Source organism: Podarcis muralis, chromosome 13, assembly GCF_964188315.1.
Source record: "Podarcis muralis chromosome 13, rPodMur119.hap1.1, whole genome shotgun sequence".
NCBI classification, from domain to species: Eukaryota; Metazoa; Chordata; class Lepidosauria; order Squamata; family Lacertidae; genus Podarcis; species Podarcis muralis.
The window spans coordinates 57,721,789-57,969,292 of NC_135667.1; the positions used below are offsets into that span (position 1 = coordinate 57,721,789).

Below are 247,504 nucleotides of genomic sequence, written 5' to 3' on the forward strand. Positions count from 1 at the left end.
AGGGGATGCGGAATGCATAGTGATGATTTCAACTTTTTTTTTCTGAAAAAGAGATGGGAGGAACTACTTTTCTGGGTGGGCCTGGCTCTCACAAGCTGTTCCTTAAGAGGAAGAGATGCTGTCACGGGGACCATTTTCGTTAGAACTGGGAGTGAAATATGCACACAATGACAGAAAGCCATGTCTGCTTCCTCAGCGGCTGTTTTATTTATTCAATTTATATCTCACATTTCCTCCAAGGAGCTCAAGGTGGTGTATATGGGTCTCCTCCTCCCATTTTAGCCCCACAACAACCTTGTGAGGTAGGTCTGGCTGAGAGATATAGGGACTGGCCCGAGGCCACCCATTGAGCTTTGTGGCTGAGACGGGATTTGCACCCTGGCCTCTCCCAGATCCTCGTCTGACACTCCCTTCCCACTCTGCCCAGCTGGCTCTCCAATTATTTTATCATATTTGCAGAGCACAGATCCTAGTCTGATATTTTATATCGCCACTAGCTCTCTGGGGAAAATCTTGCAACCTAAAAACCACAGTGGCATTTCCCCACCGAGGGCCCTTCCACACCTCACCTTAATGCAGATCAGGCACCCTTGGTGCATCCTTTAATTCACCAGAAAGAGCGGCCGTCCCAAACTTTTTACTCTCTGCTACTTTGAGAATCTCCCCATCCTTGGAGAATCCAAAAGGACACCTGCTCTGCTTTAAAAGTGCTCCTGCCAGCTTCCTGTGGATGCCTCTGCCTGGGATTTCTTTCTCTTTTTAATGTGGGTGTTTTCAGCGTGGCACAGAGAAGCAGGACTCTGCTCTCCCAAGTGAGGGCACCTAGGATTGCAGCCTTGCGGTGCTCCAGCTACGGGTACCTCTGCCCTCACTTACCGTCTACTGCCCTGCCCTCCATTCCACCAGCCCTCAAACTGGATTTCAAAAAGAACAAGACAAGGAAATTATCAGTAAAAACAGTTAAAAAGAACTATTTAAAACATTGAAAAATTAATTAAAAACAACAAGCTAAAAAACACGTATTGGGTAGGCTTGCCTAAAGAAGAATGTTTTTAGTGGTGCCTAAAAGGGCAGAGCAAAGGGGCCTTCCTGCTCTCTGCAAGCAGGGAGTTCCAAGGTGTCTTGGTGCTGCCACGTGAAAAGATTGGTTTCTTAGAAACATGGAGCATATATATTATGTGGTGACTGTAAAAGTGCAGATCAAAGCAGACAAGTGGGCTTATACAGGGCAAGGACATCTTGCAGGTGAACGGGTCCCAATTTGTTAAGGGTTTTATAGACTAACACTTTGCACCTCGCATCAGCCCCGGCCAGCCTGACCAATGGTCAGGTTGTGGTTCAACAGCAACCCAGTCAGATGGGTGGGGTATGATGATGATGATGATGATGATGATTTGGAATAGGGTTGCCTGGTCAGCATCATCCCAGACCCAGAGATGTCAGAAGCCAAAGTTGATGGCTCTCCATCACTGGCGTAATATTCAAGGCTGTTGGTGTTATTTCAGATGTTGCACTTACCCTTTTGCACCCCAAAATCCTTGGTTTAAATCTGGGAGGGAAGCCCGGCTCTTGGTCCTAAATGAAAAGCCCTGCCAGAGGGGGCAGCGGTTCAGCCGCCAGGAATCCTTAGCCAGCTAGAAAGGGGGATAATCGTTTCAGAGGAGAGGCTCTCTCGGGAGGGAGCGCAGAGGCTAATTTTATGATAAGTTATCTTCAAACATAAGCAAATAGTACATAATTCTATTTGACCAGCGTTCATCTCAGCCTAATACAAAACAAGGCCTTGAATATCAATGCTGAAAGGCGGGTGGCGAGGGGAGCACTTGGCGGCCTCGCTCCTCGCCTCTTGCAAATGCCTCTTCGTGCCAGAAGAACCGCTCAGCCCTTTGTGGGGTAGTCTGATGGCCTTTTCAGCTCTGGTTTAACGGCATCCATGTGACTTCTCCAATACCCTTAAAAGTAGAGAAAGCCTGCAACATACTTCAAATGAGAGACACTGGGCCCAATCCACCATTTCCAGCACCAGAGATCTGTAGGGCTGGAAGGGGCACTTGGGGTCACCTCCAAGGAAGGAGGTTTTTAACCTTCCGAGGTAGTCAAATAGCTCTTACAGTCCGAAAGTTCTTCCTAATGTTTCCAACTGATATCCTTTCTTGTAATTTGATTCTGTGTGGTCATGTTTTGTGGGCACCACCCGGAACGGAAGGAACAGCAAAGCAGGGCTCTGTGTGCAGCCATGCCAGGACTTTGGGCTCCCTACTCATAGTAGACCCATTGAAAGTAAGGGACATGGTCAACTTAAGTCTATTAATTGTAAGAGGTTTAGGCCCTTAATTTGAAGAATATTGTAGCCTCTTCTAGCGGAGAGGGACGTTTAGTGCTGCCTTTTTTAAAACTGTGTTTTTAGCCCTCAATCTGAATTGTTGTGTTTTCATTTTCTTTAATGTAAATTATTGTTATTGTTATTATTATTTTATAATTTATACCCTGCCCATCTGGCTGGGTTTCTCCAGCCACTAAAAACACCAATCCTCACTTTGAATTACATTTGAAAGAAAAGCAGTGAACCAGTACAATAAAACAAACAAACAAACGAATGATCGTAAAATGCTCAAGCCACTAAAAAGGCAAGAAACCACCACCACAACCCAACCCATTATACAGGCATCGGGTTATCTCTATACCATTTCAGAGTCTACTTGTGGTGACGATGGCAAACGTCATCTCCAAAGAGGCATGGCCAGTTCTGAGTCCTCTTTCTCTCACGCAGGAGAGGGTGCCTCTTCAAAGAGGATGTGCTCTTTGACATTACCACATAACATCCAAAAACAAATAAATTATTTTTCTTGTTTCAGAAATACTGTTCTCCAGATGCAAATTGATTAAAAAAAATAATCTACAGATAAATAGATCTGTCAGCTAATCCTCATACGCTTAACCAACAAAGAACTCCTGAACTGGATGACAGCTTTCATAAATGTTCAGTTTTCTTTCTGAAGGCTGGACTCCATGGGGTGGGCTGTTATGTACTGAAGTTCTCACCCTGGGCCAGCAGGGGGATACTGTAGATAGTTATGCAAATGAAGGATCGAAAAGTGACGTTTAGTGATTGGATAGTTTTGTATGCAAATGAAGGATCGAAAAGTGACGTTCAGTGATTGGATAGTTTTAGAATGTTGCAACAGTTACAATTGTTCTGTAGCTCTACATAAGCAGGCTAACTGAGCTCCTCAGTTTAGTTCTGTTCCAGCTTACAAAATAAAGAGCTGCTTTGGAGAAATCGCTGTGTCGTCTGCTATGTAAACCCACAACTTAACATGGGCCATTGGCCGGATCCAGGAGGCTCTTCTTCTTCTGTTCTTATGCTGGACTACAGCTCCCATGATCCCTTGGTCATGCCCTCTGGAGCCCCACGCCACAAGTTCCCTCCCCTAAGGGATACTGTAGGTCCTTGACAGCCTATAGCAGATTCCAAGCATGGATTCCTTCTCAAATAGGGGAGATGTTAACTTCAAACCCTCCACCCGAAATCTACAGTTTGTCTCCCTTTGTGCTGGGTTCATCATGGAGATAAAGCCGGCTGGGGCTGTATTTCAGCCGGACTTGTCATAAATTAGAGAGGATTACGGGGACTTGGCAACCATTAAGTGAGCTGGGGGTGGAGGCAAGAAATTCTATTATGCCACAGATAATGGAGATTAGGAAGAGTGAAGGGGATGCATGAGAATCATCCTTTGCAGAGGACACTTGATACCTCCTTTGCTCCCCACCCCCACCCCATAACCAACTTTCAGAGATCGAAGCAGAGCCTGCAAGAGACATTAAGGTTTTAATGGCAATTGGCTCTCCCGCTTGGGGTTACAGCCACCAGTGCATTAACTAACTGTAAAAAGGCATCAAGCATTGATTGTGCATTACAAATTGTCTGTGTCAGTAAAAATGGGAAGATGATTCAGGAAATAATGTTTACCTCTGGTTAGGGTACATTTGGGGGTGAGATGGGCCTCCTCTCCAGCGGGACAAAGCAGTTTGCAGAACTGATTTGGGGATCCTCTTGGAATGTGGTGGAAACAGCCTTGAGTTTACTTCATGACGCAGCAAAGGGGCCCGTATGTGATCGCTCCTTAAGACGCTCTGAGAAAGCCACTTACCACATGGATGGCCATCTGGGATCCCTTCCAATTCTACCATTCTATGATTTTATTATCCTTACGCAGCTTTGGACAAGGTGACCAAGTCTGGAGATGCATTGAAACAATGAGGTGGTGGATAACCCGTGTTGTGGTGTGTTGTGTTGTGTTGTGTAGTGTAAGATTCCTGCCCATATTTGCCCAGTTGTAGATCAGGGGTACAGAAAGGGTGCAGGCCTGAGTCATCTTGGTGGTCAAATCTTGGCTATGGGGTATGCTGGGTGTCCTGGGGGAAATGGCTTTTTCACCTTATTCCACTACATCATGATTTTGAGAGGAACAGACCAAAATGTTATGCAGTCTATATCTCTATTTGATTCAAAAATATTTTTATATATTAAATAGCTTTATATACCGTATGTTTTTTTGTTCAACTGTTTCATAGGAAACTATTCATCAATGCAAGTAAATAAATAAATCTCAGGGTCTGACATTTGAGATCTGTTCCTAGGAGTTGCCGGCATCATCACATCATCTTAAGCCAGACGGATACTAGCGTAAGAAAATCAGCCCTGAAGGTAGATTGGGCCGAGGAGCCCCATCGGAGTCCAGCAACCTGTTCTCACGGTGGCCAACCAGATGCTTCCCAGCAGCACCTGAGCGCAAAGCAGCAACGCTCCCCCTTGTGATTCTCAGCAGCTGATATTTGGAGGCATGTGACCCCTGCAGGGGACACAGCCAGCAGGGCAAGTAGCCACAGAGACCTCTCAGAACCCAGCACACAAAACAGAAGGCTGTGGTAAATAACAGCACCTTTTCGAGATGATCCACAGAGACTTTACAGAAACTTTCACAGCAAATCAAGGGCCTCAATTGGTCAGTAGCACTGAGAATAAATTTAGCAAAAGTTTATATTTGCAATAACTTGAACTGCTTCCTTTTAATCAGTTTCTCTATCAGGAGAGCCCTATTCAAAGGTGTATCATTCTCAAATATACCAAGTTCCATTACTATTTCAAAACTTCCACACAACTGTAATTCCGCTGCCCCTGTCGCCAGCTGCGTTATTTACAAGGCAAGAGTAAATTAATAACCACCCAAACGGTTTCCTACGAGATAAAGGGAGTGTCATCTTTGTGGATCTCGCTCACCTGAAGCGCCCATAAAACACCCTCTTCTTGAAATCCCGCTCCCCCACCTCCGTTCTTTTCTTAGTGAATGATGGACTTCTGTGTGAAATATTCTTGCCATTCTGACGACCAGGCTCCTATATAAAAATGAATTGTGCAATCCTGGAAAGCTACCCGATCCGTTATCTCGCCTGGCATAACCGCCACCAGGTGTATTTATTGGCGGCAGGAGGCAACTGAACTACCTGCATGGGACACACAAGTAATTCATCCCTGCAACATTCATCAATGGGCAGAGAGCAGAGGATGTGCAGGGACAGGTAGAGCAGGTGCGGAGAGAAAGCTGGATCAGCTGCGGGAGGCCAGGGCCTGAGTGCAGGAATCCCTGACAGGTAGGCACCCAGTCTCTCTTTAAAAACCTCCGAGGAAGGAGAGTCCACGAGGGAGTAGTCCTGTCCACTGGGAACACTTCTTACCCTCGGAAAGTTCTTCTGTAGCTTTAGTCGGAATCTCCTTTCTTGTAATTTGAAGCCATGGGTTCAGGTCCTCCCATCCGGGGCAGCAGAAAGCAAGCCTGATCCGCCCAAGGTCTGAGCCCTCCTTGAGAAGGCCTGGGACGGAGCCTGGGACCTTCTGCATGCAAGGCAGCTGCTCTGCCCCTTCCTGCTTTCCTCCCACTCCCTCCCTGGTGCCAGGGGGCAGAGAAGGGATGGCCTCTTCCCCCAAGGGCCAGGCCTGCTCCAGGTGGTCCCAGGAGAGGTAGCTCTGATTTATGGACCTTCCTTTACACTCCTGCCGCCGTCTGTTCCTCAAGCTGCCTTGGTTGGTTTGTTTGTTTGCTGCTTTACCAATGAGTCAAATCAATGGGACATAATACAAATCTATGAAAGAGAAATAGGAGGCTGAGCCGTTAAAGCCCCCACGTGCCCCCCCTCCACCCCCTGCTTCTTCCCTGCAGTTCAAGGATGAGTTTCATACCAGCCAAACCCAGTTCATTGTTTCCTCACCTGTTTCGTCCCCACAGCAGGTGGGAGCCATTTCTGTAGCTTTAGCAGCCACAGAGCAGGCAGAAATCCAACTGGTGTGGCTTATCCTGACATGGAGGAGGCGGTGACTGAAATTTCTGTCTGTCACTTGTTAAAAGGCACTGGAAGTCTCCTAGAAAGGGGGAAAGTGGCAACCCTGGCAGGGAACTGATCTTTTCCTTCCCTGCAATGGCTTGAGACACAGATTGCTGTTCCCTTGGAGATGAAAGTGTGCTGGGATATCAAGGTACTAGAAAAGTGGAATCAGATTAATCAGTAATACAGTAACAGGGAAGAACACCACAAACTATCACTTTGAAAGTTTCCAGAATTTTGTTGTCACACTGCACATAATTTGCAGTTCTCCAAAACAGTTTGAAAACTTTGAGAACTTTGGGGGGAAATATATTTAGAAATGAGTATTATGTAAATTGAGGTGAGGGGGAATATGTTATTTTAAAAATGTATTTTTACGGCCTTCTTGGTGATGGCTCTGTCCTACCCCTCTGGAATCCCCATCCAAAAGATATATGGGGGGCTCCATCAGTTCAGGTTTGAAAGAAAGCTTTCAGTTTTAAAATGCTTTTAAAAAAAATGTAAATGCATTTTCCTTTATATCTGCCACTGCTGTAGTTTTATGGCAATTTAAAAATGTGTCATGCAAATATCTCAAGGGCTGTCAAGGAGCTAGCTGGTTTTCTGGAGGGGAGGACCTGAACCAATGGATTCCAGTTGCAAGATATGAGATTCCAACTGAACATCAGGACGAACTTTCTAGCAGTGAGACCTGTTTGGCAGTGGAATGGAAGGTGGTGGACTCTCCTTCCTTGGAGGTTTGTAAGCAGAACTCGGATGGTCATCTGTCAGGGGTTCTTGACATTGCAGGGGGTTGGACTAGATGACCCTTGGGGTTCCTTCCAACTCCTCAATTGTATGATTCCATGGTTGTATGTATATTGTTGTCCTGGTCTGTTTGCTGTGCTCCATTTAAAAACAGATACCACACGTCAATGTGGTTCCCCTACCCTCATCTTCCCATTCTTTCTAGCAGGTTAGATCCATTTTCAATATTTGACTTTTAGATTTACATAGCATTTTAATAGGAAGTCTCATGGGCTGGTTTATTTCGCAATTGGTTCCATGGAAATGATGAGCAAACGAAAGGTTGACAAATAATGGAAAACAAAACTGCTGCAGGTGGCGTTTCCTTCCCCTCCTAAAATGAACCCCCTGGGAAACACACAACCCGGGTAAGGCATTTCTACATTTGATCTTTGTTATATGTGACACATTTTAATATCAGAAACAGAAGGTTGGATTTGAAACCCAAACACCACTTAATAAAGATATTTTAAAATCAATTTCTCTCTCTCTGTCTCTCTCTCTCACACACACATATCACACAAAGATCTGGGCCGAAAACCCCACAAATTAAATCGTTGTTGATTATGCAAACTTGATCTCGTGTTTTCTCATAAATAAAGCATGGTTCCCTGTTTGTGGCCTTTCCATCCCTTCTGCGTCAATATCCACTGAACGCAAAGTGGGTGCTGTGCCAGAAGGATAAGAGGACCCAGATGAGCCAAGCGAGAGAGACAACAACTGCACATTCCTAATCATGGTAAGTACAGTGGTTCCTCGGGTTAAGTACTTAATTCGTTCCGGAGGTCCGTTCTTAACCTGAAACTGTTCTTAACCTGAAGCACCACTTTAGCTAATGGGGACTCCTGCTGCTGCCGCGCCGCCCGAGCACGATTTCTGTTCTCAACCTGAAGCAAAGTTCCTAACCTGAGGTACTATTTCTGGGTTGGCGGAGTCTGTAACCTGAAGCGTATGTAACCTGAAGCGTCTGTAACCCGAGGTACCACTGTACAATGATCAACAGGGTTGGGAGTTTGTGGGAGCAAAATGCACTATTTAGGAGCCAGATCAGAATCCTACCCTCAAGCTCTGGGCCAAAGGATTGCCAGGCAGACCTAAAAGGCCAGAGGAGATTTTGAACAGAGATCCAGTTTTCTTCTGGGGTTTGCTATGGACTTGTCTCATCCTCACCTATCCCAGAAAACCAACTATCCTAGTCTTTTTTCTGTGCTTGGTCCAGAGAAGCCAAGAGCATTTCTGTTATGTACTGAGCTTAACCCTAGAACAATAGGATCCCAGAATGCAGCAGTCTGATTGGTCCACAGGAGCCACCCAATCCAGCTCCAGGTGGAAGTGAATCAGCAACCTGATTGGCCTGCAGGAGCAGCCAATCAGGCTTCTGGAGGAGGTGACTCCGCAACCTGATTGGCCTGCAGGAGCAGCCCGGAATTAGCCAATCACGCAGAGCCCATTGTGTATATATAGCTAGACGTTTTGGGGAAAGTTTCATTCATTGCTACTAGGAGCTGAATAAAGAGCATGAAATCCACACTCGACTCAGAGTACATTTCAATTTCATTTCCATGATCTGCACCTCCAGTGGTTTCAGGTCATGTGGCATGAGGATGTCCCTGATGGGATGGGATGATATACTAGGTGCAATTTTGTTGCTGTTAAAGAAAAGAGCAAAAGGAGCAAAAAAGAAAAAAGAGAGGAAGATCTCAGATTCAATCAAAGGTCCTGGAACATTGGACCCCTGAGCTTAGCCATTCAAATTCACGGCATTGATTTCCTGCCTGTTCTCTCAATGTTGCCGATGGCCTGGCTTCTATAGATTATGACGAACATGTCCACCGGGATGGCTACTACTCTAGAATGAAAGGGGGGGGGGGGAGGCAGAGTAACAGAGAGAGAGAAATAGCCCGAAATGCTAAAAATCCCCATGACAGAGTAGTTTTTAATCTCAGCCACTCAGCTGGCAAGGAAATGCAACTTTTGCCAGGGTGGCTCCGAGGCTTTGCTGGAAACAGTTTGCTTGCATTTTAAAGGATTTCCTTAGTAAGGGGCCAATTTGGCTGCTGCACATGCTTTTTGAAGGACCCAGCCCTGCAGCCCCGTCTGCTTGTTTTCTTAGCATACAGCTGCCAGCTTGTGACCCAGGGACTGCCCAACCAAATTAACGCCCAGCAGCCATGAAGGAAGGAGCCGATGCAATTTCTCAGATTCTGCTCTGCCCTTGCCTGTTTGCCTTCATATAATGGCAGAGTTGGAAGGGATCCCAGGGGTCTTCTAGTCCAACCCCCTGGAAAGAAGGAATCTCAACGGAAGTACTTATGACAGATGGCCATCCAACTGCTGCTTAAAAACCTCCAGGGGAGGAGAGTTCACAACCTCCTGAGGGGGTCCATTTCACTGCTGAACAGCTCTTACCGTCAGAAAGTTCTTCCTGATGTTGAGTTCCTCTAACTTGAAGCTATTGGTTCAAGTCCAACCCTCCAGAGCAGGAGAAAACAGTTTTGCCCCATTCTCAATGCGACAGCCATTGAGATATTTGAAGATGGCTGTCATATCTGTTCTCAGTCTCCTCTTCTCCAGGCTGAACATGCCCAGCTCCTTCAACCATTCCTCATCAGGCTTGGCTTCCAGGCCCTTTATCTCCCCCCCCCCCAATTTTTTATTCATTTTATAGCACATATAAAAAACACAAACAGAAAAGACAAACAATACAAACAAATTCTTGTCATATCCTTATTTTTCTAAACATTGTTAAGTGGGCTTCCCCAAGTCCCACCTATCTGATTTTCATTTTACTTCATCTTTAGCAGTTTACATATATCATAATTTCTAACCATCTTATTTTCCCCACACTTACTTTCACCACAAAAACCTTCACATTTTATCACTTATAAAATACACTATCTTCTACTTCTAACCCTACCGCCTATATCCACTTCCAAAGCTATTCTAAGATTTAAAGATTAACATTTTTTTCAAATATTCCTTAAACTTCTTCCAACCTTCTTCCACCATCTCATCTCTCTGGTCTCAGAGTCTCCCGGTCAGTTCGGCAAGTTCCATATAGTCCATCATCTTCATCTGTCATTCTTCGATAGTTGGTAAATCTTGTTTCTTCCAATTCTTCACTAGCAATATTCTCGCAGCTGTTGTGGCATACAGAAAAAAGTAACAACCTTTTTGGGGTTTTCACCCTCCTCCAGGCCCTTTATCAAACTGCTCCAGCTTCTGGAAGTGAAGGGCAGACAAAGGAGCCAGAGGAACAGGGGAGCGGGAGACATATGACCATGTCCTCTTTTCTGGGGCACACTTTTTTGGCAGCTGTTCCACGGGCATTCAGCACCCCTAGAATTGCTTGCCCACTGGGGCCAGGCCTGCCCCCTTTGGAATGGGGCCTGCTGGGACAGGGGTTTTGCTCCTGTGCTGCGGCTGTCTCAAGACTCTTTCAAGGCAAATTTTTAAAAATGTAGTTTAGACAGTGACAACTGGGAAACACTGGCCTGCAAGCGCTCCAGTTGGAGAACAGCCTTGACCAAAGGTGTCATGGGCTTTGAAGACACTCAAACTCGGACGAAAGGGAGAAACGTGCTAAGAGGAAGGCACGCTTGGCAAACCCTCACCAAGATCAACACCGGCCTGGAAACCTATGTCCCCACTGTGGAAGGACGTGTGAATCCAGAATAAGTCTCCACAGTCACTTATGGACTCACAGTTAAGACATATTTATGGAACACAATATTACTCGGCTACAAATGATCGCCAAAGAAATAAAAGAAGAAGAATTACCAGAGACAAAAGGAATGCAGGATTTCATGTAATGCCAGTTAGCTTGTGGGACTCACTGCCACAAAATCCAGTGCAGGATGGCTGCTAGCAACAATGGCTTTATAAAGTGTCAACTAGTCACATAATGGCTCCAGGATAGCGGAGGTAGCCTTAGGGTTGAGATCGAGATTTCAGGGCCTTGGGTGCCCCCTGGTGAGGCTGGCATCATGGAGAATGACGTAATTAAGTGCATTAAGCCTTAACAACAGCTGCCAAGAGTAAATCACTCAAATGAAAAACACAAACTGGCTGGAAATTAAGATGGTAAACTTAGCTCAAAAGGATGTTCCCAGATGCAGCTGACATGGGAGGGTCATTCCTTCTCACCTGCTTGGGGAGCCTGAGCAGGGAAGGAAGGTGCTGTCACCCCCCTGCAGATCCAAGAACCCCCCCCCCCGCCGCCGCCACCTATGGGGAGTCAGGCAAACCTGGAGCCCTCAGCTCCCCACGGGGGTCTAGCAACCCTAGATGTTGCTTCCTTACGGTTGATTCTCCATAGACACCAGCAGATGTTCTTTTGCTTCCCTCCGTGCAACATCAATCTGTGATGCCCCCTCCCTGCTCCTTGTTTTCAGGTGAGGCTTGTCCCTCCACTGGATTTCTTCTGCAGACCTTTATGGAGGTGACTTTCCCACATCCTCCCTGTAGCAGGCACCTGCCGCTTGCACAGAGACTTCAAAAACTGAAGGGAGATCACGTGAAGCTAACAAAATCCTTTTCTCGTACAATACCTGAGCGAAGACCTAGTTATGTTTCCTGTCAGTTGTTTATTCTGGGGATGAAGAGATCAGACACTTTGCTTTGATGTTTGTGGTAGGTAGAGGGAAGTGGGAGCACTTCAGAGTGATGGCAGTGGCGGAGAAGGAGGTGGGGGAATGAATGCAAGAGAGAGAGAGAGAGAGATGGGAAGGGAGAGTTGCTGAGCTCCGACGGGTGAAGCTTTGCTTTTACTTTGAAAGGGAATTATAAGGAGAAGTGGAACAAAATGGCACTTGGAGGGGGATTGTGAAATGGAGCAACACACACACACACACACACACACACACACACAACATCAGCAGGGCTTTGCAATTGGTTTTATTTGTGAGAGGTGCTTTGACGCAAACAGTCCCCTGCATGCAACCCAAGAAAGTTTAGGCCAACGACACATCTATCAAGCCTCCTTGGCCTCTTTTTCTCTCTCTCCCATCATCAGGGCTACATCTGAGCTACAAGTGATGATTTGCTTTCATGATGCTAACAGGGAAGTCACACGCAATCCTGCTTTCAATACTGCTATGCACTGCCCCAGTCTCTGAGAGATGAGAGACCTCTACCCAGGTTTGGTTTCCCTGGAATGAAGGTCAGTAGAGACTGTGGTGTCTTTTAGATATATGGTTTTATTCATGCATGTATATAGCCTGCGGATAGGATCTGAGGATAGGATGGAGGGGCCCACAGCATCTTGCTTCCCCATTAGGGTTCCAGGGGAGTCCCAAACACAGCTTTGGGTCCAGCACAGAGACAGGTCTCTGTCACCCCAGATTCCAGCACGTCCCAAACTCACATGTAAGCACAGTCCCTTGCTTGGCCTATGTTCACCATCCTAGAAAGAGGTGGCATCCAGCCAGGTGAGGTGGGAAGAGGCCTGCCTATTTGTCTCTATGGCAACAGAGCAACCTGTTTGGACATGTAAATAGCAGTTTTGAACTGACAAGCCAAGGCCATTACCTTAACAAAGAAACTGGCTACCCTCACAGATACAGGATCACGGTTGGGGAAAGGACCTGGGGCATCATCCAGATTGACCCCTCCCAAACCTATGGCAATACTATTACCTGCAAACTTTGTTGGGATTTCATAGCTCTTGGGTTCCAATTGGTGCACGTCCTGTAACTTACTGCTGAAATCCTGTAACATTTCATACCACAAATGTTCTAGGCTTTGTTCTTTTTCTTCTTTTTTGAGGGCGGGGGTCCCCGCTTTTACTGTGCTGTAACCTCTCTGGGCAGCAAATAATATGACAGCACTGGGGAAGGACTGCAGAACTATTAGTAAAGTGGAATAAACAAAGCACTAATGCGCCATGCGCTGCCTAACTATAAGGCTGGCCCTGGAGGGCTATCAGTCCATGTAGACCTCCACCCTTGTCCTTTTCTTTTTTAGAAGTAGCCCCCTACACAGTCACAGCAGGCGGCCTAGGAAGAATATTCCCCCCTTCCTTCCCTTCCTTCCTCCCCGCACCCCCAGTCTTTCCTGGAGTTCCTTCCACATGGGCTAGGAATCATCACCTAATTTAGAAAAATGACGGCGCCGTCACTTCCCCACTGACATCGTCGCTCCTGAAAATTTACTTCAAGGTTCATTGTTGGCAATGTCAAAAGTGATGAAAACCAATAAAAAGAACCAGTGCGGCATGAACGTCTCCCTGACAGCGTCTCTGAAGAGATGGGGGGGGGGGGAGAGAAAAAGAGAAGGTTGTGAGAAGGAGGGTGAGAGAAGAGGAGCAATGGGGGGGTGAGAGGGAGCTGAGTAGCTGGGAAACAGAGAGAGAGAGCGCTATTGCCTGCATCCGTATAGATAAAAGGTAATTGAAATGTTAGTTCCATTAATATTTCAGCCTGCCCCATATCTGACAACCAGGCTCCTTGAGGCGTGGCAGGCCTCTGCCTCTCTCCCACCTCCAGGAGCGCCTCAGAAGCACCAAGCTGGTGAAGCCAACATGCCGAGAGATGGCTCCTTCCCAGGCTGTGGGTGGGCTGAGTCTAATGTCAGAAGCTGCTTTATATATATATATAAATACAGGATGGGGGGTGCCTGGCGTGCCAGTAGTACATGTGAAAAGGAACTAGAGGTCTTGATGGACCACAAGCTGAACATGAGCCCACAGTTTGATGCAGCAGCAAAAAAGGAAAATGCTATCCTAGACTGCACCAACAGTGTCTAGTGTCCAGATCAAGGGATGTCATATTCCCGCTCTATTCTGCCTTGGCCAAATTACACCTGGAACACTGTGTCCAGTTCTGGGCACCACAATTTAAGAAGGATGTTGACAAGCTGGAACGTGTGCAGAGGAGGGTCACCAAAATGATCAAGGGTCTGGAAACCAAGCCTAATGAGGAACAGTTGAAGGAGCTGGGTATGTTTAGCCTGGAGATATGAGAGGAGACATGAGAGCCATCTTCAAATACCTTAAGGGTTGTCACATGGAGATGGAACAAGCTTGTTTTCTGCTGCTCCAGAGAATAGGACCTTCAGGTGTCATCTGGTCCAACGCCCTGCAAAGCAGAAATCTCAACTAAAGCATCTATGAAAAATGGCCACCCAGCTTCTGCTTAAAAGCCTCCAAGGAAGGAAGAAGAAGAAGAGTTTGGATTTGATATCCTGCTTTATCACTACCCGAAGGAGTCTCAAAGCGGCTCACATTCTCCTTTCCCTTCCTCCCCCACAACAAACACTCTGTGAGGTGAGTGGGGCTGAGAGACTTCAGAGAAGTGTGACTGGCCCAAGGTCACCCAGCAGCTGCATGTGGAGGAGCGGGGAAGTGAACTGGGTTCACCAGATTACAAGACTACCGCTCCTAACCACTACACCACACTGGCTCTCAAGGGAGTCTGCTCCACAGTCAAGCAGCTCTTACTGTCAGAAAGGTCTTTCTGATGTTTAGTTGGAATTTCCTTTCTTGTAACTAGAGCCTGGATAGCTCAGTCGCTTAGAGTATGGTGCTGATAATGCCAAGGTTGCAGGTTTGATCTGAGGAGGGGGGCGGGGGCGGACATATTCCTGCATGGTTCAGGTCCTATGCTTCTGTTGAGGCAGGCTAGAATAGCTTTTATTTATTTTTTTTGCTGCTGCCTCACACTGTTGATTCATGTTTAGCTTTTGGTCTACTAAGACCCCAAGATCCTTTGTCTTCAACATTCACCAGAAGTGAAACCAGATGCACCTCTTTGGGGACAGAAGTCCACAGCCTGGATGCTGCCACAGAGGAGGCTCTCTCTGAGTCCTGGACCACCCCCCACCCCCGGAGTTGCCTTTTAGTCCAGCTGAAGTTTCTGAGTCGCCTTCAAGCCTCGGGGCTCTGCAATCTCTCTCTCCACACCCTGGGAATGTATGGACCAAGGGCTGTCTGGCCACAGAAGTAACCCAACACACACACACACACACACACACACACACACACACACGGCAGTCATTTCATTTTTAAAGTGGGACCTGTGCAGCCCGCTGACCCAGAATGCCCTCAGGGTCCCTTGCCGAATTTCTGAAGATGAGACGCCACTCAGATCATGCCCAGCTGCTTGTGGGGGCCAGATGCCTCTCCGCGCTGCCTCTGCCATTGCCAACACCCCCCTCATGTGCAGATGTGAGGCAGTCAAGAGTCAGTCATCCTAATTAAATCGCTACTGACTTTTACTTGCGTCGTCAGTCAATAGGCGCCGTAATGCTCTCAGCGACGGAGCTGGCACTCGGCTAAAGATGTTTCCACATGTGCCTCATTCACCCTGACTGCTAACGGATGGCTTTTGATCGGAGGAGGAGGAGGAGGAGCAGCAGCAGCCTGGCCTGGGGGGACATCACAGCCATGGGTAGACATCCAGAGCTGACAGGAGGATCTTGGATGGGATTATGGAGGCTGTTTGCCAAAGGCTGGTGGGGGCTTCAACCCAAAGTGGAGGGCCTCGTTTGCTTTGACACGTTTGCCCACGTTTGGCTTGGCCTAATAAAGGTATAGCTTGATGGGGATTTGGGAAGGATGAACCAATGTGACTGACTTTCCTCCTCCTCCTCCACTTCAAGAGACCTGATCCTGGCTTTTGTCACCACAATGGTGTTGCCCCCTTGGGGTCATTTTTGCTCCCCCTCAGCTTCTGGTGCTCATGTTGAGCAAGATCCACAGCAGCTGCTACAGACAGGCCACCTTCCCAACACACATTCAAAGTGCTAGGATACCCCTTTAAGCAGCCATGGCTTCCCCCAGAGATTCCTGGGAGCTGTAGTTTGTTCAGAGTGCTGAGTGGGCTTAGGAGGCCCCTCTTCTCCTCCCAGAGCTACAGTTCCCAGGGTGGCTTAACAGCCAACCCCTCTTTCCAGGGGGTGCTAGGAATTGTAGCTCTGGGAGGGGAAGAGGGGCCTATTTGTACCCTTAACAGACTACAGATACCAGAATCCTTTGGGGCAGTCCATGGAGATTTGGAGTGCTTTCAATGCAGCTATAGTTTGGCCTTGTGCCTTTGAACTCCTTTGGCCAGAGCCGAGGCCAAGGAAGATGGGCACACAAGGCTTTAAAAACAGCAGCAGCAGCATAGCTACCCTTGTTTGTGCACACATGCAACCCCCCCCCCCCCCGGAAACTTCTTTGTCATATGAATTACATGTCAGCCTTAGTAAGCTGGTGTTTTCTTTCCTTCCTCCTCCTTTCTCCCCATTCCCCCCCACTTGCTGTCAAGGCATCAATCATTTTGTCATGTTCTATCAGCTCCAAGGAAACTTCCATTAGAGCTGAGTCAGCCACAGAAAAGAGAGGTGCTGCTGCTGGTAAACTGAGCGTCATGAGTTTGCCACTGAGAGTCACCTCGGCGTAACAGGAATGAACTCCCCTATCCAGTGGCGTAGCGTGGGGGGTGCAGGGGGGGCCGGCCGCACCGGGCGCAACATCTGGGGTTAGGGCAAATCCATGGGTTAGGGGGCGCAAATCCACGGGTTAGGGGGCGCAAATTACTTGCCTTGCCCCGGGTGCTGACAACCCACACTACGCCGCTGCCCCTATCATGCCTCTGGACAGCGGCCCACGCTGCCCAGGGCGGGCGCACTCCCGAGGGCAGTGGGGCACAGAGGGTGCTCTCCCAGGCACGGGATAGCCGCTTGGGTGCATGGAGCGGTGAGCGTGCCCTGCAGCCAGGGGTGGAGCGAGCTGCTCACGGGGGCGAAGTAAGCCGCCCATGGCGGTCATTTGGTGCGCCGCCTGCCCACGACTCCCAAGCCTCCCCCAGCTGTCGAAATGAAGGGGGAAGGGGGGAATGCCGCCGGCAAAGCGGTGCAGCTCCTCCCCTTCCCCCAACGGCTCAGGGTGGGCTTGGGAGTCACGGGCGGGCGGCACACCAAATGTCACCCTCCTCAGCAAAGACACCCGTGGCGGCCCGCCCCCAACGCACCCCCTTCCTCTGCCCCTGCCTCTGGATACAACATTCTGGGGAGCGCAGATATGGAGAGGGAGCTACTTCAGGGCTTCCCAAAGGCTATTTTGGCAAACAGGATGCTGGACTTGATAGGCCTTTGGTCTAATCCAGCAAGACTGCCATTAAGGGAAGGGACACCCACAAGGACACCAGAAGAGCCTATGGATGAGTTTTTCTAGATCCATTTCAGTCGGGGTTGAGGCCTTGTCTTGGGGCAGAAACTGCTTTGGTCACCCTATATGGTGACCTCTGCTGGGAAAGAGGCAGGGGAGATGTCTCCTTGTTAATTCTCCTTGACCTCTTTGTGGCTTTCAATACCATCAACCATGATACCCTTCTGGAGCGGCTGTCTGAGTTGCGGGTGGGTGGCACCGCTTTGCGATGGTTCCAGTCCTACTTGGAAGGCCTTTTCCAGAGAGTGACGCTTTGGCCCCATGGAGCCCTCAATGTGGGCTTCCTCAGGGTCTGATTTATCCCCTGTGTTGTTTAACATGAAGCCACTGAGTGGGGTCATCCACTGGTGTTCAGAAGCACGAGTGCTTCCAGCCATGAAGGCAGAGCATGCCCACCATGGTTAGTAGGCATTGATCCTACCCAATTCTCTGTTGAATCCTGCCCAATTCTCTGTTGAAGCTACTTAAGTTGGTGGTTGCCACAGCCCCTGGGAGAGAGAGTTCTATAGTTCATGCACTGTGTTATGTTGTGGGTGAACATATCAGACGACACAGCGATTCTTCAGACAGCTCTTGTTTATTCACAGGCCAGAACAGAACTGAACTGAACTGATCAGCCAGCCTGCTTATATAGAGCTCCACTACAACGCAACTGTAACACTTTCTGTAACTATCCAATCACTGAAAGTCACTTTCAACCCCTTATTTGCATATGTGGACCTGAGTGAAAACTATCTACGGTATCTCCCTGCTGGTCCAGGGTGAGAACTTCAGTACATAACACACTGTGTGAAGGACTTTCCTTTTTCTGTTTTGAATCTTCCAACGCTCAGCTTCATTTTTTTAAAAAATAGTTTCTTCCTCCAGTAGATTCACAAAATGCGTACCACTGCGTCCCCCCAGAAAAAAAGCACTGTCCAGATAAATATTGCCTCTGAGATTACTAGCAGCCACTGGTAGCCTCCTCCTCCATAAATTTGTCCAATTCCCCTTTAATGCCATCCCAGTTGGGGGGCATCACCAGATCTTGTGGCAGGTGGCCTTCAGGCAATGTTCAGATAGGTGTAGCCCTGGGAGGAACTTGGGCTGGAAGTGGTCTCAATGATCAGCATGCCCTGCAATTCACATTAATTATTGTGTCTAGCTGCATTTTTCATCCCTAGAAAGGCTAAGGGTGACTTCTGCAAGGCTTGGAGAAAATTATTGACCTAAAGGAAGGCAGCTAAGGGGGCAGTGTTACTGACTAATAGTGGTCTGTGCTGAATTTCTCTTCAGTTCACTGAACCCACATCAAGGCCTGCAATCTTGAGGATGACTTGGCTTGTATCCAAACATCTCCCATGTTGGTCTGTCAGAACAAAACATGGCATCCATTCATGGATCAGCAAGTTTTGGTTTGGGGAAGAAGGAGTCTGTATGATTGATCCCTAGTCCAGAGGTGAAGCTGTGTGGCTGCAGTTAAGAAGACAAGTTTCCGTCCCACCTCAGGGCTTCCCACAGTTGAGCGAAGGCAGCCAGAGACCTCTTGGAACATCTGTCCTTTGAGTCAGTCGGAGGAACCTTCTCTTATTCCATTCCAAACACACTCAGCCCCTCAAAGCTCCTCCTCACCCCACAGGGAGACTCAGCTGAACTTTAATTTGAATGTTCATTGAGCATGTTAAAAGGGAGGGGGAAATCCATTTAATAACCTGTCTCCACAAACAGTGCCTGGAGGCTGCTTGGCAATACGCAGCCTTCAGAACTTTTGAAAAGTCTTTTGTCTTGTTGTTTATAGTGGGCTCCATAAATGCAATTGTAAGTCGGGACGGAAGCAGCTGCTGCCCTCCCCATGCCCATCACTGTGGAGCAAACGCAGGCTCCTCCAGGCCATCAGCAGAGCAAAGGGTGCAGCAGGAGGAGGAGATCCCAGAGACAGTCCAACCACAAAATGATTTCCTTGGGAGAAAAGTAACAACGCAATGTAAATGGAGATCAGTCACAAAGGCTCTTAAGTTTTTGAAGCTGTACAATAGCATCCAAAGTGTGGCAAAAGCTTTCAATCTGCCTTCAAAGTTCAAGCAATTGCCTCCAGCATCTTGTGATGTTTGCTTTGTGTAAAAGAACTTGCTGGTGGATTGGGCCCCACCTGTGTCAACTATTACATTTGGATCTCTTGCCTTTCTTCCATCATGGAACTCAAGGCAGTGCCCAGGTGATTCCCAGGGCACCCATCCACCTCCTGACCAGACCCAAAGCTCCTGGCCTCATGAAGGGCTTGTCTTGGCTGACCATACCCTGGGATGCCCTCACATGCTTATTTAGCTGCTGCGTCAGACTGTGGGCTCCTCTTCAGCTTGTGGTCCACTAAGACCCCCTAGATCCTTTGTCTGCATGCCACCTTGGAGAAGGACCAGGGTAAAGCTTACATATAGTCTAGGCACTGAAGGCTAGAGTCTACTAAACAAAACTACCAGCAGCACAGAGAACGCTCACAGGGTTAAACTTAATCCAGCCTTAGAGCAGATCTTTATAACAAGTCCTAGAATCATAGATTTTGAAGGGACCCCAGGGTCATCTAGTCCAACCCCCTGCAGTGCAGGAATCTCAACTAAAGCTTCCATGATAGTTGTGCATCCATCCAACCTCTGCTTACAAATCTCCAAGGAAGGAGAGTCCACCACCTCCTGAAAGAGACCGTTCCACTGTTGAAGTGCAATAAGAAAAGAAAGAATGCACTTGAGAATAACCAGAGTGCCCTTTTTCCTGGCACTACAACCCAGCTTGAAACCTCAGGGATTTGGAGGGAGAAGGGGCTGACACATGAGCCAAAGTGCAGTTCCTTGTAGATTCAAATTAAACATCAGGAAGAACTTTCTGAGCTGTTGAGCAATGGAGCGGACTCCCTTGGGGGCAGGTGGACTCTCCTTTCTTGGAGAGTTTTAGACAGAGGTTGGAGGGCCATACGTCAGGGATGCTTCATCTGTGGTTCTGCCCTTGGAGGCCCCTCCCACCTCCATGATTCTATGAAATTAAGCATTGGCTGAGCTCTTCCATGATCACTGGCTCTTCAGACAGTTGCTTCTGTCCCAAATGACTTCCTTATCAATGGGTAACCCATTTTTTTGAAGAAAAAGAAAAGGTTGCCTTGGATTAGGGTGCTGGGTTTTTTAATGCTGTTTCTGAGGCCCAGTTCTCCAGCAGCTGTGTCAATCAACACTCTTCAAAGTCAATCTTCTCATTCACTTGACAAAGAAAGAAGGGTGTGTGTGTGTCTTTCCTTTTCTTTTTTGAAAAGTAAAACTTGATAAAAATTGGAAGGGTGCCTGTCTTTTACAATAGGGAGGCAGGAAGACTTGCTTGTGCCCATCAATCAGAGCCCTGCTAAATATCGTTCTAGCTGTCGACCGCATGGAAGGAAGCCAAACCAGCAGGACGAAGGAGGAGAAGGGAGGGGGCTCTTGGTGCGCAGCTTGCTCCCTGCCACAGGGATCCGACCCCCCATCTTGCGGCAGAGCAAGGCTCCTCATTTGGGCAAAGTGGGGGCAGCAGCTCTGAGCTCTACCACTTTGCCTTCTGTGAAATGGGCTTGGGGAACAGTTTTGTTGCAACCGTGAGTCTATTAGCTTTGCTCCACCACACTCAATGGGCACCAGCAGCCATCGCTGGGCATACCTTGTTCCCAATTGTGCATTTGGACTGGGGTGTGTGTGAACTCCCCATTATATTTATCTATTGTGATGTTTTATTGTTTTGCTATATAGGCAGCATTTTCTCTTTTAGGGAAATTGCTGCATCACATCCCTTCCTCCTCTTTCCCCTTCCCCTCCCTCCAGCTCCCTCACCCTTGACCTAGAAAGAAACTAAGCAGAACTTTAATTTTAATGTTCATTGAGCATGGAAGAGGCATGGGGGAAAATCAATTTAATAACCTATATTTGCAAACAGCGCCTGAAGGAAAGCATGGTGTAGCTGGCGTCTGGGGAAACCCTTCACTAATAAACTCTCAGGTTTCCTGCCTCCGACCCTCAGGCTTGGCAGGAACGGGGGGGGGGGGCCCTCTCCACACACCTTCTTTGCAAAAGAGTTGGGGGCGAGGCGGGAAATGGCAGTGCAGGAAAATTCACAGAAATACCATATATACCTGGCACAAAGACCTAAATCAAGAGTGCCTCTGGCTCCCAGGACCCCCTAGGCCCGCCACCCTCTGGGGGACACCTGGCTTCACAGCAAAACATGTGAAAAGAATATTGGGGTCTTAGTGGACCACAAGCTGAACATGAGTCAACTGTGTGAGGCAGAAGCAAAAAAAGCTAATGCTATTCTAGGCTGCAGCAACAGAAGTCTAGTGTCCAGAACAAGGGAAGTCATGGTCCCACTCTGATCTCAGACCCTCCAAGTGTCTCAATTTTCCAGGGACAGCCACGGAATTTGATCCTGGATTTGACCCCAGAATGTCCCAGTTTTCCTTTTTCCTCCCTTCCATGTCTCAGAGAACAATTTAAAGTGGTGTGTAGGTGAAAAAACAGAGTCTTGTTTCTATTGAAAATAAAATACCAGCACCAAAGGAAGGAAATGGTGAAGCTGGCATACGAAGTCCTTCCAGTACTTTTGAAGGAAAAGGTCACAAATCCACTTTAAATTATTTAATTGCAATGCTTCAGCAGCCAGAATTTAAGAAGATATTGACAAGCTGGAACATATTCAGAGGACAGCAAGCAAGATGATCAGGGGTCTGGAAACCAAGCCTTATGAGGAATGGTTGAAGGAACTGGGTATGTGTAGCCTGGGAAAGAGGAGACTGAGAGAAGATATGAGAGCCATCCTCAAATATCTCAAGGGCTGTCACATGGAAGAGGGAACAAGCTTGTTTTCTCCTGCTCTGGAGAGTAGGACTCAAACCAATGGCTCCAAGTTTCAAGAAAGGAGATTATGACTAAACCAGGAAGAACTTTTTGATAGTAAGAGCTGTTCAGCTGTGGAACAGACTTCCTTGGGAGGTGGTGGGACTCTCCTTCCTTGGAGGCTTTTAAGCTGAGGTTGGATGGCCCTCTGTCATGGATGCTTTAGCTGACATTCCTGCATTGCAAAGGGTTGGACTGGATGGCCCTCAGGTTCCCCATGATTCTATGAGCCCAAGGGCAGAGCTGTACAGGGCACAGGTCAGTAGCTTGGAAGACCCATCAGCTTGCAGGCACCTAGTCCAGGAGCTCTTTGCTCTCGAGTAGAACAGTGACATTGGGCTCATAGGTGCCCCCTGTTGGAATTCTTGCCAACCAGCTGCCGGAGGCTGGAGCTTCTGGTTCTGGTACTTTGTAGTGCTGGGGGGCTGGTTCCTCCTCCTCCTCTAACTTGGATGGGGGCTCCTCTGCTGCAGGTAAGGCAGGAGCCCCACTCCCACTTCCTGAGAATTCTGGGTCCTTGTTGGGTCATAGCCAGTGCAGGGTTGTCACAGGGCTGCCAGGGAATGCCCCGGAGCTGAGGGAGGTTGAAGAACATGTGGGATGTAAAACACAGGAGCAGTCAATGACAACATTCCTAGAGTGTACATGTTGGAACATGGGGAGGGATGTCTGTCCAGCAAGCAGGTAAACTTCCTGGGACGGACTTCCTCCGCATGTGACCAGAGGTGGGTGTGGCCTCACCTGTGCAGGTAAATGATAAAAGCACGGGCGGGCAGCCATCTCTCTCTCTCTGCCATCTTTCTTCGAAGAAGCAACATGCCCTCTTGGCTCTCAGCCAAGAGAGGAGGAAAGGACTATCTTCCTATAAGATAGATTCTAAATGTATTTTACCTTTTTAAGCCTGTCTGCCTTCTGGGATCATATTGTGAACAGAACGTGAGTAAACTCTTTTATACTTTTATAAAGACTGTGTCGTGTCTTGTATTTTAAGAGGGAACAAAAGGGGAAATTACCAGAGTAATTATTATAGAGGTTCTAGCGAACCTGTGCAAGCGTTACCGTTGCGAACTTAAAAAGGGGAATGTTATAAACTCTGCTGATATTTTGGGAACTTGTTAGCACAAGTTGGATTAGGATATAATCTCACAATATATCCTCTCCTGCACCCCAGAACATTCCCACAGAACAGGAGCCATTAGAAAAGACAGGAGAGGGAGAGGAGGACAAGCAAGCAGAAGGAACTCAAGCGGTGAGGAGACCATCAACACCACTCAACCAGTTCAGAGACAGAGGGACAGTCAATGCCCATTCCTCCAGCACAGGACAGAAGGGGGTTAAAACGTAGGGCACAGAGGAGGTGCCTGGGGCTTCCCAAGCTGGAAGCAGGAGCAGGTGGAGCAGGAGCCGAAAGCTCCCACTTCCTGGATCTGCTACCAAGGATTCGGATGCATGAAGCTATGTCCTGTAACTTGTAGATATGTATGTAAATAAAGACTGTAAATATATCTCTGAGTGAGCAGAGGTATTCCTTGCGAAAGGCTTCCAGACCCATCACAAGGGTAGTAGTTAAGAGTGTCAGACTAGGACCTAGGAGAGACCAGGGTTCAAATTCCCACCTAGCCACAGAGTTCACCTTGGCCAGTCACTATATCTCTCAGTCTAACCTACCTCACAGGGTTGTTGTGGGGATTAAATAAGAGGGGAAGAAACCATGTATGCCACCTTGAGCTCCTTGGAGAAAGGATGGGATATACATATGATCAACCACCCAACCAACCAATGGCCTGGCTTGCCTGTCTGGTCCAAGGTCACCCAGTGAACTTCCTGGCTGAGTGGGATTTAATAGTCTGGCCACTCCACTGCCCGGCCTCCTCTTCTAGGGTTTCCCCCACCCCCCATTCTTCTCCAGAATGGCACCTGCTGGTTGCTGTGGAGGTTTTGTAGGATCAGATGTTTCTGCTCCCTGAAAGCAAGCGGCGTTTTGTTCCTTGCTTTGTGTTCTAATTTCCAGTCATCAACAGAGGAATGCCTCCAGGCAGTGAAGGAGGAGGGGGAAAGAGAAGAAGGGGGAGCGAGGGGAGCGACCAGCATCTGGGGAGACCCGGGTGATAATAAATGAACCTCTTTTGCTTGTACAAGTTTTGTCACCCTTAGTGCTTTTGCTTGTAGCGAAAAGAAGAAAGTTACCGTGTCAAATTGGAAGTGGCAGGAAAAGTTACCCAATTATTTGCAAAGGAGATTTTCCAGGGTTTCTTACTGAAGCAAAATTGAAGGGCATCTGTTCAGTTGCTTTCAGGAAAGTTTCCAGCAAATGATGCATTGTGAGATCCCACGCTGCCCTTTTGGGGAAGTCAACATTGCTGGCAGCCCAGAATCGCATGCCTGGTGCACAAACAGAATGGCTGAGCATAGGAGGCCCAGCCTGACATTGTGTTTGCCACGACACCAATTGCATCCTGCGCTCACACCTCTCTGATGGACAGCTGCCACCATCCCATGTCTCTCTTTTTTTTAATAAATTTTTTATTAGGGTTTTTACATTACAAAATAGAAAAAGAAAAAATACAAAATACAAAATAAAAACAGTTAAAAACAATCAATCCTTTCATCACATTATTTTTCATTTACTTGTTTCCCGGACCTCCTCGTACCTCCCTTTTTTGTATTCCAGTTCAATTTATTAGCTCAGCAGTTTCTTTCCCTCTTTATTCTACCCAGATCTTTAATCTTAAATTGTTATAACATTAAATTTTTACTTATAAAAAACCATTTTTTCATATTCTTTTATACTATTAGCTAGAAACCACTTAATTTCAATCCAACATCATTCTAACATTCATTAATTTTACAGTATCTCTGTAAATAGTCTTTAAATTTCTTCCAGTCTTCTTCCACTGACTCTTCTCCCTGGTCTCGGATTCTACCAGTCATTTCTGCCAATTCCATGTAGTCCATCACCTTCATCTGCCATTCTTCCAGAGTGGGTAAATCTTGTGTCTTCCAATACTTTGCAATAAGTATTCTTGCTGCTGTTGTAGCGTACATAAAGATAGTCCTTCTTTAACACCGATTGGTCAACTATGCCCAGGAGAAAGGCCTCTGGTTTCTTCAAGAAGGTATATTTAAATACCTTTTTCAATTCATTATATATCATCTCCCAGAAAGCCTTAATCCTTGGGCACGTCCACCAAAGGTGAAAGAATGTACCTTCAGTTTCTTTACATTTCCAACATTTATTATCGGGCAAGTGGTAGATTTTTGCTAGCTTGACTGGGGTCATGTACCACCTGTATATCATTTTCATAATATTCTCTCTTAAGGCATTACATGCCGTAAACTTCATACCTGTGGTCCATAACTGTTCCCAGTCAGCAAACATAATATTGTGTCCAACATCTTGTGCCCATTTAATCATAACAGATTTCACCGTTTCGTCCTGAGTATTCCATTTCAACAGCAAGTTATACATCCTTGACAAAGTCTTAGTTTTGGGTTCTAACAGTTCTGTTTCTAATTTTGATTTTTCCACCTGGAAGCCAATTTTCTTGTCCAAATTATATGCCTCCATTATCTGATAATAATGAAGCCAGTCACGCACTTTGTTCTTTAGTTTCTCAAAACTCTGCAGTTTTAGTCTATCTCCATCTTGTTCCAAAATTTCCCAATATTTCGGCCATTTAACCTCCATATTGAGCTTTTTCTGAGCTTTCGCTTCCATCGGTGACAGCCACCTTGGGGTTTTATTTTCCAATAAATCCTTATATCTTATCCAAACATTAAACAATGCTTTTCTAACAATATGGTTTTTAAATCCTTTATGCGCTTTAACCTTATCATACCACAAATATGCATGCCATCCAAATACATTGTTAAAACCTTCCAAATCCAAAATGTCTGTGTTTTCAAGAAGTAGCCATTCTTTCAACCAGCAAAAAGCTGCTGATTCATAATAAAGTTTAAAGTCTGGCAGGGCAAATCCACCTCTTTCCTTTGCATCTGTTAATATTTTAAATTTTATTCTAGGCTTCTTGCCCTGCCAGACAAATTTTGAAATATCTCTCTGCCACTTCTTGAAACAGTCCACCTTGTCCACAATTTGCAATGCCTGAAACAAAAACAACATTCTAGGCAATACATTCATTTTTATAGCAGCGATACGACCCAGCAATGAAAGCTTCAAATTTGACCATATCTCTAAATCTTTTTTCACTTCAACCCAGCATTTTTCATAGTTATCTTTAAATAAATTCCCATTTTTTGCTGTCATATTGATCCCCAAGTAATTAACTTTCTTAACCACTGTAAATCCTGTCATGTTCTGAAACCTCTCTCTCTCAATTGGTGCTAAATTTTTCTCTAAAACCTTGGGTTTTTTTTGTTTTTTTTTATAATGATTTTTTATTGCGTTTCTTTCCATATATTCACAAAGTCCACAACTTACAAAAGCCACAAACAAGAAACAAATTTAAAAAATAAGAAAATAATAACAGAAGAAAAAAGATAGAAGAGAAAAAAAAAAGCAGGAAAAGAAAAAATATATGCTTGTCAAATCATTTTCCATAATTTATCATGTCAGCTGGACCTCCTCACATCCTCCAGGCCCTGCGTTACCTGTAATACAATATATGTCAGCAATTTGTTACCTTATTTCGCAACTTAATGTATCTTTCAGTTATTATGTTTCCAAATTCCAAAAGTTGTAGTTCAATTTTAATTCCTTTCAAAATAAACATAATATATTTGTTTCAAATTGTCTCCTCTTTTTTTTTATTATAGCCTAGTTTAACCTTTATCTAATCAAATTGCAGAAGCATACCATTTCCTAATCGTGCACAATCTTAACATTCAAACAACTTATAATGTTTTTGCAAATATTCTTTGAATTTTTTCCAGTCCTCCTCTATTATTTCCTCGCTCAGATCTCGGATTCTGCCAGTCATTTCAGCTAGCTCCATATAGTCCATCAGCTGCGTCTGCCATTCCTCCAGTGTGGGTAAATCTTGTGTCTTCCAATGCTTTGCGATGAGAATTCTTGCTGCTGTAGTTGCATACATAAACAAAGTTCTATCCTTCTTTGGCACCTTCCGGTCCACCATGCCCAAGAGGAAGGCCTCCGGTTTCTTAGGAATGGTATATCTAAATACCTTTTTCAGTTCATTATGGATCATTTCCCAGTATGCCTTCACTCTTGGGCAGGTCCACCAGAGGTGAAAGAATGTCCCTTCTGCCTCTTTGCATTTCCAACATTTATTATCAGACAGGTGATATATCTTTGCTAACTTGACTGGGGTCATGTACCACCGGTATACCATTTTCATAATATTCTCTTTCAAGGCACTACATGCCGTAAACTTCATACCGGTGCTCCATAACCTTTCCCAGTCCTCAGCCATAATGTTGTGCCCTACATCCTGTGCCCATTTTATCATAGCAGATTTAACTGTCTCGTCCTGTGTATTCCATTTAAGCAGCAAATTATACATTCTCGAAAGTACCTTGGTCTTTGGCTCTAGCAGTTCCGTCTCTAGTTTCGATTTCTCCACCTGGAAACCAACTTTTTTATCCATTTTAAATACCTCTTGAATTTGAGCATAATGTAACCAGTCTCGCACCTTACTTTTTAATTTGTCCTGGCTCTGCAACTTCCAATTATCTCCAGTTCTTTCAATTAATTCCCAATATTTTGGCCAGTAGGCCTCCATATTGGGTCTTTTTCGGGCCTTGGCCTCCACCGGTGATAGCCACCTCGGGGTCTTACCTTCTAATAGGTCTTTATATTTCATCCAGACGGCAAAAATTGCTTTTCTGACAATATGGTTTTTAAACAATTTGTGAACTTTCACCTTGTCGTACCACAAGTATGCGTGCCAACCAAAAGCATTGTCGAACCCTTCCAGATCTAGGACATCAGTGTTCTCCAGCAGAAACCAATCCTTCAGCCAGCAGAAGGCTGCAGCTTCATAATACAACCTCAAGTCCGGCAGGGCAAACCCCCCTCTATCTTTCGAGTCAGTTAGTATTTTAAATTTTATTCGGGGCTTTTTGCCCTGCCAGACAAACCTAGATAAATCCTTCTGCCATTTTCCAAAACATTCCACTCTGTCCACGATCTGTAGGGTTTGAAACAGAAATAACATTTTTGGCAAAACATTCATTTTTATAGCTGCGATTCGACCCGACAAGGTGAGTTTCAATCTTGACCAAATTTCCAAATCTTTTTTAATTTCCAACCAACATTTTTCATAATTATCTTTAAATAAATTCAAGTTCCTGGAAGACAAATACACCCCTAGGTATTTCACTTTTTTAACCACGCTTAATTCTGTTTCTTTCTGATACCCCTCTGTTTCTGTAGATGTCAAATTCTTAGTCAGAACCTTGGTTTTTTGCTTGTTCAACTTAAATCCCGCCACCCGACCAAACTCAGAAATAAGTTCTAGAACTCTTTTTGTACTAGATTCTGGCTCCTGTAATGTTAAAACTAAGTCATCTGCAAAAGCTTTCAGTTTATATTGTTTCACTCCGACCTCTATTCCTTGTACCAGCCGGTCCTCCCTAATCATGTTCAGCAACACCTCCAGGACTGAAATAAATAAGAGAGGGGATAGAGGGCACCCCTGTCGTGTCCCTTTTTCAATTTTAAATTCCTCCGTCACCACATTGTTCACTATCAGTTTTGCTTTTTGCTCAGAATAAATTGCTTCTATTCCATTTTCAAACCCCCGCCCCACTCCCAACCCTTCCAAGTTTTTCTTCATAAACATCCAAGAAATGTTGTCAAAGGCTTTCTCCGCATCAATAAAGATTAACACCGCCCTTGTGTTCCTATTAGTCTGCAAGAGCTCCAAAATGTCAATAATGTTCCTGGTGTTATCAAACATATGTCTGCCAGGGAGAAAGCCTGCTTGGTCCTTATGAATTACTTCATTTAGTACCTTTTTAAGTCTGCTTGCCAAAATGTCTGCAAATATTTTGTAATCCACATTCAGGAGTGAGATGGGGCGGTAGTTCTTAAGCTGGGTCTTTTCAGATTCTGACTTGGGTATCAATGTGATGAATGCTTCTTTCCACGTTTCCGGTGCCCTCTTCCCTTCCATAATCTGGTTACATACCTCCATCAAAGGTTGTATCAAATAGTCCTTCAAAGTCTTATAGTATTTGGAGGTAAGCCCGTCCGGGCCTGGAGATTTGCCAAGTTGCATATTCTGAATGGCACCTTCAATTTCCTGCTGGGTTATTTTACAGTTCAAGATTGATCTTTTATCTTGACTTATTTTTGATAATCCATTTGTCTTTAAAAATTGGTCTATCTCAGACTCTTTTTGCGGCCCCTGTGCATAAAGGTCTTTAAAATATCTGTGGAAGCACTTCCTAATTTCTTCTGGTTTCTGAACCATTCTTCCTTCAACCTCTAGATTTGTAACCGTATTTAACTTTTGTCTTTTTTTCAGCTGCCATGCTAGCAGCTTTCCACATTTGTTTGCTGATTCAAACGATCTCTGCTTCATTTGTTTAATTTTCCATTCAATCTCTTGATTAATCAATTTCGAATATTGTGCTTGATGGAATTTGATTTCTCTCAGCACCTCCTTTGACATTGGTTTAGTTCTTAATTTTTTCTCTCCTTCACTTATTTTCTCCAAGATTTTCTCCTTTTTTCCATTCCAGAGTTTTTTCTTGATTGAATTCTGTTGTATCAGAAACCCTCTCATAACAGCTTTACTGGCGTCCCAGATTGTTCTTTTCTCTACCGTGGTATTCAAATTTATTTCAAAATAATCCTTTAATGTTTTTTGGGCCTTCTTCACAATCTCTTGATCTCTTAGCAAGGTGTCATTCATTCTCCATCTGAAGGATCCGGTTGGAGTAAATCTCAGTTCCATTTTCAGAGCATTATGGTCGGAGCAGGTTTTTGGGCAGATTTCCACTTTTCTTGTTTTAGGTGCCAGCCCTCTAGATGTCCATATTTGGTCGATTCGTGTCCATGACAGGTGGGCCTCAGAAAAGAAAGTTCCTTCTTTACCTAAGGGGTTCTTTGTCCTCCATATGTCAATCAAATCCATGTTGTCAGTCATTTCAAAAAAAGTTTTAGGGAGTCTGCCGTCTGTTGTTAGATTTTGATTTTGTGATTTGTCCATATTTGTTGACACCACTCCATTCATATCTCCCATCATAATAATGTTGGCATAGTCCATATAGTCCAGCATGATCTCATGCAGCTTCTTGTAAAATTCTGATTTTCCATCGTTTGGTGCGTAGATTCCTAATATCAAAATTTTCTCTCCTTGTGTTTGAATTTCAATTGCCAAAATTCTTCCTTGGTCATCCTTAAATAGAAATTTTGGTGACAGGTTCTCCTTTGCATAGATTACCACTCCTCTTTTCTTAACCTTGTCCGATGAAATAAATTCTTGGCCTAGTCTTTTGTTAATTAGCACTTTCCTGTGGAGCCTGGTCACGTGTGTTTCTTGTAGACAAGTTACATCTAGTTGTTCTTTCTTTAAAATGTGAAATATCCTCTTTCTTTTTTCCGGAGAGTTTCCGCCATTTATGTTCCAACTAAGTAGCTGCAGAGACATCCTGTTCTGTTTTGTTGTTCTTAAAGATGGGGTGTCTTCCTATTCTTCAGATCCCGAGGGTGTAGGTGTTGGCTCGCCTCCCGGCGGTGCAGGTGTAGGTGACGGTAGTGGCCAAGCTGCTCCTTTTTGGAGATCTTCCCCGTGGTCGTGCAGGAACTTTTGCTGGTCTTCAGTTGTTCTAATTTTAACCTTCTTTCCTTTATATGTGAAAGATAGTCCTTGTGGGAACTCCCACCTATAAGGGATTGCGTTGTATCTCAACAATTTTGCTAACTCCGTGTAGGTGGCTCTAAGGTCCAATAGTTGTCTCGGGATGTCTCGGTAAATTTCCACCCTTTTATCTTGTATTTCAATTCCTTTCTTAAAGTGAAGGCCTAAAATTTTGTCTCTCTCTTCCCTTGATCTCAAAATTATCAAGCAGTCTCTGGATCTGTCTTTCCTTACCAATCTTCCCAGTCTAAACGCCGACACAATTTTAAAGTCTGTATCTTCCTTTATACCCCAGAACTTGGAAAATTCTTGTGTCAAATATCCAATCAAATCTCCTTGCTCCAGTTCTGGTATAGCTCTTAATCTGAGGTTATTCTGCCGTTCCTTCAATTCCACCATCGACAGGTAGGCTTGTTGTTCGCCTACCTGTTTGTGCAAAGGCTTGACTTCTCCTTTGATCTCCTCAACCTCCTTCTGTAATAATCCTACTTTTTCAATGGCTTCTCCAGCTAATTCGCGGTTTTGAGCCGTTGCTCCTTGCAAATTTTCTATTGCTTGTGTATGCTGTGAAACCTGTTCAGTCAGTTTTTGAATCGAGGATGTTGCTTGGTCAATTTTCAATGACTGGTTGTCCACCTTTTGATTTAACGTTGATAGTTGCTCCAATATTTGTTTCAAGACTGCCTCAGAACTACCTAATGCCATGTCTTCTTCCCTCTCCTGTGCAACCAGCACAGCTGGGACTGATGATCGGCGTCCTTGGGTCAAAGTTGTTTGTACAAGTTGTGCAGGTTGTGCAGGTTTTTTCTCCTTTTCTTTCTCCTTAGCCTCCTTGGCTTCTTTCGCTTTCGCTCCTCTTGTTTTCCCTGCACCACTCATTACACATCTGTCAAAACTCAAGGTCAAATTGTCTGTTATTCCATGGGAAAGACAGCTCCAGTTGTAAACAGTCAGCAGAGAGAAAGTCAAAACAAAAATCAGTTCCCAGACCTTTGTAATCCCACAGCCCTCTAGGGGGAGTTCTGCCAAACTTCAGGAACAAAGAAGGAAGTTTCCGCCATTAAAGTCCCAATTTATCTCAGTTCAAAGAGTGCAATAGTCCCAGCACAGTCAAAAAGTTCTCCAGAGCACTTTTTAAAGTCAAACAAAGTTTCATAGAAGGTGTCTGCAACAATATCAAATCCAATCTATTTCTGCTCAAAAGTATCAGTTAAGTTCCGTTTAGTTTCAGTAACTGTATCCGCAGCTTAACAGCTCTCTCCTGCCTGGCAGCCCGACGATCTGGCTCTTTAAAATTGCAGCCCGAAAGAACAGGAGGATGGTTCTAACTTAATGCTTAAAGTCCCTTTAATTCAGAACCAATTCTTTCCCTTCCCTTTAAAGAAAACAGCTTCATATGCGCACGAAAGTTTTTGCTTTCCGCGACCTTTTTAGCTTGCTTCCCGCTCCTCAGATATTTGCTTTGATCTTGTCAGCAATGCCGGAAGACGGACTTCCTTTTTCTCGTCTCCCGCTTTCAGCCAAATTTAAATTGTTATCTCCCAATTTTAATGTCCGTTACTCACGGGTATGTTGCTTGCAGTTCGTTACTTTTAGGAAGAAAGGTCGGCGCTCATCTGTAACAGCTGCACAGCTTCGCTTCCGCGGAAAGAGCGATGAACTCACAGCACCGCTCCCCCTCCTTCACTCGGGAGCCCCTTACGGGGTCCCTTCTGTGATTTCAGGGTAGCTTCTGGTGCCCGCCGAGTCCCACGGCCACGGGCTCACTCTACCCGTGGTTTTTCTTAGTGGGTCGCCGCTATGCCGCAGCGTGCGACCCTTTTCCGCGGAGCCCCTCTTCAGAGAGTGAAGAGGACCGCCATTACCGTTTCGCGCCGCCTCCGGAAGTCCTCTAAAACCTTGGTTTTTGACTTATTCAGTTTAAACCCTGCGACCTGACCAAATTCTTGAATCAGTTCTAAAACCCTTTTAGTACTAGATTCTGGCTCCTGTAACGTCAATACTAAATCATCTGCAAATGCTCTCAGTTTGTACTGTTTAGCTCCGACCTGTATACCTTTAACCAACTGGTCCCTTCTAATCATGTTCAGCAAAACCTCCAGGACCAATATAAAAAGCAATGGGGAGATTGGGCAACCTTGTCGTGTCCCTTTTTCTATTTTAAATTCTTCCGTCACCACATTGTTTACAATTAATTTAGCCTTTTGTTCTGAATATATTGCACTTATACCGTTTTCAAAACCTTGGCCTACCCCCATACCCATCCCATGTCTCAGAGACCTGGAACACAACCTGACCCTCCAGAGTCTAGCCCAAGAACAGGGGCATATCCGGGCTTACCTCTACCATCTAATACAATGTGATATCCAGGAGGCTGATTTGCTCTCCATGGGGACATTCTGCATTAGGAAAATGCTGTGAAGCTGAAGGAACGGCCAGCTTCTCAGACTTGAAAGCATCAATATTCCAGATTTCCACCTGCAAAGCCACAGGGCCTGAGGATTTAAGGCAGGCATTCTTACTTTCCTGCTCCCCCTCAGGGAATTCTCCCCCCCCCCCATGACTTCTCTGATCTTATTAGAGTTAGCAAACCATCAAAATGCTTCCAAATGAGGAAGAATGTGGGGCGCTGTGCAAGTGTTATTGCCTTTTGATTCCTGCCAGGGTGACATTTTCGCAGAGCTGGGCTGGGCTGATTGTTCTGATCTGCAGAGCCTGCCGGCTAATCCCCACTAGGCCTGGAGGAAAGCCCCAGCCCCAGAGCTCAGGGAGCCCCCACCCCCGAACGGGAGACCTTTCCTAATGCGCACTCTCAGCTCTTCTGAAGGCAACCGCTACCAATTTAAGCAGCTGTGAACTTTATGAATTTGGTACCCACAGCAAGGCCAAATTGGAAGATGTTCAGAGCCAAGGCGGAGAGTTCATAAGCCCTGCTGGATCAACATAATCCCAGGTGCAAGGTTGCGTTTTTCCTCCTCTGCCAATTAGCAGCATTTCTCCCTGGCCTTGTGCTTCCTTGCTCCTTTTTCATTAGAGTATCTTCTCTCTGGGAAATGTTAACTCTTCCAGGTCTCCCTGAAAGCTGCAGAAACAGAGCGCCCAGGAGCTTTGCAGGTCTGCTGCTGAACGTGAGTCAACTTGGCTCTTTAGCTCCTGGGTGGTTCTCTAAACAGCTAAGGGAGAAGGAGGGGGAAACCCTGCTAATGCCATAATGCCATTAAACAGTCTTTAGTGCAACCACTTTGGGAATGCTGTGCACAGTTCCAACTGTCTTCCCTCCCCTGGAAAAGGGTCAGGAAAGGGGATCCAGAGGAATGAGCAACTCCCCCCTGAGGAAAGGTTTCAGCATCTGAGACTTTTTTGTTTAGAGAAAAGGTGCATAATGGGCGACATGAAAGAAGCGCACGGAAAGTGGAGAGAGAAACGTTCTTCTCCCCCATAACATTAGAACTTGACATCCAGTGAAGCTGAATGTTGAGAGATTCAGGACAGATAAAAGAAAGCACAGACTATGGAACTCCCTCCCCCAGGAAACAGGGATGGCCACCAACATGGGTGGCTCTAAAAGAGGATTGGACTAATTTGTGGAGGAGGCGGAGGCGAGTCATGGCTACCAGCCCTGGGGGCTGTGCTCTGTCTCCACGGTGGAGGCAGCAGTGCTAATCAATACCAGCTCTGGGGTCCCACTTGCAGGTTTCCTGGGATAAAAAAATTCACCGCTGGTTTGCTTCTGTTGAAATGCCAGATGTCTTTACTGTATCTCCAACTGTGCCCCAATGCACCATCCATTTAAAGCACTCTAAACAGTCATAGCTTCACCAAAAGAATTATGGGAAGTGTAGTTTATTAAGGGTGCAAAGAGATGTTTGGAGAGATCACTCTTCCCCTCCCAGAGCTACAATTCCCAGAGTTCCCTGAGAAGAAGGATCTAGTGTTAAAATGTTCTGGGAATCATAGTGAATGAAAAGGAATGCCTGTGTCGCTGCTCTGTGGTCCTCCCCTAGCCAGGGCTGGTTCTCCAAGTCACAACCAGAGGATCCGCATCCCACCTCTGAGCGTCAACAAACAGGCACCAAGGCCCAGCAGATCAGATGGGCAAGATGAAGAGGTCAGCAGAAAAGGCTGACCCTGCTATCCTGGCAGGCAGCACCCCAAGACCAAGGCAGGGCCTGGCCCCCTGACTTGGAAAATCAACAGATAGGGGTGGTTGTGGGGGTTTTTTTGGGGGGCGAGGTTGCTTGATACGTTTTTGTCCTTGTTTTGCTCGAAAAAATTAAAATGAAAACCCAATACTTCTGGAGGGGGGCAAGAAAAGATTTGTAATGCACCAGGAAGCCGTTGATTTCTTTGAGCTGTTGTCAATTTTCTCCTGGGCAGATGCTGTCCTGCAGAAGTTTTCTGTGCCATGTTTCAGGCTCAAAAGATAAATGTTGCAGATATGGAAACAATGGAGGTAATTTACACATGAGGAGCAGAGGGTGTCACATGCTGATTTCTCCTCCTGCTTTCCACAAGTTCAGTGCCAGGTGACCAGGCATGAGGCATGGCAGCTGTAACCCCGCATCACAGAGCTGAGGGAAGAAAACTCCAAAAGGATTGTGGCCAAAGGTGATTTTGGAGTGAGCGTCTGGGGCTCTGCTGCAAAAGTGCTCAGGCAGAATATTGAAGGACATCCAGGAAACGATAAAGATTTTAAATGTTTTAGGTCAGTGGTTCTTTTGGGCCCCTGCCCTCTTGGCTCCATATTCTCGTTCCCAGTGCCTCCTTCCCTACTCTGTGAAAAGCATTATTCAGAAGAGCAGTTTGCACAGCCCACTAAGGAAGGTAGTAACACAATAAATTCAAAGCAGTGACTAAATCCCCACCCCCACCAACAGTCCCCTTGCTTCCAAGTGTCTTAAGAACACCCAGTTACTACTCCTCAGCAGGTAAGTGTGGCAAACAGGTAGCAGTTTAGATTCTTCTTCTTCTTCTTCTTCTTCTTCTTCTTCTTCTTCTTCTTCTTCTTCTTCTTCTTCTTCTTCTTCCACCCTTCATCTGAAGATCGGAGAGTGGTTTCAAATCTTAACACATACCAATCTACTAAAAGAGCAGTCCAGACCCTCATATAACATGAAGCAAATGCATTGGCATCATCCGACTCTGCTTAGAAACCTCCAAGGAAGGAGAACCCGCCACCTTCCAAAGGAGACCGTTCCACCGTCAAATGGCTCTTACTGCCAGAAGGTTCTTCCTGATGCCTCAGAACACAGCTCCTTGGGCTCCACACTTGCCTCTGCCTCTTTGCTCCTCACCTGTCTGCTCTGATGCCTCTCCTCTCCTCCATATGCCCGATCTGCAGATCGAAGTTGTTGAGTGGACATACATGAGGGAAGGCGATCTCACAGGTAAACTGGTCCCAAGTTCTTAAAGGGCTTTCCATATTCACAGTAACACCTGGAACCTGGTCTCACTCCTGTTAGCAGTTGTGCCAAGATCACTCTGAGTTGCACAACTTTATTCTCAGGGATAAAATGGGGGGGGGAGCCGTGCGCGGCCCCCTTGAGCTCCTTGGAAGAAAAGGTGGGGCATAAAGGCACTAAATAAGTAACAAAATCATCAGGGAAATCAGGTGACCTCTCTGTGAGCAAGGCCCTCTCTCCTGCCCCTCCTTCCCTGTAAACATCAAAGGGCACAGCAAGAGAATCAATTTTCCTTAGGAGCCATTTGGTATTATAATGATTTTTACATTCATATAATTACCCACTCTCCAAACTCACAGCTTCTGCTGAGTCGGGTGGAAATTCCTTGCATCTCATTGATGGAGATGGGCTTCCATTTACTCCCCCCACCCCCAGTTTTTTGCACGCACTCATTAAGTGGTTTCCTAGACCATATTAAAAGGCACCCCCAGCCCTCCTCCTCCTCCTCTGCCAGAAGGGGGGGGGGGGAGGAAGAAGAGTTGCATATTAAAGAACTGTTTGTCATCAGCTCCTGAAACATGCAGCCTTTTTATCATTACATTTCAATATCGCTGCAAATGACATCAATTATTCAATTTTTGCCATGGAAGGAAGCAACGCTGGGGCCTGTGCAACGCCTCAGCTGTAACAATCTCGCCCTTTCTGAAAGGATTTTAAATTCATAAGGGATCCATTTGAGTTCCATTAACTTGTACTTTTGACTTTCGGATGTGGTGGGGGAAGGGAACTGATTCAAACAACTTTCCATTCTTGGAGACAATTTGCATGGGGAAATTGCAGGAAGAAACTTCCTGTTTGATTTGATGTTTTCAGCACTTTTGCTCGCTGCTGTGAGTGTGCGGGTGAACATTATTACAACTCTCAGAGTCTTCTCCAAAACACCTGCAAGGGTTAAGCCTCTTCCTAACCGTGCAGTTGAAATTTGGTATTGGTTGAGCCTTTCCCCCAAAACAGCTGCTGATTTCTGAAACTTCTTTTTTTTAAAAAACAAAACAAAACCCCACACACTGAAATCAGATATACTTTGCATTGAAGGGCCTTGTAATAAGCAGGTGGCTGACTCACCGGGAATCTGGTGTGGGTGGGGGTCCTGCTGGATCGGGCCACGGGGGGGACCGGCTAGTCCACTATCCTGTTCTCTCAGAGGCTAACCTGCGGGAAGTCCGCAAGCATCTCCCCTCCTGCTCTTTTCAGGATCTGGTCTTGAGGTGGAGCTTGACTTCTGCCCTTCTTCCGTTCATCCCTCCTGGACCATGGCTCACTGGCAGAGCACCTGATTCCCACACAGTCGGTCCCAGGTTCAATCCCCAATGGCATCCCCTTTGGATCTCTGGTACTCAGAGGCATAACGGAGGGAACACAGAGCAGTGAGGAGGAGTCTCCTGTCCTCTCTCTCCTCACAACTCACAAACTTCCAGTGAAGCTGAATGTGGGAAGAGTCAGAAGAGAGAAAAGAGAGTCCTTCTTCACACCGTGGAGGGAATCGGCGGAAATCCCTCCCACAAGAGGCAGTGATGGTTTTACAGCAGGATGGGACCAAGTCATAGAGGATTAAGGCTCCCCATGGCTGCTGGCCTGGACGGCTGGGCTCTGTCTCCAGAGGCAGCGATGTTTCTGAATGCCAGTTGCCGGAAACTACAGGAGGGGAGAGTTGCTCTTGCACCCGGGTCCTGCTTGCGGGCTTCCCATGGGGCATCTGGTTGGCCGCTGTGAAAACAGGAGGCTGGACTAAGATGGGCCATTGGCCTGATCCAGCAAGCTCACCTTAAGTTCTTATCTCCAAGCAGGGCTTTCAAGGGCTCTCACCTGAGACCTCCGAGAGATGCTGCCAGTCAGTGTCAGCAGTGCTGAGCTAGGTGGGCCAATGGTCTGCATCAGTACAAGGCAGCTTCCTGTGCCCCAGAGCCTTCTAGATTTCATTTCAGTGCTAAGCCTGCCGTGTCATCCATCTATGCCCAAAGCAACCCCGGCCCCTCCTTCCACTGCACATTGGCAGGCTCCCCACCCCAGCGCAGATGGCGGTGTCACCATGGTTCAGGTTCGCCATGGTGCATCTGGCATTTCCCTCTGCAAATTGATGGATTGGGCTGGCCCAGCTACCTGCTCCCCCGTCCACAAGATTGATGGAAGGTGGGGGCCGGATCCGGAGACGAGAGGCAAAGTTCAGCCTTGCCAATCACTTCTCCCTAATGAAGAATCAATTGGGAACATGCAGGGGCCAGAGGGGGCCAGAAGCGGCCGATCCCCAAGCCGGTCTCGCTCCAGCCCCACTTGCCCTTTCCACATCTCACTCATGTAACAGTCCCAAGGACGTTGTCCCTGACCGGCTTACTTGCATGGTTAGGATTTTCCATTTGGGAGCTTCTCACAGGCTGAGGGAGATCAGTCTATCTGCCATTTGAACCCTTTACACCTCAGCTTGTTCCCTGAGATCACCAACAGGAGCACCGTTGGCTGAGGTGGCTAGGCTTGTTTGACAACAATGAGAACCTGATTCTTTCGTGTCATTGGTCCAGTCCTGGGGAACTCTTTACCACTAGAGGTTCAGCAGGCACCTTCTGTGCCAACTTCTAAATGCCTGCTGAAAACTTTTCTATTCCACCAGGCAAATAATAATAATAGTAATAATAATAATTTATTATTTATACCTTGCCCATCTGGCTGGGTTTCCCCAGCCACTCTAGGCAGTTTCCAACAAAATATTTAAATATAATAATTTATCAAACATTAAAAACTTCCCTAAACAGGGCTGTCTTCAGATGTCTTCTAAAAGTCAGATAGTTGTTTATCTGTTTGACATCTGGTGGGAGGGCGTTCCACAGGGAGGGCGCCACTACTGAGAAGGCCCTCTGCCTGGTTCTCTGTAACCACCAAAAGGCCCTTGGCGCTGGACCTCAGCATCCAGGCAGAATGATGGGGGTGGAGACGCTCCATCAGGTTTACTGGGCCGAGGCCATTTAGGGCTTTCAAGGACATCACCAACACTTTGAATTGTGCCCGAAAACGTCCTGGGAGCCAATGTAGGTCTTTCAATGTAGGTGTTATGTGGTCTCGGCAGCCGCCCCCAGTCACCAGTCTAGCTGCCGCATTCTTGATTAGCTGTAGAAATTAAGAATTATGCAGGCAGTTAAGAACAACATCCTTCCACAATGCTTAATTGACATGTGTTTTTAACTTTTAAGAAACATTTCTATGTATTTATTACTGTAAACTGCTTATAAATCTATATCTATGTGAGATGGACTCAAGGATGATGGACTCAAGGGCATCCTGATCAAATTTGCAGATGACACCAAACTGGGAGGGGTGGCTAACACCCCAGAGGACAGGATCACACTTCAAAACGACCTTGACAGATTAGAGAACTGGGCCAAAACAAACAAGATGAACTTTAACAGGGAGAAATGTAAAGTATTGCACTTGGGCAAAAAATAATAATGAGAGGCACAAATACAAGATGGGTGACACCTGGCTTGACACCTGGCTTGAGAGCAGTACATGTGAAAAGGATCTAGGAGTCTTGGTTGACCACAAACTTGACATGAGCCAACAGTGTGACGCGGCAGCTAAAAAAGCCAATGCAATTCTGGGCTGCATCAATAGGAGTATAGCATCTAGATCAAGGGAAGTAATAGTGCCACTGTATTCTGCTCTGGTCAGACCTCACCTGGAGTACTGTGTCCAGTTCTGGGCACCACAGTTCAAGAAGGACACTGACAAACTGGAACGTGTCCAGAGGAGGGCAACCAAAATGGTCAAAGGCCTGGAAACGATGCCTTATGAGGAACGGCTAAGGGAGCTGGGCATGTTTAGCCTGGAGAAGAGGAGGTTAAGGGGTGATATGATAGCCATGTTCAAATATATAAAAGGATGTCACATAGAGGAGGGAGAAAGGTTGTTTTCTGCTGCTCCAGAGAAGCGGACACGGAGCAATGGGTCCAAACTACAAGAAAGAAGATTCCACCTAAACATTAGGAAGAACTTCCTGACAGTAAGAGCTGTTCGACAGTGGAATTTGCTGCCAAGGAGTGTGGTGGAGTCTCCGTCTTTGGAGGTCTTTAAGCAGAGGCTTGACAACCATATGTCAGGAGTGCTCTGATGGTGTTTCCTGCTTGGCAGGGGGTTGGACTCGATGGCCCTTGTGGTCTATTCCAACTCTATGATTCTATGAGATACAGCAGTCTATCAACCAACCAACCAACCAACCAACCAACCAACCAATAACATTTTTACCCCACCAGTAACCCACAGTTCTCAGGATTTTAAAACAACAACACCACACTGTAAATAAATAAGAGCAGGCAAAGGTGTGAAGTTTAAATTGTCAACTTAAAACCTGGAGGCAAACACACACACTGTATATGGGGAAAGGAATGGTTTGATGACAAGTCATCCAATGCCATAGCTGTCAACTTTTCCCTTTTCTTGCGAGGAATCCTATTCAGAATAAGGGAATTTCCCTTTAAAAAAGGGAAATGTTGACAGCTATGTCAATGCCCTTGAGCAGCCATCTTCAGCTTGTTCCAAAAAACATAAACTGACCACCTTTGCTGATCAGCAAACAATCAGGTACAAAAACTCAATTGTGGACCAGAGAATTTCTCTGAGACTCCTGTCCCAAGCTGGTCCCCTCCTGAGGGAACAGGACAGCACTTGGATGTTTCTTGTCCTTGACCTGCGCTGAATGATCAGGAGGGAAGTGGCTGTGACACATTTGCTTCAGACCGAGGTTAGGCTGCTCTTAGATAGTTTCTCTTCCACCTTTTTTGTCTTGCTCATAACTGATTTTAATTGCTTTAAACTAGCAGTTCCAAAACATTTTTTGGCCACTGCCCCCTTGTCTCTACGGACTCGTTCCCAGTGCCCGCCTATATGCCCTATAAAAAGCATTATTCAGAATCATGATTTGCACAACCCACTAAGGAAAATAACATAATAAAATTCAAAATAGTAGCAATTAATTGAACATTAATTCACAACACAGTTAAAGCTATTTAATTAATTGAAGAAAACTGATGAACTTGATCCAGCAATACCACTTTTTCAGAGGTGACAGTCATTTGCCCCCCCAGCCCCCCTTGCCTATTAGTGCCCCCAGGAGGTGCCCCTGCTCACTTTGGGAACCACTGTTTTAAACTTTGGATTATATTTCTTGGTACTTTTAAATAAGTTGTAAACCTCCTAAAGGGCCCGACCATATATATGCTATATGGGTAGCATATAACTCCAATCGGTGGATAAATGAATGCCTATCATGGGGCCATCCGTTTGCCACGAAGGATCTTTCTCCTGCAGCCTGCGGAGGAGAGTCTGTGCGTCACTTCCGTGGAGAGTTGGGGTGAAACTTCATGCAGTGAGGTTGCAAATCTCTCTCTCTCTCTCTCTCTCTCTCTCTCTCTCTCTCTCTCTCTCTCTCTCATTTGTGCTCATTCTTCCCTACCTAGTTTACTGCCAATGACACTCAGATAAATAGCCTCTGTCAGCCGTCCCTGGTCTGCGCAAAGAGAAGGTGTCACAGTGATTTATGACACTATCTTGGGAAGGCCTTCCCCACACACTGTGGGCAAGCAAGCATCCCACCTCTGTGCACACAAATATCGGCCTCTTTCTCCCTCCCTCCCCGGCACTGACCCAAGGGAGGATTTTTGCCCTCTGGAGGATGCACAATGGTGGATAGTCTGGTCTAGATCTCTGGCCTCAGGAATCGTGCTCAAGAAGCCCCCCCCGTCAACAATGAAGAAGGCAAATTCCATGCTGGGGATCATCCGGAGAGGAACCGAAAATAAAACTGCCAATATCATCATGCAATTATCATACAAAACCATGGCGTGACCACATTTGTGTACATTTCTGGTCACCTCACTTCAAAAAGGAGATTGCAGAGTTGGAAAAGGTTCAGAAAAGGGCAGCCGGAATGATTCTGGGATGGAGCAGCTCTGCTAGGAGGAAAGTTCATTTGGGACTTTTTAGCTTAGAGAAAAGGTGAGAGTGAGGCCACAGGACAGAAGTGTATGAAATGAAGCCTGGCAAGGAGAAAGTGGAGAGAGGACAGCTTTTCCTCACTTCCTCAAATCCCCAGTTCACTGGATGGGATCTTTAGCCAGTCCCAGTCACTTAGCCTGGCCCCCCTCCCAGGTTTTGAGAGGATGAATGGGGAGGAGGAGAACCAAGCACACCACCTTCAGCTCATTAGAAGAAAAGGTGGTATATAGACATGCAATGAATGACTAAATAAATAAAACACCCTCCCCTTTATGTATGGCTCTTAAAGGCACAGGGGCGCAGGTGCCCTTGCCGAAATCTTCTCCCCCTCCCTCTCCCACCCCTGCCAAGCCCAGTTTGAAATCAGAACAGCAGGAGCCAAGACAAATCAACAAGAGCAATATTTTTGTTTTCTTCTCCCAGATTCAGATTTGCAGGCATGCAACTGATTTTGCTCATTCCCATTGACATTATTCTTATTCCTGTTATTATTTTGCCTGGCACAGGTATGATTAACACATCAAAAGGCTGCTTTGCTTTGCTTAACAATATTGTATGCCTAACTGCTTCATTAATTGAATCATTGCAGTGTTTGCTTGTGAGGGCTGCTTTCTTTCCTCATAACAAATCTATTTTCTTTGTGACTTGATTTTAATGCCCTTTCCCTTCCCTTCCCTTCCCTTCTCCCCCCCCCCCTTGGAATTTCTCCATTGTCCAATAAATAGAGTTTGAAATGCATCCGTTGCTGTGATTTGTTCGTTGCCACTGGATTTATACAAGGTTACTCCAAGAAGATCATCAAGGGATCAGGGAGCCAGGGTGGCCTAGTGGTTAGAGTGTTGGCCTGGGACCTGGGAGAGACCAGGGTTTGACTCCCCCACTCCGCCATGAAGCTCCCTGGGTGACCTTGGGCCAGTCGCTGCCTCTCAGCCTAACCTACCTCACAGGGTTGTTGTGGGGATTAAATGATGAGCAAGAGAAGAACCATGTACACCACCTTGAGCTCCTTGGGGGGGAAGTTGGAACAGAGATGCAATAAAGGACACGTCCTGGAAGGCAGAGGTGGTGCATCATCCTTCCCCACAGTAGTGCAATGGGCCAAGCTTGGAGAAGTGCTCACAGAAGCCATGGGTTAATCATGGGAAGGGATCCCGCTAGAATTCAAGACAGGAATCCAGAGATTCTTCAACCTCCACCTCAGATTGAAAGGTGTTGTCATGTCCTGTGTGATATTGATGTGGGTCTTCAAATCACAGAATCACAGAATGCAGAAGTGGAAGGGATCCCCCAGGGTCATGTAGTCCAACCTGCTGCAATGCAGGAATCACAGGTAAAGGAATGGGGACCCCAATGCTGGTCAGGTTCTGCCCCCTTATCTACTGTTCCACTGCCAGAACAGTTTTGCTGCTTTTATTTTTCCTCATGATCCGCTCTCATGCTATTTGGGAAATGCAACCTCTGTACTGTTTCTATGTTTTGTAATTTTGATTATTATTTGTTGTTTGTACTCTCCATTTTACATTACTAAAAAAACTTCATTAAGACACACAAACAACAACAACAACAACAACAACAGGAGAGGTCAGGGTGTAAACCTGGGCAATACCTGAGGCAAAGCAAGGGCCCAACTACCCCTTCCTAAAGACAGATAGTGCCTGGAGCTAGCTATTCCTGGCTTTGCTTAAACACCAAGATGCAGGTGATGAGGGCGAGATCACCAGGAGTCCTGCTCAGCTGAGCTTTAGCCTGTCTTGCTTTGGAGCTCTCCCAGGTGCTGAAAGCTTCTGCTTCCTGGAACATCCCTCCTGGTGGCTCAGTCCTTCCCACTCCAGGCCCTGCCTGGATCTGCTCAGCCCCCTCAGGCTCACAAGCTCACCTGGTCAGGACAAAGTAGGACTCAGTTATATGACTTTATTTCACTTCCTAGCTTGGTTTGGAAAATCTCCCTCCTTCCCAAATAAATGCCGTCTGTCAGGGTAATGGACTGTGGCTGTCCCACCCGACATGTCGAACTGCAGGCATGATGTATGGAACCTTCTTATTTGATACATTAGCTACAGTCCTGATAAAGATTTACTGGGTGAGGTGTGCTCTCAAGCACAGGCCTCGGCTGCAAGAGTCAAGCCAGGCCAGGCTCTGCCCAGCTTTGCTCACTTTCCCAATCATTAGCAGATGCACAGCTAATCCCCTCCTCTTCCTCCTGCCTCACTCCCAACCTCCCCTCCCTGCAAAGCATTTTTCGCCATTGTTTTTGTATTTGCATTTTTTGTAGCTGTTATCTTATTGCAGTATGAAAATCTTCAATAAAATCTTACTAAAAAAGAAGCTTGTAAAATTATGCCTCCCATGGAGAAAGCGGAGAGAGAAAAGTTTATATCTCTCTCTTAGAAGACTAGAAGTCATGGACATCCTCTGGCACTGGAGATTCAGAACAGAATTAAAGTCCTCCTTCAGGCATCTCTATGGACCCCCCCCCCCCCCCGCAGGAGAAAGTGATGGCCACCCACTTGGATGACTATAAAAGAGCCTCAGACCAATTCATGGAGGAGGAGAGGGCTACCGATGGCTTCCAGCCAGGATGACTCTGTTTGCCTCCCGAGGCAGCAGGGCTTCTGAATGCCAGTGGCTGGAAGCCGCAGGAGGAGCGCGTTGCTCTTGTGCTCGGATGCTGCTTGGCAGGTTTCCCACAGTCATCTGGTTGGTCACTGTGGAAACAGGATGCTGGACTAGATGATCCAGCAGCTTTCTGTATGTTCTGATGGGCCTGAAGTTCCCAGCCTTTGCTTTCAGGACAGTGTCAGAGAAAGTGGTCCTGCAGTGGGAGACAGGGATGGATGCTCAGAGGAGCCCAGACCACATGGTGCAGCTTCCACCAAGCCTCTGTTCCTTTTCCCTCCTGCCACAAGGCTTGATAAAAGGAATTCAGCAAAGTTGTTTGATCTGAAGCATCTCTCCTCCTACCTCACATCAGTTTAGAAACTCTCCCTTTTGAACATTTTAAATATGACAAGCATCTATCCTTGATGGTAAACATTCCCCAGTGCTTTAATTTATTAATTATTTGGAAATTGTCACACACTTTGCTCTCTCTTAATTGATCCCCCCTCCTGCTTACAGGCTGGGGAAAATAACAGGGAATTAAATCTGTGATCCGTCTGGAGAGGTGAAGATCATGAAACACCAGCTGAAACTGGTCCTGCTTCTGCCTTGTTTATTCATGTAATTTGTTACACCTTCAGAAGAATATAATAACATGAAGAAAAGTGGGGTCGGGCCCTAGAGCTCCGTGGTGGAGCTCATCCAGTCTCAGTCCCCAAAGGCATCTTCCAAAATGGTTGGGGAGGGCCGTTCTCTGTCTGAAACCCCAGCAAGCCACTGACAGGGTGGTCAACCTCCAGCCTTGCCCCCCACCCCACAAGCTTCACACTTGGCATGTGAGACCAACTGCACCAAACCCCACACAGGATGTCACATGGTGACTTCTAAGCCTATAGCTCCCTCTCCCTCTCAAGGCCAGGATGCAGCCCATCACCTCTGCCCTCCGCCCCCCACCCCCAGGGTCAGCAACAGGAAGCTCCTGCAACTGCCCCCACCCCACCTTCCATTCTAGTCTGCCAAGACCCTCCATGATGTCTTTTTGAAACTCCTGGCAGGGCTGTACATGAGCAAGCAAGCAGGGGCATCTTCTGCTGCTGCTCCCCCAGCAATGCTGTTTGGGCCACAAGGCGAAGCAAGTGAAGAAGCAAGTGGGCTTCAATGGGGAAGAGAAGCAAACCCAGGGGGCTCTTGTCAGTGGCCCCCCTCTCCTTCGGAACAGGACCCTCATAGAATCATAGAGTTGGAAGGGATACCCAAGCGTCATCTAGTCCAATGTCCTACAATGCAAACATAATAGTTAAAGAATCCCTGACAAATGACCAACTTCTGCTTAGAAACCTCCAGTGAAGAAGAGTCTACCACCTTCAGAGGAAGCTGGTTCCACTGTCGAACAGCTCCCACCCTCAGAAAGTTCTCCATAATATTTATTTGGAATCTCCTTGCTTGTCGTTTGAATCCACTGGTTTGGGTCCTATACTCTGGAGCAGACAAAAACAATGATATATAGATGGTACCTAACATCAAGTAAATTAGCAAAGAAGTATAAATCAACACCAAATCTTTGTTGGAAATGTAGGACTTCCAGTTTGGCTTGCCATGGCCGAGGCTGTTGATTACATCTGTGCCGTTTCGCATGGAATATTTTGAGGATGAGATGGGAGTAATCATCCTCCCAGCCCCCCAGGGCTGGGGGGGGCAGCTTCACCTGCAGATTGCCCAACACCTGCCCCCAATCCGGTAGGAATGAGGGGGCACGGGGCGCTGGGTGGAAAACACTGTGGATCTCTTTGGCAACTCTCCAAAGTTGCCGCCATGAGCGAACAAACTCCTGTTTTTTAAGATGATAATTCCGACTTAATTAACGGGCATGCTCTGAGTGAGGGGAGATAAACTACTCTGCCAACTGATTCAGCCACTGAGGAGATAAGGGATTTGAGTGGAAGAGAGATTATCTTTACTATGGAACTGGTATGTCGGAATAGAAAGGGGGCAGGAGTCACCTTTGTTTCCTTTTGATAGACTGCGTATTTGCTATTTTACTTGGCAAATCCCCCTGGAAAGTCTGAATACCGATGGATTATGTAGGCAAGTGAGACTGGACTGTATTGCAATATTGATATAATTTTGATCTAATTATTAACTGTGTGGAAAAGATACGGTATACAAACTTGCAGTTAATTCTGATGGACTTTTAAGAGCGGAAGATGGGAATTGAGGCTTCTAGTCAAAGTACAGGCTTATCATTCTGGTATGAGATAATAATAATAATAATAATAATAAATTTTATTTATATCCCGCCCTCCCCAGCCGAAGCTGGGCTCAGGGCGGCTAACAACAATCAAATAACCAAATAGTTGAATAATCACACATTCTAAAATATATCATTATAAAAATTAATTAAAATCAAATTGATGGCAACCAAAATACTGTACAGGTTGCCAGAGGAGGGGGTCAGGCTGCGCCCCAACCAAAGGCCTGGTGGAACAACTCTGTCTTGCAGGCCCTGCGGAAAGATGTCAGGTCCCGCAGGGCCCTAGTCTCTTGTGACAGAGCATTCCACCAGATTGGAGCCACAGCCGAGAAGGCCCTGGCTCTAGTTGAGGCCAGCCTAACCTCTCTGAGGCCTGGGACCTTAAGGATGTTTTTATTTACCGACCGTAGGTTTCTCTGTGGGGCATACCAGGAGAGGCGGTCCCGTAGGTACGAGGGTCCCAGGCCGTATAGGGCTTTAAAGGTTAAAACCAGCACCTTAAACCTGATCCTATACTCCACCGGGAGCCAGTGCAGGTGGTATAGCACCGGGTGAATGTGATCTCGCAGCGAGGACCCCGTAAGGAGTCTCGCTGCGGCATTCTGTACCCGCTGGAGTTTCTGGGTCAGTCTCAAGGGCAGCCCCACGTAGAGCGAGTTACAATAATCCAGTCTGGAGGTGACCGTCGCATGGATCACAGTGGCTAGGTCAGGGCGAGAGAGATAAGGGGCCAACTGCTTAGCTTGGCGGAGATGAAAAAATGCCGCCTTTGTTATAGCTGTAATCTGCGCCTCCATAGAGAGGGAGGTATCGAAGATTACACCCAGACTCTTAACGGACGGTGCTGGCACCAATTGCACCCCCGCAAGAGATGGGAGTTGCCCCCCCGATCCCATATCGTCCCGCCCCAGCCAAAGGACCTCTGTCTTCGCAGGATTTAACTTCAACCGGCTCCCACGTAACCATCCAGCCACAGCCTCCAGACATCTGGTCAGTGTGTCTGGGGCCGAGTCAGGATGGCCATCCATCAACAGATAGAGTTGGGTGTCATCAGCATACTGATGGCAACCCAGCCCGAAGCTCCGGACAAGCTGGGCGAGGGGGCGCATAAAGATGTTAAAAAGCATCGGGGAGAGAATCGCACCCTGAGGCACTCCACACACCAAGGAGTGGCGCGATGACAATTCCCCCCCAAGCGCCACCCTCTGTCCCCGACCAGAGAGAAACGAGCGCAGCCATTGAAGGACTGTGCCCTGAATCCCCACGTCGGCAAGGCGGTGGTCCAGGAGTTCATGATCGACCATGTCAAAGGCTGCTGACAGATCTAGAAGAATCAGCAGCCCCGACCCACCTCGATCCAGCTGCCTGCGGAGATCATCTGTTAGGGCGACCAGAGCCGTCTCGGTCCCATGACCAGCGCGGAAGCCGGACTGGAATGGATCCAGAGCAGATGTTTCATCCAGAAACCTACCAAGCTGTTCAGCAACCGCTCTCTCAATCACCTTACCCAGGAATGGAAGATTCGAGACCGGGCGGTAATTGGATAGATCTAAGGGATCTAATGATGTTTTCTTTAAGAGCGGACGCACCACCGCCTCCTTCAGTTCCCCTGGGAATGTCCCGGTGCCAAGGGACAGATTGATGATATCCCCTAGGGGGGCCCGCACCTCGTCTGGACACGCTCTAATCAGCCAGGACGGGCACGGGTCGAGAGGAGAAGTGGTGGGCTTTCCAGCTCGGAGGAGTCTGTCCACATCGGCTGGGGATATCCGGTCAAAGTGGTCCAATACTGGACCCGAGGACAGTCGAGGGGCCTCCAGTTCCTTTATTGTATCGAAATTGGCGGGGAGGTCATGGCGGAGCAACAGGACCTTCTCCGCAAAAAAGCTCGCAAATGCCTCACAGCTGTGTGTCCAATTGTTATTTAAATTTGGCTGTCCTACGAGGGACGTTAAAGATCGAATTATACTAAATAATTGCGCCGGGCGAGAGCTAGCGGATGCAATGGAGGCCGAGAAGTAGGACTTCTTAGCGGCCTTCACTGCCATCTCATAGGTTTTCATAAAAACTCTATAGGATGTTCTTGAAGCTCCGTCGCGGGCACCCCGCCATACTCGCTCTAGCCGTCTGAGGTCCCGCTTCATTTTCCGGAGCTCCTCGGTAAACCAGGGAGCCCGGTTTCTGCGGGGACGCAGAGGGCGCTTAGGTGCGATCTCATTGATGGCTGCCAGGAGCTGGGTATTCCAGCCCTCAACAAGCTCAGTCAATGAGTCGCCAGGGGGAGAAAGGTCCCGCAAGGCTTGACGGAATCTATCAGGGTCCATCAGCCTCCGCGGGCGAGCCCAAATCGGCTCGCCACCCAAGCAGGGTAGGGGTGGAACGTCAATCCTGGCTTTCAGAGCGTAGTGATCAGACCATGGCACCTTCATCGAAGGAAACATGATCACATCTATACCGACGCCAAAGATCAAATCCAGCGTGTGGCCTGCTTGATGTGTGGGGCCCGAAACAAACTGGGAGAGCCCTAGTGTCGCCATGGAAGACACCAGGTCCAGAGCCTGTGAGGAGGGAGTGGCATCAGCATGGATGTTGAAGTCCCCCAATACCAGTAGGTTAGGGAACTCCAAGGCCCAGCCGGCCACCGCCTCCAGCAGGCCTGACAGGGTGGCTGCTGGTGCGCTAGGTGGCCGGTACACCAGCCAGACAGCCAAGCTCACCTCGGAGCCCCACACTAGGCCAACACATTCAATGCCAGAGATCGATGGCGATGGTAGAGTCCTGAAAGAACAATCTTCCCGGATTAATAATGCCACCCCTCCCCCCCGGCCCACAATCCGCGACTGGTGGAGGACGGAGAAACCCGGGGGCGCCATCTCTCGTAAGGTAGCAGTATCCCCTTCGCGCACCCAGGTCTCCGTCACACAAGCCAGGTCGGCCCCCTGAGAGATGAAGAAATCTCGCAGGGTGGCGGTTTTGTTGCCTATAGACCTGGCATTGCACAACACCAGTGACGGAGGTGAGTAATCCTTGCTCACCCTACCCTCGTCTCTCGGGATGGGGCGCAGATTGGAAGGGGTACGAGCATATCCGTATCTCGATCCCCTTCGCCTATAACATCTGCCCCCACCGCCATGCCTGGAAAACAGAAAGGTTTGGACATATGCCTGGAATAACTGGCACAAAGCCAGATTTCCTCCATTTTGGGACGTTTCGTATTGGATAATTACTGGCATGAAGAAGTGAAAGTGAAAGACTTGGAAGAAAATAAACACCCACACAGAAACATACTTTTTTGATATAACTTGTTTGCTGGATGAACTCAGTGGCTGTGAAAACGAACGAAGGATTAACATTGGATTGATTTATGGGAACGACCTGGACTAATTAAGAAAGCAGTGCAAATGTGAGGTGATGGCAATCCTCCGACCTCAGAGCATGGGAAGTCAAACTAAGATTTATGATTTGGCTTAATATTTGAACTGCTTGATTATTTTATAATTCAGAATGTTTTTAATGTGACCTTTATTGGATTGTTAAATTGGAAAACTTAATAAATGTTGTTTTAAAAAGCGGGGGGGGGGGGGAGAGAAAGGTATTTAAGGTAACTTTCCCAAAAAGGCCAGAAGCTGTTTCACTAGGGATAACTGGAGCAGATATCCCCCAAAAGCAGATAAATCTAGTTCTTTAAGCAACAGCAGCAGCATGAATATTATACACTAAAAAATGTCACAACGAGGTGGCCCCTAGCCAAAGAGGAACAGCAGCTGAAATTGAGAGAATATGTAGAATTGGCAAGTTTGACATATAAAATTAGAGATGGGAAAATGTTTGTAGAATACTTAAAATCTCAGTGTAAATATGCTGAAACACAAATAGGATTTGTGGGAGTGAACTTTTTGTTTTTCTTTTGTGATAAGGTGAAGGTGTAGAATAACTATACTATGCAGCATAAATCGAAACTTTGGGGTAACCAGGGAGGGAGGGAGGAGAAGTCGTACATGAATGATTGATTGCTAAATTTGAAATGTTGTTGAATTGCTTATTTGTTGAGAGAAAGAGAGAGAGCGCGAACAAGCTGGCTCTATCTTCCATACGACAACTTTCTGATATTTGAAGGTGGCTCTCATCTCACCTCTCAGTCTCCTCTTTTCCAGGCTAAGCATCCTCAAGTCTCTCACCCACTCCTCATAAGGCTTGGTTTCTAAACCTTTATTGTCTTGGTCACCCTCCTTGGCAGATGCCTGGTCCTGCCAACTCTTGAGGCCAGCAGTCTGTCACAGGAAGCTACTGGAAGAGCAAGATGATTGACGGGGTCCTTTTGGTCCCCCAATATCTGGAGAAGATGATGAAGGTTGCTGAAAAAGGACCGGGAGATTGTTGAGAAGCTGAATGTCTGCACACATCTTAACTCTGTAAGATGTTGGACAGGTGCCTAGGCGTGCTCACCTGTTCCCAGGGAGGGCATTGGAAGGCTACGTCAAATAGAGGTGACACAACAGATTAAATTTCAGTAGAGCTGGTTGACAAATACTAAAAATTAACAAATCAATAAGTCCAGATGAAATACATTCAAGCAGTCTTAAGGAATTCAGGTGTGAAACTGCTAATCTCTGGGCAAAAAGGAACTTTTCCAGTTGGATAAATGGGCAACAATATGGCAAACGAGACTCAGCCTAAGTAAGCATAAAAGGTTCCCCATTTGGGACAAACATTAAACATTTCACATATAAATCAATGTGGCCTGAAGTGGCAGTGAATAGGCAGGAAAGACATATTGGGGTCAAGATGGATAAATCAAAGAAAATGTTAACTCAGAAAAACAAAGAGAATTCCTCACCAAGATTTATTGAGAAATTGGGCGATGGAGTTGGGCTGGGAACCAAAAATTCCAGCTTTGGGAATGTCTTTGTATAAATCTACCATATAAATGCATTTGGAATACAATATTGTACAATTTTGACAACTCCTTTTCTGAAAGACATTCTAGAGCTGGAAAAAGGACAGAAGAGGACAACCAACATTATTAGGCCAGTGAGTAACTAGAGAAGGCAAAAGTTTAAGCTTTTTTTCCACTGGGCCTTTCTTTTAAATGCTGGTTGTTAATGCTGCTAGTTTTGTATATTTTAAAGTTGTATAATGCTGTGAAGACCCCTTTGGGCGGGCTATCCCCATAAACATAATCCTATAGATAATTTTACAAATAAAACAAATAAAGCAGTGGTTTTCAACCAGTGTGCCGTGACACCCTGGGGTGTCTTGAAGGATGGTCAGGGTGCCTCTGTCCTTCTCTCCCTCCTCTGATGCCCTCTCATGTCTCTGCCTCCCAAAGGCTTGCATGGCTCTTTGCTGCAGCAGCAGCAGCCCTGGCTACAAGCTCCCCAGGCGAATGATGCCTCTGGGAGTGTGGGGGGGGGAGCGCAGAGACCAGGAATGGCAGCAACAGCTGCCCGGAGGACTCCCAAGAAGAGGGAAGAGGAGAGGAGGCTGAAGGAACACACCACAAGGGAGGGTGTTCAAAAAAGGGTGAGGGGCTGCCAGCCCTGCAGGCAAGGGGTAATGTAACTGGGAGCCGCAGAATGTACCGTAGTTGGTCAAGGGAGACGTGGACTCAGAAAGGTTGAAAACCTCTTAAATAGTTTGGCTTGGTTCAAAAAAGAGTAACTTGGGGAGATGTGATTAGAGATTTTTACCATTATGGCTAGTGTGGGGAAAGTCAGCAGGGAGAACTAGATCGCCCTCCTATTACACAGAATCTCAGGCTCCCCATTGTCCACCCATTTATAAACAATTTCCTAATAATTTCTGTGGCCGTTTCCTGGGCCTGTCCCAGCTTTGCAGCCAGAGAGTCTAGCTCTGAGCAGCAGGCACTGTTGATGGCAGATGCTGGAGGGTGGAAGGACATCTGTGTGGCCTGCAGAAGGTCCCAGGTTCAATCCCCAAGGGCATCTCCAAGGAGGGCTGGGGGAGGCTCATGTCTGAAGTGCTGGAGGGCCGCTGCCAGTCAGTGTAGACAATACCAAGCTCAATGGGCCACGTTTCCATGGTGTGGCTCCAAGCAACCGTCCACTACTCCTCTGTGCTGTGAAGTGTCAGCAGTGTTGTGTGGCTGGTGTTGCCATCTTTATTTTACTGTTTTGGAGGGAAGAAACAAGCTGGAAAGAAGGGAGGCTGAAGGAAGACAACCCCAGAGAAAAATGTTCTCCATTAAGGGTTGGACTGGCTAACCCTTTGGGTCCCTTCCAACTCTACACATTGATCTCAGGCCTCTACAGGATTCTATCTAAGAGCTGCCTTTGAGACGGGCACAACTGAGCTCTGCTCCCTACCAGGCCTCTGTCGGCATTTGTGACCCCCAAGCCAAGGAGAAGACATCTGAGGGCAGCCCTGGACAGGGAATTTTTTAAATATTTTAAAAAGTTTTTATATATGCTGGAAGCCGCCCATAGTGGATGGAGCAACCCAGTCATATGGGTGGGATAATAGTAATAGTAGTAGTAGTAGTAGTAATATCCCTGTTTTCACCAGAGAAATGTTGGAGGGTATGCAAATGCATTTGTCGTGCCAAATGAAGTCTCTGGAGAAAGCAGCCATCCTGGGGTGGGTCAATGGGAGAGGGGTTGTGGTCAAGCAACTGCAAACTGGCATTCGTGGCAAAAGTTCATCCTCTCCAGCCCCAAAGGAAACAGCTGTGGTTGGAAGATTGGCGCCACATAGGCCTGGGGAGAATCAGCAAGGAGGGGCAGCATATTCCCCACAGAATGCCCCTGAAAGATGCAATACCCAGAGCATTCTGGGAAAGAAAATGGCATCCGCCAGGAGGCAGTTGCTGAGAGAGCCATTAGTGGCACCAGCAGAGACAAGGGCAAACAGTGGCTGAGAGAGAGAGAGAGAGAGAAACTGGTGGAGGAAAATGAATGCAGTTTGTTTTACAGAGAAATAATAAAACAAATATGTAATTTGCAGAAAGTTGCTAATAGCAAAAACTAATAGAACTCCAAAGTTTTTCTTTCTTTTTCTTTCTTATTTGCACAACTCTAGTTTTGATGGAGGAATTGGGCTGAATCTTGCCTGCACCCCCATATCACCATAAATAGCTTGATGCCTGCCCCTTTTTATTTGAATGAAGGTAGGGTTTGGAGGACCACGGCTACGGCAGACTTCCCTCTGACCTTTCCTGGACGCCCAGAGCCCCACAACTCCCTAGTCAGTGGCTCTTAGCATCTCACGGAGAACTCCTGGCATAAGCTCCATGGACCAGAGCTTCCGGGCAGATTCCTGCACTCCAAGGACACAGCACCGGAAAATGAGGGTTTTACGCGGCCAGCCAAATGGAGAGTTATACCTTCAGTGTGGGAATAAACAGCACCAGGAGCAGATGAGCTCTGAAATGAAGCCACGTTCTATTTACATGCAAATGTCTTTATTAATCAAGGATGAGTGGAAGGGGTGATGAGGCCAAGCAGAAGGGGGTCAGCTTGCCCTTTGCCCACAAGCAGCGCCGGCTTTTTATTTGCCTGAAAAACCCCTTCTTTGGGGAAACCCAAAATTCAAAGCAACAATTTGATAAATAGCACATTCTGCATGGTAATAGAGCAGGGATAAAATGCTCACCAATTTTGAGATGGGTGAAACAGCTGAGAAATGGCCCGCGGCAACTTGGCATAGTGGTGGGCTTGCAGCAAGGATGCTGCTGCTGTGGTCTGTGGGGACAGATCCTACTACAGAGCTGGCATCATTTGCCTGCCTGCTTGCTCGCTACCTGGTCCTATGGGGCTGTTGCATGCCACCCTAATCTCTCTCTCTCTTTTTTAAAGATTTTTTTTTATTGATTTTCTTTTCTCATAACAAATATTCAATATCATCACTTAGCATTCATTTTCTAGTTTCCCCCCTCCCTGTTGACTTCCCCCAACTTCCATTTCTGGTTTGTTACACCAAACGTTACATTCTGCTGTTTATACACAATGTTCTGCCCCCTGCCCCCCTAATCGCAAGGGTTCCAGGTGCTCCCCCAGGGTTCATGTTTCCTTTGGAATGAGGCACATAGGTGGCTTACTTACACCTATCCTAGAATCGTGGACTGGGAAGGGTCATCAAGGTTCATCTAGTCCACCCCCCCCCCTGCAATGCAGGAATCTCAGCTCAAGCATCCAGGCCAACCTGAGCCTACAATGGAGAGGTTCAAAATGTGAACACCCCAAACGGTCTTGTTCCTCCCACATTGCTGGAAATGTTGATTCCCCCCACCCACCCATAGGCAATTCCTCACTCTGGCACTGGGGGCTACTCAACACCTGCTCTCCCCCCAAAAAGCTGCTATTTGATATAGAATTGTTCAGCTGGAAGGGACACCAAGGGACCATCAAGCCCAACCCCCTGCAATTCAGTTAGAACCCCTAACAAAGGACCACCCACCCACCCTCCAAGGAAGGAGAGTCCAGCACCTTCGGAGGGAGTCTCTTCCACCGTCAAACAGCTCTTACCCACAGAAAGTTCTGCCTAATGTTCAGTTGAAATCTCCTTTCTTGCATTGGTTCAGGTCTAGAACAGAAAAAAACAAGCTGGCTCCTTCTTCCACATATATCTGTAGCAAGCCCACCCCCATCCTTGCTTTTTTGTAAGGAAAGGGAAGTCGGCCTGGGATTAAGGAATGCAGTGGACTTTTGGTTTGGCCCCAAAGCTCTGGCCCTGAGGAGGCTGGAGCTGAGCTGTGAGTGGCTGCCTTCATCCCCTGAAAAAAGAGCTCCTCTTTGGATTCCCCCCTCTTTTTGCCTCCTCCTCCTCCTTCTTCTTCCCAATTAGAATGCAGCTGCAGCAGGAGCCAGGGTCAGGCCTGAGATCAATGTGCCCCCCCCTCCTGGGGTGAAATGTTAACAGCCAATTAACCTTCAAGGGATAAGTTTGCAGCAAAGTTGTCTGGCTCCATCCACCTGCAGAGTGCAAAGGACGACCTGTTTTTGCAGGCCCTGGAGACAGGCAGGCAGGCAGGCAGACACCCATCTGTGGGGTGGGGGGGAATGATGGTGCGGGGGGGGGGGGAAAGAAGCCTCACCTGGGCTCTCTTTGTTTATTATGGCCACAGCCAGTTTTAAATTGTAAGCTCCTTGCAGAGAGGGAACTCTCTGTCTCTGTCTCTTTCTCTTTGCTAATAATTGTCTTGTATGCCAATGGGGTTGTATTATTTCATACTTACTAACCATTATTCATAATTAATTAATAGTGACTGACAATATTTGGCAGTGCAATCCTTGGGAGAGGCAGTGTGGCATAATGGTTAGAGTGCTGGACTAGAATCTCGGAGACCAGGGTTTGGTTCCCCACTCAGCGACAAAGCTCATTGGGTGTCCTTGGACCACTCACCACATCTCAGCCTAACCTACTTTGCAGGGTTGTTGTGAGGATAAAATAGGGAGGGGGGAAACCATGTGCACCACCTTGAGCTTCTAAAAGGGAAAGGTGGTGTACTATAAGGTACAGGTAAAGGGACCCCTGACCGTTAGGTCCAATTGTGACCAACTCTGGGGTTGCGGCACTCATCTCACTTTATTGGCCGAGGGAGCCGGCGTACAGCTCCCTACAGGTCATGTAGCCAGCATGACGAAGCCGCTTCTGGCGAGCCAGAGCAGCGCACGGAAACGCCGTTTACCTTCCCGCCAGAGCGGTACCTATTCATCTACTTGCACTTTGACGTGCTTTCGAACTGCTAAGTTTGCAGGAGCAGGGACCGAACAACGGGAGCTCAACCCGTCGTGGGGATTCAAACTGCCAACCTTCTGATCAGCAAGTCCTAGGCTCTGTGGTTTAACCCACAGCGCCACCCGCATCCCCCGTGTACTATAACTATGTGATAAATAAAAAAAAAATAAAAAAATTATCTTCAATGTGACAGGCCTTGAATTATTGAAGATAGCTCCCGTATCTCCTCTCAGTCTCTTCTCCAGGCTAAACATACCCACCTCCTTCAACCCTTCATCCTAAGGCTTGGTTTACAGACCCTGGATCATCTGGGTTGCCCTCCTCTGCACACCTTCCAGCTTGTCAACATCCTTCTTACATTGTGGTGCCCAGAATTGGACACACTATTCCAGGTGTGGGCTGACCAAGGGAGAAGAAAGTGTAGCTGGATCTAGACACGTCAAAGAAGTGATTCAGTTAAATGCATTGTACAGTGGTACCTCGGGTTACATACACTTCAGGTTACATACGCTTCAGGATACAGACTCCGCTAACCCAGAAATAGTACCTCGGGTTAAGAACTTTGCTTCAGGATGAGAACAGAAATCGTGCTCTGGCGGCGCAGCGGCAGTGGGAGGCCCCATTAGCTAAAGTGGTGCTTCAGGTTAAGAACAGTTTCAGGTTAAGAATGGACCTCCGGAACGAATTAAGTACTTAACCCGAAGTACCACTGTAAACTCATATAGGGAAACCCAGTTGGGAAAGATGGGACTCCACAGCGCCATCTGGTGCCACAGTGCTATATTGCATATACAACGCATATACAATGCTTTTTCTTTACCAATCAATCAATAGTCCTGGGACTATTGCTTCCCTTGTTCTGGACACTATACTTCTGTTGATGCAACCTGGAATAGCATATGCTTTTTCTTTTTGTTGCTGCTGCTGCATCAAAGTGTTGACTCATATTAAGCTTGTGGTCCACTAAGACTCCTGGATCCTTTTCACATGTACTGCTAGTAAGTCATCTTACATTTGTGCATCTGGTTCTTCCTGCCTAAGTGCAGAACCTGACATTTCTCCCTATTGAAATTCATTTTGTTAGCTTGTGCCAGTTCTCCTATCCATTAAGGTCATTTTGAATTCTGATTCTGTCTTCTGTGGCATTAGCTCTCCTTCCCAGTTTGGTGTCATCGGGAAATTGGATGAGCATCCCCTCAATTCCTTCATCCAAGTCATTTATAAAGACATTGAGAACAACAGTCCCAGGACAGAACCCTGCGGCACCCCACTTGTCACTATTTTCCAGGATGACGAGGAACCCTTAATTAGTACTCTTTGGATTAAGTCAATCAACCAGCTACAAATCCACCTAACAGTTACCTCGTTCAACTCACATTTTACCAGCTTCCTCACAAGAATATCATGGGAGACTTTGTCAAAAGCCTTACTGAAATCAAGATACACTATGCCCACAGCATCCCCCTGATCCACCAAGCCTGTAACTCCATTAAAAAAAGAAATGAGATTTGTCTGACATGAATTGTTTTGAGAAACTCGTGCTGGGTTGAAATAATAACAAAAATCTTACTCCAAAATTTGGAGATGCATTCATTTCATGGTGGTTAAGAAAGGAGCCTTTGATTCTACAACCCAATGCTCAATTCACATGGGAACACTTTCTGTCTCCTCTCCCCATTCCAAGGAACACACACACGTTAATCTCTGAGAATTTTGAAGTGTGAGACATGGACTCTCTTGAGACTTGTGACAGAAGGTTGTCTTTAGGAAGCAGACAGAGATGAAGAAGAGTGTTCAGGGAGGTTATTTTTAACACTGTGTTGCATTCCTACTCACCACCCACCTTCTCCTTCTTTGCAATGCTTTATTGACAAGAAGGAATGCATTGCAAGGACTGAAATTCTCCACCACAAGTTCCTCTAACTCAGGTGAGTCAACTGGCCTGGGTTCCAGCCTCTGGCCTAAATGACTGCAATGTTTTACACATGGGGCAGCCTTTGAAGGCAGTTTGGAAACTGCAGCTGGTGCAGAATTCGCCGGCTAGGTCGCTCCCTGGGCAGGATGCACACCACCAATTAGTGTCGACAGGATTGTAGCCCAAATGAGGATATGCTGAGAAAGAAACGGGAGGGATATCAGAGGTTTGTGCAAGTACAAAAAACGTTTTACAAAAATTTAGGGGGGGGGTATCTAAAACAGTCTCAGTGAGGATAGAGGATGCTAATTAGGCATGGCATGCAGAGTGATAGAGAGAGAAAAACAGAAGAAGGGGCAGGGCAGGAGAGAAAGAAGAGTGGAATGATCTGCTTTGAGAAAATAGAATCATAGAATTGTGGAGCTGGAAGGGTCCCCAAGGGTCATCTAGTCCAACCCTGTAACTGCAGGAATCACAGCTGAAGAATCCCTGACAAGTGGCCATCCAACCTCTATTTTACAACCTCCTCCACCTTCCGAGGGAGTCCATTCACTGTCAAATGACTCTTGCCACCAGTAAATACTTCCTAATGATGCCGGGGGCAGCGGAGGCACAGTGTGGAGACAACACCAACTGATCAGACACAAAGCATAGAATCACAGAATCACACAGCTGGAAGGACCCCGGAATGCAGGAATCTCATCTAACGCATCCATGACAGTCGACCATCAAACCTCTGCTTAGAAACCTCCAAGGAGGGAGAGTCCATCACCTCCTGAGGGAGACTGTTCCACTCTCAAACAGCTCTTACTGTCAGAAAGTTATTCCTGATGTTTAGTCGGAATCTCCTTTCCTGTAACTTGAAGTGATTGGTTCAATGAGTTTAAGATATAGCAATAAATAAATGATTCAGTAGCTCCACTGAACAAGGCAACAGTCTCAGCCTCCCAACACTACAGTTCTGTGAATGGACTCTCCTTCCTTGGAGGTTTTGAAGAAGAGGTTGGGTGGCCATCTGCCAGGAATTCTTGAGCTGTGATCCCTGTATTGCAGGGGGTTGGACTAGATGACCCCCGTGAGTCCCTTCCAACTCTACAATGCTAAGGTTGTATGATACTTGGCTGAAGCAGCCATTGACACTATAGGAATGAAGCTGTTTCTCCCATCCACTCTCCCCTCCAGCATCCCGGCCACCCATGTCCTTTGCAAACATGTGGCTTTGTCGTTCCCGAGTCCTCGTCTCCTATTGTCAGGGCATTGCGAGTACCGACAACAAGGCAGGGTGTGACTCCTCTGAGCCCCCACTGGTGTCACTCCCAATCTGCCACCGCAAATCAAGCGCTCTTGACGTGCCTGCCACAGCCCTTTCTTCTCATATCACTCATGCCATTTCCACGCTACATTGTGACAAAGGGGTGTAATTAAGGTGTCAGTATATCATTTAGCCTTTTCAGTATGAAAAACAGGAGGATGTGAAGTCTTCGCTAATGAAGAATGCAAGTGGAGGAGAATAACAATGGAAATGAAAAGTTGAGGAGGAAAGGAGAGAAAGAGGAAGGAGGGAGAGAGAGGAGAGAGGAAAGTCAGCAAGGACAAAAGCAAAATAGATTTTCTCATCCCTAGGCTTTGCCACACTTTTCCTTCGTGTGGTGATGATAATAATTATTATCTAGCATTTATATAGATCTTTGGGGTGTTCAGGATGCTTCACATAGGTTATCTCAGTCAGCCTGTGAGGTAGCCTCATATTATCATGTTCATGGTGTGGCAGAGGGAAGCTGGGGTGAGAGATCTGAATGATGCTGTCTAGCCACCTGGTCCTTGTTCCAAATTCAGCATCACCAAGCCGATCAGGATATCTTTCCTTCAAGGCAAGAGCAAGACTTGGATTATTTTGCAGACCAGGGCGGGCACCAAACTTAGCACAGGGCTAGCAAGCAGGCATGCCTACGAGTGGGTTGGGCATGCAAGGTCTACTTGCACCGGCAGCGCCATGCCCTTGGAGATGGCAGCAGGGTCGGTGCCAGCTCAGTGTCCTCCAGTTTCCTCTCAGCTGCCACCTCCTCCTCCTCTGTCTGAAGGCTCCTCCTCATCGGCTAGTCAGAGGTAAGGGGGCAGCCCCACAGCGGGAGGGATTTGGCCAGTGGTGTCCAGAGTCACAGGGGTGGGACACTCCTCTGGTCCGTCCTTGAAACCTGACTGTCTGCTGGGCTACGGATCTTAACCCGATGTCTGGACACTTCTTGCCATGCAGACCTCGCCTCCCGCATCCTGCCACGACCCTTCCAAGAATTGTCCAGCTCCAACGCCCTGAACTCCCCCTATTCCTCCTCAGGATCCCACCGTCCACCATGTCTTCACAGGAGTCATAACCGCAGCCATGCAGCTGTGTTTTGTACTCCTGGACCAAATCCAGGGGTGGCCCCATGATAACATTACAGTTATCAGGTTCTCATGTGTGAACCAGTGTCGTCAAGCTATCCTTGCTCAGGAGGGGTCATATAAGCTGGTGTGGAAGCAAAAGCCGGCCAGAGGCCTTCCTAGACACCAGAGACACTGGAGCTTCACTAACAAGGCTGGACCGATGCCCCCATGGGACACACCTGCTGTTTCCAAGGCTCAGTGTCCTCACAGCGGAGGGATCCTAGCTGGCCCTCAAGGCCCTCCTGCATGAGAAAGAAGATTCCGACTAAACAGGAATTCCTTTGGGAGGTGGCGGACACTCCTTCCTTGGAGGTTTTTAAACAGAGGTTGGATAGCTGTCCGTCAGGGATGCTTTCACTGAGATCCCTGCATTGCAGGGGGTTGAACCAGATGACCACTCTACCATTCTAAGAGCTTCTGGTTGGTTACGTGCTTTGGAGTGAACCCTGAGAGCAGGTCTCCCTGCCACACTGAATCTCCAGCCTCACCCCCTGAAGAAGGAGAGTCTGGTGGAGAGGTGGTGGATCAGACAGATCTTGGATCTAAGCCCAGAAGGCTCATCTTTGGCTCTGTCTAACTCTACAGACATGCATATGCCCTTGTTGCCATTTGTCTTTGCTTGCTTCCTCTTCCCTCCATTTCTTACCCTTCCTCCTTCTCTCTGTTGCCTCTCATGCTGGTGAAATTCAGACTGTAAGTGGCTCAGGACAGGGACCTTTCCTGTTTTGTTTGCTGCAGGCATAGAGAGCCACCCTAGGGTACAGGCAAGACATTTGCCGCTATGACAAGGCGCCAACTCCTAGGGGCCAAGGTCCATTCACACACACACACCCCAGTAAAATATTTGAGAGGGTGGACCTCCCTACAGTGGATGGGCATAGCTCTTCAAAGGGAGTGTGTGTGCTGCATCTTGTGATCCATTTTGTGGGGTGGGGCTTACCTGGCCTCCTTCCCGATATTTTATTCAAGTTGGCACCCCTGCCCTCTGAGGCACCTGAGATGCAGAACATAAGCAAGGCAAAACTGGTGGTGATGATGATTATGATGGTGATGATGCCTGTTTTGACCTTGCACCAATTTGGGCTGGCAGGAACAAGTCTTCTGCCTTGCACAGGATTCCTCTGGCAGAAGGCCAGCAAGAATGAAAGTGTTCCCCTCCACGATCCCTTCTTCCAGATGTGCAGGGTTGAGAGGTGGGTGTCTGTTTTGCAATTACTCTCTGGCAACAGGTGTCTGGATTGTTGCGCTATATTAAAGCGTCATTTAATCACCCTGAAAGGGTGGGCGCAACCTTGTGGCTGAGGAATGTTCCGGGCCTGCTCACTTGCCAAGAGGACATCCTGGTGACCTCTCCAGCAGTCCTTCCTCCCCCCCCTCACTGCCCAGCCCCCCCCCCCCAGGCTGCAAGTGACGCCACGGCAGCAGCTCCCCAGGCCACGGCTTCGTGGGTAATTGCTAATCGGAGTTTTTTAATTATCTTGTTTGAATTGCCTCTCTCCCCTTTCACCTTTCCTTTAATGAAATCACAGGTGAGCGAGACCGCCAGCAGAATTAATTTGACAGCTCCTCTCCTTGGAAGAGGGAGGCTCGTCTGGGGCTTGTGGGGCTGCACCAATGCCCCCTCTATGCAAATGTCCTGCTGAAGAGGCTTAATGGGGCTCGTCAGAGAGGCTGGCGTGGCGTTCCAGTGGGAGCCCCTCCGTGCCTTGTTAGCTCAGCTGGATGTGCGCTTGGCTAGGCCAGGCGGCGGGTGGGGGTCCCCACTCCCCAGGTTGAGACTGGGCCCTGCGCCCCACCCACTCGGTGCCACCCTGCAAGGCAACGCCCACTCGCAAAAGGAGTTTGTGCGAGTGAGATTTTGCTGGTGCTGGAAGCTGGACTTAGGGGCTTCCCTGGAAAGCTCATGGGGAATGTTAATGCTGGCACCCCCTCCATCCTCGGCAAATAAAACCACACACCCTGAAGACACCCCAGTCTCCGCTCACCTTCGTTCCCCTGGAGTCGCTCGGAGGCTGGAGTAGCACAAAGCCAGATGAAGCACAGTGCCAAGTTAGCAATCCTCCCCTTGGGGCTCCCTGCTCCCCACCAGCCCCAAGACCCCTTTGCCAATCTCTGCTCCTCCTTGCCCCCTCCTCGCTTCCTGCCAGCCACTCGGCTCGCATGATGCAGACTAATAAAAACAAATTAACTTGTATAAGCATTAATTTTCCAGCTACACATACATCCTGGCCTCATTAGAGTTGGGATCCCAGGAGCCAGAGGTTCTGGCACACTGTAATGAGTGCGCACGGCAGAGTAAAAAGGCCTTCTTAATGGGATTTATTTACTGTGATTTTGATTCAGGGCACACAGCCATTATGGGGGGGGGGGGGACACCGGCAAGGGCCCAGCCAGGAGGAAGAACATTCCCCTCAAGTGATTTCCAAGCAGGCTTTCAGAGCAAGGCAGTCGAGGGCTGGGTGGGGGATGGACTGCCCCCCCCTGACACCTGCCATTAAGGGCTGCAGGTCGTGGGTGGGTAGGCGAAGAGCACAGTTCCTTTTTGCTGTGCCACCTTTTTACTTCTCTGCTGCTTTCAGCAAGCTGCCTGGCCCTCCGACATTAAGGAGGTGAGCGTTTTCCTAGCAGTGGTGGGCAAGGCTTCCCCAGCTTAATATCTGCCTGTCAGGACCCTATGAATTCCTCTCTCTCTCTCTCTCTCTCTCTCTCTCTCTCTCTCTCTCTCTCTCTCCAAGTCAGAGTCTTTGGGCTGCTCCTCACTTCTGCTTGTTCTGGGCTTTGTAATCACAGCTCTGAGCAGCTTTGTGTGTGCCCCACCCTCTTCTCTGGGAAAACCTGCTCTTTAGTGCTGATTCGGAACAAATCGCAATGCTCACAAGACCCCGTTGACATTTGCTCTGATTCAGCAATAAAGACTGGGTTTTCCTGGGGGGAAGCGATGGGACAAGCACTTTCAGGTAGGGGAGAGCAGCAAGGGACGAGCTGGATCTCTTTACAGTGCAGGCTGCAGGAGTGGTGCCACTGCCCAAGATCTAACTTTAGTTTGCTCTATTTTTAAAAATGTCTTTCTCACCATTCATCAAAAGACACGTCCACAGCTCCCCCCAGGGGAGCTTGCAATAAGGAAACTTATTCTGTGATTCTAATAAGATACATCAGAAAACAAGGCAGCCACAGCTAACTAAAACATCACCTACCTGTCTGTATAATCCCGTTTACAAATGACAGGTGCAACTTGTGACATGATGCAAACGGACAGTGTGCCTTTAAGCATATGCAGAGTGCTTCTCCTTTGCTGCTCCCCATCCCAAACATCTGGCCTACAGAGGCAGGCATGATCACCAGCTGCTTGGTTTTGAGAACCAGATCTGTGCCTCCTGGGGGAAAAACACCTCTCCGCAAGCGGCTCTTGCAGATCTCCCAACGGGCCTCCCTCTTCCCACAGGAGCAGAAGGAGGATGCTTCCCTTCCTGGGCCAGATGTTCCCAAGCCGCCATCTCCAGTCCTCGACCCTTCTCAGCTCTCGGCTCAGCCTCTTTGGGGCTGCCTAGCAGCGCAAAGTGGATGACAGATTGTGGCGCAAGAGGCAGGTGACCCAAAGGAATAGGGGGTCACCTTTCATTAATAAAGGCTAATTAGGAAGAAAACACATCAAAAGCGAGCCCTAAATAATTCAAGGTGCTAAGCTGCTAATTAACCCCTTTGAAGCCCTTGCTGGATGTGGGTGTCTGAATGTGCTGGGAGGACCCCAGCAAAGTGGGGCAAGGCCAGGGGACTTGGCTTGAGAGAGGAGCTCTGGGACAATGGACAAACAGGGACTTCAGTCCCTCTGCACAGTGCAGTTCCTGCCCCTGGCTGGCCCACGTTCCCCCATCGCCATGCAAAGCCTAACCCCTTTGCTTTGTGCTCCAGTTTTCATTTCGTTTCTAAAATCCAGTACCCTGCTAAATGTTTAATGCCAAATCCTAAAGTCACCCTTAATAATATCCCTGTGACAACTGAGATGCATTAGAAATGTAAACATTTGCAACTGTGCCAGAAGAGACAGCTCAATTCTCCTTGCTGGCTTAGAAGAATTGAAATGGTCCCTTAAGGATAACAACAACAACAACAACAACAACAACTATATATATTAAACACAGGCATAGCTACCAGTCAAACATGCTAAAATGTGATTGTGGATCTTGTCCCTCTGCTGGACGGGAAATGCACATAGAGGCATTTCTATTAAAGACTCCCCCCCCCCCCCCGTGTGTTTTAAGATTCACATTTCTGCATTAAATAACCCTATCTCCCAAGCACTGAAGATGTTGCTGATGGAACAACTTTGAAGATCTGTGAATTGCTGATGTAATTGAATAAAAATAATATCAAAAGGAAGAAGAGAAAGTTTCTGCTCTATAAACACAAATCCTAATGAAATCACCTTAACACAGAGGAGAGAGTGATGGCTTGCCTTGGGATTTGTGCATATCCCAGTAATCCTAAACCTATTAGCATCGGGGCTCCATATGAACCACAAGGCAAGGATTAAGACCAAAAGGGGGGGAGGGGGGGAGAGACCTCAAAGAACAGAAGAAGATGCTCAGTTTTGATCACACCTCCCTTTGTGTTCATGCTGCTGAGCAATTATCTGCACCAAACCAATATTCAGAATGCAGGAGAAATTTGCTCAAATTTTGTTTCAGGGCAATACAACCTGATTCCTACTCCCCAAACCAACTGAAATAAATTATTATTAATTCCCCCTTACTTGGTTTCTAAAGATTTTTATTATATATCCCAAACTATGAGCCTTTAACATAACAATATAAAACCAAAGTAATCAAAAATCAATGCAACCACGGTAACTGCAAATATTTACAGTATTTCATAAAACATATATACCGCTTGATTAAGAACTTAGGAAGACCCTGGCTGCTGGACCAAGCCAACGGGGGCCCATCTACTCCAGCATCCCATTCTCACAGGGGCTGACCAGAGGCTGCAATGAAAAACCCACCAGGAGGATGTAAGCACAAGAGCAGCCTCCCCCCTCGCAGCCCACAGCCACTGGCATTCAGATGCACTGCTGCCTCAGATGGTGGAGGCAGAGAATAGCCTTCTGGCTAGTAAAAAAAAGGTGAACGGTAAAGGACCCCCAGACGATTAGGTCCAGTCGAAGGCGACTATGGGGTTGGGGTGCTCAGTGGGGTGCTCAGTGGTTTAGACCACAGCGCCACCCGCATCCCTTCTTGGCTAGTAGCCGCTGAGAGCCCTCTCCTCATCCATGAATTTCTCAAATCTGCTTTTAAAGCCATCCAAGTTGGTGTTCAACACTGCCTCCTGCAGAAGCGAGTTTCATAGTTTAGCTGTGTGCTGCATGTAGAAGGAAGTCCTTTTATCTGTCCTGAATTTTCCAAATACTGTAATTTATTTATTTTTAAACTTGAAACGGTTTACAAAGAGAACAAAACAATAACATTAGCAGCAAAAATGTTAAAAACAGCTATTTAAAACATACAAAAAATACTTAAAAGCAATAATAAGCTAAAAACAGATTAGAACACAAGTCAGCATATAATAACAGAGTAATGTACATATAAGCATATGAGCATGTTGGGGAGCAGCATTTGCTTTGTTAAATGCTGCTGGGTTAAATGCAAATGGCTGGTTTCTCTAATGATATTCAGGTTTCTCTGAATTTTTTGATTAAGTTCTCCAACTCCAAAAGTGCACATAGCAATTCTTAAATAACCTAAGAAGCTACATTATACTGGAGAAATTTGTTGGATAAATGTGTACATTGGGTAAAACTGTGTACAGAAATGCAGGTATAAGGAGGAACTCACATAAAAATAGATGACTGTGTCTTTGTGGGAGAAGGGGAGTTTGTGTGCCTTTCCTGCAGACCCCTCCTCCTTCCTGCCCCCTGAAACAGCATCACACAGGATCAGAGCCACTCACTTAACAGCTGGTAAACCAGAGGATCCAATCCTGCATGGTGCCAGTGCACCCCCTCCTGACCATATTTTTAAACCCCGTTTTAACTGTCTGCCAAAACAGGGTTTTTAAAAAACCCTTCGCTCCAACCCCCAAATGGCTTCAGAGACGGATCTGAGATGGGTGGCCTCCAGGGTGATTCGTCCCAATCTGGGGGCCACGGATCAGGGCCACAAGGTGGGAGGGGGAGCTGTGCACAGCTCTAAGGGCAAATTGTGTTGGGGGGAACTATAAAGATTATTGGTACAGGCTTTTTTAAAAAAGGTTTTTAATTATTGTTTTTTATTGCTTTTGCTGAAAATTTCATTGAGCTTTTTTATTTTTTGTAAACAACAAGTTTTCATACAATCAGGTGGCATATGCATTTTAATAAGTAAATGAAAGGAAATGATTTTTCAAGGAGGCTAAATCCTGGCCTTCCCCGCATCCCAGCGCCTGCCAGATGTTCTGCACTTTAGCTCTTGCAGCTTGAACCATCTGGAGGGCACCAGGTTGGGGGAGGCTGCTCTGAAGCATCTTCCCTTGGAATAATTTCCTCCTTAATACCTATAAAGGCTTCACAGTCATGGTGGTGCACATCAATATTAATGGAGGCATTAATTTTACTTAAGTGCTTCTTTCCACCTCAGAAAACATGATTATTGCAATGAGGCAGCTGTGTTAGGAACAAGGAGCCTGGGCACCAATCCACCATGGAAGAGGGAGCAGGGAACAGGCGCGTCAGTTTGTGCGTGGGGAGGGTGGATGGACTGGGGTGGATTCAGGTTTGGGGGATCCAGGGGGTGGGGGACAAGCAGCTACAGAGGGAGCAGGTGGAGGAAATGATCAGTGAGGGATGTAAGCGGCAGCTGTCTCTCTTCCTCTGCGGGAGAAGCCATCATAGAGTTATACAGGTAGACGTGTGCAGAGGAAAAAAGGAGACAGAGAATGAGATAAGACAGTCATCTTCAAATATCTGAAGGGTTGCTGCATGGAAGACAGAGCAAGCTTGTTTTCTCCTGCTCTGGTAGGAGAAACCAGTGGTTTCAATTTACAAGAAAGGAGATTCCGACCCAACATCAGGAATAACTTTTGGACAGTCAGAGCTATTCGAAAGTGGAACGGTCTCCCACGGAAGGTGGTGGACTCTCCTTCCTTGGGGTTTTTAAACAGAGGTTGGATGGCCGTCTGTCATGGATGTTTTAGCTGAGATTCCTTCCCCCCCCCTTTTTTAAAGAAATATTTAATTAAGATTTTTACATTTATCACCCAACACATATAATCCCATCCCCAACAATACAGTAAACAAACAAAAAAGATATAACAGTAAAGATACATACAAAAAAGAGAAAAAGAAAGAAAAAACAAAATTATAACATCATATCCAAATTCTTAATGTTCATACTTTCCTCACTTTTGGACTTCCTCACATCTTCCATTCCTGCTTTCCAGGTTTATAAAATTCTAAACAGCAAATTATCACCTTGTTTCAATTTCTTATTTGTATTTTCCCCATATTATGCCTCTAAATTTAAGTTTATTTTCCCAAAGCTTGAATGCTTAATTAGACATAATATTAACCAAAAAAATTAACTTTTTCTCAAATTTCATCTATTCTCAGATTCTTATCAACTAACTTACCGATGCCACATTTATTTTTACTCTTGCATCATCTTAACACTCATACAATTTACAATGTTTTTGTAAGTAGTCCTTGAATTTCTTCCAATCCTCTTCCACTGCTTCCTCTCCCAGGTCGCGGATTCTGCCAGTCATTTCTGGTTTTAGCTGAGATTCCTGCATTGTAGGGGGTTGGACTAGATGACCCTCAGGGTCCCAGCTGTACAGTTCTATGACTCTCTGATCCCCCTATGAGGAAAGGTTGCAGCATTTGAGGCTTTTTGGTTTAGAGAAAAGGGATGCGGGTGGCAATGTGGGTTAAACCACAGAGCCTAGGACTTGCCGATCAGAAGGTCGGCGGTTCGAATCCCCGCGATGGAGTGAGCTCCCGTTGCTCGGTCCCTGCTCTTGCCAACCTTGCAGTTCGAAAGCACGTCAAAGTGCAAGTAGATAAATAGGTACTGCTCTGGCGGGAAGGTAAACGGTGTTTCCGTGCGCTGCTCTGGTTCGCCAGAAGCGGCTCAGTCATGCTGGCCACATGACCCAGAAGCTGTACGCCGGCTCCCTCGGCCAGTAAAGCGAGAAAAGCGCCGCAACCCCAGAGTCAGTCATGACTGGACCTAACGGTCAGGGGTCCCTTTACCTTTACCTTTTAGTTTAGAGAAAAGGTAAGTAAGGGGCAACATTATAGATGTTTATAAAATGATACATTGCCTGGAGAAAGTGCATAGAGAAAGCTTTTTCATGTCTCTCTCATGGACAAACAACAAACCTGAAGATTCAGGACAGGTAATAAAAAAAAGACTTCTTCACCATGCAGTGCAAAGTTAAACTGTGGAACTCACTGCCACAACTCAGATGGCTTTAAAAGAGGAGGAAGAGGAGGGGGCCATGGGAGGCTCCTAGCCAGGGCAGCTCCGCTCTGCCTCCACGGTTGGAGACAGCAATGCTTCTGGATCCCAGCTTCTGGAAGCCCCTGGAGAGAACGGGGCTCTCGTACTCCAGCCCTGCTTGCGTGGTCCCCATAAGCATCTTTCTGGCCGCTGTATGTGAGAACAGGATGCTGGACAACACAGGGGGGCCCCTTGTCCCAGTTCTCGGAAGCTGCTGTGCTCCTGCTGAGCATCTGTTCATCTGGATGGAGCCCTAGTCCTCTAGCAGAAAGCCGCTTCTCTCCACTTAAAGCTCATTCTCGTTTGGTTATTACCGCTAATTAAAAAAGGCAGGGAATGAAAGAGACAGCAAGGAGCATTAGACTTGTTCTTGTCTAATTGCAACATTAGGGACATTATATTTCACACCTCCTCTGCACAGTTGTCAACCCACTACATAATGTTCCGCTCTTATGTTGGCGCCGTTTGGCGGAGTGCTAACAGGAGTTTTCCTTTATATAATCAACCACCATAAAAATCACGCACAGAGTTTTGGGAGGGGCAGCGGGGGATGCGCCCCCATGGCAGAGCCTAGCGAGCGAAGGAGGGCTGTGTGGGTTTTCCAGCGACACACAAGAATGCATTGAAGTTGCTCTTTTTTAAAAATTTCCCTGACAGGCATTCCCTGGTTTTGTTAGCCAATGGGGCAAAGTTGAACCTCCATGTTCAATGGCAGTATGCCTCTGGATTCAAAGATGCCAGGGACAAGACATGCGACGCAGATGTTGCTTTCACTGTCCTTCTTGGGAAACTCTCAGAGTCAGCTTGGTTAGCCGCTATTGGGAATTGGATTGTAAGAGCAGCCCCCTCAGTCAGAAGAGGCATGCCAGAAAGACAGGAGGCTGCCTTAGAGTCAATGCCAAGTTGGCATTGTGCGCACTGACTGGCAGCAGCTCCCAGGGTTTCAGAGGGGAAAGGGGTGCAGATGTCGGGGACTGAAGCTGGGTTCTTCTGCAGAAAAAGGCAGCACTCTGCCACCGCACTGCTGCTGCCCTTCGATTCCTGAGAAGAGTAAATGTTTAGGAGGGATCCTTCCCCAGAGCTCTGCACATGGCCTGCAACACTCTGCCCTTCAGCCAGCATTATTTATTTCATAGAATACATACCCCACATGACGTGAGGGGGGGAAGGCCTCCCATACGGGGTCCCTGTTGGAAGTGGAATGACTCTCAGTTTGATCCAGCACGGCAATTCTCACACCTTCTCCTTACAGCCCTTTCGTCAAGAGTCTGAATTGATGGGTCCCAAACTCTATTCCACCATGTAGATTCCACCAACTAGAGTGGAATCTACAAACATATAAAAAAGTTCTGAAAAGATTTTTAAAGAGTGTTTTAAAAAATACGTTGAATTTTCCATATTGCACTTAAAACACAGGACTCAGCTACACAGCTGCAAATAAAATGTTTTAAATGTGTTGTAAAGTGCAATATACAAATGTGACACAAGATGGCAACAGTGAGCTATGCAAAATACAATGTATTTTTCAAAACATTTTTAAAAGCATTTTCACAGCGTTTTTTATACTGTATGTGTGTAGATTCCACCTAGAATGGCAGCTGAATCTGACTTATACCCTGGCAATGGAGCAGCACCCTCCACTGTCCCTGAGGGCAGCAAGACTTAGTGGATGCACTTGGAACACCCACCTCTGCTGCTGCCCTGTGGGGGTCACTCTGCCTCGTGGAGGGCCATCCCCTCTCCCAAAGCATAGGGAGCTTACAGTCAACTGGTATATATATATTTGACAGGTGCCGGAGGTTGCCCCAATTGGGCAGCTGCTGAAGGCCGGCAGTGGCACCTTCTCACGGTTCTGAGAGTAAATTCAAGGAGCCCAAGGGGAGACGGGTGGGGCATCCCCCACCCAGCCTGGCTCCCCGATTCCGTAATCTGCTCCACTCCACTGCGCTCAGCAAAAAATAAACTTGCTTATGAAGAATCCAATCTTCTGGTTTTGGAAGGGCCGTGCCTCCCGTGTCATTTGTCTCCCGAAGCAAAGTGTCAGTCCCCGACACAAGGATGGCTTTATCCCCCGAGACGCACCAGTAGAGCAACTGCCCCAGCTGCCTGAGAGTCCTTCGTAGCAGGAGAGCTGATGATATTGCCATCCTCTTGAGGGGCAGGCGGGGGTGTCGAGAGGGGCCAGCTAGGAAAGCGCAGGGCAAGACAAAAATGAAATGCTTTGGTGCTGTTGACCCACAGAGATGAAGGAGGGTGCCATCCTGCCCATGAACAGCACAAGAATGAGAGATGCTGGCTGGGACTGGATGCAGCACCTTCTGCATCATGCTACCAATGAGCCACAGGCCTTTCCCACCCTTTTCATCTGTGAGGGGCGGGGCTTATGTGTGGTTGCCCCTCCCACAGGAATGACAAACACTGCAGGATCAAGGGTGTAAAAACAAGACTATTGGTGCAAATGTATGCTCAGATTTATGCAGGTTGCTGTACTCTGTATTTTTCCTGGCATAGAATCTCTGTTTATTTTTTAGTGTAGAGGAAGCCTCACCCTGCATATTGTAGAAGCAAAAGTCATTGCAATGATGGAAGTAAAACATGCAAATATCAATGACAATATTAGAGCAAAGGAACAGATCTTGTGGAACAGGTTCCTCAAGCTCTCCTGAGACCTTCCTGAGCCTTCCAGGGCTGGTGTGGTGAGCAAGCCTTGCCCTCCAAGCAAGGTCGACAACTCAAAAGTGACCCTGTCACTTGGGCATGACTTCTCACGGTTTCTGACATAAGTTCAAGCACTCTCCAGATATCGCCACCAAATGTGGCATGAGGGTTCCTGAGATGAGGGTGGCCGTCTTCATTGGTGTTTGGGTACCTGGCGCCATTTTGATGCAAGATGTCTATCTGAAACATGACTTTGGCATGACTTTGCACATTTGGGGGCACAGGTTTTGGCCACTTCCTCAATATGCCATTGCCAAACGTGGCCCAAGTGTTCCCTAGAAGGTGGCACAAGTCTTCATCAATGTTTGGGAGCTAGGTGCAATTTTGAATCAAGATGGTGGACAAAAACATGACTTGTGCACAACTTCACCTGATTTTTAGCATGATGGGCCCAAACTCACAAACTGAACCATTTAGAAATAAGAATATTTCGAAAGACCTTGGAAATATATCAGTCAAGTGTGGAGATATTTAAGGACATTCCGAAACATCTTTTGGATCTTAGGTCTAATTACGGAGACCTGGTCGCCCTGCTGAGAAGTAACAGAATCATCTTTAGGTGGGAATTCCCCCAAGACCTGTCTTTTAAATACAAAGGGAGAAAGATAAAAATAAGATCACCTGACGACAAAGATAGATTTTTGAAAGATCACAGAGAAGACTTACAGAAAGAAGCGGAATCTGGAGAAGAGCCAAGAGCACTGGAAAGAGGAATGCTAGACATAGCAAACTTATCTTTTGGATTGCACGGTTCAGAGAAAGTGACACCACCGACAGAACAAGAACAAGCACTTGGCGCAGTTGGAGGAAAATAAAGTAACTACATTATGGCTCTGCAACTATTAAGTTGGAATTGTAACGGTCTAAACTCTCCCCGCAAAAGGAAAAATGTCTTTCACTTACTGAAAAAGGAACAATTGGACTTGATTTCCCTACAGGAAACACATGTGATAAGGCTACATAGAAAAGTATTGATTAACAAAAGATTGGGACAGGAGTTTATCTCATCTGACAAAGTTAAAAAAAGAGGAGTAGTGATCTATGCAAAGGAGAGATTATCACCGAAATTTATTTTTAAAGATGACCAAGGAAGATTTGTGGCAATTGAAATTCAAATACAAGGAGAGAAATTCTTGATAGTAGGAGTTTATGCACCGAATGAGGGGAAATCTGAATTCTTTAAAAAGTTGCATGAGACCTTAATGGATTATATGGATTACAATTTGATTTTGATGGGGGATATGAACGGAGTGGTATCTACAAATATGGATAAGGCACAAAGACCGGTAGTCACCAAGGATGGTAGACTACCGAAAACCATTTTTGAGATGACAGATAACTTGGACTTAGTTGATATCTGGAGAACAAAGAATCCCTTGGGTAGAGAGGGAACTTTCTTTTCTGAAGCCAAAATGACATGGACTAGAATTGATCAAATATGGGTAACTAGAGGAATGGCACCAAAGATAAAGAAGGCGGAAATTTGCCCAAAAACCTGCTCCGACCATAATGCTGTGAAGATGGAGATGAAACTAATATCAACTGGCTCTTTTAGATGGACGATGAATGACACCTTATTTAGAGATGAAAATGTGATTAAGAAGGCCCAAAAAACTATCAGAGACTATTTTGAGATAAATATGAACACTAATGTTGAAAAAAGAGTTATCTGGGACACAAGCAAAGCCGTTATGAGAGGGTTCTTGATACAACAGAATGCAATAAAGAAGAGAAGTTTAAATGAGAAGAAAGACAAAATTTTGGAGAAAATAAAGGAAAGTGAGAAGAAATTGAGAGCAAAACCAAAGTCGCAAGAGATCCTGAGAGAAATAAAGTTATATCAAGTACAATATATGAAAATGATGAATCAAGAAATAGAATGGAAAATTAAACAAATGAGACAAAAGACATTTGAATCAGCTAACAAATGTGGGAAATTGTTGGCTTGGCAAATGAAAAAAAGACAAAAATTAAATACTATTACAAATTTAGAAGTGGAAGTAAAGAACATACAGAACCCAGCCTAGATTAAAAAATGTTTCCAGAGGTATTTTAAACAAATATACACACAAGGGCCACAGAAAGAAGTTGACATAGATCGATTTTTGAAGATAAATGGATTACAAAAAATTTCTCAAGAAAATAAATTAATGTTGAATTATAAAATATCTGAACAGGAAATAGAAGGTGCCATTCAGAACATGCAATTAGGTAAATCTCCAGGACCAGATGGACTGACTTCCAGATATTACAGAACTTTAAAAGAATGGTTAGTACAACCTTTAAAGGAAGTCTGTAATGAAATATTGGAAGGGGAAAAGGCACCAGAGTCGTGGAAAGAAGCGTACATTACACTTATACCGAAAACAGAAACTGAAAAGACTCAGCTTAAGAACTACCGCCCCATATCACTACTCAATGTGGATTACAAAATTTTTGCAGATATTTTGGCCAAAAGATTAAAAAAAGTGTTGATGGAAGAGATTCATAAAGACCAAGCAGGCTTTCTTCCGGGTAGACATTTGTCTGACAATTTGAGGAATATAATTAACATTTTAGAAAAACTAGAAGTGAATATTAATACTAAGGCAGTTTTGATATTCGTGGACGCGGAGAAAGCTTTTGACAATATTTCTTGGAGTTTTATGAAGAAGAACCTACAGGGGATGGGGGTGGGAGAAGGATTTGGAAATGGTATAAGTGCAATTTACTCTGAACAAAAGGCTAAGTTAATTGTTAATAACGAGGTGACGGAGGAATTCAAGATAGAAAAAGGAACACAACAAGGTTGCCCAATTTCCCCATTGCTTTTTATATCAGTCCTGGAGGTTTTGTTGAATATGATTAGAAGGGACCAGTTGGTTAAAGGTGTACAAGTTGGAGCTAAACAGTATAAATTGAGAGCATTTGCAGATGATTTAGTACTGACATTACAGGAGCCAGAATCTAGTACTAAAAGAGTTTTGGAACTGATTCAAGATTTTGGCCAGGTTGCAGGATTTAAATTGAATAAATTAAAAACAAAGGTTTTAGAGAAAAATTTATTTATTTTTTTATAAGATATTTATTAGCGTTTTACAAAAAACATAGGTTTACAGAATAAAAGAAATTAAAACAAAAATTAACAAACTAAAAAGAAAACATAGAAGAGAGAAGGGGAAAAAAATAACAAGAAAAATACAGCAATTACCAAAAAATACATAGAAGAAAAAAAAGAAAAGAAAATACAAAATACAAAAAACAAATAGCTAAGAAAGAATTTAAAAATAAATCCATTTTTCAATATCTTTAAGCTCATTTGCTTGTTTCCTTGACCTCCTCACACCTCCCCTTTTTGTTTTCCCATTTACATAATCAATTCAGCAAATCCTTACCCTCTTTCATTTATCTTAACTCTATATCTTAACCTATTATAACTATGTATTTTCATCCAGTTATGAAAAATTAAAAAACAAAGTGTGAGACTGGCTTCATTATTATCAAATAATGGAGGCATACAATTTGGACAAAAAAATCGGATTCCAGGTGGAAAAATCAAAATTGGAAACAGAATTGTTAGATTCCAAAACTAAAACTTTATCAAGGATGTATAACTTGCTGTTGAAATGGAATACTCAGGATGAAACGGTGAAATCTGTTATGATTAAATGGGCACAAGATGTTGGACATAAGATTATGATGGCTGACTGGGAACAGTTATGGACCACAGGTATGAAGGTTACGGCATGTAATGCCTTAAGAGAGAATATTATGAAAATGATATACAGGTGGTACATGACACCAGTCAAGCTTGCAAAAATCTATCATTTGCCTGATAATAAGTGTTGGAAATGTAAAGAAACTGAAGGTACATTCTTTCACCTTTGGTGGACGTGCCCAAAGATTAAGGCTTTCTGGGAGATGACATATAATGAAATGAAAAAGGTATTTAAATATACCTTCTTGAAGAAACCAGAGGCCTTTCTCCTGGGCATGGTCGGCCAATTGGTGCCAAAGAAGGATAGAACTTTCTTTATGTATGCCACGACAGCAGCAAGAATACTTATTGCAAAGTATTGGAAGACACAAGATTTACCCACCCTGGAAGAATGGCAGATGAAGGTGATGGACTATATGGAACTGGCAGAAATGACCAGCAGAGTCCGAGACCAGGGAGAAGAGTCGGTGGAAGAAGATTGGAAGAAATTTAAAGACTATCTACAGAAATATTGTAAAATTAATGAATGTTAGAAGGATGTTGGATAAAAAGTTGCTTTTAGTTATAACGCTATAAGGAATATGAAAAAATGGATTATTAACAGGTAAAAATTTAATGTTACAATATTTTAAGATTAAAGACAAGGATAAACAAAAAGGGGAAGGATTTGCTGAACTAACAAATTGAATTGGAATAAAAAAAGGGAGGTGTGAGGAGGTCCAGGAAACAAGCAAATGAAAGATAAGTGATGGAAAGATGGAATTGTTTTTTAACTATTTTTATTTTGTATTTTTCTTTTTTCTTGTTTCATTTTGTAATATTTTGAAAATTTTAATAAATATCTTTATTAAAAAAAAAAAATAAGAATAAGAATATTTCTTGCTTTCTGAAGATTCCTGGGCAGTGCTGGGCACGTCCTGCAAGTAAATAATAATAAATAAACTGGAGAATAATTGTATGTGTTAAGTGTGTATGTGAATGCACTCACACTTTAAAGTCCAAGTTAATGCATATATTATTAGCATTTAGTGTACCACAGGCACTGAGCTGCTCCTGACATTGGAGGGGGGGGGCTGACATCATGTGCCCAATGTGCATGCATGTAATGTCGAGTGTGTCATACACGTGATGACTGTCATATAGGGAGAGGCTGACCAGGCCTCCTCCTGATGAGACATTCGCCCGCCAGGCCCCCTCTGCCCCCTCTGTAGAGGCCTCAGCCCCATAGAGTTGGTGTACGTCCAGCGTAAACATGATTGGGGCGGGGGACACACACAGATATGCATACTATAATTCTCCCTCCTAACATTCCAGCTGTTATGGAAATGACGGTGGGAGGCACATCTTTAAAGTTGTTACAATGTTACAAATATTACGCCTCTGTGTATCCTTTCGACAGCTCAGGGAAGGTGCCTAGCTTTATAAATTCGTAGACAATCCATACTTTAACCAACTCTCCATGGCCATTTTAACCCTTAAAGAAAGGTGAATTTGGGCTCCCCCTCCCTCCATGAACCAAGAAGCAGGAAGTCCCATAGGCAGCAGGAACAGGGCATCCCGCCATAATTCCCCAAGCGTGAGAGCACAGACACGGCCCCCCACCCTGGGAGTGACCAGGGGGGCAACAATGGCCATCCACAGAGGCAGTTGAACAAGTTGGGTGTTCTGAAAGCCCATCTCCAGACAAGTGTATCCAGGCTTCAGCTCCGGGACACAAGAAACTCAGAATGGCAACCGACAGCAGCTTCTCGCCGTTCAACCCAGCATCTGGAGACTGGGAAGCGTACGCCTCCTGTTTCACCTTCCTCCTAGAAGCCAAAGGGGTCACCGACGAAGAAGACGCCAAGAAGAGGGCGATATTCTTCAGCGTCTGCGGAGAGGAGACATTTGAAATCACCCGGGCTCTCCTTGCGCCTGAAGACGTCGCTACTGTTCCATGCAAAACAATAATGGAACAGCTGAAGGGGCACTTTTTGCCACAGCCCTCAGTGGTGGCTCGTCGAAATGCCTCCTACGCAAAGCGGCAAGCCCCTGGGGAAACCATAACTGCGTTTGTGACCTCTCTCCGCCAAGCCGCCTGGTTCTGCAACTTCTCAGAGTTGGAGAACATGCTTCATGACCGCTTCATCGGTGGCCTGAAGGATGAGAAGCTGCAACGACGCCTCTACGCAAAGAAGGACCTAACGTTCCAGGTCGCTCTGGAGGAGGCCCTGGCAACGGAAGCTGCCGAGAGGTCAACGCAAGAGGCACGGCCGAGCCAGCCGTCCCAACCGAGGGTCCACCACGAAGACCTCACCGACAACTCAGGATCCAACAGGGAGGAGGTGCACCGAGTACAGCAGCGCACTCAAGCAACCCACACACCACAGCTGCCTCGACGAGAAGGAGGGAACTGCGCAAGCTGTGGAGAAAGTCATGAGAGGAGGACCTGCCGTTTCCGCAACGCAGAGTGTAGGCAGTGCAGAAAATCGGGACACATCGCCCGGGTGTGTCGGGCTCGCCCACCCAACGCCAGGCATCAGATGACCAATCCAAGAGCCCCAGGTCCCGGGGCCCAACGCACCAAGGCAACTCGACGGAGCTCACGGACTTCCAGGTATACCAGTTGCCCCACCCCAACGTAGAGAAAATTTATGTAGAGGTACAGATAGAGGGGGCCCCATGCCGCATGGAGCTTGACACGGGTTCAACTCTATCCATAATCTCAGCAAGGACCTTAAGGAAACTGTGTCCTAATGGGGGTCCCAAACTCAGGCCGGCCCCATTCACCCTCCGGGACTTCCAGAAACGTAAGGTCCCCACAATGGGGGTGGGGACCTTCAGGTTGCAATGTCAAGGGCGGACGCAGCAACTGGACTTGCTTGTGGTCAAGGGCTCCTACATTAGCCTACTGGGATTGGCATGGTTTGGATCACTGGTGCTAGCCATCACTGGGGTGAACCACACTAGCTTACAAGTGGACGTGGACGCCATATGCAAGGAATTTCCGGGGGGTTTCGATGGGAAATTGGGACAGTAAGGTGGCGGTAGCAGAGCCCCTACACAGACTCCTGGACAAGCGGGCCCCTTGGGTGTGGGGCCAGGGCCAGGAGGCCGCATTCCAGGCAGTCAAGAACTTGCTTGTCTCAAACTCGGTCTTGGCACACTTCGACGAGAGGCTGCCGGTGGTGCAAGCATGCGACGCCTCGCCCTATGGCATCAGCGCTGTCCTGGGACACCAACTCCCGGATGGAAGAGAGGTACCAGTGGCATACTTTTCCCAGACACTCAACGCAACCGAGCGGAACTACTCACAAATCAACAAGGAGGGTCTGGCAATCGTGAAGGGAGCAAAAAAATTCCATGATATCTTGTACGGGCGGCCCTTTACCGTGGTGACTGACCACAAGCCGTTGCTTGGCTTGTTTGCCCCCGAAAAGCAGACCCCCCCAAGTACTGTCTCCTCGCGTCCTCAGGTGGTCAATTTTCCTTGTGTGATGGCCTGGGATTCCGATTCAGAGAGTGAACCGGAGGAATCCCAGCCGGCACAGGAGTCCCCGCCTCCAGGGCCGGCTGAACTGGGGCAAGGCCTTGATTCTGAGGAGCCAGAATCACCTGTGCCAGATCCTCAGGAGCAGGCACCAGGTGAATCCATTCTGGCTCCAGAGGTGGTTGAGAACTCAGTGCCTACAGGTGAGTCTCCCCCGGGGCCCAGTAACCCTTCAGCCTCTCCTGAGCTGCAGAGGCTTAGGGCAGAGAGGCGAAGGGAACTGGTTTCTCCCAGGAGGAGTGCTCGCCTTAAGGCCAGGAGAGGTGGGGCTCCTGGGGGCCGGGACCGCCCCTGGCCTTAGAGAAGATAAAGGCCAGTCAGCCCGGTCCCAGGTTGCGGGAGCAACGTCGTTGTTGAGTAGCTGCTGTTACCCGGACCTAGATCTGCACTTCCAGTGTTCCTGTTCCTCGCCCGGCTTCCTGCTTCTGACCTTCCAGCGTTCCTGTTACCTGCCCGGCTTCCTGCTTCTGATCTTCGAGTGTTCCTGTCCCCGCCCAGCTTCCTGCTTCGGACCTTGCCTCGCACCTTGTGAACTATTTCCAGGCTAGTGACTCAGGACTGAACTTTGACTACGATAACAGTAACCTTCCCCCCAGGACCAGCACACCTTGCCAGCTACCAGTATGCACTGATTCACCGCCCTGGGAAGGCGATGGGCCATGCGGACGCCCTCAGCAGGCTACCACTACTGGAAACAGGCCCTGACCCAGCACCTGCACAAGAAGTTATCAGCCTGGAGCTGCTTCCCGACCGCCCTATTCAGGCACAAGAGGTTGCACACAATTCCAAGAAAGATAGGGTCATCTCCCGGGTCCTGGACTGGGTGTGGAGGGGATGGCCCAGCAGCAGCCCCGGGCCAGAATTCGCCGGCTACACAACCCGCAAACATGAACTGTCGGCCCACAAGTGGTGCCTGTTATGGGGAAGCAGGGTCGTTGTTCCCCAGCCCCTCCGCAAAAGGGTCCTCACAGCCCTACACGAGACACACCCAGGGGTAGTGAGAATCAAGGCCCATGCCAGGAGTTATGTGTGGTGGCCGGGGATCAACGGAGAGATAGAGGCCTGGGTCAAACACTGCCAGGCCTGCCAAGAATCCCGCCCAGATCCCCCAAGGGCCCCAGTCCAGTCCTGGGAGTCCGCCCGAGCACCATGGTCACGCCTGCATGTGGACTTCGCTGGCCCCTTTCAGGGGAAAACATTCTTCATAGTGGTGGACTCCTACACCAAATGGCTGGAAGTCGCACTGGTACCGTCCACTTCCACGTCCGCAGCCATCCGGGTACTACGCAGGCTGTTTGCAACGTAGACCGCATTTACATTTGGAGAATTCCAAACCTTTACAGCGCAGAAAGCCATCCGCCACATCCGTTCGACGCCATTCCACCCTGCCACCAATGGCCAAGCAGAACGCATGGTGCGGACCACCAAGGACACCCTCTGCCGCATGACGCAAGGGGATTGGGAGTACCGCCTTGCCACATTCTTTCTAGCACAGTACAGCACCCCCAGCTCAACGACTGGCCGGAGCCCCGCTGAACTACTAATGGGTCGGCGCCTTGCAATCAGATTGGACCGCCTTCACCCCGATAGAGCTCAGGATGAGGTAGTGGTGGGTGAAGGCAGGAACCCCCGGACCTTCATGGCCCAGGACCCAGTGTATGCAAAGAATTTTGGGGCAGGCCCAGCATGGGTACCCGCCACAGTCACCAGGGTCACTGGCCCCGTGTCGTACGAGGTGCTAACAGATGGGGGGCAATGCTGGAGCCGCCACTGCGACCAGATACGGCGACGATTCCCGGGAGAAAACCAGGAGGAGGACAGGTCAGAGGAGTCCCAAGGGAACAGTGGGGCAGTGAGGCCCATAGAGCACGAGGGGCCAGCAGGAGAGGCAGAATCAGTAAATACAGAGAGGACCTGCGAGGCCGAAAGGACACCGGAACCAGAACCACGACTGAGGGAGCCGGTTGCGCCAGACCAAACAGCCCCATCACAGCCAGCATCCTTGGAACAAGAGCCAGAACCTGAACCCCGGACCAGGGAACACCCCAGGCCGCAACGCACACGTAGGCCGCTGGCGTACCTCGAGGACTATGAATGCGACCTCCCGGGCAGGACTGGAACTTAGAGGGGAAGGGTGTTATGTACTGAGTTGAATAGGATCCAAACTGCAGCAGTCTGATTGGTCCTAGAACAATAGGATCCAAACTGCAGCAGTCTGATTGGTCCTAGAACAATAGGATTCAGAATGCAGCAGTCTGATTGGTCCTAGAACAATGCAGCAGTATGATTGGTCGGCAGGAGCCACCCAATCCAGCTCCAGATAGAAGTGAATCCACAACCTGATTGGCTTACAGGAGAAGTCCGGAATTAGCCAATCACGTGCAGCCCATTGTGTAAATAATGTATATAAAGCAGATACTTTGAGGGGACTTCCATTCCTCCTCACCACTATGAGCTGAATAAAGAGCATGAAATCACTTTGTGACTCTGAGTATATTTCAAGGTGTCTGATAAAGTGACCTAATGTTGAACTTGTGTAACCCTTGTATACCCCTCCCATCTGCTCAAAGTGTATTCTGGGGGAAAGAGGGAAGTTTTAAAAGAGGAGTCACCCCATGCTCGGGGGTCTTACTCCTGCGGGGACCTGTTGTGCAACAATAAAGATCATGGTCTACTGTTTTGCTCCAAATTGCTTGGCTGGAACTTCCTTCTTTTACTGACTGCATGGTCCTGCGGGGGACTTGCACCCCGACAAGCTGGGCTGTTGAATAGTCTCTCACCCTAGATTTCCTTCCCCCCCTTAACACAGGGAATTAAATTAAACTTTTTTTGGGGGGGGTGTAATTTAACACCCCTTCTGTACTTGCCTGTGGTTCAGCATGGAGCCCAGGCAACACTATTGCAGGCAGTTCCCAGGCAGAAAGTCAGCAGCGTCAGGCCAACAGCTCTGGTGGATGTGGGAAGACAAGAGTGGGAATAAGAAGCAAAGGTGATGATGGGCAGAGCTCTAGGGGAAGCGTTTGCCTGCCAGCTATTATCCGTGCAAGACCACCCTCCTTGGCGGCCGGATGGGGTTGCAGCCGACATCCAAACCCTGCCCCCATTTCCCAGAACAACCCGTTTTTAAGGCTATAAATATTGCCATAGTAAACAAAAATGTTTCTTTTAAATGCAAGGGTTTATTATTTCAGCTGATGAAAAGCTTTCAAAGCTGAGATATCAGCTGGCTATAGCAGGATGCCTGGGCCCACTCAGGCTCCGTCTGTGCCCAAAGCTGTCAGAGGCTCTTACGGGAAGCAGCGCGGAGAAGCGAAAAGAGCGTGGCTTTTCATCCGACCTCTCGCGACCTTTCACGCTCTTTGACCTTTCCCCGTGTCTTCATCCAAAATGTCACAGAGCACCTCACCCTGTCGGATTAAATGTCATTAAAAGGTGCAGCCAGCTCCCCTGAATCTAGCCAGGTGGATGGGGGGGGCGAGGGGCAGCAAAAGGGAGAAACAATTTGACCACCGTGCACAGGCTGAAGTTGACAAAACTGGACATTAAAGTCGCGGAATTGGGGGATTTTCCCGACTGCAATCTGCCTTAGGAGCAAGGGCAGGGAAGCAAGTTGCTAGATCTCATGATTCAGAAAAGTATATGAATGTATTCATTTTGGTTTTTAAACTGTCCTGCCCACAATAGTTCAGGGAGGAGAAAATAGTTATTACATGAATTAAAAACCACATAAAATAAGTGAATGTTTTGTTCATATGTGTAAACAAAAATTGTAAAAGGGATAGATATTGCGATAAAACACAAGTAAGGAGACACACACTCTGGTGGTGAATCTACTGTTAGCTCTCTTGGGGGATTGCAATAGATTGACAAGCTTCTTAATTCTCAATTGTTTAACAGTAGGAACAACAAAATCATTCCCCTACTAAAATTAGTTGGCTGAAATGAGGACATCTAAGCAGGATTGCACTCTTGTGTGAAAGGACAGGGAGCTCAGTTCCATTTGTGCACTGAAAACAAATCCTTCAGCTCAGAGCATGCTCAGAGGCACCCTTGTTCTGCATCTGTATTGGAATTATTTCACTGTTTTTATATACAGAGTGGGTTTTAACGGTTTTCACACTATTTCCTATTTTGTAGTGATTTTGGTGTAGGCAGCACACAAATGTCATAAGGCTAAGTGGGCAAAGTGGCGCCTTATGGCATCTCAAAAGTGGGCCTTTTCGGGGGGGGGGGAGACCCACTCGCCAGAGCACCCAGAGACGGAGCTCAGGCAGAAACAGCTGCAGGCTTTAAACGCTTCTAGTCAGGAAGGCTTTCCCTGGCTCATCAGATCCATCGTCCAGCTCTGTTTCATTATTTATTGATATCTTCCTAAATGTTTTATGGATGGGTTCTCTGTTATTAGATGCATTTATTTTTATTTTTAGTGGTATGGTTGAATATAGATTTTTTAAAAAATGATATTATGCTTTTATGTAAACTGCTTAGGGATTTCTGCCTTCTACCAAGACAGACCATTTATAGCTCATTGCGTCTACACTGCCTGGAAACAGGGGTCTCTCACCCCCACCTGGAGATGCTGTCAGGGACCGAACCCAGGGCCCTCTGCAAATCCCCACTCGGCCAAGAAGCTCCCTGGGGGGCCTTGGGCCAGCCCCTGCCTCTCAGTCCCTACCTCGCAGGGTTGCTGAGGGGATGAAATGAGAAGGGGGGAGAATTATGAACACAACCTTGAACCAGCAATAAAACAAAAGATAATTGCACATGGTGTGTATGAGGCGTAGCATCCTTTGCTTAGTGTGGAGCCTGTTGCTGCCTTTCCCACGCCCACTCCCGGCCTGCTGTATGCCAGAGTCAGGAATGGAAGGGTTGTTGGGCATGTGGGTCCCTGGTGATTTATGGGGAAGGGCCATAGCACAGGCAGAAGGCACCAGGCTCAATCACTCTTGGTCTTTCCAGGGGCGGAGAGGTGAAGCCTTGGAGAGCAGCTGCCAGGTAGTGTAGACAGTACGGAGTGAGTAGGAGTAGAGCAGGGGTCAGCAAACTTTTTCAGCAGGGGGCCAGTCCACCATCCCTCAGACCTTGTAGGGGGCCAGATTATATGGGGGGGGGGGCAAATTCCTATGAACAAATAACCCAGAGATGCATTTTAAATAAAAGCACACATTCTACTCATGTAAAAACACGCTGATTCCCAGACCATCCGCATTGAGAAGGCGATTGGGCTGGATCCAGCCCCCGGCCTTAGTTTGCCTACCCATGGGAGTAGAGTTAGGGTTAGAATTAAGCTGCCCAGAGTGGCTGGGGAGGCCCAGCCAGATGGGTGGGGTATAAATAATAAATTGTTGTTGTTGTTGTTGTTGTTGTTGTTGTTGTTGTTGTTGTTGTTGTTACAGGGGGTTAGGCTTAGTAGGCACAGCTTCCAGACCCTCCAAGTGTTTTCCAGGGATGTCCCTGGAAAACGGACCAGAAGCCGTTCTGGTTTCTGATTTGATCATGGAACGTCCCATTTTCCTTAGGACGTCCCTATTTCCATTGGAGAAATGTTGGAGTTCATGACCTTCCTCTGTTTGTATTTAGCCCTTTATTCATGAGGACTAGAACCCTACCTTCCATTTAGGGGACTGCCCACACAGTAGTGGCAGAGCACCTGTCCTGAATGCAGAAGGCCCCAGCTTCCATCCCTGGCCTGAACCCCTGCAGCCACTGCTGCCAGTCCGTGCAGGCAAGACTCAGCTAGCTGGGATAAGGCAGTGTCCTCCGTTCCCCTCTGCCTCTTCTCAGCCGACGCTTAAGTGGGATTGACTGTGTGTACTGAGGCGGTTTCAAACACAAGCCATCTTCATTGGGAAGAGAGGATGAAATATTCCCCATCTTGGCCCCAGTAAATTATGGGGGCTCCAGCCAGCGGCAGCAGCAGCACATAAACCATTCCTTTGGCCGGTCTTCTCCCTCGCCTGGCCTGCCAACCTCCTTGGCCATAAATCCCCAAGCAAACGGCTGGTCAGCCTCCGGCTGGGATTCACCTCCGTAGCTGAGAGAGATCCGGCCAAATTTACGGCCTCCTGGAGGAAGCTTCCATTCTCGCAATGGGCCCTGAGGTGGAGAGAGGGGTAAATCAGGGCCCAGGGACCCTTCAGGCCTTGGTGGGGGGCAGAGAAGGAGCCAGCTCCCCAAATGCTCTGAGCCTGACATGGGGGAAACAGTGGGAAGCGCCTGAGAAGTAGGAATTTCCCCAGGACTCTCTTCCGATTGCTCATATCCAGGGCAGGAATATGAAAGGGCTTGTGGTGTGTCCCCCCCCCACCCCCATACATGTGGTTCAAAATCAAAACAATACTAAACCAGAAAATAAAATCCTATATATTTAAATATATATTTCCATCCAACAGTTTGATTTCGCCCTCAAAGGTCCATTGTCTCCTATACACACACAAACACGTATAATTGATTGGTTAACAAAGCAAAACAAAAGTACAAACAACAAAAACAAAGAAAAGGAAAGTGCCACAGCCTGGAAGGACAAACGTATAAAGGTGCAGAGCAGAAAGGGTCCCTTTACAAATAATAAAGATCTGTACAAATAAAAGCCTTCTCCACCTACTTTTTTAAACAAAATAAAACAGTTTTTTGTGGCACGTGATGGAATCTGATTTCCTAGCATTATTTTGATTTATATTAGAAGGACTATCACCCCCCCCCCCAATTTAGGTGAGGATAAGTAATTAGTAATAAGAATGGAAGAAATGGGGGAGGAGGGTTGAGTGGAGAGAAAGGAAGTCTAACTAAGTTCTGATTTCTCCCATGAGTACTATGTCTATGCTTTTCTTTTTTAGTTCTCTTTCGTTTGGTACCCCTGCTATGCTGGTGCCCCTAAGACATAGGGTGCTGCCTGCTGGGTGACCCAGTGGTGCTCATGTCCCTGCCTGGTCCAAGGAGAAAAGTCTCTGGGCCTCCAGAGAAGCAGTCCTGGAACCTGCTGGGACTCCCCGCCAGATCCGAGGGAGAAAGGGAACTGGCCAGGGTTGCAAAGAGACGCTGGAGCGCAAGGGGTGTCCACAGGGGCCACCTGCCCCGAGGCAGACGGAAGCAGCTGCCTCGGGTGGTGGAACCCAGTGGGGCGTCATCCCCACAGGCCTCCTTCCTGCCCCTGACATTGCAGCCAGGGGGCACATCTGGGGCAGGAAGCCCCACAGGAGAGGCTTTGGCGAAGGGGCCTCAGGCACTGAAATGGAATGGGCTGCCCCTGATTGTCCAGATTATTATTATCGTTAGTATCATTATCATTATTATTTATTAAATTTATATACCGCTCTTCATCTGAAGATCTCAGGGTGGTTCACGAGATCACCACCATCTGCCATCGCACATGAGACTTCTGCAGTGCTGTTATTCCATATCAAGTGAGACAACTTTTTTTACCTAATATCATCCAATGTTCTTAATATTTTGCACACTTGTTGAATGATCAAAACTAAGTTGAAATCTAAAATATTAATTTTTTATCTCCTCCCATTTTTGAGTTATGAGGGTTTGAAATTTAAAAATAAATAATTGGTCTTGCCAGACTACACAAAAACCTTAAAAGCTCAGCTCAGAATCAAGATATGTCAAAACTAAAAACACCAATCTCTTCGGAACGTCATGGGCCTTAATATGATATGTCACATGATGAACTTACTTTAAGTTACAAAAATTAAAAGACTCTTGGGGTGGGGTCTGACCTCCTCCCCCTTTCCAATTAATTTCCAGTCTCCAGGGCTGAGTGGTGGGAAGGAGCGTAGAGGAAGAATTGCCAGGGGGCACTCCTGAAACACTGCCAGGGTCTGCCCCTAGATCTCAAGTTTGGGCGCTGAAATCTGATGGTCTGGGATGCTTCTGACTTGGCCACCCTAGCCTTCAAGATAGTATATGAAAAAGGCAGATGTTGTTTTGCTTAGAGGCTTAGTTGGGACAGCTGGCTAGGCAGCCTTCTGGCATTCTCATGTTGTGACTGCAGCCTTACCTGGGCAAATGCACATTCACCCACTGAGCTACTCCTGACAAGCTAGCAGGACGTCAGAGATACGTCACCCTGGACAACAGTCCCTGCCAGCCAAGTTTCTTATGCAACGGTGTTGGAGCAGGAGCAGTCTATCTGAGCAGTGTTAATCTCAGCAACAGCAGCAGCAACAAAGGCCCACAACCATTATTCGCTTCCTCTGGAAGCGGCAGCCTTCCTTGTGTGTATGAAATGGCAGATTGTGGCAGGTTGCGCCAACCTATTGCCCCAGGCTGCAGCTGCTATCAACATGGCTGCTCTGGCAGGGACACATGGAGTTCTGTGAAGGCACCAAGCCGACAAAGGCTGGATTATGGGGGGATGTGGACTTGGGGCATAACCCTCCCCCCTGGTTTAAACCCATTAACAAGCAGAGCGGGGGGGGGGGGGACGACGACACACAATTGTACTAACCTTCTCTGTTCACCTTGTGGTTTGTTAGATTCCTATCTAAGCGCCAATTCCTTCTGTTTGATAGGATCAGAAATGTCAGGGAGAGTGATCTTTGTGCAGCTGAGAATCCGGCAGAGAGAACTGCACAGCTAATCCCAACTGTGGCAGCCGGGGGGGGGGGAGTCTCTTCTAGAAAAGGAAGGTGGTAGAAGGGGGGGATAAAATAAATAAATACAATTCCTCCAAGTTTCCCCAATCATTGTGTTGGATTTGGGGAGATGTTATTCCTAGTGACAGACAAGGGCAATTATCTGCTATCCGCCAGCAGTTTTAGCCTAATTTCATTACTGCTCTGCAATTCTTCCTTGGTTGCTAGTCTATCAATGTCTCCCAGAAAGGATTAGGCTGCACTTTCTTCATCTTCAAATGAATTTTAGCTGTCACTCCCTTGATGAATTGAACAGCGAGGGCTGCTAACCCAGGCAGGGAAGCGTGTCTCTGTGGCTGCGGGGGGAGGATCCAGGCGAAACCCGATTAAAATATACCAAAGTGTCAGGGGGGTGGAAGAGGAAGAGAAGCTGGGGGGGGGCCTGTCCTTGGCTAGCGAGGCAGCCCAGCTGAAGCTGCGGGGGCTGGGGGCTGGCAAAGGGCGAGGAAGGTGCAGATCTACACATTTCTCTCAGCTTCCGTTGCACCATTATCATCATCATCATCAACAACCGCATTTATATCTCAGCTTCTTCTCCAAGGAGCTCAAGATGGGATGCACTGTTCTTCCCGTCCTCATTTCATTCCCACATCAACCCTGTGAGGTAGACCAGGCTAAGAGGCTGTGATTGGCCAGAGGTCACACCAAGTGAGCTTCATAGCAAAGCGCGGATTTGAACTCTGGTCTTCCAGGTCCTAGTCCGACACTTTAACTACTACACCACACTGGCTCAAATTAAACAAACTATTCTTAAAAATTGTTATTATTTTTATTAAACTTATTCGCCACTTTAAAAAAAAGGAAACTCAAAGTGACTTACAATAACAATCGGATAACATTCACATTAAAAACAGAGTAAAACAAAACAGAGAAAAAAATCTAAAGCACATTCATATTTTTAAAAGGTAGGATTAAAACATCCCACCTACTAAAAGAAACGACAGATAATCAGAAGTCAAAGCCTGGAAGAGAAAACAAAAAAAAATTCCTTCCAGTAGCACCTTAAAGACCAACTAAGTTAGTTCTTGGTATGAGCTTTCGTGTGCATGCACACTTCTTCAGATACACTGAAACAGAAGTTGCCAGATCCTTCTATATAGTGAGAAGATGGGGAGGGGTATTACTCAGAAGGGTGGTGGGAATGGGTGATTGGCAGATAGCTGTGATGAGCCTGTTGACAACTCTTAACGACTGCAATAGGTCTTACAGGAAAAAGCAAGGGGTGAGAAGGTGAAAAATGGCTTTGTCATGTATAATGAGATAAGAATCCAATGTCTTTGTTCAGACCAGGTCTCTCCATGGTTTTAAGTTTGGTAATGAGTTGCAATTCAGCAGCTTCTGGAAGAGAAGAAATGTTTTTTGCCTGGCACCTAAAGATGTGTAATGAGAGGCGCCAGGTGAGTCTCCCTAGGGAGAGCATTCCGCAAACAGGGAGCCACCACTGGAAAGGCCCCATTCTTGTGTTGCCACTCTCTGGGCCCCACGTGGAGGAGGCACATGGAGAAGTGATCTGATTATGATCACAGGGTCTGGGTTGGTTCACATTTCTGCATCAGTTTTTTAAAAAAGAATTTTCGTATTAGCTTTCATGGGCCTTTTGCCCATGAAATCCACACATTTTGCAAGTAATCTCACCTTACATAACATATTTTTATATGTTTTATTCACTATATTTGCTTGGTGTGCAACACTTTCCCATAATATTTGCATTTTTTTGGTTGAAGAATTGTATCACAAAATTCATAAAGGTTTGGAAGAAGAACTGAAGTTCAGTTTGGGGTTGATTTTTAAAATTATTTATTAAACTCAATAACTATACATACCAATAATCTTAATACTTTATTCCACCTTTATATTTTCTTCACAGGGTTTTCTTTACTGGGTATCAAGATGAAGAGATAATTCAGAAGGTCCATAGTCCAGAGTATATTGAGAGTGAGGAGCAGGCATCCTTTGAACAACATTCATTTTGCGCCTTGTTTTGGAGTGTGGACATTAAGCAGGTTTGACACTGAAATGCAAGGAAATTTCCCCACATTCCCAGAGGCAGGTATCCTTGTGACATAACAAAGCACAAAAAATGACTCTCTCTAAAGCAAGGGTGGCTAGGCTGCCACGGCCTTCCTTGCCGCCCTGTTGGGCTCCAGTTCTCAGCCAGGTAGGTCACTGGTCCGCGATGATGGGAGTTGTAGTCTAACACCTGGAGGGCAACCAACTGCCCAAAGGGCCGGTGAGACAGCAGACAGAACGCTGGATTTGGTCCTGGGAAACCCAAATTCAAATCCCCCTCTGCCTGGAAGATCACAGGCTTGGCAGGATACGCTCCTCTGACAATGGGTGTGATGCCATGAAAACAGAAGTGAGTAAGAGCTATACAATATTTCACCTGCATGATTTGCCATGAACATGGAGATGCGTCACCACCTTAGTTTCAAATACTTTTATCTTGCTTTTAGTCTAAAGGCACTCCTTGAGTAGCTTACAAAATGATGCTTCCTGCCTTAAAATTATTTTTGCAAACTGCTTTGAGGCTTTTTATAATCAAGTGGTATATAAATATGATGAAATAAATAAATAAATCTAAAAGATATGGCACAAAAGGAAAAGGACCTTGGCAGGAAGAGGAATCAAGCAGCTTTCCTCTGAGCAGTTCTGATAGCATACATGGAGATTATTCCATTTTATCTTCACAACCAGCCTGTGAGGTAGGCTAGGCAGTGGGGCCATGATTTACCAAAGGTGAGCTTCAAGGCAGAAAAGGCCATGTAAATCCACAGTCTAGATTGCACAGTCAATCCAGTACTCTACCCCGGTTCTCAGCACCAATCCTATTAAAGACACACACGATTGGTCAGCCACCATTATAGTCTGAGCACTGGCAGAGGAAGAGGAGTGCGGGGGGAGCACAGCGCCCCCGGCAGCGCGATCCCGGTAGGGCGCCATCGCAGCTGCCCCCCCCGCCATGCCCCTGCAGGTGGCATGCCCCGCCCCCAGGACGCCCCCCAGCCGCTCCCCTGCCTGCTCTCCGCCCCCCAGTGCCAGAGCATGAAGCTCCGCCACTGAGTCTGAGTAACAGCATCTCCCATAGGCTTACTTTCACGGCCTCTCCTACACCAAAATTGTGTGTGTGTGTGTGTGTGTAGTGGTGTCACAGAGCAAGCTGGCAGTAAATCACACTGTTCAAAGCTGGAGTTAACTCTTTATTAGCAAAAGCAGGATCTCCACAGACTTGGTGTCAGGCCTAATGAGCACAGCAGCTTAGCCCCGGGAGGTCTGGCCCCATGAATCACTTGCCAAGACTGAAAGTCCCTGCCTCCCCACAGCCATCTAAGTCTCCTCCTCTCCAGGGCTTTCCCCAAGCCATCAGAGACTATGTCCTTGTGCAGCCTATCACCGCTCCTCTGGCTCTGGGAAGGGGGCAAGCTGGTCAGCACATCAATGTGGGTAATATAAACCATAATCTAAGTGTCTTTTGCAAGAGCCAATCCAGGGGTGTTGAAGAGTCAGAGGGAAGGAGCTGGTCCCTAAGGGATGCAGCCCCCCCCCTCCGCCCCAAGCCATTTGGAAGGGTCAATAATTCTCTGGATGGATGCTGCAAGGAGTGCAGGCATCAGCATTCACATTTCAGCAAGGGAAATCCAACCCTAATATCCAGTTTCAAAATCCAGCTGACCTTGTAGAGCAAATACACTTAAGCTCTATTTGATACCTTCACCTGAAACGATGATTTGTCTTGCTTTCGTAGTATTCTGATTGCCCTTTGAAAGCTGCTCCAGCAGAACTTCCTTTCTTTTCCCAAACTCCTTTTCTCAATGCAGCCTCATACCTGTTTCCTAATGAGTGCTGTGCTGCTTCAGGGAACGAAACAGCAAATCGTTTTTTAAAGAATTATTTAAAGAAATATCCTCATATTCATAATTCATATTTTATTTCAAGACATCTGCTGCTGATTACATTACATTTAACTAAAATTAGATGAAGCTCAGAATGTAATTAAACCCCTGCCAAAATCCGTGGCCCACCAATACCAGCCGAGCTCAGCAGGGGACGTTAGGGGCCTAATATGTAATTAGGAGCTATTTTCTAGCTGTTTTTAAAGTCTGAAAATTAGCTGCCTTTATTAATCACGCAGACAAATATAAAGCCAAGCCAACGCTTGCTGAAATTTCTAAAAAGGATTTTTTTTTAATTATACACCACATTGCACAGAGACTCATTTTGAATGTTGATTTGTTGTGCTCTGACATTTTGACAACTAGTTCTCAATTTGTCTGTCGCAGTTAGGCAACAACAAAGCCCGACAGTAATACTTAACTTTCAAAACCTTCACTGTGCCATGAGGTGCGGGGCGGGGGGGGGGGGAGGATTTCACGCCTTAAATCCTTCAATGAGCATCCTAGCAGCGTTCACAGTTCTCACTCCCCTCGAGTGGAAAGGATGTGGAAACAGAGCCTAGTGGTAATAAGGATTTGAAAAAGGTTTATAGACGGATTCACGGAGGACCACTGGCGTCCAGCAGCTGTGCTAGCAAAGTGGAACTGTTGTGTGCAAAGGCAGTAGAAGAATTGTAGAATTGGAAGGGCACCCAAAGGGTCTTCTAGTCCAGTGTTTCCCAACCTTGGGCCTCCAGCTGTTTTTGGACTACAACTCCCATCATCCCTAGCTAGCAAGACCAGTGGTCAGGGATGATGGGAATTGTAGTTCAAAAACAGCTGGAGGCCCAAGGTTGGGAAACACTGTACCCCGAAATGTAGGAATCATGGCTTTATGGCCTTCCAACTACAAACGAAGGAGAGTCCGTCACCTTCCAGAGAGTCCATTCTACTGCCAGGCAGCTCTTACTGTCAGAAAATCCTTCCTAATATTTAGTCAGAATCTCCTTTCTTGTATACCTGAGAGTGGTAGATGTGGAGACAGTCAACATGGACTAGCTGCCCCTTCGTGACAGCTGCCCAGGACATCCTGACGGCAGCTGAATGATGGTGGGTGGATTTTAGCCAGATCCTGCAACGCAGCTCTTGCATTCTTAGCTCTATCTGTTTCTCTGGCACAGAAACGTCAGTTCTTGTCACCATGTGAAATTAGTATGGCACAATTTCCAACAGAGAAGCCAAGTTAAGTCTGTTGCGGCAAAAGGAACCAAGAGTCTTGTGGCACCTAACAGACTAACCATGACCAAAATTGGTGAAAGCTGGCGGGCATATGAATAAGTCCTTGGCAAAGCGGAGGCTGGGCAGCAATCTGCCCAGGAACCTGTCGTTGCTTATCCTGCATCAGGCAGGCAGGCGAAGTTTGGCAAGATGATTCCGCCTAACTCAATGAAACGGTCCCGGCTTCCACTCCGAAGCACTCAAGTAGAGGCTCCTACTTGTAAGTAAGAGAGAGTTCTTCCCTCAGGCACAAGACTCAGGAGTCCTGGTCCGGGGGTTCAGAAGCAGGGCAAGAAGCCCAGAACAGAAAGGAAGCAAGGAAGCTGTCCCAACAACTTTTTGTGTCCCACCTGCCAAGTTTTTAAAGACAAGGCCTGGCACGCTCACTTTGGTGGCCCTCCTTGCCTCCTGTGGGAGGGAGTTCCATAGTTTGACTAGGTGCTGCTTGGAGGACTTTCTTTTCTCTGTCCTGAATCTTCCAATGTTCAGCTTCACTGGATGTCCACAAGTTCAAGCATTTTGAGAGAATTACTTTACTCTAGCCATAAACTTCTGTCATGTATAAGTATTGGAATTTTTTGTGGAAATTTAATCAAAAATAATAAACCTTCTGTTATGTCTCCTGTTCCTTGCCTTTTCTCTAGACTAAAAAGTCCCAAATGTCATTTCCTCATAGGGGAGTCGCTCCACCCCCTTAATCATTTTGGATGCCCCTTTCTGATCCTTTTCTAACTGTACAGTATCCTCCCTGAGGTGAGGTGAGCAAGAACTGCACCCAGTACTCCAAATGCTACCCTTCTGGGATGGTGCTGCCAGGGGGGAGGTGGTGGGACCAGAGCCATTGAAGAGTTCAGGAAAACGCTCCTTGGTTGCTCAGGGTGATGAATGGTGACCTTCCATTTTCAAGGGACTGCACCCGGGAGGGTTGTGAGACCCCATGCCTGCTTTTCCTCAGCCCTGCCACTCACTTGCAGTCATGTCCAGCACTGCTCTCTCAGGTGCCCCTCCGTCCTGGGCACAGCTCTGTCTCTCCTGCCATCCTGTGAACTGCCCTCTCACCTCAACCCACCCATGAAGGACCCAGAGCAGGGACAGGGGGCAGAGCTGCCAAGCCAAAGCAGGGCAAGACTGGACACGGGGTCATCCTCACAGGTGTGTGCATAACAGTAGACCCTATGACAGCGTGAGTTTGTTGGGGAGAGAAGTGGCCAGCCTCCTGTCCTCACAGGGACACCCAGGCGCCTCCATGCAATACCCGCAAGCAGGACCGGAGCGCCAGGGCTCTCTTCCCTCCTGACGTCTCCAGCAACTGGCACAAGTTTCGTTTGCTAGCTCTGAAAACCAGAAAGAACATCCTGAATAAATGCTGTGGTAGTTAATTTGTTGGAAGAGAGAGGCTGCATCCACAGAACCATTTATTCTGTTTTCCCAATGTTTTCCTTTTAATTTCCAAATTGGATTTGAGGTTTCACACAACATAAAAGTCACTTTCAGAAATATAGCTGAATGTAGCACAAGTTTAGCACTCATTTCCATGTTATTATTTGTAAACAATTTGGGGGGTGAAGCAAACAACACAGAAACAAGCCTTAAACCTGAGGAACAATTGGAGGCAGAGGGGATTCATTTGGAGTGGGGGGACTCAGTACGGTGACTTGATTCCCCCTCAACTATATTAGAATTTCAAAGTTTTCAAACCCTTTCTCTCTCTCCCTTCCTCCTCCAAGGGGGATGTGTGTGTGGGATAGGGAGCGCAAGGCCCAACACCCCCCCCCAGTGCCCCCCCCATCTTGCCGCTGCGTTTCATCTCTGCGCTCTGACATTTTCTATCACTGACCCTTTTTCTCTCCTCTCTTATCTCAAATAATGTCACTGCCTCTTTAGAATCTATTCATCAGAGCAGAAAGAAGCTACTGCAGACATTGATTTATATATATATATATATATATATATATATATATATATATATATATCCCCCCATCTGTGCCTTGGGCAGCAGAGGGTGGGTGGGGGAAGCAAGCGCCCTCACAGTCGACACTGCTGCCTTCTTATCTCAAATCCCCCATCTCTCCTTGCACCTGCCATTTCCATAGGAAAGCCGGAGAAGGGTTTTTTATTTATTTTTAACTTCCTATCAAGGTTAGGCAGGAAAACAGCATGGCGGGTGCCAGGTCGCAAAGGACACCAGAATCAGCTCACCTCTCCCAGTTTGGTCTGCAATGAGATATTTCACGGTTTTCTTGTCAGCCATCAAACAAAGATGAACCTGGGGCCTTCTGCATTATTTTTTATATTCTATTATATAATATTATATAATATATAATATATATAATATTATATATACACACACAAAATTAAATTTTCTGTTTTACAATTTAAAGTACTCATTTCTCTTTCTATGGTTCATTTTGCATAACATAAATCCCTGCAAATCATTCAATATTCCATTATTACATCCATGAAAACTTATTTACACTGCTGAATTTATCTTAATGCTGCCAGTGTTAGAAATAAGGATACATTCTCGAGCAGGTTAAAGGGCTTGATTTCCCCTTCAGATCATTTAATCCCCTCTTTGTTCCCTGCCTCCAAACCAATCTGTGGCGGCAGCCACGGAAGCCTCGGGTGTCCTTCTCTAACACCTGTCCGTTCCTGCAAGCGGGCTGCCTTGGCCCTGCTGAACCAAGGAATCAGGATGTGAAGCATGGCGGTGGGGAACACTGGAGAAGGTTCTGGCGGTGGGCTCACGTTCTCCTGAAGCATGGCTCCCACGGACCCCAGCGAGAAATGTCACCTTCCACTCTGCCCCCAACTGGAGTCCCCATGCCAGAAATCTATCCCTTGCCGTGGTTTATGGCCATGCACTAGTCTTGCTCTCTGGCATTGGCTAAAGGAGCGTGGAAAGACCCTGCCAATGGCCCATCCAGCCCACCGGCCATTGGTGGGCCAGACGGCAAGAGCCCCTCCCCTCCAGCCGCTTCCAGAAGCTGGAATTCTTACATTTCTATACCACCTTTTCCCTCAAAGAAGCTCAAGGTGCTGCACATGGTTCTCCAACTCCCCGTGTTATGCTCAAAACAACCCTGCGAGGTTGAGAGGCCGTCACAGGCCCCAAATAAATAAATAAATAAATAATAATAATAATAATAATTATAACAACTTATGTACCGACCTATACCCACAGATCTTAGGGTGGTTCAAAGGATGAAGTCGGAATATGAAACCATAAAGTACACAATCAAAATAAAAACAACCACCCAATAACACCACCCCAACACATTTTAAAAGGGCACAGGATGCCACCCAATGCGCTTCATGGCCAAGTGGGGATTTGAACCCTGGTCTCCCAGGTCCTAGTCCAATACTCTATTATTACACCAACAGAAAGCCCTTCCTTTCTCTGTCCTGGATTGCCCAACCTTCTGATTCATGGGATGTCCAAGAGTTCCGGTGAGTGGGAGAAGAACAGGGGGTTGCTGTTCCCACCCCCATCGCACTCTGCCAGTTCAAGGCCGCTCTGCTCCAAAGGGCTCCGCAGGATCCAGCCCCAAAGCCAGAAACGCTCTTTGCCACCCAAAAGATCTTGAACCTTTGTTGGTGCCTCTCAGCCAGGCACCCTCCTCCTCCTCCGGTCATTAAGAGGCAACGTGGAAGATCATTCGTCTTCTCTCCGTGATGCTCATAATGTGAAAAATGAAGCTTAAGAAAAATTAGCCAAATTACCAGTCCAATCCTTCAGTGGAAATCGGTGGCTCCATTAATGCACATCTATAAAATCACGGCCTGGAAGCCAAGAAAGGCTCAGGAGCGGGAGTTGCGGGGAGGGCGATGCCCCTCCTGCCTTCCTTGCCTCTGTGCCAGTACAATCCAGAGGGGGAGATTTTTGCACCAAGGGCAGGCGGGGGGGGGGAGAGGGGCAGCCCAGAGAACGACAGCGCCAAGCTGAGGGGGCATCCTGCGATTCCACACCAGCACAGAATTCTTTGCATGCACATAGTTGCACTGTGGAACTCCCTTCCACAAGAGGCAGTGACAGGCACCCACTTGGGTGGCTTTAAAAGTGGATCTGACCAGTTCACGGAAGAGGAGGAGGCTATTGGTGGCTCCTAGCCAAGATGGAGGCCATGCTCAACAACTCTCAGTGCCTTGAAGAAACTACAGCTCCCAGAATGCTTTTGGGGGAAACCATGGCTTCTTAAAGGGGCACCATGGCACTTTCAATGTGCTACTGGAACAAGGACTCTTCTTGGTGCCTTCTTTGTGTGTGCTGGGGGGTGCTGGTAGGGGGCAGATCCACACCACACGTCCAACACACATTTAAATCACCTGACTTCACCCAAAGAGCTGTAGTTTCACCCTGCAGTGCTACAGTTCCCAAGACTCTGCAAATCACAATTCCCAGAATTCTTTAGGGGCAAGACATGTGTTGTAAATATGCATTGTAAGTGCCTTAAATCTGTAGTGTGGATATGTTGTTTCGAAAGCAGAATCGTAGTGCTTTTAGAGTGTGGTGCAGAGGAAGCCCCAAACATCTGCTCCCTTGGGGTCTCAACAGGAGAGGTCCTCTTTAAAACTTTTTAGGTGAGCCCTTCTGCGTGCTAAGCAGGTGGCTCCATCCCTGAGCTACAGACCTTCCCTCTCCCGTGCAAGGCAGGAAGCCCCCACCTGGGCCGCCAGGAGTGCATGAAACAGAGCTAATTGGGCAAGAGGTAGAAGAAGGTGCGCCATAATTACAAGAAGAGAAGTGGCGGCGAAAGGTCATTTATCTGCCATGTTTGGGCTGAGCATTAGTAGGAAAAGCTCCTCCCAGGCCTGTTTGCGGCTTCTCTGCAAAGGGGCAGATGAAATCCACACAGCTGACAATGGATGTAGGCAAAACCTACACCCACAGAGGATGGGTCCAGAGGTAGATGCTCTGTTCTCCAAGGGGGCTGCCCCTTTTGGGAAGGTCACGAAAGAAAAGTGATGGGCGACAGATGCGGCAGGGGTCTGTCTCTTTGGCTTCTTATTCTGCAAAATGCTGCGTGATTTAACGGACAGCAGCAGCTTCCACTGCTGCCTGGACCAACGAGGGACAGCACGTCACTGTCTGAACGAGGCTGCTGGAGTGCAAGAACATCCAAAAAGCCTGCTGGATCAGGTCCATGAGGGCCCATCTAGTGCACAAACCTGTTCTTTCAGTGGCCCATGGGATGCCTCAATGGGAAACCCCTGAGCAAGACACGAGTGCAAGAGCAGCTCCCCTCCTGCGCTCTCTAGAAGCAAGTTCACCTCTCCTTCTCTCCTCACTCTGTCAAAACTGATACTGTAAGCTCCATGGGGCAGGGGCCTGCCTACATTGCTTAACCGGAGAGTCAGCATGGTGTAAGAGTCAGAGTGTCAGGTTAGGACCTGGGAGACCAGGGTTCAAAATCCCACTCAGTGATGAGGCTCACTGGGTGACCTTGGGCTGCTCCCTGCCTCTCTGTCTAACCTACCTCACAGGGTTGTTGTGGGGGTTAAATGAGGTGGGGGGACAGCCATGCACACCACCTGGAGCTCCTTGGAGAAAAAGGTAGGACAGAAATGCAAGAAATAAATTATGTAAGCTCTTATGTAAAGCACCAATGTACATTGATAGCAGTATTTGAAAGCAAACAGGTAATGGCAGATTCTAGCTACAAGGGAAGAAATAGGTTGCTGACTTCTGTCACCCCACCGTTTGCAGGAGTGCTCACGTCAGGGCAAAAAGGTGGGCAGGGATTTCTCAGCCTCTTTAAGATTTCAGGGGACTTCTTCCGAAAGGTGGGTCCCTGCTGCCCTCTAGTGTCCAGCCAGGGCCCTACACCAGGGGCAGACCAAGGCATCTGACCTGACTCTGGCATTTAAAGCAGTCTCCCAAAGACTCCTTGGGCATGCACTTTGCCAAGGCTGTGAGAGCCGCTAGGAGACCCCCCCCCCCACCCCAATTCCCCTCACAGAGCAACAGTTCCCAATGCTGCTCTCACAGGGAACTCTGGGAATTGCAGCTGAGGGGAAAAGGGGATCTCAAGAACTGGCAGAGCCCTTAACAAACTGCAGCTCCCAGAATTAACTGGGGGAAGCCATGGCTGCTTAAAGAGGCATCATAGCGCTTAAAGGGTATGGAGCAGATGTGGCCAAAGGTGAACGGTGGGGGCGGGGCGGGGAGATTATTACAGCTGCCTGTGCCAATGCCTGGACTTACCACTGCTGGAAAACAATCTGTGTGCGGATCAAAGCCCAGTTTGTGCATTGGAGCCTTTGTGCACTCTCCTTTTGGGTGAAGACAGAGGCAAAGCAGGTCTTGAGCCGTTCTGCCTTCTCTCTCACCCAACAGCACATCTCAGTCTTCTCCATGAAGAGGACCTACCACTTCTTTGCTCCTCTTCTTGCTTTGAACATAGGCTAAAAATAAGGCGTTTATTTGGCTCTCTTGCAAGGCTGTGCTCATTCTGAGCTTCAGCCCACCTGACAATCGTCCTGCAACTGTTGGCTACTTGTGCATACTCCTCCTTTGTGATTCTCCACAATCTCAGCTCATCTGTAAGCTCCTTAGGCAGCCACACCGGTTTCCTTAAATGCCTCCCACTTTTCTTTCTCGCTGGAATTGCCTGCATTTGGACACCCAATATTTCTCCTTTTAGAAACTCCCATCCATCTTGGACTCCCTTCTGAGTATTTCTGACCGTGGGATCTCACCCTGTAGCTCCTTAAGTTTTTGAAATTGGCCTTCTTAAAGTCCGGAGTGAGTGCATGTCTGACTACACTCAGCTTTCCCTTGCCTCTGCATCATGAAACCCAGGAGGACAGGATCACTTCCTCCCAAGCTTCCCAGGACTTCCACTTCATGGACCCCCGGGGTGCTTCTTCCATCTTCTGGGAAGTGAGTGTAACCTGTCACAGACCCGTCTCTTTATCTGGGCAAAAAGCCATGGGGCAGCAGGGCAGAGCCCACCTGCTGCAGATCCCTGTCTGGACGGTGTTTGTTTCCTCCCCATTGTTTTTTGCTGGGCAGGTTATTCCCCCCCCCCCCGCCAAATACAAACAACCCACAAACTAACAAAATAGTCACCATTTCAAATTACAAAGGATAGCTCTGCAGTGTTTTATTTTTCATTCTCCACTGCAGGAACATACCAGAATCAAAACTGTCTCTTCAAAGTGTGCCCTCAACTTGCAGAGTCTCCCCTCCCTTCAAAAAGAACCATATATGGGTTGGTTAATCTGCTCATTAAAGGAGGGGGGCAACCCCTTCAGGTGTCACTGGAATCAATTTCCCATCATCCTCTGCAGCATGCATGGCCAATGGACAGGGATGTTAATGGGAGTTGTAGTCCAGCAATATCTGGAGAAAACTCACCACAGGCTCCCCAGATCAAAACTTGCAGCCCTGGTGAGTGTTCACACACACATATGCATACACGCCCACAGGTAACTTGCGTCTTGCACGGGGGCTACATTTCTGGGATGGTGGATATTTGCAAAAAAGCACATTCTCAAACCAGCCCCTTGAACTGCCCCTGTGCACCAAACAGGTCTTATCCTCCAAGCAGGGCTTTTAAGCTCTCTGCCTTGCTCACCAGACTCTGGGAAGGTCTTGCGAGGTCTCGGATGGTACCATGAAATCTCACAAGAGCCTCCCAGAACAAGGCAGAGAACTTAAAAGCTATTTTCGGGCCAGGAAAACCCTGCGCAAAAAGAACTTTTAACCTCTCTCTCTTCCGTGACTTTAATTGTTGCAATTTCAACTGGCCAGCCTTCAACCACATAAAGTTGAAATCGCACATGGTAAATCTCTGTAAGTTGCAATTTACCTCTCTCTTTCTCTCTCTGTGTACACATCGTTAGGAAGCAATACAGAACCAACAGATGAAGGAGGTCACTTCCCCCCACCCCAATTCCATTTCAAACTGCCGGACATTTTGTTAGGAACAAAGGCACCTCCTCCCCCTCCCCCATCAAGCTTCTGTGCCTAGGACCAAGGTGGGGGGGGGACCTGTGGGTCTCCCCGAGGCCTTGCTGGACTCCCCACTCTCAGCATCCCTGAGTGTGCAGGGTCCTGCTGGCTGCCGGGAGTTGGGAGTCCACAGGGCTGTCTACCTGAGACAGCCGACTCTTCCAGAGACCAGGCAATCAGATCTCCCAATGCCAAGGAAGGCTGGGAAATTGAGCCAAAGTCTGGAAAAGTTATGGGAAATGCTGAAACCAATGGAAGACGGAAGTAGTGCCGAGAAGAGGAGAGAGGAGAGAGGAGAGGAGAAAATGCTGGCTCCTTTTGGTCCCGCAAGGCATTCACGGTTGGGCCCCCAATTCCCCCTTCCTCAGAAGAGCTGCAAAGCTGTGATTTGGGGTGAGTGGAGCTTAAGCCTTCTTCTGCCAACTGAGGTCCCAGTGCACATATCAACTGCATTTTGGGGGGCGGGAGAACAGCTAGGAAGGGGACTGCGGGGGGGGGGGAGAAAGTGATGGATCGCGCCTCCCCAAAAGTTGTCCCTTGCAAAAAGACAGAACAAAATCAACCCCCCCCCACCCGCTTTACAAACAAGTGCTTCCCCAACTCCACATATGCCTGAGCGCATGTAGTTCCAGCCACCCTGCAAGGGAATATGAGAGAAGCTCTACCTTATCCGCACAGGGGAGCAAAGCAGCCGTGCCCTGGCAAGGTCTCAACAGGGTGGAAAAGGACTTCCCTGCTGAAGTTAGGAGGACAGAAGAGAGTCAAGCAGAAGACAGCCAGCACCCAGCACCCTTAGCACCCAGTGACAGCCCTTCCAAGCTGCGTGACCAGGCCCAGAAAAGCAACTTGTGGGGACACCACCGCTTCCAGCAAACAGGCCCTGCACTGCATTCTCCAGGGTCCAATAGGCCAAGTAAACCCAAAATCTCCAGGGGTCCCGCAATTTTGAGCGAGGCCTCTGTGGTCAAATCTGAGCAACGGCTGAGGGTGATGAACTCGCGGCACCAGGAACCAATTCTCAGCAGGAAGAGGAGCCTCTGCCACCGCCTTTAAACCCCGCTAAGAACCGCCTGCACTTCTGCTTTCAGGGAGGGGGGCGAGTGCACACACACACCCGGGGCCCCAATGTCCGTCTCCCAGCACTCGAACCCACAGGCGTCCAGGTCTTGGGTGGCGGCTGCCACTATTGTAGGAGAAGTGTCTGCCAAGAAAAGGCACAGAATCAGGCGTTATGGCTGGGCTAGAGACACAAAATCAGAGGACTGTAGAGCTGGGAGGAACTCAGGCCAGTGTTGTCGACTCTGACTGGCAGCAGCTCTCCAGAGCCTCAATCAGTAAAAGGTCAGGGCAAGAGATAGCTGGTAATGGACTTTGGACCAGCAAAGCAGAACTTCCACCACTCAGCACAGGAGTCCTTATTAAAGACTTGCTTTCTTCGCTTATCTCACTCTGGAAAGCGCTGTGCACATCAATGAAGCTGCATCAAGGACACCACCCCTGTAAAGTAGGCCACTGTGGTTATCCCCATGTAACAGATAAGAAAACAGCAAGAGGGTCATCCCTAAGGGCAGCCTCGTGACTCCACAACCGAGGGCAAGACTCCCTGGCCCACACTTGGGCTTATGCACTCCCCAGATGAAAGTGTGTAAGCAAATAAATAAGAGTGTCCCCAGGATGCGCAGCATCTCCTGACCTGGCCGTAGCAAAGTGATGGCGCAGCCGCCTCCCCCTGCGCCCGTCAGCTTGCTGTGCAGCCCGTGAGAGGCGGTGACTTGGCAGACTCTGTCCAGGGAGGAATGGCCAACTCCAATCACATCCAGGTGGTGCTGGTTAATGTCAATGAGTTCCTGTTCAGAAGGAGAAAGAGACCAGCGCATTGTTAACCTGTGGAACTTGCTGCCACAGGAGGCAGGGAAGGCCACCAACATGAATAGCTTTAAAAGAGGAATGGACAAATTCACATGAGGTCTATGCTCTGCCTCCGTAGTCAGAGGCAGCAGTGCTTCTGCAGATCCGTTTCTTGAGGCCACAGAAAGGGAGAGTTCTGCTTGTGGGCTTCCCTTCAGAGCATCTGGCTGGCAACTGTAAGAACAGTAGGCTGGGCTACACGGCCCCCTGGGCTGATCCAGTAGGATCTTCTTCTGGCCTTACATTAACATGGGAAGTGGGAGGGGACAGGATTTGGCCAACAGCAAGATCCCAGCCACGGGGCCAGCCCCAAACATGGCACAGCCAGAGGTGGAAGCCAAGATGGTGACACCCTTGCCAACATCCCATGCTCAGAAGCTGGCCAGACGAGTGGCTGAATCTGACTCCCGGGCTGGGGCACCACCCTTGCCCACTGCACCCAAGGGAGGGTGGCAGGCTACCTGAAGGGACATTAGGACACGGGGAAGACACAGCTGGCTCGGGTTGCTTCGCTGCGACCGCTCTGCACCTGCAGCCTCACTCTGCAGTCACACGCACTGGATTTAGCAAGCTGGAACTGCCCCATCTGCTTTTGCCTCTTCCCAGTGATGTCCTGCCTCTCCTGGCTGGTTTCAAAGAGGAGGAAACAAAGGGCTCTCACCTCCAGCACAAGGTAGTGCTCCTGAGATGGATGATCGGCCATTGCTTTGAGGACATCTTCGCACTCCTGGGAAATGGCGTCAATCGAAGCCAGCACCGGCTCCATTATGGCAGGAAACTGCAGGAGGGAAAAAGGGATTTCCTCCACCTAAGAATGGCATACCACTCCAACCCCCCCCCTCCAGTTTAACTGACAGCCACACTTTGGAGTTCAGTTTTCTCATGCAGCCGGCATTTAACCAGTTTTCCAACCAAAATATCATGGGGGGACTCAGAGTCCCAATTAATGGAAGGGCAGTTATTTTATTTATTGTATTTATTGTATTTATATCCCAGCTTTCTTCTATTGGGAGCACCCAATAGATAGATCTTCCCCTCATTTCTAGCCCTCCACAACAACCCTGCAAGGAAGGTTAGGCTGAGAGGCAGTGTCTGGCCCAAGGTCATGGCCAAGTGGGACTTGAACCCTGGTCTCCCAGGCCTAGTAATCCAACACTCTAACTACTAGGCCATACTGGTTTTGTATCAGAAGCAATACTGCCAGGGAGATATAGTCCATCACTGCCAGGGAGATATAGTCCATCATGGCCCCAAGCCGGCTGCCGGACTTCCATCGATCTCCCGTAGCCAGGCAGATCCAGCAGTTAGCGACACGAAACCTCAGAAATAGATTGCCACATTCTAGGCTTGTGCACACTGTTCTTTATCAGCAGAACCACAGCCAGAAAGCTTGCACCGTAGAAGAGAGCATAATTTACAGACTTTATTTAGCGTTGAACAGAACAAAGGAAAACATGACCGTTCTGTGTCAGTGTCTCTGACCGACTGAAATCGAAAGGAAACAGCAAACATAAACATCCTCAACAGGAAATACGCAGACTCTGTGACTCACAAGCCTGCTCTCTCTTAAGGTGGAACGGAAATATCCTAACATCCTCCCCCTTTCCGTGTAACCTGTAGTACCTGTGGTTCACCCAATTGCAACCTCTGTGTGTAAACCTTAAGTTGTTCTCTGTTAACAACCTTAGACAACAGATCAGCAGGAATTTCATTTCCTGGCATGTAGGACACCCGAATCAGTCCTTTCTGAATACACTCTCTTGCACGATGTAGCTTAATCTGCAAGTACTTGGTTCTCTGCTTGCAACTCTCGGAGTTCAGCAAAGCCAAACACGATCTATTGTCTTGGTACACTTGTATAGGACATTTCACAGAAACCCCGATGTCCTTAAACAGTTGCATCAACCATTCACAATCCATGAGTGAAAATGACAGAGCATTGAGTTCTGCTTCACAGGAACTTAGGCTCACTGTTGTTTGCTTCTTGCACAACCAGTCAAACAGGCAGTGGTTGTACATGTAGCATACTCCAGAAGTGCTTGTACCATCCGTGGTGTCACTTCCAAAACTTGCATCTGCAAAGATTTCAAGACCTCCAGTCTTCTGACTGGTGAACCTCAGCCTGTAGTGCATAGTCCCTTTCAAATAGCGGGCTATGCGCTTCAGAGCTTTCCAATCCTGAACCGTAGGATTGTTGGCATGTCTGCTAAGCAGATTACAGCTTACAGCTATGTCAGGTCTTGAACATCTGGCAATGAAATTCAGCTTGCCTAGAATGCATCTGTATAGCGTTGTGTCAGAAAACGCTTCAGCAGTACTGTCTACCTGGTAACCTGTCACCATCGGTGTGTCTGCTGGGTTTGCATCAACCAAATTCAACCTGGTTAATACATCAGCAATTTTCTGTGTTTGGTGTACCAGAAAATTACCTGCTTGGTCCTTCTCCACCTGCAGAGAAAGATAGTTTGATACCTCACCAAGATCCTTCATGTCAAAGTGCTCCTTCAGCTGAGCTAGGGTGCTTTGGTAGAAAGCCTGATTCTTCCAAAACATCAGAAGATCATCAACAAAACATAAACAATACAGTTTGTTTTGCCCCTCCTCCTTGACAAACACACATGGATCAGCTTTGCCCTGGTGAAAACCTAGAGAAAGCAACGTTTCAGTGAGTTTTGTGTTCCAACACCTAGCACTCTGCTTGAGACCATATAAGGATTTCCGCAGTTTACAGACCATTCCCTTCTGTATCTCCATCCCATCAGGTGGAAGCATGAACAGCTCTTCGTTCAAAATCCCGTACAGAAAAGCTGTATTAATGTCGTGGTGGGAAACATGCAGTTTCTCCTCCGCAGCAATCTTGAGCATCAGCCGAATGCTCTCATATTTGACTGTGGGTGAGTAGGTCTCGTGGTAATCCTGTCCTGGTACCTGTGAAAAACCTCTGGCAACCAATCTGGCTTTGTGTCTGACAACCTTGCCATTTTGGTCTGTCTTGGCCTTGAAGACCCATTTGCTGCCAACCAGTCTCATACCTGGGACTACCGGTACCAGTTCCCAAGTTTGGTTCCTGTTCAAGGAATCAACTTCAGCCTTCATGGCATTAAGCCAAGGCTCAGCATCTTTAGAGGTTAACTCCTGAACCTCTTTGAAGCTTGAAGGTTCCCATACCTTCTCTGAGCTACTAAGAACAGCAGTTGCTGTCTTAGCAAACTCATCAGCAAATCTCTTAGGAGGTCTGCCTTTGGTCGCCCTTTCAGACCTGCGAACCAGACGCAAGTCTTCTGGACTCATCTCCTCTTTCTTAGGAGAAAAATGACCAATGGTGAACAGTGGTTCTTCCAGTTCATTGTCAGACGCATCAGATGGTCTGACTGAGGCCTTTGCACTCTTGTAGTCTGCTGTGTCATCACTCTCACTGACATCAGCAGCAGCGCCGCCCAATGAACTGGAATCCGAACTCTGATCATCATCATCATCATCATCCTCATCCTCAGTTTCCTCAGCTTTCTCAGCATGATCTGCTTTCTTCACATCACCTTCATCCTCCTCTGGGTAACTCTGGAAAATTCCCACATTTTCCCCCCACTTAGGATTGTACTCAACACTCCTTGTGAACTTTATGGATTTAGAGTCAGTCATCCATACCCTGTATGCACCTTTTTCGTACCCCATGAACAAACCATGTGCCCCACGCTTCCCAAGCTTGTTGGTTTGTGGGGTGCGTACCCACATGTCAGAACCAAAAATTCTCATGTGTTTGGTGTTGGGTTTCTTGCCAAACATCTTCTCATAGGGGGTACAACCAATGGGTGATGACAATCTGCGATTAACGGTATAAACCAGATTCCCCAAAGCTTCCCCCCAAAACTTATCAGGGAGATTGGCATCATGCAACAAGGTTTTCATTCCTTGCAGCAATGTCTGATTTGCTCGCTCCGCAAGCCCATTCATCCATGGCGATCTGGGGGTTGACATGTCATGCTGGATTCCCTTCTCAGTCAGGAAAGCTTCAAACTGCTGAGAAGTGAATTCCCCACCCCGATCGGTAAAAAGACAGCCGATACGTTTACCGTGAGCATTCTCCAACCAAGCACAGAATGCCTTAAACTTCGGAAACGCTTGCGATTTCTGTTCGAGCAAAAACACATGAATGTACCTAGAAAAAGAATCAATTAGAACCATGAAGAACCTTGCTCCTCCTAAAGAGGGCGTAAGTGGCCCAACTAGGTCTGCGTGCACTAGCTGGTAGGGCTTGGAAGCCTGCCTGCTAGACTCTTTGCCTTTTGGAGCAACCTTCACCTTGTTCTCTGCACAAGATACACATTTCATGTGAAATTTACAGGGTTTGATGTTCAAACCCTCAACCACCTCTGGCATCTTGGCCAGTGCCTTCCAAGAGAGGTGACCAAACCTTCGATGCGCTTCATGAATGCAACCTGCATGAAGAACTTTGTTAGTTTGTGCAACACAACAAGAATCAGCATTAGATACAACAGCAGTGTCCTCATAAGTTATATGGAACAAACCATCCATAAACTTTGCATGCAAATAGTCCTCTTTGCCTTTACTGATGACACAGACGCTCCTCTTGAAGGAAATCTGAAAACCACGTCCAGTAAGCTGCGGGACGCTCAACAAATTGTCCGCAGCTCCAGGAACATACAGAACATTACTGATGGTTGTATGCAAACTTGCAAGTTTCACAGTCCCTTCTCCTGCAATTTGCAACGTCCTTCCATCAGCCAGGTGGATCTCACCTTCCTGAGGCTTGAAGGAGATAAAGAGGTGCCGATCCTTCGAGATGTGGCGGGTACAGCCTGAATCAACAACAAAGCTGCCTTTGGCTGTTGGAGCAGCCTTCACAGCAAGCAAACCCTTGTTTTCCACTTGCTTGGGCTTTTGCAGCTTGCCCCCCTGCTGCTCCTGGCCAGCAGACGTGCCTTTAGCCTTTGGTGAAGCTGTGCCAGCTAACATAGCCTTGTCTTCCACTGGCGTGGGCTTTTGCAGCTTGCCCCCCTGCTTCTGGTCAGCAGACGTGCCTTTAGCCTTTGGTGAAGCAGTGCCAGCTAACAAAGCTTTGTTTTTCCCTGGCGCGGGCTCTTCACCCTCCCTTCGCTCCTGGCCATCTGCAGACGCCTGTTTACCTTTGCCTTTCCGGCCTCTGCAAAGGCGATGACCTTGGTTCTCACGAGAAACAGAGCTCTCAGCTGCCGACTCCTTGGCTCCCTCTGGAGGCTGTAATGCTGCCTGGGATGACATCACAGTCTGCTCCCCCTGCAGCTTGCAACCGGTGCCCTCAGCATCCCTGCATTCATTCGCATTCTGGGAAACAGCCAGGACCTCCGATGCAGTCAAACTCTGGGCTGGGACGACTGAGTTGTGAGCTTTCATCAAAGCATACCACATTCCACGTGCAGTGGTGTTGCCAGCCAGCGTCTTAATTTCCTCAAGAGATACGGATAAGACTATTACGTCAATCGCCTTCGAATCATCGGCTTTCCATCTCTCTGTCAGAGGAACTGGGGGGGCCTCACTCACGGTATGCCACACCCTAAACTGACGCAGCAAACTCTCACACCATTTTGCCCAGGTTTCATAATTCTGCCCATTTAGCTTCGGTGGACACGGAGCTACTTCTGAGGATTGTAAAAGATCCATCTCAGGTCTTTACGTGAGCCCAAGTCTTTATGCCTTCAAAGACTTATTATCTCGGCAGCCCATTAATCACGAACTCCCTGGCTTGGCTCCCAGGCCAATTAAGCCTTGCCGGAGTTCAAAGGCTCCTTGTTGAGGTAAACAGAAAAGCCTCTGCTTTCGCTTTTCACATACCTCTCAAACGCAGTCTGTTGCAGCTTTACTCTCCTGTAGGTGCTGTGAATCTGGGCCCGAAACCTTGTTGTTGGGAAACTGCCAGGGAGATATAGTCCATCATGGCCCCAAGCCGGCTGCCGGACTTCCATCGATCTCCCGTAGCCAGGCAGATCCAGCAGTTAGCGACACGAAACCTCAGAAATAGATTGCCACATTCCAGGCTTGTGCACACTGTTCTTTATCAGCAGAACCACAGCCAGAAAGCTTGCACCGTAGAAGAGAGCATAATTTACAGACTTTATTTAGCGTTGAACAGAACAAAGGAAAACATGACCGTTCTGTGTCAGTGTCTCTGACCGACTGAAATCGAAAGGAAACAGCAAACATAAACATCCTCAACAGGAAATACGCAGACTCTGTGACTCACAAGCCTGCTCTCTCTTAAGGTGGAACGGAAATAGTTTTGTATCAGTTTTGTACCAGTTTTGTATCAGAAGCAATACCTTCAGCACCTTGTCTTTAACCCCTGCAACCAGGACCTTGGTGCTCCGAGGGACCTTGGTGTTGGTCAATAAAATCCGTAGAGTGGGGACTCTTTAAGAAAAAAAGGAGAACAGAGTCAAAAAATGTTGTCTCCTCTCCAACGTGGGCAAGCAAGCCAATTCACTCCATGTTTTTCCACTTCACTTTAATCCTTTGCAAGTGAAGGAGATGCCAAATGTTGTGAAGGAGCAGGAACTATGGGTGGTTCCCAGCCCCGGGGGCTGTGCTCTGCCCTCCCCCCCATCGGAGGCAGCCATGTTTCTGAATCCCAGTTGCTGGGAACCTCCGGAGGGGAGAGCTGCTCTTGTGCTCGGACCCCACTTGTGGGTTTCCCATGTTGGGCATCTGGTTGGCCATGGTGAGAACAGGATGCTGGACTGGGTGGGCCATTGGCCGGATCCAGCAGACCCTTCTGTTCTTATAGAGTGGCTGGGGCCACCCAGCCAGATGGGTAGGGTAGAAATAACACCATTATATTAAGTATTATTATTATTATTATTATTATTATTATTATTATTATTATTATTATTATTATAGGGTTGCCCATCTTCTCTAGGGTATTCATAGGCTCTCCCTCCAAGATCCCAGGGTAGAAAGAGGGGAAAGGCCTGAGCTCAGGGGTAGGGAGGGCATCTGCCTGGCAAGAAGAAGGACTCAGGCCCAATCCCTGACTTCATCCCCAAACAGGGCTGGGAGAGACTCTCTGCCTGAAACCCCAGAGAGCCGCTGCCAATCAGTGCAGACATCACTGAGCTAGGTCAACCAAATCTGACTCTGAATAAGGCAGCTTCCCACGTTACAACTCAGCCTTAAAAGTTTGTAGAAATACACACTAGTTGAGCTAATGGAGCATCCTCTTCTGTAGAGTCTGGTGGGGGGTATCCTGACAGGCAGTGCCTCTCAATGAAGGAGGGGTCCCATGCAGCCCCACCAACAGACGTGGGGCCTTCTGCAGGCTCAGAGCCAGGACCAGCCCCCCCCCCCGATGCCAGTCACTTTTGTTCGTATGACCACTGCGCAGCCATTAAGGACTTCACACAAGACAGGGACCTCAACCCAAAAGCTTAAACGTCATTAGGAGCCACGGTGTGGTTAGAATTACCTCAGTGTGCCGCCAGAGGCCATTTAGCTGCCTGACAAAAGGCCTGTGTCTTGTGAACCAAAATAACTTTGCTTTCTAATACCATCTGCGATAATGAACCAGCGCCTGATGTTAGCGGCTAATAGAGCAATTTCACGCCCCACGAAAGATTTTAATGGAGTCTGATTATGGTTCATTGGCAGAAGGGATCAGGGTGGCCAACGGCTGGAAAAGAAACCCCTTGCATTCTGTCCTCAAACCCTTTGTAATTTTAAGCAAGCAAGTTATTCCTTAAATGCCACTTGTTTGCAAAAAGTCAGAGCATCTATAAGCATCTTGCAAGGCTGAGGAATTAATATTGATCCTTTGTGTGTGGAGGTTTTTAGGTGCCAGAGAGGGAAACGAACTCAGAGGTGCATAGTGATGTGAGGTGAGAATATTCTCCAGAGAATATTCTCCAGAATATTCTCTGCTAGAAAATTCTCCAGAGAATATTCTCCACAAACTGTAAATTCTAATGTAAGAACCAGTTTTACAACCCACATTTAAAAAATCTAGTAAATAATCAGTCAAGCTGTGCAATTGTCAGTGTAAGTAATGAATAATGATTTTTTTGATCGTTACATTACTGGGCATTGCGTCATTCACCATTGGGAGTTCTGAAATGTGAGCTACAGAAAACTTTTTATTTTTTTAAAGTTTCATCATTTAATTTGATGAACATTTGAATTCGTATGTATTTCAACTATATAATAGCCTTTTTTCTGTTTTGGTGTGACCTTATTCTTAGCAATTCTATACCCTTGGCCATACAGTGTGATTTATTTCTTTTACAGAAAGTAGCTTTAATGTACGTTTAATACACTTAAAGTACCTAGGCCTATACAATTATGTGTAACAGCATGTGAGGTGGCCTTGATTTAAACAGTTGACATTTCTATAGTTTTATTTAGTGCCAGTAACTGGTTTTTCCAGTGCTATTCAAAAGTACAAGGTGCCATTTACCAGAGATTGATATACTGAAATATATTATCATATAATGATAATATATTTAATGTTAATGGCTTCTTTTTTATATGTATGCATATAGTTTTGTTTATCAAGCTGTGTTTTAGTCACCAAAACATTTATTAAGTGTTAGAGCTATTAGAACAACAAGATAGCCTATTACTGAATTTACTTGTATCAAACCTTAACATGCCAATTGTATTTTTTTGACTTGTCCTATAACATGTAAGAACTTCCTGACAGTAAGAGCTGTTTGACAGTGGAATTTGCTGCCAAGGAGTGTGGTGGAGTCTCCGTCTTTGGAGATCTTTAAGCAGAGGCTTGACAACCATATGTCAGGAGTGCTCTGATGGTGTTTCCTGCTTGGCAGGGGGTTGGACTCGATGGCCCTTGTGGTCTCTTCCAACTCTATGATTCTATGATTCTATGTACATGTTCTGTTGGAAGAATAAAAGATGATTTAACTACCGAGTTTCTATATACCAAACCTTAACATGACAATTACTGGTGCCATCACCTTAGAATGCTTCAACTTTAACTATAAAACATGTTTTACTTTTTAATTTGATACTTGCAAGTGACAAGTAGGCTTGTGCTTACATATTTTCACTGTGGTTCCTTTGCCAAACAAGAAGTTTCCCTATATGTCAACACTGCTGACCAATAAGAAAGTTTTCTGTAGTTTTTGGTTGCCATCTGAACAAGTTTACCCATGAATAAACATGTATATTAACTAATTATATATGCAATGCATTGAAATGAATATTCTCCTATTTTAAATGGGAATTCTCTAATATTCTCATTAACCAAGAATATTCTTGAGAATATTCTCCAAAAGATTATTCTCGAATTTAACATCACTAGAGCTGCATCACCTTATTCAATGCCCCTCCCCACAAAAAGGGGATGAAAGCAGAATCATCAAACATCAAAGCCCCAGAAGAGCCCTGCTGCTGGGTCTGGCCAGTGGGGGCGCCCTGGTCCCCTCTCCTGTTCTCATAATGGGCAGCCAGAAGCCTGTTGGGAGCCTGCAAGCGGCACCTGAAGGCCACAGGACTCTGCTCACCTGCCCTGCCCAGCCGGGAATCAGAGGTGTAACACCTTCGAAGGTGGAGGTGGCCAGGAGCCCCATCGTGGCCAGGAGCCCCTGAGAGCCTTTGCCTCCTCCCGCATGAATTTCTCTTTTGCAGCCATCTCATGCAGAGGCCATCACGAAGAGCTTCCAACTATTTATTTCAAAGAGCTGGTGGGGGTGGGGGGTGGAGTGTCCCTGTAAGTTCACCGCGTCTCCCACCCCACCCCATGCAGACAGCCCAGGGGTAGAGCAACCCCCAAGAGGTGGCTTGTCCAGCATCTGTGTGAAGAGCTCCTCACCCACGGCAAATATAGTCTGAAACCCACCAGCCTTCCCACAGAGCAGCTTATTAACCACACTCATCACACTAAAAGTAGTTTTTATGCAGCATAAACATTAACGCTCAGAGTGAACTTTTACCTTTTTAACGGCAAGATTTTTCCTGACTGGTATCTCAAAGCTCCACCTAAAAGTTTCCATGGAGGGGGAGAAGAAGAGCCTTAACACTGGAACACTGTTTCAGAAGATGTCTTGTTTTCCATGATCTGGCACAAAGAACTCAATTTACAATGAACAATACAGAGCAACGTTGAGTCACTCCTTTGTCATAAAGCAAGGGAGAGAAGGAAAGGAATTCTGAATATTTGAAGAAAGATAACTACAGATAGTTCCAAAGGGGCAGCTTCATCTAGGACGTGAGGGAGACCCCAGCGTGTGATGCAGGACCCCGCCCCCCCCCCCGAATGGCTTCTAGAAGCGTAGCAGATGGAGACTGTGGTGATACCAGTGGAATTAAAATCCAGCAATCCATTCAATGCTGTCACTTGTGAACTGAGCTGGGGGGAAATACTAAATGTCATGGATGCTTTATTTGAGATTCCTGCATTGCAGGGGGTTGGACTAGATGACCCTCAGTGTCCCTTCCAACTCTGTGATTCTATGATTTGCACAGCGCGTAGCTCAACTACGGAACTCGCTCCCACAGGAGGCAGTGATGGTCACAAACATGGACGCTTTAAAAGAGGACCAGACAAATTCATGGAGCAGGCTAGAGATGGCTCCTAGGCATGGTGGCTCTGCCATCTGCCTCCTCAGCTGCAGGCAGCAAAGCTTCTGAATACCAGGTGCCAGAAGCCACAGCGAGGGCTCTTGGGCTCAGGTCCTGCAGGCAGGTCCCACTTGGGGCCTCTGCCTGGCCGCTGTGAGAACAGGTTGCTGGACTACATGCCCCGCCTTAGGCCTGATCCAGAAGCCTCTTCTCATGTTAAATCAGAGAGAGAAAGCACTTACCCCAGGTCCCCACGGCGTTATCCACTCCAGAGGGGTTCCCATGGATCACCTGCTCTCCTCGGAAGGCCCACCTGTTGATTAAGTCCAGCTCATCCTCAGCCCACCTGGAAGGCAGAAAACAGCCTCACACCATGCCAGACCAGTATTGCCTATTGTGGTTGTTAAGTGGTGGCCTGGGACCGAAAGATGGGGTTCAAATCCCCACTCAGCCACGAAGCTCACGGGCTGACCTTGGGGGCCGGTCACTGCCTCTCAGCCTGACCGACCTCGCAGGGTTGCTGTGAGGGGAAGGAGAGGACCTGGAGCTCCTTGGAGGAAGGTGTGATATAAATTTAATAAATAATAATGTTGGCTGGTTGTATTTGGAAGCAGTTCTTCCAGGTTCTTATACTTAGGAAAAGAAAAATATCTATTGATATCTATTTGTTTCTGTTTGCGACAGATAATTGAACAGATAAAATAGCTGAATGAGGTAGAAGTGAATCCATCAGCATTTCACGCCCCCCCCCCATTGGTTGGATGGCCATCTCTCAGCCGAGATGCTTGCACTGCAGGTAGTTGAACCAGATGACCCTTCCGCCTCTACAGCTCTGTGATTCTACGATGCCCAGCTCTCTGGGGCTCCTACCTGGCTACAGACTGGCCCTCGCCCAGAGGGTAGCTGATGATCCCACACCCAGAAAGCAAAGCCCCTGCGAGGCAGACGGAATAAGCAGCGCTGGAACCTAACCCAGCACCTGTGGGCAGCTCGGACCACACCAGGATGTCCATGCTTGGAAGGACCCTGAAAGACACAACATTACAAAAATAAAAAGTAAACCACCTGTCATTCCATCATTTACTGAGCAGGACCAACAAGGAAGAACTGGAATGAGTTGCATTATCCTGTCACACAGACAATAGAGCAAAACTGTTTGCTCTGGCTCTGGTGATCATAGGAAGCTGGGAACAGAGGAGGCTTGCTGGTACTGAGCCAGACCCTTGGGTCCATCTAGCCTACTATTGTCTATAAGAACTGGCAGCAACAGCTGTATCTAGGATGCTGCAGGGGATGGAACCTGGGGCCTTCTGAATGCAGCGCAGATGTTATCCCACTGAGCCATGACCCTTCAGCAGCTCCTGAAGCAAGGGGTTCACCTTGCAAGGATAACCAACCAGGCCATTACTGGACCTTATGATGTCAGATGATAAACCAGCTGCTATACCACCTGTGCATCATCAGGCATCATAACAAGTTTGCCAACCCTATACCAAGTGCTGAGCATAGGTACTTCAAAGCTGCTTTCTGAAGGTACTGGCTGCTCCAGGAGAGCTGGTCACTGCCAACAATCTGGGGAGCGGTGACTTCCAGATGGCTTTTGGCAGGTTTTGCAATAGATCCAGCCCGTCTCTATCTACAACTCACACTCTATGTCAACTATGATGCTAGGTGGGGGGGCCAGGGAGTGTGGTTTGGGGAAAACAGCCTCCTAGGCCAATCTGGGACCTGTGCTGGGTCCCAATTTGGTCTGTGGGTCAGCGGCTCCCCACCTCACCCCCAAATGAGCTACAGCTTCCAACTATTTTATTATTATTATTATTGAATGTGTATACAGTACTAGCCTTCACCTGAAAATCACAGGGCAGTTTACAGCAGACACTTCACTGCAGAGAGCCAGGATTCAGAACTGAGAGAGCCACAGCACTAAAGGGTTGTGGTGGAGTTCTTCAAGAGACACAGCACTGCGGTGTTTAAGGGAACTTTACTGGGGCAGAACGGCCCCCACTGGGGAACCCACCCACATGCGTACAAATTAGGTCCCATTCTCTGATGAAAAGCATGCCTGCTTTAACAGAGCTGGAGGCCTGATTCTGCAAGATCAGGATGCCTACTCTTTACAGGACTTGCTTTTCCTTGACACATTCTTAACACAGTCTGCGTGAGCAGTTTCTCCTAACCATATCATTTCAGGCACTCTTGCTTTGCATCTCTTCTCTTTTAGGCCCTTCAGTCAAGGCACACGCTATAATTCCCACTACAGGGCTCTCTGGGAGAGAAAGATCAATGCATTAAATCATGGGTGAAGCAGCGCCATGTGGGGGGAGGTGCCCAAGAGCCTTACCCGCATTTGGACGCAACGGACAAGTACAAGTAGAGGAAGGCCACGACGGCCAGGCTGTGTGTGGCTGCAGCCGCTCCCTCTGCAGCCCCCACAAACTCCTTCAGCTTCTCCACTTGTTCTGGGCTGGGGGGCTGAGAGTCAATCAGGCCAGCTGGAGAAAGAGCCAATGGAGAGGAAGGCATCTTAACGGTCCATGACGGACCCACCAGACACATTTTGCTTTATTCCAGGATGGACATCAGAGAAACCCCTTTACTAGGCCAACCACAGGAACCCAGGAAGCTATCTCATCCCAAGTCAGAGCCTTGCTCCATCGAGCTCAGGGCTGGCAGGACTGGCAACAGCGTTTCGGGCAGGGGACATTCCCAGCCTGACCTGGAGATTCGGCCTGGTACCTTCTGCGTGCAAAGCCCAACGCTCTGCCATTGAGCTGCTTGGCGCTCCTGCCCCTCTGCTGTGCTTCACAGCCCCAGGCAGCCCACACAGGATGCCTGGAGATTGGGCAGTGGGACCCTCATCTCAGGCCTCCCCGGAACGGATCTCCCAAAGCAGCTGTGGCTCTCTGCAGATTGAAGCAAAGAACAGGAGTCCCCCCCCCCCCAACACACACCCAAGCATCCAGAGTGCTCACCAGGGAACGCTGCCAGTAAGGGCTCCAGCTCAGATGTTTCCCAGTGTAACCTGGTCCCAATATTTGGCAGATGTAGCAAGACCTTCCCATCATTCCGAAGGGTCATCTGAAGGAATGTCCTCAGGTTCAAAGCCACGGCCAGGGCAAGCTAGAATTGCAGAATTGTGGAGTTGGAAGGGGCTCTGAGGGTCAGTGGATTACAAAATATTTGCTGACATTTTGGCCAAAAGATTAAAAAAAGTATTAGTGGAAGAGATACACAAGGACCAAGCTGGCTTTCTCCCAGGCAGACACTTGTCTGACAACACGAGGAATATAATCAACATTTTGGAGAAGTTGCAAGTGGACATCAACACTAAAGCAGTTTTAATTTTTGTGGATGCGGAGAAAGCCTTTGATAATATTTCTTGGAGCTTTATGAAGAAAAATCTTCAGGGGATGGGGGTTGGTCAAGGGTTTGAAAATGGTATAAGTGCAATTTATTCAGAACAAAAGGCTAAATTAATAGTTAACAATGTGGTGACAGAGGAATTCAAGATAGAGAAAGGGACACGACAAGGCTGCCCAATTTCCCCACTGCTCTTCATTTCGGTCCTGGAGGTTCTGTTAAATATGATTAGAAGGGACCATCTGATCAAAGGTATAAAGGTCGGAGCCAAACAATATAAATTGAAAGCTTTTGCAGATGACTTAGTATTGACTTTACAGGAGCCAGAATCTAGTAATAAAAGAGTATTAGAAATGATTCAAGAATTTGGTCATGTGGCAGGATTTAAGTTGAATAAGTTAAAAACTAAAGTCCTTGAGAAAAATTTAACACCGATTGAGAAAGAGAGGTTTCAGAATGAGACAGGTTTAACAGTGGCTAAGAAAGTGAAATACCTGGGGATTAACATGACAGCTAAAAATGGGAATTTATTTAAAGACAACTATGAAAAATGTTGGTCAGAAGTGAAAAAGGACTTAGAAATATGGTCAAATTTGAAGTTTTCCTTGTTAGGTCGAATTGCTGCTATAAAGATGAATGTACAGTGGTGCCCCGCAAGACGAATGCCTTGCAAGACGGAAAACCCGCTAGACGAAAGGGTTTTCCGTTTCGGAGGCGCTTCGCAAGACGAATTTCCCTATGGGCTTGCTTCGCAAGACGAAAACGTCTTGCGAGTCTCGCCCTTTTTTCCCCGCTTCCCCCCCCTTTTCAAAGCCGCTAAGCCGTTAATAGCCTTTTAACAGCTTAGCCGCTAAGCCTTTAATAGCCGCTAAATTGCTAATAGCGCTAATCCGCTTAGCCGCTAATGGGCTTGCTTTGCAAGACGAAAAAACCGCTAGACGAAAAGAATCGCGGAACGGATTCTTTTCGTCTTGCGAGGCACCACTGTATTGCCAAGAATGCTGGTTTTGTTTCAATCACTACAAATTCTGGACAAAATGGACTGTTTCAAGAAGTGGCAGAGAGATATTTCTAGATTTGTCTGGCAGGGCAAGAAGCCCAGAATAAAATTTAAAATACTAACTGATGCAAAGGAAAGAGGTGGATTTGCCCTGCCAGACCTTAAACTTTATTATGAATCAGCAGCATTTTGCTGGTTGAAAGAGTGGCTGCTTCTTGAGAACACAGACATTTTGGATCTAGAAGGTTTTAATAATGTTTTTGGGTGGCATGCATACTTGTGGTATGACAAGGTTAAAGCACATAAAGCATTTAAAAACCATATTGTCAGGAAAGCATTGTTTAGTGTCTGGATAAGGTATAAAGACTTACTTGAGAACAAAACCCCAAGGTGGTTGTCACCGATGGAAGCAAAGGCTCAGAAAAAGCTCAATATGGAGCCCAAGTGGCCGAAATATTGGGAAATTTTGGAGCAAGAATGAGACATATTGAAACTGCAGAGTTTTGAGAAATTAAAAGACAAAGTGCGAGACTGGCTTCATTATTATCAAATAAGAGAGGCTTATAATTTGGATAAAAAAATTGGCTTCCAGGTGGAAAAAATCAAAATTGGAAACAGAACTGTTAGATCCCAAAACTAAGATACTTTCAAGAATGTATAACTTGCTGTTAAAATGGAACACTCAGGATGAGACGGTTAAATCTGCTATGATTAAATGGGCACAGGATTTTGGACATAACATTTTGTTTGCTGACTGGGAACAGTTGTGAACCACAGGTATGAAATTTACGGCATGTAATGCCTTAAGAGAGAATATTATGAAAATGATTTACAGGTGGTACATGACACCAGTCAAGCTTGCAAAAATCTATCATTTGCCCAATAATAAATGTTGGAAATGTAAAGAAACAGAAGGTACATTCTTTCACCTTTGGTGGACGTGCCCAAAGATTAAGGCTTTCTGGGAGATGATCTATAATGAAATGAAAAAGGAATTTAAATATACCTTCCTGGGGACTTCCGGGTTGGCGCCATCGCCGAATGGCGGACTCCCTCCGAGCTCCGGAGGGAGCCTGCTCGGCAGGGGTTGGGTCTTCCCGCTCCGGCGACGCGGGGACCCTCAAAAACCATGGGCGCTGAAACCCATGGACATGGTGACTCGGCTGGCACCTTTTAAGCCCCCCCTCGACCCGCGAAGGAGCCTTTTTAAAGGCTACGGAACGGGTGACGGGGGGGGTGGTGCTTTGAGTACTCCGCTTCCCCTGCCGAGCGAAGCCGCATGCCATTCGACGGAGAGCGCTGACTTCTTCCATTGGAAATTCGGACTCAAAGTATAACCCGTGAGTAATTGGAACTTGGATTAAAAAGGACAAAATTTATAAAAAATTTGGAACGAGCGGGGAGGGCGTAAAAAGGAAGTCAGCCCCCCCCCCCCGTTGTAGAGGAGTTAAAGCAAAGGACTTAACATCTAAGATCGAGTGCAACCCTATTTTGAAAAAGTTATCAAATTTCGTGACGGAAAATTATAAGACTGAGCTGGAGGAGAATAGTGGAAGTGAATTAAAAAGCAACCCCCCCACGGAACCTGGGAGCGTTTTAGCTAGAGCGCCCGGAGAAGACAAGGAGAGGGTTTGACAGCTGTCAAAGAGCTGTCAAAGCAGAAGAACAAAAAAGAACTTTGTTGCAAGGACTTTACCGGTTACATTTGTTATAATTTGGATTTAGAATGTTTAAAACAAGGAATACTAAGTTACTATGACTGCTGGTTGTGATTTGGAAGGGAACTGAGTTATTGCAAGTCACCTAGAGGAGCTGAGGGATATTACAAGTTGACAGCACTGAATTTGAACAGAACTCTTTATCTCCTGGGAAACTGCAGAAATGAAACATTATTTTGGCTACAGAGGCTTACACATGTAAAGCAGACAATGGACTTATCTACCGAAGAATGGAAGGGATTTGGCATCATGTTTGGTTCCTGAATAACAGAGCCTTTGCAGAGGAATTTAGAGACTTTTTGAATTGGAACATCTGTGCAGGAAAATAGGAAAAGAAAAGGAGGGGAAAAAGAGGAGACAGATCAACAAGAACAACAAGAACAATCGACAACTGGATAAAGCTGGAAGCGGGAACATTTGGAACATCCAGAAAAAGTATAAAGAAGTAAAACTGGAGTTTTCACTCCCAAGTATAAAAAAGTCTGGATGGGAAAAATGGGCCCTTTTGAGATAGACTCCTTCCAAGATTGGATATACAAAATTAAAAATGACTGGTAAAGGACTATGGCTTAAAAAAAAATAAAAATGTGGGAGCTACTGAAAGACATCAGATTCGAGAAATATTGGGGACGCAACCGGGGAAAGGGGGAGGGAAATTTGGAATCCAAAGGGTGTAAAACTACATTTTATTTTATTATATTTTAATCTATTATGTATATTAAAGGGGAGAACGCGTGGAAGGGATTAAGTCGATTTTAGGAGTTGGGCTAATATTTTTAAATTGGGATAATGACACTAAGTTTAAAATCTGGGATAAGAAATTGCTGAACTTATTTGTAAGAATTGGAATGCAAGAGGGGGAGGGGAGGGGAAGTCCTGGAAAGATGATATGGAAAATAAGACTTTAAATTGGGATGTTTTGTTTTTGATATTGTTATAATTGGAAATGCCTAATAAATATTATTAAAAATATATATATATATATACCTTCCTGAAGAAACCAGAGGCCTTTCTCTTGGGCATAGTCGGCCAATTGGTGCCAAAGAAGGATAGAACTCTTTTTATGTATGCAACAACAGCAGCAAGAATACTGATTGCAAAGTATTGGAAGACACAAGATTTACCCACACTGCAGGAGTGGCAGATGAAGGTGATGGACTATATGGAATTGGCAGAAATGACTGGCAGAATCCGAGACCAGGGAGAAGAGTCGGTGGAAGAAGATTGGAAGAAATTTAAAGACTATTTGCAGAAATACTGTAAAATTAATGAATGTTAAAATGATGTTGGATTGAAAATAAGTGGTATTGGCTACAATATTAATAAGAACATGTAAATATGGATGGATAATGGATGAAAATATAGTTATAATAAGTTAAGATAAAAAGAGTGGGCTATTGTTTAAATAAGGAGTATGAGTGGCTGCGTTTTGAAGAAGTAATGGTAGGTCAGATAAAAATAGATTAAATAGGGTAGGGGCCAAGATACAGCCTTGCCTAACTCCTCGATTATTCAGAATAGGACCTGCAAGTCTACCATCTTTTGATACTTTAACATATATTTGGTTATTAGAGTGTAAACTTTGAATCAGTGTAAGTAGATATGGGTCGATACCAAGATGTTCTAGTTTAGTCCATAGTTTATTGCGGTCGACCGAATCAAAGGCACTTTTTAAATCCACAAATGCCACAAAGAGTTTTCGTTTATTTCTCATGACATATTTATCCACAAGATGACTTAACACTAGACACTGGTCAAGAGTTGACGAGCCTGCCTTAAAACCAGCCTGCTCTTTACCAGGCAGACCTTTTGTCAGCATCCATTCTTCCAATTTAATAAGCAGAGACTTGGCATAGATTTTACTTATGCATGGTAACAAACTTATAGGCCTGCAGTTCTCTTGGCAATTCCTATCACCTTTTTTAAAGATCGGTACCACTATTGAGTTGTTCCACGACTTAGGTACAAGGGCTGAGTGATAGATAGAATTAAAAAGCGGTACAAGTTTGTTGGCCCACCATTCTACATCTAATCTCACCAGGTCTATTGGAATGCCATCCATACCAGGTGATTTCCCTTGCTTAAACGAAAAGATTATCCTTTTCATCTCCTCAACAGTAATTTGAAATTGTGTGGTTTTTGCCAGAGAAAATTTAAAATTTTCCTTTTTACAAACTTGGTGATCATAAAAAACAGCAGTAAAATGTGAGATCCAAGCCTCATCGCTAATATTAGGGAAATCAGTGATATCTTTTATTGAGAGAAGTGACCAAAAAGTTTTGGTATCTTTAATTTCTAATGCAGTAACAATTTTAGACCATTTGGCTAGTGCGAACTCAGTTTTTTTTTCCAGGAGCATGTTCTTAAAAGCTTTTTTCATTTCAAAATAAGTCTTCCAGAGACCTTGAGAGTTGGTAATATAGGCTTCTTTTAGACAAGTTCTAAGTTCTTTCTTATAGTTAATACAATCTTTATCAAACCAGTTATACTGGGATAAATTGTGTTCGATGAGCCCATATTTTATACAGTCTGTATATGATGTTTGTTTGTTAATGTGAGGTGTGATATGCCTAATAAAGGATTTTGAATTTGAATTTGAATAAGTTAAGATATAGAGTAAAGTTAAATGAAAGAGGGTAAGGATTTGCTGAAATGTTTTTGTAAACGGGAATACAAAAAGGGGAGGTGTGAGGAGGTCAAGGAAACAAGTAAATGAACCCAAAGATATTGAAAAATGGATATATTTTCTTTTTAAACTTCTTTTTTTCAGCTACCTGTTTTTTGTATTTTGTACCTTTTTTATTCTTTTTTCTATGTGTGTTTTTTAGTTTGTTAATTGTTGTTATAATTTTAGCTTGTTTATTGTTGTTATATTTTTTTCTATTTTGTAAACTTACGTTTTCTTTTTGTAAAACTTGAATAAATATCTTATATATATAAAAAAAGGAAGGGGCTCTGAGGGTCATTCTAGTCCAACCCCCTGCTATGCAGGAGTCACACACACCTTCAACAGGGAAGGCACCACACACAGAGATCGGCATGGGGAGGCCTTTTTCTAAAACCCCAGCACAGAGAACTTCAGGTGCCCCCCTGCTCCTTGGCACTCTCCCTTACCAGGCCTGGTTTGCACTCTTCCTTGAGCGTGTCTTCCAGGCTGGAACGGGTCTGTGAACTCAGACCAACTTGGCCCCTTGCTTGACCCCGGGGAGGATGTGTGAGTGTGTGGAATCTAGGCAGCCTTGCCTGGGTTGCTCCACCCATTTTCCTCTGGCTCTGCCCACCACTGCCCCAGGAAGCCTGCCTGGGTTAGGGGACAGGGGACAAGCCTGCCTAGAAGGGCGCCTGCACCTGTGGCTGACAAAGGTTCCCCCCCCCCCCGCCCTGAGAGGAAACATTGCCAAGTGCATTTTGCGGGTACAGGGAGAAAAAGAAACCACCACTCTCAATATGGATTTAACTCTTGCAAAAAAATAAATATTAACGTTCCCCACAATGTTACAATTCCCAGTGGGGTAGTCAAACTAGACTTGCACAGGAGAAATAAATGTGTCTTGTGGTGCCTTAAAAACAAGCAGATTTGCTATGGCAGAAGTTTTTGTGGACTAAGATCCACCTCACCAACTCTAAGGTGTGTTAACTGACCTACCAATACATTATCACCGTGGTCTTGTGAATGTTAATAGCCTAATTATCACTGTCTGCACTTTTCTGCATTTTATTTCCTCCCAGCTTCACTAATCTACACACAAACATACCCCTGCAGCTCAGGAAAACACTCCATGCCTCTGATGAAGCGGACTGTAGTCCAGAAAAGCTGGTGCCATAATAAGCCTCTTTGTTTTTACAGGGCCTTTCCAGTGGTGGCTCCCCAACTGTGGAATGCCCACCATTATTAGCTTTAAGGAGGAATTGGGAAACATTTTTCGTTACTTGGGCATTTGATGGCTGAAGAATTCTCGAGATCTTTGGACGGAAGCATGAAGGAAGGTGCTGGACTCTCCTTCCTTGGAGGTTTTTAAACAGGGGTTGGCTGGCCATCTGTTATGGATGCTTTAGTCGAGATCCCTGCATTGCAGGGGGTTGGACTAGATGACCCTTAGGGATCCCTTCCAACTCTACAATTCTGATTTTAACTGGTTTGAGATTTTTTCTTTTAATAAGCAAATGGCATGTAAATGTTATGAAATAAATAAACTGTAACTGCTTTTAGGCATTCTTTATTGTAATTTTTAAAATATATTTTTAGAATGTTTCTGCTTTTCGTTTTTAAATTGTTTAAATTGTTTTTAAACCTGTTTGCCGCCCTGGACTCCTTGGGGAGGAAGGGCGGGGTAGACATTCATTAAATAATAATTATCAATCATCATAACATGTTGGGAAATGGAGTTGAAGATCTTCATCTGAGGCTGTTTATGGAGTGCCTCACATCATGCGACATATTCCCTGGAGAGGCTTGGCTCACGCCTCCTTCCATGTCTTTTCAGCACTGGGCAAAGGACTTCTTGTTTTTCAGGTTTTCTATTGGGCAATTCTAACTACGTCTTCTCAGAAGTAAATCCTATTTAATTCAAGGGGGCTTCATCTCTAGTGGATGGGGTTCTGATGAGCAACCTAAATCTGAATTCATCCCCATCCAATCACGTTATGCTGTTTTTACACATCACTCCTCTGGGATTGCTTTTATTCTGTGCACTGTTTGTATGATTTGTTATATTAAAATGCCTCCTACAATGCAGTTTCAGAATTTATAAGTAGTATAAAAGCACACACAAAATAAAACTTAGACTGTCCAATACTTAAACCCTCACATAAAGCCCTGAAAAATCAACAACACAAAGGGCCAGATATGGCAAAAATGGCAAAAATCAATAGGCCACCAAATGCCTGGGAATAGAGGAAGTCTTAACCTGCTGCCAAAAAGGTAGGAGAGTCAGTGCGAGCAGACCTTGCTTGGGAGGGTGCTGCAAAGATGGGGGCCCTGCAACCGCTTCCCCATTGTTGCCCCCCCTGAAACGCCCTCTTGAAGGGGGCACTTGAAAGCCGGGCCTCGGATGAAGACTTTGGAGTCCAGGGAGTCCAGGGAGACTGAGGTCAGCAGAGGAGTCCCGGCAGCTAACTGAGGTCCCAAGCCAAATTAGGCTTTGCAATATAGCCATTGCTTACTTTTTATTTATTTCATAAAATTTATATACCACTTGTTTGTAAAAAATAAAAATAAACAAAGCAGTTTATAAAAGGAAAGAGAAATAGAATTCTCATCAGTAAAAACACTTTAAAGCAACTATTTAAAACATTCAAAAATAGCTAAAATCAATGATAAGTGAAAACAGACACCCACATTCCGCATATCTGGGCAGGGTTGGCCCACAAAAAATGTTCGGAAAGAGCAGGGAAAGAGCAGGCGGGGAGGGCCGAGGGGCATCTTCGGGGCAAGGCGGCGATCCGGCGGGGGAACCGGGCCCGAGTTGATGACAGGAAGACCCTGAAGGTGCTCCCGGCTGGCCAGGTCTCCCTTCGGTCAGCACTCAGGCTGCGGCATCTGCCCGAGGGAGGCGCGCTCCTCCTCCCGCCGCCTCGTCTGCCTCGCCCCCCCCCCCCCGCGCTCACCTTGCCGTGGACGACGGCGTGCTCCCCGTGCAGGATCACCTTCCCCGGAGCAGAGACCACCCAGGGGCGCATCTCCTCCTCCCGGCAAGAGGGGGCCCCGCAGCCCCTCCGGAGCAGCCCGACCGGCCAGCCAGCCAGCGACGTCCCGGCAGCGCCGCGGCTTGGCCCCGCCCCACGGAAGCGCCGCCCTCATCCTCCGGGCCAATCGGGAGCGGCGGCGGCGCCATGGCGGGTCTGCTCTTGGGGCGCGCCGTGCGGCGGGCGGCGGGGGCGGCGGCGGCCTGGCCCCTGGGCGGGAGCGCGAGGCGCCTGAGCCGGGAGCAGAGCGGGGCCGGAGAGGCGCCCAGGTTTGCACGGGTTGCAGCGTCACGTCTGAAGGTTTCCTTGCTTAGCCGGGAGGAAGCGCCGTGGAAGCGGGGTGGGGGGGGGGGCGAGGCGCGCGAAGAAAAGCGTGATTGGGGGAGGCGCCTCTGTTACTTCTAAAACCAGAAACGTGAAGGGTTGGCTTTAAAAAGGCGCGCTCGTGGTGGACGTTGCATTGATCCTCATTTGAAAGTCGATTGCATCATGTGTTGTGTCTTAATTTTTGTTAACTAAATAGTTCATGTGAATATGCAAAGGGAATGAATGTAAAGGACCATTTCCCTCTCCTCTTCCTCTGCAGCATGGATGCCAAGCCCAGGAAAACAACCCAAATCCCCAAGTTATACACGAAAACAGGAGACCAAGGTAGCAGCATCCTGCCAGCGGAGGCAGGTCTCCGATCCACCCGGCTATTCCTTGGCCCATGAGAGCACCATGGTGCCACAAGGGGCATTTTTGACAGCCTTAGAATGACTGATGGAATCGGCTGCTTGTCTCTGCTTCAAATATATATCTACACACAGAAACAAATGGAAAATATTTTATAATGTACCTGTGACATGTTGTTAACAAAAGAAAACACAAGAGATTGTAAAATATGAGATGCTTTGCTCAGATTCTTTTTTAATAATAATAATACATTTGAGTGGGGATACTGTATTAGTAAGGGACGTGGGTGGCGCTGTGGGTTAAACCACAGAGCCTAGGACTTGCCAATCAGAAGGTCGGCAGTTCGAATCCCCGTGACAGGGTGAGTTCCCATTGCTCGGTCCCTGCTCCTGCCAACCTAGCAGTTTGAAAGCACATCAAAGTGCAAGTAGATAAATAGGTACCGCTCTGGCGGGAAGGTAAACGGCATTTCCGTGCGTTGCTCTGGTTCGCCAGAAGCGGCTTAGTCATGCTGGCCACATGACCCGGAAGCTGTACGCCGGCTCCCTCGGCCAGTAAAGCGAGATGAGCGCCGCAACCCCAGAGTCAGCCACGACTGGACCTAATGGTCAGGGGTCCCTTTACCTTTACTGTATTAGTGCAAATACTGTGAAGCCTACTGTCCCAAGTGATTCCTTGCCTGGGCGAATGAGTCACTGCAGAGAAATTCCGTGGTCTTTCATTGGAGTCAGTTGCCACATTCAGCTGCCAGTCATTGGGGCTACAGAAATCAATCGTTGCACATGCACGTGTGAACAGGGCTTTGGGCACTTGGGTGTGAGCCGCTTCATATTTTTCTCACTGTTATCATCTTGCATGGTTTTCAAAAGGGTTTTCCAGCACATTCACTGGAGAGAGGAGAGCAAAAGATGACCAGATCTTTGATGCCCTGGGAACACTCGATGAACTGAGTTCAGCCATAGGGTAACCAAAAGACTGTCAATTATTTCTTCAATTTATAAGAATGTTTCAGAGAATAATAGACTGCCAGTTTGTTTCTGGGTCTGATTCAAAGTAATCACATTTGTGTTCAAAGCCCTAAACAACTCGATTCCTGAAAGACCCCCTCCTTTCAGAACCCTTCCGTATATTAAGATCAACAGGCACTTGGGATGTTGGTGGTGGCCCAGGAGGAGAGGGCCTTCTCAGGCAGCCCCTCAGCTGTTGAGTTCCCTCCCCACAGGTGCGGCTGGCACCTTCACTTTATGGCTTTGGACCTTTGGCACCTGAGACATGGTTTTTAGGACCCACCCAATTACTGTGACATTAATAAGCTTTAACCTTTTTAACTCTGAATTTTTAAATTGTTGAATTTCACCCTGGGACTTGCTGGTGAAAGGTGGGTAATAAAAAAATTGAATAGTGCTAATTTGATATGAAAGAAAGCAGTTCTGTCATGGGAAGCAAGGAGAGCCTCTCATTTTCCCCAGCAGCTGTTCTTGCTGGTTGGCAGCAGGCAGCATATTTCCTTGCACAACCTTATTCCCTGGCATAACCTTATTCTGAGCCCCACCCTGTTACCTGATTAACAAAGAGCAGTGCCAAAACCTTTTATTAAGTGAAATGAAACCTGCCAGGCAGCATGGTCCAGGGTGGAGAGGGGAGTGACAGGAGCCTGTTGGAACTGGAGTAGAGGCCTCGCCCTGTGACAGCTGCCCACAGCCCTGACTCGCCATTTGTGTCCTGCCTTGGTGATGTCAGAGGAGCAGGCTGTGCCTGGCCCTGCTTCCCGGCTCCAGGGGACATCATCTCGCCCTGCAAGAGTGCTGCAGTCTTTTGCCAGATGTTGGAGGAGGTTATTCCAAACCCCCCCCCCAAAAAAAACATCTCTGGAATGAGCTTTCCCAGAGGGAATCTGTGGTAGTTTTCTAGATGTTGGATTCCAGCTGTGGAGAGTTGCAGTTCAACCACATCTGGAGGGTCAGAGATGTTCCCTCACCCCCACATTGGACAATTTTTTTTGGGGGGGGGGGTCTTTTTCAGTGGCTGCTAGGCAAGGATGGCTCTATGGAACCTTCAAGTTGGGAGGCAGTCTACCTCAGTAATTCCACATGCTGGAGAGCAATAATGGGAGTGGCTGTTGCCTTCCTGTTCTGCTTCTGTGCTTCTTGGAAGCATTTGGTTGGCCACTTAAGGGCAAGCAATGCTAGACCAGATGTTCTGGTCTAATCCTGCAGGTCTCATCTCATATGAAGAGCCGGGAACAGATTGTGTCTGCCCTGAACCAATTTCCTGTCTGTCTGAACATGAGAAGGCCATGCACCTCTCATGAAGAAATGTTCTTGCTCTCACATCACAATAGTTCTTTGGGGAAACTTGACAATTCAACTGGTTTCAGGCTTGTTTGTAGTGCCTCCACAAGAGGTAAACCTCTCATACGAACAGCATCGTATGATGCTGCATTTACCTATATCTCAGGGTAAAATCTCTCCTATTTTACTGCAGGCTAAGTGCTGAATTTGGCAGTGAAGGAGGCCACTCGTTTGTGCAGGAACTTCACCAGGTAAGAAATAGCTGTATCCCCGTCACTGACAGCATCCGCATACAAGGACTGCCTTCCTGGATCAGACCAAAGGACCCTCTTGTCCAGCTCTTGGGCTAAGAGTAGACAGCAAGAGAAACTTTAAGACTTTTCATTCGTGTTCTTTTTATATACAGTATGGGCGGGGTATAAATAATACAGTGGTACCTCTAGATACGAACGGGATCCGTTCCGGAGCCCCGTTCGCATCTAGAGGTAAACGTAACTAGCGACAGCACACCTGCGCATGCACGCGTTGCTTTTCGCCGCTTCTGCACATGCACGTGACGTCATTTTGAGCATCTTAGAATCATAGAGTTGGAATAGACCACAAGGGCCATCGAGTCCAACCCCCTGCCAAGCAGGAAACACCATCAGAGCACTCCTGACATATGGTTGTCAAGCCTCTGCTTAAAGACCTCCAAAGAAGGAGACTCCACCACACTCCTTGGCAGCAAATTCCACTGTCGAACAGCTCTTACTGTCAGGAAGTTCTTCCTAATGTTTAGGTGGAATCTTCTTTCTTGTAGTTTGGATCCATTGCTCCGTGTCCGCTTCTCTGGAGCAGCAGAAAACAACCTTTCTCCCTCCTCTATATGACATCCTTTTATATATTTGAACATGGCTATCATATCACCCCTTAACCTCCTCTTCTCCAGGCTAAGCATGCCCAGCTCCCTTAGCCGTTCCTCATAAGGCATCGTTTCCAGGCCTTTGACCATTTTGGTTGCCCTCCTCTGGGCACGTTCCAGTTTGTCAGTGTCCTTCTTGAACTGTGGTGCCCAGAACTGGACACAGTACTCCAGGTGAGGTCTGACCAGAGCAGAATACAGTGGCACTATTACTTCCCTTGATCTAGATGCTACACTCCTATTGATGCAGCCCAGAATTGCATTGGCTTTTTTAGCTGCCGCGTCACACTGTTGGCTCATGTCAAGTTTGTGGTCAACCAAGACTCCTAGATCCTTTTCACATGTACTGCTCTCAAGCCAGGTGTCCCCCATCTTGTATTTGTGCCTCTCATTTTTTTTGCCCAAGTGCAATACTTTACATTTCTCCCTGTTAAAGTTCATCTTGTTTGTTTTGGCCCAGTTCTCTGCACATGCGCAAGCGGTGAAACCCGAAAGTAACGCACTCCGTTACTTCCGGGTTGCTGAGGAGCGCAACTCAAACGCGCTCAACTCGAAGCGTATTTAACCCGAGGTATGACTGTAAGTTGTTGTATTGTTACTGTGTGTTGCTTAATTTATATATTTGCTACTCTACTAGTAGATTTTTATTGAAGAAGAGCCCTGCCAATGGCCCATCTCAGCCAGCATTCTGTTCTCACAGTTGCCAACCAGTCGCTTGTAGGAAACTCTCAAGCACAAGTGCTCTCCTCCCCCTCCCTGCCTGAGGTGTCCCACAGCCGGTGTTTGGAAGTCTCACTCAATGAAGAGGCAGAGCACAGATAGCCTCTCCTCCCTAAATTTGTCCTATCCTTTCTTAAAGCCCTCCAAGTTGGGGGCCATCAATGCTTCCTATGGGAGCGATAAATTCAGTAAATTGTAATGGCTGGCAACAGTTGCTAGCATTCGGTCATTGGGGATATCCTATCACTGAGCATCTTGTGCGGAGGTGTTCTGCCTAAGAGCTGTTGGCCTAACTCTTGTCCATCTGCTTGTGTAAGTTAAGGCAAGGGCAGGGAGCCAGCAGTTGTCGTCCTCTTGCAGATGTGGCTGGATCCCACCTCCCACCATCCCTGCCCATTGGCCATGCTGGTCGGGCTGATAGGAGCTGGAGTGCAGCTTCATCTGCCAGAGGAGGACCACCACAGTTTCCCACCCCCTGATGGAGCCAGTGGTGGTGGGCGTTCCAAAGCCTCTTCCGATTTAGGTCAGAGAACTCTGCCCATTCTTTGGCACCTTCAGAGACATGAAGGCGGGCCAAACCGAGAATTAAAACTGCTTTCTGAATGTCTCGCCATCTGTGCAAAAATAGTGCTCATCCCAAACACCTTTGCTCTGTTTTGTTTCCGCAGGTCCAGTGTGTGCTGCAGGATGCCGGCTCCAACGTGGCAACTCCCATATCCTCAGCCAGGGAGTCACATTTAAGTAATTGGAACCTAGTATAGATCTTCATTTTTAAAAATAAGCTAACTGCTGCCCTTTTTGAAATGGTTTTGCTGCCATTGCTTTTGGGGATGTTTTGCTGGACAACGGAAGGAAGTACTCTGTCCATGAAACCTTTGTTTATGTGGCTTATTTAAATTGGTTTTTTATTGCATTTACACCCCATTCCTTTCTTTCTTCCTGGCAGGGCCCTAGGCAAGGGTCTGACTGGACCCAGACCTGCCAAGCTTCAGCCATGTCAAGCTCCCTCAGACCATGCCCTGGAACAGAAACTCACAAGCCTCCATTGTGGTTTCTTAGTGGGGGGAAATGCTTTTTCCGCAAAGATTTTGATGCATGCCTTAAAAGCATTGCATATGAATATATCCCAAGTATAAATGTATCTAATAAACGTTGACTTGCTAGGTTGCCAAATGCACAAGTTGGCCATAGTGCTTCTGCTTGTTAGGGCTGCCCACTTACTTAAACCCTGTTTAAAAATGCAAGATGGCATTTTAACCATTTTGGGGGGAAATGCTCTGTGCATGCTCAGAGGTGCTTGAGGTATTCCAGGACTCAGCACTGGAACCCACACAGGCCCCAAGACCCAGGCTCAAGCCTCCTTCATTTTAGCAAGGTTGATGCGCCACGTGGTGGCAGCCCCTATCCTGCGACTTAAGCAGGGGAATGAAGAAGCCAGGGCTTCGCTTTGTGGGCGACTCCTTGGTTGGCTGGTCCACTCAGCCGTGTCTCTTCTTCTGCAGAGCGAACGTCGTTCAGTGGAAAGCCCATTCTGGAGCTGGAGGCCTGGATCGATCACTACTCTGAGCAGCTTCCACCACTCACAGCTTTCATTTTACCCGTAGGTATTTTGCGTGTTCCGTTGTGCTCCGTCTGTGAGGAGGTCACAAAGCAGAGGCCTTGCAGCACAGAAGGGGGGGGGCAGACAACTCTTGGTTTCCACTGGCCAGATTCCCATCAGGAACAGTGTCACAGGGCTGTGAGTGACAGGTGGCTCAGCCACCCAGATTCTTGTGCGGGGTTCCTGCTGGGGCCTTTGGGAAGCTCTGAGCCATTGATCAGGCTGCTTAGTTCTGGGTTCGGGTGCATGGATCCTGCCCCCCAACACACACACCAGCTGATGCAAAGGGAGAATGATCCTGCTCGCCCCTGGGTGTGCCAGGGAACACTTTGATGCAGCCAGACCAAGCAAGATTCCTCCCCTTTTGCACCAGAAAAAAGTATTCCTCCCTCTCTCATGATGCTAGAACTTGGGGACACCCATGAGTTTCTGTAGTTCCTTTTTACAGCAATCTGAGTTGGGGGCCATCACAAACCACTTTAACTGCTACCTAAATCCCAAGCTTGCTGTAAGGCCCTGGGCTAATCACTCCCCTCAGGCTCACACAGAATTATAGAATTGTGGAGCTGGCGGGGACCCCAAAGATAATCTAATCCAACCCCCTGCTGGGCAGGAATCACAGCTAACAGCTAGTTCACAGCACTTTCCTTAGGGCGTGTTTTCACAGACACTCCTCCTGACTTCTGTGGGAAGGTAGCCAAAATGGTTGCATTGGCTGCAAATGCTCCTGTTCCTGCTTCAGGCGAGGGCTTGCAGCTCCACAGGTCTCAGGTTCAGTCCCCAGCCTGCCCTGTCTCAAAAGTATCAGGGAAAGACTGCTCTCTGCTGAGGACCCCGGGGCGCTCTCATCAGTCAGAGCAGATGGACAGTTACCATATGAGCAACGCAGCTGCAAACTGGTAGCTTGTTTACATCACATGATGTGACTAGCTGTGGGAAAGAATTTTCCCGGAAGTTCACAGGCTTGAAAAGTCTTTGTGTAGTGTGTAATATGAGACCTTCCTCTTGCGTATGTACAGGAAGTCTTAGCCACTTGCTAGATGAAGTCTGAACTGATCGGACATGTTTTCTGTAGTGCTGTAAAGTCAGAAATAAAAGGATGTAAATAGATTTCTGACTATCTCTTTTCTCTTGCTGATATGCAAGGGGGGAGGGGGTGTGCATTTTCCACGCTGGGAAATGTCGCCTATCAAAATCTCCCTGGTGTGTCCGGGATGTCAGCCAGAGGAAAATTACCGGTAAAGAAGCTCCGAGAGCAGAGAAGGGGGGCCAGCCTCTCCCGAGGGGGCTTGTTTTCCAACAGTTGGATGGGCCTGACCCTGGCATAAGGCAGATCTGGATGTTTTGTTTAATGTCATTTCAGTCTGGCGGCAAAAGCAGCACTGCTCTCCATCTCTCCAGAGCCATCTGCCGCCGAGCCGAGAGGTGGTAAGTGAGCAACTGCACTGACAAAGCCATGAGAACCCCCTGCTGCCCTGAGTGAGCTGTCTGGGCTGCCAACCTCTCTTGTTCAGTCTTCGCTGGCATGTCAGCCTTGTAAGGCTTGCATGAAAATTGTTTGGAAACGACCACAGGTGCTCCCCAGCAATGCTGGGGGAGGGCACGGATCAGAGTTTGTACTGTGCAGCAAGACAAGGAAGTGTTTGCCAAAAGAGACCCTGAGTTCTGCAGGAGCCGTTAATGGCCAGTGCAAACTAATTGTGGGTACTCCCCCCCCCCCTTTAAATGCACAGTTGGTTTGGAGCAGAGAATTTGGAGCATTTAGCAAATAATGTTTTTGGCACCTTAGGATCTGGCAGAACAAGGCAAAATTTACTCATGCCGATGGGGGGCATGAAAGGTGGTTTTGGATCCAATTATATCAGCTGTAGTGATGACTGTCTTCCTTTTCTCTTCTGCAGTGTGATTCCTTTGGTGAAAATGGGAGAAGCAGATGCAGACGTGGCCAGGTTTTTGAACAGGTAACTTGGAACTGTTCCTTTTGACAAAGCTGGGATGGGGGGGGCAGGGGGAATGTGTCTAGACTCTAGTGGATCACACAGTCAAGGCACCAGATAAGGGCTTCTCTGCACCTCCTTTCCTGGCCACTGGCCCTGCTGGTTTCTGGGGCTGATCTAGTAGAGAGCAGGATGGGGAAGGCTGCTCTTCCCTGGGTACTTCTTGCTGGATATCTCCTACTGAGACAAGGGGATGGGATGAGAGTCCCTTTTGCATCTATTTTGGGAGCCCTGCCCCTTTGGTTCCATAGTGCCCCTTGGTTCCTAGTGCCCCCCAACCCTATAGAAAGCAGTATTCAAAATAGCAGTTTGCATAACCCACTAAAGAAGATAGCACTAAGATTCAAAACAGTAACAACTAATTCCCCCTTTATTCAAAATCCATTTGAAACTATTTAGTTTAATTAATTCAACACAACTGATGAATTTGATCCAGTGGTACCAGCTTTTCAGAGTCTGATAGTCATTTTATGCCAGTTTGGGAACTACTGGTCTACCTTGGAGCACTTACATGGACCTTGCTGACTGTCCTGCGGAGACCAAACAGTCTTGTCTTTTCTCTTCCAACAACTTGGAGGAAAGGGAGTGGGAGATTAATGCAGGGGTAGCCAAAATGATGCCCTGTCCATGTTGTTGAACTCCAGCTCCCAGCATGGCCACTGATGGGGGGTGATGGGAATCGTAGTCAAATGACATCTGGAAGGCTCCACCTGGATCACTTTGTGCTTAAGCTGGGAAGTGGAGAGGAGGAAGCGTGGAAGCTGAGATTTGGGGCAGTGGAAGGAGACATCTGGAGTCTGCTGGTCTTTGAGAGAGGATGGTGGGGAAGAGATGTCCTTTCTCTAGGTGCACACCCTGTAGGCATACCCAAATTGCTAGTGCTTCCCTGCTCCACATGCGGAAGGTGTTTTGGGAAGGGCTGTAGTTCCATGCAGGCTTGACATGCAGAAGGTCCAAAGTTTCGCCCCTGGCATCTTCAGGTAAAAGGGGCTGTTGGCAGGTGATGGGGAAGGGACCCTTCTCTGGCAGAGAGCTGCTGCAACCAGTTGGAAAGGACAAATACTCTGCCCCGTTTTAAGGTAGGTAGTGTCATCATGGAGCATGCACAGGTAACTTCTCACAGCCTGTTTGACTCGTTCTCCCTGTTTTGGGGAGGGGGTCATGCAGCAGCCAGATTACCGTGGCTAAACGTGGCCTTCTGCCATATCCCATTGCTATAGATGCTGGTTCTCGTTCAGTGCCTGCCTCCTCCACTGAAATTGCAGGCCTCACGGGGGCTGGATTTTACTTTGGTACCTGGCAACTGCCTAAGTCAGCCTTCCCCAACTGGCTACCTTAGATTTTAGTCTGAAGCACCTGGCGGACATCCAGTTAGGGGAGGGGGAGCACATCCATTCCTCTACCTTTTTGATTGGCTACATGTGCAGGGACATCTTCCTCCTTCCAGCCCTAGACGCTGCCCCACCCTTAGGGTAGACGTGCCCATTACAAGCTCTTATCCTGTACAGAGATGGACAACAGCTTTTTTCTCCCGTTCCTTAGACTGAGCGACTACTTATTTGTTCTTGCCCGCTATGCTGCAATGAAGGAAGGGAAGCAGGAGAAGATCTACACCAGAACGGAGTAGGGAGCAGAGGCCCTCTGATGCAAGAGGTGGACTGCCAGGCTTTCAGACAGAGGACTGGACAAGATGGAAGATTGCTTGCAGTTTCAAACTGAGCTCTTGAAATCTACTCCGGAAAGCTTATTTAAAGCTTGCGGCTCCAGTCTTGCTCCATTTTGAGACCAGCTTGCTAAGAGAACTTGGAGCGTTCACTATGAATAGACTTCAGCTGCATTTATTGACATGTGCTGATAAAAGGAGAGGGGAGAAGCACATGCCACGCCTGATGTGTTGCAGAGCCCTTCTCCGCAAGAGGTGTTCTGTTGCCAGAGGCACTTGGCGCTTTGGCTCAGATTGACTTGCAGACCACAGCCTCTGTTACACTTCCTTGTCCTCTTTTTCTTTTTGAGGTCATCATTGAATCCATCAACACTTTGGCAGGAGACGCAGCATCTCAAGCACAGCAAAGTTCTGCCATTGTAACCTTTGTGCAGAGATATCCTGGAAACGGCTATTGAGAGGAGGGAGGCAGCAGTGGGCATCACCAGATGGGAGCTTTGGGATGCAGCTCAGCTGCCAGAGGGCTTCTGCTTTTTCCCTTTTGTCAGCAGGACTCCCAATTTTTCATTTGCCTCTCAGTGGCTGCCATTTAACATACCCGACCCTTCCTCTTCAGGGTCTGTTGAACTGTTCAGAGACATACCTCCGCTTCAGTCATGGGAATCTCTGTTGTACGTTTCCTCACACTGCTGTAGGTTTCTTTGAAACAGAAGCCAATTTTTACGAAGTGGGGAGGGAGAAACCCACCTCCCTATGACTATATTGAACCAATCTGTCAAGTTTATTTCCAACATGGAGAATATGCTGTAAAATGCTAGGATACAGGAGGGCCAAGATAAAATATTTTATTAATCTCCTATGGCAAACTTTCCTCTCCCCACCTCATGACACAGACATGCAAGGCATTGTTTTGGGGTGGGGGTGATGTTAGACCCCTGACAGCTTGCATAGCCTTCCTTGTTTGGGAAAGCCACACCATGCCCAACTGTTGTGGGCTAGAACAGCCAAACTCTTTCAACATATTTAGTACACAATCACTATTTGCACATCTGTTCTGAAAATGTATACATGGAGGAAGCAGTTCATCAGAGGGTGAAGGAGACCACTGGGAGGGGGTGCTGTATAGTGTCACCCCCCCATTCCTACTCTATTGGAGAGATTCTACTGGAGAGCTTGCCCCATGCCACCCCAACATTCCTTCACCAACTGGCATCCTCTAGATGTTTTGCACTATAACTCCCATGGGCCCCACCCAGCACAGATCTGGGCTGTTGGGAACTGTCATCCAAAACATCCAAAAGGCTGTCATAGAGTATCCTGCAACTTCTGTAGTGCAATACTGCCTGATCCATTAAGAGAATGCTTAATGTCTAGCATTTAAAACATGAGACACACATTCTTCTGCAACATTCAAAGCAAAATCAAGAAAAGGTGGGGATTTGGGTTTTCAGTTAACAGGTTCATGCTTGAGAGTGTTCTCTGGGCCCAGCCCTTCACTAGAATTATTTTAAAAAACAAGCAACTATTTTACACCTCAAGGCTAAAGATTCGCAATAGTGGAATAATCAAGGTTAGAAAGCATTAAATGGGGCTTCTGCAAAAAGAAAAACAATAAAACCAGTAAAACCCAACATTCTTAAAATATTTTGCATTTGATTACAGTTCAATCCCTTCCTTCCCACTCATATTCAGATCCCCAGGATTCCTTGGGTGGGAGACTGAGCTGATCACAAATCTACTTGGAGAGAAGGAAGACCCTGCACAAGGTGACCTTTCTCCCTTGCTTCCTGGCGTTTATTCATTCCAAAGACATCAACCCATTTGTGGCAAAGCAGAGACCAGGACCAGGACAAGTCCAGTCCCTGAAAGATGCCCTATGCTTTGCACATGGTCCAATCAGATTCAGCAAAAGGTGGATCCCTGGGGAGAAATATCACCTTGTGGGGACGTTTTTTCTCTTCCCTTTGGGCACATCTGGGATTGTGGGAGATGTCAAAGAAGGGGAGCTTGGGAAGGACAAGTGCACAAATGAATGTGAATACAGAGCAAGCAATGAATAACGAGCAACCTCAGCATAAACTCCTTTGCAATTACAGAGTTTAATGGAGTTGCTGTTCCTGAACGGAAATTGAGAAGCTATTCAGCATAGCAAAGTCCCTGAGAGGTTAGAGCAGGGAACTGCTCTCAGCTGCACAGGAGCCTCTGCAGATTAGCTCAGCCACTAAATGTTCCAGCGGGCTCTGCCAACTGAGGCCCTAAGAGGAGTTCCCTGCCAATGGGCCCTTGGCCCATCCTCCCAGTTCCACCATCCCCAGCCGATGGTCAGAAAGGAGGGCACCAGGTTGGTGAAGGCTGCTCTCTGACATCTGACAAGCTGCAGGCCCACAACTAGCAAAAATCTGCCACGGGGGAGGAATTCCACATCACAAACCTGTGCTCCCCACATAGCGGGAAGCTCATTTGGGGGCCTGCAGGCAAACGTGTATTCAGACCGAGAGTCAATGCGAAGCAGTTTGGCAAGCTGTGGGAAAGTCGCAGGCGACAAAACCTGGGCAGAGAGAGAGGAACACAAAAAACATGAAGAGAAAGCTCCTGCAATCTCATGGGGCTCCTGAGTTGAGCAGCCTCAAGCCTGTTTTTCAGAAGCCAAAGTGGGAGGGAAAAGCCAGCTCCCGACCATCGTTCCACAGTGTTTTGCCAGAGTCTGACCTGGCCTGGCCCACAGCAAGGTCCAACTATTTGCCCAAGATAAAAATTATCCACAGGGCACACACCCTGGGCCCATGAGTAGTTTGTGTGACCCTGCCTGCCCTGTGTGCATTAGGCATGGCCCCCCTCCAAGGACAATGCGCAGGCTTGGCTCTTGATGCTACATTTAATGGCAGGCCAGCTGCGTTTCCAAGGAGGTCCTCCTTGCAGAGTTGCGTCCAGCGGCATCAGAGCGATGCCGGACCCCAGGCCAGAGCTGCAGCCTGCTCAGGCGGCCATTTACCAAGGTATAGCCCTGAGAGCCCATCCAGCTCTTGAGAGCGTGGGCTAGGAGAGCTCAAAGCCTGTGTTCATGCTGATGGCGTAGCGCAGCTTCTCCCGCAGAACGCTCTTCTTGCTGTAGTTGGGCAACTTGAGGAGGTTGAAGCAGGTCGAGGAGGTGGGCAGTCGCCCGCCCGGCTCTTTCTTCCGGATGGTGAAGAAGCCCCGCAGGACGCTGCCCAGGGTGTCCCCCGTGTCCTGGGGAGAGAAACAGAGGGCTTGGGGTGCCACAAACACACGCGCCTGGCGAGCGCTGCAGGCTGAACAAAGCATCTTGCCCAGAAGGCCCTTGGGACCCCAACAGAGCAGCCTGTTCCAGGCAGGGTCCTCACTATTTCCACATCAGAGAATAACTGCTCTCTCTAGAGCAGAGCGAGGGGACCAGCCCCAAAGGACAGGCCTGCCTTATGGTACGCGATTCAGCTGGGAGCTGCTTTGCATCACCTTTGGTGTTTGGTGGTTACAGAGCATCATGGCTGAGACAGGCCTGCTGGTGGCCTAGGTCACATTCACACCACTTTGCAGTCATGGCTCTCCACCCCCAGGAATTCTGGGAGCCGTAGTTTGTGATGGGTGCTGAGGAGCTGTGAGGAGGCCCCTATTGCCCACACAGAGCTACAGTTCTTAGAGCAGTCTATAGATCAATCCATCCCTCTTCACAGAGAACTCGGAAACTCCATGAGGGGAATAGGGAGTCTCCTATCAATTCCTGGCACCCTGAACAAATTGTAACCCCCATAATTATTTTGGGGAAGCCATGACTGTTTAAAGTGTTACCCTAGTAACACCTAAACTGGCCTTAAACTCCCCAGTTGCTGCCTGGCCCTTGGCTGTCCCTCTACTTCTGCCATTAGCCTCACTGTTGAGACCCTGGATTCCTCCCACACAGCTGATTTCTCCGCAAAACACATGATCCAGTTAAGTAAATCTAAAAGGGCTCACAACCTGAACCGGGGTGGGGGGTGGGGAGCTGAATTGGGAGAAAGATCTCCCTCCATCCTCCTCCCCAACATTCCCCCTCAAGGTTCCAGGGCTGTCCTCTACAGACAAGCCTGGGATCCTCCTTTCAGCTGAACCAGGCCAGTGGCTCCTGCAGCCCAGCCTCCTGTTCTCACAGTGGCCAACCAGACGTCGCCATGTGAAGCCCTCAAGCAGGACCTGAGCACAAGAGCACTTCCCTCCACCACCTCATGGTACTCGGAAGTATCTGGTGTGCCTAGTAGGCCCTGATAGCTCTCTTCTCCAAGAATTTGTCTAATTCCGTGAACTGTGACTCCTTTAAGGGAGGGTGGAGCCAGCAGACACTTCCCTGCCAGGAAGGAGACCATGGTACCTGCAGGGAACACAGGAGGTCAAGGCTCGCCAGCTTGGCTCATGCACACACCTGGTCATCGGATACTTCCACGCAGCGGATGGAGAAGGGGGGCTTGAGGTAGGCAAAGCCCAGCAGTGGCGGCCGAGAACAGCTGGTAACAAACTGGCACAGGAGAGGAAAAAGAGCAAGGGGAAGGGGGAGACATGTACTGGATCAGGCTGGCTCTTCAACTGGGGTGCAGCACCATTGTTGAGGGGCTGCCCCACATTTATTATTATTGTTTTATTGTATTTAAATCCAACCTCCCCCCCCAAGGAGCTCAAGGCAGCATGTCCATGGTTCTCCCTCTCGTCATTGGAGCCCCACAACAACCCTGCGAGGTAGGTATGGCTGAGCGTGAGAGTGGGCCAAGGTCACCTAGTGAGCTGCATGTCCAAGTGGGGAATGGATTCCTGGTCTAGATTGATCAAAGTCCTTTCTCTGTCCGAAGCAGCCTTTATGTGCCTGCATTTAAACAAGCTGGGACCCCAGTTTGTACCAGAGCAAGGCCTTTGGGTGCCTGCGTTCCTCAGCATTCCCAGATGGGGGTAGGAAAGAGTCTACTTTGAAACCTGGCGAGCCACTGCCAGTCAGTGCAGGCAACACAGAGCTACGTAAGAAGAGCAGACCTCAGTATAAGGCAGCTCCAATGTTACAGCAGCCCTTTACGGTGGATCATGAAGACCAAAATCTTGCTTTCTCTTTAGGGGAAAGACCACAGGTAACCATATATACAGTGCATATCAGAAGCACTCAGAAGACCAGCAAGAAACTACACTTGCGGGAATCAGAGTTGGAAGGGACCACAAGGATCATCTAGTCCAAACCCCCTGCAATGCAGGAATATTTCATCCAACATGGGGCTCAAACCCACGACCCTGAGATTAAGAGTCTCATGCTCTACTGACTGAGCTGTCCACATGTACACAAGTGACTAAGGTCCATGAATGACCAACCTGGTGGACTCCCAACTCCCATTATCCATGACTATTGGTCATGCTGGCTGAGGCCAGTGGGAGCCAGAAGCCCAACATCTGGAGGGCCCCAGGCCTGCTTGGTCACTCTTGTTTTACACGTGTGTGTGTGTGTGTGTGCGCGCGTGCACACACACACACACACACACACACACACACACACACACACAGCGCTTACCTTAAGAAACATGGCTCTTTCATCAGGGTTAAAATCATTGGCTAGGATATCCCAAAGCCAAATGATGACTCGGTGACTGCCATGGAAGCCCCCGTAGTACACAGTGTGCTTCCTAAGGAAGAAGAGACAAAAAATCAAGTGGAGTTCATAGGTCACTGAAGTCACTAGATCAAAGGAAGGACTATAGCTCTGCCCCAACTTCCTGTTGCCACATGAAAGCTGCTGGTGGGACCATTATGCAAATAAGGAAGGTGAATTGCAGAGGGGGTCCCCCCCTTGCTCACTTCCCATGGGACACCCACCCACCAATGACTACTTTCAACTGGAAACACTGAAACTTCACTGTATGGTGACTCAAGCCAGAAGAGAAGGAGGTCAGCATTAACCTTCAGCACCCTAATGACCTTTGATATTCCCATGATTACCTCTTCCAAATGTGCCCCACACCCATGGTCAAAACCGGACACTCTGCCGCAGATAAACCTGAAAGGACTTGCCCTTTGCTGCCCCTGATGTGTGGGGCTCCCCCACCCCGCATGGATGGGTGGATGGAGACACACACACTCCCTCTCCTCTCCAGCCTTTCAAATCCCTCCTCAAAGTTTTTGGGCTTTATGAACTTACACATGGCATGGACAGAGGGGAGAGAGAAAAGTGTGCCTCCCTCTTTCTTAACAATAGAGCTTGTGGACATCCTATGAAGCAGAATGTGGAAAGAGACACCCCCCCCCTCCTCCCTTACTTCAAGTCTTCGAGGTCTATCTCAGCGTTGTCACCCGATATCAGCCTTTGCAACTCAGGGGCAGAGAAGACACGGATCCACTCGGGCTTGATGATTGAGCGGAAGCCGCTGATGAAGGCAGCCGCCTGGCTTTTGATCTGCGTGTGCATCCGGAAGTGGGCCATAAGGTGGATGTAGCTGATCCTGGCGTGGGGGACAGAAAGGCACCCATATTTATCTATCCATCCACCCATCCTTCCATCCCTATATACATAAAATGTAAGGCTGTCATCACACAGCCCCCATAAGAGGACCTGCAGTGCCTCATCCCAATCATGTATTGGCATGAAGTCAGGGCACAGGAAGGTAGCAGTAGAGAAAGCAGGTTTCAGAATGGCAGGTTTAGGTTTAAATAACGCAGGGACAAAGGGACACAGAGAAGCTGCAAGACAGGGTTTGGATGAGGTGAAAAGGAATGGGGTGGGGGACTGGTAAATGGAGTGGAGGTTTGGGGGGGTGTTGGTGAGCAATGTGGTCAGGGTGGCAGTCCCTGGTGTGCATTTCAGAGAGAGGGTGGACATGGCTAGCACACCATTCCCATCCTAAGGGTGGGGGAGGAATGGCCCCCTCATCGCAGGGCAGAGTGGTTAGGGTTAGGGTTAGTTCAGAAAGGCTCAAGAGGATTCCCCATAGAATCATAGAGTTGGAATAGACCACAAGGGCCAACGAGTCCAACCCCCTGCCAAGCAGGAAACACCATCAGAGCACTCCTGACATGGTTGTCAAGCCTCTGCTTAAAGACCTCCAAAGAAGGAGACTCCACCACACTCCTTGGCAGCAAATTCCACTGTCGAACAGCTCTTACTGTCAGGAAGTTCTTCCTAATGTTTAGGTGGAATCTTCTTTCTTGTAGTTTGGATCCATTGCTCCGTGTCCGCTTCTCTGGAGCAGCAGAAAACAACCTTTCTCCCTCCTCTATATGACATCCTTTTATATATTTGAACATGACTATCATATCACCCCTTAACCTCCTCTTCTCCAGGCTAAACATGCCCAGCTCCCTTAGCCATTCCTCATAAGGCATCGTTTCCAGGCCTTTGACCATTTTGGTTGCCCTCCTCTGGACACGTTCCAGTTTGTCAGTGTCCTTCTTGAACTGTGGTGCCCAGAACTGGACACAGTACTCCAGGTGAGGTCTGACCAGAGCAGAATACAGTGGCACTATTACTTCCCTTGATCTAGATGCTATACTCCTATTGATGCAGCCCAGAATTGCATTGGCTTTTTTAGCTGCCGCGTCACACTGTTGGCTCATGTCAAGTTTGTGGTCAACCAAGACTCCTAGAACCTTTTCACATGTACTGCTCTCAAGCCAGGTGTCCCCCATCTTGTATTTGTGCCTCTCATTTTTTTTTGCCCAAGTGCAATACTTTACTGTTAAAGTTAAAGTTAAAGTTCATCTTGTTTGTTTTGGCCCAGTTCTCTAATCTGTCAAGGTCGTTTTGAAGTGTGATCCTGTCCTCTGGGGTGTTAGCCACCCCTCCCAGTTTGGTGTCATCTGCAAATTTGATCAGGATTTCCCATCCTGTTCTCGTTCCACAGAGCAGCCCATGTGGCAAGACAGACCATGGGGAGCTCCCAGTGAGCAACTTTCCCCAACAAGGACTGGAAGTCAAACTTCTGCCTCCAAGTTCTCCTCTCAGAGTATGCCACTTTTGAAACAGTTTCCAAAGGAGTTTGAGATCAGCTGAGCCACAAGGTCAAAAGGAAGATCCCACGGGCCACACAGAAGCACTTGGGGCAAAGCAAATGCAGCGCTCTGGATGCTGCCGCAGCTAATGCTTCCCAAGGACGGCTTCCTGTGAAAAATGGCAGCAGTCCAACTGCAGCACAAGGAGCGCAGGATCCTTCCAGTCACATACAACAGGGCCATTAGGTGCAAACACAAGGCAGCTGCTGCAGGAAATCCCACCCACCAGGGCTGATTCAAGCGTGTCATGGGGCAATGGAACTCCCACAACCCGATATTTAAAAAGAAAGGTTGGAACACTGCTTTGAATTTTTTATATCTAACAAAAAGGCAAGGTTTCCACCTCCTGAGTTACAAATGTTAGTAGGTCAAAGTGCTAGCAGGTAAAACTCCCACCACATCCTGGAAATATTCCATTTCCCAAAGTTCTTCTGGCAATCTGGATAGCTAGGGTGACGCAAGCACCTCGTTCCAACGTCTTGCCTGGTGTGGGAGTCACTTGGCCACTGGGGGTACCCTTTCCGCCTCAACATGTTCTGTCCCCCCTTTGGGAAGGGGACAGAATGCAGCCCCAGGGGGATCAGGGCTGGTAAGTGCTCACTTACTTGTTTTCGTTGGTTACAGGGATGGTTTTCCCTCCTGGAATAAGTTCGTGGCAAACAAGCTAGAAAAACGGTGGGGTTGGGAGGGAGAGAGAGAGATTACTTATTGCTTGTAATATACCATGGGAAGTTCAGGTCAGGAGGGGTGGGGCAGCTGGGGGTGTCACACCTTCTAGAGAGAATGGCCCTATGACACAGAGGCCCAGCCCCCCCCCCATCACAGGCTGAGTTGTTCTTTTTGGGGAGGGCGGAGGTGGGCCAGCTCCTGTGGGAAGGTTTGTACATGTTCATGTTCACACTTTATGTGTGTGGCAGAACTGTGGGTGCTGAGGGGGGTGGGGGAAGGATTCAAATCAATAAACAATGAAGAGCTAAGCTTTTTAGGAGACAGTGAGCAAAAAAATCTGAGTGGAAAAATGGGAAGTGTCAGCCCTGCCTGGCACAGGGCAATTCATGGAGCATTTGGCCAAGAGAGCTGGACTCAGAGTCCCAAGGGGGTGTCACTCCCTACAGGACCCGGAAAAGCAGAAAATGTGACAAAAAAAGATGGGGAGACTGGGAGGGAGCCCCACCTGGCCCATCACGTCTTCGTCATAGGAAAGCGTCAGGCCCAAGTCACTGATATCTCCATCGTAACGCTGAGAAGAGGGGAGAAAGAAAGAAGGGGAGAGTTTAAGTGCTGAGGCCGCTGAGTTTCCACCCTAACTGGCTGGGCTTCACTTCCTAGCACTCTCTCAGAATTCTGCTGCACGTGTCCAAATTAAGCTCAGCCAAATGCATTAATGTGCAATGCTGTATGTGATGAGTCTGGCTACGCAGAATCCCTGGCAGCTCTGACTCACCAATTCCTCTTACTTCCAACACTGCAATAGGCATCAGCCACTCACTGTCAACTCCCACTAGACGTTCACAGAGTCTAGAAACTTCTCTGGCATTCACAATTTCATTAAAAAACCCAATCTTCTCTAGATGCTGAATTTATCATTCAATTTAATGTTAATACATGTTGCTTAATGTGTGCTTACGATGTCTGACTGCAGAAGGAGACAGCCTGGCACACTGTTGGTTTAGCAGTTAGTTTCTGCTCCCTGGGCCAAGCGCAAGGAGACTGGGCCTAGTCAATGACTGGGAGAAAGACAATGGCAGACGTCTCACTCAGTTATCAGAACTGCATTTAGAGCAATCAGTTGCAAGCCCAAATCCCCTTGTGCTGGCTATAATTAAAGGAAGATAAAGAGAGACAAGTGGCCGGGCACCCATCAGGAGACGGTGCCCGCTGAACAAGGCACTGAGAGAAAGCCAAAAGGATGGCAAACAAACCTTGATGGAGGTCAGGTTTTTATAGAACTCTGAATCCAGTGAGGGAAGTTCATCCACAGAGCTGTAGAAGATGCTGTGATGATGTCCCAGCAGCTGACTCAGGAAGAAAGATGCAAAAGGAACATCCACCACAATCCCCTGCAAAGGGGGAGAAGGAAAACGGCTCAGAGAGCCACCAAGTAATCAGAGCCTGAAGACTGGAAGAAGCGATCTATATCCCATAACAAAAATCCTGGATGGTCCATTGGGAGAAGGGGGCACTGCCCCACCAGACCCAGCCTGCCCTCAGGCAGCGCCCCCCCTTTTTTATTTGCCTCCAGTCTAGTGTGTGGCAACATGGTCTTCCTGCATCTTCCTCCTGAGTCTCAGCTTTATTCCTGTCAAACTCAGGAGGGAGGAGGAGGATAAAACAAGAATTAGTTGGCCCCATTATTCCAGCTCCATCTCCTGCTAGCCTCCCTGCCTCCCCGCCCCCGACCCAATGGGCAAAAACGTTTCTCTTTAGGAAAGATGCTTGGGGTCCCGTACAAGAGCCAAACCACCCACAGAGGGCTGGCACTGGTTGTGCCAAAGGCAGCTGTTGAAAAAGGCCCCTCAGCCGCCACGCCCCTCCTACCTCATAGACGGCTTTTCCAAGCATCTTCCCAACAAACTCAAAGAGCTGGAGATAGTTCTCATGGATGTAGGACGTTGGGGAGGGATACAGCCTCTCATCGCCGCTGGTGGTCTACCCGGCACGTAGCAGCAGAGACAAGAGAGAGCAACATAAGCCTATGGCTGCCTGCATGGCCAGCTGGGGCTGTCTGACAAGACAGGGCTTGGGACAGGGTTCTGGCACCTTAAAGAGGTTGAGCGCAGGGTCAAAGACCTTCTTGATTATTTCCTCGAGGAACTCCTTGAAGACGCCGTCCTGGTCAATGCCGGCCTCATCCACTCCCAGGTCATTCACGAACTTCACCCGGATGACTCCCTTCATGGCGTTCTGAGACAGCTGGCGCAACTGTTCGTACCCATCCTGGGGAGAGGTGGCAAGTGCCACAAGGCCAGAAAGGTGGTGTTATGGGCTGGTTGGATGCAGAGGGGGAGGGGGGCACCAGCTGGGGAACCCTCAAAGGAAGAAGGCTTAGAGCCCGGGGAGTGGGGGTTGCACGACAATGGGGGTCAGAGGGAGAAAACCATGGGGAGGAAGTCTTGGAAGCAGAGACGGTAACAGGTTTGGTGAGCAGGAGGAGGCTGTGTCAGAGGGCAGTCCAGGTTCAGAGGCTGAAGTGGAGGCTGGAGAGGGGGGGGGGCAACTGCAGAAGAAGCCAAGGAGTTCCCTCCACCCTGCTGTAAACAGCTCCCCTCCCTTGAGTCTCCCAGAACACGGAAATGAATGAATAGGGCAGAGCAAAGAAAGACAAGGCAAAGAAGCCTCAGGTTGCTGGAGAAGGACCCAGGGGAGGAGTCTTAGAGGGCACTGGGAAGGCAGGGCCTTGCAACTGCCTCACTGGGGCAAGACCTACTGGGAAGAGTTGCTGTGACCACTAGGCCTGCTCCAGACTCGGGCTCCTAACAGGTGTGGGTGGGAGAACAGTTCATTGGTACGGACTGTGGCAGAACTCCCTTTGAAACCTGCGATAGTTTGCAACTAGGCTGGCTCAAAGTGAAATGTGGGCATGAGAAGGCTTCATTAGCTGCCTCAGTCCAAACAGGGCTGGGAGCCACTTGTCTCAAACCCTGGGGAGCTGAGGCCAGTCAAGGCCAAGAATCCTGAACCTTGTTTTCAGGAAGCGGCAAATCAAGAGGCTTCACAGAAAGGCTAGCAGAAAAAGAGGTGGTTTTCTTTGCACCACCTTCTAGAAGAAGCTACGCCACTCACCTCCAGCATGCGTGACCGGCGGATGGTGATGTGCGTGACATGAGGCGACGCAGAGCTGGTCTCCACCAGCCCCAGCTTCTCCTTCTCTTTTGTCACCATGTTCCGGAAGAGAAGAGCCCTCTGAAAATGTTCCAAAAGAACGCGCTTGTTCAAGAGCCATGTTGACTAAGTGCAAGGTCAGCCTCCCCCCCCCCCCCGGGGAACCTGCAGTTCCCCCCTCAAGAGACATCATCCTTGGCCACTGGCCAGGCCCACTGCTGGCAGGTGGGAGTCCCAGCCACATCTGGAAGGGAAAGAGCTGCAGGGCCAGAGGGAGGATTCTCCTTCCCTGGAGGGCCACCAGAACGCCAGCCTGAGCCTCCAGGGCAGATGCTCAGGAGCCTCTTCCTTGGGTCCACATTCAGCTACTGCTTTTCCCTGTAGGGCCCTGCTTTATTGTTATTTCTGGATTGCAACCCACCTCAACGATGCTGAAGAGACGCAGGATATATATGTTTTGATAACAAAACAGCAGCTGCTGCAGTTTTTTTTACTTCATTACAGATAGTGTTTCAACAAGCCTTCCCCAACCTAGTGCCCTCCAAATGCTGTTTTACTGCTTCAGTCCCACTGGCTTGTAGTCAAGAATAAGAGGAGCTGGAGTTCAGCAACATCCTGAGGGCAACAGATTGAGCAAGGCGAATTTGAACACATTTCATCACAACCACTTTATTACATTTATATCCCACTGTTCCTACGGGGAGCAAAAGGTGTCATACATACACTATTCTGCCCCTCCTCACAGCAACCCTATGAGGTCGGTCAGGCTGAGAGGCAGTGACTGGCCCCCAAGGTCACCCTGGGAGCTTCATGGCCGAGTGGGGAGTTGAACCCTGGTCTCAGCGCTGGATGACCAAATAGGCAGAGTGAGCACTGGCCTATGGGCCTCATGCCTTTCAGGGGCCCCGTGACAATGGATCAAAATAATATTGATTTGATCTTGAAAGATTTACAAGGAGTCCCCGAGATTTCGACTGCATAGGGGCCTCCACAGGGTTTAATCTGGCACTACCTGGTCATGCAGGTCCTGGTCTGCCACTCTAATCACTAGGCCACACTGGGCAGGCCCAAGGGGAACGCACTACACTAGTGGCCAAAAGTGTGGAAACCTTTTGGAGAAAGTGTATTTCCGAGGCTTGATGGCTCATAACACCCCCCATTTTTTTAGTAATACCATAAAATTATGTATCAATGGAAATATAATTTAATGAAGAATGCACTGCTACCATGTTTGTTCAATTATCTGCATTTCATCAAAAGTGATAGCCAAATAACCAGAAAAAAGGAGTGTTTAGAGAGCCAATCAGGTGTCATCTTGTTCTGGCAATGATGGCTCATAACACCACTTTTTTTTTGGAGTAGTATCATAAAATTATATATCAATGTAAAGATAATTTAATGAAGAATGTAATGCAATAACTTTTATGAAGTCTTATTTATTACAACAGCAGTCTAAAGAAGAAATGTGAAAAAATAAGATATACAAAAATTCTCACGTCAGTTAATACTTAGTAGGGTAACCTTTAGCCTTCCCATGAATTGAACCAAGTTTTTTAGTTTTGTAGCTGTAATAACATGCAACCAAGATTGAATTATTGCCTCTATTAATTGGGTTTTATTGCTGGGTTGCTTCTGACTAACACGTTTCTTTAGTCGGCTCCATAAATTTTCGATTGGGTTAAGGTCTGGGCTATGTACACGCCCCCATGTATAAGGTGCCCCCTATTTTTGAGGACTCAAATTTAAGAAAATGGGGGGAGATGACCCAGAGTTGTTGAGCATTGTTTTGGGGAGGATTGCCCAGAGTTGTTGAGCTTTTTCAGCGGGGATTGCACAAGGTTGTTGAGTTTTTTTCGGGAGAGGGGATCACTAACCCAAATGACAAACGCAGCAGCAGCCAATCCGAAACAGCACTTGACGCAGCCACCAATCACCAACAAAATGGCCGTTCCTGCTCACGGCTGCAACCAATCACCTGTCGCCCCCCCATCTGACGACCCCCCCCCCCTTTTTAACATTAGTAAAAGTAAAGGTAAAGGTACCCCTGCCCGTACGGGCCAGTCTTGACAGACTCTGGGGTTGTGCGCCTATCTCACTCAAGAGGCCGGGGGCCAGCGCTGTCCGGAGACACTTCCGGGTCACGTGGCCAGCGTGACAAAGCTGCATCTGGCGAGCCAGCGCAGCACACGGAAACGCCGTTTACCTTCCCGCCAGTAAGCGGTCCCTATTTATCTACTTGCACCCGGGGGTGCTTTCGAACTGCTGGTTGGCAGGCGCTGGGACCGAGCAACGGGAGCGCACCCCGCCGCGGGGATTCGAACCGCCGACCTTTCGATCGGCAAGCCCTTTTAACATTATTTTAGAGTAAAAAAAACCTAGTCTTATACACAGAAAAGTATGGTACATTCCCATTAATGACACAAATTCTGCCCACGCCTTTTTCTGTCATACAACTCCAAATCATAACACTAACTGGGTGTTTCACAAGTAGGATGTAAATCTTCTCCGATGCTCCTCCTCACCTATTTCATGCCATCACTACCAAGCAAGGGGATTTTGGTCTCATCACTCCAAATAACACTGTCCCATTGTTCCGCTGTCCTGTTAACATGGGTTTTAGACATGTTTAACCTTTTTATCCTTTGTTTGAGAGATAACAATGGCTTTTTCTTTGGAATTCTAACATTTAGACCATATTCCTGCAGTCTGCACCTGTCAGGGAACTGCCATCAGTGCCGGAGGGAGAGAGCAAAAGCCAGAGGGATTCCAGAGAGCGTCCAGGGATCGGGAGAAGCAGCCCATCTTCTGGGGAAGAGAACCAGCGTAGCACAAGTGGAGAAGGGGGGCAGATGGGGGAATCGGCGAGGCGGTCCCATGACTCCTTGCCGGGGACCAGCGGGGAGAGTAGGGGTCCTCCGTTGCCCATGCCCTCCTTGCGCAGAAGGCTTTCGCACAGAGAGAGTAGGAGGAGACTAGGCGTCAAAGAGCTTCTTTGCTGGAAGAAGTTTAAGAACGCCCACTGATGGATTCTGCCAACGATTGAGTCAGCCATGGGTAAGTGGCTGTCCGGACAGAAAAGGTTCACTTAGGTGTTTGCACCCAGCCGGGGAGATAAGCACCGGCTTACGCACGAGCAACCCCTAGAACCATTACAGCACCAAACAGTCCTTGCACTCAACTTCACAATACAACGCACCATGTCATCTTTTATACACCCAGATTATTTTATTCTGTCACGCAGGCACAGTCTCTCAATTCTTCTATCATCACTTTTCCTGCCTTTACCTGCTTCTTCAAAAATTTAGAAATGCCACCTTTTGTTAAGTTTCCATCAATTTTTCTTCTAATTTCTTCATAACTGTAGCCTTGTTCACTTAATAGTACAATTTTACTTCACTTTCTGGGAGACCAGTCAACTCTTTGCACCATTTCTTTAATTTTATTACTTTTTACAAGCTCACTAAATGAAAGAACAAAAACAAAAACAAAAAAACAACCCTACCAACTTGATAGCAATCACACAACACACTGACAAATCTCCTCATTTATGTTGTAATAAATAATCCTTTATAAAAGTTGTTGCATTACATTCTTCATTTATTAAATTATATTTCCATTGATGTATAATTTTAAGGTATTACTAAAAAAGGGGGGGTGTTATAATCCATCAAACCTCAGAAATACACTTTCTCCAAAAGGTTTCCACACTTTTGGCCACTAGTGTACTTGGGGACGGTCTGTGGCTCAGTGGTCCACAGGACCTGCTCTGCAGGGTGATGAGAAAGACCCTCCCTCTTCCCAAGACCCCAGAGAGAAAGGCCAGAGGGCAGACAAAACCAGGCCAGGTTATGGAGAAGGTGGGCTGCAGTTCTGTGCAACAAACAGAACCATCAAACCAGATGGGTGTGCATGAATTCAAAGGAAAAGAAAGGTTCTGACTAGACTATAGTAATAACTTCCTGGTGGTCAGATCTGCTGGACAGGGGAACGGACTCCTTTGGAAGGTGGTGGACTCTCCTGCACTGGAGGCCTTTAAACGGAGGTTGAGTGGCCACCTGTCAGGGATTCTTCAGTTGCGATTCCTGCATTACAGGGGGTGGGACTAGATGACCCTTAGGGTACCTTCCACCCCTTACAATCCTGTGCTATGAATTCGCAAGAGAAGGGCATCTGGGTGAGAAGACCTGTGCTTCATTCATATTTTGATTCTAAAAGGGGGCCACACAATACTGCCTTGGAGCATCATTCCCACAATTCAGCAAGCTCCTCCTTTCCAGGCTCTGGGCTCAGTCTCCACTCACATTTTTGTGGGGGATGATGTGGGGAATATACTGCAGGACCAGCTGGGCCCGTTTCCGGTCTTTATCAAGCTCCTGGAAGAGCAAACTCGGTTTAAGGTCCCTAAAAAAATAAAACAAACATAAATGTGGCAGGAGGTTTGAAAGTCCTGAAAGAAACAGGACCAGCCAGTTGTGAAGTGGGCAACTTCTAACAGGACAGCTCTTGGCAGAATCCATCCTGCAGCAGACCAAGGCCCAGTGCCAGCGCAGAGCTAGGCTGAGCTGGTTCTGCTCATGCCTCTGCCAAGGACTCGCTTGCCTGCCTTGGTCAAGTCACTTGCAGTCCCGAAAGTGTTTTTAAAAGGGAGAGGCATAACAGTAAACTTGAAAAAATGTTGTAAGGGCAAACAGACCAGAAAAAGGCACCAAACACCCTTGACTCAGATTATGACAGGGTGGGTAGGAATCTGGATTACTCCGTTAGGAAGCAGGTGCTTACTTGCGCAGCCAGTGGTCATCTGGAGCAAAACGCCGGCGGCAGTCTCGTTCGTACAAGACCATCAACCAACCGTGCACCGAATGGAAGAGCTCCAGGGTCTCTCCTTTGGCACTCTCTGTAACAAGGAGGGGGAGAGAAAACATACAGTGCAATAAAGCTGAAAACATTGTAACCCACAGCGGAAAACTCAACAATAGAAAGCGGGACAGCTGTGGCCCTCCAGATGTTACAAGGCAGCCAGCATGTCCAATGAGCAGGGAGGAAGGCGAGACCAGCAACATCTAGAGGGCCACAAGTCCGCCCCCCGGCCCCCCACGAGCAAATGAAAACTGGCCCCTGCCTCTGACTGGCACTAAAACATTTTTGTAGTAATCATTGTATTTGTATAGCTACATGCCACAACAAAGAGAATACAACATTCAGAGCAGAGCCACAAATTTGGCTCTTAATTTCTCGGCAGCAAGCACAAAAAAAGAAATATGCAAGGTTACATTATTTTCTTTGTCCAACAGTGAACACCACACAACCTCACTTGATATAAAGAAAATTTCCCCTGCAGCTAAACTCAGACAGATGATTTTCATGATGATCTTTATACAGACACTGTAACGTCCTCTATAACCATTTTACCAGGCATAGGCAAACTCCGGCCCTCCAGATGTTTTGGAACTACAATTCCCACCATCCCTAGCTAACAGGACCAGTGGTCAGGGATGATGGGAATTGTAGTCTCAAAAACATCTGGAGGGCCTGATTTTACAAAACACACAGAAATGCTGTTCCAAAAGCAATTTCTTAGAGCAGAAAGGCAGAGGGCATAACACCAAGTTTTTGTTCTGTGAAAGCAATTCTATGTGGAGTCAAAGGAACTGACTCCAAATAGTTTGATTTCTGATGGTCTTATAGAATTCATTTTGTTAGCTTGTGCCCAGTTCTCCAATCTGTTAAGGTCATTCTGAAGTCTGTATTCTGCAGCATTAGCTCCCCCTCCCAGTTTGTTGTCATCTGGAAATTGCATGAGCAACCCCTCAATTCCTTCATTCAAGTCATTTATAAAGACATTGAACAGACCCAGGACAGAACCCTGCAGAACCCCACTTGTCGCTTTTTCGAGGAACCATTAATGAGTACTCTTTGGGTCTTAATAATCTTTGGGTCTGTCTTAATAGATGGATGAAAGCCTAGAAAATCTCAAGGAATAGGTAGTTAACCAAAATCACTTACCCACAATTCCATCCCAAATCATCTTAAACACAAAAGAATTCAGGAAAGATGAGATTGTGATCAGCTCTTCCAGTTTGAAAGAGATCTGCTCTTCGTAGACTTCAATGTCGTCAAGAATTCTAGAAGTGGGAGAGGGGGAGAAAAGGAAGTTTTCCTTTGTCTCACTGTGGAGGAGGGGAGGAAGAAGAAGCAGCCAAGACACTTTGTCCAGTCCATGCTCCCATACCTCTCTAGCTTGTGTGAGCCAGAGGAGCATTGGGGCTTCCTTAAACTGCTGAGCTGGGGGGGGTGGGGTGGGAAGCCTCCCACTGCTCAGCTGAGGTGGCCCCAATCCTTCTCCAGCTTGCAAAAACTGCTGGGGGAGGGTGGAGGCTTTCTCAAAGGCACAGGCAAGCAGGCAGGCAGAGCTCAAGAAAATCCTCACGTGGAACCTTCTTAGGCCCCTTCTGCCTGCCCGCGTCCTTGCCGTCTGCAGGAAATTTGAGCTGGCATGATGTGAGCAATATATATATATACAGTGGTGCCTCGCAAGACGAAATTAATTCGTTCCGCGAGTTTTGTCGCCTTGCGATTTTTTTCGTCTTGCGAAGCACGGCGTCGGAAAAGTTTTGGAAAAGCTTCAAAAATCACCAAAGTCTTCAAAAACCTCAAAAAAGGCTACCACACCGTGTGCTTTGAGCTGCTCCTCAAAGTCAAGTCACAACTGTATTAATGGTTTTAAGAAAAAGGAAACAAACTTGCAAGACGTTTCCGTCTTGCGAAGCAGCTCAAAAAACAAAAAACCCTTTCGTCTAGCGAGTTTTCTGTCTTGCGAGGCATTCGTCTTGCGAGGTACCACTATGTATATATGTAAATATATATATATACATTCACGAAATAAAATAGCCTACGTGATGAGATGCCGGGAGCAGTCGCAGAAAAGCATCAGCATGGCCAGCAGCCGCTTGGACTCCTCGGTGTCGTTGCTCAAGCACTCCAGGAAGAGTTTCAAGCCGCCCTGGGGGCCCAGCTCACAGATAAAGGCCCACAGCTTGGGCAGCAGGTCGTCCAGGTAGGTCAAGCCTGGGAGAGGGGAAATCCACAAGGGAACCGGCCCCAGGAGGCCAAACAGCTCTCCATTAATTGTTTATTATTATAAACAATATCTCTCATTAAACACACACACACACACACACACACACAGAGCGGCAATGAAACACAAGCTTCTAGTCCTCAAGGCTCTGGGGAAGCCTAGTAGAAAATCAACCATGAGGAGGAGGATGTGGGGAGAGGGCGGGGAGCAGGCAGGCACAGCAGGTAAGGCCGAAAGGGGACCTGTGCCTTTCCTCTGGCCTTCTGACCCTGCCCACCATGGCAGCTTCAGCCGCTGCCTAGCAAAGTTCAAGGTGCCATTATCTGCTCTTCTGGAACTTGCACCAGGAGAAAAAGCAGATGGGGGTGGGAATTTGCCCCACACCAGGTATCCGAAAGAGAGAGGACTGTATATTTCAGAACATTCCCATCCTAAACAGGCCAAGGTGATCTCCAGAGGGTAGGAGTCGAGCCAGTGGATTCAAAGGACAAGACGAGGAAGAACTTTCTGAAGCTAAAAGCCGTTAAGACAGTGGAATGGGCCCTCTTGGGAGGTAGTGTCAGATGGCTGCCCATCAAGGATTCCTTAACTGGGATCCCTGCACTGCAGGGGGTTGGACTAGATGACCCTCAGGGTCCCTTCCAACTCTACAATTCCACGATTCTATGTTTGCTCTGAAGTGAGCTGTATTGACTGTGATGAGATTAATGTTCAACATTAATGTTCAGCATGACTGGGTCTGGACGCTTGGTTCAATTTAACTATAAAAAAGCAGGGTGGACAGGTGAGAAGGGGCACTCAACAGGCTGCGCTGCCTGGGGCTGATGGAGTTGTGCCCCCAAACATCTGGAGGGCGCCAGGTTGGGGAACACTGGTCCTAGTAAAGCCAGCCTTAGCAGGGAGGACTCTTTCAAATTAGCTTTACCTGACGACCAGATCCCCACTTCCGTCAGGAACCCCCAAACTCTCCCTGCTTCCTCATCCCCTCCATTGCCCCCTCAACCAACCTGTGAGAATCTGCAGCCGGATCTGCGTCAGGGTGGTGAGGGCCATCTGATACAGGACACAGATGCTGCAGACCTTCTGCACCTCTGCCGAATCCACCCTCTTGCCCCCGACAGGCTTAAGGATGTTGCGGACAGATGCGGATTTCTGGAAGGCACGCTTGAAAAGGTCTAATGGGAAATGGAGAGGGTGACAGTCAGACGGAGGCACCCCAAGGAACCGTGTTGAAGGGGACCTTCCCACTCAAACGACTCCCTCCCTCCTAACAGCCCCCTCTTCCCATTGTTCAGATTTGGATAACCAGTGTTCGAAACTCCCATTGTTCTAGGTGCATTTTGCAACAGGGAATTTCATTAGCGTGGGCAGTTTCTGAGCTCTGGGCGCAGTATTGTGCCTAAGATTTGAGATTAAAACTGCAGAGTGGAAGGAAAGGGGGACTTTTTCTGCCTCCCCACTTCTAGCTACTCTCTGAAGACTGGAGAAGAGACCCTCTTAAGAATATTAGGGGGTGGGTAGGCAGTGGAAGGACCAGGTAATGTGAAAAATGAACATAATATTTTAACTGCAGTTCATTCATTTTCAGCTTTGTATTCTTGTTATAAAAAAGTGTGCCTACACATTCCGTTGTTGCGCCCATAACCTAGGTTTAAGGTGCCATTTAGCTCCTAGCTTTCATATCTCAGATTCTAACACTGCAAACAATTTTCATGCTGGAAAGATCCCAAAATGGTCAAACGCATCATACCTACTAGAATTGGGGGGGGGGGGGACTTTAAAGGCTTGTGGGATCCAGGGATTTTTAAAAATATATATATATTAAAGTGGCCAGAGTGGGAGTGAAGCCAAATGCAAAACGGCGGCTCCACTAGCAGAGCCAGGGGTTCCCTGTAAATACAAGCACAAATCTACACCTGTGACTTTGATCCATGCTTAAGAGCATCACCGGGGCAAAGGTCCTGCTGCTGCTGCTGCTGCTGCTGCTGCTGCTATTAAATGATGAGGAATTGGAAACCCTTCCTAAACTACTGAAAGTCATCCTGAGATCTACCTCAATCTAGGACCAGCCACTTGCCCGGTGTTGTCAGACAATAACTGCCCTTGATCCCTGGCCCTTATGTTGTGGTGGCTGATGTGAGTTGGAGTCCAGCAACATCTGGAGCACAGCAGCTTGGGGCAGGCAAGCATAGACAATGTTCTCATCTTTAACCTCTCCCTCAAAATCTCTCTATGTATGTAGCTTGCCTCATCCCACATATGCCCACTGTTGGAGGTGCCACATAATGACATAATGCTCCTTCTGCCTTTGCAAGAAGTCGAACTTTTACTGTGTGCACCCACACTCTGAAACTCCCTGCCACCAGGCAGCTGCCTTCAGGGTACTCTTTTTGATACCTGCTAAAAGCATTACTGTTTAGACAAGCTTACCCAGGTATGTGGAACACTGTTTTAATATGTCTTCAGCTTATGGCTGATTTTAATTATTATTTGAATATTTTTAATAGCTGTTTTCAACTGTCTTTTCTGACAAATTCTTTTATTTTTTTTAAAAAACTGACTTTGAGGTTTTTCTTTACTGTTAAGCAGTATATAAACCTTTATGAATATATAGCAAACCACTTGGAGGCTTTATTACTATTAAACAGCGTATAAATGTTGTGAAGTAAAGACCTCCTTCACAAGCATCTTTCCACCTGTAGCTCCAAATTTTCCAGAGCTCAGATCTATGGAATTCTGTGCCTAGAGAGGCTTGCCTGGCCCTTTCCTCACTGACTTAATTTTTTTTGCACCAGGCTTTTAAAACCAGTTCTGTGCTTAAATTGTTTTTTTAATCATATGCTTTTAAAATTGCTCTTTTTTCTATTGTTTTATGCTTGATTTTTATTCTGAGTTGATTTTATTGTTTTTCCCTTTTACTCTGAATCACCTCTAGGAACTGTTTGAAGGGAGAGAGGGAAATAGGTAAGAAGAAAAAGAAAAGAGATACGCTCCCATGCGCAAGTGATGGCAGGAAGGGAACTATTTTTGTCCTACGCTTCTGCAGTGTTGTGTTGTGGGCACAGCCTGGTCCCAAAACTGAGAGGGGATACAATGCCCGTATTCCAGTACCAGAAGGACTGTCGCGTGGAAGATGGAGCAAGTTTGCTTTCTGCTGCTCCAGAGGGGAGGACCTGAACCAATGGATTCAAATTGCAAGAAAGGAAATTCCAACTAAACATTAGAAAAAACTTTCTGTGGGTAAGAGCTGTTTGACATTGGAACAGACTCCCTCAGAAGGTGGCTTGCTCTCCTTCATTAGAGGCCTTTAAACAGGACGGCCATCTGTCAGGAACTCCTGCAATGCAGGAAAAGTTGGACTAGAAGACCCCTTGGGTCCCTTCCAACTCTACATACAATTCTAGGATTCCATGAGAACAGTGAGGCGCAGCTCTCACCAATAGGGATCCTCCAGGAAGTTGTTCCCTGACCCAGAGAGGCCTGTGCAAAAATACAACCTTCTCTTCACTGGGGAAACCCTGCTGGTTGGGTGTAGCAGAGGAAAAGGCCCTCAGCAGGAGCCGTGGCGCCCAAGGAGAACCAGCAGAGGTCTGCTAGGCCTCCCCAGGGTCAGAGGCTTTTCTAAACTATTCTAGATGCAAAACTAAAATTAAATGGGGCAAAAAATCAAAACCCCAGCCCAACTTTCTCCAGAATAAGGGTCCAGGATCGAAGCCTGAGAAGGCCGCTGGGCTCTGCAGCCACTCACTCTTCATGGGCAGGCTGTTTTGCGGAGATGTGGTCGGCACTGGCAGGCGAGCTGCATCCTGGTTCTCCAGAAGCTTCTTGCTCAGGACGTCACTGAAGAGGATGCGGATCAGGTGGGCGCCCCAGAGGTGCTGCAGCTGCTTTGTGAGGAGAGGCATCGACTCGTTCAAGCTAGGACAGGGGAGGGCAGACCACGGAAATGAGGCACTGGACACACGGCAGGGAGGGCTTCATGGTCTAGGTGACCAGCAAGCAGAACTGTCTGGGCTGGGGTGGGGATTTCAGGCAGAGAGAGAGATCTTTCCTATCAGCTGTGGTGTGATCCTTTGATGTAGGGGAGCTGGTGCATAGGGTGGGTCTCCTCCCATTGATCTACAGACCCTCTCCCCCCCCCCTTGCCCCTGCCCACCAAGAGTGAGGCTTACCCGTAATCCACTGTCTGGGAGAACCAGCCAAGCACAGGGTGCCAGTGTGTGAGGTTGGACTTCTTCTGAGAAACGTACTTCTGGCAGTAGGAGAGCATCTGAATCAGGACGCTCACAAAATGGGCTGTCTCCTCCTCCAACACCTTGTCATTCAAGGAGCCCAAGTAGATAAGGTTGCCTGGAAAAGAGCAGCAGCAGCAGCAGCGCTTGAACTGACGGAAGAGGGAAATAGCAAGGAAGGGGAGCCTCAAGAGCTGGGAGACAACTCCAAACAACCCAGGAAGGACAGAGGATACTCAGTGACCATCGAATGCTGACAAACAGGAGGGGGGCAGGCGGGGGGGGGGGGGAGAATCAAATGAAGTGGCTGGAATCCTTAGCAGGGAATAGCTGGTTGCCAGTGACTCTTGTTTCTTGTTTCTGTAATTTCTAAACAAATTTGCATGTTTTGTTCTTCTTCGTGTTATGCCAAGTGCCTCTGTGTAGAAAGGTCACAGAGGACATTGTTCACTATGCTCCCCAGGATCCTCTCTCTAAAGATCCTCGTGAAAAAAATGTACCCGAGTTTAGCCACATGGAAAGTTTTGTTACATCATGTGAGTTTGGAGGATAAGAAAAACTATTTTCCCTTGCCTGTTTCTTTATTTGCATTGGATGCTGGGAAATTAAAAGCCAGATTTGTGGCTCACATTTGACTGTCTTTTATGGCTCACATCTAAGCAAATAAAATTGTCATTACTCCTCTGCCCTCTGACCGTGGCAGTACCTTTGGAGCTACACCTCTAGCTTTTGATAGCTCACCAACACATTGCCCACATGGCATATCTTCACTGCCATAAAGGAACAGAAATTTGATTTCTAAAAATATTTTTGTAAATTCTCAGGAAGCATCATTTTACAGCCACATTTCAGGTGGCCTTGTGCCAACACTGCAGAGGTCAGGTGCATCCTTCTGTGTGGGCTCCCCCACAGAGACGCTCTAGCCACACAGCTTTATTCACATATCCTTGGCCAGGGGCAGCACTGAGATAGGAAGCAACTTTGCTTACCTAGAAGGCAGAGCGTGTGGCTCCCTTCTAAACACACACAGACGTCCCTGCACAGCTCTTCGCGGCTCAAGAACAGTATGAATTTGCGCAGGAGGTCCTGCGATTCTATCACTGCCAAACGCTGAAAGGAAAGCAAACTTTTTATAGCTTCCTTTATTTAAATACACTTGTACCTCAGCTTATCAGTCAAACACAGTTCCCAAAGCATCTTTGCTTTGATTCGGTCAGTAAAACAGTGTTGTGATGCACTCAAGTAGTTTTACCTATGCCCAAGTTAGGAAGAGGCAAATAAAGTTCTATTTTCTCTCCACAGCAAAGTACCCATTTTCCCACCAACACTACACTATAATATTCTGCCATCCTCAGCACCTCCATCTAAACACGATAATAATAATATTGGCCTCATGTTACAGGTACGTTGTAAGAATGACAGAGGTAATAGAAATCAAGGGTAGATGAATCTGTGGCCGGTGGGCCAATTCTGGTTCACAAAGCCACTTTCAATGGTCTACTAACCCTCTGCCTAAATTGGACACCTCCCCGTCTAGCACAGCAGCACTGCGAGATCTTAGCAAAGCAAAACAAATGTGCCCCCTCCAATAGTCTGTCTCTCACTCGTGCCATTTGAGGGCCCCCTCCAATAGTCTGCAAAGCAAAACAAAACAAATAGCAAAGCAAAACAAATGTGCCCCCTCCAATAGTCTGTCTCTCACTCGCGCCTACCTCAGGAGTAAGCGTAGCAAGATGGGTGACTATAGCAGGCACGGATATGATGTGGATCAAAAAGGATCGTAAGAGATTGTCGGAAAACTGAGCCGCAACCACAGGGCTGGGGAGAGAAAAATACCGTAAGGGAGGAGAGAAGAGGAAGCATACATTTTCTGCACATGGAGACAAGAACAGCTACTCCTGTAGTAAGGAAAGCAAAGTCTTAGCAAGAAAGACAATGACTCTGGAAGGACCTTTTGGGGGATGTTTGTGGCTTCCCCAAAGAGGCATCGGCCGGCCACTGTGGGGAAGGAAATGGTAGACTAGATGGATCAAGTGGCTTGATCCTGCTGCAGGGCTCTTCTGATGACTCAAATGTGTGCTTCATTTTTCTCTCTCAACATATTTTATGAATTTAATTTTTAACTCCAGATTGCTGGCATGTTCCAAAGAACAAGTTCACCTTGGAACCAGCTCCCTGCTTAGCAAGTTACTCTTGCGCTGGCAAGTTATTCAAGTCTTTCTTGAAATGGGGAAAGTTGTGGGTTTACAACAGAATTGATGAAATAATGCCTCTCTGACTGCCATAATAAAAATAAAATCCAGAGGAAGGGACTACTCACGTGTAAATTCAGGGTGATGCAATGGGGAAGAAATAAACCCACACATGCATTTATTTAAAGCTGCTTTACTGAAGAGTAATAACTTGGCCTATTGACTTACCGCAACGCAAGAGAAAAGACTGCCGTTAAAGTGCCTTTGGAGAGGGAAGGTCTTGACCTCGCCAAGCCATTTGTCAGCAAAATCTGAAAAAGAAGAACGAAGAAGCTGAAAGGATTGTCAAGAATTGTCAGTGTGCTGCAATACAGTGGTACCTCAGTTTTCAAACAGCTTACTTCACAAACTATTTGGAACCTGAACACTTCAAAACCAGAAATGAGTGTTCCGGTTTTCGAACTTTTTTTGGAACCTGAACGTACTCAGTTTGGGGGTGCACTTCCGTTCTGAGTGCCACACTTCCGCTGCCCGCTCACTTGCTGCCCGACCTGGGCTTCCCTTACTCAGCACCGGCCACTGGCGACACCTAGTACCGGAGGATGGGGTGGCTGGTGCTGCAGCGACGGCAGAGGGACCCAGCGGCACGGGGAGGCAGCGACATCACTTGCCTGCTTGGCACAGCCTTCCCTAATTCAGCGCCAGCCACGGCAGCAAAATCTGGAAGCCGAGAAGGGGGCCGCCACATCAACGGCCCCCTCGCCTTCCGGATTTTGCTGCTGCAGCCGGCACTGAGTTAGGGAATGCCAAGTGGCTCGGCCCCAGAAGTGACTGCCGCAGCATCCCCTCACCGGGCGCGGGACAGCCTGGCGGGCAGGATGCAGGTGCCACTGCTGCAGTAAGAGTTCTTCAGTGAGGAGAACACGCCCAAGTGGCAGGGGATGCTTGTGCCAGCCCTGAAGAAGGTGAGGAAGGGGCACTGGGTGTGGGGGGGGGGGGAGAAGTCACCTTGCTCCTCAGAGAGAGAACTTTTGCCTCCCTTTCCTTTCCCCCCCACTTGAACTCCCTCACAGTGGCCAAGCATATCTTCATTATGGGAAACAGGACCCAAGCCAAAGAGTCCTCTCCCCTCCTACTGTTTCCAGAAACTGGGATTCAGAAGCATTGCTGCCTCCAGGCAGAGCTTAGCCACTGTGGCTAGGAGCCATCGATAGCCCTCTCCTCCATGAATCTGTTAATCCTTTTTAAAGCCAAGCTGCTGGCAATCACTGCCTCCAGTGGGAGGGAGCTCCATATAGGTGTCTATATGAGGGGCAACTGTTAGAAAGCACAACTTATATTCCAGACCTCTGACAGGAGTAGCTTATGGCTCTCCAACAGTCCCCTGAAGATGATACCCTAACGTAACTAATAAAAACATGGCAGACAGAGCTCAGCCCCAATGCAGCCACTGGGCTCCCTTTGCCTGGAGACCAACTATGTGAGTTAAAAGAGCTACTCTAGAAAGCAGGATAAAGCACATCACTGTCACCAAGTGGAGAATTGTACTGAATGCTTTCTCAGAAAAAAATGTTTATGGAGCAAGCTCACAGATCAGCGCACAAAGATTATGAGCTGTTCTTGCCCTTCACCAATGAGCAGCATCCGTTTCAAAGCCTACTGTGGAGCACTCAGAGCCAGGACAGCGCTGCAGACACAGCAGGCACTGGATGGGGAGCACACAGGTTAAAACTTTGGCTCAGCCCTGAGGTTTTAGAGACGTTCACCTCTCTCAGCCCAGGTAGGAGCTGTTGTTGGAGACGCCATGCCATGATCTACCATGAGCTCTCAGAATTACTTAAAAAGGCAACTAGGGGAGTAGCAAACAGAACTCGTTTTATAGAACATAGTTTCACAAGCTGAGGTGAATATTAAAACAAAACATATACACTGTTAACCATCATTTATTTTCTCTTTGAGCAGATACAAATATACATAGTAAAGGTAAAGGTACCCCTGCCCGTACGGGCCAGTCTTGCCAGACTCTGGGGTTGTGCGCCCATCTCACTCAAGAGGCCGGGGGCCAGCGCTGTCCGGAGACACTTCCGGGTCACGTGGCCAGCGTGACATCGCTGCTCTGGCGAGCCAGAGCCGCACACGGAAATGCCGTTTACCTTCCCGCTAGTAAGCGGTCCCCATTTATCTACTTGCACCCGGGGGTGCTTTCGAACTGCTAGGTTGGCAGGCGCTGGGACCGAGCAGCGGGAGCACACCCCGCCGCGGGGATTCGAACCGCCGACCTTTCGATCGGCAAGCCCTAGGCACTGAGGCTTTTACCCACAGCGCCACCCGCATCCCCCTACAAATATACATAATCTCACACAAAAACTAAGACCCCCTACACCAAGCACAACAAACCTGGAGCACGGAATAAAATCCCTTTTGATTCAGGTGTCCCATGATATTTGCACAGATGTGGTTCAAGGCAGGCCGTAGACTTTCTCCTGCAAGAGGAAGACCACAGAAGGAGACAGCTGGCAATTGCGGCTAAATCATACACTATGGGGCAAACTGCTCTCCAGAGAACGGGCTGGTCTTATAATTCAAAATTAAGTGGGCATCTGATGCCAACCTTAAAGCCCAAAACCTTGGAAGTTACTTCAAGTATCTCTATCTCTGTACTACATACTTTGTGAACAAAACAGATGCTGAGCAGGCACTTTCTTCTGCAGGCAAGGCAGAAACAGTGCCATCCATCACTCATCTTTGAGAAGCTGACAAGATTCCACAGCAAGTATAAAAAAGCCTTGTCATTTTGGCTAGTAGAAAGCCCTAGAAAAATGGAACTCGACACACCTACCTTTCCCCCTCAGGATTCTCCAAGTGGAAGTGTCCGTAAATGTCACCAGCATTGTGAGGTGCAGATTCACCAGCTTAGAGTCTTGCAATATGTCTGGCTGGGGGAAAGAACCGCCAGAGACATGAAATGGAAGTCTGGAATGGTCACAGACCAGTGAAAACACACACAAAACAGACAGCCAAGTCAGTCCATACCTTAAGCAGCTTCAGAAACTCACAGCAAAGCCACAGCACATCCTTGACCTGCTTAATCCACATCAGTGTGAGCTCCTTCGAAAGTGCAAGGGACACATACCACACCTGTGGGGAAGTGACAGAAGACCATGATAACTGCGGGAGGGGAGGGAGACGCCATCATTCAGTTGCTGGACTGGGAAAATGCAGAACAAAGCACTGTCACCCCATAATTCAGAGCTGCAGTGTGTATGTGGCAGGGAAGCCTCTGGCACTGGTTGTTTTACAACAACCACAAATATTCATGTTTCTCAGGAAACACTGGCCTGCAATGCTCCAGCATATGCTTATGGAATTAAAAAAATTCTCCACCTGCTCTTGGGGATATTTTATGGGGGAAAATATGCACATACTCTCATGTTAAAGTCTATGAAAAGTGACTTTAGCTCACCTTAGGGTCATTTTCAGCATCCATACTGTTAAGGATACAGCGGCACAACTTTTCAAATCTCTGTAATGAAAAGCAGGTGAGTCAATACGAAATTATAATCATTTTGTTGCCTCAATCCAATGGTTCCTGCAAAGCAGTGCTTTCCATTATTTCCAGTAAACAGACTTCACTCTTACAATCCAAAGGTTGTCTTTTGCTCAAGATCGTAAGAGCAGCCCTGCTGGATGGAGGCCAATGGCCCACCTAGTCCGGCATCCTGTTCTCCAAATGGCCCGTCTAAAGCAGAGCATGAGGCTCATGCGCTGACTGGTCTCCAGTGCAGTTACTCTTTCAGAGCAGCATCCTCCCTCTAGATTAGGGATGGGGAATCTGTGGCCCTCAAGATGTTGCTGGACTCCAACTCCCACCAGCCCCACCAGCATGGCTGATGGTCAGGAATTATGGGAGCTGGGAGTCCAGCAGCCTCTGGAGGATCACAGGTGGGGACATCCCTGCTCCAAGGATAGGGCATTCTGCATTGTGTCAGTTGGTTCACCCAATCATTTGGAACATAAAAACATAGCAGAATGGCCCAGGACTCCTACAAAAGGAGATACATCCCAAGTGGCAAAACTCACACAAAGGGACAGCAGCAGTTCTTTCTATGGATATGTGTTTTGGGGCTCAGCTTACCTCTTGAAAAATGCAACAGTTCTCCTATGGAACACATATTTGCCCCTGCAGAGACTCTGGGGCTCAAGATCATTTTCAGAATTCGGGCAAGCCTGGAAGTAGGCAGAATCTGCTGCTGCAGTAAGTAGTTTCTGTCCAAGCTCACATTGTTCCAGAAAATTCTCCCTCCCCATTGTGTGACTGGAACAGCCACACTGATACTTCCAACACAGCAGCTGCCCCACCCCTAGCATAAAGAATAAATACCATGCAACGAGGAGACCTTCAGCAAAGCAGTAGTACCTCTTTGTCATGTTGGCACCTGAAAACAAAGAGCAGCTTCCGGGATATTTTGAAGATCGAAAGTGCTGTCTTCTTGCCAGGCCCGTTTGCATCAAAAAAGTCATCCACTTCTCTCCTGGGGAGCACAATGGAAAGTCCAAAAGAAAAGATACAATGTAATTTGAGAAAGGCTGGTGCGTGCAGGTGAGGTAGATGCCCCCCCCCTTCCATGACAAATGGCGACACTGTTCAGGTCTTTCCTCTGGATAGAGGCAGCAGAAGGAGCTACAGATCGGCTCAGAGCATACATGGCAGAACAGGCCAAGATGCCCACACACAATGACTGACTTAAGATATTTCTCTTGCTACACTGGGTAGGAAGTTCAGGAATTTGCCAGCGCCCTAGAGAGTCAAAGGGCCCACCAATGCCCCAAGAGCAATGCCACGCTCACTTTGCTCAGAGGATCCAAAAAGTTCAAAGGCAGCAGGAGAGGATTTGGATCTTGCAGCACCCCCCTCATTGAAGACAAGGGACCCTGGGAGCCAGCACTGGCATAGCCACTGGCAAAAGGCTTCAGTCCCCAGAGGCCAAAAGCCAACTCCACCCAGCACCTGCACACGCTTTGCACGCACCTGATTTCCCGCTGCAAACGACAGCGGCACAAGAACCTTCGGACAAGGGCCTGGATCTGCACTGCCGCTCGCTCACGCTCCTTCAGCTCCCGGCGCTCCTCACGCGCCTGGCGCGCCTTGTCAAGGAACTGGGCCTTAGACAACTGGGCTGCGCTGAACATTTTGGAGGTCTCTGGCAACAGGAGGAGAGGGGAAGGACAAGCTGGGAAAGCTGTGCCACACCTGCTTGCATTGCCTACAACACTACCACAATATGGAACAGAACTCCTCTTGGGTTCTGCCGAGATCCCTTTACTCACTTACCGTCAGGTTAGCTACTGAACAGGCATCCTTCATTTTGGGCACCCCTTTTCTAGCATCACCTGGAGTTCTGTTTTACAAAAGGAAAGGGTCCAGCTAACACAGCATCCTGCAAATTGAACCCTTGAACCTTCTCTATTCATGTTTTGATTCAGATGGTGAGCTTTTAGGCAGAGAGCTGCTCCTTCACAACTACACGGAGCACTTTCCCGAACATTAAATGAAAACGATCTCCCTCAGCCTTTCCCTACCTGGACAGGTGAGGTCTTTGGGATGAAGCGGAAGTGGCTGTCTGGCATGAGGCTCGAGCCCACCGCATTCAGAGAACCAGGCAAAGGCTTACGGCTAGCAGACCGGAAAGCGGGGCTCCCAAAGGGATCTAGGGCGCTCCTCCTGCCCGGTCTCCGCTGCCCCACCCAGGACTTCCCTCCTCACCCCTCTCTCTCTCTCTAGCCGAGGCAGAGGAGCTCTCGGGCCGCTTCCGCGCGCAGCGGCTGCGCCATTCGGGAGTCGAGGAGGCCCTCCCGGGCTCTGCGGGGAGAGGCAGGAGGTCAGCCACTGGAACCTCGCCCCCGCCGCGAGCTGCGCCTCACGACCCTCCGGCTCCGCGCCAGCGAGGGCGGCGCCAACGCCGCGTCCTACCTGCCAGGGTCGCCGGGAGCTCCAAGGGGAGAGAGAGAGAGAGAGAGAGAGAGAGTGTTTATGTATGTATGACCCGCTAGTTGTTAGGCGCTGTCCGGCTTTGCCTTTGCCCTTTGCCCTTCCTCCTCCTCCTCCCCCTCCGTCGCCTCGATAACGGCCGCCTCCCCCCCCTTCCCCCCCAAAGAACTCCAAGGAGGACCGCCAGAAACGGACCATAGAGTCAAGGAAAACACCGGCGCTTCCGGCCCTTGGGAAGAAACCGGCCGCTGGCCCGGAAGTCCCGCCTCTCCTCCCGCAGCCGGAGCGCAAGAGGCATAGAGATGGAAGGAGGGCTAGACTTGCCCAGTCGCGACCGGCGCTCCCAGGAGCTGGCCCTGCCCGTCGCTTTCATTCCTCCGTCCGGAAACTCAGGTCCTTGGGATTTGGGTTCCGCCCACCTCCTTGTGGAAAAAGCCGGGGAGGAACGCAAAGGAGCATGGGTAGAATCGGGGTGGGGCTCGGCAGAAAAGTTTTTGGGGGGCGCCCCGCCCCTTCCTCGCGTGCGTCACCCGCTGCTTCTTCCTCGTCTTCGCCTCGGGACCTGGTTGGCTGAGGGAGGCCTCGCGAGGGGCTGTTCATGGTGAGCAGGGGGGGGGAGGGAGGGGGGGACCTGGGGGGGTCTGGTGAGGAAGCCCTTGGGGCGGGGGGGGCCTCTTAGGGCCCTTTGGGGCAGAGCCCAGGGAAAGGGGGCGACCTCTCCTCCTCCTCCTCCTCCTCCTCCTCTCTGGCTTCCGAGACCCCGTGTCTTTCAGCGGGGAGAAGTTTCGAGTGGGCCCCAACCCCCCCCCCCCCGGTGAGCATGAGGATGAAACCCAACATCAATAAAATCAGTTCCGATTATGATGATGATCTGTCCTGTGGGGCCATCAATGTGCGTGGCATGTTAGAGCTTGGCCCGGAGGGGAGGCGGGGCTTAGGAAGGGATAAACTGTGCATTAAATGCCCAGCCCCCTTCTCCAACCTGGTGCCCTCCAGATGACAACTCCCATCAGTTCTCATCAGCACAACTTGGGAGTTGTAATAATATTTTTTCGTACCCCGCCCACTTGACTGGGTTGTCCCAACAACTCTGGACAGCTTCCAACATATATTAAAACATAACAGAGCACTAAACATTGAAAACCTCCTATAAGCCTTCAGGTGTCTTCTTAAGTGGTCCCAAGTCATCTGGAGGGAGACAGACTGTTCTTTCAGTGCAAATCCTATGCAGGTTTACTCAGAAGTGATCCACACCTTGGATGGCCCCTGGGGGCAGGGGAGAGGATAGCAAATGGGATGCCATGAGACGGTCTTGTGGGTCATCTACGGGGAGTGCATACGTGGAGTGAATTCATCAGATGAAACTGTTGGACCAAAAGAAGGACTTCTTCACTCAACACACCATTGTCCTATGGAACTCACTGCAAGAAGATGTGGGAATTGCTGTTAATGGGTCGTGATGGTTCTGGGAAGGTGAGAAGGAGGAATTGGGGGAGGCCAGGCAAAGATGGGGCATACAAGAAAGGTTTAAGAAGCGGGTGGACTGTTGAATATTTTAGTTTGTTCCATGTGGACACTTTGCATGGGGACTCTCCCTCTGTAGGGAAAGTCCACCAAACATTCTGCACTGGAGTCTTTAGAAAACCAGTCAAGACCATTCTCTCCCACCAGGGTTTTGAGAATAGGGGATCAGTTTAGGGTGCTCTATTAGAACAGTCTTTCCCATACCTTGGTGCTCTCCAGGGGCTTTGGACGACAACTCCTACCAGCCTTAACCAGCACAACCATGGGATTTGTAGTCCCAAGATATCTGAAGAGTGCCAGTTTGACATAGAGCACGGGTGTCAAACACAAGGTCCGCGGGCCGAATCCGGCCCGCCAGACCTCGTCATGTGGCCCGTGTAGCCGCCGCCGGCCGCCAGCCTTCACCTTTTATTCTCTAGTCACTAGAGGAACCCCGGGGATCCCTTTCCAAGTCTACCATCCTAATCGAAGCCTAGGACAGTTGTGTCGGCAGCTGAAGCTGCAAAAAGAGAGACCAAAACAAAACAAAACCCTATTAGATTCGGAAGGAACCGCAGGAGCTCCTGGCTGTGTGGGGAGCACCGCTCTTCCCCTCCCCGCAGCTTCCTGGTCAAGAGACACATGCAGCCCGGCCTGCCCGCTTCCCCCTGCGAGGCGCGCGCTGTGGGCGGGGATGGGGGGCTGGAAGGCGGGCGGTGGAGAAAGCGAAGGCGCTCCCTTCCCGCGCTGTTACTCGGCCGGCCTGAGAGAAAATTTCTGAGGCGGCGGCGGCGGCCTTCGTCCAGGGTCGGGGGGGCCATGGCGGGACTTTGCCCTCCCGGCGGCCTGGAGCATCTGGAGCTGGGGCGGCTGCGGAACCCGCCGGGCAGCGGCGGCAGAGTCGTCGTCGGCGCTTCTCCTCCTCCTCCTCCTTCATCTTGCTCGCCGTCGCCGCCGCTCTCGTCTTGCTCGAGGCAGGCCTGGAGCCGGGACAACCCGGGCTTCGAGCCCGAGGAGGAGGTTGCCGAGCAGCCGCCGCCGCCGCCTCGCCACCTCGCCTGGGCCAAAGGGATGGCGCACCGCCTGCGAGGTGAGTCGCCGCCTGGCCGGGCCCTTCCGTCACCCTTCCCGGCTCGCATCTCTCCTGTTTCACCCTATTACTTTTATGTTACTCGCGAGTCTTCTGCTCTGAAGACAGATGCAAATAATCCGTTCAGCTCCTCTGCAATCTCCTTTCCCACCTTTAGCACACCTTTGGTTCCCTTGGTGGCCAAAGGCTCTACCACAGACATGTCCAAAGTCCGTTTCGGGGGCCTAATCCAGCCCCTTCGGCAGTTTATGGGGTAAAATCCTCAAAAAACCCCTCAACAACTTCAACCCTAAAAAAAAAAAAGCTCAACAATTTCAATCCTAAAAAAAGTGCAACAACTTTGGTTGGCCCTCAGGGCCCTTCACTTCATCAAATCTGGCCCTCCTTGAAAAAAGTTTGGGCACCACTGACATAGAGTGTATTAGAGTGTTGGACTAGATGACCCTTGGGGTCCCTTCCAATGTACAATTCTATGATTCTATCTGACTGCTCTGCTTCCGGTTTGTATTTTTAGACGGATGTGTGTTTTGTAGTAAATTTGTGTTATTGTGAGCCACTTAGGGATCCTCTGAAGGGCATGAAGATATGAGGAAAGTCTTTCAAACCCCCCACCCATCCCTTCTCTTTATTTCATGTTATTATAAACATATGAACTGATTTACTTGTGCTCCGTTAAGGATAGCAACAAGATGGAAGGTAAGACCTTTCACTTACAAACCCATCGTGTCATAAACTATCCAAGCATAATTCAACTAATGTCTCGCCTTTATATCGGCTGCGAAAAGTCTTTAAATGGTTCCAAATTATACTTGTGTTTTACCTACTCCATAAAGGGCAACTGGGTTCTCTCTGCTCTGTCTCTCTTCTCTTAATCACACCATCTCGGTAAGCTTAGACATTGCAGCAGCAGCACAACATGTATTATTAAGTCAGTCTTGTTCACTTGGAATTTACTTGAATTAGCCTTTGGGCTGCTGTTAAGCACAGTGCCTGCTCAGCTCACCCCAGAAGCGTACCAGGAATATCTAAGTCAGATTCTCCCCCAGCCACAGAAATGTTGCTATCCTTTTTCCTCTTGGCTCTTCCTTTCCTAGCTGGGTTGTTTTCAATCCTGACTTGTCAGGTTTTATCTAATGCGTCCCTGAGATAAGGTGGGAATTGGAGCTCCCCTTGACTGGTAACAAGATGCTGCATGAAACATTCAGCACTCTCTTTCAATATTAATTGACTTCCTCCCTTGCCTTCAGGCAGCCTAATAATTTAACCATGGCCTTAAAGCTCTCCCCTCTGACAAAGCTCTTTCATTGGCTTTGTGATGGTGAGTGGGATTTTAATTTCCCCTCTGTGCAAAGCTTGAGGCCCTGATAAACTCATTGTTCTGAGGTGGCTGATGATCTAAGTTTATTGTTAGCACAGAAGCCTGGCCAGGCCTGATAAAGTGAAAAAGAACCTTTCTGCCACTTGTCACTGCCCCAGGAGATTTCCAAACCTGATAGATCTCCAATGCAGCCCTTGATAAGGTCAGAGAAGGGCTCCTTCTAGCTAGTGACTCATGCCTGCTTTGTCCATTGCAGAGGGATAACTTTGCTGTTTTGTGGTACCTCTAAAGACCTCATGTGTTTGTTTTGATAGGCTCTCACTCACAATGGGTGGGGTGGGGTGTAGCACAGCCATTTTCATACTGCTTATTCTGGGCTTATTCAGAAGCTTTTGGGGCACGGGGCACCTTTGGAAAGAAGCGATAAAGGGGACCACAAAATGCCAATTCCACAGAAAATAAACCAGCAGTTCTCGGAACTCCACCCATTTCCAAAATGGCAGGGAAAACCTATACCCACCTACACCAATAGACAAAGGAACCCCTCCCCAAAATATGTGCCCCCTCCAACCAAACAACTCCCTCCCCAAGCAATTTTAAAAAACAGAGCGGAGGACTTGGGCAAGGGCCATGGGAGGGTGCTGTTGGGGACCCCAAGCTTAGGCTCTTGTAGATCACAAGTTGGCAGCTATTAGGAAGAACTTTATCTAACACCAGGGCTGTGTCACTTGAGGTTGGAATCCTTTTGACAGTCTTAAATGCAGGAGGGTGAGAAGACGTCTGTTTGTAGAATAACTCTCTGGCTGATGTTTAGGGAAAGGAGGGGCAGGTGGGAAGAACAAGAGAGATTGCTCCATTGTCTGTACTGCTTGCACTGTGGAAAAGCTGACCGAAGAGCTTCTTGGGACTGAAGCTGAAATTCCTTGGCTGAATTAAAAATAAGCCAAGCCCTTACTGCAGAGAAAGGCAGCGTTGTGGGGAGGGAGTCACTCAGGAGTCAGCCATGAAGATGATAAGCACACACATAACCTGACCAGGACACTAGCTGGAGGTGAATCATCAACCTTCCCCCCCCCCCCCAGCCTGAAGCAGCTCATCTTTTGCTTGCAATTCAGTTCTTACACACTCTCAAAAGTATTTCAAAAGGCCAATGAGAGCAACTGAGTGATGAAATTATGCAAAAATCCTGACGTTTCTCTGAGAAGCCCTGACACTAGTTTCCTTATTGAGTTTTGCCAAGACACTTCCTGCTGCCTCGCACTGTGTACCCACACTGCACCCATGTGAGAGCCCCATAACTAGCAACAACATAAGAAGAACCTGCTGGATCAGGCCAGTGGTCCCTCATTCTGTTCCCACGGTGGCTAACCAGGTGCTTCTTTTAAAGCCATCTAAGTTAGTGGCTATCCCTGCCTCCTATGCACTGCTTGAAGAAGTCCCTCTGGAGTCTTCCAGCGTTCAGCATCATTGGATGCCCATGAGTTCTAAAGTTCTGAGAGAGAGAAACACTTCTCGATCCACTTTCTCCATGCCAGGTATCATTCAATAAAACTACCCTGTTGCCTCTTACTTGCCTTTTCTCTATACTACAAAGTCCTAAATGCTGCACCCTTTCCGCATAGGGGCATTTCTACATCCCCTTTATCATTTGGTCGCCCTTTTCTGAACCTTTCTTGCAACTCCCAGCCTTTTCTCTTAGGAACGAAGGGTGACATACACTGTTCCCTCCCTCATTTAATCCCCATGACAACCCTGTGAGGTAGGTTAGGCTGAGAGACTGTGGCTGGCACCCAAAGTCACCAAGTGAACCTCATGGCCAAGTGGGGATTTGAACCCTGGTCTCCCAGGGCCTAGTCCAACACTAACCGCTGGCCCCATGCCTCGACTCCCCTTCCACAACTTGGTGCCACCCCATTTCCTTCTTCACTGGGACGCCTATGAAGCCCAGCCTGCAGGCAGGCAGGCACCTGGAGGTGGCTGTTTGTCAGTGCCAGACTCTGCTTACGTTCTTCCCAGCCCAGGTGGGCTGCTGCCTCTGTGTCCAGTGCCTGAGGCCAGAGATGGCCCCTGAGCAGCAGGAAGCTGGACCCGAAGGGCCTTGGCTCCAGTCCAGCTGGGCTCCTCTTGGTCCGACCTGTTTAGGATGCACAGGTAACCAGAGGGGCACGAGGGTCCTCACAGAAGGCTCCTTTGCTCTTGCAGGAAGAGATGTCTGGAGAAACGGTGGTGAGCACTGCAGTGCCAGCAGCCGCAACCCGCACCATGTCCTTCAAAGGCGCCAGCCCCAGTTCCAAGTATGTGAAGCTGAACATCGGCGGGGGCCTGTACTACACCACCATGCAGACGCTGACCAAGCAGGACACCATGCTCAAGGCCATGTTCAGTGGCCGGATGGAGGTCCTCACCGACAGCGAAGGTAATGGAGGCCTCCTGGCCAGGAGGGACGGCAGGGCCAAGATGGGCAGGTGGCCGTTTGAGGCTCCCGTTAGCCTCACTCAATCTCTTTGCATTAATAAAAATGCACTATGCAGCACATAGTTAAACTATGGAACTCCCTGCCACAGGAGGCAGTGGGTAGCCACTAACTCAGATGGCTTCAGAATAAGATGGGACAAATCCATGGAGGAAAGGCTGTCGATGGCTACCAGGCATGGTGGCTATTCTCTGCCTCTCTGGTCAGAGGCAGTAATGCTTCTGAATCCCAGTTCCTGGAAACCACAGGAGGGGAGAGAGCTCTCGTCCTCAGTTCTGGCTTGCGGGTTTCCCAAAAGAGGCATCTGGTTGGCCACTGAGATGGCCAGATGCAGCAGGCTCCACTTACATGCTAACAACTGGAAAAAATAGAATTATAATGCTAGACTCAAATGTATCAGGCAGTTCATAGTCTAATGAATGATGATGATGATATTCAAAAAAATTGCCACTTGTTCTGTGATGGACTTGTCGGAGCCCTGAAGCAAAGTTTCCCTTTTTTTTAAATTCTTTTTATTAATTTCAATTAACCAAACAAAAACAAAGAGAACAATACACACAAAAAACACAGCAAAAACTAATTAACAACATAACAATAACTGACTTGAAGCAAAGTTTTCCTAAGAGTCTCTGAAGGTTGGTCAGGGAGGAACCAAACAATGGGCTAGATGAGGTCTATCATGGAAGCTGCCCTATCTAGTCCAGCCTCCTGTTCTCACAGGGAACCCGATGCCCCCAAGGGAAGCCCGCAGGCAGGATCTGACCCCAGAGCCCCCAGCCTTCAAAAGCATGGCTGCTTTGGATTGCGAGGCAAAGCACCATCCCCGTGGCTAATAGCCTTGATCCTCTAGGAATTTGTTCCCTCCTCTCTTAAGGCCACCCAGCCGCCCAGAGTGGCGAGGGAAACCCAGACAGATGGGTGGGGTATAAATAATAAAGTTTTTATTTCTTCTTCTTATGCAAGTTGGTGGCCATCCCGGCCTCCCGTGGGAGCGAGTAAGAGCAATACAGACTTTTGCACCCTGATTTTAAGAAAACCTGCAGGTTTAATCACCGTAAGGGCAAAGTAGAGCAAGATAGCAGGGCTGGAAAGATAGACTGTCCCTTGTTCCATTTGGAGCTGTTATGTAAAACTCGTGGCTTGGAGAACTAAGAGCATAATCAGATTTTCACTGTAAGGCCATTAATTCAAGGCATCCATGAAATCCTTTGGCCTGCATTGCCCTTATTTGTTGAAGGCAAGCGTCTGTCCTGCATAAGCTCCCCCCCCCCCCGCCACCCTCCTCAAATGCATTCTTGTCTCTCTGCCCATAAACCAAAGCCTTTGGTCTGTTTAGGGCTGGCTGTGCCTTGCTGATGATTGCGCAGGAAGCTTCCCTCTGAGAAACTGCTTCTCTGGCTGTGTTCAGTCAAGGGCTAGGAGAGGGAGCTGAGGGGGGAAGAAAGAGGAGGCACCCTGTTCCATTTCACTTTTTCATTTTCACTGATCGCACCCTAATAAACAGAATATGCCGGCAGCAGGAGATTTTCTAGGGAGCCCTCTTACCTCCTAGATGCCCTTAGCTGGCCCTTTTGCCCCTTTCTTTAATATTAGGGGGGATTAGAGAAATGATTCGCTAGCTTTCAGGGATTCTTTACCTGTGATTCCTGCCTTGCAGGGGGGTTGAACATAGCAAGGAGTGGAACTCCATGGCCCTTCAGGTCCCTTCCAACTCTATGATTCTATGAATCTGTTATTTTGTTGGGTCACTTGCTCTAGGTAATCAGGAGGCCACTTGGGGGCATGTAAGCCCAGCATTGCAAATGAGCCATCCAAAATGACAACCCACAAATATTTTTACTAAACTGACGGGTGTTTATTTCTTGGCCGCTGATCATGGCACTTCAGTGAACCTGAAACGAGTGGGGAGGGGCTTCCTTTCCCAGTTTCCTGCAGCTGATTCCTATTTTGTCCAGGCAAGTAGTAAACTTGCATTAGCATTCCAAAATGTTCACAGGGCACCTCCTTTTCTAAAGCTTTATAGATCTTCCATTGCCCACACCCAAAATCCTGCTTGGGACTTGAGATCAGCCCAAGAGGCTCTACTCTCTGCCCTGTCATTACATGAGATGCTATAAGCAGGTGCAAGAGGTGACCCCTTTTTGTGGCGGCCCCAGGATTGCAGACTAGCCTCCCAGTGGGAATCTGCTTGGCCACAGATGTTCCCCATCTCCGCTGCAAGGTATTTAGGCACCCCAAACCTTGGCCTGTTGGTGGTCCTCTCACTGGTAACAGGGAGACAGTGGTTTTGTTCTGCTCTCCTCCTTTGCCTCTTCCTCCATTAATTTTCATCTGCTGTTGTCTCAGGCTGGATTTTGATTGACCGCTGCGGTAAACATTTTGGGACCATCTTAAACTACCTGCGTGACGGTGCTGTACCCCTTCCAGAGAGCCGGCGGGAGATAGAAGAGCTGCTGGCAGAAGCCAAATATTATTTGGTCCAAGGTCTGGTGGATGAGTGCCAGGCTGCCCTACAGGTAAGCAGGCACTTGAGAACCCACAGTGGCTACAAAAGCCCTTTTGTTGTTTGCCTTGGTGAAGAGAGGTGTCTTCAGTTGGCGTCAAAACTTGTGCAATGCAAATCCCATAGTGAGGGTGCCACCACAGAAAATGCCCTGTCTTGAGTCACTGCCTGGTGTACCTCAGTTCCTGGTGGGTCTTCAGCTGGGCTAGTAGGTTCTTCCCGGTGAGCGCCTGACTTCTCTTCCACCTCTTGCTTGCGTTCTGATTGGGTCTCTCGTTTCAGCAGAACAAAGAGGTCTACGAGCCCTTCTGCAAGGTGCCCATCATCACATCCTCCAAAGAAGAGCAGAAACTTATAGCCACATCAAACAAGGTGAGCAGCTCTTTCGATGAGAAGAGCTGTGTTTTAAGCTTGGCATGTTCACAAACTACACATTCCCGCCTGGCTTTCACTTCAATACCTGTACAATTTGGCTGTGATTCCTGCATTGCTTAGGGTTGCACTAGATGACCTTTAGGTCCCTTCCACCTCTGTGATTAAGTGTTGGGCATCTCTGCCTTCCCTTAGGAACTGGGTTGGGGGTGCGGTGGAGAATTACCTGCCTCTTTACACTTTCTTTCTCCTCACTGGTTCCCACCAGACCTTTATCTTCACCTGTATTCTGTCTTTGAAACTTAGATTGTTAAACCTGCAAGGGCAGGATCGTATTACAACACCCTGACATTTATATGGGGCCAGAATATAAACACTTCAGTAGAAACATAGCAAAGGGGTGGCTACTGAGAGCCAGTGTGGTGTAGTGGTTAAGAGCGGTAGTCTCGTAATCTGGGGAGCCGGGTTCGCGTCTCCGCTCCTCCACATGCAGCTGCTGGGTGACCTTGGGCCAGTCACACTTCTTTGAAGTCTCTCAGCCCCACTCACCTCACAGAGTGTTTGTTGTGGGGGAGGAAGGGAAAGGAGAATGTGAGCCGCTTTGAGACTCCTGAAGGGGAGTGAAAGGTGGGATATCAAATCCAAACTCTTCTAACTGTGACCCTCTGGATGTTGGGATCCCAACTCCCATCAGCCCCAGCTTGCATGACTTCGTGATCAGGGAAGATGGGAGTTGTAGTCCAGTAATAACTGGAGGGACACAGCTCAGCCATCCCTTGACAGAAAGATGGACCTATCATAATGGGCAGGTCTGTTCATGGTTGTACATGGCCATGAATGGAACCTCTGTGTACAGAGGCAGTCTACCTGTGGATATCACTTGCTGGCAACAAAGGGAAGAGGGCCTTGGTGAGAAACACAATGCCAGAGCTTTGGTCTGACGCTCCTGCAGGGCTCTTCTGATATTCTAAAGCAGCTGCATTCTGTACCAGAGCTCATGTGCAGGAGGCAGTTCCGAGTCTTAACCCTCCACCGTGGCTTTGCCCTCCCACTCTGCATCCTGCAAAGTTTATGACTGATTGATTGATTGATTGAATTTGTAGCCCACTGTTCAGCCAGAGAGACTGGTATATAGTCAAAACAAGACAGTCTCTACCTGCGAGCTTGCAGTCTAAAAAAAACAGGATACGCAAGGGAAAAGAGACAGGGAGGGAAGAGGAAAAGCAAAACTTAGGTGCCAGTTTCTAAAGAGTCATTCTTTAGAATGCACAGTTCAGAGGCAGGAGGCACCAGATGGAGCTGGGCTTCCTATCTCTCCTGTCCCACCTGGAATGGCTTCCCCCAGTTGACAGCTGAAGGGAGAGTTCCCTTTTCAAGGTGAGCTCTATAACGAAAGCATCAAACTGTGACATTTATCCCTACCTGTTTGTGCTTTCCCCACAGCCAGCGGTAAAATTGCTGTACAACAGAAGTAACAACAAGTACTCCTACACCAGGTAAAAGCTTTCACCTTCTGCACCCAGGGAAGGTTTATAAGGCCATTTTCTATGCCCCGTGGGAGCTGATGAAACAAAGTGAGGAGGCAGGGAATGGAGTTTTGACTAAAAGTAGAGTTAGGGGGGCAGGGGTTTAAAAGAGGCCCCTGGAAACTGGAAGGTGTCCTCATTCCTGTCCTGTTGGCTCAGCAACTCCGATGACAACATGCTGAAGAACATTGAGCTGTTTGACAAGCTTTCGCTGCGCTTCAATGGGAGGGTCCTCTTCATCAAGGATGTCATTGGGGACGAGATTTGCTGCTGGTCTTTCTACGGACAGGGGCGCAAGATAGCGGAAGTCTGCTGCACGTCCATTGTGTACGCCACGGAAAAGAAACAGACCAAGGTGAGTCTTGTTGCTGTTGCTTCCTTGACAACACCCACCCACAACCCAAAATGATATGTAGAGGCAAGTATTTGAGCTTGCCCCTGCAACCCTCTTCTTCTCTCCCCTCTGCCCCCACCCCCCACCCCCACCATAGCCGGGTTGCTAAGTGCTTCCATGCCTAGGCAAGAGGCCCCGGGGGAAGAAGCTTCCTGCCAGACTGCTGACTGAGGATGGTTTCAGGGAACATGTTGGGCCACAGTTAAAACAACGTCACTGGCTACCAGTCTATTTCTAGGCACAATACGGTGCTGGTGATAACTTATAAAGCCCTCTATGGTTGGGCCCAGGCTACCTGAAATATCATCTCTCTCTCTGTGAACACACCCAAGTGCTAAGATCCTCAGGTGAGCACCTTCTCTTGGTCCCATCTCCATCAGAGGCACACTGGTGGTGACCCAGGAGTGGCTGCTCCCATGTTGCAGGATTCCCTCCCAAAAGAGGCTAGGTGGGCTCCTTCTTTTTCATCCTTCCACTGGCAGGCTCAGAGCTTCCTGTTCCAATGGGCCTCTGGAAATGGAGTTGCGGGCGGAGCTCAGGCTGGGCAGATGTCAGGGCAAACTGTAGTTTAACTGCTGGCTCTAAACAGGGTCTGGTGTATTTTAACTGTTGGTTTTTAACTAATTTGTTTTCCTTTGTATTTTATAATGATGTTTTAAAATGTAAGTTGCCCTGAATTCCAGCTTGGGAGAAAGGAATTCCTCTTAACCTCCCTCTGCTTGGGGTGTCCAGGTTGAATTCCCAGAAGCCCGGATCTACGAGGAGACATTAAACATTCTGCTTTATGAAGCCCAAGATGGACGAGGCCCTGACAACGCGCTGCTGGAAGCGACTGGAGGGGCAGCTGGCCGCTCACACCACCTGGAGGAGGACGAGGAGCGGGAGCGCATTGAGCGGGTCCGCAGGATCCACATCAAGCGCCCGGACGACCGCACTCACCTGCACCAGTGAGAGAGAGACAGAGAAGCCAGCCTCAGCCCACAGTCCTGTTGGGGCAAAATCTCCGTCCAGGCTCACTCCAGTGGCTGCCAGGCACCTAACTTATATTCCATGCGGTCTATAAACTGTTATTTTATAAACAAGTTAGAGTATTTTTGGAATGGAACACAGTAGTGTTATCATGAAAATCCACGAGGTGTCCAGCTTCACAGCAATCCTGTAGACTCGCTCCAGCCTCTGGGAATCAATGCCTGTCTTGGTTTATCCAGCACTTCTTGTCCCTGCTCTCTCGTGCCTTGAGGAATCTTCCTTCTGCAGGGGCATTTTGCAAAGGCAGCCTCCCCCCACCTGGTGCTCTCTGGGAGCTTTGGACTCACAGCTCCCATCCTAATGGAGTTGTAGTCCAAAGCCCTCTGGAAAGGGCTATGTTGCTGGGGATGGCTGTGCTAGCAAAACAAAGATGTTGGCTGCCCTCTCCATCTCACTCAAGTCCAGGGTTCAAGAAAGGCAGCTCAACTTCCACACACCTCCCACTTTCTCTTCCTGAAAGTTAAAACGGAAGAGATGAGCTGCCTCTCAATTCATGCACTGTGACAAAATCTACAGTAGAAACCTCTTTGCTTGCTTTGGCACCAGGTTGCTAATTTCCTAAGTGCAGGTGTAACTTGTCTGTGAAGAGAGACAGGGGCACTTTGTATGAGGAAAAGGACACAACATGCTTCTAGGGTGGAAGGATAATCCTTCCGCTTCCCTCTTTCTTTTTGGACATGGGCAGAGGAGAGGTGGTCCTCTCTTGGCCGCTCTTTAGGGAAATGCAGCTGCAACAGGGCCAAAGTGTCGTCTTGCCTCTTCCCAAGTTAACATTTGGTGTTTGTTTGTTTTTTCATGCTGTGACAGTTTTTCCACAACAAAAGTCCAAGCAATGCCTCTTCCCATTTTAGACAGGCTTTTACAATTCTCGTTTTCCCACCCACTTCCATGCAGACAAACCCTGCTGATTTTGGGAGCGCATCTGTTTCTCCTTCCATCCGTCCCATCTTGGGTGTGTAAGTTGCTCTTGCCTGTCTTGTAGGTGGGACAGAAACAAAAATGTGAACTTGCCATGCCACTGTCTTTGCTGTGCCCTGCTCTCTTTTTTTGTAACCCAAGGCATGTCTCAAAAGTGAGAGAACCTACAGCACTGGGTGGGGAGAGCAAGGGGCTGTCCTACGTATCCCTCCAGCCCCAAAATATCAGATGCAGCTTTTGCAAAAGCCAGATTTTCTCCCAGGTCATGTAGGCTCATGTGCATATGTAAAGCCTCAGTCTTACTACTCGGGAGGTGGGAGGCAGTTTAGAGGAGCACCTTCCACATACGAGAATACATTCTCTGTGTGTTGAGGCAGGATGCACGATTATCACCCCTTTTTAATCTACCTCTGCACAATTTCTCTTTTACTTCCATTAGGAAGCAGATTAACCAGAAACCTGTAATGTTGTGTTTGGGACTGAAGTAGCAGGAAAGCCAAAGCATCAAGCTGTTTGCTGAAGCTTAGAGGAGCCCTCCCTGGCCTGGCACCCTCCAGAGGGGTGGACCACAACTCCCATCAGCCCCAGGATCACATGGCTATCCTGGTTGGGACTTATGGGAGTTGTAGTCAGACCCATTTGGAGGGTGCCAGGCCAGAGAAGGCTGAATATCAAAGTCTCACTTGGCTCGTTCCTTTTTGTGTGTTTGGGTCTCTGTCTCATCCTCCCGCAGTTGATGCAGCCCCTCAGCTGCAACTTTCTCCCTTTGCAGGAGAAAAGAAAGGCACTGGTTGGTGGTCTTATTTATCCCATTTCATGCCTGTCACTTGTGCAGCATAAAACATTGCGGAACAAAATGGTGTGTCAGGATGGTGCGCTCTGGATGCTCCCAACTCCACATCATCTTGGAGGATTCATTGTTAAAAACATGTTTAAGTATTATAGTAAGTGACATCACTGTAAAACTTGCTCAGTATTTTGACATCCTTAATATGTTACAGCTAAGCTTATCTAGGAGTTGTAGTTCAAGGAAGGCACTTAAGAAACTTCTCCAGCAAGAGTCTGATAACTTCCTCACTTTATTCTTGTTGTGTACAGCCTAATAAGGGGGGCAATCCTCACATTTTTTGGAAGTGAAAGAAATTGTTGTGTCTGCAGTTAGGGGACAGGATGGTGGGTTCCTGTGAAGCCTTTGCTTCTCGTATCCTACCTTATTCTTATGAATGTGGAAGAACTGAGCCTGCTACACACAGATCCCCAAAGGTAACTATTATTTCCAGGATGGGGTGCTTAGAATCCCACATCAAAGGGAAGCAGTTTCCTCTTCCTGTCAGCCAACCAATTTTGTAACATCAACTCTGCGCATTAAGATCACCTTTCCTTGCCCGTCTTTTAGTTTGAAGGTTTGGAAATAAGCAAGTGAGTGTCAGTGGTTTTAGCTTCCTGGGGCCAGAGGAAGGGGTGGGGTGCAGTTGCCTTCCTCTCCCTGTTCAGTTCTCTGAGCCTTTTAAAAAAATGCTCTTCAATAGAGGGAAGTGCTCTTTGTTTCAATGTCCAGGGGCTCACCTTTCAGGAAAAGGTGGGATCAGTGAAGAAGGGAGGCTGCACATCAGCTGCCAATGAATTCTGCACTGTTCAGTATCATAACAAGGAATAAGGTACTTCTCCTTGGGACAAACAAGACACCTGTGGCCATGGAAGATTTAGGTGGTTAAACCTAGCTGTAGTATTTGCTGCCCCAGGTTCCCTGTAGGCCCAAAGGTGGCCCCTTCTCCTCCTCGATTGTTCCCATGTGGGGGCACAGTGAGAGGTGCTTTTTTCATTCTCCCACCTGCAACCAGGAAGCATCCTGACAATCCTGCAGACTTATCATAGAATCATAGAGTTGGAAGAGACCACAAGGGCCATCGAGTCCAACCCCCTGCCAAGCAGGAAACACCATCAGAGCACTCCTGACATATGGCTGTCAAGCCTCTGCTTAAAGACCTCCAAAGAAGGAGACTCCACCACACTCCTTGGCAGCAAATTCCACTGTCAAACAGCTCTTACTGTCAGGAAGTTCTTCCTAATGTTTAGGTGGAATCTTCTTTCTTGTAGTTTGGATCCATTGCTCCGTGTCCGCTTCTCTGGAGCAGCAGAAAACAACCTTTCTCCCTCCTCTATATGACATCCTTTTATATATTTGAACATGGCTATCATATCACCCCTTAACCTCCTCTTCTCCAGGCTAAACATGCCCAGCTCCCTTAGCCGTTCCTCATAAGGCATCCTTTCCAGGCCTTTGACCATTTTGGTTGCCCTCCTCTGGACACGTTCGTTTGTCAGTGTCCTTCTTGAACTGTGGTGCCCAGAACTGGACACAGTACTCCAGGTGAGGTCTGACCAGAGCAGAATACAGTGGCACTATTACTTCCCTTGATCTAGATGCTATACTCCTATTGATGCAGCCCAGAATTGCATTGGCTTTTTTAGCTGCCGCGTCACACTGTTGGCTCATGTCAAGTTTGTGGTCAACTAAGACTCCTAGATCCTTTTCACATGTACTGCTCTCAAGCCAGGTGTCACCCATCTTGTATTTGTGCCTCTCATTTTTTTTGCCCAAGTGCAATACTTTACATTTCTCCCTGTTAAAATTCATCTTGTTTGTTTTGGCCCAGTTCTCTAATCTGTCAAGGTCGTTTTGAAGTGTGATCCTGTCCTCTGGGGTGTTAGCCACCCCTCCCAGTTTGGTGTCATCTGCAAATTTGATCAGGATGCCCTTGAGTCCATCCTCCAAGTCGTTGATAAAGATGTTGAATAAGACCGGGCCCAAGACAGAACCCTGTGGCACCCCACTAGTCACTCTTCTCCAGGATGAAGAGGAACCATTGATGAGCAACCTTTGGGTTCGGTCAGTCAGCCAGTTACAAATCCACTGAGTGGTAGCATAGTCAAGACCGCATTTTACCAGCTTCTTTACAAGAATATCATGGGGCACCTTGTCAAATGGTTTCCTTTAAAGTAGAAGCCTGACAGTCTTGCTACTTTTACTGCTTTCAGAATGAGATCTTGGGGAAGGGCTGCAGCTTGGCTGCAGAGCACAAGGCCCCAGGGTCAGTCCCTGCAGTATCTCCAGGTATCGCTGGGAATGTCCACGTCTGGGACCCTGGAGAGCTGCCACCAGTCAGTGTTGACATATGGAGGTGGGCTGATGGCCTGACTCGGCACAAGGCAGATTCCTATAACCGTGCCAGCAGGGTGTTAACTTCCAGACACAAACTATAGAGCATGAGCTAGAGGTGCAAGGAAAAGGTAGCCCAGCTGCCCCCAAGTCATGTGCAGTGGTAAAGGCCCTCCTTCCACACCATCCACCCTTCCTAAGATATAAGTGGAAGGTGAAGGGGCAGCAGAATGAGTGGCTGTACCTTACGTGAAACACTTCAGCTGCCTGAGCAATGGATTTTGTGTCCTGAAATGAAGCCTTGCTGTGGTTGACGAGTGTGGCGAAGGGGCATTCAAGTCCACATCTGTGTGGGGAAGCAGTCTCCTGCAGCGAGGTTAGAGGCCATGACTGACAGCGGTGGAGGAAGCCGCTCGGGCACCTGGGACGGTGTGCCCAGGAGTGGGGCGAGCCGTCCATAGGGGAAGGGTGCACCGCAGGGCCTCCGGAGTCTGCCTGCCCCCTCCCACTCTGCTGCCCTACAGCTGGGGGAGGGGAGGCAGCGGGCAGACCATTAGGAGAGCGCAGAGCCTGCACGCACCCAAGCCACCGTCTCTCTCCCAGGCCCCGTGGTGAGTGCCGCCCAGCATTTTGTCACCCCCCTCAGTGGTGACACCCGGGGGCGCTCCACACCCACTACACCCCCCTTCCTCCACCCCTGGCTGCGGGAACAATTTGCCAGCTGCATCCAGTGACAAACACTTTTAAGAGCAGCAGTGGACCCTTCCTCTGAGCAGCAGCAGAAATTCTCCCCCACAGCTTCAGTTTCACAGCCTTCATTCCAATGCTACAAGGTAATATTTGCAGAGCAAAGTTTCTATATTTAAGTCTGTATGTATTTTATGCAGGTCTGAAAATATGCAAAATAAATAGGTGTTTTGCCAATTTCCAACTTGTTGGCTGTTCCTTTGTTTCTCTTGCAGACAGCTAACAAATGTAGCCCAATACTTTTTGCAGGAAGGTGGATCAAAAATGGTTTGGGCTGCTGGGCCAAAGTTTGCCAGGAGGTGGGGAGATCTCCCTCCCATGCAAGAAGCAAGCACACAATTGAAGAGACGACTCAAATGCAGTTACACAAGCAGGCCCTAATTTTTTGGCAGATAGCACCAGAAGACCGTTCCAATTCAGGGCTGCTCCACACCTGCTGGTTCAATCCATCGGAATCTGGGTAGCATTGGGAGAGCTTTGTGGCTGGGAGATGCAAGACTCCGTTCAGCAGCTGAACTTGCAACATTCACACACTGAAGTCTCCATTTGGTAACTGCAGTCACTAGGGCAGTGGTTTTCAAAATTTTTGAGCCCATGTCTCCTGTGACCAAGCCCTGGGGGATACAAGGGAATCCCCACTTGTGGCAGTGGCTGGCTGCTGGCGGGGAAGGTGTGCTTCGCCTTTGCCAATCAGAGCAACCAGCCTGTCATTGCTGGACCCCTGAGGATCTTCTAGGGCTTCCTCAGCAGAGCTGGACAAATGGATTCTGGATTTATTCTGTTTCTCATTTTCCCGCTCTTAAGTTCAGTTTGCCTCATTTCCACAAACATTTGCATTTTTTAAAAAGACACATTAAAATTAATGCACACTTTTGTGCATTGTTCCCCTAATACACCATTTGCATGCAGCTTTGCAAGCAATTTCCCCTTACAAAATGCATTTTGTACGTTAATTTCACCAATATGCATTTTTATACACATTCCTTGATTGATTGAAGAACTGCAGATCAACATTCAGGGAAGTGTGGATTTCAAAGGTAAAGAGGGTTTCAGTTTACATACTGGTTTAGGAGCTGCAAATTTGGCAAGTGTGCCTTTCTCCACATTCCTGCTCCACATGTAACAAAAAGGTGACTGGTCCAGAAGAAGCCTCAGCTGGCCACCTTACTTGGCTTTCAGACAGAGCTAGAAGGAGACTTTAAAACCAGTCAGGAACTAGTTCTATTATTATTATTATTATTATTATTTGGGGGGGGGGGAACCCTACAAGATAATTTCAAAGCCATGTTTCTCTAGTCTTTTTAATTCACATTGCCACTTACAGTCACATGTTGCTAGTATAGAGAGGAACACGGAGGCACGATTTCGACTGCAGAACCTTCCCCCCACCCCACCCCACCTCCCTTCGGTGGGCCTGTGGCTGCCCAAGCAGCTGCGGGGATCTCAAGGTTCCCCCAAAAAACAGTGTCAGAGAAAAATGAGGAGAGTTGTGTTCCAAAACCCTGAGGGACAAGAGCTGCCTGCCTCGCATTCCTCCGGCTGCAGGATTCAGCTTTACAGATTGCCATTACGCTTCCAGCCCTGTAATGGGAAGAATACTTTTCCCAGAGTGCAGAACTTCCTCCTTCACTTCTAAGGTGCAATTTTTTTCTGAGGCTTTCCCCACTTGGACCTATTAAGGAAATCTGTAACTGTTGACTTAGATTACAGGCAAGTCATCACAAAAAAATATAGCCAGTTATTGGGAGTATTCATACAGTCAGTCATGGGATCTGCAACAGTCCTATGGCATCAAAACACTCTTTGTAAGCATCAGAATTATAATATGGGCTCTGCTCCTCTCCACCGAGGAGTTTGGGCTACTTTCTCTTTTGAACATCAGCGGTTAACAGGCAAAGGTGGAACATGTGCTTCCATCAGGATGTTATTCTGGGTGATACCTGTTGGATTTAAACATAGAAGGATTAAAATAAAATAAAATAGATGCTTCTCTTCTCATTTTGCAGCCCCTGCCTAAACAGAAGCATTGTTACTTGAGAGTCCTGCATTGCAAGATGTTAGACTAGATGATCCTCAGGGTCCCCTTCAACTCTACAATTATGTGATTCCCACCAAAAGGTCAAAGGGGAGCTGAAAGGCAACTAAGGGATCTGGCTTTTTAAAAGGAAATTCTTTCCCTATAAATTCCTATAAATTCTAATTGTTGTTGATACAAAATACCGGTACATTTTACTTATGGTCACCAATCAAAGCAATACGTACTGCTATACATCATATCTGTAATAATTTTGGTATAGACACTTTGACACAGCTTTGTTATTATATTCAGAAACATTTATCCAAGTGTTTATTACAGTTTTATTTTTAATATTTAATATTTAACATTATATAATTGTTGCATGTCATATGTTCTAATGTAAAGAAATATATATCTCAATACAAGCATATTAAACAGTTTAAAGATGAAAATTAATTTAAAAAAACTTCTTTACGAGCAACAGGGGCTGGGCTGGATGGACCTTTGATCTGATTGATCTATTTTTGATGTTTCTCTTTAGAAAGCACCTGCCTTGAAATAAAAGCATGTTTTGACAATCTTGCCTATTATAAATCATCCACTGTGTCGCACGATGAGGAAGGAAAATCTAAGAGCCTGCTAGATCAGGTGGCCCATTTTGTCCAGCTTCCTACTCCGAGGGATCAACCAGCTGCCCCAAAGGGAAGAAGCCCCCAAGCAGGACGTGAAGGCAATAGCAGCCTCCTCCCCACTGACGACCCCCAGCAACTGGCATTCAGAGGACTGTCCCCTCTGATTCTGGACATAGTGTGCAGACATCATGATTCATGGCTATTGATAGCCCTCTACTCCAAGAATTTGACCCAGTCTAACTATGTGCTGCATGTAGAAGTCCTTTCTTTTAACTGTCTCCTAAATCTTCCAACATTCAGCTTTGCTGGATGTCCAGCAAAACAGTGGGGTGAGAGAAAGAGAAGCTGTTCCCTTCTTCAAGGGAAGAAGCTGTAGTTTGAGCCTCAGACTCCAAAGAGGGATGGGCATAAAGGTTACATCTCATCAGCATGGAAAATCACAAACAGATTATCAATATAGAGAAATAAGGGGGCAGCACACCTGCCTGGGAGGTAGAAGGCTCAGCACCTGACATTTCCAGCTCTTGTCGCCTAGGCTAGGTGGACAAGCAGCCTCACCATCTGGCCTAGGGGGCAGCTTCACATGCAATTATTCAAGCAAGGCCAACTTAAACATACCCAAGGGACTTTTGAAAGTTTGCTTGGCTTCATGATAGTCTGGTCTGACACTATACCTGGGTTTAATTGGGTTCCTCTTGGTTATCTAGACACTCACTTGCAATGTTCCTACACTGGTCTGCTCACCACCCCAAGTTACCTGCAAAAACCTCACTCCAGCTACAACATTTAGGCCCCTAAATCTGCTCTGCCAGTCATTCCTTCAGCATCCAGTTCTTGCCTGTAGAAAAAGGGCCACAGTCATTGCAAAGGACTTACCACCGTCAGTTGTCCATTTTTGGCTTTGTAGACCTGAGCATCCTGCCCAGTGGTGAAAACCATTGTTCCTTCTTTCCCTGAACTGATTTGGAACTGGAGGCTACAAAAAGAAACACCAGCAATGACATTCACAAGCCCACCAGGCTTAGGTGCAAAACCACCATCCTGGCCTCTGGGGAAGGGTCCGGGAACTCAGGGAAAGAAGACCTGCTCTCCATGCAGAAATAATAAGGCTGATAGTGAAGTCCCTGGAGAGCCACTGCCAGTTGGATAGACCAATAATAAATGAATAATAGTGCCCCAGTTTAGGAACTCCAATCCCTGAGGGAGATGTTGCCAACTCTTTTAAACCTTTACAAGCCAGTTGAATCCCTGGCCCTTCACTCAGGCTTTGGGAGGCATTTCAATACCAGCACCAACATGTGTCTTAGTTGGCTGGAAGCAACCACCTGGGGGTTACATTCCAGGAATGGCACATATATGCAAAAATGTATATAGTTGAACCATCCTCATGCGAGCAATCTTACCTTCTGAAGCCAGCAAGCCCAACGGATCCTATCCCCACCCCAGGCAAAGCAGAGTGTTTCTAAGCTGTCCGCTGTGCTTTCCAGGCTCTCATGTGGCTGTCGGTGTTCCTGCAAGAGGCTCCCAGAGCCCAGTAAGCAAGTGAGAGCTTTAAAGCTCTTTTGATGCCAGGAAAACCCTGAGCAAAAAGAGCTTTTAAGCTTTCCACCTTCTGCACATTTGATTTGTGTCATTTCAGCTGGCCAGACTTCAAGTGCATAAAGATGAAATCACACCTGCTCACTGGTTGCAATTGGACTGTTCCTAGGTGATTATGATGATGGTGGTGGTTGTTGCTTTTGTTATGAAACTCATTACCTGTCCTTCAGCAGCAGATCTCAGGCAGGTCACAGCAATTCAAAGTTCAGTATTGAAAAACAGTTAAAAGAAATGACAGCCACAGGGATTGAAGTGGGTCCCAAAAACACAGGTGTGTCTTCAACAGTCATGGAAAGCTGTGCAATTAAGGGACCAGTTGCACTTCAATGGGATGGGAGTTCTGCAGTTTGGGGGCTGACACAGAGAAGGCCCTCTCCTGGGGTTACAACCCCCCTCCCTTGCAGTTCTGAGGGCAGCAGAACTACCAAGAGGGAGTCCTCTGCCAATCTTAGCACCCAAAAGGGCCTAGAGGGAAGGAGGCAGTCTCAAATATTTCATCTGGGACCCAAGTGGTTTTTCTGAGCCAACTGCACTGGGACAAGGATGTCAGAGGCATCAGGCCAGAATCCCCCAGTGGCTGTTCAGATGTTTCCCAGAAGCCCACTTACAGGCTGCGAAGGCACCAGGCCTCTCCTGCCCTTCCTAATTCAGTGGTGTATCCTTCCCAATGTGGCATCAGAACAGCCTCTTCAAAATAGTCCCCTGGGTTTTTGCTTTAAATACATGGAGTGTGAAATTCAGGCTGATAAGCAGGCCTGTGCTTCCTATGTCATCAGATGTGGGTGATGCTTAAGAACGATCAATCCCATGATTTCATTCATTTGCAAATGCAAAGGCCTCAGAAGAGTGAGGGACCCACCTTCCCTGGACCACCGAGACATTCTGCTTGTGGGCCAGAATGCAGAGTTTTGTGACCGTCTCAAAAAAGTGCTCACACTGCAGAATGGCGTCTCCCTGGAAGCAAGAAACGGAGTCAGGCAGGGCTCTCCATTCACAGAGAAACACCCTTTTCACCACTGTGTTATGATCAGACAGCTGCATTTGAAAATTGAATACAAAGAGGTTACTAACACTTTTCAAAAGCAAAATATAAAATTAAAAAATGCACTTGGGCTAAACATGTCTCTATACCAGTGGTTCTCAAAGGGTGTGGCAGGAAAATTCTTTTATTTTATTTGTATTTTTAGCATTTTCTAAAACAGGAACATAGAGCATATTTAACGCCCCCCCCCCGTCCCACTTACAACTTCGTACCAAATACCACATTTATACATATACCATATGACTTCTCTTCCACACTTTTCCTGGTTCCTTTTGCTTTTCTACTACTCCGTGTAATCCACATATTTTTAATCATCCAATTTGTTATCTGTCAAATACTCTATTTCAAATCTGCTGGATTTACTAGAGACCTGCAAACTATGCATTTGTCCATACTGGTTTTTGAAATACTCAATAAACTTTATCCATTCCTCCTTATATTCCTGATCTTTGTTTTCTCTTATCCTGTTTGTCAGACCAACCAGTTCAGCACATTCAAACATTTTCTTCCTTAGTGGGTACTAGACTTGTTCTCCCCCTTTGTGCCAATAAGGTTCTAGCTGCAGCCGTCGTGTAGAGGAGTAAACTCTCTTGCTTTTTTTTTACCATCCTCAGGAGGAAAATCTCAGGTGTTTGGGGAAAAGTTTTTTTAAGTATCTTTTTAAATTCATTACATAGTCTCCCAATATTCTTTAATTATTTTACAGGACCACCACATGTGAAAAAAGATCCCTCAATTTCATTACACTTCAACATATACCTTCTTCTTTTTTAGACAGTTCTGCCAATCTGTTGGGTGTTAAATACCATCTGTGGGACATTTTCATCACATTTTCTTTTAGCACATAACATGCCATAAAATTCATATTTATTTTCCACAACTTTCCCCATAATTCATAATCAATACTGTGACCCACATCTTGGGTCCATTTAATCATGCTCGATTTCACAAATTCCTCTTTAGTTTCTCGCTCCAACAGCAGTTTGTACATTTTTTATAATACTTTTATATTTGTATCTAATAGGACTTTGGAAAACATACTTTTGTTCTGCAAAGCCATTTTTCCTAGCTATCTTAAACAATTCATTAATCTCATGTGGTTTGGTGTGCAGCCCCATATCCTACCACTAAGGAAAATAAAAACTGGTAAGCTAACTTGTCACGAGTACAGAAGAGGAGGCCTGGGCTGAATTAGGCCAAAGGGGCCCCCTCTAGCCCAGCATCTTGTTTTCACAGTGGCCCCCCTGATAATAATAAGAGCAAGGCGCGAGTGCTCTCCCCACACTTATTCAAAGTCATGCCTTTCTCTTCTGATAATGATTAGCTGTATCACAGGCATCCATTGTCTCAAAGTAAGGCGTTCCTTTTGCTCCTTAGCTTGTTTTATTTCCATGCATTTCACACACGCAAACACACACCATGGACGGGTAAAGGGAAACTGCTACCTTTTCTGGTTTGCTGTCTTCTGAAACATGGATGACTAAGATATGGTCGCCCAAGCTGCTGGCAGAAAGGCCTTGGAAAAAGAATGCAAAACAAAGTCACTTGCTAGAAAAATTTAGAAGGACTGCCTTTCTTTGCCAAGCTGCAAAGAAGCCTGGCAGGTAGATTTTATTGTGTGCTTGGATGCAGAACTGAGTTTCATACTTTACTGCTTCCTCTCCCTCACATGGGCCATCTGACAGACTGCAAGAAAGGACTGTTATCAGGTGGGGGAGGGGCGGTCAACCTGGGTCCCTTTCAGGCTCTTTGCTAGAAGAGACTGCTGAAGCAGCCCAACCAGTTCCTTTGCCAGAGGGATGGCCTTGGCTGACCAGGCCATTTAGGCTATCCAAACAGGTTGGTCTCTCCCCATCTCACTTGGCTGGATGCCTGGGAAGGGAAAGGGTTGCCCAAGGACAGCAGGGATGTTACCTCTGAGGGTGGCGTACTCAATCCTCTGCTTGATCTTGGCCATCTCCACCACATAAGCGGCCACACGCGTCAGAACCAGCAGCCTCTCTCGGGGCTTGAAGCCATTCCGGTCGTACTTCACCACCGGCGTCACATACTGAAAACCAACCACGAGGCGAGTCTTAGAAGCAGAGGCAGCTTCACCCGAGAGTCGCAGCTTTAGCCACACACCATTCAAGGACCACTGTGCAGGTAGGCCTGCCCTTGCCCCACGCACCCCAGCCCTCACCTTCACTCTCTCGTGGCGGATCAGCTGCAGGACTTTGGGGCTCAACTCGCTCTCGTCTAGGAACACAGGAAAGAGCAAGGGTCACAGTCCCGACACAAAAGTGGGGAGCCACAAGGAGGCATGCACAAAAGGAAACTGATCTCGGGGAGAGATTTTAGGCTGCCTCTGGCACAACAAAACACATATCCCAGTCAGTACCAGCTCTACCATTAGGCAAAGTGAGGAGGCTGTTGGTCTTGATTGTTATGGAAGGGTAGAAATTGCTATTTATTTACATATTGTAATATTTATACTGCTGAAGGCAGGAAGGAGAGGTGCTTCTGGGATTAATTTTTGCCTCAGTGACAAAACAACTTGCGCCTTGATCAGCTGCTCCATCACAGACTCCGCTAACCCAGAAATATTACTTCGGGTTAAGAACTTTGCTTCAGGATGAGAACGGAAATCGCGTGGCGGCGGCGGGAGGCCCCATTAGCTAAAGTGATGCTTCAGGTTAACAACAGTTTCAGGTTAAGAACAGACCTCCGGAACGAATTAAGTACCACTGTACATATAAAGGTTTTAAAATATGTATCAAACACTTTAATTATGTACCAGTTAAAGTTACCGTATTTCTCCCTCTATAACACGCAGATTTTTTTCTCCTGAAAAGGAAGGGGAAATGTCTGTGCGTGTTATTGAGCGAATGTGTGGTCCCTGGAGCCAAATGGCAAAAAAAATCAGGCAAAAATCAAATCGTGCGTCTCGGAGAAGGGAAACCTGAAAAGAGGAAGCGGCTGCTTTCCTGCATTCTGCCTCAGGGTCTTACTGCCCACCCTCCTCTGTTTCGTTGCTGTGTTTGCTGAAACGGAACAAAGAGCAGGGAAAGCCCCTCCCCTCCAGGCAAGCAGAGGGGAAAGCAGAGTGTCGTCTCTGTGCTCCGGTGCTGCTGAAAACATGCAGGAGGGAGGGAGAGAGAGAGAGAGAGAGAGAGAGAGAGAGAGAGAGAGAGAGAGAGAGAGAGCTGGCTGGCTTGGGTGGGTAGGTGAGGGAAAACTTTTGCCTTCCTTTCCTCCCTCCCGTTATACCCCTCTCCTGCATTCTTAGCCAGCTGCTTCTCTGTACACCCCTCTCGTGCTCCTTGTCCATTCTGTGTTTTTCCTTCCCTCCCCACTTAAAATGTGGTTACAAAGCATGGATCCACATGGATCCTCAGGATCTTTGCATTGGGTCACCCCAAATTCACCATCAGATCACATAGCATGTCCACGGCTACAGCCTGCCCCCCAAAAATCACGCACCCACTGTTGCCTGGGGCTGCAATGGTGCAAAAATGTGGTTAAAAAGCATGGATCCACATGGATCCTCAGGATGTTTGCATTGGGTCACCCCAAATTCACCATCAGATCACATAGCAGCCTGCCCCCCAAAAATCACGCACCCACTGTTGCCTGGGGCTGCAATGGTGCAAAAACGTGGTTAAAAAGCATGGATCTACATGGATCCTCAGGATCTTTGCATTGGGTCAGCCCAAATTCACCATCAGAGCACATAGCATGTCCATGGCTACAGCCTGCCCCCCAAAAATCACGCACCCACTGTTGCCTGGGGCTGCAATGGTGCAAAAACGTGGTTACAAAGCATGGATCCACAGGGATTCTCAGGATTTTTGCATTGGGTCACCCCAAATTCACCATCAGATCACATGTCTGTGGCCACAGCATGAAGCACAAAAATGATACATCCACTGTTTCATTCAGAATGTTTTTTCCCTTGTTTTCCTCTTCTAAAAACGATGTGCGTGTTATGGTCAGGTGCGTGTTATAGAGCGAAAAATACGGTAAATGTCTGTAACCCAGCTAGACTGATGTTTTGGGTTTGTATCTGTGGGGGTAGAAGGTATAGGAGCAAGCCTGCTAAACCAGTCCCTCTGCCTGGGCAGTGGTTGTGGCTGACAACATGTGAAGAAAATGTGAAGCACAACCAAATAAGTTGCTCCGTGCCATCAAACAAATGGATGGGTCTTTCCTCTGCCCCACAAACTGCTAGGGAGGAGAACAAAAGGCAGAGTTGTGTGGGAGAGCCGGAAGCCGTTTGGAGACACAGAGACCTGCTTGCTCTGTGCTGGACCCCAAGCTGTGACTAATGGGGAAGCAAGATCTGTTAGGGTGTTAATGCTGGGAGCCCCTCCATCCTCTGATCAGGTTGTATATATGGGCAAATAAAACCATATAGCCTAAAGACACCAGTCTCTGCCAACCTTCATTCCAAGGACCCTGGGAAAGTGCCTGGAACCCCTGGATTATCTCCCTGCTCAGATATTGTGCAACCATACCGTCGTCTCCTTGGTAAGTGTGTGCTTTGGGGTTTGTCTGCTCAGGTAGGCTAGCTCCAAGTTCTCTTCTGTTTCCAGGGCGACTCTTCCTAAGAGATGCCTTAGCTATGCAAAAGTTTGGTTAGGAAATCAGGCTTTTAAGCTTTCATTCTCCTCTGCTTGTGTAGCCTTACATATTTGGATTTCCTTGCAAAGGAGAAGCCCACAATGTGTGTGTCAGGCCTTGTGCCTCCTGTGAACCAAATCCTCAACCAGCCTTGCCCTTTCTGGTCTACTCACTTAGCCTGGTCTCAAGAAATGGTTCATTCAGGCTCTGGGCATAGCCAGCCTTCTTCCCGCAGAAGATGCCACTAGCAATCACTTTTTCCTCCATCTGTTTTGGAGCAAAAGAAAGAGACTAGGCCAGTATTTTGCAAGAAGGAAACCACATTAAAACTCTTACTTCAGGCTGATGTGGGGAGTTGTACTTATGTTACTAAGAGGCATAAGATCAGGACACCTTCCCTCCTGCAAGCCATGGGCTCAGTTTTATTCATTCATTCATTCATGTATTTGTTGTTGTTGTTGTTGTTGTTGTTGTTAACAACAACAACAACAACATCCTGCCTCAAGGTGACTTACACAGATATATTGAACAAACTAAAAACAGAAAATAAAATCATTAAGATGCAATTAAACACAAATAGATTTAAAATAATATAAAAGATCTATTAAAAATACAGATAATTATCACAACAACAAATCACAGCACCAGCCCTTTCCTCAAAAACATTCAGTTCTTCACCAGCTGACAAAAGGACAGCCAGGAGGAAGCCATTCTGGCTTCTCCAGGGAGGCGTTCCAGAGTCTGGGAGCAGCCCCCCCAGAGAAGACCCTCTCCCACACCTCCATCCACCAAGCGGACCTGTCAGGGGGGCAGGACTGAGAGAAGGGCCTCCCCCAAAGATCTCAGAGCCCAGGCAGGTTTGCATGAGGAACGGGGTCTCTCAGGTAGCTGACCTAAGTCCAGAGTATCACCGGCACCACTGACTTCCTGTTGTAGGGAGCGGGGCAAGGGGATGCGAAGACCAGCGTGGTGCAAACGCACCGGCAGGAAGCTATCCAGCACTCCAGGTGATGCATTCGTTTGTTTGTTGTTGTTGTTTTAATGCTTTATTGAAACAATACTTTAAAAACAAACCACAAAACACTACAGTAACAACACTAAAGAACAAACAAACAAGAAAAAGCATCACATATTCCTTTGACTCCATTCATCCCACTATGTTTTCTAGGCTTCCCTTTCGATTTCACACTTTGTTTTATCACTTAATTTTAATTATCACTTAATTTATTCATGTTTCATATTGTCCTGCAAGGTTCAGCCTAGGCTCGTCAAAGCATTTTTACAATGTAGCTGTAAATATTTGTCAGGGAACTACCATCAGCTCAGAGGCGAGAGGTGGAAGGGCAGTTGTGTTACAGGGAGCCTCCGAAGATCTGGCGAAGCAGTTCCTCCTCTGGCGAGGAGGAAAGCCCCGCCTCCAGTGGGGAGGGGGTGCAGGGACCAGGAGATGCTAGGGAGAGCCCCAACACTGAGCCTGAGCAAAGCGGAGGGGAGGCAAGTCCCCCTTTATCAGCGCCCCTTCTGCGCAGTAGGTTTGGGCGCAGAGAGGGGAGGAGAAGGATGGGGGTCACACGACTGTTATGCTGGGGGAGGTACATGGACTTGCGACGCTCTGCACTGTAAATAGTTTGTATTAATAATAAAGCCTGGAAAAGAAGGGTTGGAGTCTTGCCTGTTTGCTCTCGAGCAACCACACCACCACCTGACAATATTCTTTAAAGACATTCCATTCTTTATTTAAGCTCTGTTTTGAATCAGCTCTTAAGCTGCCAGTCATTTTGGCTAGTTCTATATATTCTGTCATCTTCACCTGCCAGTCTAATTTGGTGGGTATCACTTCTCCTTTCCAATTTTTTGCTATCAAAATTCTAGCCACCATTGTTGAATACATGAAAATGTTAGGATATTTCCGTTCCACCTTAAAAGGGAGCAGGCTTTGTGAGTCACAGAGTCTGCGTATTTCCTGTTCACAGGAAGTTTATGCTTTTGTTTATGCTTTTGTTTTCTCTCTGTGCCTGAGACATCAACGCAGGCAGCTATGTTTTCTTTGTCTGACCAACGCTGAATAAAGTTGTAAATAATGCTCTCCTGCGTGCATCTTTCGCTGTGCGAACTCTGCTGATAGAGCGTGCACCAGCTCTGGAATGTGGCAAGCTATTTCTGGAGCTCGTGTCGCTAATTGAATGATACTGCATGTCTACAGGAGATCGATGGATCGTCCGGAATCGACGTGGGGTCTTGATGGATTTTGTCTCCCTGGCAGTATCCCAACAGAAAATTCTTCTAAACATTTTCGGGATTTCATTAAACATGATTCCCAACAGGAAGACTCCTGGGGTTTTTTGAAATGAACATATAAAGATTTTTTAAAGTTCATTATATATAATGTCCCAGATTTTTTTCTTAACTGTGAAAGCTTCTGTAGGGGAAAGCTTTTTTAATTGCAGATTGAATTTCAAAGATTGTAACTGGCGAATTAAGCATGTTCATTTTTTCACTTGATATTTTTGGTAGATTGGTATGTTTTAAAAATTCTTCTATCTTCTCATGGTTTGCATCTCGTTTTTGGTATAAATCTCTGTAGTATCTTACCAAGCTTTCACAATCTCATTTGGATCATCTATTGTTCTCTCTCCTATTCTCAGCCTCTTAACTCTTCACTCTGTTTTTCTTAAGTTGCCACACTAGTAGTTTTCCAGGCTTATTTGCAAATTCAAAATTTCTGTTTTAATACTTTCATTTTCCAATCAATTTCTTGGTCAATGATCATTGCAAATTGCATTTGTAACAATTTAATACTCTCTTTAATTGTTCGCTTCCTGGATTCTTTAGGAGTTCTTTTTCTTTTTTTGTTATCTCTTCTAAAATTTCTGTTTTTCTCTTCTCCCTCATTCTTTTTTGAAACATATTTTGTTGAAAAAAGAATCCCCTAACCACCGCTTTTCCAGCGTCCCACACTACTTTAATATCTGTACCTTGATTCATATTAAACTTTAAAAATTCTCTCAATGTCTTTTTTGCTTTCTGTAAAATTTCTTCATCATTCAATAAGTTTTCGTTGAGACTCCATCTTGGGTTTTTCCAATCTCTCCTCTTAGCGTTAACATGACTGACTTATGGTGAGAAATGGTTCTCGGCAGGATCTCTGGTTTTGCTACTTTTAATAGAAGTTCTTTAGACACCCATAAGGCGTCAGTTCTGCTTGCTGATTGGTTGCAATTTGTACAACACCAACCTCGTTGCTGCTTTGCCCCACCCAATTAGCCAATGGAGGCCAGGTGCATGGTGGTGCCACCTCACGAGGGCATCCATTGCAAACGGCAGGATGCAGCCGCCATTTCTGTCATGCATCCTCTGTTGAAGGGGGGCAGTCTGAGGCCACCTTGGCACTATACATTTAAAGCACCACGATACCACTTTAAACAGCCATGGCTTCCCACAAAGGATTCTGGGAGCCGTAGTTTGTCAAGGGTGTTGAGAGGCATGAAGGAAGCCCTATTCCCCCTCACAATTCCCAGAGTGCTTTAACAACCAGTCCCTCCCAGGGAACTCTGGGAACTGTAGCTCTGTGAGGGGAATAGGGGACTCCTGGCAATGCTCAGCATCCTTAACAGATGACAGTTGCCAGGATTCTGTGGGAATGCACTTTAAACATATGCTTCGGGCAGAGGTTTCCAACCTTTCTGAGTCCACAGCTCCCTTTACCAACTACATTGTTTCGGCGGCACCCCTGTGGGGCTCAGGAGCCCAGTTATGTAACCCCTTCCTCCAGAGCTGGCAGCCTCTCACCCTTTTGGGAACACCCTCCTTTGTGGAGTATTCCCTCGGCCTCCTCTCCTCTCCTTAGGAGTCCCCTGGTCTCTGAGCTGCCCCCCCCCCGCCCCAAAGAGAGGGGCCTCCCTCACACTGCCCCACAGGGGCCTGGGACCTGTCTGTCCACTCCCAACAGCAAGGGCTGGCGGACTGCCTGGCTAGGCTCCCTGGCCCACTTGCTTGCTTACTCAGAGGCCGCCTCAACTCCTGGCAACCAGCACCCCCTGGCCAGCCCCAGAGGCACCATTTGCCCATGGAGCTTGTAGCTAGGGCTGGTGCAACAAACAGCTGAGCAAACCTTTGGGAGGCAGAGATGCAAGAGGGCATCAGAGGAGAGAGGGAAGGAAAGGGGACGGAGACCCCTGACCATCATTCAAGGCACCCCAGGGTCCCACGGCAAACGGGTTGAAGACCACTGGCTCAGGGGAATGGAAGTAACCCCAAACCTCTGGCAGCTCTCGTCACAAGAGTATTTGATTTTCCATGAACAGAATTGCCTTTAACTGTCCTGGTCTTTCCCCACAAGGAAACCAGGGCTTTCTGGTGGTTCTCTCACTGTGAGAAGCTGTTACAGGGAACCAAGCAGAGGGCCTTTTCGGTAGTAGTGCCCGCACTGTGGAACGCCCTCCCATCAGATGTAAAGGAAATAAACGACTATCTGACTTTTAGAAGATACCTGAAGGAAGCCCTGTTGAGGGAAGTTTTTAATGTCTGATGTTTATTGTATTTTTAATATTTTGTTGGAAGCCACCCAGAATGGCTGGGTAAACCCAGCCAGATGGGTATGTATGTATGTATGTATGTATGTATGCATAAATAAATGATAATGATAATGATAATGATGATGATGATGATGTGAGAGAGCTGCAGTAGAGGTCTTTGGCCCTTCTGAGAGCTCCCAAGCCTCTGGACCTCTGAGCCTTTGCAGAGTGCACTGTCAGCACAACAACAGTAGATGCAACTAGGAGCCAGAGGGATGTACCCAGGGCAGATTCCAGCTCCCAACACTGTTCATTTTAAGAACTGAGCTCCACAAAAACTCAAAAGCTCAGACTTTACCTGTGCCTTCTTCTGTGCTGTGATGCCACGACAATATTTCCGGACAAGGTTTCTTGTGCAGATCTTTCTCAGGAACTCAGATGTCTAGGTTGAGAAGGGGGGGGGGAGTGTAATCTGTCATTTGAAGTGGGACAAGGTGAATGTTTGGGAAGGGGCCTTAACGCAGCATGCAGAAGGCCTCAGGTTCGAGTCCCGGTTTCTGGCTAGTGAAGACTTCAGCCTGAGAGAGCAGCTGCCAGTCAGAGCAGGTGGCACCAGGCAAGATGGGGATAAGGCAAGCTTTTAGCAGCGATGGGGGACCTGTGACCTTCCATGCCATATTGGGACTGCAAAGAGCACTGAATTTCAGCTCAGTAAGGCCCCTGCAGCTTGGGCTCAGCCTGCCCTGGGAATGGGCAAAACTTCCAATCTTGGTTTCTCTGTTTTGCATTTTCCCAGCCACTCTCTTCTTTCCCTCCTCAGCGTGTGACATTCCTTCCAGGAAAGTCCTTGTGACAATTCCTCGGCATTTCAGTGCAAATTTCTCCCAACATATACAAGCAGTTTGGCCAAAATATGTACATATTGTGTTTTCTGTTAAATATATATCCATACACACATACACATCTAACATAATATTGGGTGCTATTTTCAGTGATGGAGGCATCTTTGTGTACACCAAACTTTAGCATATGCCTATTTCCCTACATGTGCCTTGGCTGGAGAACTGCATTGCAAAATTTGGAGAAGTGCGGATTCCAAAGGACAGCTGAGCTTTGCTTCAAATTCCTGCCCTTTCCTCAGTGCCCTCAGCTAACACGAGAAGGGCTGGATCAGACCAAAGGCCCCTCTTGCCCAGCATCTCAGAGTGGCCAGCCAGGCACTGCAGGACACCTGCAAGCAGGGCTTGAAAGGCAGCTGCCCCCCTCCCACTCTTGTTCCCCAGCAACTGGCATTCACAGGTACAGGAGTGCTCTGATGGTGTCAGGAGTGCTCTGATGGTGTTTCCTGCTTGGCAGGGAGTTGGACTCGATGGCCCTTGTGGTCTATTCCAACTCTATGATTCTACAGTAGCTCTGAACACGGAGGTTCTAACAGCTCTCACCTCTTGCATGATCTCTGGAGGCTTAAGCCAGCTTTTGTCCAGGACGTTCTTTGGGATGTGATCTCTGAGTTTCATAAGGTAGGTGTACTGCACAAGCCTCACAAAGTCCTTGTTATTGCGGTTCAAGGGTTGCTTCCGGTGGATGAAGCCTCTGATGTACCTACAGGAGTGGTCCATTTTACTGATAATTTCACTGTTTTAGTCTTCTTGTAAAGCACTCTGAGGTTTTGCTATGCTTTACAATTCAGCAATCCAATGTAAATTGAATGAAACAAACAAACAAACAAACAAACAAACAAACAAGCCAGCTTACTTCCGGATGGTCTGGGCTGCCCACATCCTCTTTTTGGCCAGCTTCCGGGCCAGGACTCCTCTCCAGCAGGACTCCAGTTTAATGGCTGCAAAACAGAGAGAGTCACCATGGAGGGGCAAGAGGACCCTTTTGCACAAGGGCAGAGCAAGAAGAAAGAGGGGCTGCCAAGAGGGATGCGAAAGCCCTGACCTGCCCCACCATTCCTCCAAGTCAAGCTGCCACGACCCCTATTTTTGGGGACTCCAAATTAAGGAAATGGGGGGAGATTGCCCAGAATGGTTAAGCTTTGTGGGGGGGACTTGTTGAGTTTTGTGGGGGGGATTGCCGACAATCGCTCACCCTCCTGAACACCACTGCCAATCGCATGCCTTGCCGAACCCACCAATCATCTGTCCGCTCGCCGCCAGCAAACACCAAATGACCGCCCAATTGCTGCAGCAGCCAATCAACAGCAGGCCTTGCGGCTCACAGCTGCCAACAATCACCCATCCCCCTTCTGCACTATCCGTGTGTAAGACGACCCCCCATTTTTAACAAATATTTCTAATAAAAAAACCATAGTCTTATACACAGAAAAATACGATCCTTTTTTCCTCATCCCAAGCCAAAGAGGGGTCATAAGTACCTGAGAGACGGAGGGACCAGAGCAACTGACTCTGGTTCTCATGGGTCAGGAAGGGACAGAAGTCACTCCCTCCCAGGAGAGAGACTTTAAAAGGCTGAGCTGCCTTCCCACCATCAGGGATCCAGACTGGACTTTCTATAAAACTGACCATCCTTGTTGACTACTTGTAAGTAAACCAAACAACCACAGTGTGGCAAATAGGCTACGTTTAGTCCAGTTTTAGAGCCACAGTGCTCTGGTTCATTGTGAGGTCCATTTCAACCTTCTGCCTGCTTTCCCCCTATCTTTTCTAAAAAATAAAGTTTTCTGAAGTATGTGTGAGGGCCAGCATCAGGGTTTTGGAATCCCCATGCTGGGAGGTACGGTTCAGAAACCCCTGGAGGCAGCAGCATAGCTTAGCTGCTCGGGTGTCCAGTAGCGATGCACGCATCCTGCAGCCAGGGGCAGGGCAAGCTGCCCATGGGGGCGGGGCAAGCCAAGGGAGGGTGCGCTGCGTGGAGCCTCTCCGCAGCCTCCCCCTCAGCTGTAGGGCGGCTGAGGTGGTGGGCAGACACAAGCCCCACGCTGCTCAAAAAAGCAGCACGCGGATTGCAGGTAGTCCGCCCACCGCCTCCCCCTCAGGAGAGATGCATGGCTCAGGCACGTTGCAGGCCCCGTGGTAGGAAGCCCCGTGCCCCCCGCCTCACCTGGCTACCATTGGCGTAGGAAGGGGGGTGCAGGAGTTATTTTTTCAAAAAAAGTGTTGGGAGCCCAAATTTTATTTATTTTAAAAACACATATATTTGCCATTTTGTCACCCGCCTCAGTGATGAAACCTGGGGCAGCCCACCCCCACCGCACCCCCCTTCCTATGCCACTGCCTGGAGGGCCAAAGGTTCCTCCCTTCCCACTTCAACATAACAGTTATTTTATAGAGTTTTACATATTTTATTGTAAAGCTGCTTGTAAGTAATATCAATGAATAATAATGTCACATAATTGTGGCAGAGGACAGACAGCAGAGGGCAACAATGCGCTGTTCTTGCTGAAGACCCAAGTAAACACTGAATTAATTTCTTTGTTCAGCTGCACTATTCTGAAAACTAGGAGACAGAGAAGCTGAACAAAGAAATTAATTCAGGAGAATAGACCTCAAGTATGTTCTCCAGTGCTCATGTCCCAGCTGAAATGGGAATCTGTAAAGGAAAGGAAAGTTACCCACCCCCTCCTTGACCCGTTTCCAATCCATCTAGGCACTAAAAGAACTTGTAACTAAGAACAGAGGCCCAAGTTTTATTTTATTAAACCGTAAGCCTGAGAGCAGGGACCACCTTGTTTCTGCTACATTCTAGCAGAGGCGTAGGAAGGGGGCGCGGGAGGCGGACCCCCTGGGTGTCATCGCTGAGGGGGGTGACTTTCGGTGTGCCACCCGCCCACAATGCCCAAGCCTACCCCGAGCCGTCAATGGGGGGGGGGGGTCGTGATAAAAAAAATTCCACCCTGGGTACCACTTGACCTTGCTATGCCTCTGCAGTCTGGGACACTTTCCAGCTGAAGAGGGGGCTAACCATTGTTTACATCAAATCAATAAATATGCAGCAAATTAATATTCGTTAGTAACATTCAGAATTGCAGCAAGAAGCTGAATGTTAGAAACCAGCATTTGAAATAAAGACGTTTTGGGTCTCAATTCCAAATAATGCATTTTTTATTTAAAAATTCTGAATTAGTACAAAACCAAGCAAGATCCCCCTGGGGTTTTTGCAGCCAAGATCTGCTACTTACCTGCTTCCCTCATCTTTTGGAACTCACGCTTCCCTAAGCATCCTTTGTATTTGGCTTGTATTCTGGAAACTGAAAAGGAAAAGCAACTGGGAATTAGAGAATGGTAGAGTTGGAAGGGATCCCCAAGAGTCATCTAGTCCAAACCCCTGCAATGCAGGAACCTCAGCTAAAGAATCCATCACAGATGGCCATCCATTGGCCGTCCTCCAGTGAAGGAGAGTCTGCCACCTTCCGCAGGAGTCCAGAGCTTAAATTTCCCTGAAAATATATTTGTGAGGTGAAAGTCCACATTCGAAGTCTAGCTTTAAACCTGGGACAGGCAACTTGCTACGGCCGTTCAGATGCTGCTGGGCTCCCAGCTCCCCTCCGCCCTGGAAGCCAGCGCAGATAATGGTCAGGGCAGGATGAGAGCAGGAGTCCAACCACTCGTTCCCCACCCTTGAAGGACAGAAGGCTAAAATGCTTCTGGCGGGCACAAGGTTGGCTATGCCGATGCAAGGCTGAGGAGGTGAACAAAACAATTAGTTGGTAGATAGATGAAGATTGTCACACACCACCTCCAATTTCCACAGCAGAGCAGGATGCCAGGGAGTTCCAGGCACTTAGCCGGGTCTGCGTTTCGTTTTGGACAATGAGTCCCAGCAGAGACTGTGCTGTCTTTATGATATATGTTTAATTCACACATATACGCAACCTGAGCCTATGATGGAGGGGTTCAAAGCATTAGACTCCATGAAGGTCCCATCTCTTCCACTGCTGCTGCCTCTGATTTGAACAGACACCCCCATAAATTTCTGCAGTAATCTACAAATTTCCTTTCTAAAAAATCTGCACAAAAAATCAATTTACATATTCCATTGCAAAATGCCTATCTAAACAAGGATTGTATGTCAAGGTATGCATTTCTAAACACACTTTATTCTAAAAAATGCATTTTAAGTGGATTTTTGTTTATATCTTTAGCCAAGAGCTGTACTGAAAAATCCAGAGAAGTGCAAAATCTGGAGGATGTTTACATTCTGATCTATGCAAATTAAATCAGCTCATGTAAAACTGCAGACCAAATAAAATTCTCCTCCATTCCTAGTTGCAAAATCCTAAATTTCCTGCAGGCCATGTGAACTGCAAGGCTGTGGTCTTCTCAGATGCCGCCTAGGGCAAACCCTCAAAGAAACAAGGTGGCATCAAAATATTCAGTTAAAAATGACTTTCGGGGATTTGCAAGATCAAAAGTGGGCAAATTACATACCTAGCCGATTTTTTCTGAATTCAAAGGCATCTTCTGTGGCAAACAGAGTTCTTGGGAAACGGATGAATATTTTGGTCCTAAACAAGAGAAAATCATCCAATGAGATGCAGGCACCCAAAAATCTATCATTTGCTCTGAGGGTGGTCTCACCAAATTTAAGCACTTCCAGGAAGAGATGGACAAAATCTGTCCATTTCAGTTTCTCCCCATTTCCCACTTTTAAGTTCAGTTCACCACATTTCCACATCCATTTGCAGTCCTCATGAAAACACTTCCAGATTTTTAGCACACATTTCTCCTAACAGACATTCTTCTGTAATATTTTGCCCAATGTACACATTTTTGCAAGCAATTTATCCTAATGCCTATTTGTATGTTGCTCTTACTTTCCCATTTTGTACTCTTCTGGCTTGTAGCCAATATGCTTGATTAGCTTCTCAACTCCTTTGGCAGCCGTCCCTTGCCAGTAAGGCCAGGTATCCGGACACAGGGACTTGTACCTAAAAACAAAATTATAAATAAATTCAGGGACTAAAGGAAAGTGTGTTCCAAGCAAATCTCCTGAGCCACTTCTGACCCCCCTCTCAGGAGCTGGAGTCAAGTGTACTCAAAGCAAAACATGGTATCAGTGAAGTTAACTCTTTGTTCAAAGAAGCAAAGCAGTGCAGGCCTAGTGGTGACAGCAGCCCTTGCCAGCAGCCCTTGCCCCCATGAGGCATTTGCAAGGGCTGAAGGTCCCTCTTTCCCACCACTCTCTAAGGCTCCTCACCCAGTTCCTTCCCCAGCAGCTTAAGGCTCTGTCTGCTTCTCTCTCTTTCCTCGGCGTGTTCTAGACCATGGCAAAGGGAAACTGGTCACAGCAAGAGGGGGAGACTCCCCGGCTTCTTCTCAACGCTGTCTCCTGGGCCCCGTCCTCTCCTGCCTCTGAGCCTGGACCGCTCTCCGCCACAGACTCTTCCTGCTCACCAAACCCTGTGGCCTCTTCCAGCACCTCCTCCTGCCAGTCTGCTCCCTCTGACCCCTCATTGTCGTCCCACCCCCGGCCCCAAACCTTCTTCCCTTGGGTGTCCCCAGCTGGTTCCTCCCACCACAACTCTGTGACCAACCAGTCCATGAAACCTCTCTTTACTTTGCCTATAGGGTGCAGTGAAAGTAAGAATGTAATCAAAGCCTGCTGGATCAGGCCAATGTCCTACCTAGACCAGGATCCTGTTCTCACAGAGGCCAACCACATGCCTCTGTAGGAAGCCCCAAGCGGGACTGGAGCACAAGAGCAACTCTCCCCTTCTTTGGTTTCCAGCAACTGGTATTCAGAAGCCTTGCTGCCTCCAACCAGCCGTGATGCAGGCGACTTTGCCTCCAGAGTCAGAGGCAGTGATGCTTCTGAATACCAGTTGCTGGAAACAAGGGTGGGGGGAGAGCTTTGGGCCTCACCTTTGCAGAAAGTGCTCATACTTCCGACGGTAAGCGAAGCCGGCTCGCCTCACTCGCAGGTGCTCCATCAAGCCCAGGTACTTCACCTGGTGCCTTATCAAGGAGTCATCAAATTTGTCTGCAAAAGACAAAACCCACACCAAGGACAAGAGGTTGTTGCTACCAGCTGGATGAGGGCACATGTGCAAACAGGGGCGGAGGAAGGGGGTGTGGTGGGTGCAGTCGGCCCCAGGTGACAAAATGCCGGGCGGCACTCGCTGCGGGGCCTGAGCCACACGTCTCTCCTGGGAGAGACGCGGTGACTTGGGCGCACACAGGCTCCACGCTGCCCAAACAGTCCGCCCGCTGGCCCCCCCCCCAGTTGTAGGGAGGCTGAGTGGGAGGAGGCAGGCAGACTCTAGAGGCCCTGCGGTGCACCCCGCCCTGGGCACGTTGCCCCAGGCACCCAAGCGGCTTCCTCCGCCGCTGTGTGCAAACTTTTAAGTTAGGGGAGAGAGAGAGAGAGAGAGAGAGAGCAGGCAACTAACCAAGGGAAGAGACTGGCCAAGCCACGAGCTCCCTTCTCCTTTTACACCATTAAAATACATATGGTTGTTGGAGGGGGGGGGGGGTTGATTCTGGATTATGCTCTGAGTCCCTTCCAATTTTTTGGATCCCCACCCCCAGCGAGGGCTGGAGTCTAATGGAGTAGGTTGCTGAACTGATCAGACAAGTTTCTTTGTGAGACAGTGACCCAAAGTATCCCCAAAGAATAAGCAAGTTTGCAAGAGCTACAACAAAGCGACAGTGCCCTCCAGAGGCTTTCCTTCACCCCCCTCCCCTCATCTGGCTGCTAGGTAGCAGAACAACAGCCAGAGTTGTGTGTGCCAGCTGAGCTGGAAGCAGGCTGGAAGCTGGGGACACAGAGATGCAGAGATTTGCCTGCTCTGTGCTGGATCCAAAGCTGTGAGTCTGCTGCCCCCATTCCCAGGAAACCATAACTGGGCAAGTGGCTGGAAACCGCTAGATTCTCACCACTTGGAGACTGGGATGGTGCCTATAGTTGCCCAGGGTTCAGTTTCCTTGGAATGGAGGTTACTAGAGACTGTGCTGTCTTTAGGATATATGGTTTTATTCACACACATATATACAACCCAAGCATAAAACCAAGAGACTCACAGCATGAATACCCCAACAGATCTCACATCCCTGTCAGGTTTCTAGGGGTGCCCCCTCTCAAGCCATAGCTTTGGCTTCTGCACACAGAGCAAGTCAAGCCTCTCCTTTCCAGCTTCCAGCTTCAGTCCAGGATAAAAAGAAAGACTAGCTCCTTGACTTGTTCTTCTCCCACCCCAGGATGATGCGGCATCCAGCCAGATGACGGAGGTGGAGCCCTACGCCATTTCTGAAAGAGCATTGCAAGCTGATTGTGTCCATAGCAACACATCTGTCCTTCACCTGCTCTTTAGACATGTAAATGGAGTGTTTGCTGGCCTGGCTACGGCCACTATCTGGGCTAATCATTGCAGCAGTCCCTACAAACTACAGTCTTGCAGGCACAAAACCACAGGGTTGGTTGGGACCCAAAGAAATCATCCAAAACAACCCCTCAACCCAATAAGAATATATATTCTCCCAGAGATCCATCCTCTCGGTGGGAAAACCCAGACATGCACTCAGTTGTGCCAAGGAGGAACTGCATATCTTACTTCTTTTAAAAGCCCCCCCCCCCCCGCGCGCCTTTCCTTATTCCAATTATAGTATTGGGCATTTTGTGGGGAAGGATAGAACTTGAAGGGGAAGGGAAGCTTGACCCTATGGTTGCATCTTAAGCTAAAAGGTTTTCTGGTTAGTAGGTCTAGAACAGGTCCCCATCACTGGAGACCTCTGCCAGCCAGAGCAAAGAGATTTGCATATTATTATTATTATTATTATTATTAACATAATGCACCCTTCTGCTGAGTTCCCAGAGACAACCTTACCAGCCGCTTTGTCATCATTGGGTTTAATGCATCGAATGTAGGAAGGTTCTTTCGACATGAGGATGTCTATCAAACTAGCCAGGCTGTTTTTGAACTGAGTTGCCACCTGAGTAAACAGAAAAGACTCATTCAAAACAGTTACACAGAATGTCACCTAGGAAGTACAGTTGCAAGAGCAAATCATAAAAATGTAAAAATCAAAGTGTCCCCCTCCAATTAATACAGGATTGCTGGTGGGACTGTGAGTTCTGGGGACATCCTTCCATCTGTGGTGGGAACGCCCTCGGGTTTCATTACAGTGGTACTTCGGGTTACATACGCTTCAGGTTACAGACTCCGCTAACCCAGAAATAATACCTTGAGTTAAGAACTTGGCTTCAGGATGAGAACAGAAATCGTGCTCCGGCGGCGCAGGAGCAGCAGGAGGCCCCATTAGCTAAAGTGGTGCTTCAGGTTAAGAACAGTTTTAGGTTAAGAACAGACCTCCGGAACAAATTAAGTTCTTAACCCGAGGAACCACTATATTTTGATCTCAAACATATGAAGAAATATCTTAAACCATGTGCCCTGGCTTCCCCACAACTGTCGTCTCTCCACATATTCCGAAACAGCATGTAAGCTTGTCTCCCAAAAGAGCTTTTGACGTGGATGTTAGATGCCGCTGGCATTTCAAAAGCACAGCAATTAACCCCCCCCCCCCCGGGGAATCTACATTTGTCCTTGTGGTATAAGAACTTAGGGACTCAGGCTATTGTAGGGAAAAATTACACATAAGCTGCGTGCCTCCAGGGAGGTGGAGGATCCAGAGCACTTTCATGTCATCTGGCTGGATTTTATTTCCTGTGCTTCAGACTCAAATGCCCCCGCATTCACCATCCATGCCACCTTGGGAATACGGATGTCTCAGTTTATATTGGTATGTCTTTCCCTTAGTATTTATTGTCTGTTTGCATTGCATATGGTACTGCACTTTTCAGTTGTTAGCAAAGGCAATAAAGGGTTTTTTTTTAAAATTAAGGCCCCCCCTCCCCACCACTTTCCACAAAACTGTTGAAGTTTCAAGCTACGTCACTTGAAGCTTGCATCAAGCTCAGCCCTGACATCTAGGCCCACATGTATGGGATAAACCAGGGGTCGGCAACATTTTTGGGGCATGGGCCGGTTCGTGATCCTGCAGACACCATTTCCAGCGCTCCTTGCGATGCAGAGGAGGCGTACGCAGCTTCCCATTGGCTAGAGGAGCTTCTTGCAGCCAATGGGAAGCCGCCCAGTGTTGCGGAAGGTGGTCCCTGCTCTGCTCAACGCCAGTTTAGTGCAGCACACAGGAGCCAACCGAGTGGGAGGTGGGGGTCCATGGGCGGGTTAAACGACCCCCATGGGCCACTTCCAGCCCATGGGCCTTAGGTTGCCTATGCCTGGGATAAACTCACAGTCTCAGGCCTCCTTCGGTTGTCCAGCTCCGACAGGTGGAAACATTCTCTGAGGATCCCATTTTTCGACCTGCACAGCACCTGGGATCAAATGAAAATAAAGCAAAGTCACTGGGAAGATCAGAGCACGGGTGGCCTATTCAAAATTTGCTGGGGGAGGGAAATGATGCAAAATTTCTAGACGTGCATGGGGCACAGGAAGCTGGAGAAAATACACCTCCTTTAAAAATCATGGACATTGGGGGGGGGGCATGGAAAATTTGCAAATCCCAAGTCAGATCTTGCTGTTAAAACGAAACATAACCCAAGCTTTGACTTTAGAAAACAAGAGGATTCCCATCAGAACATTGTGGATTCTCCTTTCAAGTCGCCAGAATTATCACACGTTGAGAGCCTCACACTATAAAACCTATCATTCCTCCTACTGCTGATGCTACGGTTGTGAGTGCCATTGTTTAGGCAGGCAAAACAGCAGCAGCCAGCAGCTTGGGTGGAGGGAAATCCCTGAGGCTTGCAAACCTTTTTTTCAAAAGAAAGGCATGGGGGGGGGGGAGAGAATCCCAAAACAGTCTCCAAAGAGGACTGGGGTCTTCAGTGACCACAAAATGCAGACTGGCTGGCTGTTGAGACTGGAGAGAGGAGGAATGCAAGGGCAGATTCGCAACAGGGGCTAACTTGGGGCTTCCAAGGATCTCCTCTCCAGACCATGGCTCATGTTTCAAGTTTGCTTTGGGGCAATTTAAGATTGCTGGAGAGGAGAGAGGGGAGGGGGTCCACCACCAGCGCTGCAGTACACAGTAAATCTAGCTACCCTATAAGCAGGGGGGGGGTGATGGGGGGGGCGGTCAGTAAAAAAAGACCAGGGACTTGGGGGCCCTGTCTACCCCCAAACTCTCTCTACTTATCTCCAATCAGGTAGTTTTATCTCTTGTTGCCAGACCAGACATCAGACCCCTAAAACATCCTGTTTTACATGAAATAATTTGTGTATTATTTATGTACTGGGTTTGTGTATCTAAATATCCAGTGGTACCTCAGTTTTTGAACGTAATCCATTCCAGAAGACCGTTGAAGTTCCAAAATGTTCGAAAACCGAACATTTACTTCCAGAAGCACTTACTTCCGTAAAACTCAATACGGAAGACGCATGGCACGTTTGATTTCCGAGACGTTCAAAAACCGAGGTACCACTGTATATGTAAGAACATGTGCCCATGTTGCTATTTAAATTAGCCATTGATGTCTCATAAATAAGACAGGATAGAAGCCCAAACAAATTAACATAATTAAAAGATGTGTTTACCTCTTTAAGGTTCCGGTACAGCAAGTCATTATTTTTCTCCAAGAATCCTGGAATTGGGGTGAGGTGGGGAAATCAAAGTGAATTAAAACACAAAAAATAATAGAATCATAGTGGCTAGGAGCCATTGATAGCTGTCTTCTCTGTGAAGCAAATCCCAAACTGATGCCCACCCCACATCTTGTGGGACTGAACTCCTCCTTTCTTCACTCTAGCAGCCGAAGAGAGTTACTGGAAATTTAGCCCGAGGATTAAACGTTGTGTGCTAGATGTAGCTAGTTAATGTCAGAACATCAGAAGAGCCTCCTGATCAGGCCAGTGGGGGCCCCTCTAGCCCAGCATCCTGTTCTCACAGGGGCCACTCAGATGCCTGTGGGAAACCAGCAAGCAGCGTTTGGAAGCAACACTGCCTCTGACCAGGGGAGCCATATCTGTGGGGCTGTGGGGGCTGAGCTCCCCCAAAATTTTCCATGAGGGGGCCAGGCCCCCTCAATATTCTGCAACCCACATAACGGAAGGAAGCCCAATGGGGCCTGCTACGCCCTCCAAAAAGCCCAGTGGGGCCTGCTGTGGCTGCAATGGGATCCGTCTGGCACCTACAATGTTGGGCAGAACCCGGCATGCCTGGCTCTGAATGTGGAGGCAGAGAATAGTTATTGTAGCTAGAAGCCATCCAAAACCTCCTGCTCCAAATTCACCCAACGCTTTTTGAAAGCCACCCAAGTTGGTGGCCATCCCCGTCTCTTGTGGGAGGGAGTTTCATAGTTTAACTACGTGTTGCATGAAGAAGTGCTTCTTTTTACATGTCCTGAATCTTCCAACATTCCGTTTCATGGGATGTCACTGGGGATTAGTTCCGACCCTCTTTAACCTGGTCTGGTCTTAGTGTGTCTGGTCTGGTGATACCGCCAACGTGGCACCTCCAAGCCAGCAGAGGCTGGGCTCTTGTTTTCTCACCGACAGTGCAATAGGTCACCTCTCCGGCATAGTGAAGAAGGCGGAAGTCCACCCAGTCAATGGATTTCCGCGTCTTCTGGTCAGCAAGCTTCCGCCTGGAGACAGAAAGAGAAGAGGTCAAAACCTTTCCGTTCCAGGGGGGCAGCGCATTTGCACTTCCCCCAGGATCAAAGAGAAGAGCCAGGTGGGCAGGGCTAGGGGGTGCTCTGAACGCAGAAGGGCTCTCCAAGGAAGGGAAGGGCATGTGGGAAGCAGGTCTCCTCTGGGGGAGGTTACGGAGCGTAGGTGCATACGTCACGAAGTGGGCATGGTCTCCTACTTTCTCCTCCAACTTTTCCAGAAAGCTCAGGTCTGTCGCTTCTCCGGGCCGCAGGCATTCTTCATCCTGACACAGGAAGGAATATGAGAAGTCTTGCCTATTCTTCAGCTAGCCAAAACTGGATTTCTTCAGCAGGGGGGTGGGCACATTCTCCCCACACATTTAAATCACCATGACACCACTTCAAACAGTCAGGGGTTCCCCCAAAGGATTCTGGGAGCTGGGGTTTGGAAGGGGGCTCAGAGCTGACCTCTATTCCCCTCAGGTCCAGTTCCCCAGGATGCAAAATCCCACAAGCCACAAGTGCTTCTGAGAAGGACAGATTGAAATGCCTCCCTGGGCCACTGCCAAGTCTGATGAAGTTTCCACTAATGAGAGTCCTGGCCTCAGGTTGCCCATGTATAAATCATTTGGCTCCATTTCTCTGTCAGCAGGCAAGGAGGCATGCGAAAAGTTATCCATTCTTGAATAACTCCTTTTATCCCTGAAAACCCACCACTTTGGTGGTTTCCTGGGGGTGAGAGTACAAGTCCTTCGTCCATGGAGGAGGAGGAAGAGGAGGAGGAGCAGGAGAATGGCTAATGCCCACCATTGGAGGCAGTTGCGCTCCTGAAGGCTGGAAGATGCAGGAAATGCCCTCAAGGGCTCTTTCCTCATGCTCTACCAACTGAGCTAACATGACTAGAAAGAAGATGTCGATCCCAGGCAGTCAGGCATCCCTGGGGTGTTGACACCACCAAACTAAAACATGACTGGAATTGGTTTAACTGCTGCATCTGACTCAGAAAGAAACTTTGGGGCTGTAGTTTTGGAAGGGTGTGCGACTAATTCTCCGTTAGAAACTCCCTAGACATTCCCAGTATACTTTTGGCAGGAAGCCATGACTTTTAAACATTTCAAACTTTTAAACATGAATCTTCCCTCTTACCAGTATGGAAATGATCCCCTTGTGTTTCTCTTCCACGAGGTCACATATGATCTTGTTGTTGAAGTATGGGATTGGCTCCCACTGGAATGAGAAGCAAAAACAGAGACTCAAGAGGGCTTCCTGAAAAATTAAAAAGTCACACCTGATGCACATAACTTTTCCATCAGCAAAAGCATCTCTGAGATCCAGGTGTGTAGGGATGGGCTATTTTGGGGACAGGAGTCCTTGGGACAATCTGAGGCTGAAGATCTGAGGTGAGATTTGGACAGAGAATTCAAACAAGGAATTAAACTCCCTCTGGGCTGGAGAAGATTAACAAGGGGTGAGCTGCAGCAAAATGTTGCCGTATGAAGCACTCCTGTTTGGGTTTCCAAGCGCTTCATTCCATGTTACCCCCTCCCACCTTGTTTTCCACATACACCACGCTAAAGCCCCCTTACCTTGGCATTCCATGGCCACACTGGGCACCCTCAAACCTCATTAGTTGCTTCAGGGGGGGGGTGCCTACCTTGAGGATTTTCTTTTCTGCTTCTGCAAACCTTGAGAGTCTCCCAAAACCAATGCCCCCCAACTCCATGCCCTATTTGGGCTATGCAGGGATTGGCAGAAACAGGAGCAACAGGCTCTTCAGAGAACTAAAGTGGGGTCTCTGCTTGTGATGTGCCCATCTCACTTCCCCCTCTGGCAGAGACATTCAGCAGGTTTGGATATTGCTTTGAAAACTGACAACACCTGTTTTGGCTGTTTGGGGTATGGGGAACCTGTCAGCAATGGTAGGGAGCTGAAATCCTCCAACATCTGGAAGGCCAGTGATGGACAGATCATGAATGACCAGATCATCTAAGTCAACTTCACCTGTGTTTATTTGAAATTTCATTCAATCCACATGTACTTAAATATGTGTTTTATCTTAAGGAAGGATCTGACGGCAGACCAGAAAGGCAATAAGGAATCTTTTTTTTTTGGGGGGGGGGGGTTGCGGCCTTTACCTCAATGCCCTCCAGTTCATACTCCTCCTGCTCAGCCTTCAGGGTCATCTCTATCAGCAGTTGCTGTAGCTTCTCATTGCAGTAGTTGATACAGAATTGCTCAAAACTTGAGAGGAAATTCCAAGTGCAGAAAAGTCATTTGAAAAATATGGGCATTTAATTCTCAAACAGGAGCTAACGAGGGTAAACCCGTTTCTGCACTGCAGCTGCTTTAAGACTGCTGGGTGGGGGGTAGGGTCTCATAGGACTGACAACTCTTCTAATCCTCCCCCCACCCCACCTGCCATGTCAGGGACAAGGAGTCCAATGTCAGAGAATCCAAGAACTGTAGAGCTGGAAGGGACCCCAAGGGTCATCTAGTCCAACCCCCTGAAAGGCAGGAATCACAGCTAGAGAGTTCCTGACAGATGGCCACCCAATCTCTCTTTAAGAACCTCCAACGAAGGGCAGTCCACCACCACTGATATGCAAGATTTCCATGTACAGGGATTTTAAATTTATTTCATTTTTACTTTTTCACCAAGGGCCCTTAAGGAAAACCACCCTGAGCAATTGGAAGTGGAAGAGCTTGCAAAAGATGTTCTCCTCCTTTAGGTCTCAATACTCATAAGTCAGCTTTTTTTTGTAAATGCTGTGACCAGAAGCACATGGGGACCAGCCCAAAGTTTCCAGGCAGACCCACATAAAGCACATTGCACTAATCAAGCCTGGAAGTGACCAGAGCAAGAGTAACTTACCTGTTTGTCTCAAAAACCTCAAAGCCATAAATATCAAGCAGCCCAATCACAGTTTTCCTGGTGAGATCCTGCCAAGCAAAGCAAACAACAACAACAACAACAACTTAGGGGGATTAAATCCAAAACATCATTTTCAGTTACTTGGTTTCCATTTGTCAAATTTTCTATATATATTTTTAAGCATACAGGGAGCAGTCCTCCTCACCCTCCGCGGATCTTCTGAGTCGATTATGGGCAGGTAGTATACCTAAACACTTTGGGCCTTTGCTTAAAAACATATAAATGACTTCCTTTGACATTCCAGATTACTGCTTCTACATATTACCTCATTTTGTAATATACAGATGGGCGGGGTATAAATAAATAAATTATTATTATTATGTCCCTGGTTGCATCAATTTTCTTCTTCTCTTTATCAACAGGTAGTACTGGGACTAAGTTCAGAGTAAAGTTTTGTTATATATGTTGTGTTTACTATTATGTATTTCTTATTTGTCTAAGGAAATTTCTATAAAAATCAATTTATAATAAAGAATAAGTTATCAGAATATTGGCTTATTGAGCACTATGATCCAGAGTTATAAAACTCAGTTACAACTCTGGATTACAGTGCTCAGTAATTTTGATATTTTTGATATTTGTAGATATATTTTTGTGTTAATGTATGTTTCAGAGCTTTTATCTTTTTATTGTGAGTTGCTCAAAGAGGGATTTTTTGTAATAAGTTAAGTGGCCTATAGATGGATAAATAAGTAAATAAAAGGACTTTTCCTATCTGGCTGCCCCTTTATCCGTTGTTTAAGGGGGAAAGGTGGGCTATGCAGGAGAATACACTCTGTTCTGTTCTGGCCAGGCCTCCCTTCCCCAGTCAGCACGGGACCCAGAGAGGGGGATGTGGCCCGTCTCTCACAGACTGGCTCCAAGGAGGAACAGTTATCTTGGAACGAATGCCGGATTGCCAACTGCAAACATGGTTTTAAAAAAATGTTTCAAAGGGTCACGTTGTATTAGCTACAGCAAGAGACTCACCTTGTTTGCTAAAGAGCTGTTGATTTTGTTGACCAGCCAAGTAAATGTCCGCCCATAAATGGCCTTTGCCACTGCATCTCGAGCGTAAAAGGCCAGGTCAACATCCAGTGGACTTAAAACCTTTGGAGAGGAAGAGCACAATGGTGGGGTCACCTAGTGAATTGGCTACTTCAGTTCTTTGCAAGCAAATCAGGAAAAGCATGTTAGCATACCTCTTCAAACCGGGCTTCAATTTTTCTGTGAGTTAGGGCCTCTTGCAGAATTGATAAGTGGATCCCCAAAAGCTAGAAAGAAAGAGAGGGGGGAAATGGACCTTAAATTTCAAAGTCTATCAGTGCCTTTCATTAGGAGCAACCAAGATTTTGTACAAGCTTTAGAGTTCTCCATAATTCTTTTCAGGTGAGACAGGAAGTGCTCCTTGGACCTGGATCTGCCACCTGAGGCCACTGCTTCTCTCCAGCCTCCATTTCTCTTTTCTTTTCCCCAGGTGGTGAGGGCAGAGGAGGAGGAGGCAGGGGGCAGCTGGGAATTCTGCCTCAAGCAGCAAAATGTCCCGGGCCAATTCTGCTCAGTATCATCTGAAGATGGAGAATGCAGACTGTATCAGGCTATACCTAGGTAGGATTCTGGGATGAAGCAACAATGGCTGCTCCATTTTTGAAAACACAAAATCTGGTTGTGTTACCCAAACCTGTCTTGATGCCTCAATTGAAACACAGTTAAGCAGAGAACACAAATACAGACTCTGATGTTTTCCTTACATAAGTGAAGCCAGAGATTTAATTATGGTGGTCTACATGGTAAGGGGACGTGGGTGGCGCTGTGGGTTAAACCACAGAGCCCAGGGCTTCCTGATCAGAAGGTCGGCGGTTTGAATCCCTGCGACGGGGTGAGCTCCCGTTGCTCGGTCCCTGCTCCTGCCAACCTAGCAGTTTGAAAGCATGAAGTGCAAGTAGATAAATAGGTACTGCTCCGGCAGGAAGATAAACGGCGTTTCGGTGTGCTGCTCTGGTTCACCAGAAGCTGTTTAGTCATGCTGGCCACATGACCTGGAAGCTGCACGCCGGCTCCCTCGGCCAGTAAAGTGAGATGAGCGCTGCAACCCCAGAGTCGGTCACAACTGGACCTAATGGTCAGGGGTCCCCTTTACCTTTACCTTTTTACATGATAAGGGCAATCAACTGAAGCCAAATGGCAAGTACCACTTAGCGGTTAGAGGGGACGCAACTCCTGAAATGCAAATGCCATTTTGAAGTGACAGAAAAACATATTCTTCTGGTAGTATGATTTTGCTGCTTCCTAAATTACCAGGCAGCTGGCAGAAAAGGAGGTTCAATGCAGGTGAGCCTACCAGAGATCTCCCTGTGGGTTCCTTCACCATCTGAAGTGGATTAAAGCTGGATTAAATGGGGGAGGAATACAGAATGGCATTTTGATGATTTGGCATCATGTGGATGCAAATGAATAGCAAGAACCTACGAGGGACTCCACTGGAAGCTGCTGCTCCCACCTGCCACCCCCACCATGCAGGTACCTTTGAGATCCACTTGATCTGGGAGCCAGTAGTGATGATGGCATGGCCATTGCTATCCTCCTCAAACTGGATGTTTCCCAGATGCAGGACACTGGCAATTACTCCAAAGAGGTTCTGCGGACACAAAGAGTCAGGTGAGCACAAGAAAGGGTGACCAGCAGAAGAACAAACTATGCATGGCTGGCAGAACCCTTCAGAGGCTGAAGTGGGTATTACTCCAGTCTGCACATACTAGATAACCTCAGAAACGGCATTTCGCTTCCAATTTATGCTCTGCACCTGCCATGCTGCAGAACACCACCTTCACAGCAGCAAAACAGAAGAGCCCTCCTGGATCAGGCCAATGCCCTGTCCAGTCCAGCCCCCTGCTCTCTCAGAGCAACGAGCTCTTGCTCCTACTTGGTTGCATTGCTGTTGATCCGTGTCCGCTCTCTTTCGGCCTGCCTTCTTACTTTGTTTCTTACAGTGATGTGGGTGCACGCCCACTTTTCCTAGTGTGTCTGTGATAGGTTTGATAGGGAAATTTGGATCAGCTCCTATAGGTTTCTCAACACCAGGCATATGGTTTCTTCAACAGTGCATTTTTAAAACTGGAGAGTACCGTATTTTTCTCTCTATTACACGCAGATTTTTTCTCCTAAAAAGGAAGGGGAAATGTCTGTGCGTGTTATGGAGCGAATGTGGGGGGTCCCTGGAGCCGATTAGGGGAGCGCAGGAACAAAAATCAGCAAAAATCAATCGTGCGTTGTGTCCGAGAGGGAAACCTGAAAAGAGGAAGTGGTTGCTTTCCTGCATTCTGCCTCAGGGTCTTACTGCCCACCCTCCTCTGTTTCGTTGCTGTGTTTGCTCAAACGGAACAAAGAGCAGGCAAATCCCCTCCCCTCCAGGCAAGCAGAGGGGAAAGCAGAGGTCTTTCCTTCTAATTCCTCTCCGTGCTCCTCGCAGGCAGCCAGAAAACATGCAGGAGGAGAGAGAAAGCTGGCTTCGGTTTGTGGAAACTTTTGCCTTTCTTTCCTCCCTCCAGTTAAATCCCTCTCCTGCATTCTTAGCCAGCTGCTTCTCTGCACACTGCTCGCGTGCTCCTTTTCCCTTCTGTGTTTTTCCTTCCCTCCCCACTTAAAATGTAGTTAAAAAGCATGGATCCACATGGATCCTCAGGATCTTTGGATTGGGCCACCCCAAATTCACCATCAGATCACATAGCAGCCTGCCCCCCAAAAATCACACACCCACTGTTGCCTGGGGCTGCAATGGTGCAAAAACGTGGTTAAAAAGCATGGATCCACATGGATCCTCAGGATCTTTGCATTGGGCCACCCCAAATTCACCATCAGATCACATAGCAGCCTGCCCCCCAAAAATCACACACCCACTGTTGCCTGGGGCTGCAATGGTGCAAAAATGTGGTTAAAAAGCATGGATCCACATGGATCCTCAGGATCTTTGCATTGGGCCACCCCAAATTCACCATCAGATCACATAGCAGCCTGCCCCCCAAAAATCACACACCCACTGTTGCCTGGGGCTGCAATGGTGCAAAAACGTGGTTAAAAAGCATGGATCCACATGGATCCTCAGGATCTTTGCATTGGGCCACCCCAAATTCACCATCAGATCACATAGCAGCCTGCCCCCCAAAAATCACACACCCACTGTTGCCTGGGGCTGCAATGGTGCAAAAATGTGGTTAAAAAGCATGGATCCACATGGATCCTCAGGATCTTTGCATTGAGCTACCCCAAATTCACCATCAGATCACATAGCAGCCTGCCCCCCCAAAATCACACACCCACTGTTGCCTGGGGCTGCAATGGTGCAAAAACGTGGTTAAAAAGCATGGATCTACATGGATCCTCAGGATCTTTGCATTGGGTCAGCCCAAATTCACCATCAGAGCACATAGCATGTCCATGGCTACAGCCTGCCCCCCAAAAATCACGCACCCACTGTTGCCTGGGGCTGCAATGGTGCAAAAACGTGGTTACAAAGCATGGATCCACAGGGATTCTCAGGATTTTTGCATTGGGTCACCCCAAATTCACCATCAGATCACATGTCTGTGGCCACAGCATGAAGCACAAAAATGATACATCCACTGTTTCATTCAGAATTTTTTTCCTTGTTTTCCTCCTCTAAAAACGATGTGCGTGTTATGGTCAGGTGCGTGTTATAGAGCGAAAAATACGGTAAGTTCCCTTAAGTGCCCTCCATCTGGACTTCTTAGTCCCTTCTTCTAATTCAGAGGTCCCTTCACCCAAATGTTGGCCCACTGCCCTTGCTCAGCTGCTCCTCCCTCTTTACACAGAGTTCCTTAGTCACCACTTCCAACCTTCCAACCACAGTTTGATTCTTCCTTCCTCACTTGCTCTTTGATTTGTGCATGAACTTCATTTAGAGTTCTGTTCATTTGGGGACAGAATCCTAAAATGGAAGAGTTGGAAGGGACTCAAAGGGTCGTCTGCCATCTGCTAATGCTTTTCACAAGAGACTGAACTGTGTTGCTCAGGCACTTCATGACCTTGTTGCTGTGAGCCCCACCGTACTCCCTGCCCGTTTCTTCTTTGCTAAAGTGTTCAGAACCATTGGATGGTCCGCCAGGCATGTTTCAGCCTCCTGCTTCATCCCCCGTTTGTTCCAGGTCAACTGGTACTTTAATGCCCATAAATGTTATTGTTTCATTAGTTATTTAGTTTTTCAGGGGCAAAGACCTCAGGGCTACGCAGCCATCTTGCTCATGAGCAAGCCATATCCAACTTAGAAGTGTGAGGAGCGGAATCTTATTTTACAAGTAGCATGGCTTCCTGGCTCCGGTAGAAAGTCCCTGGCTTAGTGCTCAGCATCTCCAGGGAGAGACCCTGCCCAAAACCCTGAAGAGCAGCTGCCAGTTTGCAGGCACTAGTGAGCTCAGCTGGCCAGTGGTCTGTTGCCCTGCAAGGCAACTCCCTATGCTCCACTTGACCAAAAAAAGCTTGCTGGCTTCTACAGGGATTCCAGTCTCCTTCCATCACTAAGCAGGGGCCCACTTCCAAGCAACGCCCCCTTCACCTGCCCCCCCTTTGTCTGTACCTCAAGGTCTCTCGCTTTGAAGTCAATGACAGTGAAAGCTTTGTGCACCGTCCTCCAGTCGCTCCTGTCGTTGATGGAAGACACTTTGGCACAGTGCCCCTGTTGTGGGGAGAGGGGGGTGGCATGAGAAACTTCTGCACAGGCAAAGCGCATGGCGGAGTCTGGGATTGAAGTGGGTGAGGCTGGAGATTTAACCCCACACAGAGACACAAAGGGCTGAGCCACCCTAACCTTTTGCCCAGCTCTTTCAAGGCACAGGTCTGCGCTTGAAAGCTCAGTGTCCAAGTGCTCTTTATTTCACCCTTAAACTTTCCCCATGAAAATCCATTCTTTAAAACTGGAGCACAACAAACGGCAATTTGGGTTTTCCAGGGAAAGCCATTTGCTCCAACTCAGCATTAAAGGGCAGGTTTTCACAGGGAAAGCTCTGGAGAGAAAAAAAGGGGGGGAAGCGCTCGAATACTGAGCTTTCAAGCACCTGGAAAGCGTGGAGGAAAGGCAAGTGTAGAAAAGCCAAAAGCTTACAGGGTGAGGATAAAATGAGGGTGGGGAGCGCCTTCCAAGTGCCTTCCTGAGCTCTTTGGAGGAAAGGCTAGATACAAAGACCACACATGCCTACAGTACATTTGGTTGCCTTCCATTTGGCAGCTTGGAGATACAGTCCGGCCAGAGCATAGGAAGAGCCCGGCTGCTGGACTGGGCAGGAGGCCAGCTGAGTCCCGGCTCCTCTTTCACACAGTGGGTGACCAGAGGCAAAACATGAGAGCAATGCAGCCCACACTAATGCAGGTATGAGAACAAAACGCAGGTGGTGCACATTTTAAGGAGTGCCCACTTATTTCGCACATCTTCAAACAAGATGCAGACCAAAATACAAATATCTTTGGAAAACCATGCTTTTCTAAATTTTGTGGTGCAGAGAATAATGAGCATATTAGGGCTATGTGAGCATAAGGATACATATTTTAGTGATAGCAATGTAGAACAAATAATTTTATTCCAGGAAATTGCTTGCAAAAATGTGTAATGAGGAGATTCACACTAAAATTCTGACAAAAAAAAATAACGTGTTTTTTTTAACAGTGAGGCAGAAGTTTTGATAAACTGAATTTAAGAATGGAAAAATGGAGAAACCAAAGCTGATAGACTCCTCCACCCTTAATTCTGTCTGTGTTGATGCTCAGTTGTATTTTTGTTCTTGGTCTGCTCGGGATCATATACACTACACATACAATATTTTAAAAATTGAGCATTCCCCTGAAGCAGCAGAATAACGGTTTACAAATAAAATAGAATGGGAATATTCCTTTCTCCCTTTTCTAAATCAATGCCCACTGCTTGAGGTCCTTGGGGTCCTCTTTCCTGAAGCAAATGCTGAGTTTGTGCTGAGTTGCACACACAGCCTGACCTACTGCAAGTACTTGCCAAACAGCGGGGCATGGAATAACTTTTATTGCACCCTGAGAAATAGATGAGTGGCTGCCATGAGCTCAAAGCACCTAACCAAAGGAGGATTTCTGGTGTGCTTCTGGGAGAAGCAAGGACCAAAACAATAAATTGCACAGTCCCATCCTCTCTCCTGCTGGGTGCCTGACACCTTCCTGCATCATCTGGTGTGAGTGTGACTGAGACACTGGATTATTTCCTTTGCAGAGTGCAAAAAGATTTACCCATCCACAGTAGGGACTGTGGGCCTGTTTTCGCTCTGTCTACCAAAGACACTGTTCTGGGTTTGGTCCCTCTTGCAGAACCCACAGCGGGTTGGGTGTGCTCCTCTGATGGCTGGGAATCCAAGCCTTTTGGGGTTCAAAAGAATAAGGTGTGCCTCTGTTATTGGGTTGAAACTGTATGCTGGGCATAGAGAACAGAGCTGTTAAGAAGGGGGCACACAAAGAGCCCCCCACAACCTGAATTAGGTACATGTACTTCTGAGGGTTGCGTTCCAGGCCGAGGTCATGGAGCAAATCCTCTTCCCCGCCTTCCAGCAACTGGTAGAAGATGTGGAAGTTCCGTTCCCCAGGATTTTGGTAGACAACACGGGACTTCTCTATCAGGTAGCTGAGGATATGCCCACCAACAGGAGCTCCCTGGGAAGAAAAGAACAAAAAAACAAAAGGAAAGAGAGAGAATGTGATAACAAATGAAGAGCCAATGGAGCTCATCTGGTCCAGCATCCTGTTCTCACAAGTGGGCAACCTAAAGTGGAGGCAGAGCATAGAAAGAGCTTCTCCACACGTACCTTTTGCCTGTCTCTTTCCAGGCACAGGTGCACACTTAAAAGCTCTGTGTCTGAGCATAAATTTCAGAGGGTCTACTGAGTAAAACCTAGACGATGACTATCCCCTGTGTAGAGTTCTGGTTCCACTGCACCTCAAAAAGGGACAGAGAAATGAAGAAGGGGTGGCTGAATTGTCTCAAGTCACATGAAAGCATCTCATGGCACTAAGAAGGCAGAGAGTACCTTCACTTGAGCAAACAGTCAACCCTGATGTGAGCCAGTGTGGTGGAGTGTCTGGCTTGGCAGGGGGAGATCCAAGTTCAAATCCCTGCTGAGCCATGAAGCTCTCTGGGAAATGCTAGGTCAGTCACTCTGTCAGCCAACAGTGTCAGCGTGACGATAAAATGTGGGAGGAGGAGAACGACATTCGGTTTCTTCAGGGGGAGTGGCGAAAAGTGGCTCATAGCAGACCACTGCAAATCTCCCCATTCCAAGTGAAAGAAAGAAAGAAAGAAAGAAAGAAAGAAAGAAAGAAAGAAAGCTGCTTTACCTTAAAGTCAAACTGGATGTCCATGTACTTTCCAAACCTGCTTGAATTATCATTCCGTAAAGTTTTTGCATTTCCAAAAGCCTACAGATTAGCACAAACAAAAAAGGAGCAACGAGGTCTTTTGGTGTTCCCCTCCCCTCTCCTCCTCCTCGCCTTGTTCAGTCCTTGAGTTGTTTTGGCTAGTTGCGCTGATCATTCAGAGCCACCCACATCACCCCTTCCCCTTTTCTCCACCCCCCCCCCTTGCATTCCAGCATTTCCCCACTCTTTTTCAAAATTTCATTTATTTATTAAAGCTTTTCTACCCCACTCCTCATTGCAAACAATTTCAGACAGGGTTCCAGATTAAAAATACAATGCCTCATCATGAAGCAACCACACGAAAGACAGAAAGATGAATAAATTGCAACCAGGCCACTCATTACACCTCAATTGTCCTTAAACACCAGGGAGGTTTCCACAGATGCCAAAAACCCACTCCAACTGTTTCAGCGGCTGTGTTTTACTCAGATTTCAGTTAGGATAAATACATCCTGACAGCAAGGAGCCCATCTTGGTTTTAATGCTTTTTTCTATGGCTTAGGCCCAGCAGATGAAAGACCCTATTCTCCTAGATTAACCTCCGAGATCTTGGAGGGGGCTTCTCTCGGTCCCCCCACCGTCACCGCTTGGTGGGGACGCGGGAGAGGGCCTTCTAGGTGGTGGCTGCTCCCAGACAACTTTGGAACTAGAGACGCTAGTTATCCTTTGTTATCCTTCTGCCAGCAGGTGAAGACTGTTTTTATCCCAACAAGCTTTTTTTAAGGAAAGGGCTTTAACAGTGCTGTGCTGTTTTTACTATTTGTCTTGTAATAGATTTGTTTTATATTGTTTTTATTCTATTAAGAATTCAGTTACTTTTTGATGATTATCTTTTATATGATTTTAACTTATTATATTTTAGCTGTATTTTTAAAATTTGTGTAAGGGAAAAGCCTGGATGATGATGATGATGATGATGATGATAATAATAATAATAATAATAATAATAATAATAATAATAATAATAATGTAATTTGTATCATGCATTTTAATAATAATAATAATAATAATAATAATAATAATAATAATAATAATAATAATGTAATTTGTATCATGCATTTTACTGTTTATGTAAACCTCCTAGAGAAAAATCTTGCTGCTCTGGCAGCCTCTGATGTGGGAGCAAGGTGCATTTCCTGCTTACCTCCAGAACAGGGTTGGAGAGCAGGAGCCTGTCTCGGACGACCTGCAGTTGCTCTGTGGTAGGGCAGGTCATGGCAAAATACTGAAGGATCTTCTTGGAGGCTTCTGTTTTCCCAGCACCGCTCTCCCCCGAAATCAGGATGAAGTGATTGTTGTACTCTGTACACATTACCCGGTAGGCATTGTCGGCTATGGCATAACTGGAAAAGGACCAAACACACACACACTGGTCACAGTGACAGCCTTCTCAGAAAACAATGCCAGGCACCTTCAGAAGCTAGAAGGTTTCAAAGCATCCTTCATCACTTAGGCAGGTGGATTCTATTTTTATTTTTAAAATTACATTTATATTCCACCTTTCCTCCAAGGATCTCAAGGTGGCGTACACAGTTCTCCTTTTCATTTTATCATCACAACAACCCTGTGAGGCGGGTTAGGCTGAGAGATGCCAGTGACTGGTCCAAGAACACCCAGGGAGCATCATGGCTGAACTGGGATTTGAACCCTGGTCTCCCAGGTCAGAGTTCAGTGCTCTAACCACAACACCATACTGGCTGAATCAGTCTATCACCAGCCAATTGCACATGTATTAGTAAGTCCTTTCTGTACAATTTCCTCATTAATTTTACAGACACATTAAAAAATGTATAAAAATCTGTATTTAGATTCATACTTAAACTCTTACTTTCAAATGTAATCCTAAAATGCACACTTTTTAAAACATACATTTTGGTACATTTTTGAGACAACAGTTTAAATGGCAAGATTTGGAGAAGTGTGAAATCTGAAGGTTAATTACCAGTGCTATTTTTCTAGGGAAAAATGGTGCTGGAACGAAGGCTGGGTGCCAGCCCTGACAATAACATTCCATTTCACATATTAGTCTGGGAGCTGCAAATTTGGTGCTGCTACTTAAAAATGTGGATAAAGTAAAATTCTCCTCCAGCCACATTTTACACAACAATTTCCTTTCCTTTTCCCCCCCAATATTCTGCATTGTTATTTCCCAACAGCTCTATTAACTATGTTTCTGGAGTCAACCCTGTGTGATGCTAGTTACTCCCTTACAGTGGTAGCATTTTTTTTATGCCAGGTATTTAAAAACGAGTCTTTCGTTACACTGTCCACAAATTAGCGTAAACTTTTTGGAAGGTGCAACAGGCTCCACATCTACTCAACTACAAGCAGTAACTCAGAAACATAGCAATATAAGGATTTTACCATTTAAAATCTAATTTGGTTCTTTAAAATCTGGGTGGGAGGAGACTTGTGCAAGCAGACACCCAAGAAAGTTGGCAACGTGCTTACATGTGTGGTGGCAGCTCAAAGAAGTTCACCCCTTTGTATTGCTCCATCTGCTTCACCGTGTAGATGCCCAGCTCTTTGTAGGGATTCACAGACACCAGGAGAGTGCCAATGTACGTCTGCAGGGGTAAGGAACAAACACTACAAATAAGTACCCAAAGAGCCACAGGGATGAGGGGGTCTGTCCATTGCAGGTTATCTCCGTTTCTCAGTTTTCCAGCCTTAAGTGCAAGCTCTCCACTTTTACACACCATTTTGCAACGCAATTTGTTTGTGTGCAATTTTGCCTAATTCATAAACATTTTTGTAAAGCAACCTTTTGTAAAGAGTACATCCTGGTATGTCCCACCACCGATGCCCATCAACAGGCATGAGGGAAATAAAACAAACCATGGTTTGTCTGAATGCCTTTGGAACAAGGCATGGTCAGAGAAACAAATTATGGCGTTGTGTTATGCTCAAGCCAGGCAACAGCCAGGAAGGGGCAGAGCACATGAGAAGGTCCAAGGCCCACAGCCCTGCTATCGTGGCCCATGGCCACTGCTAGCCTTGTCCTCCATGAATTGGTCTGATCCTCTTTTGAAGCTACCCCAGGAGGCCCAACACTCCTGTTCTAGTTCCACATTTCCTCTCCACATCTGGAAGAGACACCAATCTAACAGAACAGCAGGCATCCCATAATAACCACCCATCACCACCCCTTTCTTCATAAGACAGCTCATGACCAACTGGAGCATCCCTAAAGCAGCTCAGAGTGCAATTACATAGATGAGGTTCTCCTGATATCGCTTGCGAAGGTTGTCCAAGAAGGCATTTTCACTCGTGTGAGAATCCAAAAGGACGAAATCTTGAATCCCAACTCTGTCCCGGGCCACGAGAGCCCCTTCCATGTTCAGCTTGTAGGGCTTCCTCCACGCTGCTTCAATCTGCAAGGGGCAAGGGGGGGGGATTGAATCAAGGATAGCTAGAACAGCACAATTTCTCCAAGAGAATTTGGGTACAAGAGGGAGATTAAAGTACAAAGCAACTTCCGGCAGGGCATCTTTGACACCACCTGCTAGTTTTCAGAGATGGAAGAGAACCGATGAGTGTAGGAGAATGGTTAGAGTGCTGGACTAGGACCCCAAGAGACCAGGGTTCAAATCCCTCCCTCAGCCATGAAGTTCGCCGGGTGACCTTGAGGGGCCAGCCAATGCCTCTCAGCCTCACCTACCTCACAGGGTTGCTGCAATGATAAAATGGGGGGGGGGGGGGGACAATGCACACCACCTTGAGCTCTGGTGGCACGGGAGGTGGTATACAAATGTAACAAATAAATAATAAATAAATTTCTTACATGCCAACCCCTTTTTCAAAGACTCTGGACAATATAGGTATATATAAAATTACTATTTATATATTTACCGCGTTTCTATCCCACTTTCCTTTCCACGACCAAGTTGGGATCAGAACCCTGATCTCCCCGGTCCTAGTCCAACACTCTCATGGCTGCATCCCGCTGTCTCTCATGTCTGCCGGCAAAAACTTGACTTCATAAAGGACTATGGTATATTTGTTAGTAGCCACAACAGACTTTTTTACCTCATTTTAATTTTTATTTTTATTTTTGCTGCTGTCCCTCTAGAAATAATTTGACACAATCATCCCATTATACTTTTATTTGGATGCCAGCCAGGCTTGTGAATTATCCTGGAAGCAGCCTTGTGTCTTCCAGAAACCAGCATTTGCTTGACCTGCAAAGCTGCACAAACACAACTTTTTTATTTTCTTTTATGGTTTCCAAAATTCATTTAGAGTCTGCATTGAGAAGAAAACACAACGTTTCATCCCAAGGCTGCAAAATTTGGGAGTGATGACAATTTTTCTAACTGGAGCAAGATTAATAAATTGTAAACCCTTTGGAAAAGCAATGAAACAAAATCCATCCGATTCAGCCTATTTACTCACTTAACTTTGCACTTAAAACTACAATAATCAGAACTAGAGAAAAACCTTCTTTTTGCAAAGTTCTCCTGCCTCATGCATGCTACAAGCAACAAGGAAGTTTTTCCTAATGTTTAATCAAAATGTCCTTTCTTGTCATTTGAATCTGTTGGAATCTCAGTCTCCTCTTCTCTTCTATGCACACTTTTCATCAGTCTCCCTTAATTGCTAAGAAATGATTTGGAATTTGGAACAAGGCCACCAGCAAGACGTCTGCAAGGCAGAATCAGTATTACCATCACACTGCAGTTTAAACCAAAAGTAGCACGGAGCGCACCAGAGTCCCTGCAGCTGTAAATTTGGAGACACCGCAATTTGGTCTAGAAGTTCACCAACTGTCGGGAAGCAATTGGTTCCCCTCTTAATCGTCATTCTGCCCACTGAAACACTATTTTGCACCTCGAGGTACTACTTAAAACAAAAACAAAAAGTGATCTCACAAAAACCCTGGCGTCTGCCACTGCCTTGGTCCAAGGCTAACCATTTGTAAATATTCTGGTTTGTAGCTCATTTTCTTGGCCGCTTTGCAGCTTAATAGTTTCACAGCAGTATTTGGCCAGGATTCCTTGCTTCCACTGCCACTTGCTCGATGGCAGGCTTCTCCAGCCTGGCTCCCCTCTGACTGTTTTGGGCCAACTAGGACTGATGGGAGTTGTAGTCCAAACAGCACAAGGTTGGGAAGGCTGTCCTAAGACACTGCTGTCCTCTTAAGTTAATTCAGGAATCCAACTGAGTTCTCCACAAGTTGAACAGATGTGCTCTGCCAAAGGAGAGAGGTGGTGGTGGTGATCAGGGCCCCCAGATTATTTGCACGGAGCCCTGGAACTCCTGCCCCCCAAAATACACTTTTAAAGATTTGCTTGCAGGTCTGCCAAAATTTGCCCCATGCAGATTCATAGGCACTTGCCATTTTTAATGGGAATTTCAGACACAGGTCACAAGTCTTTTAAGGATCTAGCTGGGCACAGCTGTGCTCCAGGGGGCGTCTGCTTGGATGAGCTGCTAGGGCTTCAGCTTCCCCCACGTTCCCTTACCTGGCAGGCCTCGGCTCCCTCCTGCGATTCTCCTCTGCCTGTTCCACAACGCAGCCCTTTCTAAAGTGAGCCAGCTGGACTTTAAACATATTGTTGCAATCTCTGCCCTGACTGGGGATGCTGTTCCGCCAATGGGAACTCATGGCCATTGTTGGGAAGGCAGTGAATTGAACAGGGCGTCTTTCTGTGCAAGGTTTTTATCGGAGCTTGCTGGCCACCACAGGGTCATGAGCTGAGCAAAATATATTTTTCATCACCTTGGAGGAGAGAGAGAGAGAGAGAGAGAGATTCCGAGTGGCTCTTAGAAACAGATCTTGCTCATCTGCACCTGCAGCAGAGAAAGGCTTGCTGAACAGATCACAGGGACATGGCCAGCCTTTTCAGGTGCTGCAAAGACTCTTTCATAGGTTCCAGAAAGCTAATTCAGCCCTGAACACACACCTAGGAACTTATCTGTCAAACAGGGATGGGGGTGGGGAAAGAAATCCATTCAATTCACATTTTACCTAATTTACACTTCCCAAACCAATAAGCGAACTGGGACACAGCCGTCTATCAAAATCTGCATTTCTCCAAATTTTACAATGCTGTTCTTTGGCCAAAAAGTGTGCAAAGATATGTGTAAACTGGTGAAAATTCCTTGCAAAAAAATACATATATTGGGATAAATGTACACAAAAAATCATATTTATTTTCATGCAGATTATTTTTTCAAAAGGTCACTGATGCAGAAATGTAGTCAGCTGAATTTAAGGTTGGAAACTGAGAAACTGAAAGAAAGCAGATATTGAGAGATTCACCTGGCTCTACTGTCAGGGAGAATGTCTAAGTGACAGAATTTGGGGCTGCTTTACATGCACCCCATCGTGACAGGCCATTGGCTCAATTTATTCGCGAAGCAGTTTGGGAGTCTGCTGCTGCTGCTGCTGCTGCTTTTCCCTTTTGCTTGGCTGAGCCCACCTTGCACGCTCATTTAGTAGCTCCTCCTCCCCCTCAAAATCTCACCCACACGCACACCCTGCGAAGACAGCATCCTGCAGGTGCCTTCCCCACATGCTAAGCCCCACCTGCATGGGGAGGGGCCTGCAGCAGACTTCCCCAACCTGGGGCCCAGAAGCCAGCAGGGCCAACTTTCAGAGAGGATGGGAGTTGTAGTCCAAAATATCCAGAAGGCAATAGAAAACACGTGTGCTCCCAATCCTCATGGGGACGCTGTGCCACCCACCCTCCTGCTTTCCTGCATCTCGTGCTGCCTTTTCCCGCAGAGAAACTATGAGCAGAGAATCACAGAACTGCAGAGCTGGAAGGGACCCCAAGGGCCAACCCCCTGCAGTGGAGGAATCGCAGCTCAGGAATCCCTGGCAGATGGTCGTCCAACCTCTGTTTAAACACCTCCAACAAAGAAGAGCCCACCACCTTCCCAGGGAGTCTGCTTCATTGTCAAACAGCTCTTCCTGTCAGAAAGCTCTACCCAACAGCAGACTGGAATCTTCACTAACTCACTGGCCCTTATAAAAACGTCACTCTCTGCCTTCCTAAATCTGCTGCGTGAATACTCTCCAGGGCTGCTTCCCAGGGCTTCCGGTGAAGCAAGACCGCACCTGTTCTTGCATGCAGAAGGTCCCAGGTTCAATCCCCAAAGAGAGCCCAGCCAGAAGCCCTGGAGAGCTGCTGCCAGCCAGTGCAGGCAGTACTGAACTGGGTGGTCCAATGGACTGACTCGCTAGAAGGCAGCTTCCTTTGTTCCTATGCTGACACAGCCTGGGGTGGGGGTGGAGAGAGGAACACAAAATAAGAGACTAAAGTGCCTCTGACCATGTGCAGAGTTGCTCTCTCCACTGTCCAACTCTCTCAATCCTGCGCACATAGGCAAGGCTTCTCATTCGACATGGTGGCAGCTTCAGCCTTTCCCCTTTTCCTCCTAGGAAATAACTGCTTCTTTCCCAAAGGTCCCAGGCCTGGCTGACCAGGGTGCTGGGCCAGCCCCTCTCAAGGGGCACTGACAGTATGAAGACCAACACACTGCTCTGCACCGGATACAGAAAGAACGCCTTACCTTCTCTGAGACCAGAGAGAGAAAGGAGTGAGTGGCCTTTGAAATCCCAGGAGCTGCCTACTGGATCAGATTTCTCTCACCTATTTCTTTTCACGGAATTACCCCTCGGGCAAATTGCTTCCCTTCCTGCCATCCTTGGACTGCCACAGCTGCACAAGGAAGTGCTCAGTTTCCACTGAAACATTTCCACTGGCTGCAGTTAGAAGCCAACCCATTAAGGGCACGGGGGGGGGGGGGGGAGGGAGATTCTCATCATTTTCTCTGCCACCCAAAGTAGCATTGTCTCAAGGAGGGCTGCCTTCCTGCAGCCAGGGACCCTGGCTCAAGCGTCTCACGGAGGCCATTTCAAGCAGGCACCAGAAATGCCTGCTCAAGGAAAACACCTGCCCCAAGTTGCTCAATACTGAAAGGACCCAGGGTGCAGGGCTCATGTGACACAAATCTATATAAGCTAAATTATATGACATTAACAACAAACAATAATAATTATGTTACCCAGCCTTCACCAGCTGGCCCCAGGCTGGGTTACACCAACTCAACATCCAGAATTCAAAGCAGTTAAAGCAGATTGCATTTGCAATAATAGGTGGGTCCTGAAAACACACATAGAATCATAGAATTGTAGAGTTAGAAGGGACCCCAATGGTCATCTAGACCAACCCCCTGCAACACAGGAAACTCAGCTAAAGCATCCATTATAGATGGCCATCCAATCTCTGCTTAAAAACCTCCAAGGAAGGAGTGCTGAAGAGGTACATCTTCAACATTTGCCCAAAGCTGTTCAGTGAAAAATGCAGGTACACCTCTGTGTAGAGGGACCTCCACAGCTGAAGGGCTGCCACAGAGAAGGCCCTGCTCTGGGCTGCCACCACCCCAAGCCTCTGATAACCTACGCATTTCAGGTGTTTGAGGCCTGCAATGTTTGTAGGGTTGCCATATTTTGAACAGCAAAAAAAGAGGACATATTTGCCGACTTCTACTTTTAGCTATGGATCACTATGACAACTCTCATTTCACATACCCATGAAAAAGAGGATGTGTCCTGAAAAAAAAGGACATAGGACAACCCTAGCTAGGGCTTTGAACACTAATGTGAGCATCTTGAATTGGGCCTTAAAAAACAAAACAAAACTGGCAGCCACAGTTTTAGAACAGAGGTCATATGTGATCTAAAGCCAAACCAGCTAGTAATTTTGGAGAAGCTGGAGTTTCTCAGCTGTCTTCAAGCACAGCCCCACATAGACCACAGCGCACACATGGCAATAATACAATCTGGAAGTTGCCAGAGCATGGAGTGCTGTAGCCAAGTCATCTACCTATCTACAGCCTTTGAAATCCCTGCACTGGGCAAATTAAGATGGCAGAGGGCTCACCAACCCTTCATTTTGCAATGCACTCAGCTGCCCTATGAGCAAAATATAAGAAAAAAATCTTTGGGTGGCAGGAGCGGGAAGGCAGGAGATCCAATTATTAATGCCCTAAAGCCATGAGTTGCACATCAGCAGAAATCCAACAGGTTAAACTCCCACAACCATCACTGCATCTAACATTCCTGCCTGCAGAACTCCTTATTCACCTCCCTCCTCTAACAGGGCTGAGCTGCTTTTCCCAGCGGAACAGCAAGAGGAAATTCAACAGGTTAAGTATCCTGAGCCCCCTGTTGGATTTTGGCCCAACAAGGGACCTGTTTTGTTTTTTTTTTTAAAAAAAAAAAACATGTCTGAGGAGAAGAGGGCGCTCTGGTTACAGAAATGACAAGTGACTTCTTCACATTTTCAGAAGACGTACGTCCTGTTTTCTCCCACAAGAGGTCACCCTAAAACCTTCTTTAAAATTAAATCCTTAACAGTCCCTCTGCTGATCACAACACAAAGTGGGCAGAAAGTTTATTAATATGTCTTATCAATTGATTTAATTCATTCTTACTTGATGGATTTATATTCTGCCCGAGGTGAGTGCATAAAATACAGACACATGATAACAGAAGCTGATGAAGATTTTTTTTTAAGTCCAGTGTAAGCAACATAAAAAAGAAGAAAAAGTTAAGATACTGAATTTAAGCACCTGAGTAAATGTTATTTGGGCCTTAGAAAGCACTGCAAATAACAAGGCCAGTGGAAGTGATGGTATTCCAGCTGAACTATTTAAAATTTTAAAAGATGATGCTGTTAAGGTGCTACACTCAATATGCCAGCAAATTTGGAAAACTCAGCAGTGGCCAGAAGATTGGAGAAGATCAGTCTACATCCCAGTCCCAAAGAAGGGTAGTGCCAAAGAATGCTCCAACTACCGCACAATTGCACTCATTTCACACGCTAGCAAGGTTATGCTTAAAATTCTACAAGGAAGGCTTAAGCAGTATGTGGATCGAGAACTCCCAGAAGTGCAAGCTGGATTTAAAAGAGGCAGAGGAACCAGAGACCAAATTGCAAACATGTGCTGGATTATGGAGAAAGCTAGAGAGTTCCAGAAAGACATCTACTTCTGCTTCATTGACTATGCAAAAGCCTTTGACTGTGTCGACCACAGCAAACTATGGCAAGTTCTTAAAGAAATGGGAGTGCCTGATCACCTCATCTGTCTCCTGAGAAATCTCTATGTGGGACAAGAAGCTACAGTTAGAACTGGATATGGAACAACTGATTGGTTCAAAATTGGGAAAGGAGTACGACAAGGCTGTATTTTGTCTCCCTGCTTATTTAATTTATATGCAGAATACATCATGCGAAAGGCTGGGCTGGATGAATCCCAAGATGGAATTAAGATTGCCGGAAGAAATATCAACAACCTCAGATATGCAGATGACACAACCTTGATGGCAGAAAGTGAGGAGGAATTAAAGAACCTTTTAATGAGGGTGAAAGAGGAGAGCGCAAAATATGGTCTGAAGCTCAACATCAAAAAAACGAAGATCATGGCCACTGGTCCCATCACCTCCTGGCAAATAGAAGGGGAAGAAATGGAGGCAATGAGAGATTTTACTTTCTTGGGCTCCATGATCACTGCAGATGGTGACAGCAGCCACGAAATTAAAAGACGCCTCCTTCTTGGGAGAAGGGCAATGACAGGCCTAGACAGCATCTTGAGAAGTAGAGACGTCACCTTGCCAACAAAGGTCCGTATAGTTAAAGCCATGGTTTTCCCAGTAGTGATGTATGGAAGTGAGAGCTGGACCATAAAGAAGGCTGATCGCCGAAGAATTGATGCTTTTGAATTATGGTGCTGGAGAAGACTCTTGAGAGTCCCATGGACTGCAAGAAGATCAAACGCATCCATTCTGAAGGAAATCAGCCCTCAGTGCTCACTGGAAGGACAGATCGTGAAGTTGAGGCTCCAGTACTTTGGCCACCTCATGAGAAGAGAAGACTCCCTGGAGAAGACACTGATGCTGGGAAAGATGGAGGGCACAAGGAGAAGGGGGCGACAGAGGACGAGATGGTTGGATAGTGTTTTCGAGGTTACCAGCATGAGTCTGACCAAACTGCGGGAAGTAGTGGAGGACAGAGGTGCCTGGCGTGCTCTGGTCCATGGGGTCACGAAGAGTCGGACACGACTAAACGACTAAACAACAACAACAACAAATTTTAGAGCCACTTGTTTGTCTAAACTCTGGCCAGCTCTATTAAGATCTATCTCTATTGGGCTGCGTTTCCAAGCAATGCTCTCAGCTGTGCTGGACGAGCAACTAGATCCCATATGCAGATAGAGAGACTCTGTATTTGTGGGCAAGTGCATGTAGAAGACATTCACCGTTATTTGTGACATGGCCCACTATATACAGAACCTAGGAGGCACTTTCTGAATCCCCTGTTTGTTCCAAGAAAGCAGTCTCTCCTTGGCAGAGACGTTCTAGGCTGCTGAGCCCTCTTTGCGCTGGTGGCAAGAAAAATCAAGGAGGAGGAAGTGGAGAAAATTGCAGTGACTTGTAAGGGAGATTCAGAGGTCTAAACAGAAATGCATTGCATGCAGTCCTGGAGGCGCCCCAACTGCAGCCTTGCTTATGTCTTAGGCAGAGGCACAAACACACTCTTTCTGACAGGGTTTGTATGGTTTTGCCATGGCCTCTCTGGCTAGTACAATATTATCTTATTTACTTACTTCCTATAAGACGAGCCAGTCAGCAGCTGCTGCATCTTGAACCGGATTTTTTTTTAGAGAACCTCGTCCTCAAGGGCAGCCCGACATACCAACAGATTGCAGTAGTCAAACCTGGAGGTGACTAGGGCCTGTATAATTCTGGGCAGGCTACTTCTGCCTAGGTAGATCCTACCCTTTCCGACAGGCTCTGGACAAACAACAGCCATCAAGCGTTTGCAAAGTTCACCTGCTTTTGGGAAGGTAGTCTTCTTGCAAATACAGTGGTACCTCGGGTTATAGACGCTTCAGGTTACAGACGCTTCAGGTTACTGACTCCGCTAACCCAGAAATAGTACCTCGGGTTAAGAACTTTGCTTCAGGATGAGAACAGAAATCGCGCGGCGGTGGCGCGGCGGCAGCAGGAGGCTCCATTAGCTAAAGTGGTACCTCAGGTTAAGAACAGTTTTAGGTTAAGAACGGACCTCCAGAACGAATTAAGTTCTTAACCCGAGGTACCACTATATGTTTCTTATCCCTGCACTGCGGTGCACAGCTTTCTTTGACCCAGGCCTCTCCCCAGCACAGCACAGTGCTGAGCTCAGTACAGGACCAAGCCATACGTGACACAGAAGCACTGAAACATAAGAAGAGTTCTGCTGAGTCAGGCCCATCTAGTCCAGCCTCCTTTTCTCACAGTGGCCAACCAGATGCCCCCGTGGGAAACCTGCAAGCAGGAGCCGGGCACAAGAGCAACTCTCCCCTTCTGTGGTTTCCAGCAGCTCATATTCAGAAGCACTTCTGACTCTGACCAAGCATGTGCAGAGTGCCACTCTCTCGCCACCTAGGAAGGGCAGCCAAGCACTTAGGATTACAGAAATGGAGACAACATTGATCAAGCATAGGGATGGGGAGAAATTCACTTCCTTTCACATTTAAAGGCTAGCCTGCCTCTGAAATATGAAAACTGAAACACAGCCATCCTTCACTATTTGCACTTCTACAAATTCTGCAGTGCAGTTCTCTGGCCGTGTAAAGTGTACAAAAACGCAGGCATTGGGGTAAAGGTAAAGGTACCCCTGCCCGTACGGGCCAGTCTTGACAGACTCTGGGGTTGTGCGCCCATCTCACTCAAGAGGCCGGGGGCCAGCGCTGTCCGGAGACACTTCCGGGTCACGTGGCCAGCGTGACATCGCTGCTCTGGCGAGCCAGAGCCGCACATGGAAATGCCGTTTACCTTCCCGCTAGTAAGCGGTCCCTATTTATCTACTTGCACCCGGGGGTGCTTTCGAACTGCTAGGTTTACAAGTGTTAGTAAAGGTAAAGGTACCCCTGCCCGTACGGGCCAGTCTTGACAGACTCTAGGGTTGCGCGCTCATCTCACTCTATAGGCCGGGGGCCAGCACTGTCCGGAGACACTTCCGGGTCACGTGGCCAGCGTGACATCGCTGCTCTGGCAAACCAGAGCCGCACACGGAAACGCCGTTTACCTTCCCGCTAGTAAGCGGTCCCTATTTATCTACTTGCACCCGAGGGTGCTTTCGAACTGCTAGGTTGGCAGGCGCTGGGACCGAAAGACGGGAGCGCACCCTGCCGCGGGGATTCGAACCGCCGACCTTTCGATCGGCAAGCCCTAGGCGCTGAGGCTTTTACCCACAGTGCCACCCGCGTCCCTGTCTTAGGGAAGATTGCTTTGTTCAAACGTGTGCTGGGCTAAACTGCAAATTTAAAGTTTGCATTGAAATACTGATGAATGTTGTGAGCCCCTCCATCTTATGCCCAGGCTCTATATAGGTATAAATAAAACAGTACACCCTGAAGGCCTCGGCTGACCCTCATTCCAAGGAAACCGAACCTGGCAAAGCGCAGGGCCCCCAGAGTCTCTCCTGCTTGGAGAGAGGGGTAAATACAGAACAAAGTAGAAGTGGTACTTAGAATCATAGAATTGTAAAGTTGGAAGGGACCCCCAAGGGTCATCTAGTCCAACCCCCTGCAATGCAGGGATCTTTTCTGCATTACAATCACAAACATTAAATCAAATATTCTAACATAAAATAAAATACATACTGGTGAACAATTAAGAGTTTGACCTGGCATAAAGCAGCTTCTGGCACACTTCTCCTCTGTGAAACTGTCTATCCCTCCTTGAAAACCAACCAGTCAATTGGCAATTGTTGACATGTAGATCTGGTATTGCTGAATTCCCCAAGGAGCCCTGCCTTGCCTTGCCCAGGATCCCATTTCCTGCAGAGCCGTCCCTCTCGTTGGGCAGAGAGTGGCAGTGCCAATCTCAGGAGACAGCTGCTGAAGGATGTGGGGCAGAGCAAGGGGCCAGCTGGCAACTCATGAGCTAGCCTGCTGTCATTGGCCACGGGGGAGGAGGAGGCTGTCCAACCATCAGCATGGAAATATGCATCAACTTCCAGCCTGGATGGTTTGCTGAATGTGGAGTGGGGTTGCCATCTTGTCCTTTGCCCCAAGTGGCAAAATAGATTGCACCAGTCCCATGCAGTGGCCATTCAGACACCTCTGGAAAGCTCAGAGGCAGGGCAGGGCAAGGCGGCAACCTCCATCCCACCTGTCCCCAGCCTGTAGGGCACAAAAGGTAAACTGCTTCTGAAGATGGAGATTTCCTTTAGGTTTAGAGCAGTTCACAGGCTTCTCCTTCTCCATGAACTTAACTTTTTTCAAAAGCCACATAAAGCCTTTGCCACATCTTGTGGGACTGAATTATATAACCAAATTATTTCCACTGGGTCAAAATATAAAGGGCAGAGGGACACCTGCTGCCCTGGAACCAGCTGCTCCTTAAAGGTAAAGGGACCCCTGACCATTAGCTCCAGTCATGACCAACTCTGGGGTTATGGCGCTCATCTTGCTTTATTGGCCAAGGGAGCCGGTGTACAGCTTCTGGGTCATGTGGCCAGCATGACTAAGCCGCTTCTGGCGAACCAGAGCAACACACGGAAATGCCGTTTACCTTCCCGCCGGAGCAGTACCTATTTATCTACTTGCACTATGACATGCTTTTGAACTCAGCTGCCCCTTAGCAACCAGCAAAACACCCCCAGAACGCCACAGGAAGTGGGGATGGTCACTCTTGTGGTGCATGCACAGAATATCATTTATAAAGGGAAACCATTCCAGGTTCTTTTTAAGAAAATCTACCACATCTGTAAGCTTACTAATCTCATTGAAATGCCAGCATTAAATATAAATGTGGTGGCCAGCTGTCTGCTTGGGAAAAAGACAAAACTTGGCAGACACCCCTGTGCAGTTTTTTAAAGATGATATAATAATGTTCTAAACTTGATTACACCCACAGCAAAACATTTACATGGCAATATATTCCAGAGAACAGAAAATGCAAGCTTTTAAGGTTAATCGTCATCGGCATGAGGGGGACAGGATTATTCCACGGTTCCTTGTCAATAGACAAATCCTTGCCTGTAACTTTGGCACAGCAGCCTTAGATCGTCTTTCTCCGTGAAAAGCACAGAGGTTGAGAGGGGAACCCAACCTATTCTCCCAAAGCAAAAGACAGTTCAAAAACATTCCTTTAAAACCCCAAAGCTTCCAACAGTTCCGCAGGCTTCACGGCTGCCATCTTGAAAAAGATTTGATGGCCAGGGGGCCTCTTTCCATTTCTATCAGGGTGGAAGGGAGAGAGAGAGAGAGAAAGAGACACCCTGTTATAAGAGTTTGATGGTAATCCTCTGAGAATTTTTTAAAAAACCTCTCTCCCGGGGGTGGGGAGGCCCTTCTCCGAAAGCGCTTATGAAGGACAACATTTTTGTGTCCCCCGAATAAAACGTTTTAATGTGCTACAATCCATTACACACACATCCCACCATTTCCTTTCAATAATTATTCATTAGAAAACATTTAACGTCGCTGCAAATTTCACACCGGGCAGTCTGTGGACAAAGGGCCAACGATGGCCCATTTAGGAGAGAGGCTGGAGTCCGCCTCTGCTAATCTGAGAAACGGGAGGGGGGCGCCTGGGCTGGCCAGGCTGGACACAAGGGCCCCCGCCAAATTGTGCAGTTAACGGTCAAAGCCCCCCTGCCTACTTTGACACTCATTTAAAGATGACAGCGAACAATAGAGATTTGTTCCTGGCAACTCTTTCTTGTCAGGCTCAGGCAGGTCTACAGTGACTAAGCCGAGGACCGACCGGCTCAGCCGTCCTCTAGCTCAGGGCCGGGGGCGGGCGGGGTTCCGTTAGACCTGCCATGTCAGGCCTCTTCCTCTGGGGCCTTCCCCACTCAATGAGACAGGTGAAGAATGAACAGGTTAAGAGAGAGAGAGAAGGGGAGCCCCAGGCAGAGCACGTCCACGCTCTGGATGCTATGGCAAGGTGGGCCAGGTCAAGAGAACCTTCTTTGGGACAGGAATCCTGGTGCTTTGAAACAGTGTGGGCTTTGTGATGGGTGGGAGGGAATCAAGGCATATTTCTTTCGGTCTCCCCTGCCCACCTCGCCCAGAACCCTCCAGTCGCTGTCATCTCAGGGAGAAGGTGCAACTCCTGCTCATTTGGGGTGCAGAAACAATAGGCCAAGCCAGGGGCCAGGGGCCATTCAAATTTCAAGCAGGGAAACCAACAAAAAAGTGGGTCTCTTGGGCTTCAGAAAGTTAAGGGGGTATGCAATTCCCTATCTGTGGATTGGTCAGCAGCAGAGAGAGAATCTTGTGGGGGTCAAAAGAGGCCGCAGGTACAAGGAGGGTCGTGGCTCAGAGCCACAGCCCCTGCTTTACTTGCAGAAGGTCCCAGGTTTGACCCCCCAACATCTGTAGTAGGGCTGGGAATATTCCCCTTCTGAAAGAGGTGTTGCCAGTCCATGTAGGCAATGCTGAGCCAAGCGGATCAAGGCCCTGACTTTGAGAAAAAGCAGCTTCCAATGGCACCGTCGTGTAGTGGCTGGGCAGAGAGGAAGCCGGAGAGAGAGAGGAGGTTGCGCTCCCCACTTTGTATCCAGCCCTGCCTACCATGGGCTTCAGCTGTGCACCCAGTTGGCACGAGGCCTCTGGCAGATTGCACCTTTGGGAACGTGGCCCTCAACAGAAAAAGGGGGTTCCCATCCCTCTTATAAAGAATTAAATCAAAACTACTGGTGAATAAAAGGCAGGAGAGTGATGCCCCCTTTCCCTGCCCCACAACTGGAAATTTTGCTTGGCTTAACTGATTCAGAATTAACCCTCAAGTCTTGCTCATAAATACAGATTTATCGACAAAGCTTTTGGAGGTGCTGCACTCTGGGCATTGTGCAAGATGCTCTTTGTAATCAGCACACTATGCAGTTCTAAGAAACTGATTCTGCAATTACTTTTATTACTGGACAATACTGGACCAACCATCACATGCCAACCCTGTATCAAAGGTCTGATCATGAAGAGAAGCCCACCCCCCTCCAAGAGACCCTCCATCACCAAGAGGTCCCAGGCCCTGCAATGGAAGTTTACTGACGTGGAGCTGAGCAGGGGCTTAACATCTCCCATCAAGTAGAAGAGAACAGATGTCCCCGAGTCCTGGCAGAAAACAAGCACATGCATCCTAGTCTAATTGCAGGTAGGGGAAACCATCACAAATCCCAGCCCAGGCATCGAGGCAAGTTGAGAAAGCTGACATTTGTCTGTTTATTTATCCTACATCTTAGAGAAATAGCAGGGCAACAAAACAGATCCACTTTTGCATTTCGTGACTAAATCATCCCATTAAACCTTTCTCAGCTGCAACTCAATTCAAGCTCAATTCAAACTTAGCCAAAATCTACACTGTCCCCAGAGCAACTGCACAGAACATCTGCAACTTTAACTTACCCCTGCATCAGTCCAAATGCTTGTGGGGTCAGATGTCGTGTTTGCAGCCAAGACCAAAGTTCATCTAGGACCTAGATTCTGGTTCCAGCACCAGGACGGTAGGATACTGAACTGCCGGATTCCAGCATTACCTTGTGGGTTAAATGTGTGCTGAGTTGGCAGCCCATTGCTGATTCTCAACTTAACAGATAGTTGGTGGGGGGGGGGGGGGAAGGAACGGGACTTGCCGTACTTTGCATGCTCTCCTGGTTCCAAAAGTGCTGCACTCATTTTAACCCCAGGACAATGTTGTCAAGAGACTACCTGTCAAAAAGACAACGGTGCATCTGAAGGGCTGAGAAGCCTGTACCTTAGAGGAGGAAATGCATCTCAGCAGAAATTTTACAAAGTATCACTCTGCACGTTCCCAATCAATCGTGACATCAGCCTTTTTGACCTGCCCAAGCCTCGCTCTCGAATCCAGTGTCACAGAGCAATGCAGTGACAGCAACTTCCCTGGAGTCGATTGTGAGCTGAGCGGTTGCAAAGTCGAACCAGGGAAACAAACCCAAAAGAAGGACTTAGGACATAGGAAAGCAAAGGCACCAAGGCACCAAATGCGGCCTGGACACTCAGGTTCCACACACAGCATACTTTCAAAGCCCACGACTCTTGCCAAATAATCCCGAGAGGTGTGCCTTGTTAAGGGCACTGGGAATTTTAGCACTGTGAAGGATAAACTACAGTTCCCAAGATTCTTGGGAGGGGGAACATGCACTTTTGATGCGCTTTAAATGCATGGTGTGTTCAGCTTGGATTAAATCTGGGTCTGAGAACCTGCAGCCCCCCAGGTGCTGTTGGGCTTCAGGTCTCATCAGACCTGGCAAGAAGTTGGGAATGGAGGGACTTGGAATCCAACCCCTGGGAGGTCACAGGAGACACAGACACACATGACACACACATCTTGGAGCAAGAAGTTAGTGGGCACCCTCCCCTCCTAGCAAACTCTGAGAAATGGAGTTCTGTTTCATCACTTGTGATTTGCTGCCCTGGGCTCCTTTGGGAGGAAGATCAGGTTAATAAATAAACAAATCCATACAACATTCTCAGCCCCTCAACCAAACAGCGCCCAAGATTCTTGGTGGGCAGTCAAATAGGCTTCCCTATGAGTTTGTTGGGTAGACACACTCTGGATGCTCCCCCATCTTCCATAGCTGCATGGTGGGCACTTCATTCCAGTGCAGAGCTTGGGCCACCTTCCCCTGCCCTCCTCGTTTTGCCCTTCTGCCCCTGTGAGCTGCTGGCCAGACACTGCGCCTTTCCCAGGAAGACCAACCAACTAAAGTGCACCTCATAGCAGGAGAATGAAGTTAGTTGACGTGTGACGGGACAAGGCCTTCTTAGGGACAGCCCCAGTGGGCTCCCTCTCTTCTAGCCCTCAAGCAAACCGTGAAGAGGGCTATTTAGTACTTTACTTTTTGAACCCCGCTACTACAAATAGGTTTCCTGTTGCCCCAGTTCTTGTAACCCCTCAGTTCTGTATTTTCTTGCATGATAAGCTATTGTGTGGGCTCTTGTAGCCAAAAGGCAAAATATAGCCAGGGCTATTTTTCTAGAAAAATAGGTGCAATGGCGCCCACCTGAGAGGTGCCAGACCTGAGTTCCATCTGAAAAAAGCCCCAAATATAAGCCTAATACAGTGGTACCTCTAGTTATGAACTTAATTTGTTCTGGAGGTCCGTTCCTAAGCTGAAACCGTTCTTATCCTGAGGCACGCTATCGCTAATGGGGCCTCCGGCGCGCAAATTCCATTCACATCCTGGGGCAAAGTTTGCAGCCAGGAGCAGCTACTTCCGGGTTAGTGGAGCTCGTAACCTGAAGCATTTGTAACCAGAGGTACCACTGTATAAGGGGTATTCAGCAGCACTGACAAATGCCCTAGCTACACCCGGCCCCTCATTTTCTCAGTTGCCCAACTTCAAGCCTAGGTGCATTGGGGGCAGTGAATCAACACCCTCCAGCAGGAAAGTTAACCAGGGGGCCAGGCCCGGCACCCCGTTCAACGCAGGAGCAAGGCATTGGGTGTGTAAGTGCTACCACGACCTGCCCCAATGGGAGCAAATGCCTGACTAGGGAGCTGCCTTCTATGCAATGCGACCATTTTGTAGGCCTCACTTTGTTTGATCAGCTAAAATTAAGTAGTTTGCATAAGGGGACTCTTTCATGGGGCGGGGCGGGGAGGGGAAGAGTTTTATTACTTCAACATCACAAGAAATGCAGAAGAACTTGGCTGGAGAGACGTGTTTCCTTTGTTGCCCGTTTTACTGACCGAAGCGATGGCTAAGGTGGCTCCCCCTCTGTCCGGTCCCTGGGGCGTCCGAATCCGCCTTCCCGCCTTCCCGGCAGTGGGGAGCTTATGGGGGCGCGGCAGCCCCCCCCCCCCGATGCCCCCCAGCGCCTCTCCCCTGAGGCAGCCGACAAAGCTCCCTGGGAGGGGAACAGGAAAGCCTTGCGTGGCCCCTTCAGCTCCTGGGCCGACCATAAAGCAAATCAATAAATAGCCCTTGGTTTCTTTAAAACAGCGCTCCCAAGTTCCCTGGCAATAAACCCCAAGCGTGGGGTCTCCCTGCTGCCTCCCCCCATTTCATTTTAACCGCCTCTCAGACGGGCCTCTCTCTTGTACTGAAGGGGATGAGAAAGTCCAGGACAGAGAAGTAACCTTCCCTTTCCTGCCCATACTTTTCTCCCGGAGCTCCGCTTACCTCCTCCGCCTCCGGCATGCCGCCTCTCCTCCAAGGAGCAGCCACCGGCAGAGCCATTTTGCTTCTTGGGCCCCAGCCCCGCCATCCCTTTAAAGGCACAGCTTCCCCAAAGGGCTCTGGGAGTTGTAGTTTGTGGGGTGCTGAGAGGAGGAGGAGACTGCGAACTGCAGCTCTGGGAAGGGAAGAGGGAGGCTCTCCTCGCAACTCTCAGCACCCTCCACAAACTACAGCTCCCAGAAACCTTTGGAGGAAGGCCTGCCTGGCGCTTGAAATGGCCCCGGTCCCAATGGGTGCTGGGGAGGGGGGGGCTGGGCCCTCTTGTGTTTAGGAGACGGGGCCCCTTCAGATAAGGACACCGGCGGAGCACAGTGAACCAACGGGGCTTAATGGCAAGAGGAAGAATTGTCATTCCATTTCATAATCGCTTGGGTTGCAATTTCCATTAGAAACGGGGCTTCCTTCTGAGTAGACAAGCACCGGATCGCACTCTGAACTGCTTTACAGTTGGTGGATGAGAGAACATAGACCTCAGATTCAGGGGCTCTGACTTGTTAAAGACAAGAAAACAGTTCGCGGGTGTCCTGTGAAATCACAGAAGCATCACCAGTTGGGTGGTACCTTCCCCCCCCCCCCCCTGTATTTGACTGAGCCTGTGCTTTTTTCAGCAGCCAGCTAGGCAGCAATTAAACAGGTGAAGCTTTATCTATCACTTAACTCTGTGCCAAGCAAACCTCCTAGTGTATAATGTTAAAGGGGAATGAGCAGGTCTGCTTTATTTGAATGAATGACATCCCTACACAGGACTTTTACTTTCTTACTTTCTCTCCCCCCCCCCTTCAATAATGTTGTTATGGTGTAAAAGGCTCTAGAGAACCACTTAATGCAAACATTGCTTTTACCAGACAAGCAACCACAACAGCGATGCCTCGTGTAATAAATAAGTGAACAAACAGGTTCTGTCCACCGCTGCTGCCACTTCATGGCTGACTGCATTAGGAAATGAGATTTTTATAACGGCCTGGCTGGAAGCAAACAAATGACCCAACCCTAGTTAGATTTACTGCCGCATCTTCCCTGTCATGATTATTATAAGCCCTGTTTGGCTGTGGAGAAGCAGGAAGGAGAATGAGCTTTGGGAGTGGTGGGGTTTTAATAAGCGGGCTGGGGTGGCCACCCACACCTCACAGTGGGTTGGGAAATTAAAATATAATGGAACTTTAACAATGCAGTCCTATATATGTCTATTCAGAGATAACCCCCACTGAGCACAATGGGACTTACCCCCAGGTAAGCATGCGTTGGAGTGCAGCCTAAGTAATTTGGCCATATTAAAGGGGTCCCAAGCATGGCCTCCTTTAGTTCTGTGCTCTTCACCCCAGTAACTAGAGCTCTGGTCAGAAGCTAGTTCTGGCCAAGGCCAGGTCTCCTGGCCACAAAGGCCACACTCCAAGTCTCTCCTTTCTCATGACAAAGGTCACATTTCTGGATGCACTAAATGACTCTGCCCTAGAACACCTGGCTGTTAAAAGAAGGAAGTTTGCAGACCTGAAGCCCTAATTTAAAGGCCAATAAAGTGAGATGAGAGCCGCAACCCCAGAGTTGGCCACGACTGGACCTAATGGTCAGGGGTCCATTTGCCTTTACTAGGAAGTGTGTTGGCCAAGGGCTTTTCCTCACTCTCCACCCCTGACATTCCCCCAACATGATGAATGTTTTCTTCTGAGCATGCGAGGCTCTACTGCTGTCCTTCCTTATTTCAAAAGGGAATTTGGCAATCTGGATTTATGTCTTGATTATCTCTCGTCACTGCATAATTATGTCTGTTGGCAGGAGTACCAGCAGCCGATATCTAGCCTGCCATGGTTCCTCCCCAGAAGTCCGCCCCTGGGTCTGATCTTGAGTGGCACCCAGGACCTGGTGCGAGAGGTGAGTGTTGTTGAGCCTGTTGGGAGCAGTGACCAAAGTGCTATGAAATGAAACAAACATGCAAATGGCCAGTTGCCAAGAAAATCCAATACAGTCACATTTGACTTCAAAAGAAGAAACTTCCCCCAAATAAGTTGAAAGGCAAAGCCAGGAGCTCCTTGTCAGGAATGGCAAGGTTCCACTCCCTGGTTGCAAAGCTGGTTTGAAGGGAATCCTCTGGTGTGCCTCCTTCCTGGTTCTGGTGCCCACCCCCACCCCCCAACACGTCCACTTTCATTTCCCACAATGCTCCAGAGCCATGCTATGTCTGGGATACTGTGATGAATTAAAATGGCCAGGTGCCAGTTTGTGGCCCAGGGAGAAGGTGGGCCCTAGGGGTGCTGGGGTGTCTGCAGCTGTTCCAGAGTGGCAGGTGCTGAGAGATGACCTGCCCAGCTGGGGATCCTGCAGCAGGCTGGACCAGCTCCATACAAACGTGTTGCTGTTGCTCGTACTGTAGTCTTATAATGCCACCAGAGTATATGGTGCTACACAAGGAATGCGATTCTAGGTTTCTGCCCCATGGAGCTCAAATTCTGCGGAGCTAAAATTCTACCCAGGTTGCAGATCAGGACCATCCCAGACTTTGAATTTTCAGGGCCCAGACTTGAGACCCAGGGCCGACCCCCCTGGTGACATCACAGGGGCAGGCCCCAGAGATGGAAAGTAATTGGGAGAGGGGAGCAGAGGACAGCAAATTCCTTCAGAGTGTCTGTACTGTAATTTGCAGTTGCTGGGCTGAAGCTTGCAAGCTGTATGCACAGCGCTCTTAATCATTTTTACCATGATCACTAAAGGCCTTCTCTCCTCCACCTGCCACCTGGAGGGGGCCAGGCAACCTGGAGACAGACCAGGAAAGGCAACCCTACACTCCAGGGAGAAAACAGGAAGTGGAGGCCGAACTGGGATGGAAGAGTTTCAGAGCTGTGATCCCTGGCTTTCTTGGACTTGGTTGCTTGAATGCCAGTAGCACATCACAACACTTGGGGTGGATGCTGGAACCTTATGGATGATGCCCTTTCTCCATCAACTCTGTGAGATAGCTGGCTGTTAAGTTCCCTTTTACATGTGCACACCCACTTCCAGCAGTTATCGGATGGAAACAGAACCCACCAGCTGTAACACCCATAATATCAAGATATTGTTTCCTGCAACCAGCAGGAGACGTTAATGGAGGCAACATCCTATCTGCTTATTGACTCTGCCATAGCCTGTTGTCTGTTGCTTTAAAAGGCAAGGGCTGCCTTTCTCTCTGGGTGAAAGGCAGAGCAGAAGGCAAATACTCTTTTCCTAATGCACTTTGTTCTCAGTTGTTCAAAAGATGCCTCCATAGCTGCAACGTGGAATATGGCAACCTCTTGGTGCCTTATTGTTCATGGGCTGGAATCTGGGCACATGCGCACCACAGGCAAGATGCAGTCCACCCCCTCACTTAGAAAATGAACTCCAGCAGCTCCTGCCAACAAGAAAAAGAAGGCGGCAAAACCAGGGGTTTCAGGGTGCCAGGACTGTCTTAGGTAAACAGGAGCAAATGCAGAGGAGATGCTGAGAGCGTGGCCTGCCCAAGGTCACATAGTGCTCCCACAGTCGAGGCAGCGGGAGACTCCATCTGCAGCCATGGAGCTGCGCGGCTGCCGAGAAGCGAAGCAAGCCCGGCCTAGATCTGGACAGTTCTCCACCACGACAACCTCGCCCCATTGCTAAGATTACCTGGGCAGCCATCCCGAAGGCTGTTTCAAACAATGGTTCCAGCTAAGCCATTCAGAGCTCGCTTGGCGAGTTGCTTAGGATCCATCCAGCGTAGCCTCAACACGATGCCGTGAGTTATGAGAAGCGGCTCTTCCGTCCCAGTGGAGAAAGCTCAATAATTCATGCTGCATGTCGGTGGCTTTGCCCTTCGAGTCCCAGGGAGGTGAGTATTGGCTGCTTCTCCAGATAAGAGCGAGAAACCGGACCTTACTAGAGATTATATTGCAGCCACTGCTGATCTTTGATTAGCCACAGGTACATTACAGGCTGAGCATGGAAATAAGCCAGAGATCACAAAAGGGATCGAGCTGAAAATGCCACTCTTCCCTCGTGACACCCCCCTCCCTCACCTCGCCCACCACCCCAAATCACTGGAACCAACGGAGGCCCGTGTGCTTTTTGGAGCTTGGACGCCAAGGAAGCCCAACTAAGCCACAGCTTTCATGGTGAATAATGCATAGCTGGTGAGCAAAGTCACAGGATCTCTTGCCAAGTTGGGTCCAAGGCAGGCGGTGCTTAAAAATTAAAAGTGCAGAGAACTGGGCTAACAAATAAGACCAAGAAGTTAATGTTTAATGTGCTCAATAACTCACAAGACATGATCATTCTGACTCCTGCTTCTCACCTGGGGAAGTGAATTTACAAAAGGAATGTCTGCAAATCTTTTTTCACTCTTAAACTCAGATGATGCCCAATCCAATTTGTATTATCATGGACACAGACCAGCCTCTAAGTTACAGGCAATTTGCAATTTACAGACCAGTAGAAGACTATTAGGAACTATCAGCACAGCAAAGGACTAGGATAGGCATGTGCTTTGTCACACATTCAGTGGATTGCTGCATTGCTAGCGTGCTTGGTAAAGAGATTTAATATTCCAGTTCCTAGTAATGCTTGCTAATGCCCTGAATTTTGCCACTTTAGTAGTGATTTGTTTACAGCACCTGACAAAAGGACAACGGCAAAATTATCTGATCTGCCTAGGAATTTAGTTAAAATGGGTGTAATACCTGAAAGCTGTTAAATGGAAGATAGAGCAAGCTTGTCTTTTCCTGCTCCAGAGGGCAGGATGGGGACCAATGGATGTTTCATGTTTTATTTTGTTGGAAGGCGCCCAGAGTGGCTGGGGCAACATATAAATAAATTGTTGTTATTGTTATTGTTAAAATGGCAAGAAACATGATTCCAACTAAACATCAGGAAGATCTTACTCGTGGTAAGAGTGGAATGGTCTCCTTCAAGAGGTTGTAGACTCTCCTTCCTTGCATTGCAGGGATTGGACTAGATCCCAATCAGGATCCCTTCCAACTCTAGGAGTCTACAAATTTTCAGGTGTAAATAGTACAGAGGGAGTCCAATTTTGATTCAGAAAACTGTCAAA

At 47.7% G+C, this 247,504-nt stretch overlaps 5 protein-coding genes and 1 long non-coding RNA gene across 18 annotated transcripts; 3 read left to right on the forward strand and 3 right to left on the reverse strand.

Moving 5' to 3' along the window:
• The first annotated feature begins 22,903 nt into the window (after positions 1-22,903).
• On the forward strand, positions 22,904-23,705 carry LOC144325034 (uncharacterized). Its single transcript, XR_013390319.1, has 2 exons — positions 22,904-23,136; positions 23,372-23,705. It is a non-coding gene; the product is annotated as an uncharacterized LOC144325034 (long non-coding RNA).
• Positions 23,706-100,601: 76,896 nt separating this feature from the next.
• On the reverse strand, positions 100,602-125,823 carry MVK (mevalonate kinase). Of its 2 annotated transcripts, none has more exons than XM_028704936.2 (10): positions 125,647-125,823; positions 116,934-117,081; positions 116,303-116,453; positions 114,829-114,984; positions 114,201-114,304; positions 113,331-113,376; positions 109,707-109,797; positions 104,054-104,170; positions 103,178-103,331; positions 100,602-102,685 (listed from the first exon to the last, which is right to left on the reverse strand). In XM_028704936.2, the coding sequence occupies exons 1-10, from the start codon at positions 125,716-125,718 to the stop codon at positions 102,534-102,536; spliced, it is 1,191 nt and encodes a 396-aa protein (XP_028560769.2). In that variant the 5' UTR covers positions 125,719-125,823; the 3' UTR covers positions 100,602-102,533. The 2 variants fall into 2 exon arrangements, with proteins under 2 accessions (XP_028560769.2, XP_028560772.2); XM_028704939.2 differs by lacking the exon at positions 100,602-102,685 and adding an exon at positions 102,692-102,981.
• A 35-nt stretch (positions 125,824-125,858) lies between these two features.
• On the forward strand, positions 125,859-136,428 carry MMAB (metabolism of cobalamin associated B). Of its 3 annotated transcripts, none has more exons than XM_028704952.2 (9): positions 125,859-125,993; positions 126,311-126,375; positions 127,269-127,362; positions 128,884-128,941; positions 130,980-131,052; positions 131,814-131,911; positions 133,275-133,339; positions 133,813-133,872; positions 135,451-136,428. In XM_028704952.2, exons 1-9 carry the CDS (start codon positions 125,872-125,874, stop codon positions 135,533-135,535), a joined length of 720 nt encoding a protein of 239 aa, XP_028560785.2. In that variant the 5' UTR covers positions 125,859-125,871; the 3' UTR covers positions 135,536-136,428. The 3 variants fall into 3 exon arrangements, with proteins under 3 accessions (XP_028560785.2, XP_077773859.1, XP_077773860.1); XM_077917733.1 differs by lacking the exon at positions 135,451-136,428 and adding an exon at positions 134,889-134,987; XM_077917734.1 differs by lacking the exons at positions 133,275-133,339; positions 135,451-136,428 and adding an exon at positions 134,889-134,987.
• UBE3B (ubiquitin protein ligase E3B) lies at positions 134,261-167,227 on the reverse strand. Of its 4 annotated transcripts, none has more exons than XM_028704941.2 (27): positions 167,084-167,227; positions 165,929-166,100; positions 165,317-165,431; positions 164,363-164,422; positions 163,933-164,037; positions 163,739-163,835; positions 163,297-163,382; positions 161,128-161,210; positions 160,420-160,525; positions 159,697-159,817; positions 158,648-158,825; positions 158,224-158,393; positions 155,483-155,650; positions 154,294-154,465; positions 153,404-153,522; positions 152,180-152,294; positions 151,702-151,801; positions 147,362-147,481; positions 146,339-146,515; positions 146,117-146,227; positions 145,501-145,638; positions 144,753-144,818; positions 144,184-144,242; positions 141,850-142,032; positions 141,108-141,219; positions 139,986-140,078; positions 134,261-138,799 (listed from the first exon to the last, which is right to left on the reverse strand). In XM_028704941.2, the coding sequence occupies exons 2-27, from the start codon at positions 166,087-166,089 to the stop codon at positions 138,608-138,610; spliced, it is 3,207 nt and encodes a 1,068-aa protein (XP_028560774.2). In that variant the 5' UTR covers positions 166,090-166,100; positions 167,084-167,227; the 3' UTR covers positions 134,261-138,607. The 4 variants fall into 4 exon arrangements, with proteins under 4 accessions (XP_028560774.2, XP_028560775.2, XP_028560773.2 ...); XM_028704942.2 differs by lacking the exon at positions 167,084-167,227 and adding an exon at positions 166,664-167,001; XM_028704940.2 differs by lacking the exon at positions 167,084-167,227 and adding an exon at positions 166,480-167,001.
• A 108-nt stretch (positions 167,228-167,335) lies between these two features.
• On the forward strand, positions 167,336-179,172 carry KCTD10 (potassium channel tetramerization domain containing 10). 3 transcript variants are annotated; one of them, XM_028704950.2, is made up of 7 exons: positions 167,336-167,489; positions 173,002-173,215; positions 175,619-175,788; positions 176,058-176,147; positions 177,591-177,643; positions 177,833-178,028; positions 178,800-179,172. In XM_028704950.2, the coding sequence occupies exons 1-7, from the start codon at positions 167,487-167,489 to the stop codon at positions 179,016-179,018; spliced, it is 945 nt and encodes a 314-aa protein (XP_028560783.1). In that variant the 5' UTR covers positions 167,336-167,486; the 3' UTR covers positions 179,019-179,172. The 3 variants fall into 3 exon arrangements, with proteins under 3 accessions (XP_028560783.1, XP_077773857.1, XP_077773858.1); XM_077917731.1 differs by lacking the exon at positions 167,336-167,489 and adding an exon at positions 168,120-168,361; XM_077917732.1 differs by lacking the exon at positions 167,336-167,489 and adding an exon at positions 168,120-168,361 and having other exon boundaries at positions 176,061-176,147.
• Positions 179,173-185,204: 6,032 nt separating this feature from the next.
• MYO1H (myosin IH) lies at positions 185,205-242,600 on the reverse strand. Of its 5 annotated transcripts, none has more exons than XM_077917710.1 (32): positions 242,410-242,594; positions 225,466-225,627; positions 224,705-224,820; positions 223,398-223,596; positions 222,173-222,253; positions 221,312-221,491; positions 219,405-219,503; positions 216,339-216,452; positions 215,017-215,088; positions 214,805-214,924; positions 213,776-213,843; positions 213,039-213,144; positions 212,050-212,130; positions 211,096-211,187; positions 210,803-210,897; positions 209,849-209,895; positions 208,546-208,626; positions 207,116-207,221; positions 205,155-205,272; positions 204,107-204,220; positions 203,721-203,797; positions 202,472-202,540; positions 200,083-200,167; positions 199,770-199,929; positions 198,686-198,769; positions 193,987-194,080; positions 191,394-191,449; positions 191,126-191,261; positions 190,657-190,727; positions 189,029-189,123; positions 187,447-187,546; positions 185,205-185,861 (listed from the first exon to the last, which is right to left on the reverse strand). In XM_077917710.1, the coding sequence occupies exons 1-32, from the start codon at positions 242,464-242,466 to the stop codon at positions 185,838-185,840; spliced, it is 3,159 nt and encodes a 1,052-aa protein (XP_077773836.1). In that variant the 5' UTR covers positions 242,467-242,594; the 3' UTR covers positions 185,205-185,837. The 5 variants fall into 5 exon arrangements, with proteins under 5 accessions (XP_077773836.1, XP_028560978.2, XP_028560985.2 ...); XM_028705145.2 differs by having other exon boundaries at positions 189,029-189,204; positions 242,410-242,562; XM_028705152.2 differs by lacking the exon at positions 242,410-242,594 and adding an exon at positions 241,977-242,070 and having other exon boundaries at positions 189,029-189,204.
• Between the last annotated feature and the right edge of the window lie 4,904 nt (positions 242,601-247,504).

Excerpts from the sequence above, each read along its gene's own strand:
- MMAB (XM_028704952.2), top strand. The coding sequence starts at position 125,872 with ATGGCGGGTCTGCTCTTGGGGCGCGCCGTGCGGCGGGCGGCGGGGGCG. Across the intron at positions 125,994-126,310 it reads GGGGCCGGAGAGGCGCCCAG|CATGGATGCCAAGCCCAGGA; the intron begins GTTTGCACGGGT and ends CTTCCTCTGCAG. Across the intron at positions 128,942-130,979 it reads TTGTGCAGGAACTTCACCAG|GTCCAGTGTGTGCTGCAGGA; the intron begins GTAAGAAATAGC and ends TTGTTTCCGCAG.
- MYO1H (XM_028705145.2), bottom strand. The coding sequence starts at position 242,466 with ATGGCTCTGCCGGTGGCTGCTCCTTGGAGGAGAGGCGGCATGCCGGAG. Across the intron at positions 208,627-209,848 it reads TGTACCGGAACCTTAAAGAG|GTGCTGTGCAGGTCGAAAAA; the intron begins GTAAACACATCT and ends ATTTGATCCCAG. Across the intron at positions 205,273-207,115 it reads CAATGATGACAAAGCGGCTG|ACAAATTTGATGACTCCTTG; the intron begins GTAAGGTTGTCT and ends TGTCTTTTGCAG.
- KCTD10 (XM_077917731.1), top strand. The coding sequence starts at position 168,320 with ATGTGGGAATTGCTGTTAATGGGTCGTGATGGTTCTGGGAAG. Across the intron at positions 175,789-176,057 it reads AGTGCCAGGCTGCCCTACAG|CAGAACAAAGAGGTCTACGA; the intron begins GTAAGCAGGCAC and ends CTCTCGTTTCAG. Across the intron at positions 177,644-177,832 it reads AACAAGTACTCCTACACCAG|CAACTCCGATGACAACATGC; the intron begins GTAAAAGCTTTC and ends CTGTTGGCTCAG.
- MVK (XM_028704936.2), bottom strand. The coding sequence starts at position 125,718 with ATGCGCCCCTGGGTGGTCTCTGCTCCGGGGAAGGTGATCCTGCACGGG. Across the intron at positions 104,171-109,706 it reads TTAAAGACAAGGTGCTGAAG|TTTCCTGCCATAATGGAGCC; the intron begins GTATTGCTTCTG and ends TCCCTCCTGCAG. Across the intron at positions 102,686-103,177 it reads CATCACTTTGCTACGGCCAG|ACACTTCTCCTACAATAGTG; the intron begins GTCAGGAGATGC and ends TTTTCTTGGCAG.
- UBE3B (XM_028704941.2), bottom strand. The coding sequence starts at position 166,089 with ATGTTCAGCGCAGCCCAGTTGTCTAAGGCCCAGTTCCTTGACAAGGCG. Across the intron at positions 163,836-163,932 it reads AGTTTCTGAAGCTGCTTAAG|CCAGACATATTGCAAGACTC; the intron begins GTATGGACTGAC and ends TCTTTCCCCCAG. Across the intron at positions 142,033-144,183 it reads CCTGTAACCAACGAAAACAA|GATCAGCTACATCCACCTTA; the intron begins GTAAGTGAGCAC and ends CCCCCACGCCAG.